This window comes from Gambusia affinis, linkage group LG02 (assembly GCF_019740435.1).
Source record: "Gambusia affinis linkage group LG02, SWU_Gaff_1.0, whole genome shotgun sequence".
Taxonomy (NCBI): Eukaryota; Metazoa; Chordata; class Actinopteri; order Cyprinodontiformes; family Poeciliidae; genus Gambusia; species Gambusia affinis.
The window spans coordinates 31,333,818-31,570,655 of record NC_057869.1 but is presented as its reverse complement, the minus strand read 5'-3'; the positions used below and the strand labels follow the sequence as shown (position 1 = coordinate 31,570,655).

The 236,838-nt window shown below is 38.6% G+C and overlaps 15 protein-coding genes across 27 annotated transcripts; 8 read left to right on the top strand and 7 right to left on the bottom strand.

The window, feature by feature from the left end:
• Positions 1-4,277: 4,277 nt before the first annotated feature.
• Positions 4,278-15,190, bottom strand: asb7 (ankyrin repeat and SOCS box containing 7). Of its 4 annotated transcripts, none has more exons than XM_044143199.1 (6): positions 14,943-15,184; positions 13,097-13,161; positions 11,801-12,012; positions 9,989-10,594; positions 6,874-6,974; positions 6,291-6,341 (listed from the first exon to the last, which is right to left on the bottom strand). In XM_044143199.1, exons 2-5 carry the CDS (start codon positions 13,132-13,134, stop codon positions 6,901-6,903), a joined length of 930 nt encoding a protein of 309 aa, XP_043999134.1. In that variant the 5' UTR covers positions 13,135-13,161; positions 14,943-15,184; the 3' UTR covers positions 6,291-6,341; positions 6,874-6,900. The 4 variants fall into 4 exon arrangements, with proteins under 4 accessions (XP_043999117.1, XP_043999125.1, XP_043999134.1 ...); XM_044143207.1 differs by having other exon boundaries at positions 6,890-6,974; XM_044143182.1 differs by lacking the exon at positions 6,874-6,974 and having other exon boundaries at positions 4,278-6,341; positions 14,943-15,190.
• A 2,350-nt stretch (positions 15,191-17,540) lies between these two features.
• Positions 17,541-21,928, top strand: lins1 (lines homolog 1). Its single transcript, XM_044143170.1, has 6 exons — positions 17,541-17,972; positions 18,047-18,136; positions 19,081-19,213; positions 19,394-19,960; positions 20,500-20,683; positions 21,247-21,928. The coding sequence occupies exons 1-6, from the start codon at positions 17,652-17,654 to the stop codon at positions 21,887-21,889; spliced, it is 1,938 nt and encodes a 645-aa protein (XP_043999105.1). The 5' UTR covers positions 17,541-17,651; the 3' UTR covers positions 21,890-21,928.
• A 2,064-nt stretch (positions 21,929-23,992) lies between these two features.
• On the top strand, positions 23,993-35,921 carry cers3a (ceramide synthase 3a). 3 transcript variants are annotated; one of them, XM_044143149.1, is made up of 12 exons: positions 24,016-24,094; positions 24,178-24,248; positions 26,364-26,543; positions 28,088-28,205; positions 28,948-29,066; positions 30,335-30,392; positions 31,114-31,164; positions 31,685-31,777; positions 32,073-32,201; positions 34,071-34,177; positions 34,626-34,779; positions 35,587-35,921. In XM_044143149.1, the coding sequence occupies exons 3-12, from the start codon at positions 26,371-26,373 to the stop codon at positions 35,791-35,793; spliced, it is 1,209 nt and encodes a 402-aa protein (XP_043999084.1). In that variant the 5' UTR covers positions 24,016-24,094; positions 24,178-24,248; positions 26,364-26,370; the 3' UTR covers positions 35,794-35,921. The 3 variants fall into 3 exon arrangements, with proteins under 3 accessions (XP_043999094.1, XP_043999084.1, XP_043999075.1); XM_044143159.1 differs by lacking the exon at positions 24,178-24,248 and having other exon boundaries at positions 23,993-24,094; XM_044143140.1 differs by lacking the exons at positions 24,016-24,094; positions 24,178-24,248 and adding an exon at positions 25,855-26,020.
• A 2,061-nt stretch (positions 35,922-37,982) lies between these two features.
• On the top strand, positions 37,983-58,306 carry adamts17 (ADAM metallopeptidase with thrombospondin type 1 motif, 17). Its single transcript, XM_044143128.1, has 23 exons — positions 37,983-38,156; positions 39,620-39,981; positions 41,568-41,739; positions 44,723-44,892; positions 45,157-45,240; positions 45,467-45,609; positions 46,726-46,769; positions 47,403-47,508; positions 48,454-48,594; positions 48,733-48,883; positions 49,674-49,775; positions 49,918-50,063; positions 50,250-50,419; positions 50,778-50,905; positions 51,551-51,671; positions 52,138-52,218; positions 52,396-52,553; positions 53,022-53,181; positions 54,514-54,649; positions 55,518-55,722; positions 56,074-56,226; positions 57,142-57,286; positions 57,409-58,306. The coding sequence occupies exons 1-23, from the start codon at positions 38,099-38,101 to the stop codon at positions 57,426-57,428; spliced, it is 3,156 nt and encodes a 1,051-aa protein (XP_043999063.1). The 5' UTR covers positions 37,983-38,098; the 3' UTR covers positions 57,429-58,306.
• Positions 58,307-59,476: 1,170 nt separating this feature from the next.
• On the bottom strand, positions 59,477-67,737 carry shcbp1 (SHC SH2-domain binding protein 1). The gene is made up of 13 exons (XM_044143115.1): positions 67,412-67,737; positions 65,415-65,600; positions 65,230-65,345; positions 64,936-65,144; positions 64,770-64,865; positions 64,071-64,301; positions 63,813-63,990; positions 62,636-62,756; positions 61,836-61,967; positions 60,917-61,035; positions 60,631-60,717; positions 60,223-60,361; positions 59,477-60,132 (listed from the first exon to the last, which is right to left on the bottom strand). Exons 1-13 carry the CDS (start codon positions 67,554-67,556, stop codon positions 59,828-59,830), a joined length of 2,064 nt encoding a protein of 687 aa, XP_043999050.1. The 5' UTR covers positions 67,557-67,737; the 3' UTR covers positions 59,477-59,827.
• A 335-nt stretch (positions 67,738-68,072) lies between these two features.
• Positions 68,073-69,985, top strand: tssc4 (tumor suppressing subtransferable candidate 4). The gene is made up of 2 exons (XM_044143103.1): positions 68,073-68,182; positions 68,763-69,985. The coding sequence occupies exons 1-2, from the start codon at positions 68,138-68,140 to the stop codon at positions 69,639-69,641; spliced, it is 924 nt and encodes a 307-aa protein (XP_043999038.1). The 5' UTR covers positions 68,073-68,137; the 3' UTR covers positions 69,642-69,985.
• Positions 69,986-73,204: 3,219 nt separating this feature from the next.
• On the top strand, positions 73,205-91,502 carry LOC122846243 (anoctamin-9-like). Of its 2 annotated transcripts, none has more exons than XM_044143077.1 (24): positions 73,205-73,604; positions 75,287-75,352; positions 76,714-76,833; positions 76,929-77,065; positions 78,564-78,613; positions 78,774-78,832; positions 79,035-79,114; positions 80,173-80,307; positions 80,471-80,564; positions 81,045-81,105; positions 81,183-81,265; positions 82,776-82,880; positions 84,490-84,654; positions 87,339-87,375; positions 87,477-87,588; positions 87,797-87,851; positions 87,938-88,035; positions 88,122-88,318; positions 88,593-88,745; positions 88,922-89,066; positions 89,152-89,262; positions 89,346-89,436; positions 89,543-89,655; positions 91,073-91,502. In XM_044143077.1, exons 2-24 carry the CDS (start codon positions 75,293-75,295, stop codon positions 91,110-91,112), a joined length of 2,301 nt encoding a protein of 766 aa, XP_043999012.1. In that variant the 5' UTR covers positions 73,205-73,604; positions 75,287-75,292; the 3' UTR covers positions 91,113-91,502. The 2 variants fall into 2 exon arrangements, with proteins under 2 accessions (XP_043999012.1, XP_043999003.1); XM_044143068.1 differs by having other exon boundaries at positions 73,206-73,523.
• Positions 91,503-92,579: 1,077 nt separating this feature from the next.
• Positions 92,580-121,848, bottom strand: pkp3b (plakophilin 3b). The gene is made up of 13 exons (XM_044143089.1): positions 121,410-121,848; positions 109,319-109,407; positions 105,866-106,458; positions 105,029-105,152; positions 104,145-104,349; positions 103,851-104,010; positions 101,369-101,477; positions 98,727-98,891; positions 98,393-98,563; positions 97,167-97,320; positions 96,871-97,066; positions 96,544-96,631; positions 92,580-94,951 (listed from the first exon to the last, which is right to left on the bottom strand). Exons 1-13 carry the CDS (start codon positions 121,615-121,617, stop codon positions 94,910-94,912), a joined length of 2,304 nt encoding a protein of 767 aa, XP_043999024.1. The 5' UTR covers positions 121,618-121,848; the 3' UTR covers positions 92,580-94,909.
• Positions 121,849-130,623: 8,775 nt separating this feature from the next.
• Positions 130,624-159,667, bottom strand: cd81a (CD81 molecule a). Its single transcript, XM_044143057.1, has 8 exons — positions 159,416-159,667; positions 150,603-150,717; positions 140,636-140,733; positions 140,472-140,546; positions 137,350-137,469; positions 137,110-137,208; positions 133,339-133,422; positions 130,624-132,207 (listed from the first exon to the last, which is right to left on the bottom strand). The coding sequence occupies exons 1-8, from the start codon at positions 159,479-159,481 to the stop codon at positions 132,145-132,147; spliced, it is 720 nt and encodes a 239-aa protein (XP_043998992.1). The 5' UTR covers positions 159,482-159,667; the 3' UTR covers positions 130,624-132,144.
• A 3,283-nt stretch (positions 159,668-162,950) lies between these two features.
• LOC122846231 (tryptophan 5-hydroxylase 1-like) lies at positions 162,951-183,882 on the bottom strand. The gene is made up of 14 exons (XM_044143054.1): positions 183,742-183,882; positions 175,668-175,907; positions 173,809-173,949; positions 172,942-173,125; positions 172,773-172,873; positions 172,575-172,642; positions 172,251-172,447; positions 170,113-170,248; positions 169,899-170,025; positions 169,687-169,782; positions 169,405-169,538; positions 165,330-166,397; positions 164,949-165,243; positions 162,951-164,233 (listed from the first exon to the last, which is right to left on the bottom strand). Exons 2-12 carry the CDS (start codon positions 175,767-175,769, stop codon positions 166,223-166,225), a joined length of 1,461 nt encoding a protein of 486 aa, XP_043998989.1. The 5' UTR covers positions 175,770-175,907; positions 183,742-183,882; the 3' UTR covers positions 162,951-164,233; positions 164,949-165,243; positions 165,330-166,222.
• Positions 178,878-199,307, top strand: LOC122846222 (AP-2 complex subunit alpha-2). 2 transcript variants are annotated; one of them, XM_044143034.1, is made up of 23 exons: positions 178,878-179,109; positions 180,790-180,858; positions 181,136-181,278; positions 182,665-182,858; positions 183,890-184,019; positions 185,105-185,206; positions 185,289-185,397; positions 185,629-185,779; positions 186,151-186,319; positions 188,527-188,664; positions 188,745-188,927; positions 189,611-189,708; positions 189,789-190,020; positions 190,844-191,008; positions 191,163-191,249; positions 191,551-191,684; positions 192,833-192,915; positions 193,038-193,127; positions 193,447-193,570; positions 193,657-193,773; positions 193,974-194,043; positions 194,226-194,360; positions 195,190-199,307. In XM_044143034.1, exons 1-23 carry the CDS (start codon positions 179,043-179,045, stop codon positions 195,265-195,267), a joined length of 2,868 nt encoding a protein of 955 aa, XP_043998969.1. In that variant the 5' UTR covers positions 178,878-179,042; the 3' UTR covers positions 195,268-199,307. The 2 variants fall into 2 exon arrangements, with proteins under 2 accessions (XP_043998969.1, XP_043998978.1); XM_044143043.1 differs by lacking the exon at positions 191,163-191,249 and having other exon boundaries at positions 178,879-179,109.
• A 1,248-nt stretch (positions 199,308-200,555) lies between these two features.
• On the bottom strand, positions 200,556-204,350 carry LOC122846218 (protein C19orf12 homolog). The gene is made up of 3 exons (XM_044143019.1): positions 204,202-204,350; positions 203,190-203,397; positions 200,556-201,060 (listed from the first exon to the last, which is right to left on the bottom strand). Exons 2-3 carry the CDS (start codon positions 203,347-203,349, stop codon positions 200,795-200,797), a joined length of 426 nt encoding a protein of 141 aa, XP_043998954.1. The 5' UTR covers positions 203,350-203,397; positions 204,202-204,350; the 3' UTR covers positions 200,556-200,794.
• Positions 204,351-205,361: 1,011 nt separating this feature from the next.
• Positions 205,362-212,957, top strand: si:ch211-260e23.9 (uncharacterized protein LOC555795 homolog). 3 transcript variants are annotated; one of them, XR_006373205.1, is made up of 5 exons: positions 205,362-205,471; positions 207,522-207,666; positions 207,767-207,926; positions 208,183-208,467; positions 212,829-212,957. XR_006373205.1 is itself a non-coding variant. In XM_044142997.1 (4 exons), exons 2-4 carry the CDS (start codon positions 207,543-207,545, stop codon positions 208,409-208,411), a joined length of 513 nt encoding a protein of 170 aa, XP_043998932.1. In that variant the 5' UTR covers positions 205,362-205,471; positions 207,522-207,542; the 3' UTR covers positions 208,412-208,972. The 3 variants fall into 3 exon arrangements, 1 of the variants encoding a protein (XP_043998932.1); XR_006373203.1 differs by lacking the exon at positions 212,829-212,957 and adding an exon at positions 208,552-208,972; XM_044142997.1 differs by lacking the exon at positions 212,829-212,957 and having other exon boundaries at positions 208,183-208,972.
• On the bottom strand, positions 209,114-217,527 carry zgc:162297 (uncharacterized protein LOC555865 homolog). Of its 3 annotated transcripts, none has more exons than XM_044142975.1 (6): positions 215,240-215,349; positions 214,931-214,981; positions 214,670-214,850; positions 214,405-214,555; positions 212,860-212,987; positions 209,114-210,187 (listed from the first exon to the last, which is right to left on the bottom strand). In XM_044142975.1, the coding sequence occupies exons 1-6, from the start codon at positions 215,255-215,257 to the stop codon at positions 209,988-209,990; spliced, it is 729 nt and encodes a 242-aa protein (XP_043998910.1). In that variant the 5' UTR covers positions 215,258-215,349; the 3' UTR covers positions 209,114-209,987. The 3 variants fall into 3 exon arrangements, with proteins under 3 accessions (XP_043998910.1, XP_043998920.1, XP_043998904.1); XM_044142985.1 differs by lacking the exon at positions 215,240-215,349 and adding an exon at positions 217,339-217,527 and having other exon boundaries at positions 209,115-210,187; positions 214,931-215,013; XM_044142969.1 differs by having other exon boundaries at positions 209,115-210,187; positions 214,931-215,013; positions 215,240-215,374.
• ccne1 (cyclin E1) lies at positions 216,793-229,866 on the top strand. Of its 2 annotated transcripts, none has more exons than XM_044142965.1 (12): positions 216,793-217,034; positions 217,598-217,648; positions 217,862-217,949; positions 220,424-220,486; positions 221,533-221,699; positions 222,108-222,243; positions 222,781-222,927; positions 223,024-223,119; positions 226,411-226,545; positions 226,773-226,884; positions 227,689-227,846; positions 228,629-229,866. In XM_044142965.1, exons 2-12 carry the CDS (start codon positions 217,635-217,637, stop codon positions 228,812-228,814), a joined length of 1,302 nt encoding a protein of 433 aa, XP_043998900.1. In that variant the 5' UTR covers positions 216,793-217,034; positions 217,598-217,634; the 3' UTR covers positions 228,815-229,866. The 2 variants fall into 2 exon arrangements, with proteins under 2 accessions (XP_043998900.1, XP_043998899.1); XM_044142964.1 differs by having other exon boundaries at positions 221,530-221,699; positions 228,629-229,865.
• Positions 229,867-236,838: the final 6,972 nt, after the last annotated feature.

The window sequence follows — 236,838 nt, the reverse complement described above, 5'->3', positions numbered from 1 at the left end:
GCAGACTGAGGCAGTATGAGAGGAGGAGAGGGAGGGAACCACTAAGATAACCCTGTCCAGGTGTTCAGAGGGAGACAAAGCCTCCTTTCAGGCCCTGATGAGAACACGTTTCTCCTCCACTTGTTACAGAATGAACCCCAACAAACAAAAGAACAAAGTTAGGCAGAATATTGGATCCTGCTCTTTAGCAAAAATATGGTTGAGAGAAAAACAAACACAAAGAAACTATGAACAAAGTGTTTCAAACTTTTAAGTAACAGTAAAGTAATTGATTCTTCTGGACATGCACCATGCAGTTTGCGGTAAGTACCTTGCAAAAGTATTCACATGCTCAGATTTCTTTAACCTTCTTTTGTCACATTATAACCTCAATTCTTACCCTAGGCCTAACTTTAACCAAATTAACTCACTCCATCTAATTCTAACTAGTAGAGCATAGGTGAAGAGCAAAAACAGTGAGGACCAGGAAAGTTCCACAGGCTCTACAAATAACCTCCCTTTGTTGGTTAAAATGGGGAAAGTGGTCCTCTATACGAAACAGAAACAAAGACACACGCACACACACAAAGCCGATACTCTGAAGAGTCACTTTTGACTGCAGTTACAGGTTCAAGTCTTTGATGGCATGACTCAAAAACTCAGACTCAGTCAGACTGGATAGAGTTTGAGTCAACATGAAGTTCTGCCTCAGATTCTCAGTTAATGTGAACATTCTTTCATCTTTACCACAACAGTCAACAGACTGTCAGGCTGTTTGTTGTCTTCTTTTCTCCAGGATGTGACTGACAGAGGGACCTTCAAAGGGAGTGGACTCCAGCAGAGTGATGCCAGATGGTTAGTTCTTCCTCCAGTCGTCTGCTTGGAGCTCACACTGCTCTGTTTCCTCCTTCCTGGTTGCTTCTCCTAGCAGCTGCTCACCCACCTGTTCACCCTCCAAGTGATCACCAAGTGATTACCATTTAAAAACAGAAAAGAATATCCTTCCATGAACTCAAACATCTAATAATCACAGGTGAGTTGTGATTCTTACCTCCTCCAGGATCCTGACCTGCCTCAGCAACCGTAAGACCATAACAACTTCGTAACCTTTCCTTTGTCCACTATATTGGTCACCATTCCTCTGACTGTCTCCCTTCTCCTCCTCCCACAAAAAACCACAAGAACAATAAATAAATAAATTTACTGTGACTAAACTATTGCACCATGAGAAGCAAACTGCCTTCATTTTGTTTTATTCAAATCAAAATGAATGAATTTCCATTGGCTGAAGTGGCAGAAATGAGAACTGTTGTTCTATGTCTTAGCCTCAACAAGTCAGTTACAGAAATAAAACATTTCTCTTACGTGAATTCCATCAGAAAAGCCTGAGTGGTCTCTTCATGACATAACCATTTAATCTGACTGGTGATAACAGCAATTACATTTCAGTAAAAGAGAGGAAGAAATAGAGCACCAAGAGCTCTCAATGTGAACAAAGACCAGAACGGAAAAGGAAACTAAAGTGTCTGCCTTTCTAACTGGATCCACATTTGGGACATTGCTGCTTCACATGACCTTTAAATAGCTGGTTACTCAGCCCATTTGAATCTGAAAGCCCAGGAGGACTTGAGCATTAGCCACTTGAAATTGTCTTGGTGTTTCTGTACGTATGTGGGCGCGTGTGTGTGTGTGTGTGTGCTTTCTTTCCCTTCAGAAGCATGTTTGTCTTTTCTTCATATCCAATTCAAAAACAAGTTAAAAAAAAAAAAAACCTAATCACATTATTTTCCCTTTTGGTGGTCAATTGAAAATGGACAGAACGAATGATGATTAAGTGCACAATCATTTGGTGTGAGCAAGAGATCAGGTCACAAAGCTGCTTCTCTCTATCGATTTATTCAGCTTTTTGTTTAAACTGGGATGGAGTTTAAAGTTATAGTGTTTTGTTTAAACCAGGTCCCTCTCTGAGACATGACACTCAGCCATCAGGCTGAGAAGGGAGATGATTACAGTGAAAACAAGTTCAGTGACATGGAAACAAATTTACTATGATTGATTGGACATGGTGAGGTTTCTCTATCCCACGTCTCCAGTCCAGATAGTTCTTGATGCCTTTGGATTATCTGTTAAAATAATTTGGCCACTTTTCTCAGAAATGAACCAAGAGAAGAAATACTTGTGCTCTGAGTGTCCGTGCGTGGGTGTGCGTCCAAGAGAACCGCTGATGATATTTTTCTCGCTCTGTTACTTTGGTCTTGTTATATGAGGCCTGTGCTCCACTGCTAATAGCGCTACTCTAACACACTTGTCTTGCTAATTGTTGCTTAACAAGCTTGTTAACCTTATTAAAGACTGTCTGGCAGGAAACAAAAATAAGAGGTTGAGATGTTTCCAAGGCTTATCAAACAAAGCTGAAGGACATTAATGATCTTCTGCAGAGCAGGTTGTTTACCTCAGAGGGGAAAAAAAAGTTTATGATGGGTATCGAAGTGATTTCTCTTCACCATCTGAGTTGCCATAAATATGAGTTCAATTTGAAGAATGCAGCCACATTAAAGTAAACTGCTGCACTGAAAATATAGAGAAAGCACATAGCCACCCCAAGAATTAGGACATTTTTCTGAACTTTTCTAATAATAATTCTTAATATTTTCCTTTAACTTTGTGTTGATGGGTGACATAAAATTCCATAATATTCACCTTAGTCATATTGTTGATCGTCTCCAGGCTCACCATGGTTACTATGCTGTACCTCACTTCGCAGACCTGTATATTATTAATTTGAGGTAAATGAAACACGTTTGTCCTCCAGGAAATGAGATGGCATTCCAGGGAAGCTGCTGGCTCGTTTCCATTCGCCTTTCTCAAGGGACTCTTTATGTTTTCACTGAGACCAGGAGACATTGACCAGGGTCAGCGGTGTGACATTCAGCTGCCTTGAGTTGAATTTTGATTAAACAAAGAACCACTTTCTTTTTTCCCTGTTTTATGTTCAAAACACACTGTCTGTACTTTAAATGCAGCAGGATACAAAGGAAGGGGACATAGAAAACAAACCCCTCTGTTATGAACACTAAGACAGTCAGGTTGTAGGAAAATGAACAAAGAAGCTCTTTCTGGTGGTTGTAATCAGTGTTTCTGTAACTAACATTCAGCTCAACCACTGTATCCTGGTCTCATTTTGTAACACACAATAACACAAGTTTATAACTGGAACATATGATTCTAGTTACTTTACTAAAGGGAACAAAGTGCTTTTTTGGAAAAAACATGGAACTATGAGTTCATCAAACTGGGATGGAGTTTAAAGGTATAGTGTTCTAGATACAAGTTAATGTAATTAGCAGAGTCAGTCTGTCATTGTCATCTCCATGGTGCCCAGTCTGTGATCTCGAAGTAGTCTTGTAGACTCTCACTGGAGGCTCACACACTCTGGGTGTGTATTCAGGAAGCAATTGTGAGAGGCTGTGATCAAAGTGGCCAGGCAGGGGGACAGAGTGGAGGTTGTGTGCATTTGGCATTAGCATTTAGCAGGTCCAGTGTCTTTCTCTACCTGGTGTGACACCTAATATACCACAGTGCTGGTTCTGTTGGACCTCTGCACAGTATTTGACAGTGTGAACCAGGACATGTTTCTAAAGAGAACTGGGTCGGTCTCTCTGGTACAGTACTTGAATGGTTTAAATCTTACCTAAAGAACAGAGACTTTGACATATAATGCCTCATCGGACTGTCACATGTGGGGAACCCCAAGGTTGAAAGGGTCCCTCCTATTTAATATCTATGCTGGTTCTGCTATGCATCCCCAGAACCAGAACCAGTAATATTTATTGCTTGTTTCATAATTGGGTACTATTAAGTTTTATGTGTAACGCACTTTGCTTGCCTTGTTGCTGAAATGTGCTATAATAAACGTTAGCTTCACTAACCAAACAACTTAAATTAACTTTTTGGTAATATTGTCATTTCTTTTACTTGCAAAGAAAAGTAAAAGACATTTATAGACAAGAGAAGAAGGCCGTATCTGCATCTGAAAAATGTACGTAATTAAAGTCGCATCTTACAGTACTGCTGGTCAGCTCTATGGGAAGTTTTATCAGAAACAACAGAGATACAGCCTCATGTAAAACCTATAACATCATGCAATGCAGAACATAAAAATATTTAGGCATTATGACGGCAAAGATAGAAAACACACCCAGAGTTATTTTTTTAATTGCTTAATAAGCTAATGCAAAAGAGGGTGAAGAAAGCACAAAACTTAACAGGCAAAAAAAGTAAACATATTACAGACAACATATTCAAAATGAAACTTTAATGAACTCACACACATAAAATACTTAATTCACACCAAAGAAGTTACAAGACTTTCCAAAATGTAAATGTCGGGAACACCAGATTATTGCTTGAACAGATTTTACATAAATAGGCCGTAACATATTTACACTGACGATAGCTGTGAAGGCCAGTTTTCCTGAAAACACGACTGCTTTAGAGAGTAACGGTAAAGGCTCCACAGTGCTTCCACCGTAGCACTGAAATGGACATAGTAGGTTCACTGGAGCTGTCATATGGCAAGTTTAAAAAATTAAAAAATTAATACCACATTACACTCTTTCACAAATGTCTGAAAATAAAACTGATTTGTATTGTAGTTTATAAAAAAGGTAGATGAAATGTCTTCAGCTAAATATGTCAATTCACTGAATACATTCAGAACTTTTCAAATTCCACTTAACCTGCCGCTAATGACGAGAGGAATTCAGAGACCCATCAAATGGATCAATACCTTTTGATCATCAGGGTTCAGTATTCTGTTTTACTGCAAACATTTCAATGTAATATCCACATTTCTGTTTGAACTCACCTAAAAAATAAAAATGAAGTACATTTTATAAGCAAATGGAAAAAAAAAAAAAAAACATCCTCACATCCAGTCATAAATGTTTCAGCTCAAAATGACTTCAACTGAGCTCTAAAAGGCAGACTTTGAATTATTTGCAGTGGTTATAAATGGTTTACTATCTAAAATTATTTTCTTTTACCGTTTCTGTCTGGATGAGTGTTCAGCTGACAGGATCTGGATTGAAGATGACCTCTGCTATTTTAAAACAAGTCTGGTTTCTAAGATCTGTTTAAACCAGTCATGTCTGCAGCAGCATAATTATTTACCACAGACCATGAAAGGTCTGGAACAACAGGCTTCTGATGTGAAACACTTGAAGAAAAATAGACACAAAAGCTACTTGTGAAGTCTGTGTGTCCAGAGTAACTGTCCAAATGTTACAATGTCAAAAAAAAATAAGTTAGTCTTCATTTAAAACCCCAACCAGATATTTTGAGCCAAACTTAATTCTCCTGATCCATATGGAAGTCATAAAGGGAGTTATCTACTAGAGGTAAGATATAATCATGACTTACCTCCACGCATAACACCACAAAAAAAAAAAAAAAAAAAGAATCTATATCCTGAGGAAACTTTAGACTACATGGTTTCCTCTAACTGTTCTTCAAATGAGATTCAGGATGATAAAAACAAAACAAAAAAACCCCCCACAAATCTGCTAGAAAAGATGTGGTAGTACCGATTTAAACTGCAAGCATTTAAATGTTTTGGATTGTAAAAATTACTGTCAGGATCATTCACCCCTTTAACTGATAATTACTACATAGCCTTGTAGCCTTTTGTGGTGGATATGAAGCTTGCTGCTCCTGCTGCAGAGTCCTCCACACACTCTAAGCAGGTTTCAGATTTTACTCCTGCTGCACCGTGTCAATACTGGTTCCAGTTCAGAGTTTTGGCCATTCTGACTGAGTATCTTCTGTCAATGTCTCAGTTGAATACAAAAAGCTACCTTCCATATTTTTATTAAAAAAAAAAAAAATACAAAATCCACATGCCCATGCTTTAATTTTTCAAAACTCTCACCAATGGGATAACATATGTATAAAAGGTAAATGTTATTACTATGGGAATAATGCCATATGCAGTCAAGTAAGTTTCAGTCTCCTAAAAAAAAGTGCCTACTAAAAATTGTCAGCAACTGCAAGAAGTTTAAATAAGGCTTAATAGAGTGTTGATAAAGAAAAACAAATCTGATTGGACTAAATCTTCAGAACGTACAGAACAAAGCAGAGGATCCTTCTGCTAGAGCAGGACCATAATTCTTGCATAGTCTGACAGAGAGCCCGTCACCATCTGCCTGTTTGTTCCATGCTCCTTCACAAACTGTCAAACTTATGTTTTAAATAGTCTTTCATAACTTTTGCAATTGGAAGATCCTCCAAGAATTTCAAACTTTGAAGGCCAATACAGTGACGGATTTTTATTCGACACAGGTCCTGGAGACTCCGAGGTTGCCCTGAAAATGGAAAAGAAACAATTACCAAAGAGCCCAAAGCTGCACTGGCGCAATAAGTGAACTTGTTAGAGTTAGTTACTTAAACACATAAATGGAAACAATTGTAAAGCTTGTAATGTTTCACACTGTGAGCCCTCCACTCCCCTTCCCAAAACACACAGTTTGACTAATCTGCAGACATTTGCAGTAGTTTTCACTCATTTTCACAGATATTTGATGTAGTCCTGGATATCAGACATGCCTGTAGGAGGGACTGCTTAGATGTCTGTCTGTAGGTCTTTTTTTTTTTGGTGGGTGTTTCTACAGAGCACCACTGTTTTTTCTGAGCAACATGAGCTGTACCACCACCTTCTGGTGACACTCTGGAAGCAGGTTCCAGAGTGGGAAGACAGAAACGTCTCTTTCAAAACCCATTTACATTTAAAATACTACCTAATTTAGTTCAGTACTTAATGAACTTAAAGACCCCATCAAATCATTTCCTAAAATGAATTCACTGAATACATTCCGAGCTTTTCAAATTCCACTTAACCTGCCGCTAATGACACCTCAGAGGAATTCAGAGACCGATCAAGTGGATGTGAGCTGGTAGACTGATGCTGGTCCATCTGGGAGACCTGCCAGTGGATTCAACTATGTAGCAAACGGCAGTTTAAATGTCAGACGTCACCACAGAAAAATAGATCATGCTTCAAATATAGACACAGAAAATCTATATATACAGTTGAGCTCAAAAGTATTCATACCAATGGCAGATTTCAGCTTTAAAGTTTTCATTTTACCAACAAGTTGTCTTCTGAGCAGGCAACTTTTGTCTGCTTCATGACAAAACGTGTCATGAAATGCTTCTTCATGACACATTTTGAAGTGGTTCGACCTGTCCTGATTTCAGTCTAACAGAATCTGTAAAGAAGCTAAAGATTAGGGTGATGGTAAGGAGGCCTTCAACCCTCACACTTGATGCTCATCACTAAACATACTTCAAAAATATTGAGAAGGGTATAAATTTAGTTGACAAGCCAGTTTCTAATAAAATGTTAAACGAGTATCATCTTCCATAGTTTTATTATCTGCATCCCCAGAACCAGAACCAAACGAGGAGAAGCAGCATTTAGCATCTATGCACCACAAATCTGGAACAAACTTCCAGAAAACTGTAAAACAGCTGAAACACTGACTTCCTTTAAATCTCGACTCAAAACCCACTTGTTTAGAGTTGTATTTAAACGTAATCTATTACAAATTTATTGACGGAACCCAACTTAATGTTGTGTTTTGATTGTTGATTCTATGCTGCATTGTGTTTCTGTGTTTCATTTGATGTAAAGCACTTTGAAATGCCTTGCTGCTGAAATGTGCTATACAAATAAAATTTGATTTGATTTGATTTGATATCTTTTGAGAATTGTGTATCTTATGTCCAATCAGACAAAATTCTTGGTTGATCTTTCACGTGTATGAATAATTATGAGTTTAACTGTATAAATAAATGTAAAAATACAGTACAAGTTTTTTCTGGACAAAAAAAACTAACGTGGGAGAGAAGCTGGCATGTGCAGTGGCTGAGGAGAACAGAACGCCTGTTACTGGATGGTGCATGGTCCCTTTCATGTCAGAAGCTGAGGTGTAATCAGTAAGCCTGTAGATATGTGATCCAGCTGAACGTTCAGAGTCCATCAAAGGCCCAGTCCAGTCTCAAACAGCACACAGCTCTTTGTTATCTTTGATATCAAAGTTGAGGCAGCAGCAAAGGAATGCAGGCATTGTTACGTCTCAGTCATAACGCTGCAGGTGATCTGCTGCTCTAGAACAGAAAGTCCCTCAATGCTTTTTCAAACATCTCCCTCCACTGCCACTGAACACCTCCATAGCTTTTTTTTACACTAAAAATGGACAGTATAGATGATCTGAAGATGGATTTTACCTGCATTATTACGAAATACCAGCAATCAAAGGCTGACCCCAAGTTTTAGCATCTCTAAAATATTAGTATTCAAGAACAAATGTTGTCTAGGCAAACACTGCTTTATGGATTTTTACACAAACCAGATGTTTCCTTTAAAGAGTTTCTTTGACCATATGTACTTAATCAGGCTGTGCAATTAATTATTCAATATTAATCTTCAGCTTCTAAATATACAAAAACATTACACCATCCAGCAACACAAGAAATCTGTGCAACCAGAGAAAATCTACATACAGAAAATAACTATTTTATTGAATGCAACTAGGATTTTAGAGAAATGTGGAGAGTCTTTCACTAGTTACACTATAAGGGGGGAATCAGATCCAACAAGTATTCATCAAATGTCTTGTAATTAGTTTTTTATTTCCAATGTTTTTTTCCCATTTGTTTTTGGTTCATTTGTTCTAGAGACCGCTGAATGACAACATTGCTACATTTATTTGGGTTCATTTTTTTATTAGATTTTGCTAAATTTTAAAGGAATAATTAATGAGAAGGTGTGAAGGAAACTGGATTCAAGGTTTAAAACTGTTCTCTAAAAACTTTGCTCTTCTAACCACATTGAATCATTTTAATAACTGATTATAAAATGAACCAAAATGATCAAGATTTGATTGTTTCTATAATCATAAAGACCTATCTCTAAACTCATCCTGTTGTGTAGAGGCTGTTTCCGTCCAACTGACGGCTACTACACACAATCAGACTTCCTGATGCAGGGCTCTGATTGGCTGTTCACTTCAGCCTTAGAAATAAATTTTACAAATCTGCACTCATCTAAAACACAGATGTTCAGAGTTGTTTAGTGTAGGTAAGACACTAACTGTTCATAAAATTCACATTATAAACTTGAATCCTTAAATACCAAAATTTTATTTATACAGTAGGTACCTCTTCCATTTTGTTTTTAAAAAGGAGTAAAAACATGTTAATACGTCCATATAGTCCATGCCGCTCCTGATCTATTTTTCCCTTAGTTTGAGTAAAATGTAAATGTTGATGCATATGAAGTCTCAATTTCAAATTAATAATAAAAAAAAGATAGACATAAAAATTATGTCTATCTTTGTCAACAATACAAATCTTTATTAGCATAACCGATTGACAAACTCTTCTTATAATTGCTGACCAACCCTTTGTACTTTTCCTCTGGTGTCTTAACTACTTATCTTTGGTGATGAGCTCCAAGTATTTATTTATTTATCTATTTATTTTTAACCACTCCAGGGGGTCTTTTGTGGGCTCTAGTGTCCCTTAGATGAAAGTAGGCTGACAGGAAAGGGGGAAAGAGAGGAGGGAAGACATGCAGCAAATATCATCGGATCCGGGAGTCAAATCTGTGATGGCCATGTCGAGGACTCAAGGCCTCCAAACGTGGGTCGCGCTATCCCCTACACCCCCACAGCACGCCCAAGATCCAAGTATCCGAGGTTGGAATGTCTCACTGCCATCACCCTAATCTGTAAATCCCTCCACAGATTCTCTACAAAAGTCAGGTCAGGACTCCAAAATGTTAAAATAATTTCCAGTCAGAAGAAACATGATGGTAAAACCCAAAGGTTTTTCAAACCAACAAATTATATTGAATTTCCCTGCAAATACTTAAGAGCAGGGCAGCAATGAGACTCTATCCAGTTTCCTATAAAGATGCCAAGTGTTAGAGTGTTAGTGTGACACTTACTGGTGACCTCCTGCAGGAAATCCAGACAAGGCCGGCTAATTCCAGACATGCTAACAGACACAGCTACGGGGGTCTGGCCTTCGTAGTTCCTGGTGTTGGTGTTAGCCCCGTATGTGTAGAGCATCTGAGCACACAGCGCATCGTCCCTAAGGGCTGACAGATGCAGGGGGGTCTGTCCATCTTCAAGGCGACCAAGGTTTGTGTCCGCCCCCCTCTGCAGGAACATACGGCAGTAGGAATGGTTTCCTTTGATGACGGCGTAGCGCAACAGGAAACCGTTCTGAATATCGATGTTGGCGCTGTGGTCCAGCAGGATCCGTACGCAGCTGGAGCGCTCGCGGATGATGGCCAGCTGCAGCGGCGTGGTGCCTTTGTCACTAAGTGGATCCACCTCGGCCCTGAACTCCAGCAGGAGGCGAACGAACGAGTCACGGCCGTAATGGGCTGCCACGTGGAGCGGTGTCCAGCCATCGTTGCTTTTAGCGTTGATGATGTCGCCGCGATACTCGGACTCCAGCATCAGTCGGGCAATGCGAGCCCTGCCATGCATGGCTGCATAGTGAAGTGCTGTGAAGCCACCAATGAAGTCCTTCACTGTGGGGTCCGCTGTAAAAAGCAGAATGGAAACAAATGAACTGCATCATTACCTGCTTTTAGCTGTGAGGTGAAAGAAATAGGATTTCCTAGAGCCCCATTACTAATTATTTGCCATAATAGGTCACTGCTGGTTGTATCAAACATGTTAGAATATACACTTCCATTATTTTCTATTAACTAACTATTTTGGGTCTAATACCACAGGTTTCTTGTTGCCAGTTCACCCTCCAAGGTTGCCTAGCCATTAATTTCCTAAGCAATGCTGCTTAATTCAAATCTCACTCCATAGACAGTCTGGACTTTCTCCCATTAACTTGGAGTCCTCCAGCAGAATTTCTCTCAGGCCAACCAGCAAACAGAAGGTGAAGTAGTGAACAATGATGTTGATGTTCTGCATTGTTTCAGAATTGTAGTCTGCCTGTAGTTTAGCAGTGTCAGCAGTGGAGGTTCATGGAAGTGTAGATTTTAACATCTTCCAGCTCCATTTTGTCATTTGTTGTTACCGCAGGCTGAATCAAGCACAGTTCTTCTGGGATGTGTGATTGATAGGAGCGAAGCAGTTTGGGGCCAGGTGTGAATAAGTTAGTCTAATTAACTTCTGCATCTTACGGTCTTTCCTCACCAGGGTGAACCATCTCCTCTTCCATTTAGACTATAATAAGTAGATTAACACAACTTTATTTCATGTATTCTCCTTTGTAGATGAGGTTGTATTGTAGGCTTTTTGAAACACACCACAGAAGCCTAAGCTCTACCACGAAGAACATAATTTTGGCTTTGATTGAAGGTCTAAACTACAGTTAAGGATGTTTAGTATTGTGCATGATATCTTTGTATTTCACAACGATCAGAAAAAGTGATTTACATAATACATATTCTAATAGATATTCGCCTTCATTGTTCCAGCTCCTGACTGGTCGCATCCTCCTGGAATCCAATGGTTACACAGTCTATACGAACTACTTATGTCTAGGCATTCTAATGACTTTTCATCATCCCCGTCTCTCAATTATTCATGTGTGTAGACCTGCAGTGATTTGTGTGTCTGGAATGATGATGTTACTGAATGGTTGCATTTTCTCTGGTGATTTAAACCATTTGTTTTGTTTTAACGGATAAATATAAAATTCATGTTTCTATTAAAATTTCAAGGAGCTGTTCTGGGAGCGATCAAGATAATGAAAACTAATAAAAACAAGAGTGTCAGCTTCTGACCTCCATGCTCCAGAAAGACTCGGACGCATCGCTCCTTTCCTTTGGCAGCAGAGAAGTGCAGCAGCGTCCACCCGTTGGCGTCCCGTATCTTAGGCGAGTAGCCCTGCTCCAGCATCCTCCTGACGGTGCATATGTCTCCCGCTGCCACTGCAGCCTGGATCTGCAGCTCCTCATGGAGGTCAGGGTTCCCTCTGCAGTGATGGTTCAGCATCCTGTCGCATTTCACAACAGGAATTTTTACTTGTTCACTTTGGAAAGACTATGAAACACATTGTGGCTCTCAAAGGGACTGGGGTTATTATCTGAAGTGAACTTGAGGTTTTTGTCTAGCTAGGAGACATTTGAACTTTTTAATGTCCCTCAGTAAGATGCACCCTGACCACCTGTTTTTGTAGCTGTCGGCAGATCTGTGACATAATGCTGGATGGATATTTGTCTGGATTGTTTTAGACTTGTCAACCAACTTTCTTGCTATCAAATAATGAAATTCATAAAACTTGGAAGTGGCCAGACTGACTTGCAGGAACAAAATCTTCTCTAAGATACATGATGTCTTGCCTCCCTTACTGAGTTTAAACACCTGGACTGACCAGAGAAGTAGTCTGTAACTTTTACTGAGTTGCTCACACACTCAGTAAGCAGAAGTACAGCAGAAGTAGCAGTGACTGGAAGCTACTTTCACTTTTAATTCAAAAGTATCAATAGTGTACTTAGTTTTTCATCAACTGCTTTGCATTTTGGTTTCATTTTAGGTCCTAAATGTAAAACTAATCTTACACTGACTTCCCACCCCATCATCATCCACAACAACCCTTAGAAGATACGTAGACAATATGAATTATGACAACGTTAGATTTTGTTACAGGATAAGTATTATTAAATGATTTTTTATTTAATTGAAATAAGTATTTACCCATAGCCTTTTTTTTAAAATTACTTTTTAGTTTTTTAAAATGAAATAATAATAATCACCATTTGCTAAATTCATCCAAATTTTCAACTGCATTGACCTTACAATAAATTTCGAGTCCAATTTAATCCATTACACTATGGTCAAACCTGTATGTATATACACAATATTGTTATATTCCTAAAATAATTGGCTTAAGTCATTTTTTGACCATTATTTTAGGAAAGCGACAATATCTCAGTTTCCATTATAGAAGACAAATTCACAAACTGTTTCTAAGGAACAGAGAATTAATAAAGTTAATTTTTAAAACAGGTTTAATCAATTTCATCTCATATTTCGAAGGGTTTACTTAACACAACAACATGATTAAAATCAAAATGTACCTTTTAACCAGCTGAAGAGATGGGCTTCTCTTAGTCATATTGCTGCTGCACCTGCAGATGTTCTGCTGCAAAATCCAGACAGACAAATCACAACACGAAGAGCGAATTTTATTTCACCTCTTCTTCTAACCACCAATGTCTTCACATTAGCACTGGAAGTATTCAGATTTAGTTTTATATGTAGAACAACATGACTAAGTAAAACTCCCTGGCTTTTCCAACCCATTTTCTAGGATAAACCCACAAAAAGGTGCAAACTTCTAAAGCTGTGCTCCCAATTTTTTGTTTCAATTCTGATTTGTATGCCAAAAACTATTTAAATGACAAAAAGTTATTATTAACCTTAACCACACTAAATCTCTCTTGATAAAGAAACTAGAAGAAACTCCAGAGTAGAACTTCAACATGAAAGGTTTTCCAACCTTTAAAATGACTGAATGAAGACCGAACAGGACGGTGTGACCAGGCATCGGTATCAAAGATACCAAAACACCTTTTCCTCTGTTTAATTAATTAGACTGATTAAATATCAATCTAAACCTGACAATTTGCTATTGTATATAGTTAGACATTATGTAGAAATGAAAAGCCACATTGTACAAAGTTAGAAATAAAAAATGTAATGTTAATAATTAGAATTAATACCAGTAAGTAGTGTGTTTCCAAACTTAAGTAACTATGCCAGTTTTAATTGTGACTTTATTTTCTTCATAATTGAGCAGCCCTGAATTTTACACACTCACCGACTCACTTCTGTTCTCCACAATATTTTTTATTTTATCCTCACAGCCGTAATAATGCAGAGTATAATTTATTCCATGGTACTTTTACATTTGTGGTTTTTTTTTCTGTCTTCCTAGCATTAATTTAAAATTAAAATAACATGCTGAATGTCTTAAATATCTTGCAAGAAAACAAGACATATAAGTGCATTTTATTGGTCTGTTGACTTCACATTGGACGATGTAAAAGAAATCGCCTTCTTGAAGAGTTGCCCTGTTTCTAGGATTAGAGCCAGAATTAAACCCAATTCTGGCAAAAAAAAAAAAAAAAAAAAGGTTAAAATATTTTTTTTTATTTCCAGTGGCCCTAATCCACTGCATTCTCCAGTGTAGCGTTTTAACCTTTAAACCTTGTGACTTTGAGTTGAACAGGCTGCAATGTGAAAAGACTGCACAGCACATGATGAATACTCATCCTGTAGGGTACTGACAACACACAAAACTAAAACAAAATAAAATAAATAAAGTGAATTATGAAGGACAAATATCCGGATAAATTAAGAAATGTTCATATATAAATGATCAAATAAGCCTTTAGAATAAAAAATGAAGCAGAACAGTTACATTTCAAACTAAATCTTCTATTTAAACTGATTATTTGTTTTTCAGTTTAAAAACGGTGTGGCTTAGTTTTGGAACAACAAATGTTTAGCAACTTAAATGGTTAATGGAACAGACTGTGAAATTAACAATGAGAACAACAAAGTAGCATTGTTTTTAAACAGAATTAACATTAAACTGTACATAATTGTAGCATGAAAAACCAACTAATAAAAATCCAAATGTAAAGGTTATTCAGTCTGAACTTTAGAAAAGTAGTATTTTCCAAAATCCTCGAAAAAAAGCTCAATTTAGGGATGTTATTTTTACCAGGTTGCTAGCTGATGCTAGTTAGCCAGCAGGCTAACTAACTCCCCAGCGTTAGCTCGTTAGCTTTTCTATACCTTCAGGAACCGAGCCTGGGACTAATACGCAGCAGTGTAGTGGATTTGTCGATAATAAAGCTAATGCTGAACATTTACAATCAAAAACTGGACCTCTGCTTCGATAAAACAAAGACTTACTGTGCAAACGATAAGCAGCCGTTTAGCCAATCAATCAGCTCCAGGGAAAACTGGAGTTGTCAAAGCTGCATATTTCTGCTCCCTTCCGCTCAGATTCCACAGCAAACAGCAAAACTCAGGGTTCAGGAAAACTTCACCAACAACACCTGGAAGTTCCGTCAGAGTTCATTTTGCTGTCAAAATCGCTTCAACTACTAAGTCTCTGTGACAACAGTGTGACCTCACCAGGAAAAACAACCCAACTTCCGTCTTCTTCCTCTTCTTCACAATAAGAGCATATGCCTCTCAATTTGATTAAAATGAACAAAAGGTGATGGGATATAAAAGGTTATCCTTACAGGAAAGTGGTTTGTAAAAGGTAAAATGCTCCCAATACAACAAATAAGATAGAGCGCAGAACAATATAAAGAAAAATTATTTTGTTAATTATGTTTGTGATTGAATCATTGCACATTTGAGCAATTCTTCTTCTTGTTCTGGACGCTCTTCAGCTGGAAGGATTTTTGCTCTCACTTTTGCTTTTACGTTTGGACAATTATGATATGTTACTGTGGCAACAAGGTATTGTTTTTTACTGGGAGCGACTGGTTACCATGAAAAAAACTCAAATAACCAAAACTACAACCCTAAATCCCAGAGGCGTTGAAAAGGAGGCTTCATGGATGCAGAGCAGGACCAGAAAGAGAAAGAGGAAATTCAATGCATCTCTTGTTGTTTTTCTATCTTGTTTTTTCTCATATACTTGTCCTCAGAGGAACAAGTGGCAGTGCTGACATTTTAAAAGTAAAATACTTTGCTGATTGCGTTTGAATGCAGCCAGAAGTTGGTTCTGTTGACATTGTAGTTGCTTAAATCCTCACACACATACATGTGGAGAGAAAGGAAGGTGAAATTGACAAAACTCTCCAATGATGAGATAATTACTCTTAACTATAATTCAAATATGACCATTTTAAACTGTTGCACACAAATCTTTCTTTGACACATAAATTAGAGTGGAATTCTTTGGAATGAAGAATGAGAAACAATATAACTTGAACATGTAAATGACTTCTCTTCCTCCCATTTCATGTTACTGATTAGGAATTACACAATAAACTGTCCAAAACAAACAACAACAAAGCAAATCAATAGTTTGGTTGAATAAGTCAAAATAAGTCAGAAGAAACTGCTATAAATAACACAATTTTTAGTCCTTTTAGTTATTGGAACTGATTAAGCCTGACCAAAGTTTGCTTGGAAAAGGAAGAGCTAGAAAGTATAGTAACACTGAAAAGTTTTAAAATGTTAGGAATTAGAGTATGTATATCTTATATAATCAGATTTAAATACTACAAGAAATAATTTAGCAGTACAGAGGGGAGAACAAATGCCAATATTGATAACATTACAACAGGTAAAACATCTTCGAGCTGCACATTAATAAGTATTCAAACTGGTGCCTGTCTCCTAAAATCAGGTGAGGCAGGGATTTGAACCAAGGACCTTCTTGATGCAGGAATACATTGTTATCAACAATGTAGGATCTAGACTGGGCATTGAATAATTCAATCAGTGTTCATGATTAAGATACAGTAGGTTCTGTAGGACTCAGTTGTCATGGTTCCCTGCACATAATTGAATAAAAGGACACAAGTTAGGTAAAAAAACCTGCTAGAATCCTGCAACAATTGTTGATATGAATGTAAAAATGAGCAAAAGAGAAGTAAAAAGTAGTTAAGCTGTACGTAAACTAAAAAAGCAAGATCAATTAGAATGAAGAAATCAAGGTTCGCTGTTGTAATATTCAAAAGAGAGTGGAAGAGTTTAGAAAAAGTGATAAAATTAGATTTGGTAGTTCTGCGCTGAATAGTAGCTACAACTAATATCTCCAATAAATGTGACAAAAGAGATTGTGATTATTTTAGACAACAAGAAACAGCACAGAATGTTTTTCCACCAATTAAATAGATGAGAGATTTATTAATGTGGAGTCTAAATAAGAAGAGAAAATGAGAGGACTTAGTTCAAAATAATTAAGGAATTTTTGGAGGAGAGTGAGTATAATGGGGCAGGAGATTGTCAGGGGGTTTATTTAAATTTTTTTTAAAGATTACAGTGGGAGAAAATAGATTCTGACCCATATTAAAATTCTCAAAATTGCTGTAATTCACCCAGTTGTTTGCAAACCGCAATTTAAAAAAATGCTTCATTTGAGATAACAACAACAAAAACACTAATGCAAAGGGGGCCACTGGAACCACGTGGAATTATTGGTTTTAATAAAACAGGAAATTAATGAGAAAAGGCAAAAGCAATGGAAGAAAGATTTGGGCTAAGTACTAGCCTGAATAGTACTCTTTATTTTGGGGAAACATTGCAGGGGAAAGTTTGAATACTGTGATGAAACAATATAAAAACTACTAACGAGAAAGACAATACTTGATTCAAATTTAAATACAATTTAAGCTCTACTAGATTTAGTTGATCTATTTAGAAATAACTCAAAAAAGTTGAAGTTATAATATTTGATCTCAAATGAACACAGCTGATTACTACCAGCCGGTGGCGGTAGTGCAACAATTTCGTTGTTTGCCAACCGCCAATAAACATCAAAGAAGAACAAACAACAACAACAAGAAGAAGAAGAAACCCATCAGTGGGGAACAAGAAAAACAAAATGAACTTGATCAGATGTAGCTATGATCCTATTTTTCTCTGAGCGGAAGGATGGATGTCCCGCAGAGTCCCGGGCCGTCCTCCATCAGAGAGCTGTCTCACTGCTACCGGGCTCTTCTCGGAGGAGCATGTCCTAAACTAAGCGACGCTGAGGTTGCGAGGCTGCTTTTTTCTGGCGTTTGTGGACAGGTGCCGGAAAGGGACACGCAGGAAGGCGCTGAAGCCGCGTGGGAGCTGATTGTCTTCAGTCTGACTCTGCTGAGGAAGATCTGCTGCGGGGTGTCCGCTCACAGCCTGCATGGAGCTGTCCGGGGTCCCTGGGGGGACATCCTCAGCCTGCTGTTTGACCGCATGGACCTCATGTCTCAGCTTGTAAGTAACCTACTGGGTGAAACCACAGACAAACATTAGAAGACGTCACATGAAGAACCCGCTTTGCTCCTCAGGTGCTCCACTTCCAGTCTGAGGATCAGGTGATCTCACATCTGGCTGCAAAGTCTGCATCTGTGTGTGTTCTCTACCTCATCAGCACATCAGTGAGTAGTTCAAAGAAAAGAAAAAACGACGTTTCCAGAACATTCTTACCTTCAGGACTCCTGCAGTGCTGAGCTGATTCTTGTCAAATAATGAAACTATCTATGTTCTGGTGGAACATTGTAACAGACTTCTGAATGTAGGTGCCGGTCTCTCTTCCACCTCGCTGTAAATGGGCCAGTGTATGAGGGAGTAAATTGTTCTTGTTTTAGAAATTGTCTGAGATTAAACTCACTTTTTTTTTTTCTTTTAGTGGAAATTTACTTATTTTTCTAACTACTACAACGCCCGCATGCTGTCATACTCTTCTGCTGGTCTGTGGAGCATAATAGTAATAATCTAACAAGTTCATAAATGTAAAGGTTAAAAACTAAAACTGCCACATTGTCTGGACTCAAAGACCATTACACATTGTAATCTGTTCATTTTAAATTCAAATATAGTTCAGATCATGAAAATCTTAAGACTGTCGGAAAAATGACGTATTTTCATTTTGTGTAAGCAGAGCCTTGAAACACAGAGAAAGAAATGAGAGCTGCATTCAAACTTAGGCTGGACAGTTATTAAAGACCATTTGTTAAATTTGTGCATAAATCTATATTTAAAATTAAAAAAAAAAAAATATGGCTGTGACTCCCACAGAGACGTTCTGCCTCTGAATGTGGCCGGACTGCTGAGCTGCATTATCTCCCGCAGTTCTTCATCACAGATTTTCATTTTCTTTTGGAATAAATAAACTATATGTAATTTAGATTGAATTGAGTTTAATTGAGTTTTCAATAAATTGATTCCTCCACTTTGTATCCTGTTCCTATTTCTTCTCCTAAACCTCCAACCTGGTTTGTGATCCAGCTGCACAAACAGTTAATACTGGTACATTCTGCTCAGTGATGATTTTTTATTATTATTTTTTTTTCATAAAACCCTCTATATGTGACCTCTCCAGGGTGCAGTGAGTCCTGTTTGGCAGAAGCAGTGTGTGCAGGCTTTCAGCAGCTCTCCTCCTGCTCCTGAACTTGACGCCTGCCTTTGGTCTCTCACTGAAGTTGTCAAAAAGCTTCTCAAACAGTCGAATCACGGTACTTCCTGTTGGTTTCTGTACATCCTGCTTCAGTGTTCAGGATCACTTAGTTCCCTTGTGGATATCTCCGAATAAATCCTGCAGTATTTAATCTGTGCTGCACATTGCTCACCCTCTGCTTACCACTGACTCTCTGTTTTTGGGTCTAACGTTGCGTGTCTGTCTGTTCCTCCATCAGTGCTCCTTGCAGAGGTCGTGGCGGCGTTTGACTGCAGCCTGACTGCTTTGTGTTCTAAGCTGCTTCCTGAAGAGAGGACGGACGTTGGCTTCGGCGGCTCATGGAGGACGACGTTCTGTCTGCTGTTGGACCTGCTGGAGGTTCTGACTGCATCGGGTTTGGTTTGTGGAGCTGGGCTCAACCTGAGAAGCCAGAGGATACCTGCAGTCCAGTCTGCAGCACTCCTGCTGACCGTCAGCTGCTGCTCTGACTACTTTGTGAAAAAGCGAATCCTACTTCTGCTCAAGAGAGTTCTGCTTCAGAAGCTGGGAGAGGACTGGTCCCTGGAGGGAGTGGCTCTGTCCGTACAGGAGCACAGAGATTTGCATGCTGACCGCTGTGGGCTGGCTCAGTGCGTCTTACAGGCAGTGGCTGCTGACTGGCTGCAGAGCCTGCAGGTGGAACGGGCCATGTTCTTTGGAGGGCGAGAAAAGGAAGGCCTGAAACCAGACGGCACCATGCTGAGGGCAGTCAGTCTGGTTCTTCTTAAGTCTGTGGAGCTTCACCTCCAGACAGCTGCTGCTGCAGGTCAGAGTTCAGCTGTGTGACTTCATGTTGTGGGTCTGGACAGTGGTGATCAGCATGTACACAGGTTTGATTCACAGCACTAAGACCCTCCTCCTGGCTCTGATTGGTTGTTTCTGACTGAGTGGAGTATTCCTGCAGATGACATTAGGAACACCGGGAGGAGGATGAAGAGGAGCTCTTTTTTTATTACATTTAATTTCCCTCTGGGATTAATAAAGTATTTTTTATTGAGTTTAAGTTATTCTTTCAATTGAGGATAGTCTTTTAATCCCTTGAATTCCTTTTGTATTTAGAGACTGTAACTGTAACTCAGAACCTACTGCAGATTTTTTGTTTTTTAATTTGGTATATAGACCTTAGAATAAAATGTTGGAATTGGAAGTTCAGGCCTTTTTAAGAAGACCATAAATCAGTTTTAGTCAGGAAAAGTCTGATCTGTACTTCTCAAGATCTTGGTGAATTTCAGAGATGTAAGAAGTGGAGTCTGAAATCCTGTGTACACTTTGGGAAGCATAATGGTATATCTGTGCTCCATGCAGGTAAGGACAGACCCTCAGAGGTTGACTCATATCTACAGAGTCTGTGGTCCTGGTTGAGGAGGCTGGACTTATCTCAGACTGAAGTCAGTCACTCTTGCAGCTGGATCAGCCTGCTGTTTGGAGAACAGGATGATGACCTAATGGAAGCAGCCAGTTCATCTCTGTCCATATTCCTCAGCTACAGGTAAAACAGATACTAGCTGAGTGTGTCATTTACTTGTTTAATTGCTTTCTGACTATATGATGCAGATTGAAGTCCAGAATTATTCACAGTCCTGGTCGAGTTTGATTTCCAACTACTTTCACTCAATCAAGAAGTTTGTTTCTGACAGGAAATGAGTTGGGCATCCCTCAGAATTCAGAGAAACAATGTATATTTTATACCTACAAATGTAAAAGAGTAACTTATAGATTCAGTTTATTTAAACAAAGGCTTGTCAAAAATTATGTTCTTAACTCTGGGCTATAAAAATTATTTTTTTGGAAGTTGTTTTATCAACTGAATTAGGACTATTTACAACCACTGAATCCAAAAATGACATCCATATTTCTCAGTCAGGTCAAGTTTTTATTCTAATTTGATTTAGAGAAATCTGATCTTCTGACTAAATTGATCATATTTTTGTGACATTATCAGTTAATAATAAGTAACTGTAAAGAAAACTGTAAAGAAAGTGCTGATTCTTTACACGTGAGTGCTCCTTCAGGCAGGGAGGACTAACTACCACGGGGACTCTTGCCTTCCAGACGGTGTTCAGGCTGGGACAGCTATTCAGTGCTGGAGGCAGCCTGTGCATCTGGATGCAACCCTCACTGCCACTTCGTGCTCCTGCTGCAGAGCCTCTCCTTTGACCACAGCATCTTCCTCGACTTCCTCATCTCCTCGGAAACCTGCTTCCTGGAATACTTTGTTCGCTACCTGAAGTACCTCAGAGGAGACTGGCAAGGCTTTGCTGCGGCGTGCGGACACAGAAATGTGAAGCGTCTTGCTGACGCTTGTGGGTGTGAGCATGGTGAAGGCCTGCAGCCTGCAGGTTCTGTCCCACCACTGGAAGGTTCCAGTTTGGGCGTTGGGCTTCGTCTTGTAGAGTATGACAGTTCTGACGAGTCCAGTGAAGAAATCCCTGATGGGCACAAACGATCTGAAACCAAGCTGAAAACCAAACCCAGTTTATTACTGATACAAAGTGAGAAAGTGTGTCCAACTGCAGCAGGCGTGTTGGAGGAAGAGACATGTGACGTGTTGGACAGAGCCGTCTCCTGCCTGTCAGAACTCAGACAGGTGGTGACGAGGCTGCAGACCAAACAACTCTTCCCTTACAACCCTTCATCGCTCCTGAAGCTTCTAGCACAAGTAAAGAACTGTCATCAGAGGTCACCACTTTCATAAGCTGTTTGAATGAAAAATAAACTATTTTTGAAAACTTAATTGGCCTTCCAGAGTAAGATGTTTTTGACTTGAGGCGTGTCACTTCTTTGATTTTAATTTGAGAGTCATGAGAAAGAAAGGACCACCCTGTCAATGCAGGGTCACAACGATGGGCTGCGGCTGTGTCTACTGTCCAGTAACTTCCTACGATCAGTGTGTGATTGGAAAATGACTGATTTCATGTGAAGCGTCTGTGAGTGTCCTCACACAGCAGTGTATAAGACTGAAGTCATTTCATTACAGGCATGAGAACGTAGAAACAATCTGGTCTAAATGTAAGGCAGATTTACACACAGCAGAATCCAGCTCATGTTTTACTGAACAAAAATAATGGCACATTTAGAAAAACACTGAACAAGTAAGGCTTGTTTGGAAAGGTTGGAGCAGGGTACTGACTGGACATACACATTGAGATTCATCGCCCTCATAACCCTCATAATAGGGTTTCTGCTGTTTGGAACAATGCTTGACATATCGACAAATTTATGATGGACTGAGCCGAACACTCAGACTGATGCTGTGAGACAAAAGCGCGAGTTGGATGCGATTCTTTCGAAGGCAAACTTTGGACGCTAAAACTCACTGGCTTGATGGAATCAATCTCTGAGAAGTTTTTTTTGGGCCCGATAGACTGATGAAAATTTTAAGTCTGCCCATTCTACAGACAGTTAGTTTATTCTGAATCTGGCTCCCTGTGTCTGCCAGCCTTGGCTGACTGGCTGGCTATCTCAAATCTCCTGGAGTTTATGAAAACAAGTCGCTCCTTCCTATCTCCTCCCTCCTTCCAAATGACCGTATGGCAGGGCTCAAGGACATGCTCTGAGATAATACCACCTCTCAGAAACTTTTTGCATGGGAGAGCAGGCTGTACGAGATCCATTGTCCAACCGCAGACTCTTCTCATTGTTTACAGATACATTACCCTGAGGTCACTGCCTGCCTTTGCTGACCATGTCTTGAATATTGCTACTTGTGCTATCTTCCCTGGATGTGTCAGTCCTTGCCCTTGTCTGTCTAATTTATTCATTATTTGTTAGAAACTGTGGAGTACTAAGCATCTAACCCAGAAAAATGAATTAGACCAGAGGATAATTACTTATACTTATCTAGCAGCCCTGAATAGGAGTATCTAGTTTATATACTTTTGATCAACATTATTAGATTTTTTTCTTCTTTTGCCTTTTGCTTTAGTTGCTTATTTTATTTGTATTTCATTTTTAATTAATGTAAAGCACTTTGTATTGCCTTGCTGCTGATAATGTACAAAATAAATAAAATTACCTTACCTTACCTTATCTCAGTGAGAAATACTCAAAATAATAATAATATACCTAGCTTGAATATTCCAGGTTATTTACTGTCTAACTGCCTTTGTAGGCTCAAATAGAGTTATTTTGCGCATTTTAACAAGAACATGCCTACCTATCACTATCTCAGTGACTGATGCGCAAAATAGACTGGATAAAGAGATTTATCCCTGTTTTGAATATTAAAGTACATTTACTATCTGAACACCTTTGTAAGCACAACACCCTTTTTTAGGTGTTTTGCATAAGAACATGTCTGAACAAAGTGTAGATAAAGTTAGAGAAACTGGGGAAAAAGAGCTCTGTCTGAATGCAAGATGCTTTAACGGCCATGTCTGGAGGATCCTGCCTCGGTTCTGGGCTTTTCAATATTATGAACACAATTAGCAAACAGCCTATCAATTTGTGTCATTTTAGAAATAAAAAATCAAAGAATGCAATCCTGTAAATGTCTGTATCTAAAGTAAAATCTAATTTAATACAGATCTTGTTTGCTTCTATTCTTTACATGGCTCTCCTCTGAGGGAACCTGTTATTTTGTGCGATATCAGAAACTTGATAAAGGAACATTAAGATCTCCTCAGGGCAGTAAAACACCTGATGCTGTTTGTCAGCCTGCCTTTACTTCCTGGAGGGGAGAAAAAGACCTTCCAGGTAATGTTAGCTGTGTTGGGCGTTACCTAAAAAATGTTATACAGAGACTAGTTGCTGGGAATCTGCGGGTGTGTGTGTGTGTGTTTGGAGGGGTGGTATAAAGGGCTGTCCTGCCAGCCTTCATTTCTCACAGCAAACACAGACAGCCACCTGGAGTGGAAACAACTGCCCTTACCTTCTGTGTTTGATGGCAGTTAGTGGACAGGTAAGTCTGTTTTACTTTGACCTTGATATGTGATATTTAATCTGACCGTCACTCACTGTTTCGGCTTTTTTTCACTTTTTAAGTATGTGTAGCTCTGGGCGTAGAAACATTGAGCCCTGAAGGTTGCTGGAGGACTCATTTATCTGTCCCAAAGGTTTGTGAAGTTTGTCCTAATGCTGTAAAAAACCTGTCATTAATCACCTTGGATGAATAAAACTTTTTTGTTTGAGACAAATAGGATGTTCACGTCTGGGTTTGTCCTGTGAGCTCAGAGCTGAAATCACTCCTGACAGGAGTTCCTCCTGGTTCATTGGAGATAATATCGGCTGTGGTACAGTGGAATTATTGCGCTTCATTATTTTTGGCTTCATTCATAACAAGTGTGGTTTAAACTGAAATACACAATAATACTATCATATAATAAAAATATCTTATGCTTTATTTGTGTAAGAACTTCAGTTTGAACCAAGTGAAAAATAAAAGGAGTCACAAATGAATGGCATGAAGCAAGCTTCAGCTTCTTCTTGTTCAGTTTCAGGGTCAGTGGTTTGTTCTGAATCAGTCAGAGCGGTGACACACTCCCTCACTGTGTGCTCAGTTTTGTTTGTCGGCTCAAAGGAAAATCAGTAATATGGGTTACCTGGCTCTGGTCTCCATTAACATTGCAGTAATTTATACATTTATGAGTGTGTGTGTTTTTATATATGTGGGTGTGTGTGGTGAGAGTAGAACATAAGCTGCTGTGTTCAACTTTGTTGGATTGTTGTATTATATTTCAATTTTTTACCTGCAGGTACTGCAGGTGAGAATTAGCTTTTGCTATAACATGGTACAGCACATCGGATTCTGACATTTACATTTGAGCAGTGCACTGTCTGTTACTTAAATAAAGTTTATTTTTCTTATTCTTATTTATTTATTATTATTATTATTATCACCTCTCGGACAGGAAAATCCGAAGGGTGTGGTCTGCATCTATGTTTAGCCCCCTGTATTCCGGTACCCTAAATAAACTCCATTGCAATCAGTTGCCTTCAAACCTGACATTTTAAGTCCAAATTCCTTCGCACTCCTGGCAGATTTATATTGAAGTTTGCTTCACCAATGTGTTTTCTCTTGCTCAAAGTAATATTACTGTTTTGGACTTGTATCTTTCTGTGAAGGGAACAAAAGATTAGCGTGATGACAAGGAGGCCAGGAAGCTCAAAGAATTGGAGCAGCTCATAAACCATAACTTGGACAAAAATCAGTAGGCTCTTAATCCATAAACATTTGACATTTTTAAGAAAAAATAAAACACAGAGGTTTATGGTTTACTAGACCTAGCAGAAAAACTAATAAATTATGGTCAATGGCTGATATTCACTCTGCCACTGATTCAGCGCCACCAGCCCCTCTGACCACCATCAGCAGGTGAAGCGTCTTGCCCAAGGACACAATGATAGAGACAAACCAGCAACCCACAGAAATAACCCCTACTTCCTAATATGTTGGGTTGATTACTTATTTGTTTTAGTAATGTCTTAGTGTCTTAGTGAAATCCTGTTGACATCCCTACACGGTGCGACACTGATGAAGAAAATGCAGGGAGTTTAATTATTATCCATGCACATGCTACATTAAGTGTTAATCAAAAAATAGCAGCAAGGGAAAACTGACATTCCTGATATTTTTGTTGGGATCCTAGAAATAAATAATAGTTTCCGCTCCTTAGTAACAGGCTAAATGCTACAGGTATTAGGTTAGCATCAGCTCGCCCTTATCATCTGCACCTGTTTCAGGTTACTTTCAACCCGGGCTTTGTCAGCATTTGCCTTGTTTATTTTGCCCGTCTGCTCTTTCTCTCTGTGGGTGAATGAGTCTATGACAGGGAGGGACGATTGTTAAAAAAGGCGTGGATTTTGAAACCAAGGGAACGATGAATAGGTCAATATTTGTTTAGGAAATATGGCTGTTTGTACAGGGAAATTGTCACATCTTTAAATGCACACTGCTTGGTGGAGGTTCTCTCTGGAACTTTATTTTTACTATTCCACTTAGACCACAAGAATAAATAAAACACAAAAAGAAATGACTGGACCCTGTGCACGTGTGTTTTCTCCAGGTTTCCATCCAAAAACGCCACGTTAGCTTAGCAGAGTCTACGTTCACCTCAGGAGTGAGATAGTGTGTACATGGGGAACTTGGATACAACTGATAACATTTTCTAGTCAAACTGTTCTTTTGTTTGTTGTCTCATCTTCACACCCTGTTTGCTTTGTTTGCTTAGAAAGGAGATGTTGGACACTCTGTATCAGTGGTTCTGGTGGGACAAACTGTGGCTGCCTGCTGAGCTGTCCTGGGCCGACTTGGAAGACAAGGACGGTCGAGTCTATGCCAAAGCCTCACATCTCTATGTCACTGTCCCCTACGCCTTCAGCTTTTTACTGGTCAGATACCTGTTTGAAAGGTAAGAGTTCACATGCAATTACAATATGTGTTACGTATGGTATGCATTTTTTCTACAAATAATGAACAAGAATTAAATATAGTTTTAAAAGACTAACAAAAGGACTCTGCATTTATTAACAACAGTGCACAGTCTTAAGAACAAAGTTTGCCATAACAATCTTTTCATTCAACTGTTTTTGACATATTATGTGGCCAGAACTTTTTTCTTGTGTGGTTTCTGAGAAATATAAAATGTGGGTATGAGGTGTGGTACAGTGGGAGGGATATAAACTTCCAAAGAGCTAATTTACTTAAGTTCTTGTACAGTGGCCAAAAAGAACTTTGTCCTCGTTTTTCCCACCTTGAGTAAAGAACAGACACTATCTCGGTGTTCTTCAGCATCTGGTGTTGGCCTTTAAAAAAAATAGTTCAGCTGTATAAAGTAAAGTGTAACAAATTGTAAATTGTTTAAAATAAATTTTGTAAATTATTTTACATTGTGTAAATAATTCAGTGAATTGTGTAAATTATTGAAAGTGTATTTCCAACACTGCAGATTGTTTATAGATGTTTGTCTGCTTTGATTGACACTGCTGGTTGTTTATATTTAGTTTTGATTTAGTGGCGCATGTAGTTTTCTTTGGTTTTTTTGGGCCTTATCGGGTGCCGGAGCCAATCAGTGTTGGCCTTATAAAATCTGGCACCAATCAGTTTTACTGTGAATGGCTGGAAAACAAATGTCAATGAGATTCAAATGTTTGTGTTACCAAAAGCAAGTGATTTGCATTCCTCCAGTGAAAGCAGCGAGGTGCGTTTTGTTTTGGTGTTTGTATTGTAAGTTCATGTTTCGTATTTTAATGTTTGTATGTTCTTAATTTTCACAGTGATCATGGTGATCTAGATCAAAAAGAAAATAAAAATGCTGAGAGTCGCCATTGATGCTGTGCGGAATGTTGATCAGGGCTGAAATCTCAGAACTTACTGTAGGTTCTTAGAAAATAAGCATGCATGTGTAAATAAAGTACACTTAGCCAAGAAATTCATTCCTATTTATCTTTTTGCACTTTTGCATGTTATGACCACAATTATCATTTCAATTTATTGTAGTCAGGTTTCGAAAAAACATTTTACGGTACGATTCAACCCATCTAGTTTAATTACAATACCAATCAATGGAAGAGTTGCCTATCTAAAGAAGACTAGTTATGCTAAGTTATTGTCTCTGAAGCAGACGCTCTACTGATCAAGCGTGTTGGGACGGTGAAAAGGAATGTCTCCTTTTAACAAAAGCCATCTGAGCGCATTGGCTCAGGCTTCAACTGACAGAAACAATACAACAGAAATACATCCAGATCCAGAAAGTATTTTCAATGGAAAGGAAATCAAGTGCATTAACAGCAACCGCTCCGTCTCTCTCAGGAGAGACACAGTTAAAAACTGAAACACTGAACCAGGAGTATTTCCACAGTTCTCCACTCTTGTGGGAGCCACTGTTACAACGGCACGCTGAAATCCTTCTCCACTTTCATGGCTCTTTCTGAATGTGTGTTTCATGTGATGCAGGTGGATAGCAACACCACTTGCAGTCTCTGCAGGAATCAGACATCGAGTCCATCTGAAAGCAGAACACAACCCCATCCTGGAGAACTACTACAGCACTCATAGTAGAAATCCACTTCAGGTAAAACAGTAAATTAAAAATGTACCAGCCAGCAACAGAAAGAGTTATGTTTAAAATAGAAGAGCAGCAATTTTGTTAACGTTTAAGACCAATAAAACGTTAACATGAAAATTCATTTTGACTAACTCTGTGAGGATGAAGGGCTTGGTGAGTTTGCATAATGTCGTTGTGAATGTGTTGGTTTTTTCTGGGTACTCCAGTTTTCTCTTACAAATTAGGTTAGCTTGCAATGCTACTTGTGAATGATTGAGTCCTTCACAGAAACACCCACCTCATACCTACTGGTTGCATGGAATAGATCCAGTGTTGTCTATGGAGATGCAGTCCCTCTCATGTCATTGTTTTGTCTATAAACATTGTGGCTGTGGGGTTGGTGACTGAATTCCTTACTTTGAACCGGAAGAAGACCAGTCTGGCAACTGGTGTTCTAATGAAACCTTGTTGCTTCGTTCAAAACACTGGAGATTTACAGTACAACAGCTTCCTTCTAGCTGGGTCCTTAAGGCCCCTGGGCTTCCACAGATTTTTTAAGAGCTGTGGTGCAGCTATGCAAATACACATTTGTGAAAAAGATAAATTATGTCACAGAAAATCCCTTAAAATGGGTCCAGACTCCGGTAGACTCAAACTAAACTATTTTTGTGATATTTCAGATTCCCAAATACAAGATGTTAACACAAAAATGATTGAGAACATGTTACCTTTAAACATATTTATTCAGCGTGTGTGTGTTCAATTCCAGGTTGATATTAATGGCCTGTCTAAGAAAAGCAGTTTGCCTGTCAGGCAAATTGAACGCTGGTTCAGGAGAAGACGGAGGCAGGACCACCCTGGAGTCCTAAAGAAATTCAGAGAGGCCAGGTCACTACTCAGTTTCTCTGTGTGTGTGTGGGGGTGGGTGTACGTGTGTGTGAGGATTTCTGAATGCTTGTTTATGAGGTAATATTAGTCAGCTAAATAAATATAAATAAATGTTAGTGACTAAATAAAACTAGTTTTTTTAGTTTGTTTTTTGCCCAGTGAGCAAAATGTCTGATTCCCATGTTAAAGTTGTTGATGACCATAAAGTAAACGCCACATGTAGCTAGAGTTTATATTTATAATATTTCATCAATGTTTAGACCAAACTATATTGCCTGGTCTAAAAGTTGTCTAAACTTTAAACTTAACTGATAATTTCATAAGGTCCACATCATTTGCACTTTTTCCTTTTTGAGAATCACACAGACTGAGCACTTTTGATGAAATATTAAAAATTCGGTCTATAAGCTGAAATTGGATGTTGTCTGGAGATTTAATACAATAAAATCTGCTGCAACAACCTAAAATGCAAGTTACTGAAAAAATGTATGATGTACTTTTCAACCACAAAACTTTATGAAAATCATTATTTTCTCAGAAATCGGTGTTTATTATTATATTTCTGCGTTAGTTCATTTTGAAATCAAGCTCCCAGGGTTTGGAGGAAGAGGGGAAATGTAATCTGCTGATTCACTGTGTGAGAGCAGCAGTCAACCAGGACAAGAGGAAGATGAGGGACACTAGAAACAACAATGCAGCAAGCTGAAGGCCACGAGCAAAACAATGAATTCCTCAGCAGAACCTCAGGAGGATTTCATCCACATTGCATTGATTTAGCAGAAGGAGCCCAGACCTAGCACTGAGTGCAGACACTCTGCAACTATACATGGCCCTACTTTTCAGAAGGCCCACAACTCTGCAATTTAAAAAAATACTTTTTTGTTGTTCTGATGGAATATTCTAATTACTGAATGTATCTTGGGTTTTGAAATAATCACCAAAATGAAGAGAAATTAATGTTCTTCATCTCATACCACCTGGATTTATTTAATAGAAACACTTTGCTGTCTGTTTCTGAAATAAATGAACTTGTCAAATTTATGAGATACACACATTTGGGTGTTCTGTCTAAGCTGATTGTACCAAAATTATATGTCTGTTAGCAAGAAAACAGAGTTCAAATAGCCACATAGGAGTTACTTAATGGCTGTGGTGTCATCTTTGATTGTGTAAGTGTGCAGTTGTGTTTGTGATGATGTCATTTCCTTAAATACTCGTAAATGTGCTATGTAATTTGTGTGCATACAATGTTTCTTCTGCTGCTGCAGTTGGAGGTTTGTCTTTTACCTGTCTGCGTTTATAGGAGGAATCGCAGCACTTTATGATGTAAGTATGAAACGCATTAAAGGGGCAGTATTATGTAAAATGACTTTTTTGAGCAACCCTAACACCCTTCATTGTAAATATACCTAGAGTGTTGCTTTGACTCTTTAATGCATGCATAAATACTTTAATCTCCATGGCAACCACTCAGTTGTGGAAAACGCCCATTTGGCCTTAATGCCGCCTTCGAGGCGCAGCTCCTCCTCAGAGCTGCAGCTTCCAAGATTTTGAGCTTACGCCTCTACAGAACAGACCTTCCTGCTTCTCCCCCTCTCAGCTCCTTCAGACTAGCCAGCAGCAATTAGCAAACACCTGGTGGAACTGCACATCTGCTGAGCTCATCATACAAATTACTTCTCAGCTGGTAAAAATGTAGGTAAAGAATTAACAGACGAGAAATGTGGTGATAACTTTCTGAAGGCAGAGTTTTTAAAGAGACAGAGGCCCAATTTCAAAGTGTTAAATTATGCAGTTAAATTTCTTCTTAGTCATATTTGCTAAAAAAAATAAATAATAATAAAATATATATATATATATATATATATATATATATATATATATATATATAAACTGAAGGTAACGTAGTTTGTCAGTCTTGCACTATGTGGCTGCAAAAAATACACAATCCTAGCCTTTTAAAAGATATCTCAGTTTCAGTAGCTTCTGTCAATTAGATTTTCATTAATTGACCAATTATGACTTTCTTTGTGTTGATCTTTTACAGAAAGAGTGGCTGTATGACTCTAGACAAGTATGGTCAGGTTATCCAAAGCAGGTTTGTTTATTTAATTAAATTTTTCTTTACAGATAACAACCAAAACTTTGACATGCCCAAAACAATTTAATTAAGCAAATATAAAACCCAGATTGATGTTATCTGTGTTAGCAGCTGTAATTCTTTCATATATAGTGAACAATTTATAAAATGTTGGTAGCAGCAGCAAGGTTGCAGGTTTGAATCCCAGCCTGTGCTCTTTCTGCATGTGGCTTATCTGTTCTAACAATCCTTGGAGCGGGTTCTCTCTGGGTTCTCTCACTTCTACAAACATGACTGTTGGGTTAAATGGTCTCTTGGTTTGAGTGTCTGTTAGTTGTTCTGTGTCTCTGTGTTTCCCTCTGATGGCGACCTTTCACACACTGTCTGCTGCAGTCAGGCAACTCTCCCCAAACCCCACCCCTGGAAGATGAGAAGTTATACTGAATGGAGTTGAAATGGAGAGCACAGTTATAAGGAATAATTCTTTTGTATGTGTAAGTGTGTCCTGTTGTTTCATTTTGTCCATGTCTGCCCACAGTCCATGCTGGATTCTCAGTACTGGTATTACATCCTGGAGATGAGCTTTTATGGCTGTCTTCTCTGCAGCGTTGCTTTTGATGTCAAGAGAAAGGCGAGTCATGCACCTGAAAGATCAAAACATCAATTGTATTTCTCCGTTTCAGAGTTCTATGTAAATTGTGCCGCATGTTAAATATTGAAAGTTAAAATTTTTCTGAAAGTTCGAAAGCTTTAAAATGTAGACATGAAAATACTGTACTGGTTGAAACGAAAGCTTCCGTAGGCAGAAAATTAAAAATGTTCTCTGCACTCTGCTGAGAACCTTTATTTTTATTATCGGTTGATATCCTTTCCTCTGTGTATGTTTGTGTTAAATGAAGGATATCATTTTGTTGTTTATAATTCAGGACTTCAAGGAGCAGATCATCCACCATTTGGCCACCCTGGTTCTTCTGTCATTTTCCTGGTGTGCAAATTTCATCCGTGTAGGAACCCTGGTCATGCTGGTCCATGATGCTTCTGATATTTTACTGGAGGTCAGTGAGAAATATAAATCATAAGTTCAGACACAATTATTATTAAGCCAGAGATTTTAGTCATAACATGCTGTATTCAAGCACTTTGAAATCTTTGCACAGTACCAATTACTTGGGCATAGGTCCTGGATTCAATAACAGTATCCTATGTATCTTGGCTGTTGAGGGATATAGTTTGTCTTGGACCCTAATCTGAGCTTTCATGACATCACAGAGTTTACTTCCTGAAACCCCTCCCCATTCTGGTGCTGGAGCTCAAGCTAAAGTGGGTTTATGCAATGCAGTGTGGGATGAATAGTTCCCAAACCAGCTTTTTGTAGTTTCAATTCTTCATGGCTGGAGATCAAACAGTTACACCAATTTGACCTCCTTCTCTTAATTGTTTGAAAAAAGCTAATAATTTTTTGTGTGTCTTACAAAATGTATATATTTATATTTACATGTTTGTATATTCAGAACAAACTGAAATCAAATCCCTTGTTTGTGTGCATATACTTGGTAAACGAAGGTGAATGTACTAGGTTAGAGGACCAAAAGATGGTCTGAGAGGGGCTTTAGAAAAACAGCACCGAAACAGAAAGAAGGAATCAGAATTTTCAAATTATATACCAGCCAAAATGAGAAACTAATTAAAAACCACCACACAAAATGAATGCATCAGAGGAAGAAGCACATAACACCACGCTCACCATCTCATGATGTCAGTATTGCATGCCAGTCTTTCAATAATGGTTCCTTTAGATCAGTGATTCTCAAATTTTTTCAGGCCGAGGTCCATTTAATCCATTTAACAAACAGTCAAGGACCACCTAACCCGAAACTGCCCCCCGATAAAACTTAAAATATGATGCAACCTGAAATGGAAATATTAATCTCTTAACCCTGGCAAGATCTTAGCATTCTGTTTACTCCTCTGGTCCTGTGGATCAAAAATAACCCACCCTAACAAAAGCCCCACAATAAAGCAACTTACTTGAATTTGAAATCTAAAATCTATTTTGCATTATGAAACAATTTATCAAATCAAGTCAATTTAGGTAATTTTTTTATCATGTATTTTTTTGTTATTCAATACAAAAAGACCATCAACAGTATTACACTTTTCATAACTGTCAATTTTTTTTCACACAGTAAAGGTTTATTATTGTAATTATATGAATGTGAAGTAAATACTTCTGAATTAATTCTACTAAAAGGGAAAAAGTCAACAATTTGTAACTTTTTTGTCAGCAGTTCATTCTTTTATATCTTTTAAGGAGTGAATTATAAAAATACTTCACTCAGAACACAAAATGTGCTTAATTTTGTGGACAATTTTGTTCTTGCGTTGAAGAAAATCATAAGAACAACATGTTAAACGTTTTATATTCAACATAGGTGTTGAGTATATTCAACACCTATAGAAGCATTTTATTGCTTTTATGTTGAAGCAATAAAATTTGAACCATTTTATTGCTTCAACATAAAATGTTGAAGATGTTCAATATAAGAACATCTTTATCATAAGACATTCAACATAAGATGTTCAAAATCGTAAGTTTTGAACATCTTATGTTCAAACAAGATGTTTGAAACTGCAAAATAGTTTTAAGTCAGTTTTCCATTATTACTTTTAACACAGTGGTTTGGTAAGCTAGCTGTAGCGTCACACGTTGAGCCCACATCACAGCAAGTAAACAATTGTTTACATGCAGTAGCTTGTGACCACTAAGGGACAGCCGCAGACCACCGGTGGTCTGAACCCATAGTTTGAGAAAGACTGCTCTAGACAATGAATAGTTTCATTGCTGTTCATTATACTACACATGAGACCTGTATTGGTATTAATTGCTTAAAAACTCATGTTTTTTTTTGTTGTTTTTTTTTCAGTCTGCCAAATTATTCAACTATGCAAAATGGGAGAAAACCAGCCATGGTCTTTTTGTTGCGTTTGCCATTGTGTTTATGGTAACACGACTGATCATCTTTCCGTTTTGGTAAGCTTTTCCAAGTGTTCCAATGTACAACTACAAAACATGAATATGTTAATAGAATAACAGATATTTCATGTTCATTTTCATTTGCTCAAACCAAAATATATGTTCATGTGCAGAACGTATATTGTGATTGGTATTATTTTATGCTTTGTATGTTTAAAAGTTAACTTTAAAGTATTTTATTCTTTACACATAAACATGACAACCCAACTCAAAGGCCCATACAAAAACAGGTCAAACCAAAACTAGATGAATAAAATGTGGAGCTCATGTCAGGCCTTATAGACCTTCCAGACTTACAGACTCGCCAAAAATATCATAAGAATGTTAAGAAGTTAACAATAATAGAGGATGAATAAGTGAGTAATGCTGATCCGGTTCATGTATTCTGTTTTTTAACTGTTCACACTGGGGGAAAACATTCATGCCAGTTGTTGCTGTTCTTCAGGTTGATCCACTGTACCTGGGTCTACCCGGTTCATCACTACCCAACCTTTTTTGGTTACTACTTCTTCAATGTGATGCTTCTGGTTCTTCTCTTCCTCCACATATTTTGGGCCTACCTCATCTTCCGCATGATCAGGAAGTTTCTGTTTGGCACAGTAAGTTGTTGTTCACAGTTTCTGTGAGACTGCGTGTGTATGCGTGTGTGTGTGTGTGTGTGTGTGTGTGTGTGTGTGTGTGTGTGTTAGTGCGTTGCGTCAACTCAAAAGTTATCTCTGCTGATATGGTTGATGGAACACAGAAGTGCATAAATGCAGCTTTGGACTCTATAAGTCAACATTTATCAAAACCTACTGCACAGCACCTAAAACCTAAAGGATTTGGACAAGAGCCACATCATATAGAGGTTGTGTAGCAGAAGAACAATACTGCAGGGTTTCATCTGTTCACCAAAGATGGTTTATTTATGAGCCTGTGGTACAGAATTTATTAACTTTGTTATTCATTTATTTAATTTTTAAAGTTAAATCTTTTTTTATTATTGGTGCAATAATAAAACTCAATGGATGGGTTTTCTGTGTCTAGTTATAAATAGATTAGAAGTAATCTATTTATGATATAATAGTGTCTTTGTGAATCCTTACAGAACGCAGTCCTGAAGTGCCAGGAGATTCCTAAATGTAGTTCTACACTATGTTTTTTCAGGCGTGTTGTTGACTGACTTTGAACCTATACTTACCCATCGTGTATCATAAGTTCATTATAAGTGTAGGTTTTCCCTATTTGTTTAAAAAAACATACCGATAGAATCGTTGTACTTCCCTTCAGTAAATCTGGGGCCATGTTTTCTTCAGGTGAACTGTTTCCCTTATTTAACTGTAGCTGTTGGTCTCACACCTTGAGGAACAGTATTTCTAACTTTGAAAGTTTAATTATTTGTTTCCTTAAACTTTTCTGTGTCAAAGCTTACAAGAGATGAGAGAAGTGACAATGAGGAGGAGGAAGAACAAGAGAGCAGCTTAACAGAGGATGGAGATGTTCAACAACACAAGCCTTTCAATGGACTGTCAAGAGATGCAGCCAGTGAGAAGAATGGATGCTTCTGTTTGTCTCCGCCAGAGAAGACCTGTTTATCAAGACTATGTCATGAACTGGCTCAGTGTAACCAGTAAACATGGAGATGTGACAATAAGAGTAGAGCTGATGGAAAAACAAATCACAATTGATTGTATGTTTGTCATTTTTATAGATACTGAAGTAAAATAAAAAAGCCTTACTTCTCAAGTGGCATAATGAGCAATGTGGGAAACAGAGACTTTTTTCCCTTGTGTTCTGTTGTTTGTTTTTATTTTGGTTAAGTTTCATAACTTATGAATACATAACCAGCTGACCTGCAATATAACTGGAACATTTCCATGAGTTTTGTGATGCTGAGATAATGTGGAGCAGGTCAGTTTGCCTGTTTATGTCCCATTTGGTCTTCCTAATTCTGTCTAGTGCACATGTGCTTCATCATTGTGCATCAGTTTGTTTTTCTGGGTGTCAAATATGTTAATGAATTTAACACTATGATCTCATGAAGACTTTATATCTCATTTCTACTGACTGTGGTTCTGAACCCTGGTTAAGCCAGTGGGTTCTGGATTGTCAGAACATAAAATTGGATATGAAACCACCAAAACTGCAAATGTACAAAACGGCAAAGAGCAAAATATCCAGGAGGACGTATTCACATTTTACAGTGACTGTTTAAAAATGAAATAATTACTTTTTCAAACCTACAATCAAAAAGTGCCTGTATAACAGGTTGCTTCGGTGGTTCATGTGGAGTAACAGCTGGGATTTTCTCTCCTCTGTCATCCATCCATCCATTCATTCATCCATCCATCCATCCATCATCTTACATGCTTATCCCTGATGGTGTGGTGAGTGGTGCCTATCTCCAGAGGTCAACAGGTGAGAGGCGGGGTCACCCTGGATAGGTCACCAGTCCATTATAGTCTCATCTATTATACTGTTTTTTAAAGTGAAACAAGGAAATAAACTACTAAAAATAATTCATTTTTAAAATGACAAATCATCAGACAATATTTTAAGCAGCCTTTATGACATTGACATACTTTCAGGCTAAATCTTTTACTGGCATTATTCCTCATGTTATGTGGAACTAAAACGGATGAAATAAGCAATCACATAATTAATAATTCATTTAACTTTATACATTATTTCACAGTTTTGCTTCATCACTTTAGTTTGATGTCAAACTAAAAAGTATAATCAGTTTCTTATAGAAATGACAACAGTGCCACCATATGGGCAAAAAGAATAAGTATCTAGTAAAAGTACTTTCAAACACCATTAAAGGAATAAAGCATGAATGACAAATTTCAGGGGAAAAAACATATTTTTTTTTATAATTGAAAAAAAATACAAAGGAAATACGTCCTAATTAGGGTCATCAGAGGGGCTGAAGGAGGAGGGCAAGAAACAGAAATATAGGAAGAAGGAGAAGGAAGCTCATAAGCTCAGTCTGGAAGACAGTTAACAGCTCTGTCAGCTTCAGAGCATCAAACTGGAGCGACTGGAACTAGTTGTTCCTAACCAGCAGGTTCCCGTTAATGGGACAGTATTATGTAAAACCAACTTTTTGGAACTTTACATCATGTTATAATGTCATTCCCTCATCATAAACATACCCAGAGTGTTGCCTTGATATTTCTTATGCATGTTTGAGAAATCTTTTAATCTCCATGGCAACCATTCAGCTGTGTAAAATGCCTGGGTAGACAGAGTGCGGCCTTTAAGACACAGCTTGTCCTCAGAGCTGCAGTTTCCAGGCTTCATCCTCACAGAGCAGCCAGCCCCACCCTGCAAACCCCCACTCCGCTCCTTCAGACTAGCCAGCAGCAATTAGCAGACACCTACATATGCTACTTCTCAGTTAAATGCTAAAAAAATGTTGTTAAATGCTTAATAGAGGACCCATGTTGTAATGACTTCCTGAAGGTGGAGTTTCAGAAAAAATAGGGGTTTTAGAGGTCCAATGTCAAGGCATTAAATTACAAAGTCAATTTTCTTTTAAGTCATATTTTATAATATAGCATTGTTACAACAACTGAAGGTAACATGCTTATTGGATTGTACTATAAAATGACACAATGTGCCTGGAAAACACATTACCTTTAAATAATCATTAGGCAGCTTCAGATTACTGATGATTACTCCAGCATCAAGTATGCTGAGATTTAATTTAGCAGTTTAGCACATTAATTTGCAATGCTACTGTAGGTTTAAAGTGAGCAGTGATTGGAGAGGAGGCAGCACCGGGGCTGCTCCCTGGCTGGAGGCGGGTCCAGTCTGCTTACTAAACCGTTTTCCTCAGAGCAGGAAAACTTATCCCGTTGGATGGTTACGGTGAGCGGTTAAACACGTACTGGACAGTAAAAACCTATCAGTCCCGTTTTGTGAGTAGTTATCATGCGCTACAGCCATGTCCCCCCTCTGCTCCTCTGTCTGCTCTGCATCGGACTGACGGGTAAGTTTTGACCCGTTTTTCTGTGTGTGAAAAAGTCAATCTGCTATAAAACAAAGTGATTATCTCTCGGTTGTCTCGTTTGTCCAAACGCTGATCTGATCAGCAGTCTAACAAAAAGCTACACTTTACAGAAGTCTTTAGTTTTACTGGAAATATCGAGCTGAAGATTTTTTTTTCTTTCTTTTTTTTTTTTTTTTTTTTTTTTGCGACGCACCGGTTTTTCTTTGAGAACACACAGAGCTCTCTACCGTCGGCCCGGTGGTTTGTATGGCTCAACAAATCGTTCTTATTCGTTGATCGGATACCGGTGTGTGTGTTTGTGTGTGTACGCGGGCGCGCGCGTGTGTGTTTAAGCTGTACAAGTTTCTGAAGATGCCGGCCTGAACGTCATTGGGATCCGAGAGAGCCCCCCTCCACGACCCCCACTGTCAGACAGGGACGTCAATAGCCTTGAAGACTCAGGGGGTTCTGTCCCCTAGACTGTGGTATGAATATGAAGGGGGAAGGGACAATAATTTCTTTTTCTTTTTTCTTTTTTGCCACGCAGCACATCTTCTTCTATATTAAAAACATTTTTTTTTTAAACTGTTGGACTGTTTTTTTTTATTTATTATTTTCTCTGCTCAATAAATTTAGCACATTTTAAAAATAAAACAGAAAAGTCAGATGTTTGTGTAAAAGGAAGCCATTGTACATAACCTGTCGAAGGTTTGGACATAACCTCATTGAATTGAATGATTTGAATGACGACCGTGTTGCAGATCATCGTGGATTAATTTGACACATTCACATTGCTGGAGACCCACCCAAAAATACCGTGAATATTGCTCTGTTGCTGATTGTGAAAGATCACTGAATCTGAAAAATATTATCAAGATTCTGTAAAAAATAATTGCCAGAAGAACTCCTGTACATAAGTTCTCACACAAGATAATAGAGTTTTTCCTGTCATGGAGTAAAATTGACAAAGACAGACTGCAGAAAGGAAACAAAGTATAATGCATAAAATGTAACAAAGAAAACTAGGACTTATATAAAGGACGTTAATTACACAAAAAAATGTACCACTTTAAAAGGAATTTGAGTTTACATTCAATTAACACATTAACTTTGACATCACCACAATTTTTGTTTTTAAAGAAAGGGTTTATATATATTTTTTTTTAAAATTATTGAATTTATCACATATCACTGTTTGCTGCAAATGGCTGAAAGGTCATTTAGAACCTGATCTAAGGAGGACAGTTTAGAAATCAACGCATGAAGCAGGTGAGGGCGTGGAGGGTTAAAGAGAAGAGAAAAGGAGAAGACTTTTATGTATCTAAATGCTAAATGTAAAGTTAATGTCTACTTGTTACATAAATCCTATCTGAGATAATCCTCAGCTGGGCATTCTGAGGCAAAGCTGCCAGCTGGCTTACATGTAGCTGCAGTGTTTAACTGGACATTGTTTCTGCCCACAGCTCAAACTGATGTGGAAACAGCTGAGGTGATTCCCAGGCTGCTGTCCAGCCAGGAGACGCATCTGTCTGAGGATCCCGCCTACAGGCTGCGGCGCCATCATCAGTGGCCCTTGGATTTCTCGAGTAAAGAACATTCTGAGGCAGAGAACATTATTGTGTCGCTGTCGGCTTTTGGAAGGAGTCTGTATCTTAATTTAAGACGAGAGCGCAAAATTCTTTCAAGAGATTTTGTAATAGAGGAGAGGCTCAGGAACCAAAGTGTAGTAGTCAGACATCTGTCCATGAAGCAGCTTTGCTTTTACTCTGGCTTTATCATCAACCATACAGACTCTCTGGCATCACTAAGCACCTGTGGCGGTTTGGTAAATCTATCTTTTCTTTTCAGATAGCTGATAAGGTGTTATGATGTTCAAATTAATCAATGAATTCCATCTTAAATCAGATGATGTGTTTTCAGGCTAACCTGTAATGAGTATATGTCTCTCTCTCTATATATACATATACGGTAGTTAAATATCAAATTTTTCAGACCTCTGTCTGGTTTGGGTTTAAAGTAATCTTTAATTTGACCAACATGTTTCCTCTGACTGGATGAAATATTAACATTTGGAGCATCCCAGCTAAGTTTTACTATCTTTTAAGATTGTCTGTCTCATTTCATAAAAAAGTCTAACTATGAATCTAAAACTCTGGGTTTGGAGAACTGTAGGGTTAATTTGTCATAAATCTAACCTAAAGTGAGCAGGACCTCACAGAGAACTCCTCAATGTCTTCATTTAACAACGATGGAGTCAAAATAGAAAAGCTGCTGTTTCCTGTAAATCTGGAGGAGTCGTTCATATCTAGACTGATTATTTCAATTTAATTGTGGATTTCCAGTCTTCACTGGAAAACTCAGTGTTCATCAGTTGATTAAAAGTTTAAGAATACATTCTTAAAAAGGTCAAATCAATCGAGAAATCTGTCTCAGGTCATGTTGTGTTGGTCATTCACATTGTCATGACGCCCCCCTGATGGCAAATGTAGAAAGACTTTCTATCTTTGAGCATAGCAGAATTATTGAAATGAGGCTTTCTGCAACAATTTATTCCTGCTGAGGTGGGAAAACAGTAATTTTTGCAGTATAACATTTATGAACATGATTTCTAGTTGCAGTCAATGTGTTGTGGAGAAGCGTTTTGGTTGAATCAGGATCATGTCTCTGCTTTTTATGAGCTACAAATTTTGTACAGGAAGAAGAGTGATGGGAAATTTGTCAAATAAAAAAAAGTTTTAATTTTCAAAATCACTTTCAATGACATGGAGGTCCCACTAAAGATATTTTAGCTCTGGGTTTTTTTTTTTCATTGGTAGTGATCTTAAACTTTTAATCAGCTGATGAAAAGCCCATTAGAGTGTAAATGCTAAACACCCAACCCGTTTCTTGCTCCTGTTTCGTTTTTTTCTTCATTTTGCTTTTTAAAGCTCATCTTACAGTTTTTTTGAGATCTAAATGCACAATCTATGAATACGTGTCATTTTTTTTCCTACCCGTTAAACAAACTGTACAGTTAACCCTTCCTGGGTCGCTGAGAGGCCAGGTGGGATACACCGTTAACAAGTGTCCACTCCATCAGGGCATCACAGGACCAGACCAGCATACCCTGACACCCAGGGGGGATTTAGAACGGTCATTTAAACTAACATGCATGTGTTGTGATGGTGGGAGGAAGCTGGAGCACCCAGAGGAGAACCTCTCTGGGATCTGAATCCAGGACCTCCTTGCTGTGAGGCAAATGTGCTAACAACTTCTCCATTTTATTTTAAAAAAGAATATATATATATATATATTCAAATATTTCTACATTAAAGGACAGAAACAAGAAGATGCACCGACAGCTCCAGGGCATTTTTCCTCAGAAGCATCTCGTCATTGCAGACCTTTCATTTGATGCATGTTTCTGCACAGACTGGGCTAATTCAGATTGGGGAGGACAGCCTGTTCATCCAGCCTGTGGGTGAATATGATCCATTGCAGTCTTTCTCCGGAATCAAGCACCAGTTGGTCCGACACCGGTGCTCACCGAAGAGCTCCCCTGGTCAGTGTGCCGGCCAGCCCATCCACTGTGGGACTGCAGAAGGTAAGAGACACCCAAACGCTGCAGGAGCCGACTGGGGCTGACAGTCAGCCCAGGAGCTGGGTTCGCACAAGCCTTTAATCTGACTCCACAGCCACCAACAAGCAGTCAAAAATGTATCAAATAAGCAGCTTATAAAATCTAATCAAATATTAGGAATACATCATCCTATTACATCAGGAAGGGACATTAATAATTTTTTAGATCAGCTGCATCCCTGGAGAGCCAGAATCCTGCAACTTTTATGCATGACCATTGTCCTGCACACTGGAAATAAATGGAAAAACTGCCTCACTAGCATGCAGTCAGGCTCTACAGAGAGCTCTGCTAATGAGTTCATACTGGAGCCAGGTTTGTTGAAGCAGAGACGTTTAAAGGTCACCAAGGACTGGAGTTTGAGACCAACTGCTTTAGATTGTTTTCAGATGTCAGAAAGCAAAGGTTTGGACCACACACCTATGATTTTAAGAGGATGATGAAATCCTGAAAAGCGCCGCGCTAACCCAGTCCCACACACTGCACTTTCACCTGGCACTGTTTTACTGGGTCCTGCTCTACTCTCCTGTGTGTCCTCCTTCTCTCATCTCTCCGTTTTCATTTCTTTTTCCTCCTGTCTCTGTCTTACATCTCCATGATGCTGGCTGAAATGTACTTATCTGTTACGTAACAGCAACAATAATAATCTTTATAGCATTTTTGCAACAATAACAAAAGAATGTTGTAGTGCTAGAATACAAATAGAAATCAACTTAAAATTCAGGAAGTGAATTATTTTCATCTGTATTTTTCTTGAGCTGTTACAGAGCTGTATATTAATGGAAAAACAGCAGGACAACGAGACACACAGGCTGTATCTTCTTTTTAACTGTGAACAAACTCTCTTCTAACATGTTTTCTTTTTGTCTGCCTTCTTTCTTTCCAATGATTACTTACAAGAAGAACCACCAAATGGAGAGCTATTAGGATTATGGTATGCTTGATCTGATTTTCAACATACAGCATATCACCAAAAGTGCTTGCTTACCCATTCAAATCCTAATTTTTTTGTCCCAAGTCCCAAGGCATGCCAAATGTCTCCTCCAAACTTTCCATCTCATTGAATGATGCGTTGACATGAGTCTACCTTGGCAACAGGTCCAGTTGTGAAATTTTATAACAACTAAGATTTTCTCAGGCAACTGTTGGTCGTATTAACTCAGCCGGTTAGTAAGAGTTCACATAAAATCACTCATGGGTTAAGTAGATGTGAGGTTAGAGGTTAATGACTTTTTACAGAATTAGTGGCTGCAGACCTTCAAAATACACTGCAAAAAGACAAAATCTTGCCAAGTATTTTTAGTCTATTTTCTAGTGCAAATATCTCAGGAAACTTCAAATAAGACCAACTAAATTAAAAAATAACTTTTCAGGAAGATGCAGAGGCTTGGTTTTTTTCCATTCAAATTTTTATTTAGGAACAAGATGAAGAATGTGCATCTCGTCTGTTCACAAAAGGTGGTTTAGACTTATACAATCACCTATTCAGTTTATGTTGATCTACACAGCTATATTAGTGTTCCATGTTTTCCTTCTTTCCTCATCCTCCACCTCAATTCCTCTCAGAAGAATGGGGAGGAAAAAGAATGAACAAACCAATATCACATCGGAATAACTTTTTCGAACCATAAAACAAATGGTCTAAACTGAACAGAGTAGCTAAGCAACAATGGGAGTCACCTCACTTTCATTAGGTTCAGATCTGGTGTGGCAGAGGCTTGTTTTAAGTAAATATTGATGGATAAGTTCTATTTACATTGACACATAAATTAACTTTTAACATGGGAAAAATGTCTTATTATAAGTGAAATAATCTGCCAATGGAACAAGTACATTTTCATTAATATTAAGAAATTGTTTACTTAAAACGGGCTGCACAGTGGCGCAGTTGCCTTGCAGCAAGAAGGTCCCGGGTTCGATTCCCGGCCGGGGATCCTTCTGCATGGAGTTTGCATGTTCTCCCTGTGCATGCGTGGGTTCTCTCCGGGTTCTCCGGCTTCCTCCCACAGTCCAAAAACATGACTGTCAGGTTAATTGGTTTCTCTAAATTCTCCCTAGGTGTGAGTGTGTGTGTGCATGGTTGTTTGTCTTGTATGTCTTTGTGTTGCCCTGCGACAGACTGGCGACCTGTCCAGGGTGTACCCCGCCTCTCGCCTGGGACGCAGCTGGAGATAGGCACCAGCAACCCTCCCAACCCCATTAGGGAAGAAGGGTGTAAAGAAAGTTTACTTAAAACAAGCCTCTGTCTTGCTAAAAAGTTACTTGTACGTTAATTTGTCTTATTTGAAGTTTACTAAGATATTTGCACTAGAAATTAGACCAAAAATACTTGGTAAGATTTTGTGTTTTTGCAGTGTGTGGCCTACACAACAGTATAGGGAGCCTTATGAAGCTGGTTTCCATGGTTTCTATCTGCATCCAAGCCTTGCATCACCAAGTTCAATACAAAGCATCGACGTGGTGTAAAGCATGTCACCACTGAGACTTAAAGCCGCTGGGACATTTGATCTGGATTAGGGAGTCAAGCTTCTCCATCGAGTTTTCCAAAGGACACGTCTGGATTTTCCAAGAAGGCATTTTACTAAATGTGACGTTTGGTCCAGAGGGAATCATGGTGTCTGGCTGACTTCATGACTTGGGCTCGGCTCCTTACTTCCAGTGAAAGGAACTCTAGATTCTTCAGCATGTCAAAACATTTTCAACAGTTTGATGCTCCCCACATAGTGAGGAATGACTGTAAACCATTCCATAAATAAGGTCCATACACATGTGGATGACCAAGAATCAGGACGGGGTTGTCTGCATCTGAAGAAATCTCAACATGATTACAACCTAAAAGTTTGTCATTGATTGAAGACATATCCCAGACTCAGTGCTTCAAATGTTTTGGTGAGCAGTTTTTGTCTCAGATATTGTGTCTATTCTTTGTTTTTCTTCCTGCTTGCTGCAGGGCTGAAAAAGAAGAAGAAACCTCGGTGCGAAGAAGATCGCACCAAGAGGAACACCATGAACTTACACAAAACATACACTTTGGAGACCGTGGTAGTGGCAGACTTCAACATGGTGCAGTACCATGGTGCTGAAGTGGCACAAAGATTCCTGCTTACCATCATGAATATGGTAAGAATTCCAGGAAGGACTTTGAGTCAAATCAGAATTCTTAAAGGAAAGTTACGTCACTTCAGTCAAAAGGTTGATCCAATACATATTTAAGCTCAGGTTAGACAGAAAACACAGTGATTTTTACTATAAACTGAGAAAAGTGGTTTATCCTCCTACTAGAAAGTCAGCTTTCCTGATGATGGAAATGACATCAAATAATGTTCTAACATGTTCAGCTGCTAAAGAAGTAAAACATTCAGCTTTCTCCCTCACTGTCATCAGGTTGACAACATGTTCCAGCACAAGAGTCTGGGAGTTACAGTCAACATAAGAGTCAATAAACTGGTGTTGCTTCACACCAGACCAGTAAGTTTCGCTTCCATCTCCTTTTACAACTTTAACATCTGTAGTACTTTGGTGTGTGATTATGGTTGTGGACATTTGTAGAAAAACACTACAAGGGGGTACGTGCTAATAATAATTTTAGCTTCTAATTTTATTGCTTCCAGTTTTCAGCTTTTCTTTGAAGCTATGTACTACGACTATGTCAGGAATAAATAAGATTGCATCACTGTACCTGTCATGTCATCAGGAAAAACTAAAGATAAGCCACCATGGACAGAGGTCTCTGGAGAGCTTTTGTCAATGGCAGTATCAGGAGTTCTCAGTCCCTCGGTACCTCGGTACCAACCACATCACAGGTGGACTGTACGACACGGCTGTTCTGGTCACCAGGTATGCAGTTTACACCTACTCCAAAAGATCTTACTTCACTAAATTTAATCCAAATCCTGACACTATTGCGTATTAGAAGTCTCCTCTCTGTTGTATTAAGTCTTGATGCAGCAGCCAGAAACAGAGACAGACACCAACTGTTGGCAATGTTTCCATTTGTTCAACACATCTGGTAGATTGTCACAAACTGAAGATCAAACCTCCAGATAGTTTGAACTTACCAGCTGTTGTTTTTCAGTCAGTGCTATCTTAAAAGGGATGATGATGATGATGATGATGATGATGATGATGATGATGATGATGATGAACTCTTTATTTCTTATGCAATGGATGGCTTTGATTGTAATAATAAAAAAATCATCATTTTGGGGAGAAGAGTGGTAGCTCTTTTTCAGCCAGCTGACTGCCAGTGCTCAGCAACATAGTGGAGTGGCAGCACACTGGAAATTTGTTCAAATGATCAAGCTCTAGGAATCATGGGAAATGTTTGAGGTTTTGAAACTGCAGCTTTTCAAAAACTTGCTGGTGTTGTTGATTCTGGTAAAGACCAATGGTGGCAATTAGTGTTGATACAGGAAGTATGATGAATAGTGATTTCAATTTGATAATCAACCAAAACAGTAACACTAAATGAATCATAGTACAATTTACAAATGTTCTCAAAACATGCATTTTTTAAAATTTTTATTTATTTTATTTTATTTTTTTGCAATCGTCTGGTGAGCCAGCAACATGTGACACCGACTGAAAAATGTTAGATAAACTGATGGAAGAAACTGGTTCTCTGTGCTGGTGACTTATAATGTTATGGGGCAAGAAGGTAATTTTGAAGAAAAGCAGGATGTCATTTTATCAGTTTGTTTAGAAAAATAATTTTTGTTTAATTAAAATTGCACAACAGCTCAGCTAAATATATTCAGGCATTTTTGAAGGCCATTTTGATGATCTTGTTCCTGAACCATTCTGCCTCTAGCAGAAGTTGAGTACTAACATTTATCAACACTATTAGTATAAAGCAATTTACAACTTTTCACAAATCCCTGTTTACTTTGTCTGAAATCCTGCCTCGTTGTTTTTAATAACTCGGTGTTGTAATTTCTTTGTTTGGTCTCTCAGGACTGATTTCTGTGTTCATAAAGATGAACCCTGTGATACAGTTGGTGAGTATGTTTTACCTCCTCTTCTCTCAAGGTCACTTCTCATATGGGATTCTTAAAATAAAGAAAATTCCAACACCATTCCCAGTAAAAAAAAGGCACTGAAGCAAAGTTATGTCTCTTCAGTAAGAACTTACAAGAGAAATATTAATCACATATTCACTAAGTGTTATTTTATTTATTTATTTATTATTATTATTATTATTATTATTATTATTATTATTATTATTATTATTATTATTATTATTATTATTATTATTTATTATTATTATTATTATTATTATTATTATTATTATTATTGTGTGGCTGAAGCCACCCAAAGGAGGCAGCAGCAGCAATTTTCTTCTGTTTTTGTTATTTATATTTCTTGAATTTGTGAATATTGTACGAATCAATGTTAAATACTTATAGAGCCATATATGTCAGAAAAGTACACAGACTCTCATAGGGTGTCCTAACTATTTCACAAAGTAAGAATAGCTTTCCAGAATGCGGTTGAATCATTTGCATTCTTTCTATGTTTGATCATTTTGCGATCTGCTCAATAAAAATGTTTATTATAGATGACCCGACGTTATGACCCTGCAACATGTTGACTAAGATGCTTTCTCACTTGATAATTCCTTTGTGTTTCAGGTATGGCTTACCTGGGTGGTGCTTGTAGTGCAAAGAGGAAATGTGTATTAGCAGAGGACAATGGACTTAATTTGGCCTTCACCATTGCTCATGAGCTCGGTCACAAGTAGGTGGTGCTCAGATTCATGTCATGCTTTTCGAATGAAACGTTTCTTTGTTATTTGTTTAGACACAGCTGACAAAATGTGATACTGCTATAGCGTAATAAAAGATGAACCTCAGGAGAAACGGATGAGCTCAGTATGTTGGAAGTAAAGACTAAAATACTTTTTCAAAGTCTCTTTCTGAACATGGCAAAGTTGAAATCAATGTGTGATAGTATGTAATCTGTGTGAAGCGTGTTTCTGCATGGAGACATCAGAAGGAAAGGCCAGTCAGGGAAACAGCTTTCAGTTTCACACATTTTGTTCACGTGTTACAAGACAAATCATGATGTTTGTATTTGTTGTATATTTTATAAACATTTCAATATTTTACAAGCTCACCCAGTCAGTAAAAAAGTAGACCTCCTTCCAGGTTATTTTAAAAATAAAATTGAAGTAATGCATGAAGGGAGAACCCTCAAGATTGTCCACAAGATCCTTATTTATGAAGAAAAACATCAACATAGAAAAACTGAGCCTGGTTTCACTGCCTCTGTGGGGTTTAGGAGAAAGTCAAAGTTATTTTGTTATGTGGTTCAAATGTATGTTTTACAAACAGACACAAAAGCTGCTTTCACTATAAAACAGCATCTGTTAAAGTGATGCTGACACATTCTGAAGTGTCACAGTGAATACATTCAATTAGAGGGAAATTAGAAAGAAAACTGCTGAGCTTTTAAGAAAAAGGCAAACTGGATAAAAACAGAAAAAGAAAACAATTGTGAAGAAATAAAACTGAATAATATTGGGGGTCATATGAATGGTAAAAATTTAGTCTGAAGTAAATAGATAGAAAGGTAAGTTGGGGGGTTTATTGTATTAAAGTTCTGTCTCATAAAAAGAGAATTTCAGGTATTTGGGATTGTTCCTCTATAACCACTTGGTGATGCATTGATGATTCCCCTCAGCATGGGGATGAGCCATGATGACGACCATGCTAACTGCACCAGCCACTCCCATATCATGTCTGGTGAATGGGTGAAAGGCAGAAACCCAAACAACCTGTCATGGTCCTCCTGCAGCCGCAGCGACCTGCAGAACTTCCTCAGGTCAGAAAGTGTCTCTCACTAGTGATTGTTTGCGTCAGGACCTTACTTACAACCACCACTCAAAATAAAACAAGGATAGATTTGCAAACATATTTGTTAACTCTATTCCTCATATGAGTATTGTTTTCACTGAAACAGATCTGGAGCCAGCATGTGCTTACACTACACAGACCCTAGGAGCCGCTACAGGATGCGCCTGTCTTCCAAGCTTCCAGGGATGCACTACAGTCCAGACCAGCAATGCCAGATCCTGTTCGGAATCAATTCCACTTCCTGTCCTGACATGGAGGTACAACATGCAACTGATTCCTCCATCATTCGCAACTGTATGTCAGTTGCTATTTAGCAATAAAAATGTGTGTGTGAGGGGGGTGGTCTGTGTGGTGGTCTCTTAGTAACACTAATGCCTTGCAGCAAGAGCCAGCCACTCCCCCAACCCATTTTTGTGTGACCCAGATGGGGTGGTTTAGGTTCAAATGGACTTTTTGAGCTTTATATATAACATTATTACCTTATCAAACACATTCATGTAGTGTTGTTTTGATTCATTCAAGAATGTCGGAGGAATCCTTGAATCTCCCATGGCAACCATTGAGGGTGCCTTAGCGTTTGCTCTCACAAAGCCCTGCCTACGCTCAAAGCTCTGCCTTGGAGCTTCACTCCCCATCCGAGCTCCCACCTCCACCCACAGCTCCTCCAGACTAGTGGCAGCAGCAATTAGCAAACACCTGCTGGAACTGAGAGTCTGCTGGACGGTTGTAAACAACATAATGACATTTTGAAGGCAGAGTGTTGGAAAGAGGAGTTTTTTAAAGAGACAGGGGTCCAATTTTAAGGCATCATATTATTTGTTTTTTAAATCATGTTTGATATATGCAGCGTTTTTATATCAACTGAAGGTAGTTACTTCATTGTTTTGGAAAATGTCACTATGCGCCTGGAAAACATAATGTTGCCTCTAAAAAAATGACATTGAGAATGAAATAAAAATGAATCGGAAGCAATGTCTGCCAATTTGTGACTCCCCTGGCTCTAACACAACATCCCCGCTGTCTCCTCTGTCTCTGATGGTTTTTCAGCATCTTATGTGTGCAGGCCTGTGGTGTTTAGTAGATGGAGATCCTTCATGTAAAACAAAACTCGATCTTCCTCTGGAAGGAACAGAGTGTGGAACAGACAAGGTAAGATCCTCAGAAATTAACAAAATGTTCCTCTCATCATTTCTTCTTTTTTTTCAAACACAGAACCTTTTCTCAAAGGACGTGCAATGTTCTCAGATTTCAGACTTCAGTACAGTTGTGAAATATGATGTTTCCTTGATAGTGGTGCAGAGGGGGACAATGTGTCAGTAAGGCTCCCATCCCCCAACATGTGGATGGAGACTGGAGTCCCTGGAGCCAGTGGAGCATGTGCAGTCGGACCTGTGGTACTGGGGTCCAGTTCAGACAGAGGAAGTGTGACAACCCGCCGTATGTTTCTGTGTGCACACGCGTTTATTTTCTTCTATACATTATATTGCAGTCACCAACTGACAAGAGACAAACAAACTAAAACCTGGTGTTATTCCCAGTATTAAAAACCCATACAGCAGGAGATTAAAAGGATGGAGACAGCAACTAACTATTACTGACCACTTTGACTCCTTCTGTCTTTAGGCCCGGTCCAGATGGACGGCACTGTCCAGAAGCCAGTGTGGAGCACAAGGCGTGTCAAGGCCAGCCATGTCCCAAAGGGGCTCCGAGTTTCAGAGACCTGCAGTGTCTTTCCTATGACCAACATGCCAGTAAAAGAAAGGGCAGACTGCTGACTGCGTTCATTAATGATGGTGAGAAACAAACATACAAACAAACAAACAAACACCTCATCAGGTAATCAGCCACATCATGGATGCTGTGCACTGTGGGAAGAAAGGGTTTATAGTTTAAGGCTTTTTCTGTTAAAGGGTTTAAAAATGTATTTAAATCTTTTTTATAAAGTCCTGATCTACTGAAGTTTAAGCTTAGACCAAAAAAAGAAAAAACAAGAATACGTAGCATAACAGAGACTGTCAAGTTTCATCTACTGTGGTTATCTTCTTATAGCTCTTCACAGTAATGTAGCTTAACATTTTTATTTGTATGTTCATCTTTTATTTCTCCTGCTAAAATCGAGCTGTGTGTGTTTCTGTGTGTGTGGATGAGCAGATAAGCCATGTATGTTGTTCTGCAGCCCGGTGGGTTATGATGTCCCGGCCCTGATGGCTGACAGAGTTATTGATGGCACTTCCTGTGGACCTTATGAGTCAGATCTCTGCATTAAAGGGAGCTGTAAGGTACGCATCAACATGACGGTTTGTGCTGCTGATGAGGACATGTGTAAGTTGTATTCTCATATCCCATGATGAATAATGTGCCAGAGTTTCAAACGGTTGGAGTAATTATCCAGTGTCATTGTCCATGCATGTTCAAGCCACACTACTTGAAGCCACAAATTAAACTTTCTGTGATTATAAGTGAGATCACAAACCGATTTTTAGCTAAATTGCAAACCAGCTACATCAGAAATACAACAGTCAGGCACTAGAATTGTTCTACTGGAGATTTCACTATCTTCCCTGAAGCTGCACTCAGTCAGTCATAGCCACCTGTACCTGGAATAAACCAACTTTTAGTGGCAGTGTTCAGTGGAATGTTTAGGTCTTGAACTAACAGATGTGACTAAAACTAAACCCAGTCGGGTCAGAGCCCAAAACATGTTGGGGGAGAGGAGGCCTTGGTACAGTTCAGGAAAAACAGAGATAATTCTAACTTAAGTAATTATGTCTTAAATTAACCCTAAATTATGACAACTGTTAATTCTTTGCGAGGACTGTGTGATTACGGTTTAGCCACAAACATTGTCTCTGGTTATTCACACATGAACTAGAAGAGCCTCTAACTTCTCCTTTTTGACTGTTGTTTTTTGCTTCTATGAACAGAAAATTGGCTGTGACGGCATCATCGGCTCCTCAGCAAAGGAGGATGCATGTGGTGTTTGCAATGGACATGGGGACTCCTGTAAAATTGTGAAAGGAGACTTCAACTACACCAAGGGAATGGGTGGGTGTGTCAGTTTTAGTATCAGACTCCTATCATGCGTTTAGAGCAGGGTGAACTTCACACAATACTTTCCATCTTTGACCTTTTTTTTTCCAGTCTGAAAAGCCAGCTCTCATTTTGACAAATTACATTTCACACACCTGACATCTATTTTGATATGGCTGAAAAACCATCTCATACTATCACAAAAACTTTTTATTAAAAACGTGATTTTTTTTAATTGGTGTGTTTCCATGAAGTAAATTATTTTTGTAATTTTAATTCTCACTATTTTATGGTTAATGGAAATGCAGCTGCAGACTTTGCAGGAGTCCCTTATACTGACCAGCATGTGGCAAAAGTGCAGAGATGACCATTTTCTTCCTTTCATAAAACTACCGTAACAAATTAATATCTGTGTTTAAACTACATAATAATTCACTTCAGCTAATTTAATTTTCTCCTTTTGCTTATGTGTTTCTGTCAGGCTACGTTGAGGCTGTGGTGATTCCTGCAGGAGCGTGGAGGATCAAAGTCATGGAGGACAAGCCTTTACAGAGCTTTCTGGGTAATCATGTCTTGGTTCACTCACCACAAATATATCTTGTAAATCTGTACTTAAACAGATTGGTAAAACATCTTTTCCCTTGTCTTATGGATGGAACGAATGACTAATACCGATTTCTTTGTGTGTAAATATGAAATATATGTTATTCAGAAAACTCAGTCTGTAATTTTCCTATAGCTCTTAAGGACTCCAGCAAGAAATCCATCAACAGCGACTGGAAAATTGAACTTCCAGGAGACTTTGAGCTGGCTGGGACCATGGTGCGATATGTTAGAAGAGGACTGTGGGAGAAGATTTCTGCCAAAGGGCCCACTAAAACTCCCTTACACCTAATGGTAAGGTGGGCCAGTGAGCGGGTGGGTTACATATGCCTAGAGACAAAAATGTACTCTCTGTGTTTATATTTAGTCAAAAAAGATTTGTGGAAGAAATAGCCTCTCACTAAATATGAAACTACAGTTTAAAGGTGGGTAAGAATGGGTTCTCTCTCACTGAGTGAAAAAACATGACTGATAGAGGGAGTCATGTAGGTGAGCTGAGCATTAGGTATGGGTGTATACACTTGTTTTTCCTGTGTTGTCCTATGATGGACAGGTGATTCTCCTCATCCCCCATAACTCTGGGGATAAGCAGGTATAGACGATCAATGGATGTAACTTACTATTGATCAACAGCTGGCTGTAATAAATTGACAAGAGATGAATCAGTATTATAAAGATAAAAAGACAATGTGAGGAGAATCAATGTCACTGGCCCTTTAAGGCTTGCTGAGCTTTCTTCAGGTACTTTTGTTGTGATCGTAGGTCCTGCTCTTTCACGATCAGAGCTATGGGATCCACTATGAGTACACCATACCTGTGAACACGAGCCAGGACCGGAGCAGTGAGAAACAGGCAGAACCAGAGTACCTCTATGTCTGGGCTCACAGTAGCTGGCAGAACTGTTCAGTTCAGTGTGGAGGAGGTAAGAGTTCAACACTATTCATGCCACCATGCCAAGGTATTCATTCCCTTTTAGGTTCTTTCACAGTTGCAATACTCATGTTTTCTTTGGTATTTTTTTCTTTTTTTAATTTTTAATTTAATTTAGCACTCCTTATTTGACTCTTTGTAGATAAGGCCCTCAGCAAATTGTCTGGGCTGAGATAGATCAGTTAAATAATTGATTGAAAAATGCTTCTCACTGAAAGGTTGGTCTGTGTGATTATTATTGTTCTTATTGTTCTTTACAGAATTTATTTATTTTTTTACATATATGTTAAAACTGTAAGTATGTTGTGACTGTGTAATATGAGACAGATAATCAGTCTATTATCTGATTATTCTATGCAATCAGTCCTCTGCACCTCCTCCCCCCTGAACTACTATTGAGGTCTGAATAAATGCCGACCTAAAACAACCAATCAGAGCCAGGAGGCGGGGCTTAGAGCTGTCAGGCGATGCTGCTCACTGTGCCAATGGAGGAGAAACAACTTACTGTTCCAGGAAAGTTTATCCACTGTCTTAGGTGGTTATGCTAACTAGCCTTAGCATTTGTGGCAGGCTATGTTGTGGTGAACCAGCTGTAGAAGAAAACAAGGGGCAGATGGTGAACACGAGAGTGATTGACAGCGCTAAGATCCACATCCTGGCTCTGACTGGTTGTACTGGGAACACTGGGAGAAGACAGAGGAGCTAATTTTTTTCCCCATAAATTATCTGTCTGTCACGACATAATGAACAAATATGTAAAAAACATTTTTTTATAAGTTACACACCGCAGCCCTACTACTGCCGTATGTTTGCAGTTACTGCATCCAAAGCAGAATTCAAACAAGGAGCTGAAACCAAACTACTGTTCATATCTGCTCTCTTAGTTTTCCTCATTCTGTCTCACTTTCTCAATTTTCTTTTTTCTCACACATTCTCCCTTCATTGTCATACAGTGAAGATCCTGAAATCACATTATCCTTTGTCTAGCTTGAAATGAGGCTTAGACACATCTATAGTTTTGTTAATGTCTCTTTGTTTAAGTGGGGGTTTGTCTGGGTCTGGTCATCATCTTCAGACCTGACATCAGGAATCAGATGCTGTACTGAGTGGGGATGTTATTGTTATCCATATCCATTTGTTTTTGTTTTTATTAATATGTCAAATAGTCTAAAGTTGTTTTTCAGTGTTTCATTTCGTTTGTCATAATTTGTTAGTGATTCAGTCCTATACTCAGTATTAACCTTTTGGGCCAGACAAACCTTCCCTGGTACTTTGTAGACTACAGAACCAGTGGAGGACTGACCCATGGTTGTGTTTCATACAGGTGAGAGGAGCACAGCGGTCTCCTGTATGAGAACAGTCAATAACAGCATGGAGGTTGTCAGTGATAACTACTGTCACCCTGAGACCCGGCCCCAGGCCAAGGTGCAGCACTGCAACACTCTGCCCTGCCAGTACAGGTCAGCCTACCACACACAAACACACACATGCACATCAAGACATCCTAGACCAGTGGTGCCCAAAGTGGGTCCTGGAGGGCCAACATCCTGCATGTTTTAGTTCTCTCCCTGGTTTAACCATCTGATCAAATGTTGGCTCATTAGAAGAACTCTGACATGCTGAGGAGGTTGTTTCTACCAGTAGGTAGAAAACTGAAACATGCAGGATGTTGGCCCTCCAGGACCCACTTTGGACACCCCTGGACTAAGTTTTAAACATCTGCAGCCAAACATTTACAGTAGAGATATTTACATTCTGAAGTGATTCTGTTTTCTACATTTACTAATCTTTTCAACTGTATGGAAAATCAATGTTTGACATTTGATGCAATTATTAATAATTCTAATTAATAATTTATTATTAATGAAATTATTGGAAGTCAGGGGTTGACTCAAACAGCTGGGTTTCCATAGAAACAATAAACAATAAACTGCGCTTGATGATAAATAGGGTTAACTGAATGTATGTCTGAATGAATTGAAAATTTTTTTAAGTGCTTTGAGTTGAGACGGTGTTTGAAGTGATGCTGTAGAAATAAATTGAGTTGAATTCAGTTTTTCTGCTCCTCTAATCTGGAGCAAACTTCTAGAAAACACTGAGTTTCTTTAAACCAAAGATAGAATCCAGTTTGCTTTGTTCAGTTAGTAATAACAGGAACATCATTCAGTTTTAAACTTGAATCACTGATGTTTTCCTGCATTTACAAGATCAGTGAGATTGCATAGAAAACTTGAGATAGAATGTGATGGGAAGTTACATCATATGTGTTATAGACTCAGTTAGTCAAAATGTGAAGTGAAAGAATAAAAGCTGAGATATTCTCCACAGGTGGGTGGCAGGTGAGTGGGGGCCCTGCTCCGTCTCCTGTGGTAATGGTCTCCAGCAGAGACAGGTGTCTTGTGTTTACCCCTCACTAAACGGCTCACTCATCCACACCAAGGACCGGGACTGCCATGGGGGCAAACCTGTGGGGCAACAGGATTGTGAGGGCAACTCCTGCCTTCCAGAATGGGAGGCCTCAGACTGGTCACAGGTAGTCCAACACTCTACGGGGGACAGGAGGAACTCTTTGGTGCTACTTAGTGCAGAATTTACATTAGATTGTTACAGTAGGTTTAATGTGCTAAGTTCATTATTTGTTAAAAATGCTAAATAATCTATGTTTAAACAGTTCATAGCCGTCCAGGGTGGATTTGGAAGGCCTGAGCAGACTAACTGTGAACCTATTAGAGGAAGGTCACTATGTCTCTGAGTAGAAACGCCTCCTGAAGGCTGAAGGCTGGTCGAGTGTCACAGAGTTTAGTATATTGCTGTTGGAACTTCATGAATATAAAAATGGTGTATGTCCTTTATGCTTTGATAATATTTTCCTTGCCGTTTTCAGTGTTCATCAGCCTGCGGTCGAGGTGTTCGCACACGGACTGTGCGCTGTAGAAGCCCAGACAGAGGATGTGAGCCTGATTCCAAGCCCAGTCAACAAGAACCCTGTGAGGAAGATGTAGAATGCTTTGAATGGAGGTTTGGAGACTGGTCCAAGGTATGAATGCCAGTAAACATATTTAGGGTATGGTTAAAGTTGAGATAATGATAAGCAACTGGATCAGCAAACACTGGTATTAATCACTTCTCGTGAAAGTTCTGTGGTATCCTTGTTGATTTGTCTGGGAGAATGCTGGAAATTTAAAACCAATCTTTATTCCTTGCTTTGCCTTAAATTTTCTTAAGCAGATTTTCCAAGCTAAATGTCTGAACTTGCATCATTTTTACACTGAACCACTTTGTTTTTATGGCTGTTAGATATTTATCTATCTGTGGTGGAGTAAAAGTTTAAACATGGCGTGGTCATCCAGCTGCTCACAGGTGTGGAGTTCACCTGTTCAGTTCTAGTCGTGATGGGAAAGTCCAGCCATCGTAGTGTTCAGGAAGGAGTAGAATTCTGTGTCCCAGTGATAAACCTGCTTTGGTGTGGGATTCATACCTGACCCCAGAACAGAAGCCAAAGACCTTGTGAAGATGCTGCTGAAGCCTGTGAGACAGAGACGATATCCAGATAGAAACGTGTTCTGTAGCGACATGGGCTGAAAGGTCACAGAGAGCAGGAGGCCATTACTGCAAATGAAGCACAAGAAAGACAGATTGCAGGTTGCAAATGTCCACAGAAACCTTCATATTTGGAGACATGTTTTGTTTGATAGAACTAAAGTGGAACTGAGGAAAACTGGGAGCGCAAGTAAGCCTGAGTACAACATCTGAACTGAAATGCATGGGGGTGGCTGCATCATGTTATGGGTCTGTTGCATTTCATAAAACAGATGCATCATGAGAAAAGAAGATTGTGTAGAAATGTTGAAGCAACATCTAATTTTAATTTGTTGTATGTAAGCTTCTCATTTCAACAACAGATGACCATAAAATGAACGTAACATAATGGATGACTCTCTGGCTACTTCAGTGCTCATCCACGTGTGGAAAGGGTCTACAGTCACGAGTGGTCCAGTGCATGCATAAAGACACCGGTCGTCATGGCGACAACTGCCCACAAATACTGAGACCACCAATTTACCGATCCTGTTACCGTGAACCCTGCTTTAACAGAGGTGATGTAAACTCTGGTTCTGTTATGGACCAAAGAGATGTGGCAAATTTAAATTTTCAATTCCTTCAGTTAGTTCAGTTTGGAGTACAGATCATCTTTGTTAATTTTGTTGTATTTTTACAGCAAAACCAGCCGATTCCTGAAGAATTATCCCTCGTGCTGATTGGATAGCTCCTCTGCTCTGAAGCCCCCCGCTGACGGGGGGACGAGGGAGAATACATCACCTCCACAGCAGCTGGTTCAGTGGATATCTTCAAGTCAAACTGGGTTCTTACAGTTGTGGAGTGAAGAGGATCTGTGCAGATGTCAAACCTTCCCACTGCATCAGGAGAGAAGCTTTTCTTTAAGATGAATTGCACGTTATATTTGATCATATCTTTGATTCTTTTTTGGATTATAGATTAATGTTTGAGTTTCCAACATTAAACTACAATGTACATTGTTATGGACAAAGAAATCTTGGAATTTAAGAAATTTGGAAATCAAAACTTTGGAAACTGTAACTTTAGGTGCTTTTGCTCCAAACTGCATTTATGTTTAATTTAAACGGGAACAGAAATACTTGATCCACCTGACCAAGAGGTCCTGGTTGATTTTATGTACTGTGTTTAATGCATGGGATTGTGTGGTAGTTTTGGGTCTAAATATTGGTGCTATAAAAATACGAGATGGAACTAAAACCCAAACTTTATCGTAAGGATTATATAAAATGATGTTCTGTGACAGTGAAGATGTTTCTTTGCTAATGCTGCTGTAACCCTGAACTATACCTGCATTACACACAATTCAAGTAAGTGATTTTATCTTAAAATGTACAAATTACTTAATGCATATAGTTTAAGCTTAAGTAATGTTTAGCATAATCAAATACATTTTACTTAGTATTTAAATTGCTTGTTCAGAACAACAGACCGTCTCATGCTCTGACTGGAGCATGAAAACATGTTTTCATCATGATTGTGAATCTCAGTAAAGCTGCATGGCAATGTGTATGAAAAAATTAAAAGTATTTTGAAATCCAGTTTTCTTTTTTTTTTTAATTTACTAATAGCTTCAGCTAACAACTATTTGCTACCTGTAATCTTGTCTTTCTTCTTTTTCTAAAAATACATATTTGTTTATGTATTGGTCTAAATTTGTGTAACCAAAACCTAATTCTATTTTTCAGTCTTTTACAATTCTAGTACATTTTCTTTTTTTATGGGAAGAGTGAGAATATTTATGATAGCTCCATGAAATGAACATCAACTACATCTGATATTTCTTAATGTAAACTCCATCTCAGGCTGCACAGTGGTGCAGCTGGTAGCATTGTTGCCCTGCAGGTATATGTAAGCTAGAAAATAGTATGTCTCTTAAAGTAAAATTTCTATAATCCAGGTTTATTTTACCCAGAAAATATTTGACATGCACTATAGTCCTAAATATTTTTCTGGCCCACATGCCAATCATTACGCTGTACATCATTGTGAAACCTGCACCACTAAAAAAAATAAATAGTGATGACAGCATTATGCTGTTGCTCAGAATGGACAGGAAAATGAACCTTCAAGCCAATGTGTTCACACTCTCTTCCTCACCTTCCAACATCATTCCAGTGTATTATTTACTTAAACTGAACATAAAATCCCAAAAAAATACACTGACCTTTGTGGGCTTAAGGTGTTGTAAATATGTTCAAACAATATGAATACTTTTGAACTTTAAAACAAAACAAAAAAAATTCTAAGACCTTTTTCTTTCTTGACATTCTTCAATATGCTGTTTTTTTAAGAATTAGTTTTCAATGGGCAACTCTGGCTGTATGGTAGAGTAGTCGTCTTGCAATCGGAAGGTTGTAGGTTCGATTCCAGCTTCCACATGTCGATGTGCCCCTGGGCAAGGCACTGAACCCCAAATTGCCTACCGATCTGTGTAGCGATGTATAAATGTGTGTGTTTGAGTGCGCGAATGGGTGAATGTGTCTCTAGTGTAAAGCGTTTTGAGTAGTCAGTAGGACTGGAAAAGCCCTATATAAGTTAAGTCCATTCACACATATGAGGATAAATCTTCAGTGTAAATCAGCTCTTCATCCAATAACCCTAACCCTAACCCTTGTCACCCTTAATTCTGAAACTTCTAAAATCATAAAAATCAGTTTCACCATAAAGGTTTCAGAAGCCATCAGTACATAGATCCTTACTAGAAAAAGTTCAATTTATAAATAGATTTTTTATTAAAGGTCAGAACACCATAACTACCATCAACATGACAAGTTGATTTGAAAATATTAATCCGTCAAGCTTTATCAGCTTTATCCTCATGCTGATAAAAGCAGCATGAGGAGCCTGAAAGGAATAATTTAGATAAAAAGATTTGTGCAAAGTCAAACTAGATTAGTACTGAGAACACACTGTAGTGTTACAAACAGAATGCAATACCTCCAAGAAAACATTTTGTCAGTGTTCTTTTCAAATCTGTAATCAAGACAGTAACGCCAAAAAATGGGAATGAGAACTAAAAAGCAGATGAACTTCCTAGAATTAATTAGCCAGAGTGAAAGTCAGTAGAAAAAGATTCCAAAGTCGCCCTTTCCATTCCATTTGAACTGATTCCCCTGAACAGAAACAAAGATCTGGTGCTCCATCAAATCCTGAACCGCTCGGCTGCAGGACACTTCCTTGCTTCTACTCAGCTGACGACCAAACTGCCACTTCCTGCCGGCAGCGGCGGCAGCAGCAGCATCACCGTCGCTGCTGTTGGTTCCCGCTGACTCCAGCTGGGAGGCAGCAGACTCTGACTTTGCTGCTGACGGATCTGGAAGAGCCTCCTGCTGCTGGTCGTCAGCGCTTTGCACCGCTGGGTCTTCTGGAGACAAACAGAAGAACTACAGATGAGCTAACTACTGATTCTACCAAGACAACCATCAGAGCGTCAAGCACAATGAGACCTGCTGACCTTCACCCTCACAGGACTGGACCCTCTGCTCCTCTCCAGTACCCGGTTTAACCAGAATCACACCGTAGTCCTCATTGTTGTGGATGATATTGTTTTCCATGGTGATGGATGGCATCCCATCCAGCTCATTGGCAAAGTCCTGCATGTCCACACACACACACATTATATGGATCATACTTCTGAAAAGAAAAATTTATATTAGAAAGCAGAGATTCGGTGTTACAGAAAGTGTGTGTTCTAGTTTAAATGATTAATTTATGGATAAACACAGACACACACACACACACTTTGGTCAACACCATCTGTAAAAACTATTCACAGCACATTTCAACGGATTGCAGAATTTTGTTTGTATAAGAAAGTTTTTTTCTTTTAGGCTGAAAGTCGGAGGGAATCGTGACGCCTCACCTTGATCAGGACTCCGTCCTTACAGTGATGGATGCTATTACTGACCAGACTGGAAATGCTGCCAGGATAAATCTCCACACCTGCCCCCTGCACAGACATATGACTGACATCATCAAGACCAGCCAATCATCAAACAGCAAAAGACAGAGTCTGTGATATGGAAGCCGTCTGTTTAACAAAGACAAGCCGGAGCCGGAGCAGGAGCAGGAGCAGGAGCAGGAGCAAGAGCAAGAGCAGGAGCAGGAGAAGGGGGGCTTCCTGTGTGATCGGTGTGTGATGTCCAAACCTTGGAGCCATACAGGTCACACATGTTCATGGTGAAGCGGGCAGATGTCTGCACAATCACGCCGGTAGTGTCGCACTGCAGCACACAGTTCTCCATGTTCAGAGTGCCCTGACGTACACCTGGTCATCAATCGACAAGAAGATTCAGCATTTTAAACAACACAGGGGTCCAGGTACATGACACGTCAGATTACTGCTGATGGAAAAGCCACTGTTTCAGTTTTGATGTTTGTTCTGCAGAAAATGATCAATCAGGTTAATTGAAGAACAATACTAATATGCAGGATATTACATAATTTTTAAGAAAAGCACTGAAAATTAAAAATATTATTTTTAATTTTCAGTGCTACCATTTACACTGGAAGAATAACCAACTAATGTTAGGTGGATTAGCTAATATTTATTAGCTGGTAAATTAATCAGGCCATCTGCTGGAGTAGCAGCTCATCTGTTTGAACTTATATAGCTCATTGTTCATCCACTATAGCTTTAAAACAGCATCAACTTTATAAACGTTACTGAAACATGCTATATCATGTTTTACTTGTAAGCAAAGGAAAAGTGTGGTATTTGCCTTTCAGTAGACTGGTTAGACTGGTAGTGTGAGGTAATGGCTGAGGAAACCCAGTTTCTTCAGAAAGAACTTCAAACTGGTGAGGAGTTTAATCCTGTTCTGATTTCTGCATTTGAATGTTTTCAAACAACAATTTGTACTGTTGTACAATAAATGAAGAGATTTACACCAATTTAGTTGTACTTCTAAAACAAACATTGTTCCAATCACATTGTGGTCATTGTTTGCGTTGAAGCAATTTTCATGAAAACTGTATTGACAAATTTTGCACTGAAGTTCCAAGACTGTCTATAATCTTAAACAAACTGGACTGAATGAAGTAGCAGCTTGAATATGACCAACTCACACAGAATGCCTTCAACAGCATCATGCTGGATGAACTTGATGTTGGACACTCTGACGTCGGCTCCTGCGGACTCCACAAACGAGTCGCCTTTGTGTTGGTTTTCAATCACAACTTCATCAGGGAATCCAAAGCCTGGCACACAAACCAAGAGATCTGTTAACACCCAACAGTCCTCCGAATGTTGAACATGTCTCAGGAGACACTAGCAGCGGTCTTCCTGCAGCAAGTTCACCAACACATCTACTGTCAACCACTGGAACCTCTTCACATCTGGCCACATTCCAATACAGTGGAAGCAAAGTGAAAGATACATCCTCCAATCCTTTTATACTGATGTCAATAAATAATATCCTGTGAAACAAATTGTCATCAGAAATCACCTCTAATTTTAACGCCCACATGTGTCTAACAAACACAAGTGTGTTGATACAGAACATTATTAAACAGACAGCAACATGAAGACCAGCAAACACAGCAGCAGGTCAGGAAGAACGCTGTAGGTTTTAAAACAATATACCAAGTAGAAATTAATCGATCCAATATCATTATCTGTATCAATCCCAATATTGAAAAATTCTAAATCAGGTATTGTTAAAAATGTACTCAATCCATAAGGACAGATCTATTCAGTCTAACTGTATTCTAAGCAACATCAAGCTTTATTAATTATTTGACATTATATTTAGAATTCCTAACAGCATTTCTCAGAACGTCAGTGTTCACACCAACATGGACCTGCTTCCTCTAAAGGGTACAATTGTCCCAAAAAGTGTTTCCAACCACACAGTGTGTTTTCTTACCTTCAACAGTGATGGAGTCTGGTATGAAGATGGAGCTGCTGACTCTGTAAGTTCCTGGAAGAATGATGACCATGTCACCCTGATGACAGGAATCCACGGCTGATACTGGATCTCTATGGAACTGCAGACATCATATGATTCATCCTCCCAAAGCGAATAGACTGCCCTCGTGTGTGTGGGCATGCGTGTATGTGTGTGTGTGAGGATATCAGCAGAAACTGTTTAGCACAGAGATGGAGGGTTGATGATATGGGCTTTGCTTTGACCTTTCTATTAGCCAAAAACTAATCTGTAAACAAAGCATTCTACATTCAAAAGTGGGCTGATCTGCTCAACTCATCAATATAATGACCTCAGATAGGGCTATAATGATTTATCAGATTAGTGGTGATGAATTTACTACTGAAATTATAATCTTAAAAAAACCATTAGCTAGAGAAAGAGTACTTAAGATTTTAATTAAGATTCTGTAATTAAGCCAAATCTTCTTCAAACCTTAAGCCAGAACTCATTAAGTGTCGGTTTTAGCATCTGAAAAAATATCTGTTAAGCATCTTTTTCAATATAATTATTAACCCGTTAATGCAAAAACTCTCACCAGATCAGCCACCCTGTACTGATGTTCAGCCCAGCAGAACGGACTGAGCTTTTCTCATGTTGATGTTAGAAAGTTTTTTAGCTGCAGATGCTTCCTTTACTGCAAATGATCCAGTGTTCTCTAAAGAAAAGCTGTTATGACATTTTAGGAAACAAAATGTTTCTCATCTTATTTAAAACTAATTCAACTGGTTATTTAACTGCAACTTTTAAAATTCCTTACATGTCATAAGGACACTACTGTCTTCTTGGACCTATTGACTTGCAGGTAAGTGTTTTCGAGTGAGATTAAAGGGGTTACTATATTCCTAATATTGTATAAAAAATACTTGAGTGGTTAAATTAAAAAAATCTTCAGAATGAGAATTTCTTTTTATCTGATTAATCATTAAAATCATCAACTACTAGAATAATTGTTAGCTGCAGCCCTGGTCCCAACCACAGCTAATCTACAGCAGAATGAGTGAAGAAGTTGATTTAAATGGTCTAATCAGAAGTGAGCTGGGTCAATCTTTCTAAACTTCCTGTGTTTCAGCCACAGCAGCTGACCCTGCTGCGGTCAGCATGTGTGTGCTCTCACCTGGATCTCTGTGTCGTCAGAGGAGCTGAGCGGCAGGAGGCGTGCAGTAAGGAGAGACTGCAGCTGGATGGTGTTGCAGCAGGCCGTTACCACGTGAACCACCTTCACACCAGACTCTCTAAGTCCACGACTCTGCACACACTGCCGTCTGGAGCTGCCTTTGTAGGCCAGCACATACCTGGACAGGTGCAGAGGGAGGTCAGGGGTTTGTTGTGTTCAACGAGAGAGAGGGACAGACGGGGACAGCGAGGGACACACCTCAACAGAGGGTTCTCGATGATCTGCAGCTTGCGTTTAAATGTTTCCAGCTGGTCGTAGAGCTTCAGGCCCTCCACCATGGACACATTGTCTATCTCTGAGTCTGAGTCGGCGCTCAGTCCGCCACGCAGCTCTGAAAACTGCTGGAAGCACTGGGAGCAGCTCTGCAGCAGGGACTGGTACTCTGCAACCAGGCCAGCTGGGACTCTGTCTTCCAAGATGTCGTAGTAGCTGCAAGAGGACATCAGCATCAACTAGAGCTGGACAATAAATCAATAACAACATATACATGTGATCAATATCAATAGATAATATGTCAGATAGAATTTTTCATAATTTCACTGAACTCCAATCCAAAACCACATAGCACTCTGGGCAGAAGAAAGGCTAGGAATGATCAGCTAAGCAAAGTCGGTGGCATCAACTAACTAACTCACTCAGTCACCTAGCAACAACCTGTTGATCAACATACACAGTAGCAGTTTCTTGTTTTGCCATGATGCCTCATAAAACTGAAAACTGTGGCTAAAACAGGAAAGGTCTCATCACCAGTTTGGTCGAATATTTCAGATATTTAAAACAAAAAACTAATTATCCATTTTGACTGATACGGAATGCTTATATTGTGATATGTTTTCCGGTCAATTTGCCCAGTTTGAGCATCAACCTTCACATTCAAGAAGTTCAAGTTCTGCTTACAGTCTGAGACGAGGCTCCACACAACGAACAAAGTAGTCAAAGTCATCGTTCTCATCTTCTTCATCCCACTGCCTCCAGATGTGTTTGTAGAAAAACCTGCAGACACGAGAAGACTCTTAGTATTGTTCTGTAATACATCAGCCAGGTCCAATTCAGAGCACCCTACCTCAAGTGCTCAAGAGTGAGCGCCGTCTGGTCAAAGTCTCCCGACTCGTTGTAGAGCACCTGCAGCTCCAGCAGGGGGACTTTGTGCTGAGTCGCCTCCAGCAGAGAATTAAAGGATTCCTCTGTGATCTCACAGCTTCTGATTTCACACTGCAGAGGCAGCACCAGCTTCACACACGCCTTGAGGTCATTCAGGTCCAGATCTTGCACCTGAGCTCCCCAACAGAATCCCATCAACAAGACTGCTAGCAACAAATGTGATGGAGGTGAAGCCGTCTAAATGAGCTGCTCCTACCTCCACCACCACATCAAAGACGTCAGTGCTCCACAAAGCCATCCAGTCACACGGCTCCAGCGCCTTGTCCAGGTAGTCTGCTGTGAAGGCTTTCACCTCTGAGGGCTTACAGTCCCCTGGACACCAACAAACATGTAAATATTCCCAGAAACATGGCGGCTACAATGTAGTGGTGGCAGAGTTACCGAGCATGTAGTCTTGATATGCCTTAAACCTCTCGTAGAACAGCAGGCTGCCGGTCTGGAAGGTGTCGGGCAGACTGGAGCTTCCTCCTCCATGCTGCTCACATCTCTGCAGCTGGGTCCCCAACTTCTCACTGCTGAAATGATCTGTGCCACTGTCGTCATCACTGTCCTCGTTTAGACTCAGGGCTGTGGACGGGGAATCACATTCATTTCATTTTTATTTGATCCATTTGTTTATTTAATTTATTTATAACTTAAAATGAGCATGTCACATGTAAAAGTTTTGAATGAAGAGTAGTTTGAAGAAAAAATATATTTAGTCTACCCCTTCTCTCAGAAGTCATACTAAACATCAATCAACCATCCATATTGATAGATTTTTAATCTTTATGATCATCACTATGCTACCACAAAATATTGCGATAAGATTCTAAGTCTATATTTCCCACCCATATTAGACTTTGTAATTTGCTGGCTTGAAATTGACCTCCATCTCTTTAAGAAACTCCTACTCTTTCCAACACTGCCCTTCAGCTCATCATTACAACACTGCTCCTCAAATAAGATATTTACAGCTGTTTTTAGGAGCTTTGTAGCTAATATAATGAGCCCAGAAGATGTGCAGTTCCACCAAGTGTTTGCTAATTGCTGCTGCTGCTAGTCTGGAGGAGCAGAGTGGGGAAAGTGTGGGGGGTGGGCGCTCTGTGGGGCGGAAACTGAGCTTGGAGACTGCAGCTCCATGGAGGAGCTTTGTGGAAACAGGCGGTGCCTTGTGAGGGCAAACGATTAGGCACCTCTAAATGGCTACCAGGGGAAATCAGAGCATTTCTCAAACATGCATGAAAGAATATAGGCGGCAATCCAAGTTTGTTTTTGATGAAGGAATAACATTATAAAAAGCTCAAATATAGTCACTTTTACAATCCCCTACAGTGTTAGGGGAGAGGACAGCTGAACTACTTGTCATCACAAACAACCAGAGCAGCCTGGACAGGTTGCTCCTCCCCAAATCCAGAACAGACTCAGAAACTCCTTAGTCCTAAATGGCGTGGGGGTGGGATCTGGAGGGGCAGAAGAGGTAGCAAATGCTACTGCTAGATTTCATATTTTCCCTTTGTTTTATTTATCTTACTTATCTATATTTTTATTGTACTTTTTAATTTTCATACATTGTGTTTCATACATATTTTTATATCAGTTTCGTGCTGTTGGAAACTGAACTCCCCATAAGAACCTTAATGAGGGATTAAAAAAGCTCTATCTAATCTAATCTCTAACCTTTAATGTGGAGGAAAGCATAACCAGGAGCTAATAAATACTGCAATTTCAATGTAGACAGAGTTAAAATAAGGATGGGAATATCAGTACCCCGTTGTCTTCCTACAGAAGACAACGCCCCCTCCCCCCCCAAAAAAAAACAAAAACAAACAAACAAACAAAAAAACACCTAATGAACTCCCTGTAGGACATGGTACAAAAGCAACACTATGAGTCACTCTAGTTTTACTATTAATCCAATTTCCTCCAATGAAAATTCAATGAGTGAAAAATAATTCCTCTGCTCTCTATGACAATACTAATACTAATTGTATTACTTTTACTAATACTAAGACTATTTTCTTAAACGGGTGGACAGCTGTTTTCTGACTCTTAATGGAGACAGATTCTGAGTATAACATAAAGTACCAGGGCCACAGGGAGAAGTACAGTTTGTTCTGGTGACAGAGACACTTTGAGTGTAACGTCCTTATAGTCAGTCAGTATAATGCCAAGTAAATCAGGTAAAGTCTCAAAGATACAAACATATAAACACACAAATACTAATTTAACCGTCAAGACACTATAAGTTACGTCAAGACACACCAGGTAACATGACCGAATCTATTTAGCTGCCATTAGCTTGGCACTCCTATAGTCATTTTTACAGCAGAGGGTTGTACCTAAGTGATTTTAACCACTTTAGTGTCTAAAAGAAACAGTGAAAGCTTTCCACAGACCTTTGGTTATATGCAAGAGGCTGCGCCCCGCTCCGGGAAGACCTTCCTCTGTTTCTTCCGCTTTAACGGCAGAGTGCAAATCAATCACCACCATGTCCGACATGTCACTGACTATACACGCCGTTTCCTGGATTTCCTGCTCCATGGATGCGCTAAACCCCGTCTAATACAGTTCTTAAAGGTGCTCGAATCTTTCCTGATTTACAAACACTAGACTACCAGTAGCATCCACCCTGCTGTTTTCAAAATATCCCGGTCAGAGTTCTCTCTGCCAATCCGGAGCCTTAGCCAATCGTAACTCCTACCACTGAGCATGCGCACAATGTTCTCTTTTGAATAAACATTTCTTCTCCATTTAAAAAAACGGACCCCCCCCCCAAAAAAAAATAAAAAAATAAAAAAATATTTATATATATATATATATATATATATATATATATATATATATATATATATTTTTATATATATATATATATATATATATATATATATATATATATATATATATATATATATATATATATATATATATATATATGTATATATATATATATATATATATATAAGTTTTCTTGGTTACACTAAGAAGAACATAATACTATTAAAATGTTTTATAACATTAAAAATACACCCGGAAGTTGATCTCCAACGGTGGCGAAGGTTTGAAGTCACGTGTTTCCGGTGGATCAATTTTTCTTCCTGGTTCGATGTAGCCACTGACTATGAATGTTAGCTACTTCTCTGACTACTGATCTTACAGCCAGCAGTCAGGTAAAATGTTGCAAAATCATTTTATGGTCTTGTAAGAATCAAGGGATGGATTCTGGATTTTGGATTCTGTGAGTCCAAACGGTGGAATAAGACGCTAAATGTGTTAGCATTTTTATGCTAGCTGTACTCCCCGCACAATGCCTTGAATTGAAGCTGTAGCTGTATACACAGCGGTTGTTTATTTTGGTCCAGCATATGGACTCTGTGATTATTAAACAGTGTAGCAATGATATGTGTGGGGCCAACTGTGTATTAACTGTAAGGAACAATCTGACATTTCAGAGTTGAAAGAAAAACATAGCCTGTATGTTCTGCTAATTAATCTCTTTGCCTCTTAGCGTTTCATTTACACAAATATGTTAGAACTAAACTGCTTTTAATTTGTGGACGATTAAAAAAAGAATCTATTTAAAAATTAACGTTTTGAAACTACCTATGTTAGAGAGATTAGAAATTAATATTTGTTCTATGTTTGGCCCATAATAGTTTGCTGTTGACATAAAATGGACCACTGATGAAAAAGTACAGTACATGTTTTTATTTTTCAGCAGTTTTAACTCTCTCTCCTGTCCCCATCCAGTTTCTTGTTCAGTCAGGTCTCAGTGATGTTATGAAGATGTCTGATCACAGAAACATCAGACACCACAAGGATGATGATGATGATGTGTTAGAGCTTTCAGCCAGCGATGAATCTGAGCCTGAAGAAGCACCAAGAGAGGCTCCGTTTGACCCAGAGCTGGATCACAGTGATGAAGACGGGGAGGTGATGACTTCTGTTTCACCTTCTGCTCCCGCAGCGCAGAGTTCTTTCAGTCTTAGCGGAGCAAGTTCAGGCTTCTCATTCCGCAGCCGCAGCATCTTTGACTGCCTGGACAGTGTAGAAAAGCGCTCTGTCACTCCGCGGAACCAAGGAAACTCAGCAGAAAGCAGGAAGACCAGTCACCCTCCTTCCACTTCTCCCATACCACAGAAGAAGAGAGGAGTCCCAGACTATCTGGTGCACCCCGAGCGATGGACACGCTACAGCCTGGAGGATGTAGCAGAGAGCAGCGATCAAGACAACAGGAGAGCAGCTCACCAGTTTTTGTCAGGTCTGCATCAGGAGACAAAAAGTGATCCTCGCTGTGACGTCCAGAAGAGGATGATCTTCTCCAGACCAAAGCGGCTCTCGAAAGAGCAGGTGGCTGTGCAGCTGCCACCTGATCTGCAGGAAAAGGAGAAGGCGTTACAGCTGAGTCACCTGGCTGAGGAGGATGAGGATAATGAAGGCAGAGAAAGAGCGGAGGTTGGAGATACAACAGAAAAATCAAAACAAGGAAAGAAAAATAAAGAGAAAAGCATGGGTGAACCTGTTCTGGATGAGGAGAATGAGTTAAGTGAGTCCAAAGTTAACTTCACTTCCTTCAGGAAGACTTCGGCAAAGAACTACAGAAGAAATTCTGGAGAAAAAGAGGACTGACTTCTGAATGGATGCAACACTAAAGGTTTTCTGACCTGTCAGACAGCAGTACTCCTTCGGCACAGAGCTTCCATTTCATCCAATCATTTCTTGGGTGGAGCACGCATGATGGATTCATAAGATGATTTTACATTATTTAGAGGAAAACTAAGAATCCTCTTTTCTTGTTTTTACAAATGAAGTAAAGCGTTAAGAAACTTCATTGTTTTAAGCATCTGTAAGTGGCGTAGTGTAATTCTAACCAGATTTGACGTGTCCTACTACTTAGAAAAAAAGATTAAAAATGTTCTTTTTTAAAAATTTTTTTATTTTTCAAAGTAGAATAAAAGTTCCATACTCCTCAAGCTGTGTTTTGTAAAGAAATCTGTTTAGTGTACAACAACTCAGTTTACGTTTGAGAATAAAAAAAGTGTCTCAAATGGAGCCCAGATTTAGTAGAATATTGTAAAAACACTGCAGTTAAGATCACATAGAATGTTAGGAATCAGGTATCAACACCAGAACTGCCGCCAGACGTAGTTTACAGCCATGTTGTCTCACAGGTTTTACAAATCATTCACTTCTTCTGTCAGTGTTTGAGCTTTTCTCCTGCAGATTGCCCAGAATGCTTCCAGTGAAAATATTTGAGAGGCTTCTTCAATGCTCAGTTAACTGAGAGTTATCAGAATATCATCAATGTAACTAGGCAACTCAAGAACTACTTCATTTTTTAACTTCAAAATTAGAGTCTTAAGTCTTAATTTTACAAGATGATGTTACACTAACAGTCCTTCTTAGACAGGTTATCTCAGTATTGCAACGTCATAAGTGAGTTCTCTGATTCTTCCTGCAGTAATGGTGGTAAAACAGGTTTGGTTATTACTAGTGTTACAAGGCATTTGTTAAATGGACTCCCTCTCATGGGGCAGACAGATACCTCACACTCAGGGTGTGCTGCTCTCAACACCTGCCTTTTAAATGCCCACCTGATACTCCACCAAAAACGCTTGCAGAGATACAGATGTGAGTGTGAAGACAGAGATTCCTGGTTGTACAACATCAGTGAGGATGAATAGAAGATGAATTTTAAAATGGATCAGGAGACGAACTTGCAGAAGATGGTGGCATCAGTGTCATAGTTCTTCATCCACCAGACACCCACTGTGGCTGATATCATGAAACATGATATTATTGAGTCAGTTTTGTGTTACTAACTTTTCAATAAGATTGAAAAGTTAATTCAATTCAGTAAATACACCATTAGATAGATCAAGTATTCACAGACTGTTTTCCAGCCTTTATTCCTGTTAATGATGTTTTATTTTGTTTAAGGCTAATGAAAACACATTTAAAAGTTAGACCAAAAACATTTTATTACAGAAATGTTGGCTTAATTAAAAATATGTTTAATACTTGTTGTTCTTTACTCAAACAAGATTCATGGAAATTCTTTTTATTTTAGTTTAATAAATATGACAGCTACTTATATATATAAAAAAAAAAAAAGGAGTGATGTACGTGTCTCTAATTTGGTTGTTGCAGGCCCAACAAACTGAACAAATATAGCCTGACAGCCTGATATTTCTATTTAAAATATCCATTTTTATTTAAACATTATGTAATGTTATATTATTTTCAATTAGGGACACTGCACTGTGTAAAGCTTATTTACACAGTTCAGTGCTCTGGTCTAATTCATCCAAATGAGAAGAAATAAAGCCTTTCTAAAGTAAAACCTCAGTGCTTCATGTAGTCTAAAGGGTGACTGGACGGCACAAGAGAAGCCATTTTTTTCAAAAACTTTAAATATTCTATGCCAGATCTTTTAGAATGGGTTTGATCTTGTAATTATTGATCAGTCTACATTAGGTTTCTTCAAAAGTGGTTTGATCACTGCAGTTTTCACGGCAGCTGGAAGAAAATCCACAAAGGAGGATAAATATTTACTATCTGCAATCTGGGCAACAGAGTTGAGAAAAATAGTGTGTAAGAAACTTTTATTTTTATTCTACTGTTACAAATAATCTCCTACAGAAGGGGAACTTTGTTCAAGTTTTCCTTACTTGTGTGTTTAATGCCCCTGTTCATTTTTTAATATCTATGAGAAAAGTTAACATTGTCATGTAAAAATCCAGACAAAGGTTTCAGTAATAAAGTAGTTACATCATCTATAGGGTGAAGAGGAGTTAAGTGTCAGAAGCTGTGTTCCATAATCAGTTTCTGTCTGTTTGCATATCAGTGGGACTCATATCACTTCCCTTTTCCTTATTTGTTGAATTTATTGCAGAAGCTGTAAAAGGGAGGGATATTCTGCTCTTGACTGTCCAGGATCTGCCTCAGTGTAAACATTTGCTGAAAGAGCTTTTAAAGGCACATATTTGTTTTATACTGTAACTATTCATAAAGCTATATTAGTCTGCATAAAGGCATATAGCCTGCTGTGTTGTGATAAAGAACCTAAGCTTATTTACACAGTGCAGTGATCTGGCTTTCTGGTTTCTTATTTAATTTATGGTTCCTTTAAAATCTTTTCCTTGTAAGTTTTTTTTGATTATAGAAAATTACCAACTTGGATAGTTATTAATTATGCTATGATTTAAAAAAACCTCAAAGTTAAACTTCACCAGTAACTGATGGGCCAGCACTGGTATATTATGAGGAGACTCCTCACTTGAGTTAGCTTTGAACATGCTAGTGTCTAGCATGAAGGGGTCTGTCACCCACTGGATTGCCTACTTTCTCTGCTGTTCATTACCATGGATGAGCTTGCATTAGCATTGAAGAGACGTTCAATGCATGTGTTGCCCTGATAGAATTGACTGTAATCCAACCTCACATCAGGCATTAATATACAGTACAGACCAAACGTTTGGACACACCTTCTAATTGAATTCAGTTAAAAGGTGTGTCCACACTTTTGGTCTGTACTGTATGTACACATTACTGAGAAACTGAAGTTCAACATTTTCTTGGAAGTATAATTAATGTTAAATAAAGATTTCACAAATTACAAACTGGATTTCAAATATTCAACTTTTAGTGTGGAATACTCTAGTTTGTAGAGTCTAAGTATCCAAGATATTACACTAGAACAGATTAAATATGCTCAATTAAGTGGAATTGCCCTTTGGCAAATTCCTGAACCCTCACAGACTTAACTGGATTGGGTTGGTTTTTGTAATATCTCGTTTTTATGTAGCAATAAAACTGTAGCAAAAACGCTACTGTTGAAAAACAGTAACATAGCTTTCAGTTTCAGGCTTTTAATTTAGTTCAGTGAAAGTACAGTTTTACAATCCACTAAGCAGCAGTGACACTAGGGACTGGTGAGGCATTCCAGCATCAGAAATTGTCTCAATTATTAAATCAAAAATGAAAGAGATTACCGGGTTTCAGAAAAACATACTTTATTTATTTGTTGTCAACTAAGGTGACAACTGTATCAATGCAATGTGTCAAAATCAAACGTGAAGGAAACGAAATCAGAGAACCGGTTCACCCACTTGTCACTATGTTCACGCAGGTATGACTGTGCCTAACTTATTTCTGAAACTCCTAAAATTCTTCTCAGGTCATTTGTTTTGAATCCCAGCCTCTATCAAAACATCACGACATGACAGTTCCGCTTTCAGCTAAAAGTGACCTTATCTCTCTTGCAAGTAAGAAACAACCTACCTCCGCACATCGCACGCGCTCAGGGAGCTGCAGTTACCTGGCTATAGGTATGCGGAAGTGAGGGGGAGAAACAGCCTAGAGACTCTTTCCCCCGCTGTCGGGATGTGTGTTGGTCATGGAAGGACGTTCATGGAACGGAAACTACGGCTGCTGCTGATGCTGGAGAATGGTTTCACCTGCTGAGCTTTAAATTAAATAAGTTACAGCATGTACTTCAAGAATACCGAGGTAAACAGATTTCCATGAGATTCAACCTTTCTTTTTTGTTCAACGGCACACACACCCTGCCTCCTGTCCAAAGAGTGAGCAGTAAGTAACTCATGTTAAAGTAACCGAGATGGTTTACAGTCCAGGTTTTCTGCAACTGAATTTTTAATACTAACTAAGACTTAGTTTGCAGTGTTTAGAAATAAATACCTGTTTAAGTTTTGTGGGTTTTATATTGTTGGATTTAAATAAAGAATGTTTTTATCCAGCCAGAGATCAGAAAGTTATGTTTAACATTTTAACAAATATAGAATTTGAGAAAATGTCCTGTTCTCTAGGTGTTCAATTCAAGAAGCCCTTGTAATATTACCTTTTTTAATTACATACTCTTATCCCTGTAAAGTTAAAAAAATAAATATTTTCAGATTTTTTTTGTTTAAAGAGGCACAATTGTGATGTACTTGTGTGATAATTTTTGCTTTTAAAATTATATCGCCATCAGCACTCAGTCCTATAAACACACCATGTTTGATATCTTTCTTAAATGATCTCTTATGTGTCTTTGCTGAAGACACATATGAGATATACAGCTTGTTTATAGTTTACTTTTTTTCGCTAAAAATAGCTGCACTCAGAATGTCACTGTTATTGTTTCCCTTTTTCCTAAAGCAGACTGATTTAGTTTTGAAGTCTCAAAAATTATAAAAAAAAAAAAAAAAAAAAGCTTCAATTCTGAGATGTCTGCAGCTGTGACAGAGGCTTCACAATCTGCTCTGGATCAGAGTCCCACCCATGTTGAAGGTCCAATGTTACTCATCCAGTATAAAAACTTCCATGTTCTGTTGCCATACCGGCTCTACGAACGGTGTGAAGGTGTAGAAACGATGTGACGGTGAACAGGTTGAAAACAAAAACTTTAGTGAAAAGCAGGAGTTAGTCAACACAGAGGGAAGATCTCAGACGAGCCTGAACATGCACCCTGCTGCAGCTCTGTCACACAACCACAGTCTTGCTGCCCCATGGCGACATCTAATTTGTTAGATTCCATTTAATAATAATAATAATAATAATAATAATAATAATAATAATAATAATAATAATAATAATAATAATAATAATAATAAGTACTTTGCACGCAATGTGTTTAGATAAGAAAATAAGAAAACCTATATCATGTTCATCTGAAGCATTTTTATAATAAAGATAACAAAATGTGTAGAGAAAATCAGCACCTTTAAGTATATTGTTTGTAAAATCACTCTTTATTTTCATTTTTTTACATAAACATTTTTTTTAAGAACAGAGATGCACTAATAAATTCACAGAGTTAAGTGCTTTGGTCTGGGGCACATTGACATATGGCAGACATTGAACCCTACACCTTTTAATGGCTTTTCTACATACTGAATCACAATTAACCCAATTCCAGCATAAACTTTATCAGCCAATATACAGTTATTGTCCATTTGTAAGTTTAGTCTTTTGTAGTTTTTAACATTTGTATGATGCACATGTTTTTCCATAGTTTCACAAAATGTTCTAAAACCCCCAAACTTGTATTGCAAGTTATGCTTAACTGTAAGAAATGCTGTCATCGATCATGTGGAACTAAACAGAATTAAATTAATTTAATAGCCTTAATTAAGAAAACTGGGAAAAAGCAGAATTTCAATTTAGCTTTAATGTTTTATGATCCATTGATGTAGTACAACAAAGCCAGAATATAGCTCCATTAGCTGTTTTATTGATGAGGTCAAAATTAAAGCTGTTTGTCTCTCATAAAGGACAAGATGGAGCTGCAGGAGAGAGAGAATGACGACCAGAGCGATGAGCCTTTTCTTCCTTCTTTGGTAAGACTCAGCTTCAGCAGAACTTTGCCTAAGCTAACAGGCTAACTGGAGATTAGTCTCATGTACAACATGCAAACACAGAAGATAAATGCTCACATAAAAAACTTTGTTACTGTTCTGAACTGATAAGCCTGTATTACAACATTTATTAACAGAGGTAGCTTAATCTGCCGTCAGCATGCAGGATAACATGGTTATGCTGCTCAGCTCCCATTTGGCTGACAAACTCTGACTGGATCTGATATTGATACTAAGGTGAAGCATTTGTCCAGGCAGCAAACTTCATAACACCAGTTTAATGTTCTTCAGCTTGGTTCTAAATAAAACCAAAGCAGATTAACTTGGACAGATCCCAAATGACTCAGTGGACGAGTTCACTAGCAGATAACAATCATCATTTAGATAGGAAGTGTCAAAGTCTTCACCGGCTGCTTTTCTAAGACCTTAACTCTGATCTGACTTTACTGTTTGATACATGGAAGGTGTTGAGTGTGCTCTGATCTTTGGGTTCATTCATGGTGCTGGCTGAGCAGGTCAGGGCTCAGCAGACAGAACAGCTTCTTCTGCATCAGCTCAGGATCACATACAGGTATCTGTACATTTTATGTACAGAAATGCACACAATTGGGGAATAGAGTGAAAGTGATGCAGTTTGGAAAGTTTTTCACAAATAAAATTCTAAAAAGTATGAAATCAGCATTGTGCCCCCTTTACTTCAGTACCAATAAAATCTAGTCCAACCAACTTCTTTCAGAAGTCACATAATGAGTAAATTCAGTTGTCATGTGTGTCATCCCAAAATTAGCCTTGTTAGAAAACATTGGTGAACTACAAAGATCGTAAAGAGCAGCATGTACATGAGAATTATTGACAGCGCTAAGACCCTCCTTTTGGCTCTGATTGGTTGTTTCTGACCTATCAGTGTCTATCTTAGGATGGCAATAAGACCATAGGGAGAAGTCAAAGTATCTCATTTTTTTCAGACTATTTTTATCATATTGTCATTACAAATTTGGAAGCAGTTTTAACAAATATATATATACACAGTATATATATATATATATATATATATATATATATATATATATATATATATATATATATATATATATATATATATATCTATATATATATAGATAAATTGAGTTGCATGCTCCTGCTTTAATATTCATATGAACTCTGTTCACAATGCATTTTTTCTATGAATATAATTAAATATTTTCCTATTTTAACTATTTTTCTTTCTGTACATACTTGTACGCTGTGTTTTTGCCATTCTCTTTGTCATTAGTGTTTCAAAATGTAAATGTCATGTTTCTCTGTGTTGTATATGGGGGTTGTAATAGCTTGTCTTTGAACAGTTTGTCCACACTACATTTGACTTCTTACTGGTGGCCAACAAGCAGGAGCCTCACACAGAGAAGTCCAAAAAGCAAGAAGAGTTTCTGGAAGAGCTAAAAAAGAAAAACATTGCAATCACAGTGAGTTTATTATTATTAGAACATCAAGATTCTGATCTTGATGTCATGAAGGGAAAAAAAATTCACCAATATTCGTTTTTTATGTTGTCTGGCAGCCCATTGACCATGAAGACAAAATATTTCTGGGCCTGCGTGCTCCCAATGAGATATTTGATGACTATCTGTACCTGATCAAAGTCTCTGACGCCTGCAACTGGTGTAAAGATGAGAATACAATTACCCAGGCTAACAGGTGTGTTCAACACACATTCACACGCTTCCACTTTTATACAAACACACCTATTTATAAAACTTGTGTTGGTAGTTCTAGGAAACGGCTTTGTCAGCTTTGAGTAAGTACCATACCTGTGATTATAGTTAAGCATGATATAATTGCCACTAAAAAACTACAAGTCAAAGCAGAAAATGTTTATTGCTACTCAGCGTAGATATCTTCAAACTTCATCAAAGGCTATACAAATGTAGGTTATTTAGCATTTTTTTAGCATATTACTGAAGACCTCACATCTCTATCATAATTTGTTCTTACAAAGACTGTTCCTCATCATTTGCTGTGTTTGAGGAATAGCTGTGAATAACATTAGATTTCTGTTTTCTCTGCTTATGTCTTTTTTGGCAAATGGTCAGTTTATCTCCTGAACCCATCCCAAGACAACTGAAACCGAAAACATACCTATTTGCCGAATCTAAATTTGAAAGGGATCTCAAGAAACAGAAAGAATTGACAAATTCCAGGAATAATGTCTCACATCTGAGAAACGTGAGCAATGCCATGGGTTGAATGGAACTTTAATTTGTGCTCTGCTGTGGTTGCCACACAACTTAGAAAAAGAAAGTGTCTCTTTTGAAAGCAGCAGATTTTTGAACATGTGGCAAAAAAGAAGAAAATTTAGACATTTCTGTCTAAATCAATTTCTATAAAGAACCTTTGAAGTTGTGACTCTTGCTTATTAATAACTTTCTTTTCTTTTTACTATTTGATGGTCCAAAATAAGAATCCATTGAAAATGGTTGGTAATCAATATTTACAGATATTATATCACATACAGAGTGAAGGTGGAGCGACTGTCTTTCTGGTACATCACCAACAATCTCTGCTTGAAAACCTCCAAGTCAAAGGAACTGATTGTTGAACTTTATTCTTTCATGCATAGTGGTCACTTCAGTGGACAGGAATATAGAAGCCATTTTATTGTGTATAGATAGGGTTTTATGTTATAAATGCACACAAAGTGGATAACTGTAGTGAGGGAGACTGTTTTGTACCTGAACGTGGGGCCATGATGTAGACATCAACCAAGCTGGACTGCAGCAACCAAGAGGAATTCCACTGTAGTAGCTGCCGGTCAACCCAAAGACAGCAGCACTAAGATCGTTTCAGACCAAAATATTACAGATTTGAAAAAACTTTCACAACAATGTCACAATTTGCACAAAAACATAAACATAGCACACTTACAGACCTATAAAATTTATCTGCAAGAAATAGTTGATTTGGGGTTTAGTTATTCCCTAAGCATGTATATTTTTTCTTATGCTTTATATAATGCTTAAATTTTGCTGTGTTTTACATTTTTTGTTTCTTATTATTATTGCCCGCCTTTCTTATTTGTTTAAAACACTCTAAATGATTTTGTGTATAAATGCTGTAGAAATTTCCTTGCTGCTAGTAATTCTCATAGAACCTACTTTTGTTAATACTGAGCTCTTTTCCTTCCTGTGTTGCCCAGAATCCGAATTGTACATTTCATTCTCAATAACACACTCATCAGCACAAAAGGTTAGTGGCTTTAAAAATTGGCTATATCTTTTTTCCCTTTTTTATGTTTATGGATGAATGGATTGAGATGTAGAAGTTTATGCGTATGTATAATACAGAGTTTTGTGTAGCAACACATTGGAACTTTTTTCACATTGTTTCACATTGTTAATGTTTTCAGAGAACCTGGAGAAGCTGAAAATGGAGGGTGTGTTTGAAACTATGTTCTGTCTTCATGAGGTGAGCAAACTTTTGACTAACTGCTTGTTTTCCAATTTGGTTTAGTAAAACCAATGTGATGAAATGGAGTGACTGCAAACCCTTCCACTTTCATCCACTTACTATTTTACTCATCCTTCTTTCTTTGAAGTAGTGTTTCTGTAGTGAATAGGACTTTCTTGATGTTTTTAATTTATTTATTCTTACATGTCATGTCTCTCAGAAAAAGGAGCAGAAGAATCTGCGAGCGAAGTGGGCTCGATGGTCGGCTCTCTTTACACCACAACCATTCGATGAAATCAAGTCAGTTTCTTGCTCTTTCTCACAAGTGCCATGTGACTGAAACTATTCAGAACTTTTCATATGTTTTTGTGGCCCATTATTTTGAAACTTTTAACAATATTTATTCCACAGACAACTGAAAGCAAAGTCTGTCCTTAGGAGGCTCAGACACTTCCTATTGGATGTTGGATGCTTTAAAGGTCTAAGCTGCAGGCATTACTAAAACTACAGATGATGTTAGATACCAATCTCTAAATTGTAAATTACATTTTTATTTTATCTAAAATTTACAAAAATCTTTAAAGAGATGCTTTGCATTCTCATTAAGAGTTCATTAATTCATGTAACATTACATTTTACATTTTATTGTCTAGAAACATTGAACAGATTTTGTTTTACTTATTTTTTATTTGTATAGGTAAATCTTGCTGAAATGAGGTCTCATGTTCAAGAGCATCCTGTTATATCCATGCATACACATATCAAAGCAAACTGTAAAATACGACTAAAAATAACATCTTTATTTCAATCAATCTACATTTTTGCTTTAGAAATGCCAGTTAATAGTATCTGTTTGTATTCAGATGTCTACATCTGGTTTTAGACTGAGTCAAGAATAATTATTGTTGATCAAATCTGTTTTATTAAACATGCGTGGTACTAACAGGCAAAAAATTACCTTACACTGTAAAACATTTGAGACACATTTAGTAATATCTACTATGTTCTACTCTTTAAGTCAAATAAATTTAGTGACTTTTAGAGTTTGAACCTAAATGTGTGTGATTGTGTAAAATAAACTTACAGTAGTGAGTTGTGTTAACTTTTTCTTAATTTGGTCATGTCTCCCAAGAGCTGAATAAACTAGAGTTTTTAGGTTAGTACTAAAAAAAATGAAGGAAGAAAAAGACAATAGCAGGAACTCAGAAAACTGAACTATTGTGAAAACAGTTAATATTTGTAAACTCATGGTGTATAACCCCTAATCAGCTTATTAACGCAAAACCTCGATTGGTTTCCTGAGCCTCTCAATGTGATCAGTACAATGTGCCTTGGTCATGTTTGCTCTGTTGATGCAGATGTTACTTTGGGGAGAAGGTGGCGCTGTACTACCTGTGGTTGAACTGGTACACCATACTGCTGATTCCAGCTGCTATTCTAGGTTCAGTCATCTTCCTTTATGGTCTGGCCTTTTTCAACACCAGCCCTCTAATGTAAGTCAGGTATATGCATAGAATTACACTTCTGCTCTAAACTATATACATTTCACAGAGCAGCTTTTGAAGAGTTCCACTTAAAACAAACTTTACATAAAAAATATTTAATAAATGTTTATTGTATTAATGCTTCAATCTTTGTGTGTGTGCTTGTCCAAAGTAAGGAGGTGTGTGACTCTAATGTCACCATGTGCCCTAGCTGTGACAGGGTGTGTGAGCCTCGGCAGCTCTCAGAAACATGCACTTATGCTAAGGTGAGCATGACAAACTACTGGTCATCAGTTAAGAAATGGCAGAAATGCCAGCAGAGAAACTAATTCATTTTGGAATAACTAAATAATAAATCAGTGAATGTGTGCAGACATAACAATGTCTTGCATTTTTATGGAAAATCCAAAAAATATATCTGTATTTTTTAATTTCCTTTATGTAACCAGGTAAACCCCGTTGAGATCTAGATCTTATTTTCATGAGGGACCTGGGCAGAAGTCTGCAATACACAACAACCTGGTTACAAAATAAAAACTAATTAATACATATGCACAAGTGTAAAACAATAGAAAGCAATTTAAAAGCAGTGACACTGTTTAATAGAATCTGGTTGCCTGTTTTTAAGAACCGCTCGAAATAAATCCAATAAAATCAATTCTGACATCTTGTGTTCAGACTGGAGCTGATTCCAGGTTGTAGGAGCATCACACTGAACTCCTTTTTTCTTCTTCTTCCCTACACAGGTCAGCCATTTGTTTGACAATGAGGGAACTGTTGCATTTGCTATGTTCATGGCAATCTGGGGTAAGTCTCTGATTTAATCACTGTTGCTGCTTTACTGGTGTTCTGTGTGATTTTGACACTTTCCTTCTTTGTTTCAGCCACAGCTTTCCTGGAATTTTGGCAGAGACACAGAGCCAGATATGCCTCAAAATGGAAGGTCTATGACTGGTGTGAAGAAGAGGTACAACATCAGTCCCAACAATATGATGCCCTTTAGTGTGTTTGATATTAGTCTTTAGGTAATAATTGACAGGACTATTCTCTGAGCGACGTCTATCTGAATACACCATTCAGATAGAATAAACCTAAATCATGAACACAACAGAACTGAGATTTGTTCTATTATATTCTCTTATGTTATTCTGATGATGGCTTTGATAACTATCATAATGGGGATCACTGATTCATTTACTTCAAGCGCTACGTTTCTCCAGTTTAATTCCATCATCTTGGCTGGTATTTAATGCTGGAAACTCATGATGTGTTCTGTTTATATTTGGAAGTCAGAGTTGAATATATCTTGTTAAAAATACTACAAGTTGCTGGTGTAAAATATGTGGTACATTTCTGTTACATAAACTTTTAGATATTGCCCACATAATTCTGTAGAGTATCTGTTAATGAACATGTCCCTTTGTAGTGTTTGAAGGTATAATATGGAGAGAACTAGTTGCAGTTCTTTAACATGCAACTAGGATGCACTCAGCTAAATTATGAAATCATTCACAGATCTGAGCTACGACTTCAGAGGCAAAACAAATAATCCTTTGTCACAGTTGGGTCAAATTTGGGATTAAATGACCTCAAGATTTTACTGGAAAACTGATATTCTGACTGACCTTAATACTATGTTTTCTCTGGACCAATTTACTTATAGATTGATGTATTTCAATGTGCATTCTTATTAATTTATTTATGTATATATTTATTTTATATATTATATGGTTATATTTGTATCTACCAATATTTAACACTTTGGATGGAGTAGCTGTCAGCATATAAGCAATTTCCCTTTGGGGATCTATAAAGTCTATTCTATTCTATTCTATTCTACAAAAACAACTGGCCCCTATGCAATTCCTCTTGATTCTTATCTCCCTTCAGTGCTCCGTCTGGGGTTTCTCCAGTTGAGCTTTATTTTTCTGGTAGAATTTCAACAGTCAATCAGCGCACAGGAGTCAACTGATACTCTGTCTGTCCTTAATCTAAGTTGATTTCTAAGAAATTGATTTCCTGCATTGTTTTAGAATTGTAGTCTGCCTGTAGTTTTAGCAGTTGCAGTGGCTGAGGTGAACCAAGCCTTTTAGTCCGTTTTTGCCACGCTTCCATATATTGAGCAATTGGTTGGAGCAAGAGGAATGTTGAAAACATGTCAGCAAAGATGTTGTTCATCAAACATTAGGGATTGGATAAAATCAGATCCAGACATTTCAAACTTCAACAGAGTCCATGACTGAAGTCCAGCCAAGAGTCCAGACCCTCTGGACGAAGCATATTGTGGAATAAAGGGGCTGCATTTACTAGGCTAAAAAAACAACTCTGGTACTTCTTAACCTAATTCTCAAGTCATGTGAAAATGATTAGCATACTACAGAACCTGTTTTTACAGTGGACATCTCTTTTTGTGTTGAATCAAATCAAAATTTTCTATGAAGTTTCAAGTGTGTGTGTTTTTGTCTATGTATCAACAGGAAGAACTGATCATGGAATTAGTCAATGATGTGAATTGTGAGGTTAAAAAGTTCAAACATTCATACTTTCAAAGCACTCTGGTCCTCATCTTATTTACAGCCATGGTAAGACACACACATGCACACACACACACACACACACACGCACACACACCCACACACACACACACACACACACACAGACAGAGACAGACAGACAGACAGAGGTTATGTTTCTCTATCTATAGATGCATTGACTTCCATTCTTTTCTATAGCCTAACTCTAACCTGAACTCAATCCACACTTTAGCCCTAAACTTAACACCTATCACAAAAACAGTACTTCTCATCTCCAGGTTGCGGTTCCCACAAAGAGCAGTGGGTTCCCACAACGTAATATGTATTAGGAGAATGGTCTTTACAATGTGTCAATGTATCACCTGGACTGATGACAACACTGCCATGCTGCAATGTTGTCACAGAGCACTGAAACTCAAAACATCTGTCATGTGATTCTGGTGTAGGAGGCGTTGGTGTCAGAAATGTGTCTAAAGGTTGAAATGTCACGGGGAGGAGATTGACACAGAACAGTGACAGCTCAGTTTCACAGCTACTGTTCATGTTTGCCGCTCATTCAAGGCATCACTGACAGCTGTTTTACAGCAAGTTAAAAATAATTTTAGGTATTTTCTTCTTTGGGAATAAAATAAAAAGCAACTGATTGCTTAGTTTAAAATTAAAATACTGGCTTTCCAAATTCATTAAAAAAAATATACATTTATATAAAATAGTTTGGAAAAAGGTTAGATTCTTTGCTTGCTGTTTTTCACCTTCTTTCTGTTGAGCTCTATTTTACAACTTTATTTGCTTTTTAACCCTAAATAGCTTATTTCTTTTATCTTATGGTTAATGAAGAGTTTTCTTGGCAGCCAGGATGTTTCTGGCCAATAAAAACCTTTCAATTCCTGGAACAACACATTAGTCAGAATTCAAAGTTTTTTCCCAGGAACCAGTCCTGGTTGTTCTGGAATTCTTGGGGTGGAGCTTTGTAATAGTTGCACAAACTTTCACTTCTGTGGCCTCAGGAAGTGAAACTGTGGAACCAAACAGAGCAGTGATTGAGATCAACAATTTGAAATCAAATTTAGTTTATTCTGTTTATGTTCCAACGCATGAATCAAAATAAGTGTACAGTTAGCTGTTTAAACTTGACATGTTAATATCACAGGTTTCTGTTTTTGTTCTAACTGAAGACAGTAAATTCCTTTAAAGCCAGTCATTACATGTGACTATTGGGTTATAATGAAGGTTTCATTTCAGTTCTGGTCACCTTTTTTGTGTGGCTCCAGCTAATAACAAACAGCACTTAACAAGACAGATAGATCTGTAGATATACAGAAAAAGGAACTTAAGTTAGTACAGTTTAAAAAAATTAAGCTGTAAAGCTTTCTTTACTATACCAATTGAGAATATGAGTTAAATATGCCTGTTTAACTCATCCTTAGTCATCTCTAACTTACAGTTCTTGGTAAAAATCTCTTATTTTGGGAGACGACATTAATGATGCGCATGAATAATGCTAATACTGATGAATCATTTATATTTTTTAATTACCTTATTTTCATTCTTTTCAACACTCAAAGAGCAGTTTTGAGAGATACAGTGTTATACTTATTTGAAGGAAAAAAGCTACAGGTGATTGTGTTTCCATTAATTGTGTGTGTGTGTGTTGCAGCTGATGGTGATCATCGGTATTACTCACGCTCTTGTGGTGTTTCGAGTGATGACTGCCTCCTGGTTTTCGAGAACCGAGTCAGATTTTCTAGAAGAAAAAGCCAGCATGTTAGCTATGCTGCTGGGAGCAGTGCTGCACTATTTCACCATTCAGATCATGACCCGGGTATGTTTATTCAGATTCTGATTTTAAAAATAACACAAAATGTCCTTACTGAAAAACATGCAGGAACAGATAAAAAACAGTAATTGACTTTGATCAGTCTAGATAGGGTTACAAAGTCACTTCAAAGGCTTTCTGATTCAATAAAAACACAATAAAAAGCCTTTATTAACAAATAGATGACTAAAGAATTTTATAAAATTAACCAGAACTGGACTCACCAGGTCACAGAAAACCCCAGAACAACAACTAAAGCGCTGCTGGTCAGTGTTCATGACTCAGCAATAAGAAACAGACAAGAAAAAATTTGATTCAATTTAGTTTATTTATATAGTACAGCATCCTCTCAGAGACATGGAGAACATTTTTCCTTTTGTATTACCTCACAATACTTTTGTATTACTTCGCAATACGTTTTGTGTTCACTCGCAATATACATACTGCAATATTTGCTGGTCTATTTTGTGTACAGTCACAAATATCATTTTAAAAATTTAAATATATACCGTACATATTTAAAGAGCCTTGGTGAAAAGGTGTGTATTATTAACTGTTTGGTGCAAAATATTGATTGGAAAAATTAATTTATTCACTGCATGTTTATGTCTTTTTGTGTGCGGCTGAGATGGAACTGTACATGAAAATTACCCTTTAAGCCACTCAGTGTTTACCAACACAAACGAGACACAATCAAAAGATGACTTATTACCTTGTCAACTCAGAAATAGTCCATATAGATTGGATGTATTTCTTATTTCTTTCCTTCTTATGGAAAGTTTCCCTTTGTATCTTAGGTTTGTGGTGCATTTCTATCCTAAAGAAAAAGATGTCAGACTTCAGATATTTCATAATGAGATATTAACATGTGGAAAAGCCTTATGAAGACCTTATATAATAGCAGAAAGTTTTGTGAGGTAATGCAAAAGAATAAAAAATCCTCCATGTCTTTTAGGGCAGTGTTTGGGAAACACTGTTTTAGGGGGTTCCGTAATATAGCATAAGTTGTTTCAAGGCACTTTACCAAAAAAGAAAAAAAGCAACTGATCTTTTTTAAGATTGGTGATTATTTATGTTTTTTTCCTGTCTGATTTGCTTTTGTAGCCACATACAGAGCCTGAGGCAAGTTAATGTTACCAAATCTTGAGAAAAGCTTTTCAGCCTTCTAACACTGCCATCTTGTGACTAAAATAGGCAACTTCACACTACAATGAATTGCATAAACAAAAAAGCACAAATAACATAAAACTACTTTAAATTTTAGTGCAGCATACACCCTTTTAATGTCTTTTAGCATTAATTCACCACTCACTTTTAATAAAATGAGTGGGAAAATAGCCTTCAATATTTCCCACTGAGTTACATACACTCACTGACCACTTTATTAGGTACACCTTGCTAGTACCAGGTTGGATCCCTTTTACCTTCAGAACTGCCTTAGTCCTTTGTGGCATAGATTCAACAAGGTACTGGAAACATTCCTCAGAGTCTGGTCATATGGACATGATAGCATCACGCAGTTGGTGAAGATTTGTCAGCTGTACATCCATGATGGGAATCTCCCATAACACTACATCCCAAAGGTTCTCTGATGGATTGAGATCTGGTGACTGTGGAGGCCATTCAAGTTCAGTGAACTCATTGTCGTGTTCAAGAAACCAGTCTGAGATGATTTGTGCTTTATGACATGGCGGGTAGGCTGTGGCGCAAGCTGCTGCATGACACGATGCTCAGTTGGTACTAATAGACCCAAAATGTGCCAGGAAAATATCTCCCACACTACCGCACCACCACCAACCTGAACCGTTATCCAAGGCAGGATGGATCCATGCTTACATGTTGTTGACGCCAAATTCTGACCCTACCATCCGAATGTTGCAGCAAAAATCAAGACTCATCCGACCAGGCAACATTTGTCCAATGTTCTATTGTCCCATTTTGGTGAGCCTGTGTAAATTGTATCCTCAGTTTCCTGTCCTTAGCTGATGAGAATGACACCTGTTGTGGTTTACTGCTGCTGCAACCCATTCGCCTCAAGGTTTGATGTGTTGTGCATTCAGAGATGCTCTTCTGCATACCACTTAGGTTATTTGAGTTACTGTTGCCGTTCTATCATATCGATCCAGTCTGGCCATTCTCCTCTGACCTCTGGCATCAACAAGGCATTTGCGCCCACAGAACTGCCGCTCACTATTTTCTCTTTTTCAGACCGTTCTCTTCAATCCCTACAGATTGTTGTGTGTGAAAATCTCAGTAGAGCAGCAATTTCTGAAATACTCAGACCAGCCCGTCTGGCACCAACAACCACACCACGTTCAAAGTTACTTCAATCACCTTTCTTCTCCATTCTGATGCTCGGTTTCACCTGCAGCAGATCTTGACCATGTCTACATGCCTAAAAGCATTGACTTGCTGCCATCGGATTGGCTGATTCAACATTTGTGTTAATGAGCAGTTGGACAGGTGTATTTAAAAAAGTGTCTGGTGAAAACTATAATCCTTCCATTGTTTTTATTTTCTAAAATTGACAGGAGGCAACAAGCATAAAAGTCTCTTAATAAATGTACAAAACAGGAGTACATTTGTTTTAAAAGCTTAAAAAATTATTTATTTGTTCTTGTGCATTGTCCTGATCATACTCAACATTCTACCATCTCTCATGTTAATCGGACTTGTAATTTTGTTTGCAGGTGAACAGATGGGTGTCCCTAAAACTATGCGATCTGGGTGAGAGCATTTGAGTCCTGGTCAGGATGGAGCATTTTTTTCATTGAGTTTTAAACCAGATCATCTGTTTCTGAATGCTTTCTTCTGTCTGCATTACTCAGAGAAGCTGAACTCACTTGCTGCCAAAGAGAGAAGCTTCACAGTTAAAATGTTTACCTTTCAGTTCTTCACCCTCTTCTCCTCTCTCTTCTATGTGGCTTTTTTCCTGGGCAGGTATGTACCAGCTGGAATACCATGCAAGTCCAAAACACAGCACATAGTAACATGATACATGCTTTAGAATACTGCAAATATTTTTAGAATTATTTCTTGACTGTATGACTTGATTCTGATCAAAACACAGTGATATGTTTTGAATAAACCAAATGGTTCCGGTTTACCAGCAAGTGGGTATAATAAACGTTTTCTTGCTTTGTGTCAGGATAAACGGCCATCCTACAAACTATGTGCGTCTAGCTGGGTTTAGACTGGAAGAGGTGAGATCACTTCCTGATTTCAGTTGAGCTGTCATACTGCAACAACATGGTAAATAGTAAACCCTGATGTGTTGTTTGTCCTGCAGTGCCATCCGAGTGGTTGTTTAACAGACCTCTTTATCCAAATGGCAGTGATCATGCTGCTCAAACAAACTGTCAACAACATCTTTGAGCTCCTTGTGCCGTAAGTGGGACATTTTGTTTTGACTTTACACGTTGCATTCAGGTAACCTACAGTACAGGTTATTAGTGGATCTAATTCTCTTGCAGCTGGGCCATGAACTTTCTGAGAAGAAAAACTGCAAGGCGGCTGAAGAGACAGTGTGGCAAATGCTACAGGAAGTTTTGTCGTAATAAACAGGGTCTTATTGATGCATGTGAAATTTGCAAAAAACGAGACTGGCTGAGAAACTATCACCTGGGTAACACGGACGCCTTCAGCCTGTTTAATGAGTTCCTGGAAATGGGTAGGTCTATGTCACTGTAACTACAAATAAAAATCAAAATGAGGGGAGAAAGAATCACTAGAGGGATTTTCACTTGTTTCTCTCACGCTGCGGTTTAATGCGGTTAGAAATTAGTATAACATTAAATGCTGCTCAATGTCATACATGGAGGAAAGAGCTAATTAATAAACCAAAATAAACCACAGTTGACGTGAAGTGGTTTTTGTTTTCAGCTTTTACAACTGGAGGTAGCTGTTTTGTTTGCATGTTGCCCACTGCTCTCTATGTTCCTCAGTGATCCAGTTCAGCTTCACCACCACATTTGTGGCTGCATTCCCTCTGGCGCCCCTTCTGGCTCTTCTGAATAACATCATTGAGATCCGCCTGGATGCCATCAAAATGGTCCGCTATGAGCGGCGCCTTCTTCCCAGGAAGACCAGAGACATTGGTAAGTCATGAAAAACAAGCATTTCATGGTCTTTTATGTTGCTTTAAACTCAGAAAGCCTATTTTTAGAAAATAGCCACAAAAAGAACACTTTTGCCACTTAGTGCAATAGAAACAACACAGAAACAGGAGTTTATATGTAACTGTTGCATTTGCGGATTATTTTTCTGTCTGCAGGAATATGGACGAAAGTGTTGGAAGTTGTTGGTGTATTTGCTGTGATCATTAATGGTTTGGTCATTGGCATCTCATCGGACTTTATTCCTCGTCTGGTTTACCGTTACCATTACGGCCCATGTGCCAAGGGCATCAACTCGACACAGTCAGTCATGTCTCCAGCTCAAAGCTCTGACATCATGTCAGTGCTGGGTTATGTTCTGTGCTCATGTTGTTTTTCGTTTTTGCAGCTGTATGCAAGGCTACATTAATGACACTCTGTCTGTAGCCTTCATGAAGACCAACATCAAAGATGAATATATGCTGAAAACAGATGACTATGCTCACGTCACTCAGTGCAGGTGAGAGAACTAAATGACTGGTTTGTGTTCACACATAGTGTTCCTTCATAGATGGGTCAACCAGGTCCAACTGTTGTTTACAGTTACAGAGACTACAGGAATCAAGACTACTCTCTGACCTCTCAGTTTTGGCTTATCCTGGCTATACGCTTTGGGTTCATCATTCTCTTTGAGGTTTGTTCCTGGAATATTGCAAACATTTTTTAAAATTAAAACTAGAAAAAGAACTGAATTTGATTGTCTTACCTCATTTTATCTTGCATGTGTTTTCTGCCCGCAGCACGTAGTGGTGGTCTGCAAGTTTATCGCAGCCTGGTTCGTCCCAGAAAACCCTGTCAAGGTTAAGAATAATCGCTTGATTGATAAAATGGAACGACTCAGGAGTGAATTACGGTGAGTCAAATGGAATAAACATAAGTCATCTTAAAAGGAAAAACTCACTAAAACACGTTTTGAACTCACCCTCTTGTGAAAAGCCCATGTTGTTGTTAATGTAGTTTTTTCCGCTCCATCATTATACCACACATTGTTTGACTTTGAGTTTGGTGTGGTTGACTAGAGTTCAGTGAACTCGGATGACATGATGCCACACTAGCCTGTGTTGTACCTTTGCGATCAAAATGTGATGTAATTCACTTCTACCTGCTGGCTCCAGTTCATTGTATTGCTGTGGTGTCAATTCATAATTATGTTCTCAAGACACATTACCAGACAGGCAGTACTGTTATAATATAGACACCAGTGTTTCCCTACCGTTATCCAATTCATTTAATGAGCCAATCTAAATAATGCCAGTTCACATTGTGAGCTGTTTCCATCTCTACTTTCGGTTCTCTCTTAAGTTAAGTTTGTAGATAATGAATTGAGGAATGAGGGTGTGCCTGCACCAATGTGTGTTATGCTGCCTTGTCGTCCACCTCACAATTTATGCAGGGATCTTGGGCGCCACCTTCCACTCAAACTGGACGAATTGGAAGGTGATCTTGCAGAGCAGGTTTGCCTGTAAAAGCTTTTATATGATTTTAACAAAATACTGCACCAACCTACATATCGAGAATAAAAACCACACCTATTCTATCCAAAGCCACTAGTGCCATCATTTTTACCATGTGTTTGGTTAATAAGTCACGCAAAACACACTGGTTTATGGCTTAGGACGCTTAAAATATGACCAAATCCTGTCAACACCATGTTTTTATAGACTACCTACTGAATATCAAAGGTAAAACATTTATTCAGGTCATTGAATTCAAGTTTTATGAGTGATGGCATTCAATGGCCTGAATAAAAGCCATAAAGTTTGTGACTTGCATCATCTGGAGAGATCTACCCCAAATCCAAAGGGAACTAGGAGACAGCTGTCTGTGGGTTGGAGGTCAGTCTCTGCTTTGAGTAAAGATGTTCAGGTATCAAGGTGTCTGGTTCATGAGTGATGATGGGATGGCTGGGGTTTCTGTATGAGCTGCTCCAGTTTTTATGGTACAGAAAGAACACAAACCTTAAGCCAAAGTTGAAAAGTTTCAAATGCTAGAAACTTTTAAAAATTGAAAAATTTAATTATTTATACCTTGACTGTAATATGCTTGTAACACAGTGTTTCCTGACAGCAAAAATCTAAAGCTGCAAACTTGATAAAATTCATTTGCCATGACTATTTCTTCTTATTTGTGATATGTGTGTTGTTTTTCAGTGAATCGAGGTTCTGTTTTAAATAAAGAAAAAAACAAATTCATACAATATTTCACATGCATGAAAGCAGTTAATCCAGGTTTAAATTTGATTCTGTATGTTTTTTCTGTTTTCTTTTCAGAGACAGGAAAATTGTACGTCCCAGATCAACCGTAGTGTGACCTTAGCTGACCTCTGATCTGCACCCATTGAAAGGGGCTGAAACGAAAAAAAATGAATTTATGCTTTTTAATAATCTGTGCCTGCTTGTAACTCAAAATAATGTGAGATATGTGTTCAAGAATATTGCTGAAAGTAGCAGCAAGTTTGCTTTTATTTTGAAATGTAATTAAATGTTATTGAACGTCAGTTATTTACTGCTGAATGATACACTGTGAAACATTTAGCTTCTTCATTCCTAAACTAGTTTCTTTGTTGCTCTTATTGTGGGAAAAAGCAGATAAAAGCTTGCTGTTGGTAGAATAGACATGCAGTGAACCAAACTGCTGCATATTTTCATGTCAAGGTTTCTGTCTAAACAAGCAAGTAAATAAAGCAGTCAAGAAGATAAATGAGAAGTCATCTCTTCTTTTGTCTGTGTCCAGCAATTAAACACGTCCTCCTCATAACTGAGCCCTGCTTCTCATGTTAGCTGTATAGTCACTCCGTCTTCAGCTGACAAATAAATGACAATATGTGAATATATTCAAATGCTAATGAATGAATAAATGATTGGGAGATGTTTATACTAAAGTTAGGAATCTCCATGTAGTTAGGCTGGAAGAAGGCTGCAGTGAAATTCAGAAACTGAATCAATATTGCATCACTTCCTTCACTTTAAAATAAATTCTCCCTTTTTTTGGAGAAAAACACCTGCAGTGAGATGAGGACTCTTTGGAAACAGGTTTCTAAAAATAGTAACAGTGTTCAGGAAATTTCTTGGGGGGTGGGGTGGAGGTTGTTGTTCCGGAGGGAGAATGGAATCCAATTCTGAATGCATCACCATAGTAACAGCCTCCGTACAGATAAGCAGCTCATTGATCAAAATCCAGTTTCTGCTGAAGTAAGCTGTTAATTGTTGCTTTTCAATTCAGTTCAATTTAAAGATACTTTAAAAATATCAAAGGGAAATTGAATATGGCAAATCATTCTACTCCAGTTTACTGTAGATGCTGTAGATGATCAGAATGCTGCTCATGATTCAGTCCCTCCTTGAGGTCAGTCTCTGATCGTCATGTGGATCATCCAAGGGTCAGCAGATCCTCCTGGACAACAGGAGTATGATGCTATGATGAGAGTGGAAAGGAATTCAACTAAGGGCTGCATTAAGATTTAAAAACTTCTCATAAAGCCTCTGTTCCTCTATTTCCATTTGATTCCCTTTTATGTTATCTTGGAAGAGCGTTGGTCTGTTTTTGAAAAGAAGAACAAGTTTCTGCCATTTTAAGGAAATTCTTGTCGTTTTTTTTCTTCCTAATATTCACAAAAAACATCATTACTGTGAGTTTCTGGTACTGAAAACAAAAATTTGCATGTGGAGAGGTTTCAGGGTAAGCAGATCAAATGGGTTTCAAACAAAAATAAAACTCAGATAAATTAATAAGCCACCTCTATTCAAACAACACAGGTAAAAACAGTAAAAAGCCCATAAACAATTCCTCAACCTTTATTAAAATTATTATTCTAATTATTTCAAATGTAGATTAAATGTAATTTTTTTTTATTACTGTTTCTAAACTTCATTACATTGGAAATTGCTACATGATCAAACCAGTTTAACAGGAAGAGCTGACGTCCTGAACAGGAAACAGAAAACAGCTACAATCATATCAGGTGAGTTGATGTCAAACAGGATTAATATTTCAACTATTTAAAGGCACTTTGTGTTATTCTACTTTTCAGCTTGTTTATTCAGCACAGAGAGAGTCGTATTAAAAACGAACAACTCACTCATAGTACAGGTAGCGACATATTCACACGTTTCTTTGATGTATTAGTGATAACACAAAAAGTTTGAATTGTGACAAAGTTACATAGAAGTTGGAGGGCTCAACACATTTAATGTTAGACAGAACTACCTAAAAACACTGAATACTTAAAAGTGAAACTTGTTTTACTATCAGTCTCAAATCAGAGCCTGCAGCTGTTTTTTTCTGCTTGTTGATTGACTTTTTAGTTCTTACTCTGGAGTAGGAGTTTTTACTGGAATATTTGTGTCTGTAATGCAACTATTGATCAGAACTGATCAGTTGTCCCTGTAATCTAAGCCCACAGGGCAATACTACATGACTCAGAGGAAGTGTAGTAAATGCAAACATGTGAACTCTAATGTAGGGCTAACAAACACCAACCGTCACAGAGTCCAAAACCCAAATGGAAAACCAGTTATTGTTACTTTGTAGACTTCCTTATCAGCAACAAGCCCAGGGCTTTCTGGGGAACAAGTTTTCTAAAAATGCTGAGTAACAGTTTTATTAGTAGCTAGCATTTCTATGTGATTTGTACTTTCAAACCTTAGCAACATATTCACAAAAGGGGGCATCATAACACAAGTAAACATTTCTTTTTGCTGCAGATATTAGTAGGTTTTATACAAGGCAGCCATGTTGGATCGTGAGGTCAGAATTAGAAACCTCTATTCTGTTAATGCACTTTTCAACTGTAAAACTTCAAAACTTCCACTTCTGAGGAAAAACAGAATCCATAAATACACTGACTCCATGAACCAATCATGTAGTTTAAGTTTGTAATGACAAAACACACAAAAACAGAAAATAGTCCAAGTCTTGTTGTGTTTAAGAATTTCTGTCAACCTGGTGGAACTTCATCTTGTTATTAAAAGCTTTGAGAAGCAATGGTTCAGCCAGGACTGTTAACTTCAATATGTTTCATTAGAAACGTTATTCATTTATATTATCTAACCGTTATTGACATCAGGAGCTAAAATCCCAAACTAAATGAAACCGTGACCCTCAGAGGTGAAACTGAGGAGGACACGACGGTCTGAGGGCTCGGCGGTATTCATTTTGAGACGGGAACCCAAAGGGAGGAACCTCACTGGTTCTTACCTCAGTTTTCCACACTGATATGAGGAAACAGTGCAAGTATGAAGTTTTACATAGTTTTCTTTTGGAATCACATAACTACTGCATTTTACATTTTAAGCACATTTTCTTTTACATAAGAACATTTGTGTCTATAACTCACAACTGCATTCTGATATTAGAATTACTACATGAGCTGCTTTGTAGAAAAACAGCATGTGTGTGTGTGTGTGTGTGTGTATTGGTGAGTGTTTTTACCCAAACCGGTAAAAACAGAATGTGCAGGATGGACTGAGAGACACTAAATAAAGTGTTTAACACATACAAGTCATCAGAGTTCTGGAGCAATTCCATGTTAAATATCCAATTTAAATATGTCTACCATGTACATGCCAAATTCAGCTGCAGATCTTCTTTATCTTACTTCAAAAAAGACAAAAATGCACTCCTCAAAAAAGGGGTAAAATATTCATAAATAGTCTTGATAAACCTTTTAAAAACTACTGCATCTAGCAGGTTTCTTCTTCTCTGATGGGAGCTTGAGCAGAACTTCAGCTTCCAAAGAGAAGTGTGACGATGTGTAAAGCTTTCAGTCGACCCAACAATAAGAAACATTTCAGAAATGAGATGAATCAGAATTAGGATTATAGTGTGTGTGCAACAGTTAAAAGGGCAACTTGATACACACTACCAGATCGCTGCAGTCTGTATGTTCCAACAACATTAAGTCTGAATCTATTCTGTCAGGGATAAACCATGTCATGTCAGAATCAGTCTAAAATAAACCAGCTTCACATGACTGTCAAAAACACAATACAGGCATAAATCAGTCAAACGGTTCCAAACAGAGGAATAACAGCTCCTGTGTTTGGTTCTGGTCGGTCCGTTCGCCTCCTTCTCTTCACTGCAGAATTCACACTGGGAGGAAGCAGAGACTAGAAGCTGGCATCGACGAAGTTCTGTCGGGTAAATCCTCTCTGTCGAACACAAAGAAACAAAGCAAATGCTTAAAATAATAAATTTGATGGAGCCACAGAGTTCCTCCTAAATGTTGCAGAGATTACTGTTACCAAATATTTGCTGAAGACTCAGGCTCTTACAACAACACCAATGAAAGAAGATAAAACTAAAAAAACACCATCCAGAAAATCCACCAGTCATCCAGCAGATCCCACATCATGGTTGGAATAGAGTCATTTTACATCCAGCTCTTTTTTTATATCTGTAAATGGTTTTGTTTATGTGAGTCAGAAGCCACATGAGGGAGCATTCGGCTCGGCTCATGTAGGTTTTGTTTGCTGTGTAAAGTTCAGTTTGGAGGGATTGTGTGTTAGTTTGTTGGTGGGCTGATTATACAGGAGAAAATCAGAGCTTACTGACTGCCAACGCCAACTCAGAAACAAACAGACAGACCCTGAGACGGATTCTCTACTCCTGCTGAGTCCAAAGCACACAAATACTGCTGGGACGTTGTAACAGGAATGTTGAAATTAGGGATGATTGTAAAGGATATTTGTATTTTGTTCATAAATTTCCTGATTTTAGAAAAAAAAAAAAAAAAACGGGGAAAGACCTATTTTCAGCTGAGATGGCTCAATCCTGATCTCCAACTTGGTCCAATCAGACGTTTGCCAGAACAAAGGTAACCATTTAGTAACCAAATAATCCACAGAAATGTTTGCTAGTGCATTGCAGTGTCCAGAATCCTTCATGACAAGAGAAGGGAGGAAAAAGATGGACCAATGGGAGGCTGAGGTCAAGCAGAAAAAAAGAGAAACCGATATGAGCCGTCATGAAGCAGAAAACCATCTGGTGGAAGCAACTGGCCAACGCCCACACACACACACACAAACACACATACACGCACACATCAGCTCAGTTTGTTCTGAAGTTCAGCTCCAACAATGCAACAGCAGAGGAAAACTGTCAAACCAGAGAAACACAAACTCATCTGCCTGATAACAAAGTGCTTTACTGACTAAATTCAATTAATTCCCACCCAAACCATTCCATCAGAAAAGAATAAAAAGCATAGGATTATATACCATCCATATACCTTCATAGTTACAATTTAAACCAAACACTGACATAAAAAGACACTGAAACATTTTTCCCAAAATCTGTTTCACTTCAGTCTGAAAAAAAGTTAATATACAAATAAAACTGATAAATTGATAAGATTACATCAGTTGTAGATCAGAAATACACTATAAAAAAGTTAAGAAAAAATTATGATAAAACTGAAAAACACAAAACCAATTTATATTGTAGTGAGTCAGGAATACAAAGCAGTGAACTAACTAAACCTGATGGACTGTTGCAGCTTAAAACTGAAACTTTTATTGGTGCTTTCTACCTCCAATGAGTGTCTTAATGACGGGGTGTAAAATCTGTGGCTGCCACTCCACCCAAACCATCAAGACAGTAACTCTTTTAGTAGACCAGATTAAACTCCTGCTGCTTTTGTTTATAACTGAAACAGGAAAAACTGGAGTCATTTTCACAACTGAGCTCTGCAATCACTGAGAGTCAACACTCTGCTACCAAACAGGGCTGATGTTGGACTCACCAGTTTGTAATCTCTGTGCAGCTTGTTGTACTGGAACATGTTGCAGAGCACGGTGGAGGCGGCCCTGGCAGCCCGGAGACTCCCGGAGCTAAACAGAGACGGCAGGCGGGTCAGAGTGAGGCAGTGAGGAGGGGGACACACAGAGCTGACCGTCACCAGTAAACATTTACAAATGACAGGATCTCTCTGTGGGGTCAGTGGCCGTACGAGGAGCAGCAGTTTATAAACAGGAAACAGACGCAGCCGATGAGGAAAGACTCTATTAGAATTGGAGGAATTAACTACAGCTGACCTTTGACCTTGATCTGCAGCAGCTGTCAGCTCTACCTGTTATCATGCGACGTTTTTATGCCCATCAGCTTAGGAAGACCGTTGAAGTAGGCGATATCTCGGGCAGCTAAAGAACTGCAGGTGACCAGGTGGTTCAGGGCCCCGCACATGTTGACCACCACCTCACTGGACGGGGTCTTCTCCAGGCCATCAGCAGGCAGCCTGGACACCAGAGCGCTCACCATGATCTTAGCTGCCAACAGAAGAGCCAGTCAAAGAGTTTTATGTTTATTTCAAGAAATGATAAGCAACATAAAGATGCATTTTTTTGATGGAGTTTCATTTCTCCTCACCCATGTGGCCTTTGTCTGCAGCGTGCCTGGCCAGGTTCCTGAGGAGGCCGGTCAGCGGCCTGAGGAGCATCTCACTGCTGCTGTCCAGCAGATCCAGCAGCATGGGGACCATCCTCTCCTGCTCACTCACCACGCCGCTCAGCACCGCTGGCCACTGACAACACACACACACACAACACTTCATTCCTCCAACCTGCTCCATTTACGCTTCATTTCTCCTCCAAAGACATTTTATATGAAAAGAATCAAACCAGTTCAAGAAGTAAATATTTAAGTGCATATGAACATATAAATGTTCATATGTTCTTAATTTGGACACTTGATGTGAGGAACTGCTGTAAAGTCAACGACTTGTCTGCTGCCGCTGCGTCCAGGAGGAGCAAATGCTGAAAGTGTTTCCATTACAAATGTGTAAATCTTGTCTATATTCAGCTGAACTCAAAAAAACACAATTTCACAACTGTGGAGTTTCCACTAAGTAAGAAATTTAATTAAAACCACATGACTGAACTTTTTCCCGTAATAAGATATTATAAATCATGGCAACAACAGATGTAAACTGTTACATGAGATATATTCATAATTCAGTAATAATTTCCAGATGTTGGCGTGACAAGCCCCGCCTACTTGGGAGCAGCTACATATGTGGCATTTTGGCAAAATGTAGTCAGTGATTTTATGGATTCAACATGTTGGAATAACAACTTTTTAAGAATTGTGATGCTGTGAGAGTTCTGGTGGATCCAGCTGAACATTGTCTGAAAAAACAAAAACAATAAATCATCCTCATACTACTTCCTGTCGTCTTCTTCGTCATTTTTACCAGTAACATCCGGCTGTTGATCATGTGACTCATGTAATGCAAACAAAGCGTTGTCAATAGATTTTTGTAAAATACATTTTTTTTGGATATGGCTGAAATACCACCTCATTCTTTTGCATTTCTTTCAAAGTTGCTGTTTCAATTAAGAGAATTTACTGAATATTTGTGATGCCATTTTGCACAATTTTATAGCTAATGGAATAGCAACCAACGACTTGTTAGAAAACTAATTAAATAATTAGCTGAGCCAAATGTGCTGTTTGATAACCAGCATCAATCAGAATCTGTGTGTGATTGAATTGAAATGGAATTTTTTTCTAAAGCTCCTTCAGTCAACATTTGCTGTGAATTGGCACTATAGCCATAAAGTGAACAGAATTGTTGTTTGTCATTGTGAGCCTACCCGTCCTTCTCCAGATGTGATGTTCTGCAGGGCTCCTACAGCAGCTTCCACGGCAGCTGGGCTGCTTTCACTGTTCTGAAGGACCTGCTTGTAGAGGGCCACGCCCTTCGGGTGCCACAGCCACTCAGAGTCCTTGGGGTGTGACAGTTTTGGAAGATTCCTGTGTTGAAGCTGTAAAGAAAGTTTCATTAAGTCCCTCTGGACAATCTTCATCCACAGAGCACATGATTGCCAGTTGGAACCACTCTGCCCTGGTCCTCACACCCCGAGTGGCCAAGAAATGCCATTCTGTAAAAATCTTAGAAGCGTTAGCATCCGGTGACAAAGACCTCACCTCACTGTTCTTTTTGCTCTGCACAGTGAAGCAGCCAATCATCTCATCAGTTCTGGAGGCTGAAGCTCTGGATGGACCCTCCAGGTGGAGGCAGACTGACGGAGGAAGCTCCACATACAGCTGGTACGACAGATTCCTCATCACACACAAGGAGTTTTCCAAACCCTAAACAGGAAGGAAACAAGATTCAACTTCAGACTAGACCACTGTTTTTTTAATTTATAGTAATGGTTCACATAATGCTTTGATTTCAAAGCAGAATTATTTTATGTACAACTTCTTTTTATTTGAAGCTGTGGAGCACATGGCTTTTTGAGACTAAAGGATCTTTAAGTAGAGGCTCTAGAGCAACAAACAAGCACTAAGTGACACAGTGGTTGATATTTAAAGTGACATCAGATGTTTCAGCTGATATCTGGAACCACATCTAGAAATGAGGAAAGTAAAACACCACAGACATGAGTTGTGTTGGAATAACAGAGAGCTTTTCCATAAACAGGAGCCACTAGTTTCTGAAAAGGATGAGAAAATAGAAAAAACTCCAGAAATTACATCAGGCTCACTGCGAAGTAAAAACACAACACATAATTTCTAATTTACCAACAATAAACACTTAGTACGGGGCGTCACATGATGCAGTGGCTATAGACAGAGGCTAGAACCCTGAGACTGTCGCCCTGAGTTCAACTCCCGTCCCCGGTTCCTTTGCTGCATGTCTTTACTCCCTTTTCTGGCCCCTTTACGTCAGATGAGATCCATTAGAAAAGCAAGTCTTCAGTGAGACGTGCACTGAGAGACCAAGACAAATATTTCATTAATTGTCAAATTCACTGATTCAATGAAAGCAAAGCAACATTTTTTATTGACTCTAAGGAAATAAATGCTCAACACAGCTTTTAAAACACTACATCAACTTTAAAGTTGCAAAGCATAACTGCCACTCAACTCTAATATGTTGCGATAAAAAAAAGCCCAAAAAACAAGCAAAAATATCAACACTTTCTTTGTCAAGATCTTTGTCATTCACCCTCCAGAGCAGAACAACATCAAAGGTGGGTTATTATTATCATGTGTGAGTCTCTATTTTTTTCCCCATTTGTTCTGAATCACTTTCAGATAAGAGTTGCGTTGCTCTATATCAGTGTTTCCCAGCCCTGGTCCGTGAGAGACACTGCACTGCATTTTTCAGATGTTTCCTGATTTGAGAGCCTGTTTCAGGTGACTGCAGTTCAGCAAAAGCCTGACAATTATAATAAACTGAAATCATGTGTGCTTGAAGCAGGGAAACATCTAAAACATGCAGGGTAGGATCAGGGTTCAAAAACGCTGCTTTACATTGGCTGCTCTCTGTGCTTATTGTCATTTTGTGCTTGCTATAATTGTAACCAAAAAATCAATAAAAAAATAACTTGGAGGTGTGTGTTTATGATGTGATTTTCGTGTCACTAAGTTGAACCTGCAGTGCCTCATATATTGAGCTTGAGTGAAACAAGAGTGGAAGTAAAAAAGCTAATGTTTAGCTTTTGTGGGTGAGAAGGACCTCGCTGCAGCAAACAGAAGCTAAATATGTGTCTTAAAGATTTGAATACTTTCTCATGCCAAAGATGAACACCATTTTTGCCAGATACAAATGTAATGAAATACTCCACGGGGACGAAGAGTCATTCGAACAGTTTGTGAAATGTTAGCAGTGACAAAATGACCTGAGACAGGATTGTCGTTGCACCGAATTTCCCACAATTTAGAGCAAAACCAATGAGCCAAGGGTTAGGTTTAACAGTTAAAAAACACCTACAAACATCACAGAACCAATTAAAAGTCATGGTCAGCCTTAACATACAAGGACTAGTGCATTCCCCATTCAATGTAATGAGATGGGAAAGTCATGAGGGAGCTGAGCCCAAACACACAGCCTGGAGAATGTATGCCCTGCAAAGGGAAACGAGTGTAAAAAAGTGCAATACAATCAAATGTTTTCTGTTGTGATATTTTGAAAAACCCATCAAACCAGTCGCTCTCAGTGAAATGCAGGTGAAAAGATGTTTATAAGATTCTGACCTTTGACACAGAGAGCGCAGCGCCCCCTATGCTTAAAGAGGACATACTTTCCATGAATTAGAAGTCACATGATAAAAACAGACATAAATTGTCAAGGGTTCATAAATATTTTCCTTTAAATGTATGTTATATTAACATGTCTTCCATTGTTTTATTCCATTTCCTTAATGCAAAATTTGTGGAGTTAGGAGCCATGCATCCTGGTTCCATGGTAACCGACCAACATTGTAATAAATAATTTACCCAGCTATGTTCACTGGTCTGTGGCCCAGTTCTAATAAACCATAGTATTATTATTATTAGCCAGAAATATCCCATTAAGATGAAAAATCTCTTAGGCAAGAAAAACCTGGCCAGGACTGGCAGCAGCACATAGAATTACTACCACTGGGTTAGTGAAAACCAGTAGAATCTCAAATAATGAGATCAACAGACATCATTCTATGTCTGTTGGGTTTTTATCTGCTCAGAACTGTTGGTATTTTAGGCAGTCTGCAGTAACGATGTCCGATGGTTCTGAAATCAGACCTCTTTGTGTGTGTACTACTGCATTATTTACAGCGTGTTGGTGAGATCAGGGTTACCTTATCATCTCCTCTTTCCTCCAGCTGAATGTAGCACACTAGAGAGTCCACCAGACCCTGCATGCTTCTCATCTTCCGTCTCGTTCTCTCATTTACTGAGCTCAAGTTCCTAAACATACAGACACGAGGTAAACACACAAACAGGCACATTTATACCCGGCAGGAGATGTGCCACTGCAGAGGTGACTTTGATCTGGTTATTATAAAATTCAACCAGTTTTAGCAGTAAGGTATGTCTAATCACTAGAGGTGGGCCAAAAAAATCACTTCATATAAGATTATCTATTCTCGATTTAAAATGCGCAGTGACATCAGATTGTGGTGACGTACATCAGAGGAAATTACAAAAATCAAAGAGAGATTCAAACTGCAAATATTTGAACTCATTTTGGTTTTTATCGATACCTGGGAAGAACGAGCCTGACAGGAGCTTCACCGTGTGCAAGCTTTGTAAAATGAATATTGATCACTTTGGGAATACCACAAATATTAAATGTAATTCCATTCAGTTTATTTATATGACGCCAATTCACAACAAAACCCCTCTCTTTACAAAAACAATCATTATAATTCAATCACATCCATACATTCTAATTGATCTTAGTTATCAAAAAGTAAAGTGTACGCAATTAGTTATTCTAATTAGTAAAAAAAAAAAAAAGATGTCTAAGGAAGCCCAGCAGATTCCATCAGGTTATTGATTTGCAGCAGATATAAGAAACAGGCTGCAGGCTGGCTGAGGTACTGTTCCCTCTGGTACAGAGCTCTGAGAGGCCAGTGTGATTGGTCAGACGTTAGTGGGAGGGTTTTATGCAGAAGTGCGCTCAGACGATAATATTGACATTTAGCTTCAACTAGTCCTCTTCCATGACCTGCTTTTTGTATCCACAGGCGGCAAGAATGTGACAAGGTGATGAATTATGTGCATTTGTACGGTTAGTTACTAAATAATTATAAAAACCGCCAAATTCTGCTGAATGTGCAGGAGGAGGAGGAACAACTTACAGTCACAGGAAAACTGTTTATCCAACATCTTTGGTGATGCTACCTAGACTTAGCATTCACAACATGCTATGCTAGCTGCAGCACAGCAGAAAGCAAGGAGGAGACAGAGAGAGAATGTTCAGAGCTACACAAGTTGTGATTGGCAGCGCTAAGGCCCGCCTCCTGTCTCTGATGTTTCTAGTTGGCACTGGGAGCCGGCAGAGAAGCTCAATGTTTTCACAGATTATCTGTCTCATATCAAACTCTCACACCATAGTAACAGTTTCAACAAATATGTAAAAAAGAAAAAAAAAATCATGAAAGTTACATACTGCAGCTTTAATGTCTTCATTTGTCATTCTACCTTGAACACCAGATAGTAGTGGATCACAAGGATCCCTTCTGTACCTTTGGGTTAAAATGCACTAATCATTCTGGATAATTGTTTAAATTCAATCGTGGCCCCACAAATGAGATGTAATTATTCAGCCCATAATACATACATACCTTTGGTTAATTTCAAGAATTTAAGTGATTACTAAGAGGCCTGGCGCTTTGTTGGCGTTAATCACATCTGAATCAGACCATAACGAATGACTTAGATTGTTAGAGAAATAATAAAAAGAACACTGGAGAGTTTCTTTTAAATTGTAATTTTTGCTTGAATTATGTTGACGATGTTTTACTTGTCAACCTCTGAGCTGTGACAAATGTGATTGACTAACTGAAATTTGAATAAAAATGTTTTTAACATGATTTTGTTCCAGTAAAAAAAAAGAAAAAAACCCTCAACAAATCTCTGGGGTTTATTGTTTCCAGAGCAACAACATTTCTAGTGAAAATTTCCAGTGGTATTAGCAAACAAGGACTTATTTCATGTTTGAGGGAGTGTGCAGAAGTAAATGAAGAAGTAGAAAAAAATAACTTACATAAGAGCAGTTTAGGTATTTCTACTCCTTTTCTTATTTAACACAACAGCTAAAAAAAGCCATCAACTCTAAAAATAGTGAGTGTGACAAAAAAACACACACACACACACAGTACAATTATTTAGGATTTCTACAGTAGTTGGAATTAGACACTCGCCCTGCTGGCTGCTGGGCCCCAGATGATCTCATGGTTTAGATATGCAGTTTAAAGTCCAAAAGACAAAAGATTTAGCAAAAAAGCTCAAAGGTAGCTAACAGAGAGATAATAAAGTAGTGGATTATTTTGTATTGTTAATTTGCTTAATCTGTTGTACAGCTTCATTTTATCCTGGTTCAGATTTTCACTCAACACTTTTTTTGATCACTTAGGAGATTAAAAAGGGGAGGTTTTGCTCTGGAATTAATATGTGCTAATATCAGCTGTGTTGTTTTTGACACTGGACTGCAGACTGTGTGTTTCAGACTCCTGCTGTCTGGATGGACCTGCAACATCACCAGCTTCCTGTCAGTCACTTTGTTTGTCTGTCATGTGGCTCCAGTTTAACCAGGGGTCTTGGTCCGGTTCTCACCTGAGGCAGCCAGTGGTATTGTTGAAGATCTCTTTCTCAGACGGGTTCAGAGGGATGCTCTTGCAAAGTGGAACCAGAATTTTCTCAGTTAGAAGTGGCAGCGCTTCAACAGCCAGCCTGTCTTTCAGGTTGTCTCTGGAGGACAGATTCCAAAGGACACCTAACACAGAAAAGACCGGAATGACTAGTGACACACACACACACATACATTTCTTTTTTTAACACAGACTTATACATTGTGCATATTTGCTCACATAACAAGCTTCTTCCGATATTGTGACATTACATTCCTACCTGTAATGGTCTTCCACAGCTCCTCGTCGTGTTGGCTCAGGACGTTGACCAGAGCCATCAGTCCTCCTGCCTCTATCAAGGCAGCCTTGTTGTCAGCATTCTCATATATGAGATTACGTGTAGCCGCTGTAGCGTAGCGCTGCACCTCTAAATTGTCACTGGAGAAAAGCTGCACCAGCGCCGGAACACCACCCAGAGCACGGACCTCAGACACACACAGAGAACCTCTTACACACGTTGCACTTTTATCAAATCTATGAAAACTAAGCTTTGAGTTTGGGAATGACTGACATCCCCTCCTGTACACAAACCTACCAGAAAAAATAATTTTACCTTCTGTTCTGATTAAATCCACAGAGTAACAATAACACTCTCAGAGTAATCTAACATTCATGCAGCAATATTTCGAAAAACTGGACTCTTGGAAATAACAAGAAAACAAAACATACAGTGTGTGTGGGCATGTGTGTGTGTGTGTCTTTTAGGGAAAAATACAGAGACATCTGACCATCTATCAGTTCATATTCACTTATTATTAGAGCTACCTGCCAGTCTAAGATTATTTGCATGAGGAAAAGATCTATGTGTGCAGGGAACCAAAGAAATGCTTTAGCTGAGGGAACCACACTACTAACTGTGTATATATTCAGTGTATACTTGTTGGAATATAAATCATGTTTAATATTTTCTAAGAAAACGTCAGAAGAATCGGAACACTGACCAATTTTAAAACTAAACTCTCTAACGTACAATATTAGGCTTGTCCAACACAAAGTAATGAAATAGAAGAACAATTCTACATGTCTGGAAAATGTTTTTACAAATAAAAATCAAGGGCAACAAATATTGTCAAATATAACCACAAACCATCAAACTTAAAGTACCTGGTTCTTGGCATCGTTGCTATGGTAACATTGATGTTGTATATAAGCAGCTCCCAAAACTTGCAGAGAAGTATTTGATTCAGAAAGATATCTGACAGCAGTGAGCATGTCAATGCTCTGCATCCTACACACAAGAGAAAAAATCTTTAATAATGCAGATTCATTTCATATAAAACTGTTTTAATAAGCCAGCAGCAGTTCAAACAGTTAGAGAGGATCTCTGCAGACCTAATGTAGTTAATCTGGTTAGAAATGTGGGACAGTAAATATTTCACTTGGCTGTGATGTTTTGCACTTTGTACTAAATGTCCTCTGCAGTCAATGATTTTCTTCTATAGGTAAAGAGGAGACCTGTCCTCTGTCCCTGTCAGTCCCTCACAGACTCAGTCTTTATTATCATCCCCTTTTTAAATTATCTACATAATCATCTAAACAACCTTCATGGTAAAGTGTTGAAAAACTACATGACTGAATGTAAGATTGAATATAAAATTATGTCAACATTTATAATTTATTCTTGTTTATTTGTATTTAAATGCTGTCATGACGACATGTTTTGACCAAGTGTTGGACATGTCAAATCATTAAGACGTTTTAGAGCAATTTTGTTTCCTTTTTCAGCCACTTCAGTCTGACAGAGTTATTGTGGTATAACTCTTGGTTATTGTGCCTGGTTCTGACTGACTGTATCTGATCAGTCAGATACGATCAGTATTCTGATTGATACGATCAGTAAGATCTTCTGACAGACAATCTTGTGCGGAATGTTTTCATAACCAGACACATTTGTCCATGAATCAGAAGCAGGCAGATAAAAAATGAACTAAGTGTTCTCACTCTGCCAGAGGATCGTTGCTGTGTATGGAGGCAGCATCCATGATGTCTGCTCCCTTGCCAACGCTCCTCAGAGAGCGCAGCGAGGCGGCCCGGTGCAGCTGGCCGTACTGGGCCGTGGCGTGGTTGGTCCTGGAGGCATGATGCTGCCACTGCCCTGTCATGCTGTCCCCTGCACTGGTGAAGCCCCGGCCGTTCCCCAGCCAGCCCTCCGGCCCCAACGGAGAGCTGTGCTGCTGGTAGTACTGCTGTCTGTTGGTGATTCTGTTGATGATGCGATGAGACGGACCTTTATAGGTGTACTGGTAGGGCATCTCCTCCTCCTGCCAGGACCCTCTCTCCTGGGTCAGGACCCCGCTCAGGGACCGCCTCAGGCTTCCAGGTGGAGGAACGCTGAAGGGCACAGAGGAAGACTCTGGGTGGAGTGGACGGGCCAGAGGTGGCGCTCTGTGGTCGTCCTGGCATAGGGACTTGGAGCGTTGGCTCCGACTTTGCTTGTGAGAGGTGTGAAAGCTGGTCTGGATGGAGGCGCTTTCTTTATGCCTGACCTGAGAGCTGCTGGACATCCCAGAGGCCTGAGACGACACTGCAGACACCTGCAAGGTGGTTGGTCAGAGAAAAGCAGATCTTAAGAGACTTTTCTCACAGGAACAGGGAATAAGATTTGTTATCAAAACTGCACAGATGATACACTGCTCTATATTACGATGCCACCAGGTGACTGAACCATCCAATCACTGAACAGATAAGTGTGTGAATGTGTCATAACTTTGTCCTGCTGAAAAGAAATAAAACTGAAGTTATTATCTTTGGACCTAAAGAGGAGCAATCTAGACTCAACACACAGCTTCAGTTATTACAGTTGGAAACAACAGATCAGAAACCTGGATGCAGTGATGAACTCTGACCTGAACCTTCAAAGACACATGAATACACTTACAAAATCAGCCTTCTATCACCTGAAGAACTTTTCCAGGATTAAAGTACTGATCTAGAGAAACCCATCCATGTGTTTGCCTTTATTCACATTGATTTATGAAACAGCATCTTCTCAGGTCTGCTGGAGTGTCCCATAATCCTCCAACTGCAGCAGATCCAGAACGCTGCTGCTGGAGTTCTGACTAAAACCAGGGAAGATAGAGAACATCACCCAGTTCTACAGTCCTTCCACTGAGAGAACAGACATCACTGAATGACTTAGAACCTAAATAAATTATAGATCTGCTGCTGTTGCATCAGCCTTCCAGACCTCTCAGGACTTCTGGTTCTGGATTTGCTCTGCATCCAGAACCAAACATGGAGAAGCAGCATTCAGCCTCTACACTCCACAAAACTGTAACAAACTTCCACAAAACTGCAAAACTGCTGAAACACTGAGTTCCTTTAAATCGTTGATAAAAACCCAGCTGTTTATTTGTTTTTGAACCATAGAAGTGTTTTTCATGTAAAAGAAAACCCTTGCAGGGTTGAACAATGCTGTATGTCTCATTTCATTTCGTAATTAATTAATTATTGGAGCACTGATCAACATACTTCATGTGTATTGATGATTTAAAAAATGGACAAGATGCGATGTCTGTTACTAGCTTCACAATTGTTGACTGCATGATGTGTTTATGTTGTTTGTGTGTTTTCATGATGTAAAGCCCTTTGAACTGCTTCTGCTCCACAAATCAACTTGATTGATTGATATTTTTGATAAAAACTCAGCAGGTCTTAATAGTAGTGAACTACACACCAGCATGGTTAGTTTTTATTACAGACTGGTTGCTGATCAGCAGGAAGCTGACTGTGGCATCTGTATTGTTAGACGGGTCAGTTAAAGGCGTAGTCAGGCATCCTGTTTAGATTTAGTCTTTGTTCCCAGCTGTGCAGAGTACAGCTTCCATGCTTCTCCTGACCCTGTTGGAAACAGCAGGAAACTCTTACGCAATACCTGCTCATTGTTCTTTTTTCTTTAAGTGTGTGGGAGGAAAAGTGTGTGCAGAAAATGAAAACAGTTAAGATACAACTCTGTGGGAATCTATGGCTTGAGGGAACGTACTATCTTTTGATGGTTTGCAGGGATCTGTGTTGGTCAGCATCACTGCACTGGAATGACCGCATGTCTGTGTGTGATTCAGCTCCAGTCTGAACATCAGTCCTAATCCTAATCACTATGCTGACTGTTTCACATCACTCAGTCAGCTGTTAAACCTCAGAGTGTCTGACAAGTATAATTTATCTGAGAGGGCTGATAGAGAAAAGCCTCCTGAAAATGGCAACAAGTTAGTTTAGCAAAGTTGCATCTGAATAAACCACAAGATGACTGGATCCTTATTCTTAGTAATTGATTATTTGGACAAAAAAACATTCTGCAAATTTTTCATTTAACCATTTAAATCTTTTTATACATTAAAAAATCATTAAAAGATACACTCTTTGCCTTTACAAGTAGAAATCTGAATAGTGTGGGTTGTGGGTTATTCAGCCCGTCGTTATGATGCGACATTTCGCTACAGTCACAGCTGCAGGTCTTTCAAGGCTCTGTCTTACTGCCTTAGCAAACCCACACACAGAATCTTCTGTCTATCTTCTGAACCAAATCACCACAATGTTCAGTCAGCTTTTCATCTGGACTTTGACTGGACTGTTAGAACGAGTGAATATGTTTTGATCTAAAACCATTCCGCTGCAGCTCAGGCTGGATGTTTGTTGTTCTGCTGAACGGTCAATCTGCTGCCCAGTTTCAGGGTTTAAACAGATTTTGCACCAGGGTGGCCAAGTTAACTCTGACCCTCTCTCTGCCCAGTATAGAGGATGGATCATGGGATCAGAGGGGAACACTGTGTTTTGATACATATATAGGTCAAATAGTTATATATTTTTTGCTTCTGGCCAACAGCACATGGCTCTTTCTCTTGCAGTTAACAGCGATGGAACTCTGCAGATGCTCCAGAGTTACCAAAGACCTTCTTACTTCTAGTTTTTAGTTAATTCTCTCCAAGCCTGTCAGTTTAGGTAGAAAATCCTGTCATGGTGGGTTTGCAAATGTTCCAGTTTCCACTATGGAATGATGAACTGAACAATTCTCTGAGGTGTTCAAAGAGTGGATATTGTTATTCCAACCAAATCTTGATTGAAACGTCTCGACAACTTAACCTCTGACCTTCCTCTGTGTTAGTTGTTGAAGCTGGTACAACTAAAGTTTTAGTTTTAGTGTACAAACAGAATAATGAAGAGGCGTTTTAAAAACTACTTCCAGTGATACATGACTTTGTGCTGGAGTGTCCCATAAAATCCCAGAAGAATTCACTCACATTTGTATTCATACTGTGACATAATGTCATACCTTGATTTCTTTCAAGGCATTTTAAAATAGTTGAATGTTAAATGCATCATTTAGAAATTTTATTAATAAATATTCCTGTAGACTTATAGCTTTTGGCATGGTGGTATGTGAAGCTTCGTACTCACAGCCATGGGACGAGTGGGTGTGGTGATCATGGATCTGGAACTGAAGCCGTGAGCCTGGGGGAAACTTCTTACTTCAGGAAGAATGTAGTCTACAGAAAGGAAAGAGCAAAACACATGTTATTTATTTGAAATATGTCACATAGCATCATACATCGTTAGGAAAACTGAGGTACTGTTTAAAATGATCCCATCAGCCAATCTTGTCAGAAAGCAGGTTGGTACTGAACTGCATTTAACTGCATCTGCTCACATCTACAGAACGGTGCTGATTATTTGCTTCTTTTTCCTACATTTCTGAATTAAATGACTGCACTTTTTTCAATGCACTTTGAGCGCTCACAAATAATTATTATTCAAATTCATTTAAGGTTGAAGCGATTCATCGGACTCATTGTAGCAAATCGATTATTGAGATAATTTAATAACTGATTAATTGGAGCATATAGACTTTAGCAAAGTTCTTTTGCTGAAAGAACAACACACTCAGAGCAGTACCTAAGCCAAAAGTGAACAAAAATGTATATACATTTTGCAGTTCAGATTAAAAAAAAAACAAAAAAAAACTTTGTTTGTTGATAAGTTCTACCCAGAACTCTTCAAGAGGCTGTTTTAGCTTCAGCTGGTTCAAATTATGTGGAAAAAAAAATAAATCTCCTACTCAGCACCTCTTGCTGCATTTGTAATTAGTTAATGAAAACTGATGTCCAGTCCAGCAGAAAACCGTGAGCTTTTCATATTGGTGCCAGAAGGATTGCTCAGCTGCAGATGCTTCCTTTTTTACAAATGGTCAAGAGTTCACTAAAGGAATGCAGTTAATGACTTTTAAACACTAAAATGTTTATTTTATTATTTCAAAACTAATTGGAGTATTTGTTTATAAAGAGTGTACGTACGGCTGCAACAGCATGACATAGTTCTTAAATGTAGAACTCCTGTAGGATTTGTAGCAGTGGCGTACATGTGCCGTATATGAGATGTGAGACATCAGGAAAAGAAGTACCTCTAATAATTTAACATTCTTATCACAGAACAATTAATTATGTTTCATTCAGTGTTAACTGCAACTATCTGGAGCTCTGTCACAGCTTCTAAGGAGGGGCACCTAGAAAATTAGCAACTGTCCAAATCCTCCATCAGGCTTTACTAAAGCTGAAAGGAAATATAAGCACAAGACACATGGCACAGCAATATTTTATTTGCTTTCAATACAAAACATAAACTAAACACTGACTGCAGAGGCTGCAGAAATAAAAACTGAATGCAAATGACAGATATTGCTCCTCAAATGCTCATGGTAGCCAGTAGATGTGTCCAGGCCAAAACTGTCACTGTTACTGTTACTTATATGTTTCTGTCAAGCATAGGAATTTGGTGTGGTGAAGGAATGCATATTTAATAAAATTAAAAAAATATATACAAAAACTGAAGATGCTACAGGAAAAATGGGAAAGACACAAAACACAACAGCAAACATGAGGGGGACAACAAGAGGAGGATCAGAAAGAACCAGAGAGGAATCATTCAACTAGAGCAGTGATGTCAAACTCCAGTCCTGGAGGGTCAGTGTCCTGCAACTTTTAGATGTGCCTCTGCTGCACCACACCTGAATACAATAATTAGGTCATTAGCAAGGCTCTGGAGAAGTGAGAAGTGATTTTGACTAAGAATAACCCAGCCAGACACCAGTTCACTCAAGAATAATGAACATGGAGCTCTACTGGGTACAGGAAGGAGAACAAGAGCATGACTTCACAACAAGACAATCAGCAGCATGCCTGAGCTTCACCGTTCAAGGATAACAGGAATGTCCATGGAAGAACAAACTAAGTAAGCCATCTTTACATACAAAACATCTTCGGATTGGTGAAGCATCCAGTAAAAGCTCTTAGGATTCAACGTGTCAGTGTTACCGACTGTGCCACACAGACAGCATTTTCAGCGTGAAACCAGGCTGTGTATGGGTGTGTGTGGAAGATGACATCATGTAAACAGAAGTGCATGGAGCAATTGCAGGTCCCATTTTAATGTCACCCTGGACACAGAAAGCATAACGCTTTTCCAAACAGCTCACTGCAACCACATGAAGGACAACACGAAGGAGAGAGTTAATTGTGGAAAGACCACAAGACACACACACACACACACACACACACACACACGCACACACACACACACACACGCACACACACACACACACACGCACACACAGAGAATACAAATACTGCAGGCTGGAAGGAAGGAGGGAGGAAATACTGCTGGGTGAGGCCCTGGGCTGCATGCCTGAACATCAGCATCACCACATCACAACTAGCTGATACCACCAACACAGAAATACAGCATGAGCAGAAATATGAATAACTACACAAACAAGTTAATGACACAAATCACACACAGGTTCTGAGGGACTCAACAGGAGAGTGTAGTCAAATCATTTTACATGAAGAAAAAAAACAAAAAACTTGTGATCTATTTTTAAGAAAAGTTCAGCAAAATATAATCTGACTTTCTTCTAGCTTGTCATCCTATTTGTGATGTTTAAATAATGAAGTTTGACTTTTGGATGTCAGTCATTAGCATTTAAGGACAGCATTCACCTCTTTTCCATCTATCAAGATTTTTTCTGCAACAATGTGACAAAGGGACCCAAAACTGCAGCATGTGCAGTTGCTGCAACTGCAACAGCTGGAAAAGTTGCAGCATTTTTCAAGCTGCTGCAGTATGATTTCACACTGGACTGTCAAACCAAACTAATATGTTAAGCAACATGTTCCCTCCTCGCCTGTGGTGGTGCTGCTGCACCGAGAACCACAGAAGGAAGTAGCACAAAAATCTCTGAAGAAAACACTGAGGCCAACTTCCCTCTTTACTAAACATAAACATGTGGCGTCAGAGATTAGTGGTTGTAAGATTTCTCTTTAGTCTTTGGTGAAAGACCACAAACCGTCTCTCCCACTAGCTAGCTCTATACTGTGTTCCGAATTATTATGCAAGTGATATTTTCTCAGATTTTCTTAAATGTTCAATGCAAATGATGGTCAGTATAATTTTCAAGTCATGAACTATTACAGTATAAATCAAATTTTACTAAACAAAGCTCCCCATGAGAACAATACTGTATTTTTTTTCAAAAATAAAAAACTCAAAATGCACTGTTCCAAATTATTATACACAGCAGATTTTCTAAACATTTTATAGATTATAAAGAACTGCAAACAGTCATTCTTTGAATGTGCACCATTAAGTGGTCACATGTACTAAAATCAAAAGTTATTTCAATCAAAAACATCTTAACAGACCAAGTTCCAAGTTAACATCGAACCTTCTTTAATATCACGGCACAATTCTTGATCCATTGAACTTGTGAGTTTGTGGAAAGTTTCTGCTTGAATTTCTTTGCAGGATGTCAGAAAACCTTTCCAGAGCTGCTGTTTTAATATGAACTGGATTCCACCCTCAGATCTTCTGCTAGAGGAAACTCCAAAAGTCCTCAATAGGGTTGAGGTCAGAGGAGGATGGTGACCACACCATGAGTTTCTCCCCTTTTATGCAGCCAATGACACAGTGGTATTCCTTACAGCATGAGATGGTGAATTGTCATGCATGAAGATGATTTTGCTACAGAAGGTACAGCTCTACTTTTTGAACTATGAAAGAAAGTGATCAGTCAGAAACTCCATATACTTTGCTGAGGTCATTTTCACACCTTCAGGGACTCTGAAGGGGCCGACCAGCTCTCTTCCCATGATTTCAGCCCAAAGCATGACTCCACCACCTCCTTGCTTACATCACAGTCGTGTTGGGACGTGGTGGCCGTCCACCACCAATCTACTACTGAGTCTATCTGGACCATCCAGGGTTACACAGCAGTCATCAATGAACAAGTCTGTTTGAAAATTAATCTTCATGTATGACTACATGAAGATTAGTGGGGCCCACTATGACTGTTTCTGCTTGTGAGTTCTGGTTAAGGGTGGCCGAATAATAGGTTTATGCACCGCAAGCCTCTGGAGAATCCTCCACCTTGAGGTTCCAGCAGTTTCAAATAACTGTTTGTAAGGGCATTTTAACAGCTGCTCTCTTAATCTGATGAATTTGTCTAACAGAAACCTTCCTCATTAAACTTTATCTGTACAAACCCATCTTTGTTCTGAATCAGCCACAAATCTCTCCACAGTACGATAGCGCTTCAGTTTTTGTTAAATATGTAATGTTTTCATACCTTGTCATATGGCTCTACACCATTTAATGATTTTCATCAGCAGAGAGATCCTTTCTCTTTCCCATATTGCTTGAAACATGTGGCCTGCTTAATAATGTGGAACATCCTTCTTAAGTAGATTTCCTTTAATTGAGCTCGCCAGACAAACTAATCAACCAGCTCTCTTGTTTTGCTTGTATTACCCAGAATTCACTCTGTTTTAGTTCACTTCCTACTTTGGTGTGTCCTCCAGTCTACTTGCCATTCACATTCATTCAAACCACACCACAGTTCACTTCAACTGAACCCAGACCAGAGTTCACTTCTGTGCTCCCCAAACAAACCTAACATCCTGGACCTATGGACTGGAATTCCAGCCTGTTTAGTATGAATTCACACTGAATGCACACTAAATTAGTACAACCTATTACATATCTAATTTATATCAATGTCCAATGTTTTGTACCAATTATATCTAGGAAGTAGAGGGAATTATTTACAGGCAAATACATATGGTTCAACATGTTTGATTTATTAAGCCAATGACAGAAAACATAAATGTATTTTCTACTTGAGGAAAACGTTACCCAGGCCTATTAGCTAGTGCTTTCACCTTTGGTTGTAATAACTTCAGAGATTCCAGCCTATGTTGGTCTGAAGAAGGTTTGTCATATTTCTCCTTTTCACCTGAGAGATGTCTGAGGGAACTGACTCCATTCCAGGTCTTTCATTTACATTCTCAGCTAGTCCTGGTATGTTCAGGGTCCAGTTTTGTCCAGTTTTGTACAGATGATCTCTCTGATACAGGGTAGAATCTATGGTGGATTTTATGATGGTGACACATCCACTGCTAGTATGCAGATCTTTTTCTGGAATGCTGAGTTTGGTTTATGCCAAACATCTGCTCCAGCCTAGAAATCATTCCACTTTTCACTTATCTGTCCAAATAACATTATCTCAAAGTCCAGCTTTTCTCTCTGGCAAACGTTGGTCTGTTTTCACATGTAAACTTGTGCTTGTCTCTTTGTGATTGTACAAGTATGAACTTCCACATCAGCAGAGGCGGTAACCAGCTGTAGGTTCTGACACGAACCTCAAAGGTTTTAGATATTTCTTTTAGCATCTTGTGTTCTGCACTAGAACTGAACCAGGTTGAATGTCCAGACCTGGGCAGGTTGGTTGCCATTTTGAAATATTTTCACTTGTAGGAAACTTACAGTAGAATGGCTGATTTCAACTTTTGTTGAAATCCTAACGGATAGGAGCTCACCAAACTAACGCTCTGAGAGTTAAGCAGGGCAGACTTTTAATTTACTCAGTAATGATTATCTGATCATTTATTCTCAATTTTATTTGCTTGTGTTTGATTTTAACTATTTGAGTGTGTGTGGTCTCTTAATTTACTTAAAAATCTCTTTTAAAGCAATTTAGATGTCGAGACCACCGCTTATACATATATTTATATCTTTATAGATGTCTATATAGAGTATTATTTAACTTGTATAGCTTGTGTGTGAAACAGTAATGTTGTTTTACTATAAGTTTTATTCAGTCTAACCCAGTGCTTCTCAATTCCGGTCCTCAGGCCCCCCTGCTCTGCATGTTTTAGGTTTTTCCCTCCTGTCACACACCTGGATTGAATCTATGGGTGATTAACAGGGTTCTGCAGCACTTGATGATCATGCAATGATTAGAATCACCTGTTCTGGAATAGAGCCACATCTAAAACATGCAAAGCAGGGGGGCCTGAGGACTGGAATTGAGAAGCACTGGTCTAACCCAACCAGCATGTCATCATGGTGTCAAGAGCAGAACTTTGAAAACCAATGGCACTCATGATTTTCCTAACACCACAGTTTATAAACTGTGTTGGTTTCTATTATAATAGCTGTTGTACTGGTGTAGTTCTGTGCAGATAGTTTGGATTTCTCATACCTAAGAATTAAAGGAACTTGGAGTTTTACATCTAAATCTTTTTAACCACCAATAAAGTAAAACCAGCTTCTTTTTGCATGAGAAGAAAACTCAAATAACTGCTATAACATTTTACATTCTCCCTGTCGTCCTGTCATGTTTTACCATTCTGATTAAGGCATGAATTAAGACTACTGGTGGAACAAGAGGAAGGTCTAAAATAGATTCTGACAGCATGTTGTCAAGAGGAGATTGGAAAGGAATGTTCAGCAAACAAAGGTGATCACTAAAGTTAAGGCAGGGCAGCGTTCTCACTTCAGAATGAGCTTCATCGTTGTCTATTCCTCTGCTAAGCCTTTTTTCCTCCTATAGTACACATGTAGTAAAATGCATTATTGATGTCTGCTGAGGTGTTACTGAAGGGTTATTTATCTTTAAAAACAAGTAAAAATGACTTTTGGTCAGCAGTGAATTATGATGAAATCACAGTGAAGGAGCTGCCTCACCTCAGTGACCTGTGGTTTCACAGATTAATGTCAAGGTTCTTTATTTGCTCTCCAGAATTGGAGTCCTCCTGGAAAACTGACCAGTGCTGCAACATTTCTGAGCCCTGTTCAGTTGTAGCTCTTCTGACGATACGGTACGTTAGGGTGGAGCTACTGAGTCACACAACACAGTCCACTGATTAGGAGACAGGAAAGCATCACTGCTAGCAACAAGCATTAGCATCATATTTGTCATCACACTTCTGTGATTCCACATTAGGCAGTAGGGTTGGTCCTGTGAGAGTCCAGCTGGTGGTAGAAATGCTCTACCGAATTTTCCAGACCATAAAATATTCTGATTACTGATGGAAGCATGCAGGCATCCAAACCTAAAATGTTTTTTATATTTTTGTTAAGACTGTCACCATGTTGTCATGGTATAGCACGAGATAGAAAATATGTTAAAAAATTGATCTGTGAACAAATCTTGTCCCAGTGCTGACTACAGAAACACACCTCGAAGTCAGAAACAACCATCAGAGCCAAGAGGAGGGTTTCATTGCTGTCAATCCTCCATGTGTACATGCTGCTCACCCCTCCACCCACTGATCTCTGCTCTGCTTCAGCTTCTTCCTGACAGCTGAATGCTGTCACCATGGCCACCGTTTTTGGCAGATAAACAGTTTCCATGGAGCTGTTAAGTTGTGTCTCTGCCCTCACCACAGTGAACAGCGCATACACAAGAGTCACTGACAGCACTAAGACCCGCATCCTGGCTCTGATTAGTTGTTTTTGCATTTCTTCAGATGGCATTAATAGTTCAGGGAGGGGCTGCAGGAGGTTATCTGCCCCATATTATCATACAGTCACAAAATGGTGATAAATTTAACAAATATGTAAAAGAAATGGAAATAAAAAAAGAAACTGTTTAAAAAAACAAAACTGGATTTTATTGATCTTTATACGTCCCTTTAAAGGTCTCAGCAGCCTTTTGGTCTGTAAACATCACTGTTAGGACAGCATTGTTCTGGGCAGGAAAGAACTGTTTATTCCCATGACAACCTGGACAGGATGCAGTATTACTGGTAAAGACTGCAACAATATTATCAATCCAAAATAATCATATTTGCTTTTTTAAGTGCAGTAGAAGCCTGAGCAGTGAGTTTAGCTGACATGATCAGCTGCTCTGGGGTTCAAGATCTAATATCACACTGTCAATCTACTAGATCTCTGGAGACATCCAAGGAGAAGGAAGCTGCTTCATCAGACAAACTGTTTTAGCCTACAGGTACATGGATGTTTCACACACAATGAAATGCCAAAATTTTAATCCTGGCTTATTTCTTTATCAGTCGCGGAAATTTGAATCTGAGTTGACCTGCAGCCTGTATTCTGTTACCTAAAGTGGTTAGAATATTCCAATGCCTTATGGCAGGCGTGCCCAAAGTGGGTCCTGGAGGGCCGGCCTCCTGCATGTTTTAGTTCTCTCCCTGATTTAACACAACTGGATCCAATGATGGATCGTTGGAAGGCCTAAAAAGAACATTGACATGCTGAAGAGGTTGTTGGTATTACCAGGGAGAGAACTGAAACATGCAGGATGCTGGCCCTCCAGGACAGACTTTGGGCAGCCCTGCCTTATGGGCTATTCCTTTAGCAGCCTTGCTCAAAACAAGTTATTGCCAAATTGTTGCAAGTTAAACAGATGAAGCATCAAAATATGATCAAATACAGTCAGAATGAAGAACACACCCTTAATATTTTATGGTCTTACATACTTATTGACAGTTTCATCAACTGCACTTTGTTTTTCATTTTGACTTCATTTTTGTTTCATGCAAAATAACATAAGATACTCTACAGAAGCTGCACAGTGGTGCAGTTGGCAGCACTGTCACCTTGTGAATCTGAGGTTAGTTAGAACAATTTCAGAACCTCGTACACCAGACCATGCATCTGATTTAAAATCAGGGTGTATTTTCTGTTTACAGTTAAAATAGAACATTTGTACTAACAAATATGACCCAGTTTTTGTTTGTAGACTTGTTCAGGACTTGATGGTCCTTTTCCTTCCCAACCTCCCAGTCTGGACTGGGAAAGCAGCCGTCAGCAAAGCCAGCATGCAGCCTGGTACGGCTGCGTCTGGGAATCAGGGCGCTGACGCTGAAATGGGATTATCCCTCCAAATACATTATTTATTACACTGTAGCTGTGGGTTACTGCCATCCAAGCTCTTTACTCTGTTGGCTTTAGTGCCATGGCAACCATTAAGCCCAAAGTTATTCATACCACTGGCAGATTTAGATCTAAATCTACTTTTATTCAAATACGAACTATTTCTGACAGGAAATGACACAGTTGTCTCCAAATAAATTATTTTAAGACAACGTTTTAGGATGCCACTTTTGGACAAAAATACAATTCTCGTTTTTTATTTACATTTTAGCAGAAAATGGAAGCTATGAAGTTATTTATAGCCTTTAATATTTAATTAAAACTAACAAAAAGTATAATTGAACAAATAAGAATAGAACCAATAATCAATAAAAATGATGTGATGATGTCACAGATCAGGTTTATTCTGTGGAATTTGAGAAATGTTGCCAAATTAGCTTTAATATAAGTTTTCACCATAAAGATGTTGTGAATAACTCAGAACCAAAACATGTAAAAATAAACCTGAAATAACTTAGAATGGCACATAGTAATATCACCATCCTACAGGCAGTGATATTACTGTATCACTACCTTCTTATGCATACATATACATATGATTAGGTATGTTTAAAGACATTCAACAATCAGTCTGTGTTCATCAAACAGTTCACAATCCAAAGTTGAATTTAGAATAAAAATATTTTCGATAAAAGTTTTTTTTTGCTGAATTATGAATGAATTCATTGATTCTTATTATATATTTTTACATTTATTTTCCTTTTTTTGATTTTTTTATTCAATCTGATGATGATTATCAGAATATTATGCTGTCCTGATTTTAATCGAATTATTTGCACAAGACAAGGATTAAAGGTACAGGACATTCTTATCTGTAAATAGTTTGTCTTGAAAAGACAATTATTCATAATTTACATTTTCCAATAGCTGATTAGTTCCTAACTTTGCCTTGAGAAGAGCCTTGTTTATTCAAACAAGCCTCTTCTCACCTCTTTAACAGTTCAATTCTCAATGAAACAGTTAGAATAAAACATAATCCTTTTTCTTAGTTAATTTCAAACAGCACAGACAGGTAACATGGGGACAGGAAGTAACGGGGGACAGCACAACATTCAGCTAGGATTAGTTCTTCTCTCCCCTGGCACTGCATTTCATTTTGATATGAGTTCATGTTGTATAAATGTAACTGTTGGTGATCAGAGGAAGGAATTTTAGTAAAAAACAGCCACATAGTTCTATCAGCATCTGCTTTATCAGAATCAGGAAAGTGTGGAGACATTTTGTCCTTCCTGATTTCTAGTTTTCTTCAGAAAAGACCGTCATGAGGTTCAACAGTAAGTGGCCTGTAGTTGTGAAGCTCTTTATCAAGTCCAGATGACCCCAAACGCTTTATGTTACATCCAGTCACTCCCACACACACTCACACACTGATGTGTCACAGCCAGAGCTGCCCTGGGCAGACTGACATAGGAGAGGGGCTGTCAGGCACCAACAGGCAAAGTGTCTCTACCAAAGACACAACAACTTTATGGAAAAAAGAAGATCTTTGAAAATGTATGCAGCCATTATTAGACTTTCCACAAGAAGAGACAAACAAAGGAAATAAAACCCCTGGTCTTCTAAAGGTCAACAAATACATATAACGTCATCTGATGTGACTTTTATAAGTTTGGTCTCATTTACACAAAAGTCACATAGAAAGCATAGAACTGGAATTTCAAAGCTCAGAACATATTTGGTATTTTCTAAACACTCAACTCTGAACTGAACAGAGGAATCTGCAGGATTCCACATCATCAATTTTATGTTAATGTCTGATCTTGGCTGAATCAAATCTCCAACCAACACTGTGTAGTCTCTTTGTTGAGATGTTACTGGGACTCTACAAAGACTGCATTGTTACGTGAAATACAGATTGTCCAATAAAAGTCAAGTTTCCAAGTCCATGTAACCCAGGTGACAAGTTCAGCTTTGGGTTTTCTTTGTGTTTATGCTCCTTGAGAAACTCAGAGCAGAAACGTTCTCAAGTGAAAACTCAACAACTCCTGAATCCTGTCCTTTTCGGCTGTTTTGTAGAACTGAAGAAACGTTCTAATTCTGTCTTACGTTCACCTGAAACTGTTCCCAAAATAAGAAAACCAGAAGATTTTATTTTTCCTGCAAGATACAAATAAATGACATGCAGTTTTACTTTCTCTTTTCTCCTGGGTCTCAATCTTAACATTTTGTGCTGCTGTGCTTAAGAACATTTCAGTGGTTTAAGTGGTGTGGATCAGCAGTCAATGCAGAATACACAATGTGGCAATGGAAAAAAACGAGCAGAGCGACAAAGCAAAGGGTGGGAGCCTATAAAGGTTTCAGTCAGGACTTTTCCCTACAATGTTAGGATAGAATCTGTTTTCAATTTAGACCAAATAAAATTCCCCAGCTACTGCTGGCCTGAATGCAGATTATCAACAGTTTGCAATGCAGTGTCAGGAGATAAAATGTAGCGGCGGCCAACACAACCACAGCACTGGATCAGTCCCCCAGAGAATAGAGAATAACTCTGATCCAAATCTGATAGTTGCATATATATCTATATAAACACTCTGTGTGTGTGTATGTCCCTATTCTATTCCTTTTAGTAGTAATTGGGTTACTTAACTTTCAGTTATAGCTGGATTCTGAATAGAACAGTGGTCGGTGTTGACTTAGAAGATATGTTGTTGTACTATTGCGATAACAATAAAAGTGAGGATGGAAAATGTATTTTTTATGTCCTTTTCATGTAACTGTCTGACTGTGACTGTATGGCACAGCATTTAAATTCTGCTCTGGACAAACATTCCCATCTGAAACAGGCTTCTCCAGGACGCCTCTGACTTACTGATTTATATCACTGAACTCCACAAGGTTACAATATATTGGATCATATTTTCAAATTTACTGATACTTATTGTTCTTGTGGAACAGAGGAGAAAATATTTGAAATAGTAACTTTTCAGATAATGCCAGCTGTATTATTATTTTTTTTTTAACATTAACTGAATTTTATGGAAACAACAATAAATCAAAACTCTTTTTAAAGATTATACTGAACCAATAATAAAAAATGAAGGTTTGGTTTTCCCATACTTTTCCAGTTTTTTCTTGCATTTTGCTGAGTTTTATTTTCATTTTTATTGTTTGAATAAGTGATTTCTCCATTCCATTCAAGAAGGACTCCAGAGTGTCTGAGCGGCTGATGTTCGCAGGTTACACCAAACCCCAGTTCTACACAAGTAACGGACCGGTTCCCCTCACTGGGACGGGAACTTCTCCAGCAGCCTGCTCTCACCTGTTGCTGGCCCAAACTGTGAGTTGCTCAGCCTGGGCAGCGAGGAGGACTTCCTCTCGGCCAGTCGCATGCGGACCTGCTCCTGGACCCTCCGGACTTTGGCCAGCGGGTCCGCGGACTGCCCGTCCGAGGGCAGCACGTAGGCGGTACAGGAGGAGTTCGGTTGCAGCGCCGTCAGAAAACAGCCGTCCGCCATCACAGCGGTCATACTAACTCACGACGTGGACTTAAACAACCTAACCCGGGCAGAGTGTTGAGAAAAGCAGTGGGAGTAAATATTCCAACGGTCCCGAGTCCCGTCAGCTGCTCAGCGTCTGAGGGAGAGTCCGCCCGCTGCGAAATGGAGAGCAGAGCAGTCAGCAGCCCCAACATCTGGAGGCGGGAGCTGCGGGGAGGAGGTCCGGGACAAATCCACCTGCTGTCAGGGACAACCCGACATGGAATGCTTGACTGATGACTCGTGTTATTGTTTAACAGTAAAATACAATATTCTCGATAAATAAAATAGTAAACCCTATACGTTTGAAAGTTGAGCAGAAGGTAAACGTGTGGTAGAAAAAGGCACACAAGCTACCGGATTGTGAAGGAAAAGCTCACTGAAGCATTTCAGCACCCTGTCTGCACTATCCAGTATGAACTACAGCTGTCAGGCAAAAGGAGCCACGACCGAGGACTGAGGGCACATACAGACCTATTCAATAAGAAAGAATAATATTGAAATGTCAATTTATTTCATGAACCATTTTCACTCAATGAAACGCATTATGTAGATAATTATACACAGATAGCCCTCAAAGCCTTTATTTGTGTTTATTATAATGATTTCCCACTTAGAGTAAATTACATCGCACCAATAGAAAAATAAATAAAATCAAAATTTAGCCTTAATGGAAAGTTTGTTTAATGCCTGCTTTGTCAGGTCCAGGGTTGTTTTTAGTTGTTTGAGGGTTTGATTTATTGAGTCTAGTTCCACATTATTTCTTTGTTCCTTATTTTCTGTACTTTGATCAGATCAGCTTTGTCTCAGTTTTACCTTAGCTCAGTCCTTTAGTGACTTTAGTTTTATTATTTTCCTAAGTTATTCTCTGTCTCTCCCTCCTCACACCTGCAACTTGTTTCTAATTATCATCTGTTCCTTGTTCCATATTCAAGCTCCCATACTACTCATTCTCAGTCACTCTTTGCTGTGATCCTTCTGTGATCACCCGTTGCGTCCCTGGATCTCTGCTGGTTTTCTGTTCCTGGTTCCTTTTTTTGTTCTACTCTGACTCCCTGCGTTCCCTGTGATTTTCTTTTTTTGCTCTTTACTTTTTATTAAACCTCCAAATCCACTTGATATCTCGGCCCAGTGTTCTTGAGTCCTTCTTCAACATCCAACACAACATAAAGGTTGTTCATTTTTTCAGGTTACTTTCAGTCTGACAGATATTACCCTGATCTGAGGTCTGGTGATGGGAACACTCACCTCGTCTCAAGATTCCAGCAGCTTGTATCTCATGTCTCATGATCAGAAGCAAGGCTTGAAGCATCTGAATGTCTGATGTCGCTGATAAACAAGCAAGAAATCAAATTGTACATAAATAATGAGGTTTGCACAGATTGCAGCTGTCTGGCCGATCACCTTTAAGTAGCCTGACCTGCCAACTCTGAGGTCAGCCAATACTGGTGTTTTTTGTCTGAAATGTTACTAAATACAGCAAGAAAGTTGCTTAGTTGGCAATGGTGGGTTAACAAGGTACTTTTAGACATGACCTGGTGGTGTCGGCCTCTCAGACAAAACTCTCACACAGCAGAGCAGAAGAGGGCTGGGGGTGATTTTTAGACCATTGACGGAAGATAAGATTAGAGCATAAGATCGGCTTCACATGTAAGTATCACTGATCTCCCAAAACCTGGGCCAGATTTATTGGTGCTTGTGATCTTACGAAACATGTGAAGCTTATCCAGAGGAGAGAAAACCCAGACTCTCCATTTTTATCTCCCTCAACATTCACTTCAAATCGTGTTACATTCCAGGCCCACTGAAGAGGGAAGCCCAGTTTTCATGATACAGCTCTTTTCTTTCCCTTAACTAGTAAACCATAAATAACGTCCCGTTTGGAGACCAGCATGGCGGTTCCAGCTGGTTTGTTTTGGCCAGGTTGGACTCCTGCATGGAAAACTGTTTTCTGTAGTTTTGAAGACGTCAACAGTTAATCTCAATGGGGACTGAATACCATTAATGCTTCACACTTGATTTTCAGCTCTATCTGGTTACACAATGCATCTGTAAGTCATAACATTATGATCCCTAATGCATGTGATGCAAGGGGTTGGAAGATTAAGAAAAAGAGAGATTCCTGGCCAATTCTAAGCAGCATTTGGAGGCAAGAGAGGAAGCTTGGGTGGAGTGTCAAATCAGGAGTGATTTAGCAAACCAGCTTAGCTCACAGCTCTACTCATGTTAAAAAGGTGCTTGACTCCTCAGAGTGATGAGAAAAGATGAGTACATCAATGTTTCTGAAGCACTTTTTCATGTTCTCGTAAATATGAGGAGACATTCGAATGCCGTTCCCCATTGTATCAACTTCATCCTACTGTTTTTCCTCTTTTTTTGTTTCTTACATGTCAGATAATGATGAATGAGAGCGGCGGATGATTGTGAAATCAGCACACTCTTCCTGTTCGCTGACCGATTGTTACAGGGTCCAGGAATGTGGAAATAACTTCACCCAAAGCTGACATTAGAGGAGGAGGGGAGGTCTGGGAAGCTGAGCTGGAGGAGAGCTAATATGTCAGGAGCAGAGAGGCCTCTGGGAGGAATTTCTGCAGCCTGTCTCTGAGTCGGCAGCCAAAGCCAAGAGGTTTACACACAAACCCCACTCTCAGGGTTTGGGTGTAATGAGGAGAGAGTTTCATTTACAGTCATGTTCCCTCCCAGAGGTCACAACCTCTTCTTCTTTGTAAACTCTGTTGTGAATACGTATAATTTTCTTCTCTTGCTCACTAATTTATGTCCCCTTTTAATCCTCCTTAGGGCTGCGGGGGGAGGGGCGGGGGCTTTGGGAAAGAGATAACTCCACCCTCCAGAGGTTAGTGACCTATCCCAGGCACAATGACACAAAACAGGAATGATCATGTATGTTCACACACTGCAGAGTTACTGGCCGCACTCCAGTACACCCCTCCCTCTACACACACCCCCATATGTGTGTGTGGACAGTTTGTTTTAGTTTCTTTGTCACACTTAAATGTTTCAGAATATTTAATAGAGTTTTCTATCAGAATAAAACAGCCTGAGTGAATACACACAATTTCATTTATTGGGAAAAGTTGTCAGAACCAATCTGGTCCACTGTGAAAACTGTCTACACCGCAACTGAGAATGCACCGATCCACTGCTTCCACTTCCAATACAGATACCAATATTCTGAATTGAATTTATTGTTTGTCTCATGTACAATGAGATTAAAAGTCAGCTCCAACAGTACAAACAATGTATGAAACATGTACAATATAAAGCAAGAAAAGACAAGTGATATTTACTTTATTTACAATATTAATCCACTTGATTTATATACACACATACATGTGTAACCATAATTAGTGTACGTGAGTGTTCAGGGTGCTAACTCATTTAGAGTCCGTTTTTGTTTTGATGCCCCTGTAGCGCCTCCCAGAGGGCAGCAGGGTGGTGTAAACGTCCACCACACAGGTCTCCTGTTTGGAGACAGGTTCTCCATGTTTGGTTCCAGAACCAGAACCAAACATGCATTCAGCATTCAGCTTCTATGCACCACATATTTGAAACAAACTTCCAGAAAACTGTAAAACAGCTGAAAAAAATCTTAGCCACTTAGAGTTACCTTTGATTCCTATTAAGTGGAACATTGAAAAATATATTTGGTGTATATTTGATCATTTTGATAATGGAATATTACAAAACATATTGTTTTTTGCTTATTTCATAATAGGTTGCTGTGTTATGTTTTTTAAAGCACTGAATTGCCCTGTTGCTGAAATGTGCTACAGGTAAACTTGACTTGATTTGATGTTTATTTTTTCAGACATATTATTGATTTTGTGCCAGATGTTTTGCTTTTTGAGATTTGTAACCTACTTCATGTAGCCAGACTAGTTCACCTGAAGTAATTTCTGATCTCTCAATAATCAGCCCTGGGTGTGGCATGTTAGACTGACTCAATAAATGAGCTCATCACATTCAGGGCAGTTTCTTCGTGATTCATTATCATCACATTCATTCAGCTCAATATTACACAAGGCCAGAATGAAAACATTTAAAAGCTGTGTTCTACATTAGCTAAGGTTGATTTATCTTTACTTAAAAATAGTTTTTACATAAAAGCAAAATCAGTAGAAATATGTGGTGGAAAAATACTTTTCACACCTGAAGAAAAACCCAGAAAAACCTCAGAGGTCACAAGAAACAAAACAAAAAAATAGATTTTACTCAAAGCAGGTTTGTACACAAGCAAAATAAATAAATAAATGAATAAATAAAAACAGCTTTATTAAAAGTGTGTTTTTAACTCATTTTTTGAGCAACAGAGGATCACTGAAAATCTCATGACAGGAGCATGAAGACATTCTGATTTATGTTCAATATTTGCACATAAATTTTGATGTGTGGTTTGACTTTTTATTGCGAGAGAAATGGAATGAAGACGAGCAAAGTTTCTGGAAAGAAGGCGACATAACAGTGCAGACCAAAATGTTGTAGCAACATGACAGCAGATGCTTCAGACCAGTGAGGAACTGACCGTTTGTTTCAAATGAAACTCAGACGATGTGCATCAATGTGGTAAACACTGAGGCCACCTGAATGGCCTCAGTGACAGAGTGTGGCGGAAATCCTCCAACAGGCAAAGGCTGGTAAACAAATGTTTGGATTTGCAAGAAGATGGCATGTATCCAACTGGCAGTAATGGTTATAAAAGAAGTGTCCATGTGGTGTGAGGCATTACAAGCACTTGGCAGAACATCTCTTATGGTTAGTTAGATGAAGGGAAGCTCCAGATCCCGTTTCTAAATGTGGACCAAAAATTCTGCTTTGCGCTCATGTGACCACATCGGCGCTGCGACAGCCAACCGAACAGTTGTCCTGTCAACCTGAGCTCTGGACCCCTGCACATCTTTCAGCGGCCTCTCTGATTGGCTGTCAGTTTGGGTGCTTGGCCAGGTATTGGCTGCACTGTCAATGCTCTCGTGGTCAGTCTACAGACTTTGCATTCCTCTGTTGTGCTTCATAAAGCACATCAGTAGAAAACTGTAAAGTGCATGTGTGAAAACAGCTGTGGAATTATTAGCACAGACAGTCTTACACTCTAATAATTCATATGAATTAGAGATTGATAACTGCACAGGTTCAACAAACAACAATCATTTGCATGGGAAAAACTAATTAAAGTGTAGCACAGCATCGTGTTTGTCCTTTTCACTACTGAGTGAGGAGGGACGGTTTTCATTAGGAAGGAGGAGTGGAATTCAGAGCATCTGGGTCCAATACTGTCGACTGTTAATCACACAAACAGACAGCAAGAAACTCTGTGTCAAGATAAAGCAGCAGCACAGAGATGGAGAGAGAGAGAGAGAGACAGGATCCAAACAAATCAGCTTTTGGCTGGTGAATCCAAAGTCGGTGACCTAAAGGATGTTTACGCTGTCGTCGGCTGACTCTATCAGAGTTGGGTCAAGTGGCTGAAAACAGCAGAATGAACTTTGGTTTCTATCAGTAAAGGCAGACGCTCATCCCCACATGGTGGAACCATTATCTTGCGGTTTTTGGTGATAAGAGTTTCACATTGTGGTATGAACCTCAGAAGCTGTTTCAGTTTTCACATTGGGATTTAGGGATTTGGAAATGTTGCATAAAATGATGCAACATTTTATGTAAAATTGCCCATCATCTGGTTCTCAGGTAGAACGAGGTTAAACATCTGACTCAGAAACTCACACAAGAACAGAACAAAGTTTGACAGAAGTACTTTTCACTCTTTTAATATCAAATATTTATAAAGTTTACATAAACCTGATCAGTGTAATCCACTCATTGTCTGATATCTTATTAGTAGCATCTCAAACAAGATCTCTGCAGAACAAGCTGAAAAACAGCTTTTTCTGGAGGGATCCTTGTTTGAAACTAATCCAGTATCTGTCACAATATCCCCTGACTGTAGCCAACCTTCATTTTAATTTGACTCAGTGTATTTCTGATTGTTTCTGAGCATCGTCCAGCATGTAAATTCTTATAATACAGAAATCTACATGGGAAAAAAATAGTTTTCTGACCATTTTTATGCTTCTTATGAAATGAATTTAAATAAGAATGAAATTTCAACATTGAAAGCTTGCTTGTCTTCTGGTTCTTCTCTGATGTGAGTTTATGTGTGCAACATGTCTACCTCAAAAGGTTTTTAGGGTGTGCAGCTTCAAAGGCATTCCTGACACAGGATGCAACACTGAAGCTCCACAGAATCTTTTGATCTTCACTTAAAAAAAGAGAAAGGTTTATGTATGAGATGTAGGCAGGAGCTCTGGTGGTGTGATGTGGACTAAAAGCAGCATACAGGTCCTTATTGTACATTTCCAACACTGTTCAAAACAGGAATCCACACTTTCCTTCTATTGTAGGCTGACATTCTGTGACCCTTTGCAAGCAACTTCTAGGATTTTCTACAGGTTTTTGCATTGTCTTTACTGTTTGAATCATTCTAAGCGTTTCAATCTATTCATCTTCAAATCCTCTCCATTTATGTTCCATTCAATAATTTTCCCCAACTCTCCTAAACTGTTCCAAAACTGTCTTAAACTGTTTCACCCTGTCCTCAACTGTTCCAAAACAGTCCCAAAATTATCCTCAGACTGCTCCAAATAGTCCTAAACTGTCCAAAAACTGTACCAAAGTGTTCCAAAACTCCAAAACTTTCCTAAACAGTACCAAAATTGATCTAAAAACTGTTCTAAACTGTCTGCCTACTGCAGGGTCTCAAACTTGGTTTCATTCTGGACCAAATCAAGATCATAAAGGTGCTCAAATGGCTTGTTGTGGCAGAATATATGAATAAAATTGTCCATTAACAAATTGTTAGTGTCCTAGCTTTCTCTGTATTCAATCTGTACTATTTAATATTTAACATCTTTTCATTTTGATGTAATTTGGCCCTTTCAGCCTAAACTAATGAAAATCGATTTATTTTGACTGATCAAATAATATTTAAGTTCATGACAGTTATCTTGAAGTTGCATTTCTGTGGCCCTTTGAGGCTTAGAGGGAAACAAAAATAGTTCTGGTGGACCAGATTTGACTTGGACATCTGTGCCCTCCTGGATTGAGATGCAAACTAAAATCACTTTACATTATATTGTCACTTATAATGTAAAGTGTCAAATCTGGGAAAAGAAAGTGTCAAATCTGGTTAAACATATTTACTACAACTGCTGTTGGGCTGCAGCGCATTGACTGTGATATTAGTCACATATCACATTAGACAGACAATGTAGAGGAGAGTCATGAGATGGAAGGGTTGACCTTTTCTTTAAGCCACCTAGAATCTAAATGTGGTTTACATGAATCAGAGAAGACTTTCCTCTATGTGTAATTATTCATCACTGATATGGCTGAACACTGAACTCATCATGGACCCGTAGGTCAGAACACTAACGGGGAAAAGTTTTCTGTTTGTGATACAACACTTATTCCTCTCTTTTGATTTTCTTATTGAACTGTGTTTCACTGAACTGTGACTTTTTCTTCTGTTGCCCTCACTCAGCCTCATCTGTCTTGCAGCTTCTGGTCATCTAAGGAATGCAGGGAGGTTTTCCTGCTGAACGTAGGAGGGCTCCGTTTGTGAAATCTTAGCATTTCCTGTCAACCAAATGGTGAAAAACCAGACAAAGCCTCTCATGCTGTCATTTTTTGGTGTTGCTTATATTCTGCACTGCAGAACAAATGAAAAGCCCGGCATGACTTTTTGTGATCATATTTTGAGGAACTCCTGACTGTTTGTAAAGATAACCTGGAGCACAGACTGCTGTCCCAAATGAAAGCACCCAGACAGAATGAGGAACATGCACACACAAGCTGTGTGTTCACACACACTGGCTGTAAAAATAAATTCTTTGTGTATTGCACCCCCTAATGGCAATGTTTGAAACTGTTTGTGTTCACACCTGAATCAAGTGACTGATTTGCTCCTTGGCAGGTCAAGTTCTGCAGAACTCTGATGACCCATGATTCAAGTGTGATGAAACAGAGAATGTAGAGGCTGCTGCCACTGGAGGACCAGACTTTTTTCTCGAATAAACAGAAAAAAATTCCCAAATATCAAAACAAGGAAAAGTGAAAACTTTAAATTGAAATTTATTCAAAAACTTAATAAACCTTGGGGGCGGTGGTGAACCAGAGGTTTTATAATCTCACACAGTAAAAGATACGTAAAGCTTCAGTATGTAACTTTTATTCTCTCTCAATTTTTTTTTTTTTACATTTGTTTAAACTGTCACCATGAGTGCGGTGTGAAACAAATCTGTGAAAAAAGAAACAAAAAACATCAAGAAACTAGAAACCAATCAGAACCAGGAGGAGGGTCTTACTGCTGTCAATCACCATCCATATGGCACTGCTTTCCCCTCTCCTGCACATCCCCCGTTTTCTCTGCAATGCTGCATCTAACATAACCTGTCCTGAATGCTAACGCTTGTTAGCATGACCACCGGTAACTGAATAAACAGTCTTCCTGTAACGCTAAGTTGTGTCTCTTTCATTAGTATATTGAGCATCGAGTACAAGAGGTTGATTGACAGTGTCAAAACCCTCCTCTTGGCTCTAGTTGGTTGTTTTTGCTGCATTTCTTCAGATGGCAATAGTAGCTCATGGAGGACATCAATCTTTTCACAGATTCTGTGTCTCATCACATACTGTCATGTAATGCATCAAAAATACTCATCTGGATATGGACCAACTGGTTTGAACTGTGGTGTTAAATATAATCCTGGGACAAGTTGGGTGACACACATGGGTTTTTAAATCAGTTTGTTAAAAAAATAAGCATTAATTCAGTAAAACTTTTTAAATCTGTGATCATAACTGATAATTAAATTTTTTTTTGTCAAATGAGTTCTATTCTATCTACAGGTTCATGTATCACTCACTGATAAAGACTCTCTATATCACAGTGCAGCATGCTTCAAAACAAAGACCAGACCAGAAAATGACTTACTTGGAAAATACATTTAATCCCTTTAAATCCGGGCAAAACAAAGTCCACAAGGGCAAAAAGAGGGCCAGACTTTTGGCAGTGAGCGTTCTTTGTCAAATAGAAAGTATATTGACCTGGAGAAACACAGTGTGTCCTCATTAAGAGCCAAATAAATGCGGTACTTTATTCTTTTTAGTTTATTTGAATAATCTGGGGGAAAAGATGACCCTGCCACTGAACACCTCTCTCCCCCTCACCAGACTTTGTTTGACATACCAGACAAAGATATCGCAATACAAAGAGAAAAAAGGCATACATTGTTCTCTACAACCTTCTCTACTAGGATACATTAAAGGTGTATTACACACTTCCACTGTTTCTCAGTTTACAAGGCATGGTTTATATAGGCTAAGACTACATAGGGGTTAGAAAGATGCAGTGAAGTGTTTCCAGGCAGTGCTGATGTGCATGTGTGTGTGTGTGTGTGTGTGTGTGTGTGTGTATGCGTGTGTGTGAGCAACAGCTGCATCTTATACAGTAAATTTGGACCCAAACAGATCTGCTGCCCCTGCCCCATCTGGGCCTCTACTAAAATGTGTTGGTACATGGATGGTAAACATCAACGTTCAAAGGTCAGAGGTCAGAGGAGGACGTCACCATGTAAACGGAGACGGATACGGTGGTCAACGATTTGCAAAAGCCACAAAGGAAGTCAGAAGTTCTGATAAACCTTCGAGCATAACTTCTGTAGTGGCTCGGTCTTGTCGTTGTACTCACTTTTAAATTCGTTGCGGCAGCTGGTGAGGGTAAATAAAGATCTAAACGTTTAGTTTAAGTGCAAGAAAACCTTTTTTTCTTCCTAAGATTAGTAAATACTTGCAGCAAACACTGTTGACTGGTGTTCCCAACAGCGTTTGAGATGAACTAGATTCATGCAGACATACCATATTAACATGGATGTGGGGTGAGCTTCGTCTGTCGATAAGGCCGACCGCTGAAGTGTTAGTAACACACAGTCTAAAGCGAGACAATCAAGCAGAGGTTAGTAAAGAGAAACTACTGGATAGACACCTTGTGTAATACCATATCTATGCTCAGGCAGACATAAAGCACCATTAACATATATTTATATACAGTTTATACAGAAAACAGTCAAATAAACCTATAAAACAGAGAATGTATGAGCATGTTCATAGGCAGGACTGAAGTAAAAACCAATACACACAAAACGAACTTAAAAAAAAAAAAACTCCAAAGAACTACAGCACCTTGACCGGTGATTGGAACCAATGAATGATTACTTAAAACACACTACAAATCATAAAAGGATAGGGCTGCTTGTATACGACAGCATCTGTGAAAAAAAAACAAAAACATGGAACAGTGTAATATATATTTTTTTTTTTTTATTTTTTTTTCAGGGCAGCATTTTAAAGAGCTGACTAAATCCAGCAAGCATTATATGATAATAATTTGATGTAAAAAAGAGAAGGAAAACAGGCTGTGACTGATGTGGTTCTTCCATCCACTCAGCTGCTTTAATACACGGGGCTGTTGCGGATCCCGCAGCACAACACCATGCTGAAGATCATCTCAAAGATCTGCCAGGAGAAACAGAGACGTCACACTCAGTGACAACAAACCAACATGTTTTCTATCATCTCTCATCTGTTTTTCAGGTGATCATTCTAAACTAAGCAGTGGGAATTGTCCTGGCTCATATCTAATATAAGAACTCAACAGGCAATGTAAAACGTTACAATGTGCTAGATAATGAAAGTTAGAAATAATTGACAAATAATAATACAATTTTCAAGATTTTTTCATAAAATCTGATTTAATATTTAAGATAAATAGAATAACCTTCCTGAATAATAATGGCTCTTGATAATTTAACAGTATGAGAAAAAAACATGCAACTGTAATATTGCTCTTGAATATTATAAGGTAATATGCAGTTGCAGTTAACCCATCCCAAAAGAGAGATGCTAAGTCAAGTACTTAGCATCGCTCTTTTTGTTTTTAAACAAAGTATTAATTTACTTTACATCACAGTAGACATTATAGCAACGGTACGTCACATTAGTGAAAAAGAATAAAACAAAGCACTGTGTTAAAAAATGGATATTAATGAGTGCACGTGTGTAAGCAATGATAGTCAACTGAATGAATTAACATTGATGTTATCAGTGTGTAAAGCAATTAAAACAACAATCAAGTTGATAAGTCAGTAAATTATGTGTAAGAGCCACAAATAATAGAGTTAAAAGTTCACTCTACTAAATGGTGTTTATTAGATCATGTACAGGAATTACAGAAAGAGAATAATTCTCAATCATCAATTTTTGGGGATACAATAGGCAGTCGAGTGTGACTGAATATATATATTCCATCTGAAATATCTTAGCCTACCAGATTGTCAGTCTAACCATCCTTTGCGATGTTTGGATTTAAAACAAACTAACATGTTTGTTAGTTTTGTAGCGTATGAATAAACATGCTACCATGGAGATATGCTACCATCAGAGTGATGTATTTGGTTCTGTGCTTTATTTCTTCAAGAAAATGCTAGACCTTAATATGATTAGAATCAGACTTCTATTATACACTGAATAGCCTGTGCAATTATATAATAAAAAATTCTACATCTATGTTTTGTATTTTAGTTGAATGTTAAATCAGTAAAAAAATCATAATAACTCAGCTCAGCAGAAACATCTTCAGGATCTCACCATTATGACAGCAACCACCAGCGCAGCAATTCCCACCAGATAAATCTTATCTGAAAAGAGTTCATCAATTTTCCCGTGGCAGTCCTGAAAACAAAGACACAGTTAGAATTCCAGTCCTGTGTTCTGGACTCAGACCGAAGCTTTTACTTACAGTACATGATTTTTTTTAACTCTCAATTTGGGATAACAGTCGAATCAACTTGATCTTAAGAAAAATCCAAGATGCTACATTACTTTAAGGAAAAGTTTTCTTTATAGTTAAGGGGAAAAATGAATAATTACAATATAACCAAATTTTATGATAAACTCAGTGGGAAGGGGAGAATTCAGGCCAGAAAATATATCAAGTAAAATGTCACTTCCATGTTTAGTAAAGCAGTAGACATGTGCTTTACAGTGTAAGCATCATTCAGAAGTATTCAGCAGCAGCCCTGTACAACGTCTGTCTGTTGTATCTTTGGCCAATGCCTGGCCTCAAATGAACCACAGAACCACCGCACTGCTCTGCTGGGTTATGTGGCAAAGCTCCTCTCTGTCCTCTGCTTCACTCATGATAATCATTTTGATTCTGTGACTTCCTGTCTACTTCCTGTTTCACTGTCACACATTAACTGATGCATTATAATTACTAAAAAGAGAAAAAGCAACTTTTCAAAAATGTTAACTCACAACTGGAGTGAACAAATGAACAATGCAGAGCTATGTGTACCACAGTGCAAGAAGAGGAAATGGTAGTTTTCAATTATCAAACTTAATCTATAACAGATTTTGTGGTTGACGCTTTTTATTTGCGATTTCTTTTTCAACATGTGGTTTTTCAGAAAGCTTTTTTTTTTTTTTTATCTCTTCTTGCTCTGCATCAGGTACAGACACAGCTTGCCCAGAACCTAGTTTCTGATGAACTTCATTTGTTAGATGAAATATGTTATTTACAGTCAAAAATAACATATAAAGTAACATATTTGCCTTACCAACAAAACAACATTTTCAGATGTAGTGTTTTTGATTGGTCTGAACATTGTGAAGCATTAAGCACCCTCCAGTATTTTAAAAAGGTTTACTCAAACTTTGAGAGACATTTATTTCAGATGGAAAAACAACAGTAAAAATATCATGGGGTGTTTAGTCTTAGAAATTTGACTACTGTGTTGTTTATGCTGCAATGCATCCTGGGTAGAAAATGTAGACGAGATGCCAGCTCCATCCACCCAGGACAGCAATGTCTGAGTAATGAGTAACTTTGAGCTCTTCCCTTTCAACGCATTGAATCAGGTGATCATTCTAAAATGATCACCTGATTCAATACGCATAAATGTCAAACGAGAAATGAAGATGAGAAGGACCAAACGGAGGAGGAGGAGGATCAGATGAAGCTGGTGTTTGTGCTGCCACTGCTTGGCAATCCCAACCCCAAAGAGAGCACAGCTGCAAGAGCTGCAGCTGTTTACAGCTAGCATCAGGATCAAATCATTAACCCAACTATATGAGAATACTGGGTTAAAAAATTTAAGCAGTGTTTCCATCAGCCATATGTTGTATGTGTCCATTTTGAAGCAATGCATTAGGGAAGGTTAGTGGTAACAGCAAAATTGAAAATAACATCGCCAGTTTTGCAAAGTTTTTATGCTCATTTGAGGTGGTGAATGTCAAATGACGCTTTTTCAGTATGCACTCTGAAAAACAGTCAGTGCAAAAATGGGAATATGGAAACACATTCACTGACCAGGTTCTAACACAGTGAACATTCCCATCTACTAGTGAGTCCGTGTCTTACAAGCCACAGACTCACTAATTAATTTTTTATTGAAAAAAAAAATATTTTTTTCAGTAATTATGACTGTTTACCAGAGGTATGGAACTCAGAAATGTTCAAAGCCCAAACCTCCAGCTGAGAGGGAGGAATGAAGCTTAGGATGGCTGGTGAGAGGCACTGCAGGCTGGGATGGGAGGAGAGGATCGCTGAGATGTTTGTTCCAAGCTAATTAGCAACATCTACTTTCTGTTTATTATAACTATGTTTAGGCTCAGTTCCACTACCACCCACACCATCAGCCCAGCATGCATTGCAAAGATTAGAAAATGGTCACCTTAATGTGTGAAAAATATCATAAAGATACACAATTTTTGAAGCAATCATGAGTTTTACATATAACAAAAAACTTTAAGGGTAATAGGAAATTACAACAAATTAGCCCAATGGATTCAACAGGTCATGGATCATTTTGACAACATGTTAAAAAATTCAAAAATATTTATTTTAAACTGAGAATTAGTCACTTCCTTTAAAAGTGGAATAACACTGAAATGTGTTTTCTCCCCATTTCAATTCTGATTTTAAGGCAGCATTTCACTGAGAAAAGGAATCACTGCGACATGATATTATGAAGATCAGGCTGTGAAATGAGCTAAAGAAAAACCTTTAAAATTAGGCATCATCTGATGAGTTGGATGGATGTCATGTTTCAGTGATTAAGTTAGTAACAGGTTGCTTTTTTGTTACCAATTACTTTCCAACATTAATCAAAGCTGTCCTCCACCGCTCCACATTCAGATCAAGAGTCAGTGCCTCCAGTCTGCAACTGCCAGCAGTTCATGTCATACCAATTTGATGATCAGTGATTTAAGATGATGTTCTTAATGTGGTTATAGTCCACTGAAAGGAAATGTGGTTTTATGACTCCAATAAATAACATCTGCCAGCAGGAGGTTGCTCAGAGTTTCTTTGGTTTAATAGTGATACTTTAAAGGAGTAAATTGACCCAAACTAAGATTAGAACCACATTTAATAGAAATGGTGTAATAAGAAAACAATTTACTAATAAATAACATTATATGTATGTTGTGAATACTTTAAAGGAGCAGTCTTATGTATTTTCCAGGCATATAGAGACATTTTATAGCACAATCAGGTAACTACATTACCTTCAATAGTTACAAAAATATTAAATATTAAATACAACTTTAAAGAAATTTCAAGGCATTAGATTTCAATTTAATGCTTTGAAATTGGACCTCTGTCTCTTTAAAAACTCCCGCTCTTTCAAAAACTCCACCTTCAGGAAGTCATCACAACATGGCTGCTCTATTAACTCTAGTAAGTGTTGTACTGAGAAGTAGCTTTTATGATGAGCTCAGTAGATGCACAGTTCTTTCAAGTGTTTGTTAATTGCTGCTGGCTAGTCTGAAGGAGTTGAGTGGGAGAGTCATGGGGAAGGATTGATCTTTGAGGTGGAAGGTCAGAAGCTTAGAAACTGGAGCTCCATGGAGGAGCTGCCCCTAGGTACACCCAGGTGTTTGGCACACCTCAATGGTTGCCATGGAGATTAAGGATTTCTCAAACATGCATAATACAATCAAGGTGGCCCTCTGTGTATGTTTCTAATGTGGGGTTGTAATCACAGCATAATGTAAAGCTCGAAAAAGTCAATTTTATGTAAAGGCTATTTATCTCTAAAATTCTCAACAATAGTGCACTAGAATAAGAGATAAACTGACATGAAAAGGTTCAATTCACTAGTGTAGAAAGGTTTGTTTCTGTTAAAAAAAAAACAAAAACAAAAAAAACATGACCACTAAATGTATCTATAAATTGGTGAATTAGCATGTAGACATGGAATTACATTTAATAATTTGTACTTAACTACAAAATGAGCCTAATATAAATTTCTACACTGGGTGTATGAACATAAAGCGGTCTAGAGAAACCTTGAAAATGGACACCCTCTGGCTGAGGGTGAAAAGGAAAATGCTAACGTAGGTGACATCACTTACAACTAAGGTCCATTGGCTGGAGCAGACGTCCTGAAAGCCGACTTTACTTGTTAACACTGAGATAACCGAGGTCGTCTTGTCCTTACCGCAGCATTGAAGCTGAAACATAAAAAACATCACACAGATGACAGAATTAAAAGGTTTTTACAAGGCACCAAAGTTTGACTTGATTTTGTTCCGAGAGGCAGTTTTACACAGTTCATTTCTGCTGGTTTAGTTCTCAATCTAACATGGTCGTACCGTCTCATGGAAGACCTTGAGCACTTGTCCAACAGTCGACTTTTTAGTTGGGTCATTAATAGTGTCTGACATGGCCATGTCATAGACAGAGTCATAGAAGTTCTTCATTTCCTTTGAAACCTGAAAAAGAAACCAGATTTTATAACAGCAGTTTCACCCACATTAGAACCAAAGGTGATGACAGGCAGCAGGTGGTTTGGAGCGCTGACTGAATGAGAGAAGTGACAAACAGAAGGCAGCAGCTGGATATGCAGGGAAAGTTCAGGTATTACCTACAATCAATGCAATGGCATCATGTCAGAATCTGAATGTAGGGCTGAGCTGCTCCATGTTCTCATCTATCATAGTCTTCACCAGCCACACAGCAGCCAGGGATGGCTTCCCTTGTTGGATTATTACTATGAGGAATTTTTAAAGGTTTAGGTTTCATTACTTTAAACCAGCTGTTCTCCCTCAAACGTCCTCACACTAACTGCTTTTCTACTGACCATACAATTGCGCAATTTGAGATTTATTTGCCAATTTCAAAAACTCTTTTGTTAAGGAAAGGTTTTGGCGCTAGTATGATGTGGGTTTTTGGCTGTATCAAAATTTGTTTGTTTCCTATAGCTGCTATGAAAACAAATTATTTGCTTCACAAAAGTGACATAATCAACAACCGGACGTTGCAACTGCACAAACCAAAAAGAAGACAGGAAGTATTTGGAGGATGATGGCCTGGCATGCTTTTAGTAACTAATGTGTGAACAAACTTATTTACATGTGGTTTTAAATAGATTTATTTGTTAATGGAAAAATCCAAAACTGTTTCAACATTAGCCAAATATTGACAAAGTTTTGCACACATTTGTAGTACAAATGGAGGTAAAGGCGTATCTGAGTTCACTTTCGTCCTCTTCTGGTGGTCAAAAGAACACTTAACACTGGAACTGATCAAATAAACAAAACAACCAAAAACAAAAATAAAATGGATTCTCAGTCTCCACTAACAAAAATGTACTTGAATAAAAACACCAAAGTGTAAATAAATCCTGCATTCAACCAAAAGAGTGCAGATTATGAAGTCTGTATACCATATTGCCCTTCAGTAATCATTAGATTTAAATAGAGAAGATGGGCACATCGACTACCTGATGCAATAGTTCACACTACACGTTAGTTCACACCTACATTATGACAATCTTAGAATGTTTATCGTTCTAAGATTGCCGCTTGTGATCATCCTGTAATGTGTGTGTGTGTTAAGGTAGATCATTGTGGCCGATCTAAATCAGGGGTTTTCCCTGACTGGGAGCTTAACTCAGCCTGTTGAATGTGACAGGTAGCCAATCAAAAAGTGTGGATTCCCCTCCGTGCTTGTCGAGGGGAAATTACAGAGGGGAATCCCAAACAGCTCACATGGCGCAACCCGAAGTCCAGCGGACATTGAAGATGATATGGGGAAACAACATTAATGTTTATAAAACATTTCGTGCAAAGAATATAGAAATGACGAGGGGAGGAGTTGGAGCCAAATTGCTACGCAGTTGATGAACCCGGTAACTTTTCAGCTGTTCTTTGTTAACGTGACATAAATAGTTTATAATGATTTTCATTCAGTCAGGACTGAGACTAGCCACATGCATTGCAGGTAGATTGTAGTAAAGCATTGATTAATGCCTGGTTTTAAAATTAGTTAACTGGACATATAGCCATTATGTTGTGTCCAAACATAATGGCTATTTGTTGGACACCACATGGCACGATCGAACCCGATGGAACAGTTATACCTAGGATTTCTGTCGGCTAATGTGTGATCTCTCAGGTTTTGAAAATGGGCCGACAATCGGCCAACAGCTCTAAGATCTTGTAGTGTGCGCTGGGCATCACACTAAGGAAATGAGGAAGGGAGGGTCAGTGGAGAGCAGCGGAGTTGAGTCTTTTTTCATTCAGTGTCATCAACAGAAAGAAAAAAAGGCTGGAAGAGACAATAAAGCGGATAATTAAAATGATGTCGATAGTTTTAATTCTTCGTTTGATTAATTGATTTATCGTTTATAACGACAGGCCTAAGAGAGAACAAGGCAAAAAGCCAAGTCCCAACTAGAGTTACAAACTGTATAAAGGTTCAAGTAAGTAAGACTGTTTTCGCTTTCTATCCATAGCTTTTGACCCAGGTTTGGAATACTGAAGTGGATTTCTTATTGATTACCTCATAATTTGGGCAACTCATTTTAGTCCAGTTTCTCTTCTGATGCTTCATTGGATGTTGAATTAAATCTGCATATCATGAGAATAAACTGGCTAAAATTAAAGCTACTTTGTTTCCATTTTTAAAGCAACTCAAAAACACAAAACAGTCACATAATAATGAAGTCAAATAATGGGCAATCCTAGAAATAATCCTGTTAGAGGCTGCAGAAAACTGATAATGGCCATGGATGTTTATCTTTCAGTGGGACAGCTGAATGGTTCAAATCAAACCATTAGAGGCCCAGTCAAATTCTAAAATGTAATTCAATTGGAAAACTTTTCTAATACTGTCTACATATAATGTTTCTGTGCTTGAATAAAATCGGAGAGAATTAGGAGCAGATTTCAGCATCCATATGTGCAAAGATGGTAGAAACATTTCCCAAACAAGATGTAGTTTTAACTGCTCTATTGAGTTTATTTATATAGCGCCTCAAAGCACTTTACAAAAAGTCATTCAGTCCAATCATACATCAGTTAAAATTTGTTCTAAGGAAACTCAGCAGATTGTGTTGTCAATGACTTTATAGAAACAACTTATACTGAGCTTGCATGTAGCAACAGGAGGGAGAAAAAACGTCCTGTTAACAGGAAGAAACTTCCAGCAGAACAGAACCTGGCTCAGTAATAGCAGCCATCTGCCATAGGTCACTTTTTACTTTGCATTCTACAAAGCACAGCAAAGATGGGCTAAAAATATACAGTATACACTTTTCCAATATTTTTTCTAAACAATCTGAAAAAATTATAATTTTTTTTTTCCTTCTCCCTACTCGATGATGTTAAACTTTTACAAACATTTTGTGGTTTTCATGTAATGAAATGTGCTAAAGTGTGTGAAAACTTTTGCATGGCACATTACTTTGGTCCCCACTTCTGTTTCCACTTACAGTGTCTTTGTTCATGTAACCCCAGATCCCAGCAGCAACTTCACAGGCGAACAGGATGACCAGGCAGACGAAAAACTGCAGTTGAGAGGAAAGAGAAAGGAAACAATTAGAAGGCACTTTATGAGGCTGGAACACTTACCGACTGCAGAATAAAACCAACTCACAGTTCCCAATAAACACTGGGACTCCTGAATGGCGCCGTAGCAGCCAAGGAAACCGACCACCATCATCACAGTGCCCACTGCGATCAGAATGTGGACACCTGGACAGATGGAAAAAAAAAAAAAAAAAACAGTACATTGACGCTGTTCCAACATGGCTCTGAACAAAAAAAAACTTTGCTCAGTTAAATCTGGACAGTACTATTTGACGTACAGCAGGGGGCAGCACTTGGATTTTCTGTCGGCAGGAAAAAGTGAGTCATACTCCTTATTTGCACCCATGTTGTTCCCTCTTTTATTCCTTCTCCATAAAGCAACATAAATTGGTTTATAAGGATATTAAACTGGCTTTGGAGTTCAGTTTTTTTCCCCCTCGCAATCTAACTACTGACTTTTGTGTCTTTGTTCTGATCTGGGCAGAGTTTATTTGACTTGGAAGATTAGATAGACGACTAGCAGAATGGAAAAAACGTGTCTGCTTGGTATTTAAGAGGTAACTCTCCTTTAAATGGTTTTCCTGAGTGATGTGCCACACTAAGCTGACACAGTCAGAACTTCCTTACCTTTGTAACACATATATAAAAAATAGAAAATGTAAAAAATGACATTTGAAAAGCACTCAGCTTTTTCTCTCAATATATCAGCAGAATTTCAACAATGTGTCACATATAGATTGTGAAACCCACTATCTATGAAAGTAAGGGTCTCATAAATAGTAACATCATCTTGCTGGTGTTTCCTACAGCAGCAAGACGAATGATACAAAAAAAAGAAGAAAAGATCTAAACCTTTACTGGGTCAAATGTACAGAATCTTTATCTCATCAGCAGTGTGTTTGTTACTTGTTGGAATGGAACATTTCCTTATCTGCCTGAGAGGAACAGACAAAGACTACGTTATGTTCTAGAATAATGCCACATTAGGTCTGAGGGTAAAGGTTTCCTAGCCTTAACTAATGATGGTCCTTTGCTCAATTTGTTTGAGCAATAATAATAACGATACAAAAAAGTGTGTATTTATGAAGTGCAATACAAATTGATTGTGCTTCCGAAATATTTTACAGATGTAACATGAATCTGAATTCAGCATTTTGAAAATCCATGTTTTGCTGCCCAGCCCTATTCAATAATTTAGAATCTATATTCTGATAAGGGTCATTTTTCTTTATGTTCATTGACTTTAGTTTGGCATTTAACACAATCTTACCAAACAAACTCCTATTGGAGCTGGGATAAACAGTCTATATAACTGGACATAAGACTTTAACTTTAATTAGACTTTAACCAACCACTCCTAATGTGTGAAAGTAAGAAAGCATACCTCCATCACCATGCAACTAATATAGGGGTTCCTCAAGGCTGTGTGTTCAGTCCACTACTCTACACACACAGCTGTTCTGCCTCCCACTCATCTAATCACATCATCAAGACCATCATTGAATGGTCAGCAGTCTTACAGCCTGACTCCTTCTTCCCCCGCCGTCCATGTAAGCATTTTCAATGGGTGAACTATTACTATCGTCATTATTGCATTTTATCAGATTGTATGTGTACTATCTGCACTTCTTGCACTATGCCTATGTTGGCTGAAGCCCAAAGGTGTTTAGATTATCACAACAATGACAAATTATTGAAAATTAAACTGAATTGAAGGTCAACAACATAATGCAAGGAACTGTCATAACAGGAGGAGTGAATGCTGCTTGTTAACTTTTAAACATCAAGTAGGCAAAAGAAAATGAAAAAAAAAAAATCAGCTGCAGGTTTGTGGCAAACTGTAAACAGGATTTTACAGTTTCCATTCTTTTCCCAACATCTCATATTTGGACTAATAGTTATCCTGTTGACAGATTATCCCATAATGCCTGTGGATTTTGCAGCTTTTTCACCCACCCACCCCCACACACAAAACAGAAACTGAATTTATATTTGAGAATAAGTTCCAAATAAGTGGTTTCTTTACTAGATGGTTTATGAAACTAACTATCTTGGCTGTACAGGATTTTATTTCAGGGCAGCACAGAAAAGGGGCAGATTACAAATGTATGCCAACCCACTTCAGATTTCAGTTTGTAAAATATATTGCAAGTAAGGAAATATTTTTCTTCCTACTGTATATAATTATAGATTACTTTGCGTTGACCTATCACATACAAGTATAGTGCTTAAGAGATTTGTTAATCATTTAAAAGTAATGTAAAATTTAAGCAGTATGAATACTTATCATTGTAAGAAAAGACGAAAAGGCAAAAACAGAAGAAAGCCACCAAATAAATCAAGAAAGGAAGTAAAATTATGTTTGAAGTTTGAAATTATGACTAAAAAATAGTACATAATTTTAAGGTCTGAACATGTTAAGAGTATTCCTGCATATGAGCGGTTACTAATATTTTTTTTATATTCACTTGATTTCTGTTTTTTTTTCTACTTGATTGGGCAAGGCAAATTGCATCTCTTCCTGAGATTTTGTACAGTGCAGATTTATTGCCACATAGTCTGCCTGATCAAAACTAAAAGTGATTTATGTTTTCATAAAGTGTATGTAAATATTTGATTGTTATTGTATTTCCCAAATGCTGGATAGTAAATGTTTCACCATAAATCTAATCAATGATTGGCCTAATTATTGATAAAATTACCAATGCCAATCAGAGTCCACAGCCTCTTAATGCCCCACAGAACAGCCATGTTGGAAACACTCCTCTAATGCTTGTTCCAGGCTGAGAGGGCGGCATCTATCCTACCCCATCCTTCTTGACTGTCAGCTCAGTCATAATTTAATTCCAGACCACTAACTGGTGCCATGCTTTGTATATATCCTATCTATCTCCCACATCCTCTTCACTCACTGAGCTAGACAAATACACGTGATTTCAAAATCAATAAGTTTGCAAGTGCTCTGTCCATACTGCGGCCATTCAGATTGACACAGCACTTACTGTTTGGCAAATACCACCTTCATTTGGCATTCAGCCATTAAAAATTCCATCCATTTGAATGCTTTTTTCCCCAGATTGTCTTCCATTGTATTCTTTGGGTACAACTATTGATCAGGCATTACGAGTGGAAAAACTGGTGATCTCTCTCTGTTGCTGTACATAAAGTGGATTAAAATCCTCCTACATTGAGGAAACTAAATGACACAATAGATGCTGTCAAATAAATTCCACTTGAGATCTTCTAAACTGACAGTATATTTAAAGACCGAAAAGCCTGTTACCTGGTCTGAAGGTTCATAAGACTGCAGTCCTCTAACAAACCTTTTTTAATTTAATTTTATTGTATTGTATTTTCTGTTTCAAAAAATTGTTAAATAAAGGTAGAATGAAAAATGATAACTGCCCTCAGCAATTGTATAGTATTTATAACCATACCAAATCTATTGTTGCCCTACAATGAAATGTATTAACTTTTTTTGCTGTTGACACTAAATTTTCTCTTGAGTACTAATAAAGACAAACCAACTAGGTGTTTCTATTTATGGTAAAAAGCAGTTGGGGAAGTGTAGATGAGTGTAATTGAAAAATGGAAGACCCACTTATTCACGATTCAGTACTTGTGGATTCATCTATTTTCAGATTTGTATGTAAAGAGTGACTCCAAATTATTATTTGAACTTTGTTCAAATAGTAGTTTCCAATGATGACAACGCTGACATGTTTTATTTCATGCTGATTTTACGTTTTAGGTCAATTGTCCCAAACGGATAATTCAATGTACAGCTGGCAAAAAAAGCTAAAAAAACGTAACAACAGGAAATTTATTTAGCATTAGTGCTACGGTAGGAGTAGGGTGTATTAGTGGTTACAGCTAAGCCATCCAGCTATTGTGTACAAATACAATGCAAATTTTCCTTGGAGCAGTTTCCTTTTCCCTGTTTTGCTATAGCTTCTTAAGAATAAGAGAGCACAGCTATGAAAAACTATAATGATGGACACCAAGAACACTGGCTTTGTCTGTGTTTTTAGAAATCCGTTTCTCCAACCAGGCTGTGTCATACATTGTCTGATGGCTCAGTGTCACAACTCCTCCACATCCAGCTCCACCCTTACATAGGATCTCCACTTCTTTCAATCAGAATTTCATGTTATGTTTTAATTCATCAGGCCTTAATCTCTTTCACCTGTTTTATGCAACACTATGTATCTTCTAATAAAACATAATTACCAAGTGATATTTTGAAATTTCCTATCAATTTTATAAATTTTCAACTCAAAAACAAGGAAAGCCGCTGGATAACTGCCCTAGCACCCCGAACACAGAACTCAGCAAGTTTTCTGTGCAGTATCACTTTGATAATGATTCCTGGATGGTTAAATTCTTTGTAAAGACTTTTTAGGCACCTGTGTGGGCTGAAACTTTATTAACTTGCTTGTTAAATCTTCTCCTGAAACATCAAACGTGTGGTCTGTAAGCAGACAGAGTCTTTCGATCCGTCCCAGAGTATTAGCAAGTTGTTTTACAGTCACAGCTTCCAAACTGTACTGTAGGCGATGCACATTATTCGGTTGCCATTAAAGAAAACAATCCTAATAAATTCTCCAATATGTCCCAGAGATTAAGGACATTAGCAGACAGACATGTCAGAAAGGAAATGCCTATCCAACCCAAGAATCATATCCATTAGTTAGACAGAAAGTTAATTCCTGAAAGTTGCAGCTAATCTTTATTTCTTCTAGTCTCAGGTGTCCTTCCAATACTTTCTGTGAGGCTTTGGTACAGTAATAGACAAATGGTGTGGACATCTACAGCAGAAACATTATTCAGTTCAGTTTGCATAATGTTTGTATGCCAAGTATGAACTCAAAGTTTGAATAAGTCTAGATAAAACTTGATACTGAACTTATTACAGCAGTCATTTGAGTTGTCATTACTGCACAGAAAAGTTGAAGAAGGAAACGTGGCAGAGCTCTCATCCATGTGTTGAATGAATCAGATCGACTGTTGTTTTGCTAATAGCACAAAGCAGAACTGTAGCAATACAGTAAGGCCAGAAATGTGGCCTGCGGTCATTTAGTGAAGCAGGGTCAGGTATTGCAAAAAAAACAAACAAAAAAAAAACACCTTCAGCACCTAAATTAAACCAGAAGCGCCTCACAAATGAGAATTGCCTCAGATGTTTGGAAAAAGCAAAAAAATAAATAAATAAAAAGATGCATGCTTCACATTAGGGCAGAAAGGAAACTCCACTTATCTGGAGCAAGCTTGTTATTGCTGCCTGGAAAACTTACATGTAGCTTAGCAATTTTACAAGCAAGCACGAAGGCTTGGCAAGTGGGTAGGGGCTTTATTACAGCAGTTAGCAACACAAAATGGAACATTTGAGATCTGACCTCTGTCACACAGGCCTCCTAGATTTCAAATAACGCATGTTTAGCATGTTCCATAATTTCAGGGGATTTAAGGTCACAGAGAGAAATAATCACACTGAATGTCACACTTTCAAAGACTGTTTCACACTTGATCTAAATGTAAATTACAGTATGGGATAATTTTCATTCAACTGATCAATTATTATTGGAATATTTCTAAATCACAACAGAACAGAAGGGTGGGCAGAAACTGGTCAATCAGTGGACACAGCACATCTTGATAGTGGATAATAGAACAAAGTAGCAGGCTGAAAAATGCATGACAAATAGAAGTTTAACACACATCTAATTTATGACCAATTACGGGAGACCTAAGCACTTATTACGGCCAAAAAATGGGATCACTAAGCTTAAGGCTTTTTAAGACCACATATAAAACCTGGTCTACAGACCAGGGAGACACAACTGGGAGACACGTTTCCTTGTGTGCTACCTGATTGAATATAAATAATTAAAACCACACGCCTTTTTCTGTACTTAAAAAAAAAACAACAGTTTAGTGACAAATGTTGTACAGCTATTTCTGGTATTCTTATAAACTGCTACAGTAATGTACATTTTCTCCAGACTGTACGTGTCTGTGGGACTTCCTTGCACATGTTTCGCTGACTCATGTTGGTTTCTTAGAACCTGTATAATCGGGGAGAAGACGGGAAGTTTATTTCAACTTGTGCAATGGTAGTGGCAATAACTTTCTCAGTCATTGCGGAAGTGAGTCAAGCAGAGTCATTTGACAACATCCTGAAGTTCTACTATTGTCACACAACAGGGCTGATAGCAGCAGAATTATCAACATTTTCCATATGAAGCAGATTAGTCAATCCTTGTTTTATTTCATCTTGTCATTCTCTGGGCACACCCAGAGTTCTCAGGCATTTTATACATCTAACAAAATCTCTACAGGTCTGCACAAGTGTGGAGGGCTTGACATCATCATGTACAATTTCACAATGGTTTAAAACAATAATTGGTGGACCAGGAATTTCAACATATTCTCTTTTCTCTTTGATCAACTCTAAATCTGAAATACTAAAGACAAACCTAAACTCAATTATTTTTCATCTATCTCAAATTTCTTGAATTTCAACTTATGATTTATGGAACCATTGTTTGGTTTGTGGACATACAAATGTCTTGATTTCAGTGACTTGTTTTGTGTGGTGTCCACCCTAAAACATGAATAATGAAAGTCTTCTAAATTTGGTCTGTTTAGTGTTCTATGATTTCATCAAGGTTCAACCCATTTTGGTATTTTAGATTTTGCAATTAAATTACAATAATTTAGTTCCAGTTATTAACAAGTTGAGCAGTTCTGCTGTTCAGCTTTCAATTCATTAAAAGCTGGGAAACAGTCCTTTAATAATTACTAAATCAGATGATCCCTTTAGTTTATGGATTTTTTATCATTTTAATGTCACTGCTATGACACCCCTTTTCAAAAAGAATGGTCATAGTTTTGGTCTAGTAACCAAAGCAGGCCAAAATAACTGTGTAAACCCTTGGGCCACTGGGTTGCTCAGCAACACGATGACCCAACTCAACCCATTGAATCAATGGGAAAAAGCTGGATTAAATCAACTCTGACATGAAGGAAGAGAAAAAAATGTCTAAGAAAAAGTTTTTGACTGGTAGTTTAAAACAAGAATTAAAAAAGACTGTAAATCGGTCCAATATCACAGGATCGATCAGATTTCTTTGGTTCAAAAAATAGTGGAGAAAAACAGAAGTTTGCACTCCCCCTTTAAAAAACTGTGCTGTTGCTGCTCAACTTGCTCCATTGTTTAGGCACCTATGAACAGGTCAGCTTAAAGTCAAAGTCAGATTTAAAAACAAAAAAAAATGTATTTAATCCCAACCCATAATCCAGGTGTCAGATACAAAACCTAAAGGGATTATGTAACTTGTATGAAAGTGCTTTTATCAACTTTTTGCTGATGAGAAAACATGTAATTTTGCAGGAAAATGATTAAACAGGAATTTGGACATGAATGCTGAGGAATGTCCTAAATCAGATTTAAACCTTAGTTCCAGTTATTAACAAGCTGATCAAACTTCTGCTTATGTAAGCGCTGCTTAGGGCAGTTCTTCTGTTCAGAAAGCACTCAAAGCGCGAGTTATGAAAGTATGTGTATATTTATTAGTGTGGGGGGAGGGGTCGTCATGTTTGGTTTATGTTGAGGGCTTTTTTCAGTGTGTGGGGGTTCTGAGAGACAAAAGGAGAAAAACAGATGGAGGAAAAAGAGAAGGTGGGAGGGATTAAGGAAAAATGAAGAGACATAAAGCGACTTTAACACTAACCACAACCAGACGGGGAGATGTGGGTGGAGCTACAGCGTAGAGAAATAGGGTGGTGAAAAGAAAAGGGAACTCTGTGAAAAGAGGTGGATCTGGGGGGCTGGTGGGAAAAGGGGCAAGGGGAGGAGTAGAAGAGAAGGAGAGTGAGAATTTTTTTCCTATGCTGATGATTTTTTTTCTCCTCGTCTTAGGAAAGAGGGCCAGGCTTTATGTAATGGGCAGGATGTAATCACTGAGGGAAAATCACAAAGTGGCTCTTACAAACAGCCACAGCTATGCCGCCTTAAAGAACAGCCAAACACACAGACTGAACAGCAAGATTTCTTTTCACAAACACATCATCCTAAATGTTCCTTTCTAACTTTCATCTCTTTCCTCTTCCTCATCTCTAGGCACTGACTCACAGATGCTGATGGAGATGGGAGGAAATGGCAGGGAGGCTAACTTAATTTGTGCGAGCTGAACTCCAAACAGATTCATGTGACTTGCAGCAGGTCCACTGTTAGTCCTGGTCACAAGTAGCTGATGATGTGGGCGAGGCCGTGGAAGATACACTCACCCAGATCAGATCTCTGAAGCCTTAGCTGCACATGATGCTGGAAACATTCCTTTAAAAATCAGCTTCATGTTTGTGTCGTTGCATCTCACAATGTCTCATTTTTCCACGACGCATTAATGTTCCACTTCCTGGCCACACCTTAAGCTAAGAAGGCAGATCCAGTGAGAGAGAGGCCACTAAACTCTGAGCCTCATGGTTGAGAAATTAGCTTAAGATGCATTTTACTTTAATACAGTGCTGGAAGTAAGATGGGAATCTGAAGCCACTAAGTGGGGGGATGCAAAAGGGAAGGACATGGAAACCAGAACAAACTGGTACTGAGTGGTAAGAGAGGGCCAGGAAAACATTCTCCTCAACACTGTCAAACTACGCCCCAGTCCTCCATCCAGGGTTTTAACCGGAGTGACTCAGGATAAACCATCATTCTTTCCAGGCTTTCAACCTCAACACATTTTCTGTTTGGGGTTTGTATGCTTATTGCTCAGTAGGCAAAATAGTCATCTTGAAGTCAGGAGGTTGTAGGTTCTATTCCTCGCTCATATTGATTTATATATGTAAGGCACTAAGTTCCCTACTGATCTTATCGGTGAAGAAATGTGAGCACACATAGGTGAATGTGGTTCTATAGTGTAAAGCTCTTTGAATGGTTGGTATGACTGGAAGGGTGTTGTATAAATTCAGTCCTTTTATTCCATACATGAGCATGATGGACAGTGCTAAGACCCTTCTGGCTCTGATTGGTTGTTTCTGACAGAGCAGTGTATTTGCAATATCAATTACTTATTTTAGCAGCGCCACAGGGAGGAGGCAGAGGAGCTGGATTTTTTCACTGATTATCTGGCTCGTGTTATACCATCAGGACACAACCACAACTTTAACAAATATGTGAAAAACATAATTTTTGTAAAGGTTCACCAACTGCAGCTCTAGTTCATGTAGCATATTCTGTGGGTGCTGCCCTGGAACCTATCAGAGGTTACTTTTTCACTTCCGATACCAATACTGATATCTGAGGGTTAGTATCAGTTGATACCAATCTGATACTGAAATACAGGCAATTCAACATTTGAACTGACTTAAAATGCTTCTTTTTTTAAACACAGATATAAATGTAGTGAATCACAAATTTATTTGATAACTCTGCACTGGTACGACACACTTAAATACATGTGTGACTTAAAATAAATTTAGTGACACATGTAAAAAAAAACACAACTTTAAGTTCACTCAGTGCATTAAGCAGTATTACAACCAATGTAAAAATTAATAATAAAGAAACATTCAGCTGATTTGGTTAAACAATAAAAATAAAATGAAACAAACCATCTTTCAAATGATTCAGAAAGTGCAATTGGGAATTCTAAATATAATGTAACAAAAATAAAGCATGATGTCACTGAGAGCACAGAACATGGATTAGACTGAATAGATCTGCCCATATGGATCAGGCATATTGTCATCAATACCTGATCTAGAATTTTTTATAATATTGGGACTGTTACAGATATTAATGTTGCATCAGTACATCTCTGGAATAAATAGAGGGGAGGTCTGTAAGCCACTATACACTTCAACACCTGGATTTCTGTACATTGGGACCAGTCAGTACAATTTAATGAATCAAAGGCTTTCCTATAATCTCTACTGCAGTGCACTGAAACCTACAGCAGTGTCTGGTGAGCGCGGCCTGCTGTGAGGACAGGAACAGGAACAGAACAGGTGAGACATGATGATGGGATACATACAGATGTAGAAGGAGGTGGGGGCATGGGCTCCGTCCACTTCAAGCGACATCAGGTTGCTGATCTTTTGGTCATGTCTCAACCAAAGGGCCACGCCCAGGATCACACCTCCAGCAAGCTACAACATACAACACAAACATCTTAGTAAGATTCAGTCAGGGGAATTCAGGTTAAGAACATTCCTGGACAATCTTGACATTACTGAAATGTACAGAATTTAACAAAACGAGGACAAAGATCTTGATGTTGACTCAAAAAAATAAAAAGTCCAATCAGACAAAACCTAAACACCTTAAAGGTTATTCACAGTCAATTTAAAATATTATGTCCAATGTGTCCTAATGAAATGAAATGAAGTTTTTAAATCCAGATGCCTGATTTTATAAAATATTCTGCAACAAGGTAGTGGCTTCCTGTCTTTAAAATGCTGCTGGCTGACATGTTGTTTGTTTTGGCGCCATGCTGTTTATTTCTGAGCATCAGTGAAGCACCCAGCCTCATGTACCTGTTCCCCTTAGGAAGCTCTTTCTGATCTGAATTTATTAAGGCATTAGATTCCTGTGCTGCTTCACATGTTATAGTGTAGCAAAGTGTGTCGTCCTGTCCCCATTGAAATGCTGATTTGTTAATTATGTAAAAGGGAAAAAAAAATCTGTGCATTGGAATCCTATTCATGACTTTCTCTTGCATAAAATTAAAATGATAAAGAAATAATTGCTCTGAAGGCTGTCTGTCCACACTAGACGGCTGTCCCCCACTCTGTTTACAGTTCATTCCATTAATAAGATAAGAGACGGATATTAAATCAAAAATAAATGATCTTTACAGATAAAGAATTAATCACGTCAAATATTATCAGCCCCTGGGCAACAGCTGCCACCCTGGCTTCCACATTAAAGCACAATGCATTAGATGCATCGTTCTCTGTTAAGCTGTACGGCTCTTCAGCTCCTGGCTACACGACACCACCTACATAACAAGATGTCTGTCATTTTTGCCATAAACCACTGATAAGTTTCTTTAGTATTCAATGCAAACCAGGACTGAGATGATTGAAATAACTGTCCACTGATTCAATAATCAATTAATCGTTACCTGGAGTAAACAGACTCAGTGAAAGGCCTGTTAATCTGTTCTACCCAGATCTCCCCAAGTTTCACCTGGTTCACATTCTGAAAATAACTAAACCTGGTACTGAGCACCTTTTGCTATCCAATTATTGTTTAGTTATTGCAAAAATGCATCAATTAATCTACTAATGACAACCGAAGAAATGCTATGTTAGCATAGCATTTCTTATAGGCAATACAATGTTTAAAATCCCCAGAACCAGAACCAAACATGGAGAAGCAGCCTTCAGCTTCTATATAGCACTAATCTGGAACAAAGTTCCACAAAATTGTAAAATAGTCAAAACACTGACTTCTTTTAAATCAATCAAATCAATCAGCTGGTTAGAGCTGCTTTTGAAGCATAAATGAAAAGTTCATCATTTTGATGTGTAACAATGGCACTTGACAATTGTTGACTGTGTTCTACAGCTTTGCATTTTTATGTTTTTATGACATAAAGCACTCTGAACTTCCTTGTTGCTGAAATTTGCTATACAAATAAACTTCGATTATTTAAAAAGGAATTGAATATTTGTTTATTTGCATCTTTTAATGTAGTTCTAATATTGTGGTGGTTAAATGAAAAAAAATTACAGAATTTGTCAGGTTTTTTTTTTTTTTTTTATCCTGAATTGTTCAAATAATTAATAGAATAATTGCTTACTAATATAGGGGTTCATTAAATAAATGAAGAGATTTCTTTTATTTTTCCAAATTATTGCAGAAATGACTATTACAAAGAGTACTTGAGCTTGGGATGTATTTATTAGGACTACATTATTCATGTCCTTCTGCCACACATAATGTATGTAATGAAATTATGAATTAATTCCATTTTAACAACACAGTTTTACAGGAAAACATACTCTCTCTGTACAGTAATAAAAACCTTTTTTATATAAACACATCTAATTAATTTTATGTTTGGTTTGTAATTGTTTACTAAAATAAGTGTTTGCTCCAAACCCTACTGCAGCTAATTTGTAAATGACATCACCAGAACTTCTTCAAAACAATCACCAGACATAAAGACATAAGAATGAATGTATTTATATAATTTCCCAATAATTATTGTTGTACAAGTAGGACCTTGCTATGTTAATACTGCTATGACAATAGTGATATTGCAGCTTTAATTTCAATTATTTGTTTATAAAAAAAAAAGGAACAAGTAACTGAGCTGATGAAAATGTATGTAGAGGAATTTTCTGTAAATATCTTTTGATGTCTTGATTTTCACACTTATTTTTATTTTTTTTAAAATCTAAATGGATCAAATGTATCCTTTTCTTTTTTGGGAAAACAACTGAAGAAACCTTTAGAACAAACATTATTACACACCAGAGGGTTACTGAGACTGAGACAAACATGAACGTTATCAATAATGCTTTTACTGTTAACACTTTCCAACTGCATGCTGGAGGAAAATAGAAGCTTTGGGCTCAGTCCTTTTAGGCTAAAGGATTTCTTCTGAGACAGCAACAAAAATTGTGGTTACGTTGTAATCTGTGAAACAAATAAAAGCTGTGGAACGTCTCTCGTCTGTCCCTTTTCAGTGAAGTGAAGAAAGATGCAGACAGGAATGAGTTTACTGTGTTTGGAAGGATGAGAAAAGCGTAGAGCAGAATCGCTCCTTATTTTAGGCGAGCCAACTGCTGCTTCTGAGAATAGAGCTCAACCAAAACAGAAATCCCCTCCCTGTCCTCCATCTCTGTTAGTCAGGTCCATTCCAGGGCTCCTGCAAGTTACTGCCTAGCAACCAAATAAACAGCGTTACTGCAAAAGTTCAACACACACACACACACCACTCAGAGAAACATCTACCACAGTTTGACTCAGAGCTGGGCCATGATCTTTTAATGGTGTGTTTGAGCGACCACTTTGGAAGTTGAGGCATTTGCTTTCATTCCTCCAGTCCTCATAGACGACTTTAAACGCAAGGAAGCAGCACAATATCTTACTGCTGTTGTAGATGATTGCTAAAATTCCTCTGATGAAAGATAAAAAGGGATTTCACCACAGTTTATGTACGTATTCTCAGAAGGCCAGCCAGAGCGCTGTGATTCTCTCTACTTTGTTGTAACGTGCTGTAGCAGACATACTGATGGTTACTAGAAAGAAACGTCAAAAAACCTGCTGCTGCTCTTCAGCTGAGGACTAGCATTTAACAGATTACTGTCTTTCGTACCAACTAACAGTAAATTGTTGCTAGACTCTCCTTTGGTGGACATTTTTGCAGCGTCTGGATTTTTTTTTTTTTTTGGGTGGATAAGTACAATTTATTTATTTACATTTACTTTAAAATCTATAAACCATAAAATAAAATTAAAATTTAAAACATAGTCCATTTCATCAAAGCTGAAGCAAAGCTCTTAACACTCAGAAGTCCTCCTGCTTTTTGCACTACACACACTATTTGAGAAGTGCTGGTTTAGCATGTAAAAGTCAGACTTAACATCTCATATATTTCTTAGCAATTTTGCATAAATTAACACATTTGAAGGCCTCTCTTCAAATGCCTGCAAATGTGCAGGCATTTCTTTTTTTCTTTGATGAGTTTGTGCATAGTTTTCATTTCTTAACATTTTTTAAGGAAATGAAGGTGCCTTCACACTCTGTTTAGTCCGCTTTAATCAAACTCCAGTCCGTCTGCCTAGAAAGTCCGGTTCATTTAGGGAGGTATGAAGGCATAATCGTACTCTGATGCCAATCATTAAAACAAACTCTGAGCCGCCTACAAAAAAAATCAGTCTGGATCCTGTTGAAGTGTACTCTCAGAGTCTTCAGAGGTTTTTGTGTCATTTCAAAAGGTTTGGTTCATCTGACACAGTGCAGTGTGAAAGCAGACCACAGCAGCTGAAAATGTAACAAATGTTCCAATCTAACTGGTTTTACCAGACTATCAGGTGGGAAAACATCTGCTGCTATGCTAGCATTAACCAGAAGTAACATTTCTGAACCATCTGAACCTAACCAGATCATGTCCAAACTCTAACCATTATGCTGGCTCCCAGTTGAACATTTGAAAGAGCAGGGATTACATCGAGGTCATTCTCATTTGAGGTTACAATGACCATACCTGCTGTTTAAGACATCCAAGAGAAAACATTGTCTTCTCCTGCAAATACAAAGTGGGCAGCCTGAAATAAAGCTTTAGTGGCTTTATATGTGAACTTTTAATGTGGATTTGAGATTGAAGCTAGAGTAAAACTCAGTTAACTGTCTGTGACAATAAAAGTGTTGGTAGTCTTTTAGAAACCCAATATGCACACAGAACAACCTCCTATGACAAGAATATATTTTACACCACTTTTTGAACATTTTGCTTCCCAAAATGCAACTTAGGAGCTTTCAGCTCCACATTTTTTTTATTTTTCAATAAAGAGAAATGAATAAATAACTTTAAACCAGAAAAAGAAAGGTATATTTGGATAACATGGCAAACTAAACCTAGGAAGTGCCAGATCAAAATAAATGGAACAAACATACTATGGCAGCAGTAGGAAAGCATTCCAAATATCTAAAAAGAAGAGTTTTCAACATGAATCTGCTTCCTCGTCGTGGATTCCTTCTTATAAACCACTTTGCGACTTTATGACTCATATATTTGGGACAGAAAGAACTTCTTCCTGATATATTTTCCAAACATATCAATCTTATTCAGCCTTCATAATTCAGCACTATAGACACCAACAGGTGCAAGGGTCCCAAGAAGATCCTGGGACAAGATTTATGTGATCCTGAAGACTCGCCTGAGTCCACTGAACCAACAGCCATTTGGTTTCTGAACAGGTGACAGTGCTGTAACTAGATCTGACTGGAGAATACTTTTGCAGTTATTGGCACAGTTAACACTAAGGCCATTCTACCAGTTCAAATTGATAGCACCTAAAAAGGAAGATGTGAATCTATGTTTAATAATCTAAACACATGAAAAAATTTTTTTTTTCTTTGCTGTTCCCCTGCAGTTGTATTTTTACATATAAGAGGAAAAGTATTGTTTTTCTGTGATGTATAATTGCAAATGTGCGAAAAAAGAATCTTTCCTTCTATTTGCATCTAAAGAGTTCCAATAAAGATATTTTCCCACTAAATAATCACTGAATGCTCAGGGATACTAGATCCCACCTGATGAAGCATTTAGGTTTCCTTTTGTCTGAGTCTGTTTATGATTTCAAACATTCTCCTCACATTCCCCAGAGGAGACACAACTCAACTGCAGGCGGGCCAGTCCACTACCCAGAGACTCTTCTTCCTCAGCCACGCCTTTTATGCTGCAGGGAATTGTTGTTTAACACTGAAAAGACCACAGGACAGATGTGGTAGGTATGGCAGCATGCGTTTCCATAGAATCCATGAATACTAAGACTGTGCTCGAATACTTTGTAGCAGAAAGAGGTTTTATACTTTTTAGTCTTCTCACATATGAGAATTCAAGAAAGAAAACTTTGTTGAATGAGGAGCAGTGAAAATGGAAAGAAAAAGGTCCTTTCTTTACATTTCTATAATTGTCGGAAAGCAGAGCCCATGTTTCCCCACCGACTCCCCAACCACGGTCTATTTCTGCCAGCTGCAGAAGTGGGATCTAGAATGTTGAGCATGCTGGGGGTTGGGGTCCTGTTTGCTGTTTCCGTAAGTCTCCTACAAGACCACACAAACCCTCAGTCCAACTAAGCACCGCCACACCCTATAAAATCACTTTACTTACGCTCTTATCAATTCAGCTTTTGGTAAAGAATGATAACATATGCACATTAAGTTCCGACTAAACATAAAATGATCCTTTTTTACATATTAATTCACAAGAATTTCCAGTGACGTTGGAAAGTCTAGGAAGCATAATGTAAAGAAAGATAACCTAATAAATTACAACAGTGTCTTTCCTTCAAGTTAAACTCAGTAAGGCAAACTGAACCCTGACTTCCTGTAGTTGAGCTCCCGGCGCTGTGGGGGCCCGGTCATTTGTTGTCAGACTCAAATTTCTTCCTGTAACTTTTCAGAGTTCTTTGTTACTTGGTTGTATGTCAGGTGTTGTCGCACTGCCGCGCTGAACTGGAGGGTTGCATGTGATTCCTATTCTAAATATTTAGCTGAAGGTGTGAGGCATCATTTGGCTATGGAAATCTAAACAAAAGCCAGTTTTCATGTGTGTAGTTATATTAAGCTTTAATATTTCTGTGTTGGCCCTGCGACAGACTGGCGACCTGTCCAGGGTGTACCACGCCTCCCGCCCGGAACGCAGAGGGGATAGGCACCAGCAACCCTCCCAACCCCATTAGGGACGAAGGGTGTTTAGAAAATGGATGGATGGATGGATTTCTGTGTTGGAGCAATGTGCTAAGCATCTGTACTTCAGATAACAAGCGCTCTTTAGCAACTTGGCCTTTGGAAATATTTCCAGTTGCAGAAAACAAAAACGATAGGTGGAAACCTAGCAGTCTCAAGTACATAATTCTATTTAAAAATTACAGTTACAGTATTAACTGTTGCTGGTTTTCAAAACCAATTGGATGAAATCAGATGTCTCCTTTTATAGCTGTGTTAAAGTTAAGATAGGTGGAAACAGTTGTATTTTTAGTCTAGGTAAAGGTGACAATCTCATGTTAGTTCATAGCTAGAATTCACAAGACACTTTCACACGCATTAATTAGCTCCTTGTGCATCGTAGAAAATATTTCCTGTAAAGCAATAGCCCGATTTGGATAATTTCTTTCATATGTAGACCAGTTCAAAGAGCAGGTGGTGACGCTCAATTCCAATCTTTGATCAATTTCAGGGGCTTTTTTGTGGTCTAATAATTAAATGCGACCCAATCAGATTTCTGTGTGAATGGCTAACGACATCAAAGCAACCCGCATGCACAGAAAAAGAACACTAATGTCACACAACAGCGCACTTCTTACAGAAGTAATAGTGTATGAATCGTAAGTGGATCAATTTTAAAGTTCATTCAGCGATGGAAGCCGACAGTATCGTCAAAGCATCATAACTCAAAGGAAGTTAATAAAAAGAAAGAACAAGAACTGGTGCAGAATTATGACACATGCATCACAACAATAACGTAAGAGTCGGATAAAATGACCGTACAGACTACAGATGCTTTAAGAACCATCAGACTCATATGGAAGTGGCACCGATCAAATGTTTTTTAGAGGTTAAAAGATTGAAATTGGGCCTTTCAGACTGCCATAAAAATGTAGGATATGAGTGAGACAAATCTGATTTGGGTTTCATTTACCTGCTGTGTGAACATAGTGTACTGGTACGTAAATATTCGATTTGGACAGAACTGGCACTTCAAAATTCAGTATGAGAAAGCAACGTTGTGGGGTGTGTTACAGAGTTTCAGGAGCTAACTGCTGTTTGAAAAAATGAGCAATGTTCACGAGACACAGATGGTGTTCTGTAGACACATCAGAAGTTCTCAATGTTGTTTGATCCAAGTTTGCAAGCTCCATAAAGTGACGGTAATGCTCCCAATTCTGTATGTCATACGAAAAATGGTAAACCCCTCATCCACCTGTTATATATCTGTTTGATGTGTTTACCATTTACTTGGCTATAATTATAGCACCTAAAATATGTAATAGGTTGGTAATGTAAAAATAATTTATAAAAAATAAACCTCATCCTATTATTTGTGTTCACTGTAAACCGAGTTGCCTTCTATGTCAAGACTTTGTCCTGGTTAAATATGAATGCAGTAATTCTTCTGCACCACTCTCTGCACTGTTTACAGAGAGATGCTTGACTGAACTGAAAAATGAACAAGTCTAAACTGCTTGCATTTTTTGTTTTCTTAAAAAAGAGTCTTGACCTAATGCCAGAAATTGACTTCATGTGCAATAGGTTGTTGTCTTAAGAATAGCTATTTTCACAATCAGGTGTCCAAATTTTAGGGTGAGCCACTGAATACAATTAAGAGAATAGAAGCGAAAGCAAAGTTCAAAATGGCGATGTTTAGGCTAAGTACAAACTCATAGGGAGTTAGGAGAGGGTGAAAAAAAGAACTACCCTCAGTTGTTTCCATGATTCATTTACCCAGCACAGAGTTTTGACTCACCAAATGGAAACCACCATGTCATCCCCCTCTGCGCGCACACACCCATACACACCCACACACACACCCGCACACAAGTTGGGTGGAGGATGGAATCCAAACAAAGCTTTTCTTTAGAACCAACAGGATCTAAACCCCAGAAAACCTGCAAATCTTACATACTGTGCCGGAAAAGGTTTTAAACTTTCACAAGGGAGCAAATGAAACAAAATATGGGGGCTTGTGCTCGTACTGCGGATCTACAGACGGTATTTACTGGAGACTATTTAGAACTGATAGAAAATCAGGGGTGAAGCACCCCACGCCCCTCATTCCCCCCCATCCCAGTCCTGCCTGACAAACGCGAGAAGCTGTCCCGCAGTCCTGATTAAAATGCCCGGTTAGGTTCATCAAACCAACCAACGGAATGCGCTTAGACTATATAAGCAACGCTGGCCTACAATTGAAACACAGATAAATCAATATACGTGCAAAATAAGAATGCGTAGCTTAGAAGAAAAATAAAATGGCGAGCCGTTGAGGCACATTGAAATCTGGACCAGCGTCAATTTTTATGTCTAACGGACCTCGCAGCCTAAACAAACCTGGCGAAGCAGACGCGACGGCCCTGTGCAACAACGTGTCTGTTAAGCGGGTTTACCTACCCAGAAGATGAAATTTAAGAAAAACAGCAGGTATTTCATGAATTTGGTGCAGCCTTCGACTCCCATGGCGGTCCGATAATGCAGGTAACTGGCAGCGGAGTTGTTGAAACGTGGAAGTGGGGGCGAATAACGGGCTCGAGCTCAACTGGGAACCCCAGACTTGACTTCCAGCGCTTGTGGAGGGAGGGGAGGCAACACCCAGCTCCTCCTCCCTCCTTCACAGGCTCGGCCTCGCCTCCCTGTAATCCGTTTACTGTGGCTGGAAAAGTCTCCCTTAACCCCCAATCATAGCAAAGGACGCTGAGACGCTGCAATATTTGTTTTGTATCAATCCTAATCACTTTGATTATTTTATCTATGGCGTTCCAAAGGTGCCAAAAGCGTTTGCACATGGCTAGATTTGTACTGCACTTAGGTTGCCGATATCTTCTAAACATGTGAGAGATAGTAGGCTACTACTGGAGTCTGTTTAACTTTCAAAGGGGCTTCAGGTGGAAAAACTGTCTTTTACCAATCTGAGAAATCACTTAACATTTTGAGTTCTAGTTTAAATTTCTTCTTCAATTTGTGATATCCTCTCTCTCTGTGCAGAGAGCTCTATGTTCTGTGTGCAACAAATTGAGTCACAGAAGGAGTCAGACTGAGAGGGATCTCGAAATCTAAATGCAAAAACTGACTGGGATGCTAAATAAAGTTGAAGAAACTGGAATGACAGCAATTCAGGCACAAAGTGGTCTTGTGAAATCACAAAACAGGATCAGCTGATGCTGAAACATATTTGGTGCAGAGGTCATCCGCATGTCTGCCGAGTAAAATGCCACTGAACTTCAAAATGCATAGCCTTAAGATGAACTTGAAGACAGAGTGAAAAGGGCTTCATGGAATGAGATTCCATTACGGAGAGATTGCATCCAAGCCTTTTATCACCACGTGTAATGCAGAGTGTTGATGCAGTGGTGGAAAGTACATGGCCACTGGACTCTAGAGCAGGGAAGACATCTTCTCCGGAGTGAAGACTCCCCCATCACTATTTGGCAATATAGTAGTCGAGTTTGGGATGGTACAAGACATTATGGATAATTGTGTTTTCCTGACTCTGTGGTAACAGGTTTAAATGGCCCCTTCAGTTCCTATATGTACAAGAGTGCATAGTAAGGTCTGTAATGACATCAATGAGGGAACTGTCTGCACAAATCCTCAACTTGAAACAACTCTGGGATGAATTAGAGCAGAGATTGTGATGCTGGGCTTCCGGTTCAGCATCAGTGTCTGACCTCAAAATGCTTCTGGAAGAATGGTCAGATATTCCCATAATAAACACTTCTAAATCTCGTAGGCAGCCTTCCCAGATGACCTCAAGCTTTATACTTGCAAAGAGAGGGAATGTATGTAAACTTCTGAATTTAAAAAAATATCTCTCTCATTATTTCTGTCTCTTATTACCTGTCTCATGTTGCATGTAGTAAACAGATATAATTGTAGCAATCCTAACTGACCTAAACCAGGAAAGATTTAGACTGATTTAACTTCAGAATGTGAGAAAAAAAAAAATGGTTACATGTCCTTTTTTTTTTTTTTTTTTTTTTTTTTTTTTTACAGTGTATGCAAATAACTGGATACTACTTTGGGTAATAAACTTGACAATATATATTTTAAAAAGCATGCAAAAAAGTGGCATGTGTGACAGTAAATTGCTGAAAGAGGACAGTGGCAGTCACAACTGGACAAGAGGGATTGGATGAATGTGTTTTGTCTAAGAAGATGCCAAGAAAAATTGTTCATGCTGACCCAGATAAAAATAAATGTACAAACACTAAAGTTTCAGTAATGTCTGACCTTTGCCAGGTTTTAGTCATATGAAATCTAAATAGATAAAGGAACATATATGCACGTTACCTTCAGTAAGGAGATGAGTGAAAGTCTATGACTTTACATGGGAATATGATCGATTAGTTCCTAAGTGACAGAGACTTCTGTCTTCATGGGTTATTATTTAGAAAACATGCAGCAGGACTGATGCATATTTAATTGTTTTAAAAGGAAAACCTATTGCTTTCCATTAGGAACACAGGGAGCCTTTGTTTCCTAAGGGAAAAACCCAAAGGCTTTTGAGAAAACGTTGTTGCAGTGAAAGTACCGGTAGATACATTTAAATTGTTTGTGCCATATATATAAAATGGTAAATGCATCAAATAGCACCTCTCCAGTCATACTGACCACTCACATTTATACACCAATGTGCAGACCGGTAAGCAACTTGAAATTAAGTGCCCTGCCCAGGGGCACATCAACATGTGAAAGAAGAATGCTGGAATCTAACCTCCAAGTGAACGATGAAGGACAATGATTACTGTATGTCCATCCATCCATTCATTTTCTGTTCACCCTTGTCCCTAATGGGGTCAGGAGGGTTGCTGGTGTCTATCTACAGCTACGTTCTGGGTGAGAGGCGGGGTCACCCTGGTCAGGTCATCAGTCTGTCGCAGGGCAACACAGAGACATACAACCATTCACACACACACTCATAACCTAACAGTTATGTTTTTGGAGGACCAAGAGAGAACCCACGCATGCACAGGGAGAACATGCAAACTCCATGCAGAAAGACCCCGGGCTGGGAATCGAACCCAGGACCTTCTTGCTGCAAGGCAACAGCTCTACCAACTGCGCCACTGTGCATGATTACTATATGTCCCACTGGAGAAACCTTGTCTCATTTGAAAAACAGGGTGGTGGAGCCTCATACCTGGGGTTTGCTTTACTGCATATACCAGCAAAAAATAAAATATCCCGACATTTAACCACGTACTAAATATCTGTAGCAAGTGGGTTTTATTTTTCATAAATACCAAAATGTTATGATCATCAGCTTGCGTGAAGAATGATTAACTAGTGAATGTACCGCCTGTATATCACACTTAAAGTGATTTCACTGTAAATACTGTACAGTATTGTGTAACAGTAGCACTATGGACTTGAAGGGAGAAGGGCCTGGTTCAAATTCCAGCCTGGGGTCTCATCTCGACGCAGATTAAAACATGATTTTAATAGAGTAGAATTGAACAGGAAAGCAATGACAAGGCTACTCTAAGGTGTGTGTTCCTGTTGTCTTATGGTGGACCAGTGTGCCTGTCCAAAGTGTACCCAGCCTTTTAACTGTGTCCTTGCTCCACCACATCTGAATCAAATGACTGACTGACTGACTTAATTACGTAGTAAAGTTCTTCAGAGTCCTGCTAATAATCTGAGGTGTGTTAAAGCAGAGCCATCTAAAGTACTGAAGTACTGTACTAATAACACCTCACTTCAAACCACTAAGTATCCTTAAATAGCACATTGGCTATAGAGAGTCATCTGTGAAGTCACGTATACTACTGTATGTCCATGACTAACTATTTTGTGAGTCATCTTCCTTCTGTGAAGGTCCAACTAATTATGAGGTAAAGAAAGATTTATAAAACAAAACTTTTCTAAAAGTCATCACATCTATTTTTGACCGTTTTTTTGCGCAATCATTACCGGATTCGCATTAATTAATCTTAATATTTATGATTCCAAACATGCCCATATTTTCCTGACTAGATGGTTACCGGAGCTCTTTCAGTGTTCATTTGTATTGTTTAGATAATCCCCACAGATTGTCTTAACAGATGTACTCTGCTTTTATAAATACATAAACCATCATTTTAATTCACTGACATGAGTGTGTATGTAAACATTATAATACAAATGTAGCTGCTCTAGCTCTTGTAACTACTCTGATTTAAAAAAAATAAATAAAAGAAAATTAAAGTTAAATTAAATAACAGTAAATTTAATCTTACATTCATAAACCTTATAATATGGGTACTTTAAGTGATTAACTTCAGTGAAACAGCCTTTGTAAAACAGAGAGCTGCCTTTAGTTAAATATGGCTCAGGAAAACCATGTATCTCATTATGTATCTGTAATATTAACTGTCTGCAATGCACCAATAAAGTATGGAGCTAAGGTCAGTGTTTTCTATGAACAATCATCAATAACCTGGGCATGATGGATGGATGGATGGAGAAATCAGCATAGTTTGACAATAAATTGCATTATAATGTCCATCCATCCATCCATTTTCTGTTCACCCTTGTCCCTTAGAGGGGTCGGGAGGGTTGCTGGTGCCTATCTCCAGCTACGTTCCGGGCAAGAGGCGGGCTACATCCTGGACAGGTTGCCAGTCTGTCGCAGTGCATTATAATGTGTACATTTAATTCCTTTACACAAAATAAACATAATTGCATGACATTCAGATTTCATTTCCTCTTTTTACCCATTATATATGTCAATATAAATTAATTCAATCCATGTAGTTGTATTTTCTAATAAAGGTTTTCTGAAGTAATAACACTGTGTTGTGTTTACTGGCAGAGCACATGCTAAGCTAATGTAGCAATGTTTTAATTACCGTATTGTGACTAACACTGAAGTCCAATTAGGAGCAAAAGGATATAGAGTGCAACAGCTTTGTGATGCGATTAGTTCCAGTATCAAAGGGACTTCTTGGATTCTGAATAAAACTGAAGCAGTTATTTTGTGCTGCTTGTAAACCAATCACAAACTCCTACTGAAGCAAGGAGAAAGCTAAAAGCCCATCTGCTAAAAACCACAGAGCCCAAAATGAAGTCTGGTTGAAGTTTCTGTCATGGCAAAAGATATGCATTCATTATTCATTGATTGTTTAGTAATCTTTAGATGAAGGACACGAATCTTCGAGATTGGTCTGCCAGCCTCCCTGAATCGACTGGTGGACTGATTAGGCCGAACAGGACAGATGGCAATATAATGATCTGCAGAACCAAAATAGAGACACTGATTAGAGTCAATGTGTTTTACATCCCTAAGGTTTTAGTCTGGTCCTGTCGATCTGCATGGATTCAGGGTAGTCAGAAGATCAGAAAGAGAGAGACTGACAGGAGCTGGAGGGACAGGTGAATAGTTAGTCCCAGAAGTGGGATTTCTTTTAGATTTGTCTCAATTGTGTTCTCTTAACCGGCTGTCTAGATGAATAGCCACAGAGATGAGTTAAGAGTTTTCCGTTCTTCTAACCTGGACAGTTTATTTATCTGGAGCTGGTGAGCTGACGTAATGGGCGTTGGAGAGAACCGGAGGAGCACAAGAGGGAGCCGGTTGGAGATTTTTCCTGCAATAATTTAGCTAAATGATCCAGATGTTAATTGATGATATACTGTTGATCACAGAGAGATCTTAGAGTGGCATCATGTGATTGGATGAGGGAGTGCCATTCGGAAAGAGTCCTCCGAGAGAGTGTCTGCTGGGTCAGATTCAGGGACTGAGTATTCTGTCATGGTTTCGCTATGCTTTTGGCCCACATGCAGAACACTCCCAGGAGGCAGTTGAAAAAGATAAAATTTATTGAACAATCAATGAACAATGAACATGTGTCTTTTTCTGGGAGCCTGGTGAGTGGGAACACTGGACACAGTAGAGGAACGGTGAGTAACAGTCACTGATGATAAATGTGTTATTGACTGGAGCTCTTACTGGTGGAGAGGAGTCTGCCAAGAGGGGGGTAAGTGATTGTGCATTGGATTCCAGGGTTCGAGTCCTTGTACGGATGTTGAGCTGGAGTTGTGCATGGGGGTTTGTGGAGCAATCTGGTGGAGGTTGGTGGATGGTAATATCATTGGAGGGCAGACAGGTCATGCAGCACAGGCTTGGAGGAAGAGGAGCGGGACGTTGCCAGTTATGGGATTTGAACCAGAGATGTTCTGAGAGACTTGAGAACCCAAGGAGAAACCAACACAGGGAGCAGAATCCAGAACATCGCAGTGAACACCTTTAAATGAGATCATAGGGTACGTTACAAAAATCCAAAAAGCTCAAGGAACACAGAGAGAACAAACACTGGGCAGCATAGAGTACCATGTATATCTAACTCTCAGGCACCAGGGAACTGGCAACTGGCTCCTCTTAACCTCTGGCTGATGAAGCAGATGACTTGCAGGTGTGAGTAATTAGCTCCTCAGGTCCACCATCCAAGGAGCAGAAACCTCCTGGCTCCCTCTGGTGGACGCCTGTAAGATCTGAACAAAACATCCACACAGAACCCAAACCCCAGCTTCCCAACACTTTTTAGGAAAGTTATGACCTTTTTGTTCCTGTTTAATATGTAATGCTACCAAATAAACTTAGCTAAGCTAACTTAGCTAAGATAACATCTTCTTAAGCCATAATGGAAGGATGTGATCTCTACTGTATTCAATCATATTCCAAACTGCAACAAAAATGAGAGAAGTTAGTGACCGACTACATAAAACTGTGTTTCTAGGTAAATTAGGAACAAGTGCAAATTATGCGGTCTTCAAGTCAAGGATTCTACTAATAGCAATGCAGATGGTGAGCAATGGATTTTCTTCTATTTTGTTATTTTAGACACTGCAGCAACATGTTCACTAAAGTAGGGTTGTTTGTATTTTGCGCGAAACAGATATTTTCAGTGCAGTCATTTTGAATTTCAGGATTAGAACCCTCCTGTTTTCCATAGGATGGTACTTGTAAGCCTTCTGTTGACCAGAAGGCTAACCCTAACCCTGGCCTTCTGTTAACCAGAAGGCTTACAAGCTCAACAGCCAAATTTCTTCATTGTGAATCTACAGACATTTTCACCTTTTACATCTCATATCATAACTTAACAAAACATCAATGGACTATTTTAGCATATGCAGCATCATGTCCACAAGCATAAAAAGAGGCAGAGCACAACCAACGATCACATTTAAATAGTTTGCAGACTTCTATTTTGCTACTTTGACTCTTCAGTCTCTCTGGAGTTTGCCGAGACGACGCAAGGCATCTTCAACAATGTCCAGCTCATGCCGGATGTCTTTCACCATGTTGTTGATGTTGGAGGTGTCCCTCAGAACATCCACACTCTGAGTGTAGGGGTTGTAGTTTACTGTGAATGGACGCTTAAGGGTTTTGGCGAACTCCCTGTAGGCAAAGCACAGCGGTTTATTATCAGAGACTAAAATCCTCTGAAACAGAAAGGAAAACACAAAAGATTTGAACCGTGTCATTTTTTCAATAAGTTAGTCAGACCTGGTTGCCTTTTGACCATTGTAAAACTCATCTCAGAAATATCCTAGCACCTAATAAAAATGCCACTTCAGAAATGTTATGCCAGTTCTTATAAAGGAAGTCTGTTTGGTTTTTGCTGGTTAGAAACAGTGACTTTCTGTTGGTAAAGGCAGCAGCACAGCCACAGCTGAATTTACAGGTAAACCTGATCAGAAGTGTGCAGGCCAGAGAAATGATCACACAAGTTTTCATCCAAAAGTTTGTATGTGTTTCTCTTAACAAACAGACAAACCTTGGCACTGCTGGTAGCCTAAAGAAACCAGCTCAACAGATCATTCACTGAGGTTTAGTTAACAACAAACCTTTCAGGCTATTAAAAAGACAAAGATAGCCATAAAATATGTATTAATCATTCAAAGCTATAGTTCACAGTCTACAATTTGCAAGCATGAATTTTATCACAGTCAAGTACCTTTCAATAAGGCTTTCAGGTTTTCCAGTTTCAGGTTGTCTGTATTTTCTGGTGGCTGTTTTTAAGTACAGCTCAACAAGCATGTGTGAAGAATGCCCCTGCTCTAGGGCAGGCCCAGTGTGCATATCCACACCCATGTTCCCAACAGGAACTCCCACGTTGACCAAGCTTAGTTACTGAAGTCTCACAAGTGTTTACAGATAAGCATTTATTCTTTTGACGAAAGAGAAAAAACGGGCCGCACATTTCATTGTGCCAAATCCAGAGCTGATAACATTCTAGTGAACAACAGTAGAAGGCAATAGAATGTAAAGAGGTCAGTTGAATTTTATTGGCGTCTCTCTTAATTGATCTTGTGGCTAAGCTGTTTGCAGTTGCAGCAGCTGCAGTAGCTTGGAGTCAGTTCCAGGCTGAGCTCCAGGTCTCTCTCTGCCTCATGGCTCCATTCAGCAGCACTGAGAGTTCAACCATTTCCAATTCTTAGAACGTCAACATTTATCACCAATTGTGTTCTTCGGTGCCGAAATGAAACTTCATACAGTGTAATCAAGCCTGTGTGAAGAACAGATATGTCATTAGCGGTGCGCCTATTATTCAGCCAGCTGATAATTCAACCCTGATTTTCTTAAGTTTGGTAGATCAGTGATCTTTCATGTGAAATCAGTCTTATCCTCTGATCTTATCTGCCTCAGCAAAGGTCTAGAAATCAGCCACTATCCTCTATTACTCTGCTGTGAGAGATTTGACTGACAGACCAACCAACCAAGTCATGTCTGCACATCTGCAGTTAACAATAATGACCCCACTGATGTCAACTCAGCAACTTCCCTGCTATATTTAACATCATTTCAGATAAAAAATAAATTATTGCAATACATTTTGGCCGGAATAGCAGTGCGCAGGTCAGGCTTTTTGAAGATCGGCAATTGCCGGTCACTCAGAAAACTGCAAGCGGTGCAGCACTAATTGTAATCAAATAGTGACCCTGTGTATCAATCCTGGATCAGGACTCTCATTTCACATGAAATCATGGTGATTTTCATGTTGCTCTCACATTGTGCATGCCGCTTTAAGTCTGTGCAGCCCAGCAGCGAAAAATTAAGATATGTGACTGAAATACTGCTTTATAAGGTGAAGGTTCTGTTTATCAGCAGAGTACTTCAGAAGATATTTTTACTTACGCAATAATTTTAATCAGATTTTTGCCTCACACCTCACAGGGAGTGACTGCATATATGTTTCTTAATTTGACTATTACTTTTGAAGAGTTCATCTTTCTGGCACCAGGAGATTTTGCAAAAAACCCCAAAAAACAACAAATGGCTTAGATAAAGGTCAAAAACGTTCATATTACTTCTAATTACAACTTCACAATTTAAACGTTCCATAAAATCCAATTGACACATTGACAAATTACACTTTTTTAAGTGGAGAGCACTAATATTCCAAACATTTAGCAAAATATAAAAAACAGGACTGAAATATTTAGGGTTTTTAAGTAAAAAAAAATAGGAATATACATGTATACTTTTTCTGTAGGGATCAGTTTGGGTGTTAAGGACTGTAAGAATAAATTTTTCTGTGGTGACCCTGGCAGATAAAGCAGGTGATTCATGTATGCTTATACACATACATGAATGTGTATGTGTACAAGCATATATTTTCAGTTCCCTGAAAATTTTATTTTCAGGGAACTGAAAATAAAATTTTTGTTTCCGAAAGAGGAAATGTTTTCTAACAGCTGTAACCAAATGAAGCAGAAATTTCTCAAAAAGCTGCAGCTGCAGTTAAAACAACATGAATGTGAACCACTGGTATCTTTGTGTTTGTTAGCTGGTTATTTTTTGTTAAGCTTGGAATATATCATATGACTATAATAACCTTTGTTTATGGAGATACAAGGTGCCTTGAGCCAAACTGCAGAAAGAGTTTGTAGATGAGACAGTTTTCCAAGGAGAGGTGTGACTGACATATTTTACCTGATTCCTTTTTACACACACACACACACATACATTTATCTCTGATAAATCAAAGTTAAAGTCAGAGTAACCAACTGCCTTCAGAAATAGTAATCAGTAATATTAAATTCAATTAAATATTATTAATTTACTCCAGGGCTCTGCCTTTCTTGATATGGGTGCTAAATCAACACCACAAACATCATGCCAGTTCAAAGCAGGTGGATAAAAAAAAGCCCAAAAGAACTTCCAGTTGTAATTACTGCTAAATATAAAATACAAGGCACACTCTGATATATTTATCCATCCATCCATCTATTTTCTAACACGCTTGTCACTAGTGGGGTCAGGAAGAGTGCTGGTGTCTATCTTCAACTAATGTTGCAGGCGAGAGGCGGGGTACACCCTGGAAAAGGTCTTGATATATTTATTTGTTTTGAAAAAGTGTTGGCCTTCTACTCAACAGGTATGTTAGTTTTCCTTTACTTGCCTCATTTTGTTCTTGGCTTCTTCAAAACTTTCAGCCACAAAGTAAACATCTTGGAATGTGGTTATCATGCACTCCTGGTTGCAGGTTACCACGGGATCAAACGGGCGGATGTTGGCCTCCCCAGACAGAGCATGCTGAGACCAGACAGATTCATTATCAGGTCAGAAATCTGGACCCACACTTCATGTACTAAGTGTAGAGAAATATTTGCTAGGAACATTTAATCATGAAAATATATATATTTTTAAGAGTTGTGTCAATGCTTCTGCTTTTAAAAGTCACCTTGAGTTCACTAGCGGAGGAGAGGAGTCCAGCTCCATACGCTCTCAGGCTTCCATCCTGCTTACACAGGCCGAACTCCACTGTGAAGAAATAACACTACAACACCAGAGAACAGAACATGCCAATGTAACATCACACTAAAATGGGTAGAACATCTGTGCAAGTCCTTAAAGTCACCAGATATGGGCTGGAAACACAGTTTATATTCTCACTGTGGCAAGTTTCTGCACGTCTTCATCTGAAGCGCCAAGCGATGCTAAACCAAGCTCTTGGGAGAATTGAGCGAAGCTGGGTTCTGCCAGCAGAGGAACATGGCCCAACACCTCATGGCATGTGTCCCTGGATGAAACATGGATCAACAAACATTTTGAACCACAGCAGATGAGATAGGAGTTAAAAACCCATTGTGTGTGTGTGTCTACTCACGGTTCAGGTGTGTACAAAGGCTCTGAGCTATGACGGACATACTGAGTGCAGTGGAACACCCTGAAAGCGAGCCCTGCTAGGAAATCTCTTGGAGAGAGGTAGCCTGCCACCGGCCGGATGCTGAAACCTGAGCGCTCTGTTTACACCGTACACACAAATACACAGAAACACACAGAAACACAAACGGACTTATTAAATACAGGAGGAGACGAAAAACAGAAAAGAACTTGTTCATACAAGCAAGTTCATATAGCATGCTGTTAGTTAATGAACACTGTTAGCATGGAGAAATATTACTGGAAGGAAACAAAATCAAATAAAAAAAAATGTAACATGTTGCAAAAAAGTAGCAATGATCTCAAAATACTAACAATGTAAAAATGAAGAAAAAAAATATGCTACTTCCTAGAATGTGAGAATTCACAATGAAATCCTTAATCCTGAAATCAATGACTGCTGACCGTTTAAATCACACCATAAATGGGGATTAATATCAGCATTAGTGTTATTAATTTGATTAACATGAATCAATTGGCATTTTTAAATCAGTTGACACCAATAATAAAGATATACTTTTTATATATTTATTAAAATGTTACTATGACAAGCCAGAGGCACGGTCATGTTCCTCATGCTCTCTAAATGCTCTTCTCACTTCCATCCAACCTCTGACTTCACAAATAACCAAGTAGTTTGCTCTGTATTAAAAATTTGGTATCAATTTAGGAGGCATTTAAATTTAATCTACATTAGCTCCTTTATGGAAGAATCATATGTTTCAAGCTGCGTTCAAAGATCCAACGTTTTTGGCAAGGGATAATAAAAGGCTGAAGTGTTTTAATGACTTTTACAAGGAATTTGATAACTACATTTGGTAGTCACTTTTAGTGGTATAATGTACTTAAAAAATATTCAGACAAATTCAGTATGATTTAGTCTGAATCACAGACAAAATCATTTATTAATTTCCCCAAAGCTCTTCTGTCACAGCTCTGTCACTCAGTTGTGATTAATGTCATCATGCACCCTCCTGTAATTTCACTCATGTTTTACTTTTGTTTGTTACTCGTTTTGGTAAAACTATTTTGATACCATGTCAAGGCTACTCCCACCCCTCCCATGTCGCCATATTTGACCTCCCAGTTGTCTATTAGCGGTTCACTACTTAATCACTCAGATATTTCAGCATTTACTTCCTTACTGGCAGGGCGCCGTCTTCTTTTTCACTGGAAATCAACTAAAGCACCCTCTAGCAGTCAGTGGCTCAGTGACACCAGGTCTCTTCTTAAACTGAAGATTAGATATTCAGTGAAAGGCAACTCAGATAAATTCTGGTGCCCTTCGTTGACATTCTTTCACTCTCTTTGGTCTCTGCTCCCTGATTGAGTGATGACTCCCTACCACCGCTTTTTTTTTTCTTTATATGTCATAGGAGGTGGACTGTGTGCCTTTTTCATCGGTATACCCAATATGTCTTTTGTGCTAGTTTTCCCTCTTTTTCTGTGTCAGAAAAAACTCTGGAAGAGAAAATAAGAGACTGCTTTAAATAATCAGTCTCTCTGATTTTAGTTTTTATAGGTATATATCTGAGTCAAGTGAACATTGTTCTTTTATTCTACGAACCACTGACAACATGTCTCTGAAATTCCAAGCAAGAATTTAGTATTTATTTGCAAAAAATGTGAAATGGTCAAAATCATGAAAAGGTTGCAATGCTTTCAGACCTCAAATAATGCAAAGAAAACAAGTCTGTATTCATTTAGAAACTGCAATACTAATGATTTGACTCAGGAAAAGGTCAGAAATCAATATCTTGTGGCATAATCATCCAGAGCTGCATGTTGTGATGTGTATAATTAGTATCCATTTTCTCCTTACACAGAAATGTCCTGACAGTATAATACAGATGATCTGGAATAAGGTTTGAGCTCCTGGGTCCCTTCTCTGTGGTTCTATTACCTTGGCTTCAACGCAGCTCTTTTGAGCTTTGCAGTATTTTTTATAGCCTGTTAGGTATCATCTCCAGTTTAGTGGCTTTCATCTCTAACTCTTACACTTTGAATAAAAAAAGTAAAAGAAATCCCTTTATTTATGTTGGTACCTCGTTTTTGCAGCCCTGGCACAGCTTTCACACTCACCCATGAGGAAGCGTGACACATCCTCCAACTGAGGGATGTTGTTCTCACTGTATTTACAGTATCTGGTCAACAGAGGAAGATTCTTCAGATACTCCTTGCAGGCATGGCTGGGATACAGCTTATTAAGCTCCTGAAACACCACGCCCCAGGTCTGCACCTCCTCTGCCGTGTAGTTGATACGAGGAATCTGATCACCACTGTCAGGCATGACAGATTAAAAACACATTTTTTAATATACAGAAATTTTGCAATATGGCATCTTATTTCTTATATGCAACTACTCACTATTGATGATGCAGGAAACCAAAAGAAAATATCACTTACTGTTTGAAGTTCATAGCCAAATCAGCAAAATACTTTCTCCTTTTACGGTAAATTTGGTCTTTAAATCCCTGTAATAACAATGTTGTGTCTGAATATGTTTTTATGTTTTTTTTTATTTCTTTAAATACAGCCATTTATCTGTTTTCATGATTTAAACTGACAGAAAATGAGGAAAAACAACACAGTGGGTACACATACCGGGTGATCTGCATCTAATTCAGAGCCGTACATTAAAACCCTGTTGGCGCACAGATCCAAATCTGAAATCCTTGTAGGAAACCAGGGAACGCATTCCAAACCTGATGGAAAATCGGGAATTTACTGTATGTTACTTACATGCTCACAATTAATTCTGAGTATGTCTTACCATCATGTAGTAAAGAAGAGTTTCCAGATGGAGTCATTTCCACTATATCGGTGTGTGTCCTCAGCAGCTCGGTCAGCTCCTTCAGTTGTTCATGCTCTGAATCACAGTTGATGAAGATCTCAAAGTCTGAATCTCTCCGTTTGGACTTGCGAGACTCAATATGAACCAGATGGACGTGTTTTTCCTGCAACAACACGGCCAGAGCGCTTGGAAAGTTGTGCTAGATACTCAAGCCATTTTTATTTCATTTTATTTATTTATTTGCAACATGATAGCAGTAGAAAATAATAGACATGAACAGGGAATGCAAAAGACACATATTTTTTGAACCACAATAATTTTAACATGATCAAAAAGCAGTAGAAATAAGGAAGAAACTTCTGACCTCCTATTTCATAAACTCATACCATGTTTTCATATAGACCCTCATCAGATAGTAAATAAATAAAACATAGGTTAATTAATTTTCCGTTTTATCTGTTTTTTTTCTTTTTTTTTTTTTTTTTGCCATGGACTCACCAAATATCTAAATATATACATCCATAACCACACACACTCATATGCTTTAGCCTCAATTTACATACAGTACAGATCAAATGTTTGGACACACTTTCTAATTGAATTTCATTAGAAAGAGTGTCCAAATGTTTGGTCTGTACTGTAGACACATTAGTGATAACGATCACCCATATTTCCATATCTTTTGAAAATGACCCTCTTATATTCTCTTTTAAATTGTATTAAAATTAAACTTTGTTTAACTCCTCATTTGACTTGTTCCATAATTTTACACTATGAATTGAAATACAAATTTTGTTAGATGACAGAAAAAGTTTTATCTTTTAAAGTGTGCATATTAAATAATACCTGGAAAAGTTTCAGAGCTCTGATAAGTCCCCCAACTTCATTCTTCAGTGTGAATATAATAGTTGCTGCTTTGTTTCTGGAGTTGCTTGGCTGTCCAGTCATGAGGTTGTCCTGGTGTCCGTCACTTCCATTCAGTGTTACCTTGGTTTTTGGATGTGGGAATACATTTTAGATTGTCGTCAGCTTTACAGATTTAACTCTAGTTCAACAATGTTTCAATATAAACTAGTCTTGTTTCATTAGATATGTTAATCAAGAGCTTTATGCCAGTTTTATGACCAGAGCTAGCGTTGTTGTATTTTGTAACAGTTATGCAATAAATGATAAATGATAAAAGAAACTGGCTGAAGGAAAAACTTATTAAATCCATCCCTTCTCTAGCTACATCACTGTTATGATCTTTTAATATTTATAAGTATTTAATGTGCTTTAATGTGCTTACAATATTCCCAATAGTACTCTATACTCTAATAGTATTCACAACAATAATAATAGTATTATTGATGCTAATAATGCTATAGTAATAACAATATAATATATCAAGGTAGTTTCACATATTCAGTGTAGACAATTTTCTTATGTCAAGGTTTGAATTGTTGACAGTCAAACTGTCATAACAATAATAACTTTGCTGCCAACAGCTGATCACAAATAAAATACCAAAGTTTTATGATTAACAGAAAAGCAACACATTAGGGAAAATATTTTACAATTAGAACATCTATAATTGAACTTTAATATAATAAAACATATTACCAAAAAATAATAAATAATTATTATTATGTTATTAAACTAAATTCTAAAGTCTTCCAGGGAACAGACTTTAAAATACTGCTGGTAGTTTATAAAGAACAAAAATACATTAAAGATCTGCTGCTGCTGGAGCAACCTTCCAGAACCTCTCAGGTCTTCTGGTTCCGGTTCTGCTCTGCATCCAGAACCGGAGCCAAACAGGGAGATCAGCATTCAGCTTCTATGCACCACAAATCTGGAGCAAACTTCAAGAAAACTGCAAAACAGCCAAAACCCTGAGTTCATTTAAATCAAGACTAAAAATCCATCTGAGTAGAGCTGCTTTTGAACCATAATAAACGAAACATTGCCCAACATTTTGATGTGTAATGATGGCACTTGTAATGTTTCAATTGTTGATTTTTGTGTTTTTATGATGTAAAGCACTTTAAACTGCCTTGCTACTGAGATGGGCTATACAAACAAACTTGATTGATTGATTTATTGATTGATTAACAAGCAACAGTATTTCAAACCTTTAGTGATCATTAAAAAATACTTTGATATTCAGGCTGCTGTGGAGGTGCAGGGGAAAATCACAACCCACGTAAGGAAGCCTTAGTCCTCGTCACAGGTTCGAATCCCAGCCTGATGGCCTTTGCCGCATGTCTTCCCTCTCTCATTACCTACTTTCCTTTCCAAGCACTTTCAAATAAAGGCCACTAGAGGCAAAAAAAAAAAAAAAAAAAAAAAAAAAAAAACCCAAAACTTTAACATTACTAGCTCATTTTCTGGCATCTGTTTTCTGCTTTTGTAGAAAATATGTTAAGTTTCTATGGATCAATTAATCAGAGGCTAAACTAAATGAAAAATATCTTTGAATAATAAATACAAAGACGACTTATTAAGATAAAAATGAAACAAGAAATATTGGCCAAACAGATCAATTTAGGTTAACTAAAATTAAATTGAAAGCTTTTCTTAAAAACATATAGCTTCTGTATTATTTAGAAAACCTGGTCAAAATAACCTCAATGTGACAATAAATGTCTACTTTATTATTCAGTGTGAATTTTTTCCAAGAAGCAAAACACATAGACTGTACATTCATATTATGATCTACTCGCCTTATTGTCGACCTTCTTGTCAGAATCATGTGACTTTCCTTTAGTTGGCTCCAGTTCATCTGGCATCTTGGCTTTTGTTGCTTCCGTAGCATCAGTAGACATTTTATAACTTCTTAGAAAAACTGTGTGAAGTTCTTTTAACTAGGCAGAGAGGCAAACCAGAGTCCTTATGGGTCACCTGCAGTCTGGGTGAGTGGCTGCTCAGTCAGAGCAAACAAAATGTGGGCTGTATTTATGAAGCTGCAGGGTGGGGAGGGGTCAGGCAAAAGAGAGAGAGGTTCAGTTTGAACAGGAGGAAAATTAGAACAAGTCGTGATTAACACAGCCAACTGGACACCACACTGTCTGCTGTTAGGAAACACTCTTGTTACTTCTCATTGTTAGAACCTTTTCTGAAGTTGGCAGTCTCCCCCCTTTATTATGTGGCACTATAGGATTGGTGTCCACATTCTGCATACATACAGATAAGTTCATCTCAAACCCTGATGGTTAGTTTGATCTCAGAGAAAACTGGATATTTGCTATTTTAAGAGCTTTAATGTGAAATATATGTATATATTGGTTTGGCTGGATTGTGTGGGGCCCAGCCATCACAGGAAAACAATGACTGAACGACATACAAACAAAAGAGACCAGTAAAAACTCTCAATTCCAGAATTCATGGCATCAAATTCTTTCCTCCAGTTCCCAGGACAGAATTTCACAAAATGACCATCATAAAAGTCTACTATTTGTATAACTGGTCATTCTATCAATAAGCCTGGACTTGCTTAGCTCCACTGAGTTCCTGCAGAAAGAAAATCTTAAAGAACTGTACAAGAAGAGACGGTATCTGATGATGTTGACAAAGCGGTTTTCCTTCCACCGCACTAAAGAATGAAGAATAAAGAATGCTCCAGTCCAAGCAGAAAGCTTCCCCAGGCGCTGGGATGCTGCTGTTCACTAGAACAGCAACTCAATGGATTTCACTTTTTATTTTCATCAGAACTCTTGCTGCAAGCTCCTGGATCAATTGAAGGCATTTCTTCATACATTTTGAGGATTTCCTGATAGTAAAGAATGAAAGTAGAGAAACCCTGAAGTACCATATAAATAGAAGTTTTCAGCATCACTCATTGACAGGATATTTTTAATTTTTGCAGTATTTCACAAGTGAAAGGAATAAAATTTCTAATGTCACTAATGACTTTTATAAGGTCCTTTTTATTCAATTTATTAAAATTCTAACCTGAGCAATGTAGGAGAATCCTATAGGTGTCTAACTCATTGAATATATAAATAAAGATTTACACAAGACTCGGAACTCCCTCTGCTCAAAGTCGAATGAGAATGTGCATTTTAATGCACATCTGCGGATTCACAACATCACATTCACATCGTTACAGTAATCCAAAATCTCTTGATTCTACTTCTGATACCAGTTTTTTATAGACTTACCAAAAAGAAAGGAGAAAGAAATAGGAATTTCTCCCTAACATATTCCAATATGAGCACATATCCACGTCAGATGTATGGTTCATCCATAATCAGAGATTTAATTCAGATTAGATTCTGAGCAGACAAGAAGTCTGTCTCATTTTTCAAAATTTGCCTGAGACAGCTGGCTGTCTTTAAAAGATTCTCCATGAGACCTTGTACATCTAAACATAATTCCAGCCGGATCTGATCCTCACTAACAACCCAGGATGAAAATGACTGACGCAGGACTGCTGGCGAGTTAACTGCCAGGTTTCTCTGGGTGGGGAATCAGACCGGTGCAGCATATTTAAAGAAGCTTAATTAAAAGCTGTGTGCTCCATCTAGTCTATGCTGATACAATTAGAAAGCTCATGCCTTTGTGTGGTAGTGCTTTCTTTTCCTGTATTGTCTCTGTGCGGGGTCATTCTGTAACCACATGTTGGTTTTATTTGTTTATTGTATTAAGCTTTGCTCTTTCTACTTCACTCAGTCATGTTGAAATCATTCATGTGGATAATAGATACTGCAGTTAATTAGCTTTATGGAAAAAAGTACCCTATTGTTTTTCATGACATATCTAATTGACACAATTTAGAAGATCAAAATGGTACGTCCAAATATTTGCTATTGTGTAGTCAAGATTTTGCTACACAACAATATTTTACTATAAAATGTTTTTCATGTATAAGATTTGGCAACCACAGAGAGAATCTTGCTCAATAGAGATCTACCAACAGCTGATCCTTCCAAATGTTCTGGAAACTAAATGCATTTCTTTCTTGGTTTTGAAATTCTTCTTCTTCTGAAAGGATTGAGTTGTGAAGATCAGGGAAAAATGATAGATGGATTTTATATTTTTGAAATAAAAACAAAACAGAAAAAAAAATTGCACAATGGATGGAGAGCTAGATGAGATCTTTACTCAGTTTACCTCTGTAAATTATTATGAAGGTTTTCAATGTGAGAATTTTGGAAATTCTCACTTTCTAAATTAGATCAATCTTGCTTGCCTCTAGCACAATCCTGAGTACAGCTGTTGAACTAAACGAGTAGTTTGTTTGCTTACTGCCCTCTGAGACTGGCCTGCTAGTATGGAATGATAAAATGCCGGTAGGTTGTCAGTTGTGTCTATAGTTTGCATGTTGGATGATGGATTCCACACTGCTCTATGAAATGTCAAGGACTTGAAGAATTGTATTATGATGTAACTCTGATCCAAAGTTCTTCACAACTTCCTGACGTATCGCCTTTGTCTTTACAATGCTTGATGTTTACTCATGTTCTCTAAACCTCCAAGACCTTCTGAGAACAGATTTAGAATGAGAATAAAACACACCTAGATGGGCTCTATTTAGCTGATGATATGAAATTTCTTTGACAGTTTATTATTTCTTAAAGAGGCACGAAGAGACTCCCTCTGACTGTCTTCTCACTCTTTTTCTTCTAGGTGATACTCAAGCATCTCATGAGGTGTTGCTTTTTTACTGTTGCATTTTTTGTCATTTAAGCAAAAACAATTGTGTTTTAACAAGATTTAGATCTCATCTCGCTAAAGCACGAAACCCTTGTTACAAGTCTTATGTATTGTTATAACAAGAAAGTTTGTCTAGCTTAAACCTTAATGATAAATGATTATGAAGATTTTAAAAACAAGTATCCTTCCGGAAATTCTCACAGTCAAACTTGCTTCTTTGTAGTATAGTAGCAGCTACAGTGTCATAAACTACTTGTATGGAATGAAGCCCTGTGGGGTATAACCTGCGCTAAATGGAACGCAGCCGCAGTCAGTCTGGTTCCTGTTATTCAGCTCTTGTAGTGCTAACTGTGTAGCAGAATAACTTTAACAAAGTTGCTCCTCATAACTGTGGTATCCTTCTTAGTCGCAGAAATAGTTCGCATTAAAACGGAGTGAACAAAATGCCCGCGGTCTCTAAAGGGGATGGAATGCGTGGTTTGGCTGTGTTCATTTCAGACATCAGGAACTGTAAGTTTGTTTTGAACCTTTGCGGAATTAAGCTAATGTAAAGTAGCCAGTGTAACGGGGGTGGGCACTGCCAGCTCGGTGTCTTCTTTTCGAGGTCATTTGAACAAGTGTTTGTACAAGCAAACTACACGTTGAGATAGAATGTGGTGTATTTGTACGTTACTCAGCGGTGTTAGCTGTTAGCTCCAAGTGGCTAATAGGGCGTGGACCAAACCGTTGTCTGGAGATGATTCTTAACAAGCAAAGAAATTTTTGAACTGGGCAATTTAGAGATGGAGATTATACACTCTGACTGGGGTCGAGTCAGAGTTCTTACAAGTAGTGTCAAACACAAACATAGTTGATTTTTTTCTTTTTATTTATTTTTTATTTTTTTTAAGATGTTGTTATTCAGAAATTGTAGTTAAAAGTTGCATTGACATCTAGTAACAAAATAAATACAAAATTCTAAATTCTTCCTGGTGGTAGATTGAATAAAAAAGAGCTTCAGATCACGAGCTGTTTCCCAAAACCTAAATAGGTAATTAAGCCAAGCTGCTCCTGAATTTGGTTTCACAACAGCAAAAACGCATTAGTTACATGGTGATGTGCTGCAAGTCTGGCCTGTCCAATAGAACAATAAAATATTTATAGCAAAGTAAAACTTTATTATTATTATGAATGATTTGTTAAACATGTTTAAATGTTGCAGAGTTGAGTCACTGCTTTACTAAAAATCCACCAGTGCTGTTAAATTCTTGAGTTTACACACTGGCGTAAATAAAACCCAACTGAAAAGAACTAAAAAATGTCTCACTTATCTTTCAGTATTTAGTTTTTACAAACCTCAATCTATAAAAGTGCCTCAAATCAGATAATTACTTTTTATCAAGTATATCCATTGAAAAATAACTATTTGATTAAAATTTTTTTAAATAGATTTGCTCCTCAGGCTGTTCAGAGTTAGGAAAATATGACATGGCAGTATTATCCTTACTAAGTGCAAAAACAATATTAAGAAGCCTTACTATCATGATCTGTTAAATATTTAAAAGAAGCATTGTCACTCTTTGCATGAGAGTGAGAGAGACACATTGGTGTCGCACACTTTTGCAGTTCAACAAGATTTCACTGTTGTTTCCAGGCAATGAAAAAATGATTTCAGACCTGATATTTTAAGTTGTCCTTAGCAGGTTAGATTAGCCAGTTTCTACTAACGCTGTCCTTAACTAAGATTTCCTAGACCACATTCCATGATCTGGTCCGACTCATCAAAAGCATAAAACTGAGAAATTTAGAGTGACCTAACAGTCCTGTTTTTGGAGAGTGGGAGGAAACATTAGTACCCAGAGAACACACACATCCAGAAAGGATAGTTTCTGGATGTGAAACTAGAAGGTTCTTTCTGTAAGGCATCAGTGCAAACAGAGGCTCTGCCCTGCACCTTTTATTCAATTCATTATTGTTATTTTCATTACTTTTATTATTAAAAAGTAAAAGAATTAAATTAAGGTGGATTTTTAACAGTCTTTGTAAGCAATTTGTTTTTTAAACCCAATATGAGCACATATCAACCTCAGACATGGTTCATCTATAACTAGAGATTTTACTCAGATTAGATTCTGAGCAGACAAGAAGTCTGTCTCATTTTTTAAAAACGTTTAAAGAAGTTTATGGTTGACTGAAGCTCTTTGTTTGCAGGTAAAAGTAAGGAGGCAGAAGTGAAGAGGATAAACAAAGAGCTAGCCAACATCCGTTCCAAATTTAAAGGTAAGTGAGCAGTTAGAACACTTTAACCCTGAGGAACAGGAAGTCGTTCAACAGACTGCTCCAAGCTGACGGGATTCACTCTGCTGTGAAAAGATCATCTTAGCTTAGGTTTAGGCTGAAGGTTTCATATCCTGAGCCACCAGGGTTTATTGCTGTTTTTGAAATATAATGATGTTCTCATACATTGTTAATTAATAATTGAATATTCCAAAAATGAAATATTTAGCTTTTCAAAGGCACTTTACATCAGTTGATGTTTTCTGTTTTGCTATGGTAGGAGACAAGGCTTTGGATGGCTACAGTAAAAAGAAATATGTGTGCAAACTGCTCTTCATCTTCCTTCTGGGCCATGATATCGACTTTGGTCACATGGAGGCTGTCAACCTGCTTAGCTCCAACAAATACACCGAAAAGCAAATTGTAAGTATTTCTTTGTTTTAATTGTTTGTTTTCAACTCACAGCTCAGTCTGACTGGAGCAAACATTATAACATGTCAAAATCAAAGCACATCCTCCAGCGGTCCTATTGGACCTGTTGGGGAGTTGAAAGGTGCTAAACTCTTTAATATATATATATAAATAAGTAATAACTCTCCGAGACATGTCCTTTTGCTGCTGGCCCTGGCGGGTGGAGATTTATTACACTCTTCCACAGATCATCTTACAGCTTCATCAATACAAAGTCAAAAGTCCCCAAAATCTCCCCGTATTTTTAGGATCGACCTGTTTTTTGCAATCTCATTTTCACTGGTGTGAGTTGGTAAGTTTTGACCAATAGCATTACTGCCCGTGATTTACGTCTGTAATATGTAAGAATCCTGGCAGCCCTTAAGTGTGTATTGGATTTGTTCAAACCCCTTGACCTCAACATCTGCTCCATCTCAGAGTTGCTGAATAAGCCAATTCATCACCAATTGTCGTTCTTATTTGTCTAAACCAGGGGTGTCAAAGTCAAATGGACGGAGGGCCAAATAAAAAATTTAGCTACAAGCCGAGGGCCGGACTGATCGAATGTTCAATGAATTTTTTTTAAATGACGCATATAGTCTAGTGCAGCGGACCGGCCCAAGCCTTCGTAAATTTCCAGCGGACCGGGGGGGGTGCGTGCCAGAGGATCGAGCACGGGGGCGTTGTGAGGATCGAACAGGGGATCTCGCATTTTTTCAGACGGGGTGCCGGCTTGCTGCGGTCTGCGGGCCGGTTCTAATAATAAATCAAGATCATCCCAGGGGCCGTAGAAAATCTTCTCGCGGGCCGGATGTGGCCCGCGGGCCTTGACTCTGACATATGTGGTCTAAACAGTTTATTCCCCAATCCTATTTTGGTCCAACTTTGTGCTTCGCACACAAGGAAAGGGAAAGGAGTCAAGTCAGATTGACCTTTGATGGCGCCAGATTTCCTAATCAAAAATCACTCTTACATAATAGGACCCAGTCCATAGTGCTGATTTAAGAAATATATATTTGATTCTGCAGCACATCCTCACATGTATTGAACACTTGATTTGTAATGGTTAGAAAAGAGCTGTGATACTGAGATCATCCACTAATAATGCAGAACATCATAGAACATCTAGCATATAAGTCCTTCAAAATGAACCCAAGATGTTTTCTTCCTGCATCAGTATAATGCTTGTTGCTGTTTCAGCTCTGATTGAACAACTGAGCAGCATCAACCCACCATCTGCTGTGGCGGGTCCAGTTGGTTTAGGAACCACAGTCAGGACAAATGAAGATGAAGAGGATTTTCAGAATGTTTTGACTCATTCAGGTATCTGTCATCTGGTGCTGCTTCCTGCTTTTTCAGGGTTACTTGTTCATCTCCGTGCTGGTGAACTCCAACAGTGACCTCATCCGTCTGATCAACAATGCCATCAAGAACGACCTCGCCAGCCGCAACCCGACCTTCATGAACCTGGCCCTGCACTGCATCGCTAACGTGGGGAGCAGAGAGATGGCCGAGGCTTTTGCTTCGGAGATTCCCAGAATCTTGGTGGCAGGGTTCGTACAAAATGATTCATTCATACACAAAAACTGATATTGATATTCTAGTCTTTCACACTTGCTTTTTCTGGTTTGATGCTGGAAAGGGTTTTCTGGCTGATTCATGTTGCAACATTCTAAAGGACAAATCTCACAACAGACAGGTCTGGGAGATAGTTCAGGAGACGTCTAAGACTTGTAGTTTGTCAGTTAACTCTGTTCAGTCTGTCTGTCGCTCCAGTGGCGTGATAACCTGGGAAAGGCACCGATTCTCCTGCTCTCCACTGGCCTGTAGAAAATCTATTTGCAGTTTGCCTCAAGTCATGTGTTAGAAAAGGTAAATATTTGGGAGAAGATGCTCTAATCAGACAAAAACCAAATTGAAACATTTTGACATAGATGCAAAATGCCATGTGTTACAGAACAGTAGCAGTGTGTATCACACAGACAGATGGGCCATGTTCACGTTTACATGTACAAGACTGAAAGTCCAAGTCCATAAATTTCAGCAGTCGCTTGGCTGGAGGGGCAAGCGTCTTTCACTTCACCACACACACTGCTGTTAGCAATTATTTTAGTAAAGAATTATTTTGACAATTTAGAGAACGTGAGCCAGGTGCAGCTTAAACTGCAACGTGAGGAGTTTTGGATAAAAGATATCTACAAACAACGAGGGTTTTTATCAGAGTTGCATCGATTATTAAGTTAGTTGATGATTATTTCAGTGACCAGTTCATCAGGATTAAACTGATTAATTGTTTTAGCCCTACACAAGTTCCATAGGAAATTAAGGGAGAGTGAGCGACATTGCTTCCTATGTGTTGAGCGCTTGACCTTAATCCCACCTAAATATGTTTATTGGTAAATTAAGATTACAAATCAGCAGGACACATAGACATACCTTGGTTTTTTTTCCTGGAAGGTTGTTGGTTGCCACTCTGGTGTTAGTAGTTGTTGGAGAAGATCATGTTTCAGACTAACAAAGCTTTTCCAGTGCTTGACTCTGTGTCAGTATGAATACATGTTGAAGAGATGATTTGTGTTTCCAGGGACACCATGGACAGCGTGAAGCAGAGTGCTGCTCTGTGTCTGCTGCGGCTCAACAGGACTTCTCCTGACCTGGTGCCTATGGGGGAGTGGACAGCACGGGTCGTCCACCTGCTCAATGATCAGCACCTGGTAAGACCTGTGCTAGTTTACTGCTTCAGAATCAGAACATCTCTACAGCTGTGTTTAGAGCCTGTGCTATTTAAAAGTCTGGATAGGTTTGAAAGGGAAACACACACATGGTCCCAGACACAAGGCTTCTTGAAGATGTGTATCTGTCTGCACAACATGCTGGAACAAAACTTCTCCTTACGCCAGCCACTTGCTCTCTGATGACTAAAGTCGATTAACATTCAACCAAACGTAAGCAGGGTGTGGAATATCCTGGTTGCCTGGTTACCTGGTTACCTTGGTTACTAGCCGGTCAGAGGTCTTGGACCAGCAGCTGTGTAGTTGAGGGTCTGCATGTAGCGACATTACAAAGCTTTTGGCTTTAGGGCCAGTCCGAGTGTTTCAGTTTGTCAGTGCAGCTGATGAATTGGGACATTACTTCCTTTAGCTCCTTCACAATAAGAGCATTACTTCACATTGCACTCAGGACGTAAATTATATATTTAAAGATAAACATAAACCTAGCTATTCCTTTTGCACCTAAAAGCGCTTTATTTATCAATTAAACTTTAAGGAACTTTTGGCTGTTTTGTCGCAAATCTCTGACCACATCTTAGATTTAGTGTTGTAAATTTATGCCTTTAATAATGGAAAAGTATCTATTTGTTTTTAAAAAGTTATGCCTTTTAGCATCAGAAAATATCCACTTTTTCTCAAACTTTGTCACCTTCCTAATATAAGGTAATATAAATATAAATTACCATCTCTTTCTTTCCCATAAATGTATCAGGCATAAAAATCCCTTTTGGATTAAATGACTTATACCATTATAGTAAGTATGTGACAATATGTAAAATTCATCTGGAGAAACTTTTTTTGGCATAAATGTACTTCTTTGTGGCCACTATATTTTCGTTTCTTTTCTACAGTGGCCCTGCCTCCATCATTCACTGATGTATTCATATTTACTGTGAAATCAGAATGTTATTAAAAGACGGACACTTTTTGAGGTGTCTAGTTTTTTTCCGTTGTAAGAAAAAGTGAAAGTGTAAAGAAACAGTCTCCATCTGTATCACTAAGTAGTGTGTGTGTGTTCCTGTTCTCAGGGAGTAGTCACAGCCGCCACCAGCCTCATCACCACTCTGGCCCAGAAAAGTCCAGACGACTTTAAGACGTCCGTGTCCCTGGCTGTGGCCAGGCTCAGTAGAGTGAGTACGGCTCTGATGGCTCTCATGGCGCTCTGCTCCGTCTCAGGCATAACTTCACCATCTCCAACTTCCTGTCTCACAGATTGTGACCTCTGCATCCATCGACCTGCAGGACTATACATACTACTTTGTTGCTGCGCCGTGGTTGTCTGTCAAACTGCTGCGCTTGCTGCAGTGCTACCCTCCACCTGGTATGCTACCATAAAGCAATGAATTATTGGGATAAAACTTACTTTTTGTTAAAAATATCCTAACAGTCCCTATGGATGCGTGGTAACTTGCTTAAGAACATTACATTTCCGTTGGAGTTCTTGTGGTAATCAGCCCCACATAAAGCAGCCGGACATGTTGGAATTGGAAATCACTTGTGTGTGCTATTAAGTGTATTTTTAAGAGGAAAGCAATGCAACTGGCTGTTGCAGAGGACACATCACTGCGAAGTCGTCTGACCGAGTGTCTGGAGACCATCCTTAATAAAGCCCAGGAGCCGCCCAAGTCCAAGAAGGTGCAGCATTCCAATGCAAAAAACGCTGTTCTGTTTGAAGCCATCACACTTATCATCCACCATGACAGGTTGGTCACTTTCTGCTTCTTAACCTGCTCAGTTACCTAGGAAGAACTGAGATGTTTAACAATGCTGTCTCTACATGTTGAGGACTGAATCCTGCAAGTCAGTGATGCCACGATATAGTACAAATGTTGCTGGTCTAACTATAGATGAGTGAGAGTATTACACCTGGACAAATAGAACCCCATGCCACTCTGTTATGCTCTATCCTAAGCCCTACAATGTATCAGGCTCACCCGGTGCTCTTATTTGTTAAAAAAATACTTTGCTGCAATAAGAGCAAAGTGTATATTAGCATGTTTTATATTAGTGTCGGATTGTGAACTCAGTGAATGGGGATCTGAGCACTTCCTGTTGTCGTTGTGTTTTCCCTCAGTGAACCCAACCTGTTGGTACGAGCCTGCAACCAGCTGGGCCAGTTCCTGCAGCACAGAGAAACTAACCTCCGTTATCTGGCCTTGGAGAGCATGTGCACACTGGCCAGCTCCGAGTTCTCCCACGAAGCCGTGAAGACGCACATCGAAACTGTCATCAACGCTCTAAAGGTGAGTTTCTGGACCTCTGGTAGGAAATGTGATGACCCCATCACTGTGGACATCATCATGCTTGTTACGGATGGAAAGCAGGAATGTTCCACGCTGCATTCATGCAAGAAAAACAATGACTGAGAATTGAGTCCATAGAAATGAATATACTTTTCAGACGCTCAGTTTTTTTAAAATGTATCTAATATTCTAATTTTCTATACCACTCCATTTTGGTTTTATATTATTTGAAAGTCATAATCATCAGAATTACAAGAAAGAAAGGCTCCATGTGCAGTGAATCTACATGATGTATGAGATTTACTTTCTGAAATACTGAACATTTTCACAACATTACATTTTTTTCTTATATTCCCGTATTTAGCCCTTGTTTACTGTACAGTCTTTGCAGTGAGACAGAATCAATATGAATCCATCAATCTAACAGAATACGTAAATCATTTATCAAACCTAATGAACTCTACTTAGGAGCTCTGCAATAATCTGGATGAAACATGAGACTAGGATTCCGATTACTGAATGAATGGAGATCATGGACTATTGGGCGTTATAAATAATTGATATGGACAGTAATAAGAAGTGGTTGAAATGATAAAGTGCCTTTATATCAATGTGGATCAATACTGTGGTCTTTAAACATGTCAGGAATGGAAATGAACTCTAATGTATTTACTCAAGTCTAGAGAGTTATAAACAATGAAGGGGTAGAGCATGTGACCCACATTAGGAGGCCTCAGGTTCCAGTCCCGACCTGATGACCTTTGTCCACGTCTTCCTTTTATCTCACAACCTGCTTTCCTGTCTGACTACTCTCAAATAAAGAGTCCTAGAGCTGCTAAAACCTTAGAAAAACAACAAAAAACATATTTATAGACAGATGAGTCCTTCTCAAAATCAGTAAGAACAATCTTAAAAACATTTAGTGACAGCATCACCTTTAAGTTCATGTAGTACTGCAACTGGTTCCAAGAAGATGGATGTAAGTTCAGTTCTGACTTTAGGCACCGAAAGTTAAAAAAAAAGTTCTCACAATGAAGAGAGTATTCTCTGGTGGACTTTCTCTGCTTCTAAACAAATATGAATGTAGAAGTCCTAGTGTGGTTTTATAATGGAGGAGTCGAGTGGCCAGGTCTGTTCATCCAACCCTGTTATATAATGTGCAATGATGGATAAAACCTTTTAAACATGTCAGAAATCTTAAGGCTCCATGATGAACTGTATCCAATGAAGAAAGACATAAGAGAAGCATGCATGGATAAAATGTCTCCATACTCCAACACAGACATAAAAGTAGCATCAACCAGATATATAAGATCTGATCCTGAATTAAAATCCCAATTTTAATCTCAGTTTCTTCACCAGCTGTTGAAAAGTGAAAGACAAAGAATCATCAATTAAAAGCCCTAAATATTTATACTGGGAGACTTTAAGAATTCTCAGATCTTCAGCTGCAGTAATGACTGGAAGAACCTTCGATTTGTCTGCAAAGACAATAAAGAGAGAACATAACAGTTTCACGGTTCTGTTTATTGCTGCTGATTTTGGAGATGATGGTGTTTCAACTTTTTTGAGCTTTACATTATGTTATATTGTTGTTCCCTCGTCAAAAACATACATGGAGTGCTGCCTTTATCCATGTTTGAAAATCCTTTAGTCTCCATGGCAACCATTCTGCTGTGAAATACACCTAGGTGAAACAGCGCCACCTTCAAGGTGCAGCTCCTCTTCAGAGCTGCAGTTTCCAACTTTCTGAGCTTCCGCCTCACAGAGCGACTTTCCCCCGCGACTCCTCCACTCAGCTCCTTTAGACTAGCCAGCAGCAATTAGCCAACATCTGGTGGAACTGTGGATTTGATTAGCTCATTACAGGAACTACATCTTAGTGCAACACTGGTAAAAACGTTGTTAAAGGGTTAGTAGAGGAGCCATGTTGTTATGACATCCTGTGGAGTTTCAGAAAGAGGAGGAATTTCTTAAAGAGACAGAAGCCCAATTTCAAGGCTTTAAATTATGAAGTAAATTTTTTTGAGGCGTAATTGACAACTGAAGGTAACATGGTTACTTAATTGTGCTATAAAACAGCACTATGTGCCTGGAAAACACATAATACTGCCCCTTTTAATTTACTGGCCAATCATGTTTCTTTCTTTAAGTCATATGGTAGTCATACCGTCAGGTTGAAGTCTCTGCTTGGTGTGTCTGTGCAGACTGAGAGAGATGTGAGCGTGCGCCAGCGAGCCGTCGACCTTCTCTATGCCATGTGTGACCGCAGCAACTCCAAGCAGATTGTAGCGGAGATGCTGAGCTACTTGGAGACAGCAGACTACTCAATCAGAGAGGAGATTGTAGGTCGTCAGCACACACATGCTCTGCTTCGAGTGTCGGAGTAAGATGTTCTCCTCAGCCACTGCGCGGTCACCCACAGGTGCTGAAGGTGGCCATTCTGGCCGAGAAGTATGCGGTGGACTACACCTGGTACGTGGACACCATCCTCAACCTGATCCGCATCGCCGGCGACTACGTGAGCGAGGAGGTGTGGTACCGCGTCATCCAGATTGTCATCAACCGGGACGACGTCCAAGGCTACGCTGCCAAGACCGTGTTTGAGGTGGGAACTGTGATTCATGTCGTCACTAAACATTCACTTCACTTGTGTTTTTCTATGCGTCCTCCAGAGGAGGGTGGTCCATAGGGGGTGAGCTTGAGGAAAGAGATGAATTTAGTGGAATTTGGAACAAGACTGTAACATAACTAAACGTGGAAAAAGTGAAAGCTTTGAATACTTTCTGGATTCAGTCTGAAGCCAAAAGAAAATGTCGGTAAAGTGTGGATTAATAATGATCAATATCCTTATTATTAGAATAGTCATATGTATTATCATAAGTGCAGTTAAAACCAGAGGTTTGCAAACTGAAGTTAGTCTTGGTCTGAAGTTAAATCAGGCCAATACTTCTCATGTTTTAATGAAAGAATGATTATGCCATTAGGTTATTTGATAGTTTTATTACTGAATAGCATAGGGGTGTAAAATATTTTTGTCATAATTTTTATGACATTAGTTTTCCACTATGACATTAAAGAAGTTTTGGGGGGTTTTTTTAACAAAAAAGCAAAATTTTGCAAAGCAATAAAATAGTCAAACATCCAAGGGCTGTCCAACAGAACAGAGTGTTTGTTGAATTCAGGTTTCATTAGATCTGATTAGACCAACGTTGTGTCTTTAGTTGTGTTGGTATGTGGTTTTGCTTACCTGACAGAAGCTGTTGTTCCTCTCCATGTGAATGTGTGCAGGCCCTCCAGGCTCCAGCCTGCCATGAGAATCTGGTGAAAGTGGGTGGTTACATTCTGGGAGAGTTTGGAAACCTGATTGCTGGTGACCCTCGCTCCAGGTGCTGAAAACTGACAATGCTTCTGACCAGACGTTTGTAATCTTTGAAGGTTCAGCTCCTCATGACCTGTTCCTCTGCAGCCCTCTGGTCCAGTTCAACCTGCTTCACTCCAAGTTCCACCTGTGCTCGGTGCCGACCCGGGCTCTGCTGCTATCCGCGTACATCAAGTTCATCAACTTGTTCCCGGAGGTGAAAGGCACAATCCAAGATGTCCTCCGCTCAGATAGCCAACTTCGCAACGCTGACGTGGAGCTCCAGCAGCGGGCAGTGGAGTACCTGAGGCTCAGCTGCATCGCCAGCACCGACATCCTGGTCAGCACATCGTTCAGCTAACCAGACTTTGAATGGGCCTGAAGCTTTAAGCACAGCCTGAGTCCAATGCAGACACTCAGGATTGTACAGTGAGGGTGGATGTTTCTCTGCTTTATTAGGGCTTCAGCAGCACAATGTCAATTTACTTCAGTTTCTCTGCAATGTGAACCAAACCCTGTTAAAATATCACGGATGTCTGAAAAAATGAGACAACGAATCATTTTATAACTTTTCCCACTTGTGGCATTTATTGGGTACAATTAGGCTCACATGTTGAAATTCAGTAATAAAAAAGAGGAAAAAATACATATTTTTTTAAAAATATGGCTAAAATAAACTAGTTTAATTCATATGAACACTCTTATACTGAGACTTTATTGATGCATATTTTTTGAGTCAGTTTCAAACTCCAGACTTTAGTAGAAGTTTGTCAGCATGCCACAACATGAGCAGATCATGAGGACATCTGTTGCTCCCTGTCCTCTTCAGGAAAGTGAAGTCAAGTCAGCTTTAAGTGTGTAGAGCATCTCAGCAACACAGCAGTTCAGAGTGCTCTACATCATAAAAACATCACACAGTCATCAGTTCTGAAACAAGCAACAAAAATTACATGTTGCCATCATCAAAATCATTAAGCAAGTACACATAAAATCAATGTTCCATTTACTACTAATCAAAAGTCATTTGAAAAAGGTGGGTTTTAATTCTTGATTTAGTGGAACTCTGTGTTTCAGTTTTGCTGAAAAGCTTTATGTTTCCAGAGAAACATAAAGCTTGTTGGCCAGTTCTTGTGGCTTTAGCGTGGTTTTCTCTCTCCCCCCAGGCCACCGTGTTAGAAGAAATGCCTCCGTTCCCAGAAAGAGAGTCGTCCATCCTGGCCAAGCTGAAGAAGAAGAAGGGCTCCAGCAAACTGCCCGACATGGACGATTCCCGAAAGAATGTCAACGGCAGCAGCGAACATGCCGAGGACGCTGAAGTGGCCAGCAAGGTAGCATCACGACTAAATCAGAAGAATGTAGACGCTTCATCTGAATCCACTGGGTGTTTGTCCTGTCCTCCTCCTGGATTTCCACCGTTCTCTGTTTTCTCAGTCTCTACCTTCCCGTTGTTCTGCTCCTCTCCTCTTCTTTTCTCTGCCTCAGCCTCCTCAGTTTCTGTTGGAAGAGCTCATTTCCACAGACAGACCCCACCCCTCTTCTAGCGCCACCATGCTCCCCACCAGAACCATGGTACATGACATGTTTACATTTTCAGTGCAGTTTGCATTTTGTCCCAGTGCTGCCATCCATTAAAAAGTCCCTAGAAACGGTTTGAAATAGTTTTACTCTAACGTCTGCTGAAGGACACTATGAGAGACATTCGCACAGTAAATGTGAGCTCCTAACTACAGCTGTGTCAAACTGATCCAGAGTGATGTTCAAATCACAGCAGCCTCGAACTGATGGGAGCACAAACATTAGAAAAGAAAATCTGAATCTACTGGATGTTTATCAGAGTGTGGACAGTGATCAGATGGTGTTTGCCCTGCAGGTTCCCAGCCACACCTTCACTGACAACCTGAGTGTGAACTCAGCCCCGTCCTCTGGAGCCAGCCTGCTGGTGGACGTCTTCTCTGACTTCAACAGCGCTGCACCCACAGAGGGCTCAGACGAACACTTTCCCAGGTGACACTAACCACAGCTCATCTAATGAAAACACAATGTGAACCGTCAGTGTTCTTGTTTGTCAAAGCAGAAGAGTTATTTTACTGTAGGGCTGGGCTAAACGTGATGATAAGAACTATTTATTAAGTTTTATTGTTTAGGTAACTCAATGACTGTGAATGCATGGCACAACAATCAGAGCCCCACTAATACAATGTCTTCTTTCGACAAACATTCCGACTTGTTATACACTTCTTCAGTCACATGAAGAAGTGACTTGTATGATGAAGCTACACACAAGAAGCGTGTTTAAAGGGGCAGTATTATGTAAACTGGACTTTATTAGCTCCACATCATGTTGTAATGTTATTCCCTCAGCATAAACATACCCAGAGTGTTGTCTTGATTCTTTCATACATGTTTGAGAAATCCTTTAATCTCCATGGCAACCATTCAGCTGTACAAAACACCTGTTTGGACCTAGCCCCGCCTGCAAGGTGCAGCTTCTCCTCAGAGCTGCAGTTTCCAAGCTTTGGGCTCACAGAGCAGTCCTCCCGCACGACTCCCTCACTCAGCTCCTTCAGACTAGCCAGCAGCAATTAGCAAACATCTGGTGGAACTGCACATCTGCTGGGCTCATTATAGGATCTATTTCTCAGTGCAATGCTAGTGAAAACGTTGTCAGTGTGTTAAAGGAGCCGTGTTGTGACGACTTCCTGAAGTGGAGTTTCAGAAAGAACAGGAGTCTCTAAAGAGACAGTGGCCCAATTTCAAGGCGTTAATTTAAAAAGCCAAATTTCTTTTAAGTCATATTTGATATGTACAGCATAACGACTGAAGGTTACATAGTTACCTGATTGTCAGCACTATTATGTGACTTAAAAACATAATACTGCTTCTTGAATCATATTTTCAAATGTATTAATATTTATTGATACAGTGAAAAAAATAGTTAAATTTACAATCCTAACAATTAGGACAGTTTGGTTTTCTTTAAATCATTATTTAGTTGTAATTTATTGTGACAATGATAAATGAGAAGCAATACAATAAATGCTCAGCTCTTCCATATGGACCATTGGATTTATCTTTGACAGAAGATAACTCACCGTATGAATAACTGATCACTGTTACAAATATTAACAATTTGCTAATTGTTAATATTTCAGGTTTGTGTGCAAAAACAACGGTGTTATCTATGAGAACCAGCTTCTCCAGATTGGACTGAAGTCTGAGTACCGGCAGAACCTGGGTGAGCCTCTGCACTGTTCACATCTCTGTTAAACTCTTGTTTAAGATTACAAGTTTATGTGAGAGATTGAAATGTGTTTGGATGAGAGTGAATGAAATGTTTTACTTTCTGTCTCCCTGCAGGTCGCATGTATGTGTTCTATGGTAACAAGACCTCTACAAAGTTCCTGAGCTTCTCCACATCAGTGAGCAGTAATGACGTCCTCAGCTCTCATATCCTCTCCTCTGCTCCACAGCAACCCAGCCAAGGGACCAGTAATCTCCTGAGATTACTGACCAGTAATCTCTGTAATGGATGCTTGTCTGAAACAGCTTTGTTTTTGCTTTGTTTTGTTGTTTTTAACAACAAAGACTCTCTATTTCAGATAAATACGTTTCCACCCTGCAGTGATTATCTAATGGGAGGAACGTAGCAGTTTGCTTTGTTAAATCCAGCTGGGTGGATGTTTTTCTTTGGTTTTAGTGCATCTTTGAACTGTTCGTTCCTGCTGGTTCTGTGTGTATCTGTGGAATCCTTGACCAGCAGCGTTACAGCTGAATGTCCAGGAAAAGCCAGTAGACCCACTTATTGAGGCTGGAGCTCAGGTCCAGCAGATCCTCAACATTGAGTGTGTGTCTGATTTCTCAGATGTGCCTGTCCTCAACATTCAGTTCAGGTTGGTAAGACAGTATGGATCTGTTGTTGTATGTCTTTACTCTGTTATTGAGCTACTTTTATCCAAACGTCATGCTGTATGTTCAGATATGGTGGAACACTGCAGAACATCACAGTGAAACTCCCTGTGATGCTGAATAAGTTCTTCCAGCCCACAGAGATGACATCCCAAGACTTCTTCCAGCGCTGGAAGCAGCTTGGAGCGTAAGCCTGACTTTACTTTAATTAAAGTAGTTTCAACTAGTTTGTCTTTAAAGTCAGAAGTATCAGCTGACATCAGATTAATGTGAAAAGTTGTACGTCGGAAAAGGTTCATATAACAGCTCTTGTACTTGATGGTTCTTTCTATCTGTCTCTGTCTTTATTTTGAAGTTAATATTTTTTCTTGTGTTTGGTGTCATCAGTCCTCAACAAGAAGTACAGAAAATCTTCAAAGCCAAAAACCAGATGGACACAGATGTTACCAAAGCCAAGGTAAACAGTGAACCCTTGTGTCAGTGTGAACATTTAGGACCATCATGTGACTGAGCTCAGTGTTAGCCACGACTCAATAAACATGTAATCTGACTTTAGTTTTATGTTGCTGTTGTTCCTTTGGTGTTTTTATGAATCTAGTTAACTTACTTCTCTGTGTTCTGTTGCTTTCACTCCTCCAGCTGTTAGGTTTCGGTGTAGCTCTGTTGGACGGTGTGGATCCTAATCCGACGAACTTCGTTGGAGCTGGAATCATCCACACTAAGACCACTCAGGTGGGCTGCCTGCTCAGGCTGGAGCCCAACACACAAGCACAGGTAAACACACACCTGCACTGAAATAAAGGCTGTGCTTTGCACACAAACCTGAACACAATGTGTTTTATTGTTTTCCAGAAGGTGACAGAATTGAATTGGAAAGAAAATGACACATGGTTTACAAATTAACAAAATGCCATGTTTTATAATTGTGCATTACCTTTTTAGTCGTCACACATGATCCCTTTAAATTGCTTTGATGTTTGGGGTTGTAACATGTCAAAATGTGAATAGTAAAAGAGATGACACCACTGCAAGATGGCTCTGAACTCACATGTGTTGTCAGTACAGTGTGGGACCTGCTGTGACCTGCTGTGACCAGCTTCCACACAACACAGTGTAACAGGCTGTGTGTGGATATTTGTACCACCTGTCTGAAAAGTTACTGCTTTGAAAAGAAACTGTTCCTATTTGCAGCCACAGCTCACATTTATTGTTCTGGACCCAGCGTGATGCATCAGTCTTTGATTTTAGTATAAAATGTAATGATGACAAAAATCTGTAGATTTACTTGCGGTTACACGTCGTAGTGTTGAGCTTCTGCCATTTCTCAATCTTTTCAATTTTTGCAAACTCTTTTTGGGTTTTGGAATAAACTTTATCCTGTGCTCTAAATGCTCTGAGTAAAGCTGGGATCAAGAGCCGGTGGGATTGACTGGCAGGTGTCATCATATCCATTGAATTGGATCTGATTGTCTCATAAAGTGCCTTGTAATGACATTTGTAGCAAATAGATGCCACAGAAATCAACCGATTTGAACTGAATGAACATTCCCGTTGGGACCATCTTACAGATGCTAACTGGCTGATTCATTTCTGTTTCTTCCAGATGTACCGCCTCACCTTGCGGACCAGTAAGGAGTCCGTATCTCAGCGGCTGTGTGAGCTTCTGTCAGAACAGTTTTAGCTCCACACAGGGCCTGCATTTTTACACGTTCTTACTCTCACTTCAAATCAAAAAAAGGTGTATTGTACAGTGTACATTTTTTGTTTTATTTACATGCTTTATATCCTAGTGAGAGGGAAAAGTCTTTTTTGCACATAACTCTAGTAATGCCTCATTGCTTTAAGCTGCGTGGTGTCTGTCCTCACACTGTGATGAGGCTCATGGTTTGAACTGGCAGCCTGAGGCGCCGGTACTGACAGTGTCTGGGTCGTTGGTCTGGGAGTGTTTCATGTAATCATTCTGCACTTGTTGACTTAAAAAAATTAGATTACACAAGTCGCTCACAGAGAACGCCAACACTTACGCTGTTTGTTACATGTCATCTCAGGAGGAGCAATCCCTCTTATTTATATAAAAAAACATTTTTTGTATGTGTGGATTTTGTTTCCAGTAAGGGAGTTTCCTAACACCCACAGCTGTTTTCTAGAATCATCTGACAGGAACTGTGATTGAAAGAACATGTTTATGTCTAAATAGAGAACTCCCAGGTCACTTTTGAGAAATTCTTCACAGATGATATGATGGCCTATTTCTAAAGGGATAATTCAGATTTTTTTGAAGATGGGTTCTATTGAGAAGTTTTGAGCAGTCAGTGTGTTACCTGATGTAGATAATTGTTAGTGTTTGTGTTTTGCACTGGCGTGTTTTTTTTTAACGACATAGACAAGCAACACTGCAGCTAGATTTTTTAATGTCTATGGTCTGAGCTTTTCACCTCTAGACACCTTATGTAGCAACACGTGTACCAGAGATATGGCGTTTAAGCTTCTGCTAACTCCAAGGAGCTTCAGGTTGTTGGTCTGTTCTGACGGGTTTTATCAGAGTTTTTTCCTGACTGCCTTTAAACTTTCAATGGAACCAGCTTTTAAAAAAAACCTCAACTCTGTTTTTATTCTAGAAATGTTTGCTCATACCAAGTACAGGAACTCTGATGGTCGATTGGAGAGGTGGACCGTCAACAGCACACTGTAACAGTTATGTCACTGCCGTATATTAGACTTTTCTAGCTGTGTTTTAAATCACCAACGTTGTTGGATCCCTTTATGCCTTTTCTGATGTTGAAATAACAGTTTCCAGTGGATTCACTGGAGTTGGTTGTTGGTGTGAACAGCCTTTAAAGCACTGCCACGTTCTTTTTATTTTGTCCTAAAGCATTTCTTTTTAATGTCCATCTAGAAATATTTCTCCATTAGTCACTGTTTGCTTGTGTCTTTTTATATTTGCTTAAAGAAAGCCTTTTAACACCTTTTTAATAAAAATAACTCTAACTGCAGCTCTACAGGAAAATTCCCTCCTAATAATTTTGTGCCATATCTCAGTTTTAGCTCCACTTTTTTTCACCTCTCAGCTAAACTAGAATCCCCACAGCTGCACTGTTTACGTGTTGTTGCTGCCTTTTGCTCACGGCTGGATTACAAAGTGACGTTAACCTTAGAGGAGAGCAGTCAGACTACCTGACTTCTCTTGAAATTAGCCTCCAGATGTTGTGTGGTGGTTCTGATCCATGAGCCCAAAGCCTGAAGCCAGACCTGATGGGCTCACTGTCACGTTATGACTTGATGCTGTAAGAAATGTGCTGAAAACAGCTGGACGTTAGAGAACCAGGGAGACCAGTGACCTCTGAGTAATGTGAAGCACTGCTGCTTTTCCACCTGCACCCCTAAACGTTTTCACATACGTTGTTGTTTCCAACGTGAATATTGTTTGTTTTATGCTGTGAATTGGAGTTTTAATGCCATACTATTCATAAATTGGTGATTTATTAAGCAAATGATGTCTGATCAGTTTTGCTGTTTACTTGCAGCATTTCAGCTCCACATGTATTGTGAATTTAATCAGCGTGTCGTCCTTTAAGTGTTGGTGATGCTTAAGGAAAGTGTTGCCGTTACCCATAGCCTCCTGCTGCACCCTACTACCACCTCACACCAGTTGCTCCTTTGTAATTTTGCTTGTTTCCAACTCAGGATTCTCATTTTGTACAAACCACGCATCATATTTAAATGACTTTAATAAATAATAACTACTAGGTCAGGATTGTGGTGGTTTGATCAGAGGTCGCAAACTCGCAATTATAAGAAATGGAATGTCACAAATTACAGTTTTATAATTATTTCTCATCATCATTCATTAAAAATAGTTCAGCTATAAAGGTGAGGTGATGACCGATGAATTAGATTCAGACCTGTTGCAGCGGGTGTCCAGCTGTCTTGAGTTACAAATTCAGAAGTTGTGTGTTGCAGGTTTTGGTTTCAGTGATTCACTCCACTGGTTTGGAGATTAGCTGAAGCTTTGAACTCTGGGTAGGTTTCATGTGTAGAGTTGCATTGTAGTCAGTAAACTGGGTGAAAATACTTTCTACAGTGATGTTTGTTTGGTTGTGTTAAAGGTTTTCAGAAGCACTGTGATCCAGTTTGACACTGATCCTGTTTTTTCGTCTCTTCTTGGTTCTACAGAACACCAAGTGGAACATTAGGTCCACTTAATACTGCAGATCAGGCTGATCTGATTCTGATAGAGCCATATCACATCCTCCAGAAAACACACACACACACACAGTGCCAGTCTGTTACTGGAGGGCCTTTTAGTGTATTCTTGTCACTTTTCTACATTTTTTCATTCCCACACAGACGTTATTTAAAGGGGCAATATTATGTAAATTAACTTTTTTAAAGCTTCACATCATGTTATAATGTTATTCCCTCACCATAAACACACCTGGAGTGTTGTCTTGATTCTTTCATGCATGTTTGAGAAATCTTTTCATCTCCATGGCAACCATTCAGCTGTTCAAAACATGTGGGTGGACCTAGAGGTACAACTCCTCCTCAGAGCTGCGATTTACAAGCTTCGGCCTCACAGAGCAGCCCTCTGCCACTACCGCTCTACTCAACTCCTTCAAACTAGCCAGCAAAAATTAGCAAACACCTGGTTCAACTGTGCATTTGCTGAGAAGCTGATATAAGGAGCTCAGCCTGAGCTTATTATATCAGCTTCTGCTTAGTTAAACACTGAGGTAAAAATGTTGTTATAGGGTTAATGTAGCAGCCATGTTGTAATGACTTTCTGAAGGCAGAGGTTTTAAAGAAACGGAGCCCCAATTTCAAAGCATTAAATTATGAAGCCAAGTTTCCTTTAAGTCATATTTGATATGTATTTTTTCAACAACTGAAGATAACATAGCTACAGGTGCCCCAAAAACACAATATTTTAATGTTAGGATTACATGCAACAATATGTTCAATTAAAAATTTGAAAAGTGTGATGTACATTTGTATTCAGCTCCCTTGAGTCAATACTTCTGTTTTGCTGCAATTCCAAGCCTCTACCAGTTTTGCACATCTACAGAACGTTTGTTTTCCAGACCGAATGTATGGATGTTTCCTCTGCTTGCTGAGCTTTAATACAAATACTACAAATGTGAAATTGTGTCATGGATTCCAGGATATTAGCTTTTTCATTAATATCATCTGACTGAACACCTCGTTTTTTGGCCATGTTTGTCTTTCAGAGGTCAGAATTCCTCTGATGTTGATTAAATATCAGAAAAATTAGTTTCTCTGATAGCGCCTGATTACTGGGTTAAAATCAACCAAATCAAATCAGTGTGGTTGAATAAAACCGACCAGTCTGTCTGACAACTGAATCATTTTCAATTTAAAGTAAAAAACAAGAATTAATCATTTCTATATTGATGTCAGCAGGAGTCCAGCTGAGTCCAGGGAGGCAACTTCTTTTTTAACTTTCAGGTTGGCAAACAGTTGCATACGTTCACCTAAGGCCTACAGAACAATGCCAAACTATGTCTTTATTAAATTTCATTAGAGTGCTGTTTTACTTTGAGCTTTATTTTGTGCCTTATCAATAGAATTCTGTCACCATCTGTTGTGCCTGACAAAAAAGGGCTGTTTCTAGAAAAAAAACGTCAGGATTTGCTCTTATGTGTAAATGTCACTGCATTGTGTGAATCTGAGGATTTTACCAAATAAAGTTTGGAAAACAAATTCAACGCATATCTCGTATTCTACTGCCCTCTAGTGGATGAAGACTGATCTGTCCAAAGGAAAGAAATGATTTATGCCAAAAAATGTATGTCCAAGAAGAAATGAAACGGCATCAAACTTAAAAATGTGCATCAGTTTTGAAAAAAGAAGTTTTATTTAGTTTAAGCAAAAATCACACATCAAAAATAATTTCTGTCCTTCTCAAAAATCAATAGAAAAATCAAGCATGATGTTTTTTTTCTTTTTCATTATTTCTGATGCCTTCCAGGTCTTTGAGGTTGGAAGGCCTCTTTATGCTCAGGACTGTGTGGGCCGATCCATAACATTACCATGACATCCAGCCAGAAGGCACATGAGATCACTTGTGAAGCCTGAAAAAATACTCTAGGATCACCATTCAAAGACAGAACAAAAAACAGCTTTATGAAATTCAAAGCACCTGCAGGTGGAGAGGTAGAATACAGTCAGACTGTCGGGCAAACTCTGACTGTGTTACACAGAATGTCAGACTTTATACACATCTTTTCACACAACATAGATGGAGCAAAACAATTCCTACAAGCCAAAAAGATCAACACCTCTTAGAGGAAAAGGTGAAAGGGTGTGAAGCTTTGGTCAAACAGATAATCAGGCAGAACATCATGACATCATTCCAACCACAACTCAACCTATGGAAAGAGTAGTCAGCAAAAGGATGGTTTCCAATAACTGCTTTAATCATTTCACACCCTGGATTCAATAGTTTAAGCTGTGAGGGTTTAAATACGATTTGTCTTTGTCAGCAGCCAGGTGTCTGCAATACACAAATGAGTTGTTGAGGAGAAATGAGCTCCAAGTGGAACGAGCTTTAACACCTCAGGCTGGTTTAACACCAAGCTGCAGAATGTGGTCAGAAATTTCCTGTCTACCGATTTCCTGTAACCAGAACATGCAGAGAACTACAGCTCTGAACAGAAAAACACTTTTACTTATTAAAGTAAGACACATATAATAAAATGTAATAAACTGATTCATAAAAGTAATAACAGTGTGAATATTTACTTCATTTTACACACTTTGATTCACTTGTGGTTTGAATAATTTCAGCCTAAACTGCATATGCATTTTGTTATTTAGATAAAAGAAGCTTGTTCATCGCAGTCTTTACTTTCTAACTTTGGAGTGAATGCTGTGAATTCTGGCTTTGTTCTTCAGTTATCAGTCTGAGCTACCGATGATCACTTCAATGATTTCTTCATTCATTTTAACTTTTTTTTTTTTTTAAATAAAGGTGACCTTTTACTGACACTTCAAATAAACAAAAGGCAGCATAGTTTGAAATAAGGAGTGTGGGATTAAATCAACAAGATGTAAAACATTAGGAATGCAGCTTGCACAGACCCTACAGCACCAACAGACTGAGGCAGCCATTGCTCCCAGTGTCTCCCTGACAACACCAGCATCTGCCACCAGGAATGCCTGAGGTCCGTGTTGAGCCAGTGTTGAGCTCAGTCCCCGTACTGCACCTTCGCTCCGAGGTTCTTTGAGACGTAGTTGATCAAGGCAGCAGTGACCTCCCGCTGCAGCTGGGGGTTGCCCATCACCAGGGCGATGAGCTGGGCCGCATCCGTCCAGTCCAAGCTGCCCAGAATACTCTTGATGTTCCGGTAGAGTTGCTCCCTCTGATTGGGCGGCAGCTCCATCAGGATCTGAGGCAGAGGCTTGAACTGACCGCTGGTTAGCCAGCTGCCCAGCAGACCCCCCACCGCTCCGCCTCACAGACACACAGAGGGTTGGTTACACTGTTAGTAACACGAATATGCAAACGAACACTAATGTTTTTACTTCTTCAAAATAGGTATATAAAAAATCCATTTTAGCTTTGGAACCATGACCAGCTAACCCTTTGTCTAGTCATCTGACTTCCTTCTTTGTGCTGTTAAGGAAATAAATACGTCTTACCTAAGGTGAAATACTGAGTCAATCAAGAACGAATCAAAATGTATTTTGATTATTATTTTATTAAAAAATTAAGCAAAGAAAATGAACAATGACTCCCTGACGAGTACAAGAAAGTGAAGAAGAGATGAAAGTGCTTTTAATATCCACCGGGCCATCTTTCAAAAGGGAGTATCCCACCAGTTTCAGTTTGCTTCACAACTCTGGTATTTGCACCTGCAGACTGTGACCCTGGATGCTTCAAACCCAGGTCAGAAATACCATTTATTATGTTTCCAGGAAGCTGCCTCCAACATGAAGGGAGCTTTATAGAGAAAATTCATTGATTGCTTGGTTGATTGAAATGAAACAAAATTTTGACATAACAGCGCTGAGTAACACATTTCCTGTCTGCATCTCTGATTGGGTTTGGATGAACACTGAAACATTTTGTACTGTTTTAAATTAGTTTTATTTTCAGTCTTTATGGATGAAGACTAATTAAGTTGAGACTTTAAAGCTGTATGCATACTTTTGACGTTTTTCTGCTACAGAGTTCTAGCACTTAGCATATTTATCCAAGTACAGAATAAGAGGTTTATTGACACATCTTTACATTTAATATGGCACAATTAAAAATGTTTTCCATTACACGTTTAATTTGAGTTATTCCTCCTGTTAAACTTAATCATATATCATGTAGAACAGAAGCCATAAAAATCGTTTTTGTTTTTATTGAGATATGCAGTTTTGGTTCTGAAGATGTTCGTGTTACTTTGACCCCTTTTTGAGAAGTTGGAGACATAATTTGTCAAAAATGACAGAGGTCCAGGTACATTTTCCTCTCATTTTCTTTTCAACTACAAAAGCTTGATTTCTAGAGGTTATTCGTTTTGAAATGCACATATTTAATCATTTAAATTTGTGTATTTTTAATCCTTTAAATATGTATTTGCAATACACTGTACGGTATTTTAAAGTTTCTCAACATCCTGTCTTGTAATTTTATTAATACATTGCAGTGTAGTGTACATACAGTGTGGGTTAACTTCAGTACATTAACAGGTATATCTTAGCATGTAGATAATAAGCTACAAGTAATATGCTAAATGAATTTACAGGTATACTTATAGTATTATAACAATTAAACTATTAAAATTGCAAGAAATACCTCTGCCAGAAGTAGCACACTTTTGACCAGGCCAACAGTTGTTTGGTTGTTTGTTGTAAATATTTGAATTCAATCTCTTTTAACTGAATGAAAGTGAAAGTGAAATGTGCCCAACAGTCTCTCCAGGATGAAGTCTTTCTTTGTCAAAAATGATAGAGGGATCAGTTTGCATTTGCTTATGAAATACAAACAAATCGTGTCTCCAACAGAGAACTGAGGTCCTTCCACATCAGGAAAAGGTCAAAGGTTAGTGCACAAGCTCAGAAGCAAATATAAAAATCTCCATAGAAACAAAATTGCTTTTATGCTTCTATTCTATTTTTAAGTATGTAAAATATAGTTTATAAAATTATTAACTTTAAGTACACGGTCACATTTTTAGCATAAAATAGGCATAATCTGTACACTTGAATAAACGACTTTTTGCTAAGGGATTACTAGCAGCAGCCAAGTAATTTTATCACACTTCTAAGAATACCACAAATGTTGAGTTTGTTAAGTTTACATATTCTAAAGATTTAATTTGTTTGTCAAATGGCAAATTGATGCAGTGTGTTGTCCAGGGCAATGTTATCATCGTTGTTCCTTTGTGGCCTGTCCAGTTTGCTGTCGGAACCAGATAAGCCCTATCATGCCTTATAGGTAAAATGTTCCATTTTCCAATTTTTCTAGAGCAAATCTGCCAGACTCTTCAAGGGAGGCAAATCACCCATACTATTTCATACTATTCAAAAGGGGTGAATTTTAATAATAATAATAAAAAAAAGATGACTCCTGTTTTGTTTCCTCCTTACCGACACAAATCCCTGCGGGTCCACCGAGCAGTCCACCGACGAACGCCGTACCCCCGGCCACCGCAGCTCCTTTGGCGGAGCTTTTCACCGCCACTTTGATCTGGTCATGGGACGCGATTTCACTGCACAGGCACATGACGTCATCCAAACGAGGCGCCATCCCTGCGCTGAAGCACAGCGGTGGTAGAACTGTGGTCGGAGCCTGAAACTGGACAGAAAAAAAAAATGAAAACTGAATATTATTCACTTTAGTTCAGTCATAACAACAAACACAACAAGAGTAGGCGAAAAAGAGGGATATAGAGGTGTGCATCAGTTTTCCGAGCAACGATCTGCAAAAACTTTTGGTTTCATTTTAACATGACTTTAATCTCAGAATTCTGACTTTAAACTCAGAATTCGGACTTTAAACTCAGAATTCTTTTTTTTTTGGTGGCTCTAATCCTTCCGTAACACTCTGACTTTAAATATAGAAATAATAAAAACACAGACACATTAATGCGTATTTAAAATTAAAAAGCATAAAAAAACGTATAGAATTATGCTTCATTTTTTACATTTGTATCTTATCAAATCAAATCAAATCAAATCAAACTTTATTCGTATAGCACATTTCAGCAGCAAGGCATTTCAAAGTGCTTTACATCAAATCAAACACAAAAATACAATGCAACATAGAATCAACAATAAAAACACAACATCAAGTCAGATTCTCTCAATAAATTTGCAATTGATTATGTTTCAAATACAACTCTAAACAAGTGGGTTTTTAGTTAAGATTTAAAGGAAGTCAGCAGTTGTTTTACAGTTTTCTGGAAGTTTGTTCCAGATTGTTGGTGCATAGATGCTAAATGCCGCTTATGCCGGTATGTAGATCTTTTTTTCTGTTTACACCGACATTAGAGTTTCTTTGTGTTCGGGACTGAAAGTGAGCCCGAGCCGCTCTAAACTAAACGGACCAACCGGCTGAAGAGGCTGCTCCTCTGTTGCTCCTCCACTGCTGGTTTCTTACCTTTAGCTTAGCCCAACAGCCAGCGCTTCTGCTTCCAGTGAGACAAACACACGAGACGCTGTCCGATCCCCTCTCCGACTCCAAATGTTTGGTTGCTCTTTCTATGTCGTGATTGAACCGTCGCTTCCTGGACGTCACAGTGGGTGCGCACCATTTGTATCCCGACAAGTGAATTCATGTCGACCGTTTAAATTGAAACGTACCCTGGAGTCCCTGCTGAAATGTGACTAAACCAAACAACAGGAATTTGCAATCTCATTTCATATCTTCCTGTTTCTTCATATTTTCTGTTTCTGTCTGTAAACAAACAACTGAATAAACATAAACAATTTCTGACAGATTATTTTCAATTGTTGGCTGTCAAAATTAGTTTTTATGAATTATTGTTTTAACAATGGAAACTCCCAAATCAAACTTATAAATTGTCAATGAGAACAATTACACGAAAACGATCGGTGCGAATTTGCCAAAAATTCAACTAAGTACTCACAATTTGTGTTCCACTTTAAGGGAGATAGTTTTTGTTTCCACATGCGTTCTATATTCAAGACGAAATATTTATTTTACAAATATTTTCACCAAACGTAGATAAAATAGCCAAACAGCAGCAACAATAACATCTATTCGTTATAAATATGCATAATAATCATGCTCTTTGTAAAAGCTACACACCGCAGCTTTAAAGCTCAAATCTCTCGTAAATTAATATAATTTATGAGAAAATTATCAGAAAATTTACATTACATTTTATTTGTTTGATTTCTATATTTGTTATAGCAGCAATTCTTAAGCTAAATATTTTCTTAGTTCGACAAAGAAAACATGGGTCGGCCCCATATCAGCACGCCGCCGCCTGAAGTGTCCAACCACCGCCAACAATGCCCCCGCCATTTTTCCTTAGTGTATCGGGGCAAATGATGTGAACCCTGTAATAACCAGAATCTGCCTTATTAAAAGCTTTTCTTTCTTTTTAAAAATTTTTTAGATAATCTTACATTTTTACGATGAATATTCTTCTATTTTTCCACCATATTTTTTGGAAACCCTTCAAGCGTTCATGTTATATGAGGAACACGTTTGAGAGAGCACAGTCGCTCCTCATTGGCTCAGTCGCGGTGACGAGGCAGCCCAATACGACCGTCCCCCCTGCCCCACCTCTCCCGCTCTCACCCCTCGCAGATAAACAATTTTTTTTTATCACAACAGACTCAGAACAAAACAAGGCAACGACATCTTCACCGTACTGGAGAAACATCAACCTTTTAAACAAGTAAGTGGGATTTATGACTCAGAGTTTCTGAATGAACATTTGAACTTTGATGTAAGTTTATTTGCTTTACCGACGGACTGACTCTAATCGCTCACACTTTGTATTACAGCTCAGAGTTAGAGATCAGTGGGTGAGGGGCTGATTACTCTGAACTAGAAAGTAGATGTTTACCTTAACATTTATTTCCGGCTGATAACTGAGGTTTCTCGTCGTTCTTTCTTCTTTGTGTGGTTCTTTTTTCCCCCCATCACACTAACTGGTGCTGTCAGGCAGTGTACAGTAATGATCAGAGTGTTTCGGCAGTAATAAAATAGAGGAACTGATGTATTGCATTGGTTCATATTTGCACATTTATTCAATTATGTTAATAAACTAAAACTGCAGTTGATCTGAATCTCTTTTTACTGTCCTGTATATGAATGGTGCTTTATAAATAAACTTGCCTTGACTTTCATTGCCTGGATGACGTGGAGCGCGTCATTAAAATATGTGCGCATTGTGCAATAAGTTCGGGTGTTGGACGTCTTGTACCCACTGTGCGTCAGTTCTTGACCTCCAAGGGGAACGTTTCATACCAAATGTAATAATTACTTAATACATTTAATGTGTTTTTCTATATTCTAATAAATTATAGAATGTCCTTCAGGTTGGACTTGAGGTTAAGAATTTGAAAATCTGTCTGATTTTATTAGAATAAAATAGTCAAATAATAATAATAATTATTATTATTTTAATAATAAAAAACATAATCAAAAATGAGAAAAAAAATCAAAATAGAATATTATGTAAATCTTCTGATAATTCTCTCGTAAATTATATTAATTTACAAGCGATTTGAGCTTTTACAAAGAACATAATTATTTTACATATTTATTAGAACTGCCAAAAGAAGTCCCGGCCTTTCCCCTGTGGTCCTACTGCCATCTGCAGAGCTCAGTCAGAAACAACCAATCAGAGCCAGGAGGAGGGTCTCTGTATTGTTAGTCTGTACTCACCAGAGCAGCGTATACAAGTGCAAAATTGACAGTGCTACGCTTGTAAACTAGAGGAATGGAGGTGGGAAGAGATGAACTGGTGCATGGATGTGTGAACCTGTTCTGTGTAAACATTCTTTTACACAGTTTTCATGTTCTGACCCGATTGGTTCCAGCCACATGCTGAGTTACCTAAACTTTGAAGTCATACTCTGATTGCGTAGACTTTTGCAGACATCCCATCCTGTCTGCTGCAAAATAACCTTAAATTAACAAGAAAATGTTAAATGAAGGTTGTCCAAATGACTTTGGACAAGGTTAAGTGTGGTGTACAAGGTAAGTGTTTCTGTTATGTTTCCTTGGAGCACATGCTGTTATTTTTAGTTAGTTGTTTAATAATCCATGCTGCTGTAGGTCACTATGGATAATGTTGATTTTATGCTATTTCAGTCAGTGTCCTGTGATTAATGTTTTAATGTTTTCTTTAAAGTAGTGTCAAAATCTGGACACATAGTGTTGCATTTTCAACTTAAGACTGGTAAACATAAATGTTACCTAAACTTTAACACAATGCCCTCATTTATTTAGCTCATTTTAGTTGATTAGTTTGTAAAAAGTGCATCTGTGCGTGATCCATATTTAAATCAAGTACAGATGCTTACTTAAAAACACATTTTAGGAGTTCATCTGGCCCAGAGGACCTGATGATGAACTGATTCTTTCATCCTTAGAAATAGAGGAGCGTGTGGATTATTTTTGCTGTCGCTCTAGTTGGTAATTCTGTCTTGGTCCGCACTCAGCTGATGAGCTTCTAAAAGGAATCTGTTCCCCAACATTACACTGATGTAACCACCCAGCCAGCTGATAGAGTGTAATAGGAGCAGCTGCTGTAAAGAGTGAGCTGCTGGTGTGCAGGAAAAGCCTGTGGAGGGCGCTGTTTCTCATCAACAGAAACCTAGATTCTGTAGATGAGGTGATAAGAGGTTTTTATTCCTAACAAACAAACGTCCTGTACGCAGACCTGAACCTGTAAGATGTTTGTTTTCATAACTGCTCTTTCTGTTTTTATGTTCCAGGCTGTAAACGAGACTTAGAGAATGATTGGGAAGATTCTTTCTCATCTGCTTGGGAATGCTGGAGAGGAGTCTGAAGCAGTAGGTGGCGCCAACGAGGAGCTCCTAGAGTTTGAAGAGGAGGAATGGGTCATTGTAAACATCCCAGGTGAGAGACGAAACCATGACTCATAACAATAACAACAAGTTTACTCTTCAGGTTGTCATGGTTCCTGGTGATAATGGGAGGTTGTTTTATCTGGAAACAGGGAGCGGACCCCTGCCGGCCCCTGATGCGGACCCTCTGGAGAACCTGCTGATAGAGCATCCCAGCATGTCTGTCTACCAGATAAGATGCAGGATGCAAGGAGCAGAGGAGGAGGAGGTGGAGTTAGCCTCAGATGATGATGATGAAGAGGAAACCTCTAGGTAACTTTATGTCACTTAGATAGGATTCTTTATCTCTCAGCCAATCAGTGTGTGCGTACAAAGTCTTCCACCAATGGTTGTTGATGGGTAATAGATGAATCAATCAGAGATCTTTAAACCAAACCTGAGGGTTCCTACACATGTTCATGTCGAAGTCTCATACTTTCAAAGTCAGCAGGTTTTAACAAAATGCAGGGAAAACATCATTACAGTCCAACCATCACTCATAATGCTCTGACATTGTGTGTTTATTCAGGCCGCTGGCTGTGAGGCGGCACATCTCTTGGCATCTGGCCGCCTGGGGGAATCCCCTGCCATGTGGCCTCCAACTGCAGGCCATGCAGAGAGCCAGGAGCCAGGCCCAGAGAAAGAAGCTGAGTCGCAGAGCCCTCCACAGGCACAACATGACTAAGACACAGTTCTCACCAAAGGACAAAGGATATGGGAACATAAGGCGTCCTTCCCCACGCCTCTACAACTACTGATCTGCAGAGATCAACCTAGACAGGATGCATGAGATGCCCTGACCTCCAATCATCAGGTCGGTATGGCTCTGAATCACTCAGGTTCTCTGTAACTGTTACTCCACCTTAATCCACTCTGCATGCGCCTCATAACTGCATAGGAAGATATTTAAAGTCCTCTGCCTCAAAGATGAAGCCATCAGAGTTTGCAGTAGGGAGCTGTGACCTGCTGCCATCAGGTCTATTAACCAATGACCTCAGCCTCAACACTGGAGTTGGAGTGGATCTTTAGAAAGTTACTTTTTCATAAAGTTGTAAAAATGCTAACTGTCTTGATTATGGACAAGTATGTTATGTGTGTGTTTGAAAAGTTATTTGTATAATTAACGATTGGAGCTTGTGACAATGTTCCAAAGGTGAAATCTGTAGAACCTTTGTTCAGAAATGAAACATTTAAGATTTATTATGCATTGCAGTGGCTTGTTCTTTGATAGTCTGTTCATTTTCTAAGTGTATTGGCCTGTACAGTATTCATGTAAAGAAAATCAACATAAAAATGAATAAATGTTTTTATACTTTTTATCTGATGGTCTATTAACGACAGTACAATTGTTGTCTTACCAATCTGATTGTCTATGCATATGACAGGCACTTTGAAAAAACATGAAAACCCATTTGTAGTTTTTCAACAGGGGAGACATAACCATCTAGAAGAGGGGTCAGCGACCTCCGCAGCCCAAACAGCCGGTTTTCCCCTTGGTCCAGAATAACAAATTTTGTCACAAAAGCTACATGAAACAAATTAGTTTATTTAGTTTAGGTTATTAAAATCATTTCATTTTCAAATGAAAGAAAAGCACTTTCACTTCTGTTTTTAGGTTTTAAAATAAATAGAGTTAGCATGTTCTCCCTGTGAATGTGTGGGTTCTCTCTGGGTACTCTGGCTTCTTCCCACAGTCCAAAACATGACATTGATTGGTCTCTCTACATTCTCCTAAGATGTGTGTGTGTGGGTGTGTGTGTGTGTTTGTATGTGTGATTGCTTACATGATTGCTTGTCCTGTTTGTCTCTGTGCTTCCCTGTGATGGACTGATGACCTGTCCAAGGTGACCCCGCCTTTCGCCTGTTGACCTCTGGAGATAGGTACCAGCACCCCTCACCATCCCACTAGGGATAAGCGTGAAAGATGATGGATGGGCAGATGGATGGAAAAACACATACTTTGCAGCCAAAAGACAAAAAATATATACTTTTTAACCAATAATCCCTGTGAGCTTTTTACCCTGTGTGCAGTCTGGCTGGGTTGCACTGACCGACAGCAAGGTTAAAAAAATATTTTCTAGATTGTTAGATGAAAACAGTAAGCATTTTTAAAGATTATAGATTAATTCTGAATTATTTTTGGCAAACGTTAATAAGTGCCACAGTGGATGAGATAAAGAGCCACATGTGGCTCTGGAGCTTCAGGTTCCAGACCCTCAGTTGGTAGAAGGTGCTCTGGTTAGATGGGACTAAAATAATAAATCACCAGCCAGACAAACAGGAAGTAATCTAATCTGCCTTTATTGTCAATCAGCAGCTTAGTGATGGTGAGAACTAGCTCTGTGGCTGTCGTAGGTGATGTATTTTTGCCATAAACCTCTTGACTCTATCTGGATCAATTGCATTGGTCCAGTGGCCACCAAGTTTAAAATGAGATCCAATGATCATTCCACTGGCATCCAGGAAGTTGTCAACGTTGTCGTATGTTACTCCAGAACCGATGAGCACTGGGATTTTCACAGATTGGAAGACATCTGGAAAGGCAAAACACAGCAGGAGAATTCTGCTTTGATTCATTCATAAAATGACTGGGACCTCTGTCTAGTGTCAGACGGTTTTATAGAACTTCCCAGCTTTTGTCTTATCAACTTCCAGCACAGATCAAAAAAGATCCTGTCCTGCAGAGTGGACATGCGGAAAATGTTTGGGAGTGAAAAAGAGTGACAAAAATGTGTGCGCAGGAAAGATGGGACAAAATGACACCAGAAACTTTTCCTGGTATATTTAAGGTTGTCACATTTTGAAATCTGGTGACTTAAATATTCATGTACAAGAATAAAAGGTTACATAAAAGAGTTCTTATTTCGTAAAATATTGTATTTACCATTAAGTTCGAACTTTTTATAGAGAAAATAGAAAAATACAACAAAAAAATAGCTAAAAATAACATTATTTGAAGTATAGGGGAAAGAAACCGATGTTGACTCAGGCTGAAATTGCTTCTGTGGTCTATAGGTGCCTTCATGAAACATGAGATAAGTGAGGACAGATCAGCCCAAGTGAACTTTGGACAGGGTGAAGGCTGAACTCCACGCCGACACGACCGGCATCTTTCTGTCTGAGCCTGTTCAGTTCACAGACAGATCATGTGTGTGAGGAAAGGAGCGGCAAGTGTGTGTCCTGTTCTGTATTTCAGGACTCATGAGACCCTCAGCTATGTGACTGGTCAGCGTCTGGCTGAGCTCTGACAGTATTAGTTGGACACTGTGATAAAATTAGACCCGGTGGTGTTTCTGGGTGAGGACTCTCACACCACATCACACTCTCACGGGAATCTTTAAAATAGAAAAGTGGGACAAAAATCATTCCTCTCTTTGATACACAGGAACTCGGTACTGATGTTTAAATTGCTCTAAGCTGAACTCCCTGCTCCCACAGAAGCATGATGAGGGAGACCTGACTAGATGTTAAGCGGAAGTTTTTATAACATGTCACCATAACACAGATTATCATAACTAGATCAATATGTTTTAATTTTACCTGATTATGATTAAAAACATACAAACAGAGAGTGTGTTTAAGATAAGACACAACTATTAGATGTGACAATATGCTGAAATGTGAGGATGTGAAACTATCATTATTACTGTCAATTTTATTAACAGATCAATAAATGTTCGTAGTGTTCACAAAATATTCCCTTTTAAACCAAAAATCTACCAAATCAGCCTGGACATCTAGGATCTCTTTAGACATGGTTCAGACTAATTTTCAAATAAAAAGCTCTCAGATATACCGGAACTACAATGTTTAAAACTGTTATTGTTCAAAGAAAAACTCTTAAAGACCCTTTGAAAGTCCTGAGAATTATTGATCCACTGCCCTGGACTTAACATGCAATGAAACTAGGGATGGTGTTAGGCCTTTAATCAGAGATTTGTCAATCAGTCATCCGGATGTAAAATATCACTTCTCTCAGTTTTTGTGGATGCAGGTCAATGAAGGTCAGAATTTTGTCTTCCTATTCATTCATGCATCTGAATTGAGGATTTCCAAAAATTTCAGCAAACAAAGGGATCAACCAACGGCCTGAACATTGATACACTATTTTATGTTTGATAAAAATCACATGAAGGTTTATGCTTTAAAACATGAACAAGAATAATCTTATCACTCCTTTGTTTTCTGTTGGCTTTAAACCACTTAAACCTCTAAAGTAAAATATTTTTTGTAGCTCTAGTGGCTTCTACCCGTTAATATCTATATATGCTGCGCCTCCCTTTAACTGAACTAGGTGGATCCCAAAAGTCAACTAGCTTTTTATATAGAGTTTAGAAACCCCCCAGAATTAGTTAAAATCATAATAACCAGGTGAGACTTCAGTGCTGAGGAGGAAAGAGACAGATCGGTACATTACTCAATTCTTACTGACTCTCTGCTGCACTATACTGTTAGAGCCTGCTGGGAATGCTAAGGCTAAGCATGGCAGGTAGACAGTTATCATACGATGGTGACTTGTTTCTCTGCCAATAGTACAGTTAGCAACCCTTAAATAAGTGTGATTGAAAAACCCATTGTTTATAAAAGTTCCATACTGCAGCTTTGCCATGGATGTAGTTCTTATATAAAAAAAAAAATATCTATTGAAAGCAATTTAGCTGCAGGGAAACAAATTATTGATGTCTCAAATCACATTAAAGGTTCATACCGCCACATTTCCAATGCAGCTATAACACTCAAAATGTTGAAAACATGTAAGTGTCTATCATCTCTCGGGCATGATAGACACTGAGTTAATGAGCATCCAATTCACATGTTCTTACCCAGGGAACATGTAGAGTTTAGATTCTTGTATGCATATTAAATACCTTTACATAGTCTGTGCCATAAATTCAAGCAAAGTAAATGAATATACATTGTTACTTTCAACGTCAACTATTGTTCCCCATCTTGGTAAAATACCAACTCTTCACTGCAACAGCGCCCCCTGCTGCTCACATCATCTAACGGCATCTGAAATGAGTTACAGTCTGATGCGCTTTCTTTTTGTTCGATCTAAATAATCAGTTAAATGACCTGTCCTTCATCACAAAGTCAGTGCAGAAACATACTGATTTGTTTAGTTCTGCGTTTCTTTTCAAGGCAGTGATGCTCCATACTGTCTTCACATTGCAGAAGCTTCCAGCTGAACAAAGTGCACCAGTACCTGTGAGCTCACATGGGTCAGCCTGATCTCCGGTCGCTGCCCCAGTGATGATGACTCCATCTGAGAGGAAGAACTCGGCAGCTCGGGCCGTCTCCTTTATAGTCACATCAGCTGTCAGAGCATGAGAGCTGCAGACAAACAGGCAGCAAGCTGAGCAACAAACAACATGACTCACTTCTGACCCACTTAACTAGATAACTCATGAGATATTAGGATTCGTAATTATTGTACTGACACCAACTCAAGCTGTTTTAATGTAGGTAAAGTATACACTGTAAACTGTATTTCATTAAAAATGATCAGTGGATAGAACTTGACTGGTCATGCTTATTCTAACACACTCAATTAAAATAAGCCTGTCTCAAACATTTGAGACACATTTAGTTGTTTATACCAAATGCTTCTGCTAAGTAACAATTTTTAGATTTTGAACTTAAATGTATGTTTTTACTTCTGACTAACTGATTAACTTCAGTTGTGTGAAGTTTTTATTCATTTTGTTACATCTTCAAGAGTTGAGTAAATGCAGGTTTTTGAGTAAGCACTTTAAAAAAAACTGAAAGAAGGAAAAGGTAGGAGTGGGAACTATTTCCCAGGATGCTTAGTGGCATGTTGTTATTGTCTTTCACATAGAGTGAGATGGAAGCATTGACCTGCCTCTTGTGTGTCATTAAGGCCAGCATTTATTTTAAAGTAAAAAGCCAACACTATTAACTAATTGGGTGACTTCTTAAGGCAGCAGATTGCACTGGATTTAACTGAAGGGTATCTAATTAAGAGGGGGCGGTGAATACAATTGTTTCACATTTTGAAGCATTTTGAAGGGGTGTATATCTTTTAGAAACCTACTTACAATGAAACCAGTTTCCTTATGTATTTGTAAGTAATTTATAAGTAATGAGGTTTTATTTGTTCTTTTAAAAAAAAAAATTTTTACATGTTTGTTAAAACGATCACTATGTTTTGATCTCATGTATTCCCTATTCTCCTACTGTCATCTTCAAAAATGCACAGCTCTGGGTCAGAAACAACCAATCAGAGACAGGAGGGGGGCTTGTGCTGTCAGCCACCCTCATGTATGTGTTGCTCAATGTACTAATAATGGAGAAATTACTTATCATTCCAGGAAAACTGTTTATCTACTGTCATCGCTGGCCATGCTAACTAGCCTGAACGCCTGCGCTGAAGCAGGTGTAGCATAGACGAGAAAATGGGGTGTGAGCAGCTTATACAGGAGGCTGACTAACAGTGTTAAAACCCTCCTTCTGGCTCTCATTGGTTGTTTCTGACCCCGAGCAGTGAATTTTAAAAAGCAAGTAATAGGAGCACAGGAAGAAAGCAGAGGATCTTGATTTTTTCACAGATTATCTGTCTCATGTTATACTGTCATGATGTACTGACATTACAACAAATATATAAAAAACATATTGTTTATAGAACTTACATACTGCAGCTTTACCTGTGTCCTTATGGGCCCGCTGACTAACATGTGAACGTTTTGGGGGCGACAGCTCCGGGATTTAACTGAACAGATGGTAACTTCACCTGTGTTTCTTCTTGATGTCGGTGAAGATCTGAACCCCATCAGCTCCAATCTGCTTGCGATATCTCAAAAGGTCCCCGGCACAGGCATTCAGAAGACCCTCATCCGCCACATGAGAAAAGACAAAACCTTCTGCTCTGATGAAATCCAGACCTGAAAAACATTCACAAAAACAATGAACAAAAAAAACATGCCGTTGTGAACTCAAGAGTAAGAACACCCAGCATGAACTGTGAAATATTCTGATTAGCAGATGAAAAGCTGAACCTGAAGCCAAAGCTACAGCTAATGCTTGCTGGTTAGCAGAAGATAGGATCTGGACTCCAAGGGGCAGAGTGGGGCAGACATGTCTGACAGCAGAGCAGACCGCAGTCATACAGGCGCACACTTCAGGGCCCACGTTGAATGAGTAGGGGACATCGTGCATGTTTTCAATGATCAAACCGTCCTGGATGAGATATTTATGAGTTCCTCTCTCATTTAGAAGGGAAAATTTCAGCTATGCTAATGTGATGTGTAGAAACTTACAATGCCTGCTTCAAGGTAGACCTCTGCCTCACGGCATGCTTCTTTGACAATCTGCAACATATTTAAACAACACAGAGGAGTACCTGCAGTAAGAAGCAAAGACCAGTTTAAAAATAATTACTATTGTTTTCTAATCACTTCAACACAATATAAAACTTCATAATATGTAATGCCAATTTGTTGGGAGTTTAAGAGTGAACATATAAAATCTTTCCAGAGTCATTCAGCAGCAGGAGCTCCTGCTCCATGAGCAATAAAAAATGAACAGTAAAACATTAGAGAACAAAGGTTATAAAAATGTTAAGCTACCTGGCAAGGCTTTAACATGAATCATACCAATGACGACAGATTTTAAGGATCCAAAAAGGCTCTGAAACTTCATTTTGTAGGTTGTGTGGAGCCACAAGGCTGCAGAGACTAAACAAAGTTAGTTTTTCCTTTTACTGGATTGAGGCGCATGTGACTGATCAAGGTTCAAAGACAAAAATCAATGAAAGGCTGAAAAGAAAGTTATTAAATAAATTTGTTCAAAGAGCCTACAATTGGTTATCTGATGGTGTGATATAATGCATTAACACTTCCACAAGCTCTGCAGAATGGAAAGCATGAAATAAAAAAAAATATTCCGAAACATTGTATTTATTATTTAATTATATATTTACTTAAAGTTGTAATCAAAGAATTTTTACATTTGTTTGTGTGATAATGTATTTAGATGTATTTCATACATTTTTGACATACTTTCTGGAATAGATTTATTAGCTAATAAATCTATTCCATATTTGTTTCCAATTTATTTCTCATTATGAAATTAATGAATAATTATTGAATGGTTTATATACAATTTTGATAGTCCAAGCCATAAGGGAGATAAAAGCTTAAACAAATAATTATATTGTCTTCACGTTGAATAAAATATCATTAGCCCAATGAAAAGACTTAAATCTACTATTAGTAATTATCGATGTAGTCAAAATGATAAAGTCAGTCTAGATTTTTCTGTTTGGATGAACATCTAAATATTTGCTTTATCAATAAAGTATGATAGAATTGTTTTTTCTGCTGCAAAATTCATCAGTGGTGGCATCAATAAGCCGTGGCACTGTTTCACCTCAGTGGTACCTGCAACACAGATCAACAGCTAAATGATTGAAATTTGAACACAAGTACATAGGACACCATAGAACATTGATACCAAGGACATATAAAACACTAAGCTTTTGTAACGGCCTTAACCTTAAACCTTATAAAATGTGGTGGACTATGCTCAAAAGCCCAGTCTGTTCCAGAAACCATAACAGCTTAACTTAACTGTCGCAGTTTATATTCAGGTAAAATTTAGCAAGAGACTTGGTGAGGACTGCATAAAACGTATTGCCAATGTCCAACTGCTAAGGGTCATGAAATCAAATATAAATGAGCTTAAGTAACTGTTCTGTTTATTACAATTCACCCTCTCTAATATGGCGGCAACAGTGACGTATGACAAAACAAATAGCGCGGCGAACGTCTCTCGGTCGGTATTTCTGGCAGTTTATGGTTAAATTGCCGCTGCCATCTGCATGACCGCGTGTGACAACAATGTAAGACATTCACAGAAAGAAAATACACTTAAGTAATACAAATATTTCATGATTTTGTCCACATTTAATGGTTTAATCTAAAAGACCGGGGGTTTGTTTACATCTGACAAGCAAGCCACGCGGTATCTGGACACTTCCTGCTGCGAAAACACCGCCCCTGCAGCTGTCACCGTAACAGTCACGCCTTCTGTTTACTGACCTTACTGCAAGCTTACATTTTTGCTTCTTTTAACAAAGTTTAAAAATACCATAGGGATGATGTAAAGGCTAGGCATTTCAACTGCACCACACGGAGGTGAGAAGAGTGAAAAAAGTCACGTAAGGAGCGGATTAGGGTGGAGGTTTAGCGCCAATTTAAATGAACTCCTGACTGACGTCACACCGTCGACTCATCTGTTCAGTGCAAGGCGCGAGCTCAGCTCAGATACCGAACAAAGCGGCCAGAAGTCCAAGCAGCAGCCACGCGCTCATATTTAGTAACTGATACTGAGAAGAGTGAACTTCAAGGGCAGAGACCTGAGGTGAGCTGCTTCAATCGCAACCATCACTCCAGCGAGTTAAAACAGCTTTAGCTCACACTTCTGAAAACTCAGCTGACTTACCCAAACTGCAACCAGTTGGAATACACGCTGTTTCTAATAATCATTAGAAAGTCGGGGTGTTGCTATTGTTAACTTCAGGTCTAATATTGTTTGTTTGTGTGTTTGTTTGTTTATTCGATTTGTTAAACAAACTCTCAAGCGTGTCTGTTTAAGTACTGGATGTTCGGCCATGATGTGAAAAGCAGCTGTCCAAAGTTAGCGAGGTTCAAGAAGTGGAGTTTACCTTAAAATAGGCGACGACGTGAAGCTTTACAAACACTGTATCATCTGGAGTTTGTCACAAAATGACTTCATGCTCAGATTTGCTTGTTGGGCCTGTTTTCTCAGAGCCCTAGCTCTGCGTACTGTACTAGTTTATTCGCGCCTTGTTCGGTTTGGCTTTGTCGGAAGGAGGGAGCTCAGCGTGGGGGTTGGGGATTTATGAATGTGTAGTTTTCTTTTTTTTTTTTAAATATCCTAACCTGACTCGTTTTCTGTCTTAGGTTTGCTCTGAACGTTTGAGCGGCCTTTCAGAGGATAATGCGGGGACAACAGTGAGTCTGACATTGAGTTTATGAATGAGTTCGGAACCTGTGTCTGAGTGTGACGACAGAAAGTTTCAGAGCCTTAGCCATCCGGCTAATCTGTGGCCTGTTGTCAAAGGACTTTATTTGGGCCACAACAGCATGTTAATGCAGGCTTGTTCCACGATGTTACGTTGACACATGAGAGTTAAGGTCCCGTTTCCTTGTGTGTTTATTTTACAGGGAAGAGAATGAACCGAAGTCTGCCGCAGTCGGAGCTCCCAAAGAGAATACAGTACGAACGAGAAAGAGGAAGGCAGATGTTGCTATTGTAAGGAGCATTCTGAGCCTGTCTGTCTTTACTGCGGAGTCTACCTTTAGTTCTAACTCTTTTTTTTTTTTTCCAATGAAGTGTTTTTTTACACTGATCTCACAAATGTCTATTGGTTCTGCTCCCTTTACGCAGTTAGCAGTAGATGTTACTCTGTTTTATTGCTTGTGATACTGCTTGGTCTTTATCACTGTTCAGTTTATTCTTAAGATCTACAGTACATTCAGAAGTTTTCTTCAACACCATGCATATGAACCTCATTAACTGGGAGATTTGTGTATATTGATCCAACATAAAAAGTATTTTATTTTTTAAAGAGTTAGATTCACACATTTGAAAACATTTTAGGATTAGTCCTAATCAATACAAAGACTATATGTACAGATTAAAATGTATTGGTTAACATGAAATGCTAAGTTGCTGATTCTAGAATAATGTCTTTTGAATTTTTGTTTAGTTATTATAATTGGTCCATTAACTTCAGCTCTCCTCTTGGGTGATGGATTCTGCTTACTGCCACTAGCTGGATGAAAAAACAATGAGTCTATGGGAGTTCTATCAAGATGTAAGAGGGAGGAAATAAAAATTTAGAAGACTCAGCAAGTCTTTGAGTGCCATTCTGGGAACTGTAGACTGGTACAAGTCTACTAGGATGGATGTGTTCCCATTTCAGATCAGGGATGGAAAGGAAATTTCTGAAATCACAAAAGCTCAAACCTGCCATGAACGCTAAAGCCAGTTTAACATCAACATGGACTGAGAGAGTGGCAGGAAAGTATTTTTTTTTATGTGAAATTGATACCTTCATGCTCAGCTTAAATGTTCAACTTCCCACAATGATAAATCAAATTCCTTCAGGAGAAAATGAATATAGAGCTATTGATCAAATATGTTTCAGTCCCTCCAGGATGTAGCTGTTAATGTTTTTTTTTTATTATTGTTGCAGCCTAACATTACTGATGTTGGAGCACCATTTTCAAAGAGTAGCAAGTTTTGTGTAAGCTTTATTTTTGCCATAGCATGGTCTTATGAAAACATTTAAATTGCTGCACACAACTTTTAGAATAAAGACAGGATTTGAACAGTTATTCAAGTGAAAATAATGATCTCAAGTACTGTACCTTCTTGAAGACATTCAGGAAGGTATTTCCATTAAGACTGACTGTGGCTCTATGGTAGAGTAGTCGTCTTGCAATCGGAAGGTTGTAGGTTCAATTTCAGCTTCCTCCTGCCACATGTCGATGTGCAATCTGGGCAAGGCACTTAACCCCAAATCCATTCATACACCGATCTGCGTATCGGTGTATGAATGGGTGTGTTTGTGAGTGCGAATGGGTGAATGTGACTCTAGTGTAAAGCGCTTTGAGTGGTCAAAATGACTGGAAAAGCGCTATATAAGTTCAGTCCATTTAAGTGGAAGGTATTGATTTCCACTTAATGTAAATCAAATCATGTCCTGAGATGTCAAAGATGTCAAAAGATTGTATCTGTATTGGTCAGTCAAGTTAACAGAAACGGTTTACACAACATAAGCAAAGCAAACATTGCAAAAATAATTAAAAAAAAAAAGTTTAGCATCACACATGCCTCCATCTTGCTGGTTCGGCTTTCAGTGACATCGTGAAACAGGAAGTTAAATTAGGAGGTTCAGGAGATTTGCAGAAATGTAGCTGCGTTGCAGAGATTAGTCAGAAAAAGGAATGGAGAAAACATTTAGGACATCGGTCAGATTTGTGGAGAAGTTCAGATGACTGGTGAAAATTTGCGAATGAGGGAATTTGCATTAATAGTTGTGATCACATCTCAACTTCCTGGAGGGAAGACTGATATTTGAAGGAGTTAAATTGAGGTGTAACAGCACTGGAACAGTCATGGTGGTAGAAGCATCATGATGTGTGACTTTTTTTTTGTGTTGCTGCAAATTGGGACACATTTAAGTGTCTTACCAGGTCAAACATCTCAGAACTGGTTTTTGATGTGTTGGTAATGGGTAAGTAGGGCAACATTAAACTTCTTTATTGGCCTGGACCTTAACCCTGTTTATGAACTGTGGGCCTGTTCCAGGGAAGCAGGGAGGTTTAAGACAGGAGTGCTCACATATTTTCAGAATTCAGCAAGAAGCTTCTTGTTGACTAAAAAGAACGTGTGATTTCCAGTATGCTAAGAGACATTTAACCAAGTCTTCCTTGGTGTGCATGTCTATATTTGTGGTGGGATACGTAGTTCTCACCTTGTAGGGATCGGGGAAAAGCTTATGTGAGGTTGTCCACCTAACTTGGTTTAAGAAATTAAAGACAGAAATATGATCATTTCTCCCTGGAAAGTTGTTGAAAGTTGTAGTTGAAATAAATTATTAAACCACTCTTAGTTGGTCATTGATGCTCATGAGTGTTTGTTTACTTGTCTGTATTTGCTGTGTAATCTGAGCCTCGGTAGAATTCTGTTCAGACGTTCTTTTTGTCTTGGATTTGTAGTTTTTGCCAGACCTGGATGAAGACTCAGACGTGATGACAAAGAAAAAGCACTGTGAGGCTGAGGTAAGTTTATTTTTCTGGTCGCCTTCAAAATGCTCTGAGAGGAAGTTTAAACTGGCAGCTTTACTTTCCATCAACTGGCCTGATAGGAAGGACTGTCAGCCCAGAGTTCAGGCTCTGTGCTTGGAGATGAGAAGGTTTGTTTGTCTTTAAGTGGGAAGCTGTGGAATAATATGGAGAAAAAAATCCACAGAAATGATGATATTAGGAAGTTAATCAAATGTAATATGTTTCACATTTTGCCACATAATACTTTGTTTGCCCTCAGGAATTGTGTCAGACCAACATAAGTGATGCATAGTTTGGAAGTGGAAGGAAAACAATTTATGAATTTCAAATTCATCTCACAAATGAAAATATGAAAAATGTGGTGTGATTTCTAATCAGCTTCTGTGAGAACATTTTTTTTTTTTTTTTTAGAAATGATGGAGCTGGAAGTGGTTTAGAATTTCTTCAGTTTGATTTGGATCCGAACTTTGACTAGGCAATTCAAATTAATAAATAATTGTGCATCTTCTATACCATATTTTTATCAGAGGTGATCATTTGCTGCAGTAAGCCTCTACGGCAGCAAATGGTATTGCAAGAACAAACAAATATTGCATTTGTGGTTTTAATATTTATATCTTATCACAATATTTTTGGGTAGTATTGCTATAATGATAAAAATGAAACTATTTATTCCTTCATGTTTAGGTAACAGTGTGGCTATAATGGTCCTGAAGAACATTTTCATTTGAAATGAGCTGCAGGAAGCGACTTCAAGATGTTTAATTTATTTCCACACACAAACGCTGCTCGATCCATTTTTTTTAATTTTACCAATGTTTATTGATGCTTTCATGGAACAAACAGAGAAAATATAAAATAATTTATTAAGACTCATAAGAAACAAAATCATAAAATGTTCACAATAAATCATAAATGATATGATAAACGCCCAGCTACAGTTGATCTGAGCTCCTTTTGTATGTGATCGTCCCTCAGAAAGTCATTCCTAACTGTAGAACACATTGTGTTGTGTTGCTTGTATCTTGTCTTCCTAGCAGGTGAGCTGCAGTCTTGAGGTGGACTGCAGAAGTCCTCACAGCTGGACCTCCACTCCCCCTCAGGAGGAGGACCGGCAGGGCTCTCTGACCAGTGCGGGCCTCTTTCACTACAACTTTCACAACATCTTCGTAACACCGGTTCACTGCACTCCGCTCCCCATGCTGTGGTGAGTTCTGTTAAGTGGTTGATTGTTCTGAGCTTTGGGAGCCCCATCTGGTGCCATCTGGGCACATGAAGGGGTGAGCTTCTAAAAGTCATCCATCTATTTTCTATATCTACCTAATCCAATCAGGGTGGCTGGGGCATTTTAAAATGGGAACCTAAAACTTGGAGTTTCTAACAGCTGCTGGGTTCAGTACACAAAGCAAAGTCTGTTTTTAATGCTTTGTTAAAAGGCAGTACATATAGCTGATCATGGTTGACCTAAAAAAATATGTTAACAGTTTTACTTTGTTTTGAGCATCTGAAGGAAGAAGGTCTAGGTCAGGTTGTCTATCACAGCATTTATTTTCCAATTGTTTTCTCCTGTTTTTCCGGTGGGTAGATTTTGAGTTAATGCTTCTGTATTTGTCAGCTGGGCCAGTAAGGATGTGGTGTGGAGCAACATGCTGAAGAAGGACAGGACCTACTCTAAGGACACCCACATGCTGGAGAAGCATCCACATCTGGAGCCCAAGATGAGGGCCATCCTCCTGGACTGGCTTATGGAGGTCAGTAAAGTGGCAACATGCGGGAGGTCTACCTACTGCTGGGCAAGATGGCTGAAAAACACATTGTGACATAAGCATTTCATATCAGTTGATATCAATAACTATTATTTCCTGTTAAGTATTCCTGTATGCTGGTCAAACCATTCTTCTTGAGTACCCAGCGAGAACCCACGCATGCACAGGGAGAACATGCAGAAAGACCCTGGGCAACAGTGCTACCAGCTGTGCAGCAGCTGATCAGCGTTCTATCAGATGTATTTTCTATTGATATTGATCAAATGTCTGTTGCAATAGACAAGGTGGTTGTTTTATCACCCAGCCCTAGATGTAGCGGCTCAGAGCATTTTGTGACAGATGTCTAAGGCAGCTGGCTCAGATGTTTACAAAATGCAGATAAAAGCTTAATGAAGATTTATGTAGTGGTTCTTATTAATGCAAACAAATTTTAAGGTTCTTTCAGTTTTAAATGTGTATGTTCACTAAGTGCTTTTCAGGGAACCCTTCAACTTCTATTTCCTCTTTTTGAATGGCTTTTAGGTAAGCGAGGTGTACAAACTGCACAGAGAGACGTATCACCTCGCTGTGGACTACTTTGATCGCTTCATGGCCACACAGAGGAACCTCTTCAAATCCACACTGCAACTCATTGGCATTACGTGTCTTTTCATTGCTGCCAAAATGGAGGTTAGATCCATTACTCTGTTAATCTCTGATGGGTTTTCCGTCATGATGGTGGCTTTTGCTGATGCAGTTCTCATCTCATGGTTTTTGTTTTTCCAGGAGATGTATCCACCAAAGGTCCACCAGTTTGCCTATGTTACAGACGAAGCCTGCACAGAAGATGAGATTCTCAATATGGAGATCATTATCATGAAGGTAAGCAAGACTTAACTCCTAGATCTCCCATAAAATGTTCTGCATGCCAACAGGTAAAGTTAGCAACTCATGTCTTTCCCAAAAATTAAAAATTGAATACAAGTCAATAACATTTGCCATTTTTCTTAAACTGTCAGAATTTACAGTTGGTATTTATTGATATAGTTGTTTATATTCTTTAGCTTTGTATTCTAGGTCATGGTAAAGGAAAGATCATCTTAGAAATTAGCTTCATAGGTCACACATGAAGGTCCATAAAGTAACTGCAGATAAATAGATGCAGAGATAAATGGATGAAAAAAAATCCACCATTGGATAGTTTTGAAAACTTTAGAACATACACATGTGGATGAATCTATTGGCACCCCTTGTGAATGTGTGTAACTGGCCCTAAAATAAATTTGTCTTGATGGAAATTTCCATGCAGGAATCTTTCCCAGGATCCAGGATGTTTCTCTGGGGGCTTTATGCTGCCCCCTGAGGTTCCACTGCATTTAGTTGGAAAATAATTTTCCATCCCAGCTTTGACTGTAATATTTGTTAAGATCATTAACTATTTTTTTTCTCAGCCATCTGTGGCAAAAGAGACTTAAATTTGTCATTGAAATTAATATTTTAGTTTGAACTCATTTATGTTTGGAAACAAAAAGAAATGAAAACACACAGCCACAGTTTTGTGGCCAACAGGTTTTTAGCAGATGAGGTACTGCTGTGTGTCTGTGGTTTCTGCTCCTTTGCAACGCCTCTCTCTGGTTTTGTGAAATATCTGCAAATGTTACAAACTTCCTCTGACTTTGAAGTTATTATAATGCATTTCAGTACGATACACTCTGAAATGATCACTGATTTATAATTCACAAAGCCATTTAAAAATTTTTTGCTATCTAAAGTTGTTGCTGTTCTCTCTCCTCTACTGTTGTTCCAAAAGCAACAGATCGCAGAAGTTTGCATCAGTAAAATCCCTTGCAAGTTTTTGTAGTTAGAACTTTTAAGGTGTAACTATTAATTTATGCTGGTTTAACATGTGATAAATGTTATGTTGCACATGTTAAAAGTGTTGTTTGCTTATTGAAACTAAAGCTTAGTCTTAAAATAATGTTCATAAGTGGTAGTGCGAAGAGTGGCTAATTGGACGTCACCATGTTGAAATCCTGACTTGTTTGACTCCCACTATGTTAACGGGAACGCTGTTAACTCGGTTGTGAGATCAAACCATCTAACTGGAACACAGCATTTATTCAGCAGATTGCTGTTGGTACAAGCAATCGTACCAGCTATGTTTAAAAATGCTTAACATGGGGGTGAGGTGATGGCGCAGGGGAAAAACACAACCCATGTATGGAGACCTTAGTCCTCGATGCAGGCATCACAGGTTCAAATCCCAGCCTGATGACCTTTGCCACATGTCTTCTCCCTCTCTCATGACCCACCTTCCTGTCTGACCACTCTCAAAGACCGCCAGAGCCATAAAAATATTAAAAATGGTTGACGTGATATTCTTTTCTCCACTAAAATTAAGTGTTACATTTTCAGGATATTTAAAAAAATTGAATATTGTGGAAAAAGTTGTACTTCTTGTCACCCATTTCAGAAAGTGAAATTTCTATATTAGATTAAATACTCAGAGTGAGATTTCAAGGCTCAATGTCTCATAATTTTGACATTTATGGCTTACAGATAATGAATATAAAAATATCAATGTTTCAGAAGATGTGGAAATTGTGAAAAGTTAAATATTGGAACTTCATGGTGTCACTCCTTACTCTGCTAGTTGACTCAAAACACCTGCAAAGTTTTCCTGAGCCTGCAGCAGGTCTCAGTCTGGGCCAGTCAGACACCATCAGGTAGTTTTAAAGCCCTTCATGCTTCCTTATGCTGATCATGTTGATTTAATTTTTCACTAAGATTTGGCACCTGCTCACACTAGCAAAAGGTACCAAAAGTGCTTCACTCACCATCGTGTTCCTGTTCTTGATGAACCCGACAAACTGACCTGACCTGACCTGACCTTATCCGATCCCACTCAGAGACACTATAGAGTCAAGAGGAAGACGAGACACCAGGCCCAACAATGCAGATGAACTGAAGGCTGCTGTCAAAGCACCCTTGGTTTCCGTTACACCCAGCAGAACCACAGGTTGATGATCTCTTTGCCAGAACTTGTGGTTTTCATAATGTGTAAGCCACAATCATCAAAACAACATTTGGTGTAGTAAATCTGAATAACACTATTTCCACTTTGTGAAAGGAGTAATAATATATCAAACTTTGGGCGAATCACAACAAGGAGGAAGGGGCGTTGTGTAAGTCACAGATTATTTGACTATTCACCTGGATCTGATAATTTACTAATTTTAACACTATTGTTCAAATGGCATATGGGTTTACATTCCACATTATGATTTAAAGGATTAACATTTGTAGGATCCCCCCAACCCCCATGTAATTAATCAAAACTGAAGCATTAAAGTAAAATAACAATTAGATTCTTAAGAGTGTTATCTTTCTGCAGTGGGAGTTTTTCAGACATGACTTGCCTTATCCACATGTAGATCATGAGAATAATGGCTTTACTACCTTACTACCTTCTTCAAAAATGTAATGGTGCGTAAAAAACAAGAGTCACCAAATATATTTGTAGCAGAGATTTTGAATACATGATACTTTAATGACTAATGTTAGCTAGCAGTTCTTTGGGATTTTTGCATGCATTGATATTTCAGTAACATTACATTTGTGCTATATTGTGTTTCCCAGATATAAGTAGGACTGGCCAATAAATCAATAACAATATATATTAAGAATAGACACATAATCAATATCAATAGACAATACATCTGACGAGTTTTAAAATTTTCATTGAACTCTGATCTAGAACCTCACAGCATTCTGAGGGACATAGGCGGAGGAAAGGCCTTAGCTGCTCAACCTCCCACAGCTAGCTAGGCTAGGTTGGTGGCATCAACTAACTCACTCACTCTTTGGTTACCTAGCAACAACCTGTTGAGTAACTTGCACAGCAGCAGTTTTAGGTTTTGCCACCAGGCCTCAGAACTGCTTCAAAATAAACTACAGCCTGGAATAAAAACTGGATAAAACAGGAAATGTCTCACCACCAGTTTGGCAGCGTTTCATATATTTAAAAAAAAACTAATCTATAAATTGTCTATAGACTGATATGAAACCTTTATATCATGAGGCATATTACAGCCATGTCGTCCAGCTTTTTATATAAGGTAGCTTCCTAGCAGGAAGTGATGTTTCTGATGTGTTGCTTCTCTTCACCCACAGGAGTTGAACTGGAGTCTCAGTCCACAGACGCCCATCTCCTGGCTCAACGTCTACATGCAGGTGGCCTACCTGAAGGACTCTGAGGAGCTGCTGATCCCCAGATATCCTCAAGAGACCTTCACACAGATCGCTCAGGTGTGTTTCTATGTGACTTTGATGTCTGTAGATTGAGGCTTCATCAGTCTAGAAACAAAAGAACCAGATTTTCTCCAAACACTGTTAACTATAGCTGACATTTGGAAGGTGAAAAATCTAGAAGCCATTGTAAAATATATCTAATAAGTGTTTACAATAACTGCTTATGTTACTTGGCCTGAAAATGTAATAGTTCTTCTTCACCATGTCCTCTCATTTCCTTTCAGTTGCTGGATCTGTGTATGCTTGATGTGAGGTGCCTCGAGTTTTCCAATGGCATCCTTGCTGCGTCTGCACTGTTTCACTTTTCCTCACTGGAGCTAGTGGAAAATGTCTCAGGTGAGGAGAACATGACTTTCTAACATGCAGAGGTGAAGTTTAATTAAAAACATGTTGAGGTTTGTCATTGATTAACTGAATATTTGGAGCCTCAGTTGGGATTTCAAGGCATCTTTAACTTGGGCCAAATGTTTTGGCAGTGACACAAATACTGTTCTGTTATTTAAAAATCATTTTATTTGCATTAAGTTTCTATTTCAAGAACGTCCTTGAAAATGTTATTTGCACTTTAAATATTAAATTGTTAAAATCTTGTAATTTTTTTTTTTTGGAAGGTTATGTGCATCAATTAAAATTTTTTGTAAGACCATATTTTGTCAAAAATAAAGCTAAAGAAATTTCATGTTTGACCACAACTTTTTGAAAAAGTTGTCACAACATCAATATTGAACAATTTCAAATATTTAATGGTTTTAATGAAACCATTAAATCAAATTTAACAACATTGTCATTCTCAATAAACAAATGTTCTAATTCTGGATCTATGGTTTAAATTCAAATGTTAGCATTTGAACATAAGGTCTGGGTGTCTTAAGCAGCTGCTAAGTTTATTTATGCTTTGGGTTTAAATGTCACCAGCATCAGAGTGTTTTTAGATCCACTGGCTGATTACTTAAATGGGATTTAACAGAAGTATAAAAAAATTGGTATTTATTTGTATATTTTGTGTTGTACCTTTAAGTATAAAGTACATTATTAAGCCAATCTACATGAGCAACTAGACATGTGGTTTTCCAGATATTGTATTTTTGCTTATTTTCATTTTGCTATAATAATGAGTTTCATTCCTCATCTTTCATGCAGCTCTCAAGAGGGTGGAGTTAGAGGAGTGTGTGAGGTGGATGGTCCCGTTTGCCATGGTGCTGCGAGAGGCTGGTGGCTCACCAATGAAAACCTTCACTGGGATCGCTGCAGACGACATGCACAACATCCAGAGCCACTCGTCATTCCTTTCATTGCTGGTAATTATCATTTTAAATTCTGGTACAAACCAGCTGTCTATCTGCCTTTGCATCCAGGGAGAGAAGACGTAAATCTTTACATAGTTTTATGTTTCTGCGAGGTCTGTCAACATAAGCAAATAATCAAAAAATGATCACACATCAATATTACATATTTCAGATTACAGTTTCTGAAAACATGCAGTGGTGGTGTTTGATATGGGCTGTTTGGGCAGTTGCCCTGGGAGACATCAGAAGGGGATGGGGCACTCAAGAACTAGAAAATAAAGTATATCACCTTCCTACATTAATGTCCTTAGTCATATTTTGTCAATAATGATTTTCTTTTTGCCTAAAACATATTTTGAAAAGAGAGATTTGATTTTTTTGTTTCTGTTCAACAAATGAATTGGACATTTTTTATCTGTCAGTTGTCCCCTGAACAAGTCTGCTGCTACTTGAACACATGTGTGGTGGAGTAATGCTGATGAGAAATGGGAGACTAAATTTCCTGTTTTTTGCTACAAAAAATTGCTTTAATAATTGCTTTAATTTTAATTGGGGTGCAGCAGAAAGGAGCTTGCCCAGGTCACCATTTCTATAAGAATCACAACTTTGTACATATTTATATTTCAAGCTTACAAAGTTAGACATAGTTATTAATCACATCACTTCTGTGACTTATCAGATTACATTTTTTTTAATCAATTGACAGCTGTAATTTCTCCACACCCAAACTTTGCTTGGTACAGATTGAATCTTATTATTAGTGTTTTATTCCAGTGTGTTGTGGTTGTGTGCAGGCCAAGGCCCAGTCCTACCACAGCGTGGACCTGAAGCATCCCAGCAGCTGTCCTGTTCCCTCTGGCGTCCTGACTCCGCCTCTGAGCAGTGAAAAAACCGACGAGCTGAATGGAGCCGAGGCTTCAGGACCCACAGTCAGACCACGGATGTACACGCCTCCCCTCCAGACTCACCTTCCAGAGTAGAAAACACTTCAACCTAGAGCTGAACGACAGACAGATTGCAAAGCTATGCTGTTTAGAAGGACACAGGAGGTTCTCAGTGCTTCTGTAGAGAGACTGGCTTCAGTTAAAGATGAGGTCGAAGCTCCCTGACCTGCAGCAACGTCACCGACTCAACCCTTCCTTCAGTCTGCAAGCAGAAATGGGAGTAGGACGATGTGAGGCAATCCGTTAGGTTCCGATGCTCATTTCCTATGCAGGGACAATATAGAGGTGACATTTTGCAGATTCTTTACTTGATTGTGTGCATGTGTTTTAACAGTGATTGGTGTGTACATAATTGTTTTTTTCTACTATATGTATTTTTAGCATTTTTCGTCTCATTTGCCCAATAACTATTTCTAGGGTCATATCTGGTCCTATGTGCTGCTATGAAATGGGCTTTGCATGATGGGAAATGTTTGTGTGCAAGAAATGGCATGTTCTTCTTTAGTTTCCTTCTCTGGTGTTGTCGGCTGAAACGTGACCAGCGGCCGTGTCTTTGGGACCAGTAGCTTGGCTACCTCAAAGGACAAGTGAACCAGCCAGGCTTTAAAAGCTACAACATTGATTGTATTTAATTTCTTTTTTTTTCATCACACTTTGCAGTTTTTTTTTTCTCCCCATCAAAATGTCAGATTTGTATTTTTCTTTTTTTTTTAATGCATATATATATATATATATATATATAAAATGCTGCTACATGTTTTACATTAAAAGTTCTTAAGATTTTTGTGATATCCATGGATTAGCCTTTTCTAAAGGCACTTTTTTAAGGTTATAAAGTTTTAAAATACTGTTAAAATGTAAAAGGTGTTGTCTGCCTGTTTGTTCTAGAATCACAAGACAGCCTAATTCCACTAGGTGTCAGTGTAATGCTTTTAGAATTCATATTCCATTCATAGTAACATAATGTACTTTTGAAGTACATGAATGTACATTAAGTTCATTTTGGCCAACAAACTATGGCCAGATATTTATTTTTAATCCAATTTTTTAACATTATAGTAGGTTTACAATATATCTTAAATTTCATGCTTAGTAAATCATGAAAATGGCATATAGGTTTTTTCTGCAAGTAAAAATGTAAAACTAAAAAATTTTTCTCAGGAATGGCAACATAAAAATTAAACACTTGTGTGAATCTCAAATGCATTTATTATTGGTTTGTCTTGTAAACTGAAATTGACCTCAGTGGCAGTTTCAGTTCAGGACAAGGTTTGAATTTCTACAAAAAACTTTTTTGACTCGGATAAATAAATCTATCCTTTGATGTGATGAATTTCCTTCACTTATGGAGTCAATGATAAATGTGCAGAAATGCCCAGTCTTGGTTAGTGAAGTGGTTAAATTGGCACTTTTCATAGTCCTTCATTCCTGTTGAACATTTCTACATTTTGTCTGTCAACAAACACAAACTTTAATGTATTTTTATTGGAGTTTAGTGTGCCGGTGCATGGATAATCAAGTGTCTACAAATAGAAATCTTTAAAGTGTGGCATCCATTTGTTTTCAATGCCTTTTACTCTGATTCCCCTAATTGTTTTCAAACTTCCCATTTAATTTAGAAGTTTAGTTTTAAATGAAGAAACTCAAATCAAAGCCACTGAAGAAAATTAGCCTTTTGTTCAGCATAACTATTACACAACTTTAATCAGCTCAAGGTTTTTTGTGAAAAATGTCTTCGTTGATAAACATGTCAGTTTGTCATAGTTTAGAATCCAGTGGGGTTTTCTTAAAATCTTTCTGCACCCATTTGCCTGAAATATTTTAGCTTTTATTTTTTTGTATTGAAAATATTTCTGGATGTCACATCAGTTGTGTCAGGGTTTCTTAAGCCTGGATGTCATGGCACAAAGTCCTACATAGTTTTGCTGCCTGATTTTAAAACATGAAGGGCTGAGGTTCAGTGTGGAGAAGCACCAAAGTAAAGGTCATATTCCAACTGTAAGAAACTAACTGCATTTTTACAATTCTAGCACAAGTGTAAGCTGACATTGTTTTTTTTTTTTTTTTAATGGCAGGCGTAACAAAATGAGTCTCTAAATTGTTTAGAACCACAGAAATGGAGAGTATCTAACAAAGCTCATTGACAGTCAGGATTATGGTGGAAAACTGTGGACGTCAACTTCAGTTTGGTTGTTTGACATTCACCAGTTAAATTCATTCACACTATGTCATAATGGGCACGGCGTTGTGAAATGGCCTAGTCAAAGTTCAGAACTAAATCTGTGAGGTTATCAGGACAAGAGATTTCACAAATTGACATTTTGAAAACCTTTGCAAGGCATTGTGAGAAAATATTGTCAGCAGTGATGCTGATAGACTCCTACCAATGACTGCTTCCTGATGTTTCAGCAAAGTATTTGAGGGGAGTGCACACTTATTCAAACAATTTATTGCACCTTGTTTGTTCTTTACAAATTATTAGATGTTTTTTTTTCCCCAACATAATTATCAAAGTTTATCCATCTATCATCTCTGAGGGTTAGGGTTTGAGTTTTTTTCTTTTCGTTTTTACAATCAAGACTGGAGCTTGTTGTTTCTTTAAATGTCCATTTTTATAGAACCAACTTTGTCAAACATTGTTTTTGTGCTCTGGCAGATGCAGGCCACCTGTTTTGAGCTCTAGATGTTGAGAATAAGCAACACGCATGCACTCTTGGTAACCACCCGCACAGATCCAGGCTTCTCAGTGTCTCCAGAGGAGTGTTTCCTCTCTGTATGTGTGTAAATGGCAGCAGCACTGTTTGCTCTAGCTAAGCAAAGTTAGAACCAGGACAGACCTCCCTCGGCGCCTTGCCACCATCCCATGTAAACAACTCGCACCAGTGTATATTAGACACTTTGATGTTACCAGATGACTTAGTTTCTGTTCTCTTACTCCTAAATATTTTATTGATGCAGGCTTATTTACAACTGTGGAAGAAGATATTGACAATGTGTGACTTCTGCTTATCAACAACTCTGAGGAACAAAGTTATCCTCTGCTATCACGGCAGCAGCTACTAATGATTAGCATACAGGACAGGAGTGAAACTTACTCATCAACTTCTGCAAGAGGGTTTACACCCCCCACCAAGCCCACCAGCCCTCAGATCTTAAGACCCTGGACAGGATCTATCAGGTAAATGAAATTATTTCATGTTCTTGTCTCCCTCTGGTGGTGAATCCAGTAAACGGTGCCTTGTTGCCTTTGGTCTGAGACAATCTGTTAACTTCAACTTCTGAGATAATAATCTGTAATATGGTCAAGACACCAAGAGAGTTCTCAGCTTCTCTGTTTATAACCTAATCACAGAATCCAATACCAAAAAAAAAAAAAAGACACATATGTTTTATTTTATTACAAACAGTCTGATCCAATTTAACTGACTTGGTTCAAATAAAGCCAAACTGTGTGAGTTATGGAATAGTCAGTCATTTATCCAGCCATTCCTGGTAAAGTGCAGTTCCAGTCAGAAGTTTACATACAGTCATTATCATTCATTTGGGGCTTTAAAGTTTTTATTTTTTTTATGTATAATGTACAACTTTTCTTGAAACATATTTTGTTTGAATTTATTGGATTTTTTTCAATATAAAAAAATCCTGGTCAGCATTGTCAACATCAGATTTGCAGGTGGTGTTTTCTACTCTGTTGAGTGGATTCCAGTTCCTTTAAGCACTTCAAACCAGTTGAGAAAAACTGCAACAACCGAACCAAACCTATTGCAGTGTAACAAATCTGATAAATAAAAATATTGTTTTGTTGTCTGGTTTTAAACTTAGCATCATTGCTAAAATAACCAGACGCTGTGTCCACACTGTTCATGAAGCGTAGAGCTGTTGTAGATGAAACACAGAATGTGCGGATTGAGCCTTTTTTATAACCTAAGTACAAAAGGCTCAGTGTTATTTTAAGTCTTTATGGGATTTCATAATGTGTGTTTGTGTGTGGCATGGTTTCCTGTCAATACTACAGCACACATTTCTGGTTCCCTCTTCCATTGTAATTCGTTTAATTAAAGAGATTTTATTCACAGGCACACAGCTGGCGACGGCTACTTTCTATTAGCCATCTGAGTGGACGCTCGGTTCGGCGGGAGGACGTGCTCTGGGGCTGCTTCCTATGGAGCGCACAATGCTATTTTCATCTCCCAGCTGAGTTTGTTGTGTGTTTTGAATTTATTAATCATTGATTTTAATGTGCTGCCTCTTGACAGTGGCAGCTACCCACGCATTAATTAATTCTTGCTTCCCAGCCTTACAAAATGGCATTTAAGAAACAATGAGAGGTCGGCTGGTGTTTCCTCTGACCTATAAATGGAAGGCATCAAAAAGCAAAATGTCAAAATTTGCTTTTATTTGTTCTTCTCTTGGCAGATTTTATTGCCTCCCTTTATTTGATAGAGCAAGATAAAAAATGAGGTTATTTTAAGTCTGATGAAATGATGTGTAAATACAGTTGTGTCATCTTTAATATTCAGCTCGTCTTTTTGGGAGGTTGTGAAATGCAATAATGTCTCTTTTGTTAGGCGTGTTTTTCTCGGCGCACCTGCTTTGCATACGGCATCTAGCAGGAGCACTCAAAGGAACTGTGGGTCTTAAGTTGAGGATGAAGGTTCTTTGCCATCAACAATAGGTAGTCTGTGTTTATCCTTTGGGTTTTTAAACAACTATGTGTACAAAGATTTGCTTTCAGTGAACTGGTGGAAATAGAAAAAAGGAGATTAGATCTTAAATTAAGCATATGGTACTAGAATTTGAATGGAGTTGGGATTTGAATGTATTTATGAAAGAATATTCTTTTTATATTTATTGAGCGTACCTGAATTGTTCATCCATTTAAATGAGTGACTGGTCCCTGTGTTTGAAGAGATAAAAGCTTCCTCTCATAATCCTTATTGACTCTCTGGGATGCATAAAGACAGCTATTGGTAAGTCCCCGCAGTGCCCTGCCCCACAGAAAGGGCCTCATCCCGTTCACAGCAGCTTGTTTAAAGCTAAAGATTTTTCTGACAGATTGTTCTCTGCAGATTGATTTGCACATGTGAGAAAGACAACTTCCCAAACTGGCTTTGAGCTGCTTTTGTAGGCCTGTGTGTTGGTGGTTGTATGCTGGTGCTTTTCCATATTTGCCTACAACCTCAGATTGATAGGCAGCGGCAGACAAAGCGAGACTGGCGGAGAGCTTATTAGATGAATCAAAATGCATTTCTTTTAATTTTTAACAGCGGTAACCTGGTGGCATTTTGAGGGAGCACAAACCAAACGCTGCTTTTCAGGTGACTTTTGTTGTTTCCGGCAGCTGTAATGTGAAAAGCAAAGACGTGTGAGATAGACTGGGTCCATTCTGCACAAACCTGCATTTAATGGCCACAAAAGAGAAATCCATCCATCCAGATGACACTTCATAGTAATGTGTCCTGGATTAACAAACAGCACATTAGCACTGCTAATCCAGCTCCTTTCCTTTTCCCACTTCTCTTTAAGAGTGCATTCATACCAGCAATGTTTAGTTCACTTTAATCATACTCCAGTCTGTCTGTCTAAAAAGTCCAGTTTGTTTGGGGAGGTGTGAACGTGTAATCTGAACAGTGAACTCTGGTCCGCCTACAAACCTCAGTCTTGTCTCGGTTGAAGTGCAGTCCGATGCAGTTTGAATTAATATGTGAACGCCATGCAGACCAGAGACCGCTCCAAAACCAGGAAGCAAACTACAGCACAGAGCATTCTGGGTAAATACAACCAAACAAATCCCACAAACATTAGCAGGAGAAATGGCTCATTTTGTCTTTTACCAAAGACAAAAGAGAAATCCCACAACCACTAAAATCTGGTGCCACTTCATTGTTGCTTGTATTTCAGTTGTTCAGCGTCTTCTTCTGAAGTTTCATGTCATTTTCTTCAGTGATTCTTGGTGCAGTGCCACCACAGGTGAGGGGTGGGGGGACAGGTTTTGCAAAAGGTTGGGTTCATATGCAACAGTTCAGTGGGAAACAGAACCACAGCAGCTGAAAATGTAACAAATAGACCCCAATCACAGCCAGTCTAACGATCAGGTGTGAAAGCACCATTAAATGTCTGCTCATATAGTCAGAATGTGACTATATGAGCTCCAACATCTTTCTGCCAGATCGGGGATACGATCCTGCAACCATGTTTCAGTAAAACACACAACACTGCAGTCCTGATACTCTGGTTGGGTCCTTCTCACAGCTTGTAGTTCATCCAACTTGTTAGCCAGTGATAGTGACATTGCCCACTGTGATTGATGGAAGAAATTATTTGAACTTCCTTCTTCTCTTCCTCCTCACCGCTCTTCCTCCATGATGCCCACTTTTCACCTCCTCTGGGATTTGTGGCCTCAGGTGGGGTATTATTTCAGCCTTTGCTATGTTAATCTGCTGCTCCCTGATAAACACAATGCTTAGCCTGGTGAGTGCACATGTAAAGCCTGGTGGCCAGCCAGGTTTGTATTACACTGTGGGAAACCCAGACTTTGCTGTCCAAAGTATTCTATTCAATTCAAATTCAAAAATAATTTATTCATCCCAAAGAGAAATGCAACAACAACATTAAATTAATAATTAATAATATTTGAGTAACATCTCATCACTGATCTACAGGGTTTATTAAGATGTAACTGTACTGATGGTGTAAGTCTGGGTTTGTGATGGGTAACATATCAACTCTCATTGCCCTGTGTGTGAGTATTGAGCTGCTATCTTCAGTACAGATGTGAGACTGCTGGCTCAGCATGACAACAAAGAAAAACAATCATTCCCATGCAAATGCACTGTTTGACATGTTCAATTAGACCCTTGAGTGGGAAACAATCAGAGCTTTAAAGAGATACTGTTACTGCTGTTAGTGTACCTATGAAACCCCTAACAGCTTGGCCTTTCTCCTCCAACCAATTTCTCTCTCTCTCTCTCTCTCTTGCCATCCTCCCGTTCTGGTCTGGTCTTCCATTCCTGTTCTGGCCCTCTGAGGGGAGAGAGGGAAATCCATTCATCAGTGGCAATCGTTCAGCGCCAACCCTGCCTCCTGCCTTGCATTGTTTCTATCTCATCTCGCAACCCTGTTGCCATGGCACTGAAGATGGCACTTCAACCCTTGTGCTTAATGATCTCTTGGATGATAGCCCACTTGTCAGACATTCATGCCCTATTCTGTTGAAATACAAGACACAGAGGAATGAGCTGCAGCTTACAAAAAAAACAAAAAAACAAAAAACAAAACAAAAACAGCAGTGTGGTTATTTGAGCATTTTTATCCAAGCATAACTGGTGGTGATCATGGTGTTAGAGATTTATTTACCAAAAGACCTGCCTTAAACACTTGTTTTATTTCCACTTGCTTACTGTGTCCCTGGGTGAGCAGTGAGCCTCCATCTTTCCGTTCACTTTTCTTTTTTTTTTAAGCAGTTCCTTCTCTGACAGTTTGATGCCGGCTCAGAGATTATTGCTCATATAAATAGCTATCACCGATTTGACTAACAGAACACTTTTGCATCATTACGAAGGCAGAAAATCCTAATTGGGAAAATGGGAAGACAAAAAAGACCTGAGCATTCAATTCACATCCATAATCCTGCCGCGTTGCATGAAATTAAGGGTGTCGCATTACAATGCTCGATTTTAGTCATCTCTACGACTGAGACAAAGGTAGCGCCGGGAGCCATCATGCGGTGCTACTCAGTAAGGGAATGTGTTGTAAGCTTTTTACTTGGCAGCCTCTGTGTGGAGGCCAGAGAGGGGAAGGTTATAACCCCGACAGACACTGACAGTCAACAGCAACCTCAGACAAAACAGGGGAATTATTAGCAGAATATATGTTGAAATAAAATGTCGCTGTGTCTAATCCAATCTAATCTGGAGAAGATGGTATGTGGAACAAAGTCTGCTCCCCTTTTTTATTTAAATCTGGATTCAGGAGTCTATTTCAGTCAGAAAACTATCTTTCTTTTTACTTTATGTGCAGCTGGACCTGTTGGTTTTATGATGTCATGATTCTGTACATCT

Bases quoted from the DNA above. Each gene is read 5' to 3' on its own strand.
- ccne1 (XM_044142964.1), top strand. The intron at 221,700-222,107 runs GTGAGTTCTGTT...TGTATTTGTCAG, and splicing joins ACTCCGCTCCCCATGCTGTG to CTGGGCCAGTAAGGATGTGG. The intron at 227,847-228,628 runs GTAATTATCATT...GGTTGTGTGCAG, and splicing joins CGTCATTCCTTTCATTGCTG to GCCAAGGCCCAGTCCTACCA.
- pkp3b (XM_044143089.1), bottom strand. From the start codon at position 121,617: ATGACCGCTGTGATGGCGGACGGCTGTTTTCTGACGGCGCTGCAACCG. The intron at 105,153-105,865 runs GTGAGAACACTT...TCTTGTGTGTAG, and splicing joins AGCAACGATCCTCTGGCAGA to GATGCAGAGCATTGACATGC. The intron at 97,067-97,166 runs GTGAGGAGAAAT...TTCTGTTGGCAG, and splicing joins TGCAGACAAAGGCCACATGG to CTAAGATCATGGTGAGCGCT.
- adamts17 (XM_044143128.1), top strand. From the start codon at position 38,099: ATGCGCTACAGCCATGTCCCCCCTCTGCTCCTCTGTCTGCTCTGCATC. The intron at 50,064-50,249 runs GTATGTTTCTGT...TTCTGTCTTTAG, and splicing joins AGGAAGTGTGACAACCCGCC to GCCCGGTCCAGATGGACGGC. The intron at 57,287-57,408 runs GTGATGTAAACT...GTATTTTTACAG, and splicing joins TGAACCCTGCTTTAACAGAG to CAAAACCAGCCGATTCCTGA.
- LOC122846222 (XM_044143034.1), top strand. From the start codon at position 179,043: ATGCCCGCGGTCTCTAAAGGGGATGGAATGCGTGGTTTGGCTGTGTTC. The intron at 180,859-181,135 runs GTAAGTGAGCAG...TTGCTATGGTAG, and splicing joins CATCCGTTCCAAATTTAAAG to GAGACAAGGCTTTGGATGGC. The intron at 191,250-191,550 runs GTACATGACATG...TTTGCCCTGCAG, and splicing joins TGCTCCCCACCAGAACCATG to GTTCCCAGCCACACCTTCAC.
- zgc:162297 (XM_044142969.1), bottom strand. From the start codon at position 215,312: ATGAAGTTTCAGAGCCTTTTTGGATCCTTAAAATCTGTCGTCATTGGT. The intron at 214,851-214,930 runs GTAAGTTTCTAC...TATCTCATCCAG, and splicing joins TCTACCTTGAAGCAGGCATT to GACGGTTTGATCATTGAAAA. The intron at 214,556-214,669 runs GTTCAGCTTTTC...AATGTTTTTCAG, and splicing joins AGCTGTAGCTTTGGCTTCAG to GTCTGGATTTCATCAGAGCA.
- asb7 (XM_044143182.1), bottom strand. From the start codon at position 13,134: ATGACTAAGAGAAGCCCATCTCTTCAGCTGGTTAAAAG. The intron at 10,595-11,800 runs GTCAGAAGCTGA...TGCTTTTTACAG, and splicing joins AGTCTTTCTGGAGCATGGAG to CGGACCCCACAGTGAAGGAC. The intron at 6,342-9,988 runs GTAAGTGTCACA...TTCCATTTTCAG, and splicing joins TTTCCTGCAGGAGGTCACCA to GGCAACCTCGGAGTCTCCAG.
- LOC122846231 (XM_044143054.1), bottom strand. From the start codon at position 175,769: ATGTCTACTGATGCTACGGAAGCAACAAAAGCCAAGATGCCAGATGAA. The intron at 170,026-170,112 runs GTGAGTAGACAC...TGTTTCATCCAG, and splicing joins CCTTTGTACACACCTGAACC to GGACACATGCCATGAGGTGT. The intron at 169,783-169,898 runs GTGAGAATATAA...CTGGTGTTGTAG, and splicing joins ACGTGCAGAAACTTGCCACA to TGTTATTTCTTCACAGTGGA.
- LOC122846243 (XM_044143068.1), top strand. From the start codon at position 73,503: ATGTACTTCAAGAATACCGAG. The intron at 80,308-80,470 runs GTAAGTCAGGTA...GCTTGTCCAAAG, and splicing joins TTCAACACCAGCCCTCTAAT to TAAGGAGGTGTGTGACTCTA. The intron at 89,656-91,072 runs GTGAGTCAAATG...TTTTCTTTTCAG, and splicing joins CGACTCAGGAGTGAATTACG to AGACAGGAAAATTGTACGTC.
- tssc4 (XM_044143103.1), top strand. From the start codon at position 68,138: ATGTTAGCTACTTCTCTGACTACTGATCTTACAGCCAGCAGTCAG. The intron at 68,183-68,762 runs GTAAAATGTTGC...GTCCCCATCCAG, and splicing joins ATCTTACAGCCAGCAGTCAG to TTTCTTGTTCAGTCAGGTCT.
- si:ch211-260e23.9 (XM_044142997.1), top strand. From the start codon at position 207,543: ATGATTGGGAAGATTCTTTCTCATCTGCTTGGGAATGCTGGAGAGGAG. The intron at 207,667-207,766 runs GTGAGAGACGAA...ATCTGGAAACAG, and splicing joins GGTCATTGTAAACATCCCAG to GGAGCGGACCCCTGCCGGCC. The intron at 207,927-208,182 runs GTAACTTTATGT...GTGTTTATTCAG, and splicing joins GATGAAGAGGAAACCTCTAG to GCCGCTGGCTGTGAGGCGGC.
- LOC122846218 (XM_044143019.1), bottom strand. From the start codon at position 203,349: ATGGCGCCTCGTTTGGATGACGTCATGTGCCTGTGCAGTGAAATCGCG. The intron at 201,061-203,189 runs GTAAGGAGGAAA...TGTGTCTGTGAG, and splicing joins ACCCGCAGGGATTTGTGTCG to GCGGAGCGGTGGGGGGTCTG.
- shcbp1 (XM_044143115.1), bottom strand. From the start codon at position 67,556: ATGGAGCAGGAAATCCAGGAAACGGCGTGTATAGTCAGTGACATGTCG. The intron at 61,968-62,635 runs GTAAGAAAACAC...TTTGTGTGCCAG, and splicing joins AGACTCCATCACTGTTGAAG to GCTTTGGATTCCCTGATGAA. The intron at 60,362-60,630 runs GTGAGGCGTCAC...GTGGACATGCAG, and splicing joins AGGACGGAGTCCTGATCAAG to GACTTTGCCAATGAGCTGGA.
- cers3a (XM_044143140.1), top strand. The intron at 31,778-32,072 runs GCGAGTCATGCA...TTTATAATTCAG, and splicing joins CTTTTGATGTCAAGAGAAAG to GACTTCAAGGAGCAGATCAT. The intron at 34,780-35,586 runs GTAAGTTGTTGT...TCTGTGTCAAAG, and splicing joins GGAAGTTTCTGTTTGGCACA to CTTACAAGAGATGAGAGAAG.
- lins1 (XM_044143170.1), top strand. From the start codon at position 17,652: ATGGATGTCCCGCAGAGTCCCGGGCCGTCCTCCATCAGAGAGCTGTCT. The intron at 19,214-19,393 runs GTACTTCCTGTT...TTCCTCCATCAG, and splicing joins TCTCAAACAGTCGAATCACG to TGCTCCTTGCAGAGGTCGTG. The intron at 19,961-20,499 runs GTCAGAGTTCAG...TGCTCCATGCAG, and splicing joins CCAGACAGCTGCTGCTGCAG to GTAAGGACAGACCCTCAGAG.
- cd81a (XM_044143057.1), bottom strand. From the start codon at position 159,481: ATGGGAGTCGAAGGCTGCACCAAATTCATGAAATACCTGCTGTTTTTC. The intron at 150,718-159,415 runs GTAGGTAAACCC...TGTATGTTGTAG, and splicing joins TCTTAAATTTCATCTTCTGG to CTTGCTGGAGGTGTGATCCT. The intron at 133,423-137,109 runs GTAAGTGATGTC...CTTTGTTTTCAG, and splicing joins CCAGCCAATGGACCTTAGTT to GACTGCCACGGGAAAATTGA.